Source organism: Pipra filicauda, unplaced genomic scaffold (assembly GCF_003945595.2).
Source record: "Pipra filicauda isolate LSUMZ 115617 unplaced genomic scaffold, ASM394559v2 scaffold94_size2452230_pilon, whole genome shotgun sequence".
NCBI classification, from domain to species: Eukaryota; Metazoa; Chordata; class Aves; order Passeriformes; family Pipridae; genus Pipra; species Pipra filicauda.
In genome coordinates, this window is record NW_024105142.1 from 593,976 (window position 1) to 882,333 (window position 288,358).

The 288,358-nt window shown below is 38.0% G+C and overlaps 4 protein-coding genes and 2 long non-coding RNA genes across 12 annotated transcripts; 2 read left to right on the top strand and 4 right to left on the bottom strand.

The window, feature by feature from the left end:
* Nucleotides 1-2,164: 2,164 nt before the first annotated feature.
* ESYT2 (extended synaptotagmin 2) lies at nucleotides 2,165-80,846 on the bottom strand. Of its 3 annotated transcripts, XM_027720746.2 has the most exons (24): nucleotides 80,356-80,846; nucleotides 51,643-51,684; nucleotides 50,595-50,729; nucleotides 49,359-49,435; nucleotides 43,299-43,371; nucleotides 42,434-42,523; nucleotides 32,304-32,359; nucleotides 27,343-27,463; nucleotides 26,579-26,755; nucleotides 26,076-26,158; nucleotides 24,764-24,812; nucleotides 23,992-24,081; nucleotides 23,333-23,428; nucleotides 20,525-20,626; nucleotides 16,334-16,396; nucleotides 14,314-14,388; nucleotides 13,131-13,217; nucleotides 12,177-12,326; nucleotides 10,779-11,167; nucleotides 8,577-8,675; nucleotides 7,877-8,008; nucleotides 6,416-6,521; nucleotides 5,488-5,537; nucleotides 2,165-5,362 (listed from the first exon to the last, which is right to left on the bottom strand). In XM_027720746.2, exons 1-24 carry the CDS (start codon nucleotides 80,704-80,706, stop codon nucleotides 5,317-5,319), a joined length of 2,739 nt encoding a protein of 912 aa, XP_027576547.2. In that variant the 5' UTR covers nucleotides 80,707-80,846; the 3' UTR covers nucleotides 2,165-5,316. The 3 variants fall into 3 exon arrangements, with proteins under 3 accessions (XP_027576547.2, XP_027576549.2, XP_027576550.2); XM_027720748.2 differs by lacking the exon at nucleotides 20,525-20,626; XM_027720749.2 differs by lacking the exons at nucleotides 16,334-16,396; nucleotides 20,525-20,626.
* Nucleotides 80,705-86,133, top strand: LOC120325341 (serine/arginine-rich splicing factor SR45-like). The gene is made up of 3 exons (XM_039391359.1): nucleotides 80,705-80,718; nucleotides 80,787-81,288; nucleotides 85,251-86,133. The coding sequence occupies exons 1-3, from the start codon at nucleotides 80,705-80,707 to the stop codon at nucleotides 85,368-85,370; spliced, it is 636 nt and encodes a 211-aa protein (XP_039247293.1). The 3' UTR covers nucleotides 85,371-86,133.
* A 1,600-nt stretch (nucleotides 86,134-87,733) lies between these two features.
* Nucleotides 87,734-121,625, top strand: DYNC2I1 (dynein 2 intermediate chain 1). 5 transcript variants are annotated; one of them, XM_039391366.1, is made up of 24 exons: nucleotides 87,734-87,826; nucleotides 91,608-91,661; nucleotides 92,490-92,919; nucleotides 93,488-93,540; nucleotides 94,150-94,473; nucleotides 95,745-95,803; nucleotides 97,219-97,276; nucleotides 99,560-99,637; nucleotides 100,407-100,602; nucleotides 102,294-102,396; nucleotides 104,999-105,128; nucleotides 105,595-105,706; nucleotides 106,089-106,183; nucleotides 106,507-106,633; nucleotides 107,466-107,638; nucleotides 108,223-108,385; nucleotides 109,523-109,636; nucleotides 110,702-110,763; nucleotides 111,802-111,853; nucleotides 113,087-113,147; nucleotides 113,400-113,496; nucleotides 113,762-113,893; nucleotides 114,677-114,900; nucleotides 120,282-121,625. In XM_039391366.1, exons 1-24 carry the CDS (start codon nucleotides 87,749-87,751, stop codon nucleotides 120,325-120,327), a joined length of 3,021 nt encoding a protein of 1,006 aa, XP_039247300.1. In that variant the 5' UTR covers nucleotides 87,734-87,748; the 3' UTR covers nucleotides 120,328-121,625. The 5 variants fall into 5 exon arrangements, with proteins under 5 accessions (XP_039247300.1, XP_039247298.1, XP_039247297.1 ...); XM_039391364.1 differs by lacking the exon at nucleotides 120,282-121,625 and adding an exon at nucleotides 115,952-116,994 and having other exon boundaries at nucleotides 107,499-107,638; XM_039391363.1 differs by lacking the exon at nucleotides 120,282-121,625 and adding an exon at nucleotides 115,952-116,993.
* A 44,917-nt stretch (nucleotides 121,626-166,542) lies between these two features.
* VIPR2 (vasoactive intestinal peptide receptor 2) lies at nucleotides 166,543-220,129 on the bottom strand. The gene is made up of 13 exons (XM_027720762.2): nucleotides 219,847-220,129; nucleotides 216,860-216,962; nucleotides 205,168-205,275; nucleotides 201,450-201,547; nucleotides 188,472-188,569; nucleotides 185,745-185,886; nucleotides 183,589-183,739; nucleotides 182,624-182,684; nucleotides 180,918-180,987; nucleotides 176,831-176,922; nucleotides 173,859-173,988; nucleotides 173,731-173,772; nucleotides 166,543-172,113 (listed from the first exon to the last, which is right to left on the bottom strand). Exons 1-13 carry the CDS (start codon nucleotides 219,895-219,897, stop codon nucleotides 171,940-171,942), a joined length of 1,320 nt encoding a protein of 439 aa, XP_027576563.1. The 5' UTR covers nucleotides 219,898-220,129; the 3' UTR covers nucleotides 166,543-171,939.
* A 33,117-nt stretch (nucleotides 220,130-253,246) lies between these two features.
* Nucleotides 253,247-259,924, bottom strand: LOC120325343. Its single transcript, XR_005567290.1, has 4 exons — nucleotides 259,908-259,924; nucleotides 259,629-259,638; nucleotides 254,094-254,284; nucleotides 253,247-253,379 (listed from the first exon to the last, which is right to left on the bottom strand). It is a non-coding gene; the product is annotated as an uncharacterized LOC120325343 (long non-coding RNA).
* Nucleotides 259,925-266,430: 6,506 nt separating this feature from the next.
* Nucleotides 266,431-268,684, bottom strand: LOC120325344. The gene is made up of 3 exons (XR_005567291.1): nucleotides 268,565-268,684; nucleotides 267,031-267,061; nucleotides 266,431-266,452 (listed from the first exon to the last, which is right to left on the bottom strand). It is a non-coding gene; the product is annotated as an uncharacterized LOC120325344 (long non-coding RNA).
* Between the last annotated feature and the right edge of the window lie 19,674 nt (nucleotides 268,685-288,358).

Below are 288,358 nucleotides of genomic sequence, written 5' to 3' on the forward strand. Positions count from 1 at the left end.
TTGCTTAGATAATTCATAAATAAAATTGATCAGCAATTAGATTCTTACCACACAATGATGAGTGAAATCACAGCCAGGTGCTGGGACACCCCAGCTTTGTGCTGCACATCCTTTCCTGTGTGGAGGCTGAGGTGCTCTGTGCCCAGCTCGGAGTGGAGCTGGGTTACCAAGTTCTGGCAGGAATGGCCCACGCTGGCTCCAGGCCACACACCTGGAATCGGCCACAAATCAGCCTTATCACAGCCTGGGAGTGGAAGGTTGGAATCTTGCCTGGCTTTGTTTTTCTTTGGACCTGTTTCTAGATGGATCTTAAAGGGAAGAATGATCACTATTAGGCCTTAATTCCTTTGCCATAAGGTTTACAAATACTGAGGATTCAGATTAACAAAAGTGAAAGACAGGTTGTCCTCACTTTGGTGGTGTGTGAGGAAACAGAGATGCAGGAGCCTGCTCAAATTGGATTCCACTGTAGATGACTGGCAAGCAATATTCCCTGCAGACAGTGAGAACAGAGAGCATCACCTCTGTCACATGAATACAGATTAGAGAACTTGCCTCCCAGAGCTGCCATCTACTCTAGCAGCTAAATTCACTGCATAACACTGAAAGAAATACAAGTGGATTTTTGCATTTTTCATAAAATATATTTCAGAAGGTGGCTGAGAATATTGTTGAGAGCCTGACTGCCTTAGAAATCAGTAGGAGAGCATACAACAGTTAGACACTTTTAGATAAAAACATCATTTGGCATTAAATAGCCTGACCCCTTCAGCAACCAGCTACAACCACAAATAGGTCTAGGACCATCTGAAGCCTTGGTTCTTTCTACCAAATGTCAAAGGTACCATCCAACATTCAGAGTTTGTTTGGGGGAGACTATAAGTAATTACATTGATTAAAATTGATAATTCATAGGAAACTAATTTTGTATTCAGCTTTTAGCTGAGAAAATACCAAAAATGGCCATGCTGGTAACTGAATTGGCAAACACTGCTCCTAGAAGAAGCCTGGATAAACTAAAACCCCTAATGAGTCTAAAAGGTATAGCAAATATTAAGAAAAAACTAGGCGTGGGTGAGACCATCAAATTAATATCACAGGCATCTGGAAGAGTGTTTTGCACAGTGAATACACAGGCAGTGCTGACCCAGGTACCACCTGTCTTGCAGGACTGAATCGAAGGTTTGACTTTGACCCAAGTCAGGAAAATGCTGACACCTGATCAGTACTGGCACTGCCAGGCATTGTGCCATCCAGAAACATCTGGCTGTGAGCGAGTTATGGAGATAGGCTTTTATTTGGCTTTAGCTGCCTTCCTATTGATTACTAGAAACCCTTTATTCTGCTAAAAAAAGGGAGTTATCTCCCCTAGGAAAAAAGCCCAAATACACCAAAACTGAACACAATTTCGTAGTTGGTATCAATAAAGATTACCTAGTGGGGTCCCTTCTAAATGTGTGAGTGACTGGGTGATGAACTTCTGCAGCTTTTATTTATGGAGGATGCAAATTGACTGAGTATTAGGAATTTAGAAAAGTTGTAGCTGTTTAAAGGAATAGCTATCATAATTAATTATAGTATCATAATGAATTATAAATTAATGTTTAATGCAAACAGCATAATTTCTATGGGAGTTTTTCTGTCATAGGGGCTCCAATACCCCATTTTGTTATTTATGCAGTACATCATTACATTTTCCATCACTATCTGCCTTACCAAGCAGGTAACAGACAGGAAAGAATGCCGCAGGTAGAAATCTGCTCACTCTAAATCTAGGGCAATTACATACAGATCTAGAACATAATTAATGACAATTGATTAGTAAGTGCTAGAATCATGACAAATTATTCAATCAATCCATTTAGAAGAAAAAAAAAATTAGACACTGAAGTTGAACTAAGGGCCAACTAATTCTTATGTGTGAATCTGTTCCAGAACAAGAAGCACAGAATTCCCCATAAAGTATCCTGCACTTTTCACTCCGTTTTCTCTCATGTAAGACCCAAAAATCTGCCTACAGACCTTACAGTAAGGCTCTCCAGGTTAGAGGAGGCAGCACACGTAACTATTTTAAAAATTCACCTCATCCTATTACCAATTAGGACAGGGATATGCAAAAGAGAGGAAAAGGGAGTGTGTGTGTAGAGGGAAGCAACACACTGACTTCCATACGAACCATTTATTGAATAAATACATGCATCATAATGTAGAATTACATGAGCAAAAAAGGCAATCTGTACAAAATTGATTACCCTTTGTTCTCATTTCAACTCTCACCATTTGCTGCAGCTCTGATAAAGGATTCAAGACAGAAAATTAAAACTTGTTTAGTCCAACTCCAAGTGATATGCATGCTGATTTGAGTCCGGGTTACACCACTGCTAGAGTTCAGAAAGCTGGTTTTCCTGACAGTGAAGCAGAGTAATTCTAAAAACAGTTTCAATAGTAGAGAACATGTGTTGGTATATACAGGTAACAAAGCTTATTTTTAACCATTTCTTAAACATCTTCATATGTTCATATTTTAAGGCACAGGATAAACAAGAACTACATGAAAAGCTATCAGTTGATATTGAATAAATGACTTGATAATGAGGTGCAATTTTTGCCGAGAGGCAAAATTGTCCTTCCTGCTTCCATATAAATGGAACAATTGGAATTTGGTAAGTTTAATACAGAAGATCCATCTACTATCAAACGAATCAATCTCATCTAGGCAGTCATAGGCTGATCCAAATTCACTCAGGAGAACGTTTCTACAGAGTCTGGCATCCAGGACTGATTACAAACAACAGGAATTATTGTTGCTGAACTGCAATGACAATTCAATCTCTTCATTTCAGATTCCTGAATGGAAAGTGGGCTCTCTAAGAACCTATCCCTAGTTTTAGGTAGTGAGCTATTTTGGAAAGTCCTGTCAAACCTATTTTGAAAACTTAATTCAGTTACTCACTTTGTGCTATCATCTCACATTTACCCAAACATGGCAATATTTTCCACCTTGAAACTTTAAAAGACAGAATGTCCACTTTTTTATTGTTGAAGTGCAGAGTTTTCCGTCCCCATACTTTACTTAATACTTGAAACACCAAATTAATTTAACAGCCTAGTAGTTGGCTACAGATCAAACTCTGTGGAGTGATGGCCAGGATGCGCAGCAAAAGTCCTTCCACCTTGGACTGAACCAAGGCAAAAGACAATTATGCTAAGCTGCTGCTCTTAGACCTCTCCTTTATTTAGATCAGCTTTCAGGTTCTGCATTTTCATGGCATTAACAACATTCTCTGTCTTTCCATTTTTAACAGTTTTTCAACGGAGAACTAGCAAAGAAAATATGCATTTCATAATATATTTTATATGAATAGGTGAGTGAATACATTGAGATACTCATACATTCCAATATAGAGTGAAGCCTTCAAATGGAAATGTTTTCTTACAAGGAATCTCTCCCTATTGCCCAGTCCAGTAACAGCACTAACAGTACAATTTACAGTGCAAGATTTTTTGATAAAATTGTCTTGTATAAAGCGTGGCAATGAGAAGGCCATCACTGTATAGAGGTGTATGGGTGTGTGTCACACACATCCATGACAAATGTTCATGTTAAACTGAATTCAGACATATACTGAAATTCTTAGACTTGAAAAAACTAAAAAGCTACATCTATGGTAGGCACTTTGGTACATCTAGTAATGTAGGCATATTCTACACCTAGAGTTAAGGTTCTGTCAGTAGTCTTACGATAAAGCTAATTTCAGGAGTTCATTATTCTGCTTTAAAATTCTTTCTTGGCTGAGAGATCATCTTAGAATCTTAGCTAAATAATATACTTTGTCTAATTGCATACTTATCCAAGGATGAGGGCCTTGGCTCTAAAAGAGCCAAATTGTTCTCTTGGATTCTTAATGCGCATTTTTCTAACAGTCAAGAAAACTTGCCAAAAAAAATCAGTTCTGAATACAAAAAAAAAATTCCCCATAATGCATAAAATTAGAGTTATGAGCTCAGCTGTTTGGGCTGATACTCCCCCTTCAGCTCCCAGCTCCCTGCTTCGATCAGTTTGTGCTAATGGTGTCACTGCTGCAGTCTGGCCCAGCCCATGGCAGTGCTCCAGGAGAGCGCCAGGATTTCTCAGGAAACCCCTGTGGAACACTCAAGTGCTTTTGTTCATGCACCAAACACACTGAGGAGCAATGAAGCAACTGCAAAAGCGAGTTTCATCTCAGTTTCCCATTTTCTTGCCTCTTGGTGTTCACTTGAGTATTACAGAAGGTATCACATAACATACTATTTTAGCATAGTATTGTATAAGAAAAGGAACATATGTCTTGTACATATGCCTACTGTAGGAACTGACATTGCAAGCTGATTTGTCTACCTTATAAATCAGTGAAACATTGTGGTAAGGACAGCTCAAAGTGGTTAAAGATTTTCTTTATAATACAGAAAAATCCATGTCCTCCAACCTTCAAAAGGTCACATGTCTAGTACTCTAGAGTACAGGAATAAATAACAAAATCCAAGTGAACCTGTATAATAAAACCGTACTCTTTTACGTTTACTCCACTAAATGAAAACTCAGATTTAGAAACTGTGATTTGTGGACCTCATCCTCTATTTATACAGTATTTATAGAATTCTCATTTTTATTTATAATATTCTATAGCATGATTTTTCAATAATACATTTATATATAAATATTAAAATGTTTATGTTTTGTACATTTTAAGCCAGCCACACCGGGCCAGAAACACAATAAAGTAAAAATGTTTTTCTGCACTTTGTTTTTGCAGAGTATCACAAAATGATTAAGACCATTGTGCTGCAAAGACAAAAGAGATTCATCTGAAGAAATTAACATGCATTTAGAAGAAAATAACTATATCCTTTATCTGATTTTCTTCTGAATTCAAGCCAGCATGAAAGAATTATAAAAAAATAGTATATATTTACATGGTACAGTATACCTTGGTGAGATATAAAACAAGGCAGGAAAACAGCAGAACATATTCTTTTCACTTTCTAATAGGTACAGCCATCATAAAGGTCAATTTAAACACAAAAGGTTACTTTACTGTACTATTGCACATTACAGTAACTCACAGAACTGTTTAGCAAAATAAAATACAAAGTTTAATGATGAGAAAGGCTATGTCTACATAAAATGACCAAGTGTTATAAAATTATTGGGGATGTGTCTAAGAACTAAATCAGTAAAACTATAAAAATAATATTGGTACATCTGTGAAATCAATGCTTTAAAAATGTATAAAGGTTGGCAAAATTATGCTTGAGGAATTCCCGGTATCCATGGGCCTAACTTGCACCGTGTGGCCTTGTACCATCTTCTGTTAAATCATACCTGAAAATGGAAAAAAAAAAGAAAAAGAATGGTTTTTTATATTTAGCATGTGTTATTAAAACTGTTATTAACACCGCTGTTATTGTATATAGTATTTTTATTAATGAAGGAAATATTATACTTACCACTGGGTCCAGCCTTTAGCAAGTTCTTCAGATGCCAGAGGTATTAATAACTGTGGAAAGTTAAATTACCAATCAGTGTACTGTGTGTGCCTTTTAAAGATCAAATCTGACAATCCTGTCAACTCCAGCATAAGCAACACCATTAGTAAATAATATATTTTACATCCTTGTCATCATAGCTCTCTGCTACCTGCCCGACTTGTAGGAAAGTTTCAAGTTGCTGCTTTTGACCTCAAAATCCACACCCTTCAGAGGCACAGTCCCAGAGCACCTCACAGCATGACAATGGCCAATAGCCCTCCTGGGAAACAGGAAAATTGAGGATGCTCTTCACCATGAACTGACCATGATTCTGTATCTCTCATCCTCTTCAGAGGTCAAATATGGTCATTTTCAAGGGTGCAGGAATATACTATTCCTCTTTCATGCTCCAAATCAGATGGGTAGGAAATGGGGTGATTTAATGTGTGCCTATAGAACACTGAAGTCATAAACATTACAGCTGGTGGTGGTACTGGGAATGTCTCCAGTAGCAGTTCTTTCTCATGGATTTTACAAACTGGAATTTTAATTTCTTGTGTGTTTCTCTAAGAACTCTTGCTTGTCTTTCCAGTTTTGTTTGAACATTTTCTGAGATATCATCTGGTTTCTCCTGGTTATTTCCTTTCTCTGGTGATATGATTATTAAGTCAGACAAGCACATTTCTTTTGTTACTGTGAACTTAATGCTCTCTAGAAGAGATTACTGCCTCATTTTTTGTCTGCTCTGCAGTCTGTTCCTTCCCTTACTAAAGCTTGACATATTTTTTGAAAGCCTCATACCTGACTCAGGTGCTTCAATCAACACTAACAAGCTCATATCTCAAGAGGATTTTAGCTTTATTTAATAACATGCTGTATTGACAGAATTTGCTTATTGTCAACTTACTTTGCCAAGTAGCCCTTTATCTTTGGACAAGAATCCACCACTGTTCTTCACTGCTACATCTAGTGTTCTTCTCTGTACTTCAGGCAGGGAAACACTGAAATCAAACCTGGCAGGCAAAGTGATGCTTTAGAGGGAATTCTGTACCCAAGGTGCAAGGTCAGCTCCCACAGCTAAATAGCAATTCAAATCAAAACCAAGCCATCCTCCTCCCCAGATAAATAAATGAGGTCTGAGACAAATGAAGAAAAAACCCCAATGTTTTGCCTAAAATTTTGCTTCAATATCAACATCAAATGTTTGAGACTTCTGTTACTTTTGATATCTAGAAGGCATTGGTAAAACAAAACAAGGGAAAAGTCAAGTACTGATTCCAGAGAGAAGAGAATGTGGAATCCTACTACTCTGACAGCTCAGTATCGGTATTCTCTGAAAGGGAAAGACTGGTCAGTCTTACTGATCTTTGGTACTTGACAACCAGAGCTTCTTTTCTTCTCTGGCACACTAAGGAAACACATCCACTTTTAAGGAAGAATGCATTTTGTTTGCTAGAGCAGAAACTTTGAGAAAGTGAGGACAAGGTTATACCACAACCTACATCTATTTGTCACTACAATTCCTAAACAGCTTTATTGCTTTGCAATACATTTTACTTGGAAAGGCACAGTAAAATAAATCTATTACCTGGAATGAACAGGAGATAGCATCCTGCACTACCAGGAAAACCTACCAGAGCCTCTAAGTAATGACTTACAGATCTCCCTCGGACAGAAGGGATTGAAGTGTTGCTTTTCCTGAGTTAATTTTCTGTCTATAGAGAAAGGTCTTAATTGAAAAGTGATAGGTGGGAAACTAAGGGGCAGATGTGTGAGGGAAACTACTATCAACAAGCAGAGTTTAAGGATAAGTCTTTTTCTGCATTATAATGTTGCACAAGCTTGTAAAACTTCCAACATATGGGCCCAGGATATAATTTATGAGGAAATTTCCTGACTCCCTGGATCCTGAGAAGTGCTACCAAGCAGATTGACTGAGCAATTTGACTATGAAGAGACACTGGCTGGCCAGTCCCCCTGAGAAGGCAGCAACAGCCAGGCAACCAGCCAAACACACTTCCTGGCAGGAAGGGACACCAACAGCACTGGCCAGCCAAAGGCACTCGTGTGCTGCTCACCTGCCAGCAGAGTGCACGCTGCTGCTTAGCTACCAGCACAGGGGGGATGTAACTGGTGCAGGATAAGGCAGGAAGGAGAGAAGTGGCTGGGAACAGCAAGAAGGGCTGTGGTGAAAACAGGGAATAGAAGGACGGAAGAGCCCTTATAGCAGAAGAGAAAGGTGTGGTCAAATCTGATGGTGACAACTAGGAGCTCCAACCGGTCATCTGTCCAGGAAAGCTCAGAAACCTTGATTCGACAGCTTTGTAATTACATGACATAAAACTACTACACATAGTTTAGAACATACATTTGATCAAACACTGGGTTTAATGTCTTCTTTGATACATGTGTTTTTCTTCTTCCTGATCGTCTCTTATCGGGCAGTAAATACATTCGCACATACGGATCAGATCCTTCTTCTGAAAATGCGATTAGATTTCTGCGGCCATGAAAAACGAGGAAAAGCACTTAGAAAATCAACAGGACATTGCCGAATGTAAGTGTCTACACTACTATCACTTAATTTAGTACATGAAGCAGTTCTGGAGCATCCTGCACAAATTAAGGTGTGCAGGATACAGCACACAGGTAACAGCAGTGGAAAACAAAAACTAAAACAAACGCCAAGCAGTGACTTGTTCAACACCAGAGAAATGGTAAACAGACAACAGAGGTGGGAATACAATGTTTCCTAAATTCCAAATCAAAGTCCTGATATGGCTTCTCAAAAATCATGTGTTTTAGCCATTCTGTGCAAAATTCAGTCTCTCAGAGACAACTTCCAGACACTGCTGATAAAAATCTATAGGTCATTTTCATTTAAAATCTGACAGAAGCATAATAGACAAATACAAAATCACAGCAAAATCTTCGACAAAGTTTTTAGTGATTCTGATGTTTACAGATATGTTACCTTAAAAATAACAAAGACAACCAATTTAAAAGTAAGGCAAGCTATGAAAAATTTACAAAGAAATATAAAATGAAATTGGGTATTTTGTGCTCACCTGCAGGAATGCACCACCACAATCAATTTGTTTCTTTGTGAACTGTGACGAATTGTTAGCTGAATCTGTCCCAGTGGAGACTGCCCCAGGGTTGTTCCACTGCAGGAAAAAGCAGAACATTACGCTTAGTTTTTAAAATGCGTATTAAAAGTAAGACCCAACTGAAAGATATGCCAGGTAGTTTTCCCAGAAATCATGTATTATCCATTTAATTTTTCTCTAAACCAATGTGAAAGAGAGCACATGAGCATGTCCCCATCAGTTTCTTGTTCCTTGTCCAAAACCTCTGCTCTCCAAAATAAGCTGGGTATTCTTGTCAGTTTAGAGGTCAGCTGCTCCTCAGTACTTTGAAACCCATTATCAGTAAAGAACTTGCTTACCCTAAAATAAACATTAAAGCAATGTCTAGGAAATTGGAGAGAACAGTGGTGCAAACTGCAGTGAAAACCTCAGTGATGGGCTACTCTTACCTATGGCCCAGAGCCAATCATAACAATATAGATTAAGATAGTGATACTTAAACCCACTTATTGTCTTAAAGCTCAAACCACAGTATAAACACAACCACTTCACTTTTCTATAGCTAATATCACAATCAAAGTAAGATTAGAATCAATTTACACTTACAAATACATGTCATGCCTAAATAAAAAGCAAACACCATGTTTAAGAATTTTGAATAGGCCAATATTTGCAGAGCTCCCTCATCTCCATGAAATGCTCATTTTAGTTTTTGTAAACTTACTATGAGTATTTTCCATATATTCCATATTTTTCCATATTGCACAGGACAGTATATGGCATATTTAGCATTTTTCAGTCACCTGAAGTCACTTCAAAGGAGAGGCCTGCCTCTTGTGAATACCTACTACAGAGTGACTGCTCCATTAAAATTCTCAAGTAATTCCCTTTAAAAATTAGAATGAAGATCTTCAGTATTTTCTTAGTTCAAAAAGATAAAAAATAACCAGAGCACCTAAAAATTTGTGGCCTGCAATAAATGACCTCTTTACCTGGAGCTTTACCACTCTTATCAAATGAGAAATTATGACATTTGTGTATGAAATAAGGAGTAGTATTTCAATAATTATCATAATTAACAAAGTGTAACCCAGTTTTGGGTCAGAAGAGAGACTGGCAAAATGAAGACAAGTCAGCAGAGGACCATAAAGATAAATGGGGGTCTGGAGCTCATAAGCAGGTGGTGGATTTGAACAAATTGAAGAGACAGCCAAGAGCAGACTCAGCTGCAGCCTTTCAGTACTTAAAACAGACATTCTAGAGAAGATCGAGTCTGACTCCTCACGGCTGTACACAGTAAAATAACAAGAGGTCACAGACAACTTGCAGCAAGATAAATTTCAATAGAAATGAGAAATGTTTTCACAGTGGAGTGGTTAAGCACCAGAGTTGCTGAGAAGGTTTATAGAATCTCCATCTTTGGACATATTCAAAACTTATTTGGACAAGGCCCAAGAAACCTGATCTAACTTTGAAGAGAGGGTTGACTGACCTCCAGAGGTTCCATCCAACCTACATTATTGTATTGATTTTGTGAACTCTGATAGAGAAAAAGATGAATCAGTTCAATCCCTTACAAATAAAAAATTAAAATATTTCTAATTAGGTTCACAGAGAAGCTACATGAGTAGGGAAGGAATGGTTTCCACTCTCCCATTCAGAGCAGAACTGCTGCTCAGCTGCCTGTACTTTGTATGTACAGCTGCCCATTGCCCATTGCCATTGAGGCAAGTCAAAAAAAAAAAAAAAAATCAAGAATTTAAGGAAGCATGGCTGCAGCAATCCTGACTGACTGAACAGTAACTGACTATTCATTTAACATTCTTTGTAGTCAACTATCTCTCTGTGTAATTAAAAAATACCAGCTATATTCAACCTTAATTGGTTTAATTAATGCTAATAGGATTCAGTGGTGAAAACGGGGAACTATTGCATGGAACTACAGAGTGCAGCCATGAGAAGTAGGTGGACTTTATCTTTCAGATGACGATGGCCATGGTAACTTCTAATTGCAGAATCTGTCTTAACTGAGGTACCGAGGACAAGCAGAAAATCACAGTGACAGAACAGTGGGAAAATATTACTGCAGTGAGAACTAAGCACTCCTCCTTTGGCTGCACTGGCGACATTTTTTGTAAATCAACTTAGATGTGCTGCAAACCCAAGTGATTCAGGCCCTACTTCTCCAGCTGCCGGAGCCTCTGGCGCAGCTCCTGCGTGGCGATGGGCAGGGAGATGTCGGAGGCGATGCTGGGAGTGGGCTCCTTGACCGACAGGTGGCTGGGGGAATAGGAGAAGTTGGAGGCGTGAAGGCTGGAGGAACTGCGGCTCAGATCCGTCGGCCACTGCGGGCTGGCATTGGGAGCCTGACTTTTTTCAGCTGCATCAGTTTTTTTGTCACTGTCAGTCACTGGGGAAGCTGGAACAGGCTTGTTTGAGTCAGGTGTAGGTGAGACGGGAACCTGAGGCTTAAAAGATGATTTTCTTGCATCTTTGGAAACAGATGGCCTTTTTACTTGGGCTGAGTGTTGATGATCTGGAGATCTCGCTTGCTTTTCAAGAGAAAGGACCTAGATACGGGAGAAATACAGATAAGATTACTATTTTGAGTATAAAAACCAGGAATAAATTTGTTTCTACAAGAGTAGAAAGTTGTAAAGTTCAGACGCTCAAGTAGAATCAAAAATATTCACATTTATTCACTCTATAACTGGAAATGTTTTGCATGGCAAAACACAGCTCCACCTTCTTTGTGGCAACTGCAGTAACTTTGAAACAGTGTGAAATTCTCCATTAATTTAGAATTATTCTCATTATTCCCTTCCCATATTCTATGTGCTTCTGGTGCAAGTGCTATTTAATTTGTAGCTCTAGCTATCTGGAAAGCTATTCTATTTCTTTCTTCTAGTTTTTTTGAAACTTAATCTTACATCACAATTTTTTCTCACTCATTGTCCTTGCTTTCTCTTTTATAGGTTATTTTAATTTATTAATGACATGTAAACAACAAAGGGTTTTAGAAAAGAAAAAATAAGTTTGACAGTGTTTGCAAAGAGATATACTACCTTATTAAATCAAATAATTTAGCTGGGGAAAAAGAAAACCAACTTTCAAGTATGCACGTTTTGTCTTCAAAACTCCAGTGTGCTTGAAAGATGGTTTGAATTTTTCCAGTACTATGAACATACTTCCTTTCCCCATAAACTTTATTCCTTTTAAATCACCAAGACCTCAGTTCCATTTCTAGACAAAGGTGATTTCTGATCTGTACCTTACTGAGTCACAAGAGATTTGAAGGAATCCAGATTCCAAATGTGATTTCCAAACCTAAAACCACGGGGAACCTCAGTTTTAATTAATGCAACTGACACTGTTTTGTTTGAAATATTGTCTGTTTTTTAAATAGAACGCTTTTAAATTAAAGGTTATTTTGTGTACTGATAGCACTGCAACAACTAAGGACACTTGGCATTGACATCAAAGGAAATGTACTATTGTCTTCTTCAGAAAGCCAGCAGACCAGGAGCCACAACAGCCCTAAATATTCAGATATTTACAGTGTGAAAAGTTTTAGAGTACCCTGAGTGCAATCTTCATGTTTATAGTGCTGTTTGGACCAGAGTTGCTCAAGTGGAACCGCTGATGCATAGTTAAGTCTTCACTCTCTAGCAACTGGCTTAGAGGCAGCTTGAAGTTCCCCAAAGAACACTGGTGCTGTTCATCCCTCACCTGAAGTAACACAAAAGCCAAGTCATTTTGCATCATCTGCTTTTGTAAGAATTAAGAGAAAGAAAAGGAAATTACATTTTTATTTAAAAAAATAAAATCCAAACAATACTGTAGTTCATTCTTAAACCAAATTTCCTTGATTTTAAGATTACATTGATGAAGGTAAAAGCAAATACACTCAATGCCTAGTTTCTTCAACTCTACCTTCTACATCAAAAGCAGAACAGAGCTAACCATCACATCTACATCTCCCTGATCCACAATCAAAATAATTACATGGTTTCCAAACTCTGTGTGAAAATGCATTCCCACAACTGTTAGAGGAAGAGTAACTAAGACAGCCCTCATTTACACTTCAGTTGCTTTGAACTATGTAAAATGATATGTCAGCAGTGTAAAAGAATATCTTCTTCAGTATTTGGATAAAGCAAATACTTCCTTGGTATGAGAGAGGAATAAAATCAGCCACATGTAACAGCAATTTCTGTTAGCAATTAAGACTGCTAGTTCAAAACAGGTATCCATAATTTACTTGGTTTGGGTTTTTGTTTTTGTTTTTTTGGTTTGTTTTTTTTTAGAGAAGACAACCATTAACTATGTTTTTCTAGTGAGAGTGTGGTTATAGTCTTTCTTTCTTTTAGTAGTAAATGGAAATAAACATTTCATAGCCTGGTCTTAAAAAAAAACTTAAAGTATAATTTTCATGGTGTTCACCATTAAGTCTCATTTCATAACAGCTTTTAATGTCTGAATGTTACTACTGCAATGTCTTAGGAAAGAAAGTGTGAGAGTGAGACAACGTACCTCAACTTCAAGATCTTGTCTTTTGGGATTGTGTACAAAGAAAGTAAAGTTTTCCTCCCATACTGGTTCATTGGTCTTGTATCGAATCTGAAGTCAGAGAAGAGGAAGCACACAAATTATGGAACAGTTTAAAGTCAGTGTCAAGAGTTGAGTACATTTTTCATTTTGGTGCTGCAAAATTTATGTCTGAAACTTGACATATTTAAACAAAGGCCAATGGGATCTACCCACCCAAAGCATATATAGTATCACATATTAAATTACAGAGGACATGGAGTAGAATATGCTTTGCGTGAACTTCACACCAGGCTACGAACGAACGCAAGGTCTTCAGACTAGCATGTTCTCTCTTCACATACTCCTCAGTAAGTGCTTAAATAACCCAGTGAAACTCCTAGAATATAGTATTTTTCCTTCTTATCTCCAGTTAGCCATGTGGAAAATTTCACTGCCAAATCTCACTACTTTGAGCAAACCAGTAATGCAGGGGGAGGCAGAGCGGCAGAGAGAAAGAGGCGCTTGTTGAAAAAGCCACCTACAGGAGCAAAGGACTTGGATTTTTATCTCCACTCTCCAGTACATATCAAAACTAAGACTGTATGTGAGATCTTCTTTAGGCTTTGTGACATGAAGAAGCCAAATTAGATGTCCAGATATCCTGTCCCTTTGGCTCACTGACACTTCTACTTAAAAAGAAAAAATTGCTTTGCTGTGGCTATTTTATTTTCATGAGCTGTTTGAATGCACAGAGGTTAGTTATGGACAAGAGGACAGGTGTGCTGAACGCCTTCAGTCAGAATCAGAGGGATCACCATCAAGATCAATCTCATGATGGCATCTGTTACAGGCCACTCAATTAGGAATGAGACATGGATGATGCCACCTTCTGACAACTCAAAGCTGTGTCAGGTCTGAAGGTTCTCAATGAGAGCTTAAACTACTCTCATGTTTTCTAGGAAAGCACCACTGTGGAATGACTTCTACCAATGACTAAACATCCCATCTCTACTCGCAGACAGTTTAAACTGAGTCAGCACCCATTCAATCTTTGGCTGCTTGTTGGCAGTTTCAGTTCTGGTGGTAACTCACTGGTATGTGCTCCATGGCTTGACAGCCAAACGCCAAACCCACAGAGACACCGAATATTTGAAGACAGAGTCAAGTAGAAAGAGTAGGAGCTTACCTTACTTTCCTGTGCCTTGTGCCCAACTGACAGCAAAACAAGTGGGTTGGGATTGCTGTTTATTTTCTTTCCTGACTGGTAAAGAAAAAGCAAAAACTTTGCCTTCAGAATAAAGCAAAACCTCTCTCCTCTGAAACGTACTGACTGCATCTTAAAAATACAAATCAAATGCATTCTACTGTATGTTTATCTATGATTCTCAGTATTTTATTCAACTGGCTTGAATGGCAGACTGGCTGTAACTGGTGAACAGATCCACATAAAGGCATCCAACTACCCTGAATATGCTGAAGCAAAACCCTACAAATAAGTAGGAGCTTTAGACTCCTTTTCATTTTCTTTGAATGAAACTGGTAAGGTGCAAATTCTTATCCTTTAATGAGCATTGCAACCCCCAAAGCTAATGAAGCATAGTTAAAACTGCAAAATGAATATTTCATGCAGATGGGAGATATGAAGAAAGCACAAACTCAGGAACTTTATACACATTGCTGTAGTACTATTAAATTAGCAGTGATACCAGAACACTGATATTCCCTCCTTTTCAGTTTGGGGAGAAAGAAGATGCACTATAATGCACCTGAGGGATATTTCTACAGTTTACAAAATACTCTTTCTTAGAGAATCAACCATCTGCCATATCTGAGCCTTGCTCACCAGCTATATAGCATTACATCAAACTGTGGAAATAAACATCAGTTTAGAAACAAATTATGTATGCAAAGGAACATTCCCAACTACATTTCTTTCACAAATTTCAATTTAATCTAACAAAAATTTAAGTCAGAAAGAAAATTTAGATATGAAAGTTAATCATCTCAGGCAGGTGTTAATGCAGTTTAAAAGGCCTAGAAAATGTAGGATACATGGTTAATAATATACTTTAAGTTCTACCCTGTAGGAAATGTATAGATCAGGTATGTCAACAGAAAGCCAGTTAAAATCTACTTAATGCATGTAAGGTCACAATTACAACCAAGTGATTCAAATATTTTATACTTTTGAATCAAGAAAGTGCACGATTTAGATTTTTTGGGATCTGAACTTACATTTTGAACTCATACTTTCACTAATATTACTCGACTTTAATGTGACATACTGCTTATAACCATCCTTTCCTTTAGAAATAAAGCTGTTAAGAAAGCACTCCTTTCTTGGATGAATGCTGCATTTACCTTTTTTATGATTTCTAATAAAAAATATTTACCTCTCAAGAAAAACAGAATACAAAGGTTTACAGAACAGAAAGTCAGATTACACTGCAACTGATGATGTTTTAAAATAGTAGGTAACGTGTTTCATTTTCTTCTTTGTCCATAAAACAGTGCCTGAAACTTTCTTCTCTTCATAAAATGATGAAACTACAGGAGCTGACAAAAAGACCCTATTGCTTATGCTGATATGTAAATATAAATAATTTTAATTCATTCAATAGGTGGCAATATGTACACACACATATAATGCACCTCTAACACCTGCTACTGACAGACTCATTGTTGACAGTCTATTTAAAGACTGCCCCTTGTCCAGGTTTCTCCAGCAGAGAATTCAGCTCGTGCCTTCCATGGTTGCCTATCAAAAAGCTGGGCTAAATTTTTTTAGCATTTATATAAAAGATGTAAACCTTCTAAAAACATCTAGCAGGAACAAGATCATTTCAAAACAGTCATTCAGAGCTGACTGATGAATATCACTCAGTATGTAAAAGATGTCTTAGCTTTCATGTCAGCTTTATTCTTTAGTTATAGCTACAAATTAGCTCTCAGGATGATTTTTTCCCCCAGTCTTCTAAAGCAGTCTGTACTCCACTAAACTGATCTAAAGTCCAAGTCACCACAGACCACAGTATTTTATCAGTGTCTTGACAGTGTACTGAAATCAAATTTAAGTAAAATGGAATTGCACTAAATACATATCCGCCAACAGAAATTCTATCCAGTGTTTGAAGAGAAGTGTTGCAGGCATTTGTATACTTCCAATTACTTTTGTGACCTTAAATGGACAACTATATTAGTTTTACCTTTAGGGCTTTCTGAACAGCAGCCTTCTTCAAGCCATCAGGATTAAAATCTAATGGATTATTCTTTTAAGTCAGGAGAGAATGAACATAGGAAGGGTTAATAAGTCATGCAATGAAGCAATTTCACTAGGTTAATTAATTATGACATGACAACATAGGACAAAGCAGGGAAAAAAAAACCAACCTAAAACAAACCCAACAACTTTCGAACAAAACAATGAAGCATCACAACAGCAACAATAATGCCTGACAAAACTTTTTTTTCCTCTTCTCCTCTGAATGTTTGTATTTTGCTTTAAAACTAATATACCCACTTTCAATCTGCCTATATTTTCCTTATCATGTTTTTTTTACCATAATAAAGGTAATTCACAAAAAAAGTTTTATTTAATGCCTGATGCCCTATGAACTGCCTTCTGAATGAACCTTTTTAAAAATTTGGTTAAGCATATTCCCACAACATAGAAGCTTCTCTGATGATAAGTCAAGTAATTATGTGAAGGAGTCCCTTTATGGGAAAAATTACAACCCCATTGATAGGGACTTGGATCATTATAAAAGTCAAAGTTGTTTAAGCCTCTTTAGACAAATAATGCAAACACTGCACGCTAACTAGAATGAAGATGTACTACTTTACTCGATTGTCAAACAAGACATGCAAATATACCAACAACGAGAATTCAAACTGACTTAGCAGGAAAAACTTCTGATTACTTTCCATTAATTAAGCAAATTTTTAAATTTTATTTTGAAATTAATATATTGCTTTTTAAGTGAAATATGTAAATACAATAATGTCACAGAAAATTTTCATTCAACTTATAAAAAATAATTTCAGGAAGTAAGATTTTGAAAGAAAACAGACTTCAAGTAAGTATACTTATGGCTGGCTTTTCCTTTAAGTACACATTTTTGTTTCAAGAGAATTCTGCTCTAGAAGCTGTAGTGTGTAGCAATAAAAAAACCTGCAAAACTGACTTTTAAAACATGCTGGTTTATGAATAGAAACTGATATTAATGCTCTGCCAAAAGAAATGCATTTCTGAAATGAAAATCCAAGTGACTAAAATTTGAAAAGAGATTTAACCTTTATGCAGAAGTACTGTTTTACATTTTCTTTTGGGATGTCATATGCTCAAGTTGGCCAATATATTCCACAAGATTCCTGCAATCCTGCTTGAAAATTTCTGTTTCAGAATGAACATGCAATATGATTAAGCTGGAGAGAACCAGAAATAAGGTTTAGCTAGTTTAGTGGGATATTTTTCTTAAACATCATTTTTCCTTAAAGTAAAATTAAGGAATTGTCCGCAGTTAATTCTCTAATACATTTGGAACTTAATATTGAACTTCAAAGATGGAGAAGTTCACTACCCCTGGACACATCAAACCTAATGCTTAACTATTTTTCATTAGAAAATTTTTAAATGCCCAGCAGGTACCTTCTTTCAGGAGTTTAAGCACTTCTCCCTACTTTCAGAGAACTTTGTTTGCAGCAGTCTTGCATCATTTCCATCCACTCCTTTAGTAGTTGTGGCTGCCCCATCCCTGGAAGTGCTCCAGGCCAGGCTGGATGGGGCTTTGAGCAACCTGGTCTAGTGGAAGGTGTCCCTGCCCATGGCAGGGGGGTTGGAACTAGATGGTCTTTAAGGTCCCTTCCAACCCAAACCATTCTATGGTTCCATGGTTCTCGCTTCCTCTGCTGGTCACATTTACTGACTTTCTCATTATCACCAGTGCTGTCCTCCAGATCTTAAATTGCTATGGCCAAAACCAGGGCCTTAGCAATGGCTAAGTGGAACGGGAGGATTCATTCATACATCCTACAGGCTACATTCCTCTTTTCTACACACAGTGCAGTGTTGTTTTTTATAACAATATGATATGGCATACCTACAAAGCTATTTCTGTAGGGCTTTCCTTCAGACTATTTCCATCCCACATTTATAAGGATGCAATGACTGTCCTCTATTTTCTCAGATGCCATCTGCAACTCATCAAATAGTTTTGAATCTTAAACTGCCCCTCAACTTACTGGACATTTTTCCTTCACATTTGCACCTGTATGTTCAACACAGATCTCTTTCCCCCTAAATTGTTATTTCAAAGAATTTTAAAAGTTCTAAACCAAACCTATGTGATCAATTATAAAGGCAGGCAACCAGTGATTCCTGGATATCGAATATGTCTCAATTCCTCTGGAATCATAGCAAGGATGGGCCAAGAGGGACATCAGCTGGGGCCAATGTGTTTAAGCCAGACTTCAGGTTTTAAGGGAAGGAGCTGCAGGTCCATGAGGATGGTGGCTGAAAAGCTGGGAGGGAGGAGACTGGGAGTACTCAAGATAAAAAGCCAAGGAAACGTCTTGCCTTGGGTGACAAAACAGCCTTGCTGTGGTTCTGAGCATCTCTGCAGTTGTAGGAAAAGAGGACGGGTATCCAAGAACTGCAGTGACAACTGACACACTGGAATTCTCTAACAGATGGTGACATTTGCAGTAAATCCTAATAACAAACCCATAAATTATATAACAAACTGGTTTGTTATTAAGCCAGGTCCTAATTCAATGCCCTTTAGAGTACAACTCATTACTTCTATTGACTCACTAAGTGTTGCTTGGAATTAAAATAGAGCTTTAGAAGCTTCTAAATCCGTGAGTGCATCCCCAACTGACAACCAGAAGACAGGCACTGAGCAGTAAGAGCTAATTTTAAATATAAATAACTTATATTTTATATAGACACCAAAATTGTTACGAACTGACTATCATAAAACTAGCCTTACTTTCAGAAATTATACTAAGAACACTATTCATACTCCTTAACTTCAGATAAATCAGATTTAGATGGGTATATGTCTGAATTTGGTGTCTCAAATGTAGATTTGCAGCTGTCAAACTATCTAAAAAGGAACAGGGAGCACTTGGGATTTTCCTCTCCCTATATAAAGTGAGCTCCTTTTTTAAATTTTTAACATTTCCCCCACTAGCTCATGTTACATGTTAATTAGATAATGAACTTCTAGGTATGAATGTTTGTATAATACCTTGTGTTTAAAGATGCCCAGGGCTACACCCTTAATTTTAATAACAATTATTTTTAAGATGTATCTAGTATTTGTAAAACTAAAAGAAACAGCATCTACTTATCAGTTTTAACAGCAAAGTGACTGAACCATAGCTTATGACCTGCATTTCTTACTCATTAAATTTTAACAAGATTTGATATCGGATGGAACTTTTTGGATACTTTAAAAGTAACTTCTACACAGAAACTAAGGGAAAGGGCCACAGAAAAGGGTTTTGCTGCTATTTGGGGGTGCAGGGTGGGGGAGGTAGAGCAGAGAGAAAGGTGTTTTAAAACCAAGGATTATGTAGCCAGCCAGTAACAAATTTGTTTGCACAATCTACAAAGGCATACCCACCTGTCTCTGGGAAAAGAGTTCTTACTCTGAACAGATTCTCAGTTTTTTTGAAGATACCAGGGTTGTGTTTACAGATTTAAGTGTAAGGCATTCAGAGGGTCATCAGTTTGTAATAATTTCATAACATTAAATTCAAGCAAAAAATATTATTTGGTGGTTCACCCTAGCCTGGATTTTTCTGACTAGAGACTTATTTGAAAAAAAGAAAAGGAGCTTGGGAATTTGCAAAACAAGGAGCATCATGGAGTGAAATAGAATTTACAAGGGAATAAATAGTTTGGGGAGCAGAAAAAACTATACCCATTTTTAAAGCAATACTTGAACCAGTGTGGAGAGGTTGCAAGTTCTTACAAACATTGAGTGCATCACCTTTTAAAGAAACTACAGGGATGTTGGCTACAATATTTATTAGTTTAATTTCTTTGCAATAGAAGCCAACAATTCACCAGCACACAGTGTGCTAGAACCGTATGCATTTTATTTCTCAATGAATCAGCAACTTAAGTTAAATGTAAGAGCTTTTACAACAAACTTATCTTGGGTTTTTATCATAAAAGGTTAATTACTTACCCAATGATATGCTGATCAATGAAATTTAAGTAGCCTTTAAAATGCAATAAAAATAGCACAAAAACAAGGCACACTTGTTGAAACCATGCAGGAAAACAAATTGCATGCTCTCATTCCACTAGAGTGAGTGGCTTTAGTAGCACTAATCCACACTCTGGCAGAGAAAAGGTACAATACAAACAATACCAGAGAACTCACAAATAGTGCTCTATAGAGTGAGGTAGTGTTTTCACAAAAGACTAGTCCCGATGCTCTCCTCTCTTTTAAGTATCCACACCCAAAGTTTCCCTCGTAGATACTCTTAGGAAGATGGAAATGGAAGGAGAAAGCAGAGTGATGGGATTGTGGCAGAATGAATGCATAAGCAGCTTTACTACACAAAAAAGTTAAGGAAAACAGTCAAAGGATTCCAGAGAAAACAGCAGATAACAAGAAGTAAATATTTGTCATTACAAATAGTTTCAACTGTTACATGACTTTCTGTAGCACAGCAACGTGAAATGCTTTTTGAATTTTATTTTTTATTAATTATTCAAATATATTAACCCACTTTCCAAGTTCACTCCTGGTAGTTCAGATTTATATGGCAGATCCAACTAAGTAAATTTAAGAGAACAGCCTTCTACACCATTTCTATTTCCTTTTCAGATAAACCATCCCAGTGTCTCGGAAACTCACAACTATGATGCACCCGTGCAAAAGAAATGCCTGTGTTGGGGTAACTCAGCACTGTAAAAATCAAAAAAGGCTGAAGACATGATCTAAAATGTACTAGTGATAAGCATTAACTTAAAGCAATTTTCAAGGTAATTAAAAGTACTTATTCATCTAGAAAACATTTCAGCTATAACATTAAATTTGTGCACAAAAGTCTTCCAAACTATTAATAAGGGTCAGTTCTTTCTGACCCTTCTTCATTCTCTTTGAATTTTCTCTTCCCCATAAATACAAGCAATCTAAGAAAGTGATTTTTTGTTATTATTCTATATAACCCTTATCACTGAATATGAACAAAACATGAGAAACTAGCAGACTTTCATGTTTAAGTTGTAAATATTGTTCCATATTAGAATCCTGTGGACATAAAAAAGCTGTATTTACTATAATTCACTGCAGTTTACGTAGCAGCTCCATGAAATTGTCTTTATAGAATGTACAGGAATCTTTTCAGTTCTCCTGCATGAAGAAGCCTTCCCATGGTATTTCCCCCCACCTAACTGTGAAGCCTTTTTGTACCTGGTTTTGGAAAACTTTAATTTAACACAGTATCATATTATTTTATTGTTGTAAACTTGTACGTTACTTTCTATTATATTCTTTATAATACTGGAAAGAAAATGACTTGAAGTTAAATATGGAGTCATTTGTACTTTTCTGAGCTGGTAGAGCAAGTAAAAAATAAGAAGGTTAAAGAGGTCCTGCATTATGACCTACATTCTCAACCCACCCAGGCAGTCTTGTTCTCTAGACAGAACATCAGATGCAGCAATAAGAAATTTGGGATCCTGTTTCCAAATTTCCTAACTGGTCAGCTTTGTGAAATGAACTTCCCCTTTCTGTGCCCTAGAGTTTAGATTGTCTACTTTAGAGACAATGTTAGAGAATGCTTGTTTAAAGCAGGAAGGTAAAAAATTAACTTATGTCAAAGCCTCTGAGTATTTGCTGGGGAAGTTAATCTAATATAGAGAAGCAGAATTGTATGGAAAGGATTGGAAATTGTGGATGAGAGAACTCTGAATCATTTAAGTAAGAGGCTTTAGTTTATTTTAAGAAATATATTCAATTTGTTTATTCAGAAGTAGAACAAGAAAATACAGACATCTGATCAATTGATCTAGTGCATAAAAGAGACAGCAGACAGACTTTCTGGGTGCTGCACTATTCTGAAACTGATGCTAAGCACACCATAATTCTATTCTACTACTGCTTCCTCTCTACTGGAGTAATTATTTTCTTTTTCTGCTAAGTTCCAGAGTTTGCCTGAATTCAGTACAGTGAGGTTAAAAAGATAATGGGGGGATCTATTCCAAATGAGTCTTTTTTTAGCTTTTAAGATAGCTCAGAAATACTAATTCCAAACTGTGCTCTATACACCCTGGAACAACCATGTAATCACTAGTCAGTGATGTAAATTGTTTGGGCTATTAAGGTTTGATTTGTTACCACCCTGATGCAGCATTTTAACTTAAAATTGAGCAGATAAATTTGCAAAATGCATGCAAAAATATCCAAGGCTTGAAAACTATATTCCCTTGTCAGTATTTCAGTTATCACTTCCAGAACTTCTCCTCTAATAGTAATGCTGAAAAACAGCAAAACTCAATGGTAAGCTTCACATATCTCTTTATAGCAGGGTTTACTTTAATATTGCTATCAGTTACAACCAGGAACATTACTTTACTAACCTGAAATAAATTCCAAAACAAGCTATTTTACAGTCCCATAGGATAATCCCTAGAGTGACAGAATCCTTTTTTTTTTAATGTTTTGCACAAACAAATAAACAAGTCTGCAAACAACAATCTGATAGCAATCTCCTCCAAGTGTTCTGCCACTGTAACATCAACTGCACAGTATTCATTTCATGATGAGGACTTCAGTACCTTCAAATCTCCAGCAATACCCTAAGCCAAAGCAAGCAAGTTTACCTGAACTCAAGGAAGTGGGTTTTTCCCAGCTAGTTCCTTAAAATTCCTCATGCTAATCCCATATTATTTATAGAAAACACTGTGTAATAAAAACATGCAGCCTTTCAAGTCCAGGAAAGGAGCATTCTTTAAAGAAAAATCACACTGATTAAAGAGTAATGTTTTAACCAATAGATAGCTATAATACTATCCTACTAAAAAAGTGGACCTTACAATACACGTTTTGAAAGAAGAGAAAGTAAAAATCCATGGCATAATGTGTGTTAGTAAAGCAGTGTGTCATACCACCAAGCAGGACATGCTGGAAGTACTCAAGAGATATCCATGACAAAAGGGTGTCCAGCAGAATGGAACTTACGGGCAGATTTCTTGCCGAGTCCAAGTAGAGGATAAGCAATGCAGATGAAAGCCCATCATTGGCTTGGTCTTTGTCAGCTCTAATGCTTGTTAGCACCTAAACCAAAAGCACACTGTAAGCCTTTCTGAAAATCAAGTACTGCTATTCCTGTCTCTCATTTCTGAAAAATATTTTAAAGGCACCTCCTGAAACACAAACGTTCACAAATTCACCCTGTGACACAAAAAGTAAGTTTTCAAGACTCGTATAGATTTTTATGGGATTTTTATTAGATTTTTATTTCCATTTTTATGGAAATTTCCACCACATTTCCTAATTATTTTTTTTAGATTGGACAGATTACAGTATCATATCCAGCTTTATATCCTGGGCTAATGAAATGTTAGTTGTTATTCTCAAACAATGGCATTAAGAGAAAAGAATAGAATGACAAAAGCATTTTAAAATCCCATGTCACGTTATAGTCCCAATAGTACATTGACAGTTATGAATGGTTTGAGATTTTTGTAGACAGATAGCTTGGAATAAAGTTACAGGTTTATCCGATTGCACAACAGCTAGAGAATTAAATTACTTATGTAATTAACAAACAAAAAATCACTATAAAATCACCCCACAATGATTAAGATTAGAATGAAAGTAATGTGTTCCTTTAATACCTTGTCTAGATTGTCAGCAGTTGGCATCAATGTGAGCCATTCCAGTTTTAAATGCAACTTGCCTTTGGACACTTCATCCAAAGTAAACCACTGAAAATCAAGCAAAGTAATGTGAAATACTTTGACACCAAACAAATATATGAATGCAATTGGTTCTTCAGGACATTTAGGAAACACTAAGCTCTACTAGACATCTCTTAGAGCTGAAGTCTGCATAAACTGAAAAAATCTGATTCATTGTTCAAAAATCACAAAAAATATTACAACACAAATAACAAAAATAACATAACAAAAACAGCCAGACAAACCTAACTATGTAACTCTGTTATATAGTAAAAGCGTCTTTAAAATACCAAGAGAATTCTTTAAGTTCTATAAAGGTGTTCTGGGAATACAAACCCTGCATAACGTTACCATAAAAACTTCTCTTACATATAGGACAAAATTTAGTCTGCTAAGTCTAATAATAGTTAAACTGGGTAATTAACTACTCTCTTGCAAGAAAAAACTCTGATCAAATATGTGTTACTATTTTTTACATTTACATAGTAGCAACCTTAAAACCCCAAGACAGTCGAAAAATGGCATTATTTTCCAGATGTCACCAGTTCAGATATTTCTTAAACCACTGTACTGATCATCAGGGGATCTATTTCTATACCATTAAGGTTATTTTTGCACATATAGGAACAATACTCAGGAAAAAAATAATGGAAGAACAACTACATATATAACATATGGATCTTTTTAAACCAAAACTTACTGAACTTACCTCATCTAGAAGACGCTCCTTTTCAACTTCAATTAAATCTATCATCAAACTAGAAAAAAGGGGAAAAAAAGAGTAGTGTTTTAGCTAAGAAACAAAAGATCTAATACAGAAGTCAGCTCCCCCTGTGCTTGCTGAGTATCCAGGCTTCCACTGAGATCAAAAGAGCAGAATACTATTCTTTTAGCCCCTAAGAGAAAGAGAAGTAGGGAATGAAATGGCTGAACAAAGAAGAGTGCAGGGTAACAGAAAATACGCCTATGCTAGAGCCCAGTTTGTAGCTACAAGAGCAATGACACAATATGGCTCACATATATATGACCAAAATCTCAAAACAGAGACCATGTCCAAACTACCCTCTGCAAACAGCACCTGGACATATATTCTGTGACCAAATTCATGCTCTGGCAGTGTCTGGGAGAGCGCTGGTTCACACAAGCTAAAAATGTACCAGGGAATGAATCTGCTAAAAATTAAACAGGGCAGACAACTGCATGCCAGTGCATGAGCATTTGTCTGGCTTTTTATTTTATTAGTACTGATGTATACATTATATCACTTCCCCCACCACCACCTCAGTGTAAGATTAGGGAAGTGCAAAGAAAAGAAGCCTTTGTACTACCTACTTCTTTATTTTAATGAGAAGTAGGTACTGTTGCTCCTGTTAAGAGAGAAGGAGCTGGAAAGATAAGGGAGTTCTACTCTGTATGGAAAGCAACAATGGGAAGCTCCAAAACTCTGCAAGAAATAAAGGTGACAAATTACTGGAGAAAGAAGGTGACTGAAACCCTGAGATGTTTATGGGTAAACACCTGTGGCCTGTGGAATCTAAGAGTGACTCATGTTTGCAAAAGCATTACAGAAAATTTTTTTCTTTAATCAAATAGTTAAGATCAGCTCTAAGAGAAAAATAAACTAGAGACAGTCATTTAAAAGCTATGATGATGAAGAATATACACAGTTATAAAACTGTATGAACTTTGCCTGAAGAAATAATTAAGACTTAGTGTTAGCTGACAAACATTAAACAGCCAGGGCACAATTCTGGGAACCCACAATACTTACCTTATTTTTTTAAAAAGACATAAACATATAGATATGTATATATATACACAAGTATATTTTAATATAAATATATTTATATACATGAAGTAATTAGGGAACTACTTACTGCCATAGTTTTGAAAAGATAATTGATTAATAAATAGTTATATAGCAAAACCACAAGTGCAATAAAATAAAAATAATAAAAAGACTACATTACAATATTTCATCTCTTTTCAACACCCACTAACATATTCTCCATAACATTTACCTTCCCAGGAAGTCATCTTTATCTGGGTCTTCATCAAAGAGCTCAATCTCTAGTTCCTGTCCTGGATGTTCATACACTAAAGCCTGGAAGCACAGTGAGATGGCATTGTCAGGGTTAAACTAAACTAAAAAGTTGGTCAAATGGCACAGTAACAGTAAAACAGTGAACTGCAGTGCCTTTGTGTAATAACATAGATCAATAAGTAAATGCTTTAAAAAAATGCAATTTAAGGAGCACAGAGAGATGAGATTTGCTAATGTTTTTCTGATGAGATTTACTAATGTTGGCTCTAAAAGCCTAAACTGCTTTTCAGAATTACTGGTGCTTAGTTTAGACAAAAAACCAAAATTATATATATATCAATGGGGAATTTCTGTTTTTTGTTACAGAACTCTGGGCTTTTTTAGCTCCTTGAGGACATTCCCATTGTATCTTCTTTAACAAAAGAAACTTTAGAGGACAACTTTACAGAATGTACAACATGGTATTTTTATTGGTTATACCTCATAAACTTCATTCCATTTTGGATTGAGGTTTTCTTTGATGACCTTGCTTTGGAAAATCTGGTTGCCCACACGGATGATTCCATAAGGATCTGACTTTCCTTTGACAATCCCTTTTAGGTAAGTATCTTTCCCCTCCAGATCCTGAGCTTCAATAAAGTGTATCCTTAGAACACCCTGAAAAAGGAAAAGATGGGTCTATGTAGTAATGTGAAAGCTTCCATGTCATCACAATTTATGTAATGGATGTTTTATAATTTCCATTGCGATTTCCTTAACATGAAACTTAGTTTGGACAAACTGTAAATAGAGGGATATCAATGATGATCCCAACACACAATAGACCTAGCACTCAAGAGATTCCTGGAAAGAAAAACTGTCATCAACCATCAGAAACATGGCAGTTATACCAAGAAATACCATGCTATTGGAAGTGAGTAGCAACAAATAGTAACAACTTTTAAGTGAAGCACACTAACAATAGTTTACAGTGATAATATAAACCATATGCTACTTAATTTTTAGTCTACACAGTTTAAGATTCTAGCAAAAGAGAAAAAAAAAATCTTTCTTGTTGTTCTTATGAAATATTAACTCCACAGAAATTGCTTATAAATTAAATCACTTCTTTTCAGTGACTGGATTCACAATAACTTGTACTACTGCAGTAACCACATTTAGAAATTCACACATGTGTCCTTAACAGTTACTACTGCAGAAAAAACTAAATGCCAAATTGTTAGTATTAACAGAAACATGCTTACCTTTGGTATAGGAAACCGCAGTTGAGCAATCTGCACTTCACTGACAAGGGGGACTGTGATTCTATTTGGAAGGACCAAGTAGTTGGATATTATATCCAATATTATTGTATCTGATAAGCCACTGTTGGAGAAAAGAATCCTCAGTTACTTCATCAGAATGAAAGATGTTATGTCACACCAATAGAATCCTTTTGCTACTTAAAAACCGAAATGGAGAAAATATTTGCCTTTCTGGGGGGGAAGAAAACACATCTGGTTTTTAAATACCTTTTTTTTAAGTAAAGGATTCTTGCCCAAATGGCCACCAGGTGGAAGCAGCTGACACTAAATAGCAGAAGCCACAGGGATGAATAAAAAGTTTCCATTTCCACGTCACAGCCCAATTCCCCCCTCACCACCAGCTTTTAAAACCAGCCAGGGTAAAAGGCTATTGCATAAGTTTTCCTGCTTACATTGCATATAACCGAGCAGATGGTAACTGTTAATTTACTTTTGAATTTAAATAATGATTTAACCGTCCCTGGAAGTTTGGCTACCCATTCCTGTATTGTTATGAAACCAATTGTCCTTTTGAGCTGGGAGGACCGTCATTTAGACCAGAGACACACTGAAAAAAAACTCGTGGCTGAGTAAAATGTAGCCTAGGGAAGCAAAACAGGTTTTGTTCTGTGAAAAGGGAGTGGCAGTGTAATCACACTGGTAATGAATCATTTAAAAACCTAAACCCACACCCTTCTACAAACACAGAAAGGAGAACAATTTCCTAAGCTACAAGTTCACCCAGTTTGGGTCTGAACTGACAACAAATCAGTTCCCTGTCAGACCAACAGCACTGTTTCCTCACGGTGCCTACATGGGCCACAGGCAGAACTGGAGTGCTACAATGCACCATGGAACACAAGTATCCCAGAAGATTTCAGGAGTCTGTGCAAAGGTTCAGAGAGAAAATGATAAAAACACTTGAGATACTCTGAACTGCAGGTGCAGTCTCGCTAAAGCTGGTGGAGCTGCTTCAGGGATGAATGATTACTCCTCCTAAATACACTTCACGATTCCCTTTTTAGTCTTCGTGAAATCAAGATGCAGATAATGTTTGATAACTTAGAACATTTTTTGGATGAAGCACTTGTGTGTAAGCACCTTGTGAAGTTTTCCTAAGACTGAATCTGCAGCTGGGAGTAGCTCTGACTCAGGAGGTAGCACATAAAACCAAAAGTGCTGCAGTGTGAAATACATACTACATTTTCATTTCAGAAGGAAAATTTGTGGTGAGCAATAACCATTATGCTAGAGAAGGGTACCAGAAGGAACCCATTTAATACAATCCCGTCCATTAGAAATGCACACTGATCTTTCATGCCAGAGATTTGCAACCTGCACAGCCTTGGCTATTCACTTCCATTGTAAATCCAGATGAACTATCATACTTGATAGAACATTGGATGACTTTTTAATGGTATCCTGTACAACAGGAACAAAAGGAGCTCAAGGCTGTATCAAGATCAATGGACAGGTCTGTGCAGACCTGTGGCTAGAATGAAGCAACAGTGGATAAGGTTAAGATACTGCTCAGAGGAAATGTTTCCTCTCCCCTTCTGTGAGTTAATTCACATCTGCCCAGAAGGAGTCTTCATTCTCCTTCCCTTCATGCAGAGTTTATTCAATCATATTTACAGAGATTTTCATTCTACATGAACCCTAGAAATTCATGGTTTCAGTAATTCTTAAGACAACAACTACCAGAAGATAATCGTGTTATCTGAAAAGTAGCTTACTTTAGCCATCATTTTAACATGTTGCTTTTCAAACTTTTTCAGTTCCATTTCGCTAAACATCTAGTTTTCAATTTATGTGTGCTAAACTTTCTCTGAAGTGAACCAAGAAAATAGAAATCATTATTTTGTTAGAGTTGACATAAACACTGAAGATTAACATCTCAACCAGTCTTAACATTAAAAGGGAAAAAAAGGCTGAGGTAATGGTAACTTCACAAGCAATAAGCACACTTTTCGAAATACTTCAAAACTTCAGTGGAAAGATCAGATAAATTTGTTTTGTTCCTGCTTTTGTTAGTATCTCTACCTGGAAAGAAGAGAAAGTTCTGCCTTTATGCTCAGTGCCTTAAGGAGAAAGCTAACTGACCTAGGTCAGAGAAAGCAAAGGAGCAGTGCAAGAGAGGCAACTTTAAAGAAAGGTTATCTTCTCTAGTATTTAGTTAAGATTGCAGACATTACAAAATTAGCTGCAGGCATAAATAAATGGACTCTAGACAAGCAAAAGGTTCAGACATTGACTAATGTTCAAATAGAGCTACAGCAAGTCTCCTCAACGAAGAGAAAGAAACAGCCAGAAGCACAACACAGCCCAGTCACTGGGAGGAGTCACAATCCTTTATGCTAGGCCCAAACCACACCTCTGTGATTCCAAAGTCAATCTCGTAATTTTATCCCAACATAAATGCTTGAATTTCACTAAAACACCTGAGAAAAAGAGCCAGCATTAATGAAATTTCACTAAGTGTTACACAGAGAAACTGGACTCCTAGGAGGTCACAGATATCCTGTCTTCAAAAACATGGAGCTGAAAAAGAACACTGAAGATCATAACTAACTAATGAATTAAATAAATTCCAAAACAACATGATGGTTTCAAGCTGTTTAAAACTTATCTAGTATTAGCCAATTGGAATGCTCCCAGATACAAGCATTCTTCATGAATACAAGGCAAAAATGACAATCTTTTAATTGTTCTGTTACTTAAAATAAGAGGTCTGATCTATGGATAACAGAGACAAAACACTGACCAAGCAACAGAGAAAGATGTAGCAATTTCAACCCTTATGTTGATGCATCTTTGATAAACAGCTTCCTAAGATCATAAGACTCTAGTTATTCGTTCTAAGTACAATTATTTCTTCAGTTCATAAACATGAAAGAAGTCTGAAATGTTTCATATAGTTTATTAAACTGTGTCTTCAAAAGTTCAATTTCATTGCAGAAAAATAATTGGCAGTTACATCCCTTTTGCATTGCTCTATATTTAGCTCTACCTAATTTTTATCTTAGAATAGGCAACTATGTATTTCTCCTGTGCTGCCTTTATTTGTACTGCAGACACAGCACATCTCTCACTGCATAGAGTGTTTTTACTGTATCTCAAACAACCATAACATCTCCCCTCACCCACATCCCCTCCTGACAGCACTTGAGTACTCTCACAGCCTGGCTCCTCCTCACAGGGAAATTTTAATTCCACTTCTAAGCTATACTAATGATGGAATATGAATCACTTTTGTATCTTTCTCCTTGGGGAAGTCATATAGGAAGAGCAATGGAAGTTGTTAACAGCTGACAGGGAAGCTTCCAGCAGCAAATGCAGAAATTCAATTAGTAGAAGACATTTGCAAACAGATTATGAATTAGTAGTTCAGTGTGGAGCCAACAGCTGCAGCACTAAAAAGGTACCTGTGACAGCAGCAATCTCTTGTTCATCATTGTTTATAACAACTACAATATGTCAAGTTGTCATACCAAAATATTCAACTTATCTATACAGATAAGAAAACCAAATACAGCGCTAAAGAAACCTCTTGGCAAGGTAGAGAGTAGAGAAAGCATGAGTCACCTCAGTTACAGTTACTATAGAAACTATACCACATCTAGATGGCACCAGTTTGTGCATGTGTGGCCAAGTTTGGTTGCTCTGGAAACCATAAACTTGAGTTATTTAGCGAGACTTTGTTTACATCTGAGGCTTTGTGTTTGCAGTCAGGCAAATATACACCAGGATATGAATCTCAGGAGCTTAGTAAGCTTAAGTACTAAATGTAAATTTAGTCCTGTTATGTCAAAAGAGCGAATTATTACTCAGGAGCTGTATTTTGGAAGCCATTTTCTCTCACTCATGAAGAAAATCTCTTTCCTCAGAGGCAGCCTTAAGCAGGTTTGAAACATGAGCAATTCTTGCAGCCATTAACCTACTTATTGCAAGTTCTAATTTGAAACTGTTCAACTGGGATTCCATGCAATGGCTGCACGTGTCTAAGTAAAGAAAAACCTGCTTCACACACAAAATTGAGCTCTAAAGGATTAATTTAATACCTAAATTCAAACCCTGTTTTTAAACAATAAAAAATAATTCTGCAGTCAGCCAACTCTTGAGAGTATGGGATCTAATAAAAGGGGTAGTCACAAAATACAGGCATGTATCAGATCTACCATTATCTCCTTAGCCATTGTCTCCATATTAAAAAGCCCCTGGGTATCTATTATAACTTCATAATTATGAATATATTAATGGATTTAACTTTATCAGGATTGCATGATTCAAAGTAGCTTGGTTTTCACCTCTATTGATGCTTTCTTCTTTGGGGTTTTATCATGTGGTATTAGGAAAAGCTCCAAATAAGCTAAGCATTTTTTTACAGCTATATATGGTCAATATTTCTGCTACTCCATTTGATCTTCACATAATAAACTGAAAGCTCTAAAAGTAGGCACTTAAAGAGATTAGAAAGTTTATTTAGTTTGAGTACAGTCTTAAGGTATTTCTAACTACCTTTACAGAAGCAAACAGAGATGGATTGGCATACAAAGCCAGGAGCCAAGATGTTGTGAACCCACTGGTGTGAAAAAAGGGCTCTTGGTCTTTCTGCTGTCCTAGGCCATGGCAGATAGGAAATTCACACAATTCTGGAAGTCTGGAAAGGCTGAGAACACTTAAAAATGCAGATTAAAAATTGTATTTTCAAAGTATTGTTAACAAGGCCTACTAGATATGCTTTTGATGTACTTTGACTTGTAGTGAAATCACTGCCTTCTGCAAATTGAGCAATTTCATATAATTCTACATTATAACTGCTCAGAGTCATCTAACCTAAATATGATTTAATTGATGGTCTTCAGATTTTCTGGGGTTTACTAGGGTGCAGATATAACAAACACTGCTCTAGGTATACTCACTTCAGGCCAGGAACATCCAGAAGATTGGTCAGTCCAGTCCAGTTAATTTCCAAAAGCTGTGAATTACACAGAAAAGTGGGAGGAAAAAAAAAGAAAGAAAAAAAGAAAAGCAACTTAGAATTCATAAAAGTCAGGGAATAAAGCCAACCACTATAGATTCTGATCTGTGGAGAGTTTCAGTTCCAGTTTCCAGGATTTTCTCAAACAAATGAAACAAGTCTTTTCCATTCTAAGGAATATTTAGACACATTTTTTAAAACAGTTATAAAAACTCACCATCCTCTTATCCACTCTTACACATACACATAAATACACACACCCACCCCCCAACACACCCATGTACACAGGATCTACTCCATATAACCAATATAGAATAACGAAATGTGGTCCTATTTTCTGGAGAAATATTTTTTGATTCAACATAGACCTGTTATAGACGAACAGTCACCAACATAAATTTGCGAAAGTATAATAAATTGAAGAAGAATCTCCTGTGAGACCAGGAAAATAAGAGATCTAGAAGACATGACCTACAGAAAGAACGAAGGATTGGAATTAAGAAGGTGGAAGGAGGACAAGACAACAGCTTGCAAACATAGAGAAGGCTGTTTTCAATGACCAAGAGACAAATTCATTCCAGCACTGAGGCAGTAAAGAAGAAAGGTATCAACAGGATTAAGTATCAAAGTGAGAAAAATCCTCAGAAATAATTAACATTGCTAGGTTAGATACACTTTCTTCACTGAAAATCTTTACAGAATATTACGCTGTATAAAGGTACCTATTGCAGGACTGCTGGCATCAACAACTAATGTAAAATGTCCTTGTCAATCCTATAATATTCTAATTCTAGATAACAAAACCAACAGTCGAGTTCCCTTATTTCCCTTCCCACTGAATGCTTTCTATTAACTGCATAGAACTTAACTGAATATACAAGCAACAAACAAATCCAAACTCACCCAATCACCACCAAGTTTCCAAATCTAAATAACCCAGTCTAAGCATAACTGCATGAAAAAAGGATTTTGAGATTCCTCAGTTAAGAGATTAACTGTAGTGTTCAGCTAAAAGCTGAAACAAAACAACAGATCTCTACAAGAATATATGTTGCATATTTCCACAGACAGGAGTCATCATGCTACATTCACTGTCTTTTTAAAAAAGATAGCACAAACCTTTCTTTTACAAAAGGTCTATTAATAGTTTAATTAGTGATTTCCTTTGTGAATACTTCCACTAAAGATAATACAATACATTTACTCATAATAAGGAGCACTGTTACTTAATATACTTTTGTAATGGTGGCAAAATATTTCAACAATGTTACCTATAAACAACATTACCTGGCCTACCTGCAGCAAACAACTAAGCTGAAAAAAATCATTATCCTTATAACGAAAAAGGTAGTAAGATGTAATAACCAGATATTTCAAAACAAAAGGCAAGACATATCATGGGACATTGTGTGAGAATCTACACGAGCCAGCAACATGTCCTTGCCACAAACAAGGATAATGCTGATCTGGGCTACAAAAATTACTGCCAGCAGACTGAGAGAGGTGACTCTTCCCCTCTGCTCGGTGCTGAGGCCACACCTGGAGTGCTGTGTCCATGCTGGGCTCCTCAGGACATGGACATACTGGAGAGAATCCAACAAGGAGCCATGAAAACGATTAAGGGACTGGAGCATCATGTCACAAGAGATGTCCAGTACCTTCATTATCCTTGTGGCCCTTCACTGGACTTGCTCCAGGATGTCCATATCTCTGTTGTACTGGGGAGCCCCACACTGGACTCAGCACCCCAGATGTGCCTCACAACCTCCCTGAACCAGCTGGCAATGCTTTTCCTAATGCAGCCCAGGGTGCTGTTGGCCTTCTTTGCCACAAGTGCACATTTCTGAGTTCTGTTTCCCTTTCTGTCCAGCTGAACACCGCCTCTCTTTTTCTGCAAAGCTGCTTTCCAGCCAGGCAGCCTGTCCTGGTGCAAGCTTTCTAGGCACAGGACTTTGCATTTCCATTTGTTGAACTTCATCAGATTCCTGTTGGTACATTTCTCCAGCTTGTCAAGATCCCTCTAAATAGCAGTACAACTATCAGATGTATCAAGCACTCCTTCCAGTTTTAAGCAAGCAAATTCACTCAGAGCACACTCTGTCCTGTCATCCAGAAACCCATTAGAGACAATAGGTTATAAAATGGGTTCTTTTACACTGGTATGTAAGCTTTAGTTATACAGTTCTACAATAACAAACTATGAGCTAGAACGGAGAACATTTATACGTAGGAAAACTAAAATTATTTTAGTACATTCTTCTTTGAAAATTAATTGTGCAAATTATCAGTATATGCTCTCAAATCTCTTCCTCATCTTAAATCCAAAAAAAAAAAAAAAAAGATTTAAGAAATAGATAACTGCACCAGGACAAAAAGTCCAACTCAGTGTGAATAATTTCAGTTTTGCACTACTTCACTCCTTCAAAGCCACAGATGTTTAAGTAATAGAGCAAACAAGTACCTTGGTAGTAGTTGATAAGACTAACCACAACTTGAGTTTTCAGACTAATTCTCTTGTTCTAATCACTAGCTTTAACTGTACATTATGTGACACTTTAAAAATCTATGTAGTCTACCAAGGATCTGGAAGAAATAATTTTATACTGTTTTAAGACAAAGAACCTAGTTTATCATATGATTATTTTTTCATTATTCCTAGACAAAATAAAAGGGAAATGCTCATCATAAATATCTCCAAAAAGTGGTCCCTACCCAAAGGTGTTTGTACCTGCATCCCATATTTAAGTTTTACATAATGATATTTTCAGACAGCATAGCAAATGAGAAAATATCTGCATTTCCTTTTCTTCTCCTGTTTTGTTTAGTGTATTGCATATGACAATTAATACAGCAAAGTCCTGTGCTGTCTCCTAAATAGACTTAACCCACTAAATGCATTGAGCAACACAATGCATGCTGAAATTCAGCATTGAGAAACATCTCCTATGCTCAACTGAAACTCGTGTCACAGCGGTTTCTGTATTAACTGCCACAATCCAAAACAAAATGAAGAACAACCTAAGAGGTGCCACTGACAACTGAAATATTTTCCACTGATGTGGCTAAAAAGCATTTCAAAAGGTTGCAACAGCATATGAAACACAAACAGTGCCTGTGGTACAACTTCACTGTCAATACTTTGATTATTACACACATCTTCTCAAAAACAAGGCTACCTATTCATTTAGTCATCAGTTCTCAGAGCATGAAGAATATAAAAAATAATTACATAAAAATCACGAAAAAACAGTGCTAGTAAGAGCGGCCATTTAGACAAGAAATGGAATTAGTACCTATAATATCAGAAATTCTCTTCGTCTACAGGAATAAATACAAAGGCCAATTTAGAAATGTTAAAGACAAATCTTTTCCAGTCAAAGTAGAAGCTCAGAAATTAAAAAAAAAAAAACATTACTAAGGCTAAGCACTTTACAGGATTATTAGAAAAGCTTTGCAAATAAATCTTAAGCCATTAAATGTTTTGGAAGGAACATGAGCCTTCCTGGCATAAATCAAGCTTTTGCTATTTGGGCTTTGAAGGCAAGTTCTCCTTGCAGACAAGATTTGTTACATTTGCCCACCACAGAGCTTCCTTTCCAGTTCTACCAGAAGCACCCAGCAGGAACATACAGTTTAATCTTAAGTCTACAGGTGTAAGTGACAAATGCTTTTTTCTGGTTTTGTTTGTTTGTTTTTTAATTTTAGTGTTCTATCTCTCCCTGCCATCACCCCGACATTCCTTTCAATAAGGTTGTTTAAATTCTGCACTTGGCTTTCAAACATAATCAGACCAGCATAAGATACCCCTTTGGTAATGTAAGAAAATAAGAGTTTTCCACACGGCAACAATAACTCAAACAAAAAAATATACCTGCAGTAGTATAGAAATAGCAGTGGCAGCAGATGAACCCATAGTAGACTGAGAAGAAAGAGAGGCAAATCTACAGAATTGCTTGATATGCAGGAGGGAACCCTTCTAGCCACAGTCCAACCAAATAACAAGGATTTTCATTCTACATCTTGGGCATTCACATGCCATGACTTGCTGGAGCAGAAGATGACCTCCTAACCTGTGGTCCTGAGGGCATGTTAAAGCAACATCACCACCCTAACTAACTGAAGAGCCCTACAGAGAAAAAGGGAATAAGCAAAAGACTGATGAATCTTTTATGAAGCACTGAATATAAAAAAGTCCATATTTAAAAAATAGCTAAACGATATCATTTCCTTCTCTGTCACCACTTTGAGCAATGCATGATTCTCTTAGTTTAGCTAAATTCAGGGAATGCCAGCTGGTTCTCTGCAGCAGAAAAAACAGGGCACTGGAAAGACTGTGTTCAGGATTTGTCACCAAGTGAAATTCTGCCAGAAGCCAGAAATGATGCAGTGTCTTTCCACAACACATTGCAACTGAGAGAGGTGCTCAGCCTTGCAGAGACTCTTCCCAGCCACCTCACTGGCCTGGAGCTGGATTTCAGACACCAGTTACACTTTCCGATGAAGTAGAATGTGTGCCTTGTTACTCAAAGCTCTTTCAATTCTTCCTCTGCTCAGAGAAGTGAAAACAAATTATGTTTCCTCCCTGAAAACCAAGAAATTCATGTCTTACCAAGGCTCTGTACTGAGAACTAATGTAACACATAAATGCAGTAGAGTTTAAAAAAAAATAAAACAAAAGAATAAACCCCTGCAGCACATAAGAAAAGGCTAAAAACTGATGAGCTTTGAACATATTGGGTGTTCTCAATACCCTAGAAACCTTTATAAAAGGAAAAATATGTATTGGAATGTACAATACACAGGGCCATAAATAAAGTTCACAGCCACACAAAACACTGCCAACCTTGTGGCTTGATTTGGCTGCCATAAGCACTACTAACTCTCAGAAGAGAAGCCACGGAGTTATTTTAAAATGCTGATTAACAACTTCCTGCTAATCAAGTTATGGAAGCATAAGACTTCTGCAGGAAAAAATTAAACTCTACTACAGGGCACAATGATATAATTCCATGGGGTAAGTTGTGATTCTTCTCAGAAATTTATTACAAGGAGGGGACTAACATGCTCTTTTCTGTTACTTGTGAATGATCATGCAGAGATGCGGTACAATTTGCCTGTTAACAGAGCACAGCTCATTACCATTACAGTGCTCACTGCTAACATTATTGCAATAATTTAATAAGTAACATTATCCAGTATATCTCCCCATATATATCTCCTCAAATATATGATAAACTCAGCCTCTCAAATAAGGTTTGACTACACGATACCACAGAAAGTCTTCCATCACTGCTATAGAAAACACAGTGTATCTCTGTGTTTAACATTAATAAGCTTTTCAATTGTAACTCTCTGAAGATTTAAGTGAGATAAGAAAGATAAGATGCATAGCAGAGGGGTAAGAGACAGAGCAGACAAGTTTCGAGTTGAAGCGACCAGAAGGATCCCAGCTGACTTTACACAAGCCCAGTGCACCCACGGTTCTCCAGTGTCAGCTCCTCACAGCTTCATTTCAAGCCAATTCTCTCCACTTTCTACCCGTCTGCATTTCGGTTCACACCCTCACACTAGTCTTGACAATCTCCTGATTCTGTAGTGAGCCAGCTCAGGATGCTAAAATACATCCGAAGGAGAGGAAACTGGACACTTCTTGTTGTGTTTAATATCCTGCCAGCTTATGTCCCTTACCCAGCTTCCTGCAGGAGCAGAAGTTTCAACACTAGCTTAGGAGAGACAACAACATTGACTAGGAGGGCACAGGGAGAAAAGAATTGGTACTGTGGAAGCACCAAATGTGATGGCCCTTATAACATCCCACAAGCTATGAAAATTTAAAATCACTGAAAAAATGTAAGTTATAGCAAATGATAAGTATGCTGAGTAACAGTGCAAATCTCTCGCTTTAGAAGCAACAAGACTCATTCTTATCAAATCTTATTATAAGAGTACCTGCACATCAGCATTTATCCAGGTGTTTCACGAACTCCTTTAAAAGAGGTTATAGAGTTTTGAACATAGTCAACTAAAAGCAAACCAAAACAACATTCTTCTGCATTCTACGTAACAACTTTGTGGTTTTTCCAGCCATTTCACTAGGACTCATTCTTGCTGCAAGCACTCCTTTTGAATCTAATATTTATCAGTACTTACAATTTTGAAAGTCACATCCAGCCATTTTTCCAAAGGCAGCCAATATTAAATGAAACTAAACCAATATTAAAATAAATCAAAACTACAGGACAGAACCAATCTGTAAAGTGAGTAGAGGGGGAGTAGTGCTTAAGTCAGCAAGTGGGAAGGCAAAACTGTGATTCTAAAAATGAGAGCTTTGGAAAAGCTGCCCACTTTTCCTGGAAGACATCCTGCTTTTCAGCCATTGATCTTTTTAGAACAATAGTATTAGCATTTTCATTTGTTTATTCTGTTGGGAGGGTAGGGTGTTTTTTTAAGAGAAAAAGGTTGGGTTAGGACACACCTTCAATACTGTGTCACTGAACAAGCTTTTGAAAATTACCACTTTGCAGTACAACTATAAACTACATACACTTCTATAACTGAACCAAAAATCAAAGTTACTATGTACTGGTTTGGCCTAAAAGTAAAAGATAACAGAAACTTCGAGAAGCCATATATTTGGTAAATATACATAATGTTAACATAAGAAGAAGGCTGTAAACAACCTAACAAATCCTGACTTACACAGTGCTACCTTCTCTCTAGCATTGACACTCAGAGATTTAAAAGACTACTTCAAACATTAGAATGCACATATTTCTTTCCCTTGAAATCTCCTACATATTTGGACATATGAAGTTGATGGAACTTGTAGTACCTTTTTCACAATAACAACAAAATACAGTATATAAAAAGTTTCATACAGTGTAAGAACTCTTGAAGCATAAACTCCCCACGCATTACTCAGAAAAATGAGTGGTAAACTCATTAAACAAGTATGCTCAGAACTATTAATTTAGGCCATGTTGCCTTATATAGTCATTAAGGCCAGCAAACAGATGATACAGAGCAAGAGGAATTGTTGCCAGTTACTTTAGACTGGAAAATATGAGAACAAAATCTAGTGCTAGCTGCCAACTCATTCCTCTTCTCTTCTAACAAAAATATTTAAGAAAAGCTTTCCTCGGCTGTAGCCACTTGCTCTCTAGTAAGAGGGCAGAATTTGGGTATTGCTATAATAAGCATTATTTTGCATTTTTCTACAGAAGTTAAAAAAATAAACACCAAGAAAACAAATGGCAGTGGGGAGAGAAGTCTGCTTGGAAAAAGTTGAACGGCCACATATAACTGTCAAAATTATGGAATAACTTAATTATCTTTTGAACCATTCGCCCTTACGTTTACTTGGACCTTGACCTCTAGCTTAGTTTTTAAATGAAAGGAGGGTGAAAAATACTTTTAATATTTTTGTAACTGAATATTTGGGGGGGGGTCTTGACTTTTTAATAGTCCAAACTGATTCTCCAGTCTACTTCCCATTCTTTTTTGGCCCACTAGGTCAATCAAACCCCTAATAAAGTGTCATGGGGGTAGCAATAAAGACAAAATTACTACGGACAAAGTATTTCCCAAAGTTCAGAAACTGACCAAAGGTGAGATGTGTTTCATTTGATATATTTTCAGTTTATTTACTCAGGTGCTAGTTGTCCTAATTAAGCACTCTGCAGATGCATAACACTTAGAGAGCATCAGGGAGAGAAAGGACTGGGCACAGTGCTGAGCTAAAATCTGCTGGAGAGGTCTCTGGGAGTACCAGAAGTGTAAGATACATGCTGCCAGAGAAGTGTCAGGAGCTGCTTACAAGCATGCCTGCTGCTGATCCCTCCCTCCCTATCCACTGCCAGTTTTCCTACTTCTCCCCCAGAAAGCACCAAAGCAGGAGTAGCTGCAGGAGGTACCCCAAGGAAGTGGCCCAGACATGGCTCCAGCACTGGGTGACAGAACGGCTTCTGCAGAAGGACCGTGCACTGTATTCACCTTCCCAGTGAATACAAAACAGAACTGAGAGAGACAACACAAACCACATCTAGAACATGAAGAAAGGTTGTTCCCATAGGGAAAAAAAAAAAAGAAAAAAGCAAGCCTCTGTCCACAAAGCTAAACTCTTCCCCCTGTTCCTCTAAAACAGAATGTTTGCATTTAAATTGTTTATTGGATTGTCCCCGCAAGGAGCTGGGCACTGTACTGTGTCTGGAAATTGTTTAGGAGAGCACTAAATAGCAAAATAACATCAGAGAGAACATTAACAATTATCTAGTGCAAACCAGCATAAGGTAGCACTCAATCCTTGTCAGGGCCATGCTTAGTTTGTAGTATAAACATGAACAGTAACAGATGCCCTACACTCACACTGCTCAGCCAGAGGGTAAAAACGAGACGAAACTTAAGCAGACATCTCCTAATGTTTAGACTCACTTAAAAGAAATGTGTGGAAATCCAAATTTGGTTCATCCCAGTGTACTTCCCCAATTATTTCCAAATAAGAGCACAGATGTTTTATCAGCTTTGCATGAACTGATTCACTTCTACAAAAAATCTCACTAAATTAGCCACAAAATATTTCCAAATTCTTGCATACTTTATTTATATTTAAGTCTACATTCCCTCTACCCAAGCACACATGGTTTCTCTAGACAGATGAAACAAGCTACATAAATGACACAAGTGACACCACAAGTTTTTCCTAGGCCGTACATAAACACTCATACAAACCCACCTTTCCAACAAGCTAGCAAATATTTATCAGAGAACATTTGTTCAGAAGAACTGTGTTTCAAGAATGTGATTTCCTTCAAGAAAATAACGATATATCTTCTAAAGCTGTTGAAGTAAAGAATTCACTCCAATCCCCCCAAACCTTGAAAAGTAAATGAACTTTTCAGAGTTGCAGACTACTGAGGAACCAAGATGATCAATTTGAGATGCTTTAAAGTGTCTAAACCCATATACTTGTAATTTATGACCTAGAAGTCTGAAACTGTTAAATCTTGACATCATACATTTCAATGTTTAATTAGGACATATCCAAGAAACAAAAGTTTCCAATGGAAAATATACTTCCAAGAGATGGAAACAATTAATTTCTTTAAAGATGTCTCTGCAGCATAAGAATTTCCACGATGTTCACATTTTCTATTCAGCTCTCTTAGCGATACTTATTACAAGCAGTATCAAATTTGAAATTGCTGAAGCTGCCTTAGACACAGCTACAACATCAAAGAATTTTCCACCAGCAAGTGTGCAATTTGTATTATTTTCTCCTTTGTATTTTTATAAAACAAGACTTGTTGAAGTGCTGTGCCTAAAACTGAAAGCATTTGTGGGTTGTCCCCTTGTTTACACTTTCCAGTCTGGCTGCATCATTTCCATACCAGCAAGACCTTGTTGGCTCACCTTTGTTTCACTATTATTCCAGCCCAAATGTACCCTTTGCCCTAGCACATATTTCAGCTGAATTATGTGACATTCTCTCTCCTTTCAACTTCTGAATCCTTTCAACTTCTGAACTTTTAAATTCCAATTCCATCCCACTAAGTGCTTTATCCATCCTCATACTTGGATCATTGGTAAATGTAGGAAGTTGCCCCCCTGCTATCTAGGACAAAAACTTTAAAGTAAGTGGGTAATTTCAAAAAAAACATTCTAAATTTAATTTGTGGTAACACCAGCATGGTTTTCAAAACAATCTTGCACAGATTTTGTGAGTCTTAACTTAGACCATGCCTACCTGCAGACTGTCATGAGAAGAGTAACAAAAGCTCTTTTTATAACAAATCTAGATGTTGTATTGATGTCAGTCTTTCCTTATCCAAAAGACTTGTAAGAAAAGTTTGACAGCTTTGACAAAACACATCTCCAAATTCCAAGGTAATTATAACCCATCTTGTTTTTTTCTAATATTAATAAAATTTGTCCAGTATCTATCAAGGAAAGTTTAACCAAACGGTAGCAATTTCCCAAGTTCTTTCTTTTTGCTGCTCAATTCTTGCTCTGTCATCTTCTGACTACTGTCATCAGCACTCTAAAGAGAGTGGAAAGAGAGGTAAAAGGACTTACAGGTTTCCTAAGGAAAAAAAGGGATAATGCTCCAATTAGGGGCATGTCTCCAATTAGTGGTTCCAGGATAACCCTCATAGTGCCATGGATCTGTGGAAGAGGAAAAAAAGACAATGGAACTGACTTTAGCTCAAGTTTCAAATAAAATTTATTTGCTGACAACGCTTACACTTCTAATTAAATTCTTGCTTATGGATGAATTATATATGTGTATAGCTTTACATGTCATCCAAACCAAAAAAACTTTACACAAGCACTTAACAGTTGGGCTTACAAATTCATTACATCCATCTACGTGCTGCTGTGTCATGTTGGTGGTAATTTTACTAAAACTATGAAGTAGATTGTTTATAAAGCTCGATGTAAACAAACATGCCAAAAGAAACAAGAAATAGAATCCACAGGTAATAGAACAAAAGCAGGTAAATGGTCATAGGTATGTCAAGACACACACATGCAAAAGAGCAAACTAATTTTCCTCATTAGAGAGAGATCTGTTACCAGAAAGCTAAGAAAATTTCAGAAACAATGTCAGAAGGCAAGGCTACTAATACTAATAGTACCTAAATTAATAATTGCATCTAATACTGAAATATTAAATAAAATAAACATTTTAAGCTCCATGGTCCCTTTATGAACTGACACATCACATGAATATTGGCTTAATGTGAAATTATCTTCAGCTTTTCTACATCTTAGAGAAATGTATCCTTTCTCCAAGTCATGTTACTGAAATTAGTATGCAATATCAATACTATTCAACTGAGAAAAAAGTAGTAAGGAACAAAACTACACAATTACTTATAAATTATTTCATCAGAAAATAATGATTCAATGATATCAAAATCAAAATATTGAATTTTACCTGTATACTTTTCACACCAGCTCTGCAGAAGTATCTCTTGATCTCCAAATCAATTTCACAGTTTCCAACAAAACTAAACCAAAAAAGAAAGTATACCTTTCACTTTTATGGACTAAAATACACTGTTAGTTCTGTTTTGCACTGTCATAACAACATACTTTGTATCTCAATCTATGTATAAAAAATGCATGTTGAAACATTAGAGCATACAACAAAGTCAAGTTTGTAAAAAAAACCCCTTCAAAGTATCACCACTGTCATCAAAACCACTCCAATTAATACCTAGGTAAGTTATCATCTTCAGAAGAATGCAAGAATGCATAAGAGAAAACACACAAGTGGCCTTACTTTTGGGAAATAACAGACACAGAATTCCTGCTCCATTTCAGGAAAACTCTCCATAGATATCATTGATGGTACATGTACCCAAATCTACTCTCATCTAATATAATCATGAGAAGCTCTAGACAGAGATGGTGGTTATGCTGAAAATGAAAGTTGTCTGAAATATTCAGAGACTTGCAAACCCAGTCGTATTTAGAATTTCAGTAAGCTGGGAATGCTGAGCTGAATGATCCTTTAAGCAAGTTTTAAGCAAAAGAAAGTTGAGTCCTTTCTGAAGGGAGAGAAGGCAGGAAGCAAACTAGAGAATGAATAATATATTAAAAACAATGCAAGGTTTTCCTTGAACAGTTCTTGCATCCCATTTTGCATGAAAGGTCAAGTGACTGACATTTTGCAGATGCTGCCCTGTATCTCAGATTCGTAGAAGATGGTAAAAAGGAAGTCCCATCTTTGATCATGCTACAAGATTATTTGCACACAACTCAGGTTTGGATTTTTAGCTGCTTTTCCTGAAGCTCCATACAAGGCCAAGCATGTACAAGCAGAACTGAGCAATTTTTTTCCAAGAACTGCTGGTGCTGTGAGACACATTGGTTCTGAAAACAAACAAATTCTGAGACTCAACAAGGAATTCAGGAAGAAAGCTTGAGACTGATTTCGCAAGGGAACTGGTCAATGATTCTACAGTACGAGAACTAAAACCAAAACCCAACAGACTGATTACCATGGGAGAGATAAGCTGGGTGACCACACTAGCTAAGAAGATACAGGTCATAACAGAAGGACAAATAAAATCTGAAAAGCTTTCTGAACAGACCGCCCAGTTAAACGAAGTGGAAGAAGGAACTAAGTGGGATGGAGATAAGGCAGCTGAAACTAAACCAGACACTGCTGGAAGCAGGGAGAAGTTGTTTCTTCTACAGGGCATCGTGTCCCAGATCCTGCAGCAGAGCCCAGGTTTCTGCACATGAGGTTCCTCAGGCCCAGCCTATAAAGTGAAACACTGTTCAGTCGTGTTTAGGAGGACGATAGAACCTTATTACAAAAATGTCTGGGGGATTGTGAACAAAATGGAGTTTCCTCATGGGCCATTTTAGGATCAAGTCAAGACAACATCAACTACTCTCACAGTAAAAGCAGTACAGCACACAGAGGACTCCCACTCCCTCCTGCTCACAACTGATGGCCAGGAGGAACTGTCAGAAGAAAACAAAGGTAAGGGTTGCTGCCTTTTGGATATCCATTATTCAAATCACCTGTAGCCTCCTCTGCTTTGTGTGTAGTTGTGCTGTCTTGTGGGATTTCAACAAATACAAATCTTATCAATCCCTTAAATAAAAATAAGTAACAGCATCAAGATTTTCTTCAAAAACTTATTTTTGACTATTCAAAAGATAACACTATGCGAAATCTTTTTTGTTCAATGACCAGTTTGGGGAACTGGAAGACAACAACATGATGGGGTCTATGTCAAAGGAAGCTGACAGTTGCTTTCCTTGGAAAGAATGCAATGTGACTTTACAGTTTAAAAATAGGTATATAATTTTTAATACACCATTTAAAGCGATGTAATTTCTATTTTTAACCCATCTAACTATATATAGAGATAGTAAAGATATATATAAATACACTCCCACATAAATATGTATAATTGCATAACAACATGACACGGAGAAGCAAGGTCAACTAAAACCTGCAACTGAAACCTCAATCTCTACACTCTGTAGCATCAGAACTATTTGTGTTATGAAGACTGGGAAGCTCGTTTGAAAATCCATAACAACATGATGACAAATTGAAGTAAAAATAGTAACAAACTGCATTTGAGAGTAATAAGTCAACAACTTTTAACCTTATAATAAAACTAAACATGGTTTTATCCCCTAAGATATTTGGCCGGGTCCATGAACTGTCGATGCTGTACACGATTCCACTTTAATATAACATACAACTCGAAGGCTCATTTAGTAAGCAAACTCTGTACATTCAGATCCCAATATCCCAGAAATATTTATGACCCCTATTAAGGTACAGATCACTGAGATAGATGACAGTTTAATGAGGACACTCTCATAGGAATATAACAGCAGCTGTACTGAATCAAACCAGACGCACAATATACTGCATCTGGTCATTGTAGCCCATAGAAGATATACGAAAAAAAAAGGGGGGGGGGAAAGTTAAAGAAAACACCAAAAAACACCAAAAAGCAATGAAAAGGAGAAAATTATTTCCTGTATTACAATGATGTGATTCTGTACAGTGCACTATCTTAAATAATTATTTTTAGAAGGTCTTTAGATAGACCCTATTTTTACACCTGTCTTCTGTCAGTACAATGGTAGTGAGTTTCTCTATTCAAGTATGCCACAGGAAAAAAAAAAATATTTCCATGTGTTTAAATCCACAGCATAAAACTGTTTTAGTGCCTTGATTTTTTTGCACCATGAGAAGGTGAAGAAGCTCAGTAATAAGCTATTAACATCCATTTCTTCAATCTCTCAATCTTTTTTCACTTTCTTTACTACAGTTACATTTAATTTTAGAGTTTATGGGTCAATAGAAAACAAGATAACCTTTAACCTTCCCCAAGTATTTACCACATTCACGCGCTTTAGCAAATTGACATTTTATTTAGACTTGATCTTCATTTGCTCAAGTAGTTAAAATTATTTGCCTTGCCCATCTTTGTCACCAAGAACTAGACTTTTCAATTGTAACATGAGTTTTTGACAATTATTCCTCCCCTGTACTTAGTGCTGTGAGGCCACACCTCGAGTGCTGTGTCCAGTTCTGGGCCCCTCCGTTCAGGAAGGTGCTGGAGCGGGGCCAGAGAAGGGCAGAGAAGCTGGTGAAGGGTCTGCAGTACAAGTCCTTTGAGGAGCAGTTGAAGGAGCTGGGGGTGTTTAGCCTGGAGAAAAGGAGGCTCAGGGGAGACCTCATTGGTCTCTCAACTGCCTGACAGGAGGGTGTAGCCAAGTGGGGGTCGGCCTCTTCTTCCAGGCAACCAGTGATAGGATATGAGGACACAGTCTCAAGCTGGGCCAAGGGAGGTTTAGGTTGGACATTAGGAGGAATTTCGTCACAGAAAGGATGATTAGACACTGGAATGCACTGCCCAGAGAGATGGTGGAGTCACCATCCCTGGAGGTGTTTAAGGAAAGACGGGATGTGGCACTCAGTGCCATGGTCTAGTTGACATGGTGGTGTTGGGTCGCAGGTTGGACTTGAAGATCTCAGAGGTCTTTTCCAACTTAACTGACTCTGTGATTTTGTGAATTTTTTAACGCAAACTCCACAGTAAGAGAAAGCCAAAATGTTCCCTTTGCAAACACTGTCCTGAAACGGAACCTTTAAATACATTTTCCCATGAGTGCTTTGTGGATTAGCTATTTGAGCTGCTTAGAAGAGTGAAGTTCTTAATTGGATCCTGACTGATGAACAGGACCTGTTTCAAAAGGTTCTGAAAAATACTCTGAAGCAATGATCATAATGCAATCTATATCCTAGCAGAAACAATAAAAATTAAACCAAAACACGCTCCTTTTGCAATTAAAATTAAAAGCAGAACGAAAAAAACCCAACAGAAACCAAAAAACCCTCAAGGATGATGCAAAAAAAGCCACAGGTGTTTTGGAGACACTTTCAAACTACTTAAATGTGCTGTATGGAAGGTCCAAAGCAAATGCACATACCCCACCACAAAAAACTGACAGTAGAAAGAGCTAAAAAAAGCCACAATAGTGAAACTGCAGGATAAAAGGGAATTATTAAAAGAATTAATGTACTGAAAAACAAAATTAAAATATAAATAAAATAAAATCTTTCCTTCCTTCCCCTGCCACACTCCCCACAGAGTTTGGCTTCCTACAGCTATTCTAATGAATGCTTAGAGATTGTTTTCCTTCTCAGCTCTATTTAGGGAATGAAGGGTTTATAGAAAGCTCCTAACTTTAAACTAATAAATAAATTAAAATTATAACAAAATTATTTAACTGGAGATTAAAATCTACAGGGATAAATACTCCAAAGGATGGACTTTTCTCCAGCAGTGAGACTGTTCTTCATAATCTTGCAAAACTGCAACGAAGTTGATTCCCTAAGACACAGTTCAGTGTTGTTATCTGTACATAACTCAGTGCCAAGAACACTTATTACAGAGACACTTATTCTTCCTGTTACTACTGAAACAATCCCAGTAATGGACCATCAGAGGATACATAAAATAAAATATTAAAAACCCCCAAACATCATACAGTAACAACTGATACTGTGGTGCTCTCTGTCTTAAACTTGCATAGTAAATCCTTGGAAAAAGAGCCCTTTCCAAACGAGCTGTCAAGGGGAAGGCTTAAATATCAAACTGGACTTCATTTGATGATGGTTTTGTCTAAGCCTTAATTCCTGGAAGCTACAACAGTCACTCCATAGCTCTTGTTTCCATTTTCTTCCTGAAGCTTATGCAGCCAGCAGCAGGGACAGGCTGTTGGGCTAAAAGGGCTCAGCACTGTTATTGTTATTTAAACCACTTCAAGGAACTTATTTCAGTCTTTTAGATTGGATTCTATTGCAGCTGTTTACCACTTCTCTAAGTAGGCTGCAATGTAATGTAATGAAACAGGTCTAGGTAAGAGGACATTATTCCTGAAATTTTTGTACAAACCTACTGGCCTTCTACTTCATGAAGATGAGTAGGAGTTAAAAAAAAAATAAAAAAAGGAACACTAGATTTACTCTGTCCTCCTGTGGGAATAATTCTGCTTTAAAGGGCAAAAATGGTATTAGAAAACTTGGTCCCCTAAATGTCTCAAAAACAGCTTCTCAAAACCAATTTCTTTGTACTGTGTCCACAGCAGTCAGACAAGGTTGTTTTCCTGAGGGCTTATATCTGAAGAGGTGAGGCTGTTCTCACAGCTGCTGTCAGAAGTGGCAAAGAGAAAACTGCAGGAAATTTCTCCATTAGGGCTAGCACATCCACCCAGTGAAATAAGCTCTCAAGAGTCAAACCCACTGTATTTTGTCCAGCAACACCAATCCCTGATTTGGATAGCCATCTTTTTCCTAAAGAAATAAAGTGATTCAATTCCATAAAGATTGGGCCCTGCCCCACCCTCCTCTGAAACCCGAGGAAAGAGCAAGCAGCATCTTCTCTTGTCCCTCTGGGGAAAATGTAGGGTAGATCTACTCAGAAACCTATATAAAAGGGGTCATGATGAAGTGGCAAGGAAACCTGAAGCAATGGAGAACAATTATTCTGGCTTTTTATATTACACAGATTTATTTGGTTGGTGGTATGAGCAAAAGTACTTCTGGAGCTCTCATATTTTCTAATACTGTGTTTATAAAAAAATCTAAGTAACTGAGAAAAGTAAAAAAAAGCAAAAATCTTGTATCCTGAATTTTAGACTAAATTTAATGGCAAAGTTTTAATACATTAGAAAAAAAAAATCAAAGATAGTGCTTTATCTTTGAAAAGTATTTTTTTATTAACCAACGTGACTTTAATGATGCAGTCACGCTGAGTTGATATTCCATTTCCCTCAGATAAATACTATTTACAGCATGCAGTTCCTTCCTCCAATCATACACAATTAGAACTAACTACATTCGTGTAATGAAGCAATTCTTCTCCTCTCAGGCCAACATAACTGACAAATCAAACAAAATACATATTATAAAGCTTGGACACCATTGTAATACGGTAATAAAGTTTACCTGATTTGAAGATCCAAAATGATCTGCCTTTTGTCCACATTTTCAGTGTAGACTTTTACACCATTTATCCGCAGAGGCTGAAACAATGAAGCAAGTAAAAGTTGGATTCTTCTACTGAAATATAGCGTATTAAGCTTTTAACTTTGAAATAAAGGTGAATATAGAAGCATTCATGCTTGAAGTTAAGCATTGTTAAAAGGTGTGAAGCAAAGCTATCAATTTAGTTCAAACAGTTATTTCAAGGGTAAAAATTATCTTGCTGGGATCCACTTAACCACAACTGTTCTGTCAATTACCCTGGGTCCAGCTACTAGATCTCAAGATTTACAAAATGTTTAATATCAAGCTTTCCCTATTCCCTCAATAAACATCTAATTTCTCTGTACACGTGTATGTCTAATACTCCCAAAGCATTCTTTTCTGTGCAACTAAACCAAGCAGCTAAATTTAATTCACAAAAATGTAGTTGCCATAAGTGGAATTTAGTGAGAATGGACAGAAAAAAATCTGTAATTCCCGTAAGAAGTTGTGTCAACCACTTTGTGCTCTCTCTCTAAATCATGTGTTCACACTCTCCCTTCCTCATATAGAACCAACACATATAAATCAAACACTTCCAAGCCTCAAATATTCATCAAACTCTAGGCAGGAGAGGATGACCAGTGACCCCACTTTTAAGTTTTTCCTTTTTGGAAAAATCATCATATTTCTATTTACACCTTTTTAATAATTTAAGTAAAATCAAACTCTCGCTACTGTCAGATTCCCACTGTGTTGGGGCTGTGCAGCTCACAGGATGCAACTCAATGAAGGCTGCAACAGAAAGTAAGAATAGCTGTTTGTCATGTCTGAGATAACTCTGTCCAGCTGCAGAAGGATACAGAGGTGTGGGAGCTAATTTAAACCCTAGTATGACTTAAAAGGAATGCTACAGTCTGTGATACAAGTCATATCTAGGGCAGGACAGAGGCACTGTGAAAAAGAATTTACAATTTAAAAAAAATAATAAAAAACCCCAACACACAAAAGGTGCAGTAAAGTATAATGAACTGTAATGTATGTGAAATAGAGCCATGAGGAGAGAAAAACAATTTCCCTCTATCACACCTGAAACTTAACTTCAGGTTTCCTAACATTTGGGAGTGGGTGGGAAATATTTCTGTGCAGATTTGAACGGGCTACATGAAAATGGTTTGTACAACAGGGTCTCTGAGAAAAACCTCGCCAGACACTGACCTGATGCCCAATATCAATCTTGGTAAAGCTGAAGGTACTGAGGTGGTTGTTTGCTCCTCTCACCACTGGTTCTATGGTCTCTCGGAAGAGTTTCTCGATGAATTGGCAAATAAAAGGCCACATCTGTTTTACAGTCTAAGGAGAAAAAAAAACCCTACGTGGAACACAACTTCGCCCATAAGGAAAAAGTACTCTTTGAGGCACATGTAAGAAATTCTGCATAAATTTTAAACATAGGAGGTTTGGATAGATTTCATTACAGACATAAAAACTGGTTCCTTTTTACATGCAGGAAACCTTTAGGAATTCTCAATTTGCAACTTTTATACATTTGCACAAATCTGAAGCACTGGAAGAGGAAAACAATATTATGAATTTTCTTCTTTTATCCCACAAATCCATATGCATTCAGCACCAATGCTGAATGTTAAGCAGAAGGATAAAGAGGGTTAAGTTTATTTGCATATAAAGAGGAACAGGAAAAATGTGATAAGCACAGCTCTTAACTACATGCCTAAGGTCTATAAATTTAAAAACTCTGACATATCCGAAAAGTCTGTTTGCTTATTTTTTCTTACTATATTTTAATTGACTCTTTTTCTCCTATGTACTTTGAATGACAGGCAATTTAAAAAAAACCAAGCTACATAGATCTATATCTCAGATTATCACACACACAAAACAAAACTGCAAATTTCATTTATTTTTAGATTGTAGGTTAGGAATCTACAGTAACTGGAAAGTATCCCAGACAAGTAGAAAATTAAAGACTGTGTTTACAGCTGCTATGAATTCTGCACAATTATAGCTGTCATTACTGTAATGCTACTTAAAATCATTTACAAAACTCACAATTTCAAGAGCATGAAAATAGATTTAATCTTTCTTGTGACTAACAGGATCAACAACCAGAAAATTCAAGTGTATAAAGAGCACATGAAGTTAAAACTACTCTGTTCTCTGATTATTACCTTGCCTTTTATTTTAATCTCAGATTTCCCTCCTGTCTCTTCCCATTTGGAAGCAATGCTAATGTCTAACCCCTTACCTTGTTGAGCCATTCTGCCCTCTCTGTGTCTGGAAAATGGACCTAAAAAACCAAACACAAACACAAAACAAAATTAATACAAACACAAAACACTTTTTAGTTAACAGTGTCCAGACATTTAGAAAACAGGAAAGCTCAGGCATCTCCCTAAGCAATGTAAACAGTAAACAACATATTAAGTAGTTAACATTCTTGAGTATTAGCAGTCAAGCACATTAAAATATGAACTCATTTCTGAACTACATAAATATATACTTGGACTTGTATCTAACAGTAGCATCCGGAATAAAGTATTCCTGTAACACCATAAACAAACTTTAAAGAAAAAAAAAAAAAAAAAAAAAAAAAAAGGCAAGGATAGCTGATAGAGCTTGTGTCAACCAAATTTAACACATGCTTTTCAGGGGCTTTTAACATGACACACACAACTGACAGAATCTTCTACTTCCTTCCATTCACGCCACATCTTCTGCAATATCAATAAATCATGGCTAGAAATATTTCATCAGTGAAGCTGAAGCTCAGGAAAACGGATTTAAGTTCCAAAGACCTTCAAAAGATATTTTTAGTGATTTTTTTTTCCTTAAACAACCGTAGAAAGCAGTAAGAAACAGCAGTGTGATAGTATATACGCAGGACAGAAATTACCCATCACAACAGGAAAACATCAATGAAATGATGGAAGAACTGACGCAGTTTTCCAGACACAGGAGAGCACAGTAGTAGTTTTACATTTCACACATACAGAAAACCCCCAAAAAACTGAAGTTCAGTAGTTAAAAAAAACATTTCTTTAGAAACAGTTTCTAGAATGAGATGCAGATCACACTCCTCAAGCACAAAGAGCCTTTGAACACACTAAAAACCAATGACCTACATATAGTGACTTTCGTGAAGCCATGTCTCTACTTAACTGAATTGCCAAGTCTTAATCTCTTTGCAGCACAACAGATTGTACCACTGGCTTTACCAGCAGTTATTTTTATTATGCATATCCCAAATGTGAACAGTCAGTGAAATACCTACTTTTTAAACTGCATTTTCAACAAGACGAATTTGAAAGCAAGCTCCATTAATGACTTCTTTTTTCAGTTTTTATTCAATTCTTGCCTTAACAGTCAGCACTAACATATTCTTCATATACTCAATTTACCATCAGAGCAGCACTTAATTTCATCTAAGCCTTCACGTTTTGGCTATGCTGGAGGATTGGCCCTTGCAGCATTATCAATATTGTCAGTCATTCCTCTATAGTCTGGGGTTTTTTTCCAGTATTCCCAAGTCCATAAAAAAGTCCTATGTTTTTACAGATTCTTAAAGAATTACAAATTATTTTGTCTTCCACTGTCAAGAGAGGCTCTTGGTATCTTTTCAAATTACATTTTTCAAGTATATCACATATCCATCAAAACCATTAAAAGTGATGCAAAAACATCCAATAATCTGCTTCACTGTAACAAAAACCAATATAATTTATTTTACTACATAAGTTCAAAGAACAGAATTATTAATAACAGATGGAGCAGTTTGGGAACAATGTTATTATATTTTATTTATTTAGAATTAATTTCCTAGAAAACTATGGTGGGTAGAATGTCAGAACTCTGTACTTAGAGGGTTTTGTGGACTTTTTTTTTTTGCATTTTTAAAAAACAAAACACAATTTTTTTGCATTTGCAACACAAGTAGGTACTGTATGTACATGAACTTACATGAACAGAGCTTACACTCAGTTTTTGTCTTGCAGGGTTCTCAAGTTGCTTTCAGTGGTCAAAAAGTTAAAGGAACAAAAAGAATCAACACTGTTAACTCCAATGCTAATAGGTAACATTTTGATCTTTCTTCTAAAATGTTTACCTTCTCAATCTGCAGACAGAAGACGTGCCAATTCTCAATAATGACTTATCACTTATGCATGATGTTGGACCAATATGAATATTTCATTCTGATTTGCTTAGGAGAGCGAGCAATGATGTTCACAGGGTGGGAACTGAAGAGCTGTTCCACCAGAGGAGAATCAAGAATTATGTAATGCAAGAAGAAAGTGTTACACACTTAGGCAAACACAAGTCTCTGTGGCTGGATGGGATTCACCCAAGGGTACTGAGGGAGCTGGTGGAAGTGCTCACAGAGCCACCTTCCATCATTTACCAGCAGTCCTGGATAACTGGGAAGGTCCCAGTTGACTGGAAGTCAGCAAATGTAACCCCCATCTATAAGAAGGGCCAGAATGAGGATCCAGGAAATTACAGTCCTGTCACTCTGACCTTGGTGCCAGGGAAGGTCATGGAGCTGATCTCCTCTTGTGACAGTGTGACCTATTTAGTGGATGAGGGAAAGGCTGTAAATTGTGCCTACTCAGATTTTAGTAAAGCCTTTGACACCATTTCCCACAGCATTCTCCTGAAGAAACTCGCTGCTCATGGCTTGGTCAGACACATCCTTTGCTGGGTAAAAAACTGGCTGGATGGTCGGGCCCAGAGAGTGGCAGTGAATGGAATGACATCCAGCTGGTGACTGGTCACAAGTGTGTTCCCCAGGGCTCAGTCCTGTTTAATGTCTTTATCAGTGATCTAGATGAGGAGAATGAGGGCACTGTCAGTCAGTTTGAAGATGACACCAAGTTAGGTGGGAGTGTTAATCTGCTGGAGGGTGGGAAGGCTCTACAGAGGGATCTGGACAGGCTGGATAGATGGCCCGAGGCCAGTGGTCTGAGGTTCAACAAGGCAAAGTGCTCTGTCCTGCACTTGGGTCACAACACCCCCCTGCAGTGCTACAGCCTGGGGGAAGAGCAGCTGGAAAGCAGCCCTGTAGAAAAGGACCAGGGGATGCTGGTCAACAGCAGCTGAACATGAGCCAGCCTGTGCCCAAGGTGGCCAAGAAGGCCAATGGCATCCTGGTCTGTATCAGGAATAGTATGGCCAGCAGGACCAGGGTGGTGATTGTTCCCCTGTACTTGGCACTGCTGAGGCTGTACCTCAAATCCTATGTTCAGTTTTGAGTCCCTCACTACAGGAAAGACATTGAGGTGCTGGAACACATCCAGAGAACGGCAGCAAAGCTGGGGAAGGGTCTGGAACACAAGTATTAGGAGGAGCAGCCAAGGGAGCTGGATTGTTTAGCCTGAAAAAAGGAGACTCAGCAGAGACCTCATTGCTCTCTACAACTACCTGAAAGGAGGTTGTAGCCAGGTTGGTCTCTCCTCACAAGTAAAAAGCGACAGGATGAGAGGAATTGGCCTCAAGTTGCACCAGGAGAGGTTTAGATTGGATACTAGGAAATGTTTTTTCATGGAAGAGGTTATCAAGCGTTGAAATAGGCTGCCCAGGAAAGTGGTAGCCACCATCCCTGGAGGTACTAAAAAAAAGAAAAGGCAGCTGTGGGACTTAGGGACATGGTTTAGTGGTGGAGCTGGCAGTACTAGATTAATGATTAGACTATGTTCTTAGAGGTCTTTTCCAGCCTAAATGATTCTACGATTCTACAGCCATTGCAATGAACAGCAACAAAACAAAATAAAAAGAAACAGCATATTAAACACACAGATGAGGAAAGGGAAAGAAAAGTCATGAAAATACCAAAAGCAAACCTGCCTGCTGTGAGTAATGCAAGATGTAACAGTTGTCATGTTCACAATTCATTTTTAGTCTTCTGTACAAGTATCCAGTTGACATTCAAGAGAAGGGACACACTAGACTGAGAGAGGCTTCCCATTCTAAATATAACCTCAGCCCAGATGAAATTCACTTTCCACTACAGGGTGATCCAACTTCCCATATTCAGATTATAAACTCCCCAAGGCACAGCCCACGTTCCCTGCACCGTGCACACGGCTGACATCCAGTACATCCATCTGGAATGAGAAAAAGAGGTAGCATCTCTCTCTTGCACCTATCAAGCACCCTTCAGTCCAGAATTATGCAGAAACACTTCAAATAGGTGGGGAAATAAGCAAGAGGCGACAGATACTAATATCTACCCATATATGCTAATTTATTAATTTTTGATTTTATCTACTGTACAGTCTTATAAAGGCCTTGATTAACAGGACATGGTTCTTAATTTTTCCACAGATTTAATAATTGCTTTTCCTTTATTGTGCCACACCTATCATGCTCCTACTGTTATGTGAGTTGGTATTAAGCCAACTCCTTAATTATATAAGTCTAGTTTGCTTCTGCAGTTGGATGTGACAATAGGCAACAAATAATACAGTGAATTATATCTTCCATTCCTGGTTTTCATTCCTTTCTCATCCTTGCTTTTCTGCTCACTCAACTTTTAACATAATTCAGTTTTATTCGGTGGCTTCTCTGACACTCAAAACAGAGAGCAAAGAATAAAACTTTCCATCTCCAAGACTCTGAAATTTTCAATCCAGCCAACCTTGAATCTAAAGTTGAGTTTTATTTAATCTGTAGATGCTCTAAAGCCAATTTGTCTGAAAACAAAGAATAAATATTTATTAATCTACCGATTCCATGCATTTTTAGCCTGCTATGTGAGTGAAATATTAGTGGCAAAATCATATTTCACTTTAAGAGTTTCTGATATCAAACACAATCTTATTCATAGACAACAGGAGAAAGCCTGAGGGATGGAAGCTGGTCCTCTGGATCAGTCAGGAGCAACAGAAGAGCATTGAGGCAACTACACAAACATTTTATTGCCAGAAGCAATAATCAGACTAACTGATGTGCAAAACCTGTTAATTCTTGTATAAAATCTATTGACAAGCCTGACAGAAAGAGACAGAAGTCAAGATTTCAGCAAAGGCAGTTAAAGACTGAAAACATTCTCCACTTGGCTTCTGTTATGAAATTGCTCATGCAGATTTGGCAAGTACTGTCCCATTTCAACCACCTGGTATAGTAATTTATTATTCAAAGCAAAATATAACAAGAGAGAACTGTTGCAAGAAATACCCTAAGGACCATGTTCAACACCAAAGACATGTTCCAGGAATGTTCTACTATTAAACATTATCTCGCTAAATACTTGGAGGTGCTCAAAAGATGTGATTCTGCACATTAAAAATACATGTTTGGGCTTTCTCATGCAACTGCTTGTGCTCAGCTCTAAACAATTCTCATGATTACTTCCTATTTCTGATATGCTCAAATCCTGCGCTGTCAAAAACTCAATTCAGAACACATAATTTTTTGTAATGATCAGTAAAATACCAGAAAAAGCCCAAGGAATGCAGTTCCTTCTTCTGTCCTGGAAGACAATAAACCAAAACAAACACAAAAGAAACCAAAACAATAACTGTAATAACAGCAGAAACGTTTCTTACCCACAATTATTTTATTTTTCAGACTCTCTACCTACTCTTCATATTGGCTAAATTGACTCAGTTTTCTGCCCAGACTGTCATCTGCTACTTTCTAAGAAAACAAGGCTAGACACAGAATACTACTGGTAGTGTTGAGCATTCCATACAATGAAAACTTATTTTCCTACAAACCAACCACTTTCTCATGAATTATGTATTACAGCTATGTAAGAAAAGGAAGCAATAAAAGCAGATTACATTTAAAGAAACCAACGAATAAAAAAACGCAAACAAAACTCCCACACCACTGCATATTAGGTTTTTTCCCTTCTATTCCCCCCCACACACACTGAAGGATTAAAGGTAAGAATTGCAACACTCTCGAGCACATGGTGTAATTCTTGGGGTGTTCTGGGTAGGGCCAGGAGTTGGACTTTATGATCCCAATGGGTCCCTTCCAGCCCAGCATATTCTACATTAAAAATAATGTATATTATGTGTTATAATAGCCATGTTTAACAGATACTTATCTGGGTCAGCGTTATGTCTTGTTCCTTCCATTTGCATTTATTATTTGCAGCTCCAGATGCAAATCTTAAAGAAACTATGCCAATAACTTTTTGATTAATTATAAGGTCACACAATATAACCAAGTTCCTTGACACAGTTACAATGCAGCTAAGTACTCTTGAACCATTTTCCAGCTATTTCACAAATATCTCTCATATTAGATATCAATCCCTTCTGCTTATTTTGGAAAGCTAAATTACATACAAAAATCCTCCCCACTATGAAAAGCATATTTGTCTAGATTAAATGTAAAAATATAAAAGGGTATCATAATAAGTTTTCATAGTCTCTTCATGCATCATCAGTGGATGGGGAAAGCATCCCACAGAAGGAAATTCAGGACAGAAGCCTAACTTAGGTTCTCTAAACCCCCTTCTGAATGCACAGCAAAACCAGTTATTTAACTATTAAGCCTAAAGCCAGGTGGTGTGGCAAAGAAACAACAGAAGCTAAAATTAAACTATCCTTTGAATTATAGCTGACAGCTTAATTTGTCTAAATTCACTGCACATGTAACTCAAAAAGGCCAGAGAAATTAAATAAAAGAATTAGGAAGAATCCCAGCATGTGTAGAATAAATAGCATCATAGAGTGATATTCAAGCTCAATTTGACAGCTATTCACTCCAGTGTTTTCCAGTTGGTAAAGCAGGCTGGCCTAAGGACATTTTAGGTAAAACAGAGTTGAGCAGGGCTAATGGCTTAATCCCATGAATTCCAGCCAGCAATCCCCTCTCTCTCTCTGAAAAAACCAGGAGCAGCAGTAGGTGAACTATTTGTTCCTTTCCACAGAGGAATCGATGCCAAGTCTTCTGCTATTTGACACAACCTGAAGAGGCTTATCCTGAAACCCACACTGGGGGATGACTGCTCCTTTCTGATAGGAGGTAAAGAGGGGGGGGCTGGAAGGGAAAGCAGAGCAGCCAGGCTGTCTCCTGTCACTTCAATAATTCACTTCCAGGGTTATCCTAGCAATTTTCCTAACTTTTACCAATGCCAGAAATACACTAGCTCTCACGTTCTGAATTACAAGGAAAATCCCACAAAATATTTACTGTTGTAGAGCTGCAGGATTCAGTACTCCTGAAAGAGAAGGGTAAATGCTAATAATGAGGGTTCCTCAAAAATCCTGCAGTTAACCACAGGCCGTCGTTACTAAATTAACAAAAAACTGCTATTTCCATTACTTCTGGTAACCTGACTCTGTGTCTGTTTAGCATGCCTTGGGATGCGTTTTTTGTGTTTGCAGTTTTAAATATATTAAAATGATTAGTCTTTGCGTAGCAAAATTGATGATCAGCATTACAAAAGCTGTATGTTTTCAGTATGGGGATTAAGCAACAACTCTTGAAGCAGTTTCCCTGAGAATCCTTACAGGCGATCTGCACTCACACACACACACACACACACAGAGTAAGATACAGCGATGAAGGAGGTGGGGAAGGGCCCCAGAGTTTTTGCCATGGCTCTCTGATCACTATAAACCCTCAAAATAAATTGGAAAAAGTGGAAACAAATGGAAGAAACAGCTGTAACACCAAGTAAGGTTAAGGACTGTATTTATTTATAAACTGGAACATAAGCCATTTAAGTGCTTGGACAACACATTGGAAAACAAAATAATCCTTTACAAAAAAAAAGTAATTACGTGTCCTTCAAGTCAGATTTGCACCTATAAGACAAGAGTGGCATTAGAAACACATACTTGGTATCTCACCAAATGTTCCCAAAACACTGTACCAGCACAAACACTGCCATCCCACGTGAGCTGCCTCTATGAGTTCAGCAAGTCCCGTGAGGTGCCACAACAAATTACAGACGGCTTGGAGAACAAGTTTTCCAGTACAATCACTCCCATATTCCCCACTGCCTCCCGAGCTATCTGCTTCAGTCACTGTGAGCACCAAGGTGAAAAGTAATTTCTTCAACAGCCCAGCAACTAAACACAAAACAAGCTGGTGCTTGTAGAAACTCTGAAACAAACGGCTTTTCAACACCTCCGGGGTTCAATGCTAACACAGGAAAGCTACTACAATTAAATTAATACACCTTAAGTAATAAAACTGAGATTCTTTATACGGTATTGAAAGTTTTATTTCCTTACAGCCTTCTGTTACCTCTGTTTCTCTCCCTTGCTTCTTACAGATCTAAAAGAAAGGCCTAATATACTGAGTAGTTCAAACCTGAAAGACACAGGAGTTCATATTCACAGGACACTTCAGCATCCTCGTATGTCCTGAAGGACATATTTCCTAACATACATTTGTAGATACTATATCTAGGAGACAAGAAAAATTACTAGCAGCACACAGGCTGTGTCTTTTAAAGTCATGCTAAACTAGCACAAAACAGGCCTTTCTAAAATGCTGCCAATGGCAGCAGCACTATAAGAAGAGCCACCACTACCCACACACACCATTTGAACCTCAGTAAAGCCCAAACTACAGTGACAGATCCCACATCCACCCTTTCTGCTGTGCTAGAATTAAAGCATAAAATGAATTCAAAATATTTAATGCTTTTTTACATTTTGCAAAGGCCTATAAACACACCTATATTTCTCATTTAAACCATACAAAGATGCTACTTTGCTTAGGTTGTTTTAAAAAATATATTATATACTAAATACATACATAAGACTGTAATTGAGAAAGTTATCCCTGTGTTTTCCTTCTCATTACAGAATTCACTAGGACAGCATTTAGAAAATTAACAATCCTCCAATTTTTGCTACCAGCCCCCCAAAAATGGTCAGTTTATAGTTTTCGCAGCTGAGGATTCAGAATCCATCCCTTTGCAGCCCTGCAACACCACCAGTATATTCTCATCTGGACATTCTCCCCAGTTTCTATGGAAAATAATGTCTTTGGCAATGCAAAATAATGCTGTATTTGCAAAAGAAAAACTCTATCTAAAAGAGGCTCCAGAGCTCTGATATGAAGCAGCAGCCCAGAAGCAAGTCCTGCAATTAAGAACTGAAGGATGCTGAGCCATTTCAAGCACAGCAGTTTCATTTTTCCATATGTCTTTCACTTCAACATCTATTAAATATGCTTCACTCACAGTGGCAGTGAGGCTTGTAAGAACGGCATTACTTTTCAAGAATTTGACTTCCCAGTACAAAAAACTAGATAAAATTTGCCTAAGTGCTACTATTTTTGCAGAGATGGAACAGGCATGCCACAATACAAAGTCACCCAGAAACCTCCTACTTAGCAGCAGCTTGCCATAACAAAATCCTCCGGGACAGGCATTACAAGCAGCTGCTCTGGAAGAGTGACAGAACAGTAGTCAGGGAAATCCTGCTTCTAGCCTGACACTCTGCCTCTGCAGCCCCAACTTGAGGAAAAGGGTTCAGCCTAGAAATTAAAAACTGATCATCATCAACTTCCAGAAGCATCCTGACTTAACCACCCGAAGAACATGAAACAAAAATCTCTTGCTTTACCACTAGAGGTTACACAATTTCCTTCCAAACACCTGGAATTACACTGGCATAGGTTTCTGTTGTATCTGGATGCAGAATCTACCCTAAACACAGCACAAAATGTGTGCCAGAGGGAGGGACCATGTAGGTTTTCTTCACTCAGCTGTTAGCAGAAAACTTGAAGCCTTCAGTCCTCTACTAGAGGTTCATCTTCGAGAGCACCCTAAGTCCAGAATTATCTTCAAGTAGTAGCATAATAGTACTATATATCATAACACAGGCTTCAATATAGAGATGAAGTCAGCTCTGTAACCAAACTACTTTATTTTCACTGCAGTTTAGTATCTTGTAATTTTTTCTGGATGGCTGTATTCACATTTATTTTCTACTTTCCAGCTCAAAAAGGACTTTAAGTTTTCAAGGCTCAGTTTGGACTGCAACAGGACAGTAAAAATAATAATAATAAAAAAGTGGAAGGTATAAGGGGGCATTAGAGTTGCAGGAACATTTTAATGGCTTCTACTTCTGTGGGATCAACATCCAGAACCTCTGACAAAAGACTAATATCCTGACACATATTTTTCCCACTTTCGCAAAGCTGTTGAGCACTTTTTAGAGTGAGGCAACTATAAGAACTTAGGTATAACATTCTGATTGCTTACTACTCACATTTACAACAGTGTTTTTATCTACTCTACTTCTCCATTCACAGGACCAGAATTCATTATGAACTCTTAGTACAGGAGGAGGCCCTTTTCCAGTATCACCTTCAATAGGCATTCACAACAATAACAATTATATTTTAAATGCTGAAGTCCAACTACAGGCCAGGACAAGCCTGAAAAAAAATTTTTTCAAAAAAATGAATAGCAACACTCTACACAAGCAAAACATCAAGAACTACATTTATACTGATAAAAGTCTTGCTCTCACATCAGATTAAAGACAATTAATGCAAGGTTTACAAAATAAAACATTTAATGACAGCTCCACATTAGCACATCTCCAAATTCCCACAAGCACTGCAATCATCACTGAAAGCAGAGATCCAGATTTTAAACATTTAAACTGCTGAAAAGCGTAGGATGACCCATAGCTCTGAGGACTCACCAAATTTTACAACTTGAAAAATCTTGCACAGTACTCCTTTTTGACATTGACTTTACCCTTTTATTCTCAGGAGTAATTTCATTTCTTCTTCTTCTCCAAATAAAGTCTTAATACCTTGAAATTCCAGCTTATGAGTTTTAAAATAAAATTATAAAGGCATTAGCATCTTATTTTCAATTTGTCACATTTCAAAAATACGCCCTCTTTTATACATTCAAGTCTTTATAACAAATTCCTTTTCAGTTCCCTTGAGAATCCAAGCGTGTTCTCACCCCACTGCATGCCAGAGTGTCTTATTCTCTTCAGTCAATAGAAGAAAAATTTCCCTCTCTGGACTGCTTAAACACTGGCTTTCAAAATAGCTAATACAGCCAGTGTCACAGCACAACTGACTCTCCCTTGAACTGTCTACAGCTCTGAAAAGAAATGCTGGGCTCTGCACCAAATTGTCAGCCACCCTTGTTGCTATCTAGACTGAAACACTGAAGGTTTCTTCGCCTTTTACTCCACTGACCCACTACCCGCTTTCCTCCCCCTGCAGTCAGGAGCTCTGATTCACTGGCACGGAGGTTCCTTCAGCAGGGAGGAAGGAGCGTTACTCCTGCTAACACTTGCAGGATCACACAGCTCATCTCCCCACGGGAACCACACAGGTTTCTGTGAGGCCTAAGATGGGCATCAACTTTCAGGAAAGGTAAGCGTGCAAGATAATGACCACCTTCTGCAAGACTCCTCTTTCTCAGGCAGATTAAATCTTCTTCTCTGTCTTTAGCATGAAAAATCTCCATGTACTGAAGCCCAATCTTTATACACAAGCCTTTTATTTTTTTAATGTAACCCACAACTCTCAACACATTTGAAATAAATCTGTGTGAACTGTGACAAGGTAAGTACCATTCACTTTTTATTGTTTTGGGAATGAGCAAACTGCAAATTTTTATTTGAAAATACAAAAGAGCAAAATGGAGAACTTAACTTTTCGTGATATCCAAGCTGAAATGCAGTATCAGGGCATGCAAATTCAAGCTGGGTTAACCTGCATCCTAAGAAGTCAAACAAGTCTGTAGAATACACTCATTAGTTAGCACTTATATACTTATTACATAGTACTTACGCCAAAAAAAAAAAAGTGCACGCTCTTGTTTTGACTGAATCTGACTCCCAACACCAGTGAAGTGTGTAACTTCCACATGCTGCACTGCAACCAGTACTATCCAGCCAGAGCTTATTCTTACTATTAAAAGCTTTTTTAAACATAATCAGAAATCATGCAAGACATAATAGGCATTTTAAAATTCCCCTGTATCATTTCCAGCTGAAACACTAGAAACTCACTATATAAAATCCGGAGAGTAGAAAGAATACAGACCGATGGTCTGGCAGTTTTGTTGAACCTGTAAATACTCAGTGATTAACCATCTCTGAAACTATAAAACTCCACTGAGAAAGTAACAGAAAGCAGAACATTCTAATAAAGTGAAACCATAAAGAGCAGCAATGTTTAAGTTGGGTCTCAGTTAACATAGTGACAACAAATGGGGGGGAGGAAAGCCCTCCTTAACCTGATAGCATCAGGTATTGGATGACAAGCTTACATGTGTAACTCTTTCTGGTTCTTCCCTTCAAGCATTTAACCAAATTCTTATACCAGGTTCTTATAGCTCAGTATTTCTAATAATCAGTACACACTAAAATTTCTAAAGTTCATGAGATTTGTTCTCTATCCTCTCTAAAACAATTCTGTCCCCCCCAATGGACTGTATTTCAGCACAGAATACAGAACAGTGTTATTTGTCAGAAAAAGATATGCAAAATATATCACACATTTCACTGAAAACACATAACACAGAAACTTCTGCACTGGGCGAGATCAAAGGTCCAGCTAACACAGCAATCAGAAGTCATGTCTAAGGAAAAATCAAAACCAAAATAGTACTATGGACTTATCCTTCCCTGAATATCCTCTCAGCTTCTGCAAAGGATGGCTGTGACCCTGGCAGCTACTGTCATACTCCTTCACCCCTTCTACTTCAAAAAAGGCTCAGCCTCTCAAAAAAAACCAAAACAAACATTAAACCCCAAATAACTCCATTTTAGAAATTCCCTTGTACCAGGTAAGTTTGCTTAATGCAAAACTGATGCTCTAGAGTTTTAGGACAGCCCTTATCCTCATGCAGGATCATGCCAAAAATACAAGACCAATGAAATACGTAACTGGAAAATACTCTGACCACTGAATTCCAATCGCCTACAATTGCAGGCCTATTATCCTATTTCTGTTTATAAACTCCACCTTAAAACCATGGAGTTTGCTACCATTCCTCAGTACAGAGCAGGAAGGGCAGCTCTAGTGTGTTTTGCTAAGCTGGGTTGCTAAGGAAAGACAGCGAAGAACTCCCTGCTAAATCAGATTTCTAAACTTAGGGATGCTACATCATATGTTTGAGTTATAAGGTGGAACCAAAAGCCAGGCTGCCTCCCAACTAAATTAACTATTATTCTCATCCTTAAATGTCAGTCTTACTCTCTATGCTAACAAAAGATACTTTAGAGGAAAAAAGTCCTCAGCAAATGACAGAAGATAATGTTCAACATAAATAAAAATCCCCCCCAAATCCCCACCCAGTAACATTACTTGGTTTTGAAGCAGAAAAGGTAATTTCATTATGTACTGAAAAGATTTGATAAGCATGTTTTTCAATCTGCTCCCACAGCCTGTAATTCTTGTATTCCCACGAACCACGGATCTGTTTCGACAGCCTATCTTCCAGCTGGAATACGTGTCCCATGACTGAGCTTAGCACCTCTTATCCAAGAAGCTATTTTAGAAAAAGCAGAGTAAGTGTACTTAAATCAAATCCTGCAGAAGGAAAGGGCACTACTGAAACTGCATCCTCTGAAGAAAACATGTGTCTATGTGCTGCTGGGCTGGCACACACGGCATCTGTACAGAGTAACAGCCAGCAAGCTGCACATCTCCCACACTTGCAGTGTCTCCCAAGAACTGCACCATAATTTTCATCAGAAAGTGAATTCAATACCAAAACACACCATTCACAGCACTACAAGATTTATGATCATCCACAAACAGATGAACAGTGCCTGCCAGACACATCACAATTGCCAACATATCAAAGTCCACACGTAGCAAAAAGGAAGATGAAGCCCCTCAAGTGGAACTGAAGCAAATGAGTAAATGAGCACCCAAGGGCAGGCAGTACCTTTTCAACACACTACATGTTGTAATATTTTATCTAAAATACACCTAGATATTTGACAGTTCTGTTGATCCTTTGACTTGTGTACACAGCAACATTTGTTCAGTCACTTGTCCTTCCATGCATGTCTTTACAAACCAACAAAGTCATGGGAAAAGAAATAATGCCAACACGTAGTAAATCTGGAGTTTAAAATCAACATTTTACCCTTTTTAAAAAAATAAATAAATTAACAACCAGGTTTCAAGAAGATGACATCTTTTAAGAAATCGGTAGTAAATACAAAAATACTAAATAAAAATTAAAAGTCCTGTCAGCTTGCAATACTCCTCTTCACCCTACCAACATTCCTTCAGGCCCTGGTTCCAGGAAACATCCCCCAAGATTCCAGCTTCCTGCAGACACAGACACTTTCTCTCATGTTGTGACTGCAAACCACCGATACCGTCTTTTGAAATAGTTGTCTTGCAATGCTCTGCATCAAAACATTCTTGAGACTCTGTTAAAGAGCTCTTCCTTTGTAACAACCAGAGAAAGTAAGTGATCATGAATTCTAAAAAATGCAAAACCCCTTTCTAAACTAAGCTATTTTTTAAAACAATACTGGAAACTAAATCTGTCTTTCCCTGTGTTTTGGCCACATCTGTTTTAAATGATACTCTATTTTAATTTCTCTGCTTCTAATGTCATTTCACTTATTTTATCTGCATAAGTTTAGAGACAAGTTCCTATATTTTTTAAAAGAATATACTCTAGTTTTCACAGAAGCAGTTGCAAAGCCAGCCCTTCAGTGGAAGCACAGACTGTGGACAAACTACTATCTTGAGTATATACCAAAGATTTTCAGTAACACCATCAACTCACTTCCAGACACCATGTCCAATCAAGTGTGCAGCTGCTGACCTAAAGAACAAAAAAAATGTTCCAGTGTTAGACTACTGGAATTGTTGGGTGTTTGATGGACAGGATAGAGAGGTAGCAAGAGGTAGGAAGAAAGAAGAGTTGGATACATTATTCCTCTCATAAATGCAGCACAAAACTGTCTCTTCTTCTCTCATATTACTGATTGTCATTAATATTGAAGATAACTCAAGCATTTGAGGATCTCTTGAATATTGTTTGCCCTTAGCTCAGCCATTACAAACATGCTGTATTCCTTCATTTCCCCATTTAGCATCCAAACTAGCCACCATAAATCAATACCACTTTCGTGAATGACAGCAATAGTCAGTCACTTTATAAACATACTACCTACAATTGAATCATAACATTAAGAACTTTTTAAATTGTTTCCTAGTGGTACTTAAGCTTGCAATTTCTGCATTTTAATCTGCACTTAATGTCCCACTTTGGGTACTTGCACAGTCCATAGCTGGGACTGTGATAATCAGATCATACTCACTAGATCTGGCTGCAGTTTAAGACAATGGGAAGATTATTTTTACATCTCAGTAACCCTTTTTACCTACTTATGGCTTAACATATGCATGTATGTATTGCATAATAGGAATTTCAAAGGTTTCCAGTTTTTAAGATTCAAATATTATTAATCAGTAGGCAATTGCAACTACTGCATTACTCTTCTCTAATTTTCAAAATTCTGTCTTTAACATGTCCAAGAATAAAGGAGTCACTCTACACCTGCTTTATCATCAATAAAGAGAAATAAGGATCTCTGGATAGATATATCTGACATTTTGAAAATTCTCTTATGATCAGATACAGTCCTCTGGAGATGCCTGCACTGATCAAAAAGACAAACTCCAATGAATTTGGATCTATATGTTTAAATTTAGGTTCAGCAAATTCTAGATCTAAGTGGAAACCAAACACCTAGTGCCTAAACCCAAACGGAATATTAATTCTGTGAGAGAAAAGAAACTTCTGTCAATTATAAGACAACCATGTGAACTGCCAGCAACCACATAGTCAGTCAGCTGCCTACAATCTAGCTTCAAGAAATCTTGCCCATGGCAATGCCACTTTATTTGACTGCTCCTAAGCAGAGCACCCCTTAGCCTGCATTTCTCTTGAAGGAGAAGTTAATGCCTGTGCTCATGCAGGGAGTAATATGTGCAGCCAAGTCACTGGCAGCTTCCAAGCCCTCAGCAGATTTTACAACAGATGCTAATCATTTTTTTTAGAAGTTCTACAACAGAATATTTACTACACACATTAATTAAAAACTAACAGCTGAGGCCCAAATTATTCCTTGCTAAATCGAAGCATGCAAAAAGTAGCAGTGAAGTTACGACCTCATTACTGTAGGTTCTTACCATACAGAGAAGAAGCATGCGAAGAGTTCCACTCACCCCTTCCCATTCACCAAAGGCAGGTGGCAGAGAGAGACTTGCATCTCTGAAATGAGGTGCCCAAGTTCAGTATCTAAATTTCAGTTTGCTACAACAAACTTCGTTGTGTGCTAATTGGCAATAGATTCTTTTACAGCTTTTACTGTTGACTGTGTTGTTTTAGGGCCTGAATGCCAGCCCTCTACAGCTAACAGATATTTTCAGCAGTCTAAGATCTGTATGCAGCTCTTAATCACATGTAATAGCTTTCTTGCAAAAGACATCAGTTGAGTTTAGAAGAATGCAGTGATGACAGTTAAAATGAAATCAACCCCTTGAGTAAAATGCCACAGTTATTTTCAGAGATCTGCATAAATAGCAGCTGACCTGCAACTATAGTTTTCCAGCTGAAAAAGTATTTTCAAGAATTTGATAAAGGCTTTTCCATGTACAACTAGCCTCTGAGGAGAAAAAAAAAAACAAAATTTTATTCCTTTTCAACACTAAAGGGATGCTGAAGTCAAATCCACCGTTCCTGTTGCCATATATGATTTACTGCATCTGATACAGCCCTGACAGCTCAATGTTTGAGAAATCATTACGATATGAAATAGTCAAGCTTAACATTAAATTTTTAAACTAAATCATAGAATCAGCTGGGTTGGAAGGGACCTCTGAGATCATCAAGTCCAACCCTTGATCCACTAAATAAATGGAAGACTTTTCTTTTAACTAAACAGTTGAAGATTGTTTTGGGTTTGCATAGCAAGGTTTTGGTAGCAGGGGGGCTACAGGGGTGGCTTTTGTGAGAAGTTGCCAGAAGCTTCCCCTGTGTCTGACAGAGCAAATGCCAGGCAGCTCCAAGAGGGACCCACTGCTGGCCAAAGCCGAGCCCATTGCTGACAGTGGCAGTGCCTCTGGGATAACATTCTGAAGAAGTGACAAAAAAAAGAGTGCACAGAGGTTACTGTGGCCAAAGAAGAGGAGAGTAAGAATACATTAGAAAAACAACTCTGTAGTTGTTTCTTCTGACCAAGGTCAGCAAAGAAGGAGGGGAAGGAGGTGCTCCAGCTGCCAGAGCTGAGATTCCCCTACAGCCCACGGAGGACCCCACACTAGAGCAGATGGATGCCCAAAGGAGGCTGTGACCCCATGAGAAACTTGCACTGCAGCAGGGTCCTGACAGGACCTGTGGCCCTGTGGAGAGAGGAGCCCATGCTGGAGCAGGTTTAATGGTAGGACTTGTGACGCTGTGGAAGGGACCCACGCTGGAGCAGTTGGTGAAGAACTGTAGCCCGTGGGAAGGACTCGTGTTGGAGAACTGTCCAGCTGACAGAGAGGCTTTGGTGGGCACCTGGCATCCAGTCAGAGTCAAACCACCACAACTGAAATTAACTTGTAAACTATGTTGGAAAAAAAAAAAAAGGTTCTTTAAGATATGTATTTCAATATCTTGTCCCCCAGCGTTCTCTTTTATTGTCTTGAGCTCATATAGTTACTTTCTTTTAAAACAGTGACATCTCAAATCCCTTGTCGTTGACTAATCTGAACCGCACCAAACCAGAGTTTTTTCCATTTTACTTAGTCAGTAGGAGATCTTAATGGAACAACTTTACTTTTACACTGCTTTCTCCACTGGAATATGACAGACAGGAATGCTATTTCCATGTGGCTGGCAATGCGAACAACCACAGCAGCAGAAAGCAGAGCTGGAGCTCATCTCTTTGCTGGAAAAAGAAACTAGAACAAATTAAAACCCACAAGACGACTGGGGTTGACAAAAAGAAAAACCATTTCCCCAAGCACTGCAAGTCTGCAGCAAGAAAGCAAATGACCTTGTAAGTTTTTACAGGTTACAACTAAACTAGAAGCTTGCGTGTTACATGGGAATCAAGAATCAGAACTTTACAGCAAAGGAAATTCCAAAGTGATTTGTCAGAGCTTAAAATGCATTAATTTAGGAACACTGATGAACTAATCTCTCTCTGGCAAGTGGATACATTTCCACTGCTTTACAATAAATTGAAGCTTAAATGATACTCTACAGTTTGTCAGCTTGCTCCCTGAGGACACAGATGTAAATCAATGTTATTTCAGTCAAGGACAAACACTTTAAAGCAACCATAAGTAAAATCTACAATCACTTCTATCCCTTTAGCGGAGTTCACTTTAGTGACACACCTTTAGCACAAATACCTCCACTTCTCACCCTAAAAAAGTTCTACAAAATATCTGCCAGATATTCTACACCCCAAATACCAAACTCACTTGAGGTGAAGATTAAAGTTTAGATGTTTCCCACCTGAGCCAATACGGACTGTCTCCCAGATCCCATCAACTTTTCCTATTCCTGATTCCTAGGTAAATGTTTGAACATCTTCAAAAATTGTCCATTAGGCCTCAACAGTTAGGCCTCAAACAAGAACTGCTAACTACAATTGTCTACCACTCCTGCATCATATCCAGAATGACACTGTGCAGACCCTCTCCCCAAACCCAAGAGATTTAAGCACCAGCAAAACAAAAAAACAAAACAAAATAAACAACAACAGCAACAACAAATAAAAAACCAAAACCCCAAACAAATTTTAAAAGAGGAAAAATACCTAATTTCAGGTATGTGCACTTGTACTTCCACTGAAAGCTTTGTTAGATTTATTGTTATGGTGTTACTAGTACAACAGACTTCCTTACAAGCTGTGCCGGAAAACGAGAAAGTTCAGTAAAAAGGAAGCAGGTAAACCAATGTGTGTGCTGGAAGCAAATCAGTAAACCCTGAAGTATTGTTTAAAAGAACACTTCTGTAGTTCCTTATCTCTCAAATAGAAAGTCTATATTCCTACGCAAGAAATTCATTTGTAAAGTAAGTGACTCCCAAACTAGCTCTCGTTTCAGGCTGTTACTATGTCTCTGTGTATAATGGATCCCTTTAAAGAGCTTACAAGATCAAACTTCATTAGGACTTTCTTGGTGAATCAAAGTAACAAGTGAACAGATAGGTAACATTTTGGTTATTCCCTTGAACTCATGAAAGATAGAGCCCATGTGGGAAAGAAACTTCAACCACAATTACAAACTTTCAAAACACAAAGGAACTGAGAAACAACTGTTGGCAAATATTTTCTGTTATCAGACATCTGTGTCAAGGTCTGGAAAAAAAATAAGCACATATTACATGCAACTTTTTAAAAAGTTTTATACGTAGCCAAATTTAGTAAAAAATTAATTCCCATTACAAAGACTTACATGAACACGACAGAAGTAAGAAAAGTGATTTTTGTCAAGTCAACATGGACAGTTTAGGCACATTCATATCAACACAGTACTTATAGGTAACACACCCTAAAGAGAAAAAAGAAACACAAACATTTTCAAAAGCCCAAATATTTTCCCTAAAATATACACCAATATACAGATTATCATGAACAAATAGAGAACAAGAAATTACTGCAATTTACACTAACTTATCAATCACCACTGAATATTCTTATAACACATACAAGTCAGATGACTGAACACTGGTATTTTATTCCCTCCATGAAACACTCTCTTATCATTTCCTGGCTGCCATTTGATATTTAACTGGCAGAGGGTGGGTGGGTGGAAAAGTGTTCTTTTTCTAGTTCAAGTATTTTAGGAGAAAGTCATTGGGTAAGGAACACCGCATTTTAAAATATAAATTTAGTCTGCAGCATAAAATTTATTACTAGACTAAGACAACTTCCTAGCCACACATACAAGAGAATTTAGCATTCTAGTTCAACAGTTAACAAGATGAATCAACAGCCTGGGGGAGGAAGGAAGTCTTGCATCAAAACAAATTACAAGTTTTCAAAATTCTGGACCGGCAAGCTTACTGCACTATGAAAAATTAACAAATTAAGACATTTCCTCATTTGAAGTATCATACATTCATTACATTAACAGTCTGCTTGAAACATGCAGACAGCTCAAACATGCTAACTACCAACAAGTCCTGAGAGCTTGCCCTATAAGCCTGCACAAAAACTCAGAGATCAGAGCATGTCTTCTAATACCCTGCAGAAAAATGCCACAAGAGTTCCTGTCGAGTCTTTGGATATAAAGCTGTAAACTTATTCACTAGTTTACAGAATATACAGAATATGTTATATGAAGAAGAGCACCTGAGAAAGCACAGATACAGAGTTTTTGTCCTATCAAGCTATGCAGATCTGCAATAAGGCACAAAGAACCACGTAGTACAACGAAGCAATAATAATGCTTAACTACAAAGCCAACTGGGAGCTTCCTGAGCTGTGAAGTTCCCTTTCAGTTCTCCCCGTAATGTTTTCCTCCCCACAATCCATTTTTTTTAGTAATCTATTTCAAAAAAAGATCCCTTACAAACTTTAAGAGCAGAAGTGTGGGTCATAACACTGCATAATTAATTCAAATCGGAACAATCAAGGTTTTATAGCCACCTTCGTGCTTCAACGTGTCCTGTGTTTACTTTTAAAAATGAAACAGGAAGACACTGCACTCTTAGACATTCACTCGCTTTCTTCCCACCTTCCTGCTAAAGTTGGCAGTGATAGAATAGAAGGCAATGAATAGTCACTACATTTAATTTTACATTTAGTGGTACGTCTTTCAAAATTTTCCCAAAGGAGACTATTCCAGTCCGTTTGGATAATTCACGTGAGCCAGCATCTAACTAAAGGAATGCAAATAAAGGTCACAAAAACAGTAATGCAAGAGTCTGTATCAGATTCTCTCAATTAAAGTTTTCAGGCAGACAGATGTAAAAAGTTATGCAATTTACACTGCAAATATTAATCTCTCAGGTGAAAGTGCTGCAACTGAACTAATGTAAACTCGCCCCATGCTGCTATATGATAAGGACAGCCAAATGACAATGCAAGGCTTGTCTGTCATATGACAGTTATTTTCAGCCAAGTAAAACTAGTTTAGTATTTCTAGTATAGTAACAACTTCTTGGTACATCATCCCAAACTGCTCCAGCTGAAAACCACTAGTCCTATCTCAGATTTTCAGCTCCTAAGGAGAATTTGGTAGTCGTATCAGGGTGTAGCAGACAAAACTTTGTGCAATGAGGCATTATAAGGGAATGCTTGTCTTTCAAAGGTTATTTATATAACATGAGCTTAATTTCAAAAATTGTGTGTTTTAGCAGTTTTCTGCCCAGAATTTTAATATTAGCTATTTAGTTGAGAGGCATCTGAATGACTTAAGAAGTCTCACTATCTCCCAGAGAACACCTCTCTAAAGACAGCCTTTTTTTTTTAAATTTTTTTCTGTTAGTACTTTTAACATTTAAGCAAATAATGGTATCCGATGCAGAAAAGATGTCTTATCATTTGTAAGCCACAACTGGAGACTGAAAGTTAATTTAAATGACAGCTTAACACAAAAAGAAAAATGACAGAATAATGCAGGTTGGAAGGAACTCATCCAATCCAACAACACACTAAAAACAGGGCCAACTTTTAAGCTGTATCAAAACATTGAGAATTTATATGCTTGATGATTAGATATGTTAACAGGTCTGTTGGAACACTATAAAAGAAGTTAGATATACAATTTTACATTATAAACAGCTCAAGTTCAAACTTTAGTTCCCCACAAAGACACCTCAGCACCACTATTTGCCACCTCTAAGAAGGGCCTCTTTATGCAGCCCATTGGTCCATCTCAGATTAACCTGACCACAGCTTCCACCAGCTCCCTTTTGCAGGCACTGGCACTTGTGTGGTCACACAGCAAACTCATGAGATTGATCCAGCTGAACCCCAAACTTGGCAGAAAACTTACAATTACTTGGCCAAGCAAATTCTAATGCTGGCACAAGGGGGCATTGGGAAAGTGCAATTGGATGTAGAACACCCTTTTTGTCGGGAGTGCACATTTACTTCATTTTGAAACTGCAGAATCAGTCCTTTCACTAACCCCCTGAATCTCTCTGCAACAAGAATACATGAATGCAGAGGAAAGCCTACAAACAAAATTTAAATTCTCATGAATAAAGAACCATCAGTAGGAAAATCTTTAAAATTCTCACTGCTCCTCTAACTTTTAACCGTATCACAGGAAGGACAGAGAGGGAACAAAACTAAACCAAACAAAAAAGGAAAAAAGGGCCGCACCTTTTAAGCTGCAAAATGAAAAAGAACTCCACCAATCTAACAAAGACTGGTACACAAAGCTGGTAAAAGCTATTGGGAATAAAAAACTAGAAGTAGGTTGGGGATTGGGATATTGGGATCAAATGAGTGTGCAAGAAGGCCGAGAAGCACCTCCCTCTCCCAGGCACGATATCAATGGGATTCAAGAGGAGATGGGACACGGCTTCTCACCCGAGCCCTGACATTAGGATGGGGATCGTACAGGACTGTATCAAGGAACAAAAGATCAAGTAGTATCTTGAAAAGCTGAGGTAAGTGGAACAGACTAAGCAAGGCTAGCTAGCTGGTTTAAAACATACCCCCAAAGCCAGGAAAGGATGAAGGATTCTTGAACCTCACTTTTGTAATGGGAATTCCTTATAAAGGAAGTTAAATATGGACTAATTCTAGTCAAGGCAGAAGAAACCTACTATCAGTTACCTCACTAGCTGATGGGGCAAGTCGGTACAACCTCACTTTCCAGGCCTGACAATCCATTATTGGCAGCTAAGAAAAGTCACAAAACCTACACTAAAAACATAATAAAAGGAACTTCTGAGAAATCAAAACACAGAGAAAGTTGCACATGCCAGAAAAAAAAAAATTAAGTTGATTATTTTAAAAAAATACACATACATCTTTAATTATGCTACCATCTTTTCCTACTTCCCCCAACAGAACTTTAGTCTTGTTCAGTGAGAAGTCAAGGCCTCCTCAAAAAAGCTGTTAAGACTGTCTAAGAAATGCAAGTGTAGTCCAATTCTTTCTTGCTTTTTGTTACAAAACGAGAAAAGCATTTAGTGTACAGCAGATGGGACCAAAGAGGGGTCCTGGGTCAGTTCATGCCATCTTGGACAAATTACAAACTCTGTCAAACACATAAATCTGGCATCTGGCTTCTACCATTTCACACACGGTCACTTTCAGCAAATTCTTGATTTAATTCCTCCCTCTTATTTCTCATCCAACAGTTTCTTTCCAAACTTCACAGAACTCTCTCCTCATTCAACTGAAACAAAACTTACCCAGAAATATCAAAGTGCCGTATGAATCAAAAGTTATACAAATGACAAAATGCCAGACCTCTCTAAATAGTTCAGTTTCATAATGTACTGAATTCAAACAGTTGTTTAAAATAAAAATGCTCTCCCCTCTTCTTATCAAAATCCTGTTTCCCCACTGTTCTTGTTCACATTTAATTCTGTGTTGAACACTCCAGCTCTGTACATCCTTTATTTTCATTAAGTGTTCACAAACACCAGCCAAAGATAAGAATTTAACTTTCTTCTTTGAAGTGGTGCAGTATTTACCCTGAATATGCAAAAGCAGCTCTACTCATACTACATTTGAAATTCTGCTGACCTTTCAACCCTGGTACATAAACCTTGGAAGCTGGCCCCTGCTAGACCACAGAAAAGCTCCAAAGCTGCTAGTGGGGTGTCCATTCTAAACTTCCTTAGGAAAGGGTAGTATTGGACTTTTATTGTCCAAGAATAAGGAAAAGCAAAGAGAAAGATAAGACATCACAGCTCAAAGAAACTCTGTATCGAAACTAGTGATGTCTCATAACAAATCTATTATTTCTGTAATCCACCCAGAAGAATTATGTTCTTTCATTGCTTTCCTTTTAACTGCATATTGAAACATACTAAAGTAATGGCACAGGTTAATTCATAATCATTAACTGCTACTTTCAAAATCTGATGTACTCCTGTAAGGCTCTGATGAACCGGTTGGCAGCCCAGAGCACACGTCTGCTCCCCATCAAAACTGATTAGATCCTGCTTGGCATTAAATAACTGTACCTAGGAGTAATTTTTCTTATAAATCACCCCTTGGCAAATTCAATCTAACATGCTCAACAAATTGTTGGAGAAAGGATCAGAAGAATGAATCCCAATGCCTCAGTGTCTTCAGATTTCAGTATGCTGTACAAAAACCCAACCCACAGTTCCTACAGCTACAGCAATAACATTGTTTACCAAAGGTATAATTAGAAGTTAAGAGGAACATCTTTTTGTTCTATGGCAAAGAAAAACACACATTGTATTGCAGAAGTCCACTTGTTTATCAGGTTTACTGAGTACATACTTAATGTCCATTAGCAGGGATTCTTTGGAGATTCCTGTCCTGAACTATCTAAGATCCAGTTAGGAAGTTTGATTCTAAATCATTCAGAAATCTTCATATCAAATACACATAAGAGCATAATCACCTCAACCCTCTCTGCCAATGTCACTCAGTACAGGTGTGATCCTGCAGTTAGAGCTAACTAACCATTTTTCTTCCACAAACACTGGCTCTGCCTTCCCAATACCCATAAAAAACAGGTTTTGTTGCTCTAACCATAAAATTGGAGCATCTGTCAGGAAGCTCATGGAACAGTTTGGTGAGCGGGAGAAAAGTACGTATCCATATTTTATTCTAACATGACTCTAAATACAAATAATTTTACAGTTATAAATCCCAATTTCCTTTTTCACACAGACTTTCTGAAGTCTGCTTTTAGCCAGAATAGTTTCCCATCCCTTAAACATTCGCAGTTTGTTCAACATCCAACACAACACTCAACTAAGAAACATCCAACTACCACTGAAGTCATACTTTACTTGGCATCACCAACACAAAAACACTCAACAAAACATGGGGTGATAATTATTGTATTGATTATATAGTTATATATCAGCATCAAGTAAAAAGGGTACATGCTGACATTACCTCCTCCCTCGAGGGGCAGTGGTGGGACAGCAGTTCAGTGGTAACCCACAATACTCACAGTCTGCAAGAATTTCATACAACTTCCCAAAAGAAGGAAGACTCAGCAAATTTCTTAACAATAGGACTCCATATCAGTTAAGTTAAAAAGATGAGCAGATACCTATTTAGGTTTAGGCGGGCTTTTTCCTTTTTCTTAGGTAGATGACAAAACAGAACAAGTGGGGAAAAAAACTAAAAACACTCCAGTTTAGAGCAGAAACTTAAGCAAATCTGTAGGACCCAAAATGCCACAGCAGACTTGTAATGAATGTTTTAGTATGGCAGTACTTTTACTACAGTCATGTACACTATTTTGGTTCCTGTATAATACACGCTTAGGGATATGAAGAAAATTGTCTAAATCTGTTTTCAGAATCAATTTTTTAAAAATACTAAGATTTGTTCCTATTTTGGTCGCCTGCTGATTGCTGACAGACTGCACACAGATACAGCTCCTGGTACCAGGCCAAATTTACATTTAATCTGCAGAAAACAAATTCAGCACAGCTTTTTATCTGCATGTTAAAGAAAACAGGAGTCAAAGTTTCACTAACCCAAAAACATGTCAAACATGATATGTTGGCATGTGATAAAAGTCACATTAAGCAACCAAAACCCCACAAATGGCAAAATTAGCTTCACTTTTTTGGTTGTTCTGAGAAAGAACAAAGTAAATTTGCTATATCACTTAGATTATGAAATTTCGTTACTGTCTTAAAAAGCAACATGATACCTGGCCTTTAAAAATTTAGAGCCCTGGTTTCCTACCTTCAATTGTGTAAGTAGCAATACTTAAACTGCCACTTTTCTTATATGTTTGCATCTAAATTACATACATTTCAGTATAAAATACATCTAGTGTGATAAAATGTTGCTAAGAAAAGGGGAAATGTCTTCATGTAAAGATTTTTTCATGTCTTAAATTCAAAGATTACTCTGACCTCCAATTTTTTCTTGTTTTAAGTTCAGCTGCCTAGTTTTAAATTATTTAGAAAAGCACCCACGTCTGCTCCCTCCCACCCCATATAATCCATGACATCTTCCAAACATGCAGTAGAGTTTTAACTATGTTAGCAAGTCTATGAGTACAGATCTTATTTTTTAAAACAGTAATTGCAATATCTTTTTGCATGTACATTTTTTTTAGATAATTCAGTGTTGACATTTTAAAATACATACCTTGTACTCATGTTGAATTTATTCATTTTACATGCACAGTACAGAATATTCCTACTGTATAACCACCTGGTTATGGAAGAAATAGATCTAATTTAGGAAACTAATAATTAACATTACAAACTCTAGTGTGATAGCACAACAGTATCACTTTCAAAGTGCAACTGAGCATATTGCCAGCAAAAAAAAAAAAATTCTCCTGAAATAATCACTCTTAAAACTAAATAACTCAATGCAGTATTACTGAGAACTTAACATGAACCACTAAAGCAGCAGCCAATCCCAAGGTAGGTGCGGTAGGGAGGAAATCACACATGAAGCTAAAGCTCTTTTCCAATCAAGGACTCAGAAAGATACCACATGTCAAATAAATGTTTGAGATGTCACATACTTTTATTGAAAAATGGTTTATTACATCTCAGTTTCTGTCTCAGAAGAGTAAAATAAGTTCCCAATATTTAAAACACAGCACTGCCCTACTCAAGTAATTTAAAGTTTATTTCCCTGACCAGAAACCAAGGGAACATACTTCAGTGTGGAGTTTGCATTAAGATGGATAAAGTAGATACCTATTAAACAGATGTAATGCTCCATATACCATCCATTAGCTCTTACTGGAAACATGAAATCCATGAATCTCCAAGACAACACACTATTGCAGAAGGAAGAAAAACAGCAGTTTTTCAAGACATATTACAGAAGCAGCAGAAAGACTCATATAAACCTTAATGACTCTGACAGCAGACATTGAAGACTACTTTTGATTTAAGTGGGCCTTCAGTTTTCAGAAGTCTTCCTTTTCCAGACTGCATTTAATCTGGAAGCTACATTTATTCGGAAGCATGATACTTCCAGAATATAGCATATGTGTCGGCAGAAAGAAAAGAACCATGATCTTTAAAATTTAAAAAGATGAATAAAGAGGAAGGAAAAAATAACAAAAAACACCCTATACCCAAAACCAACAAACAACAATTTACAATATCTCTGCCAGCTGGTGTGTGAGAAGTTCACACTTTTGGGGAAACCCTGCATACTGATCAGCTGCTTCCTCACAATGCCACAGTATATGCAGGTGCTTGCAGCCAGCACTCATTCCTCTCTATCATTTTTTTTGCCTCTGATTTCAGTCAAGAGGCCCCTTTCTCAATGTTTAGTTATTTGGACAACTCAACGTAGGAATTAATTGCAATTTTATCAAAGGTAACAAATTGCGCCTTAAAATAAAACTTATGCACAGCACCAAGCTTGAATGTCTACGGCTTAGTTACCAGCAGATAGTTACTATACACAGCCCTCCATAACAAATCTAGCTACAGCTAATTCATTTTAAATGCATCGTCAGAACACTTCCACTATATTGCTGCGTGATTACAGGGAAGGAAACCAAACACAACACAGAGCTAACATAAGAGCTTTTAACTAGATTGTTTGAGATGCCCATCTCCAAGTGGTAAAACCGTTTAGTCTCTCTTGCACACTATCCTCATTTTTATTGTGATCTTCCACTAAAACTTTGGTGAAAGATATGACAAGCGGGAGTAAAAGACTCCCATCTGACACCTACCCACTATATTCTATTCCATAACTTCCTCAAGTAGAGCTAGGACAGGTCACATCAGGTATTGCAATCTGATAGCATGAAAACAGCTACCTGGATTCTTATCATCTCAACAGTGCCCGATGCACAGTCACTGCGAAGAACAGTCTGTGGCAGAGAGGTGGATGGCTACAGCTGAGGAGTAGAAAGTACTCAACAAAGCACAGAAAGAATCGACAGAAACCCTCACTGTTTCACTAAGGAAGCTATGAGAGCAGCAAGCTCCACACAGCACATCCCAGGGCCAGTGCAGGGCACACGGAGGCCTGGGTGCGCACTGGCACTGACGGGTGGCTGTCAGCCCTATCCAAAACACTGTTAATCCTCCAAAAGAAGAATTACAAAGAAAAGGAGTTCAACTTTGAAGCCCGATTTCAACTAAAAAAAAAAAATTAAAAACCTGTAGTTCTGAAGACTTATTATAAATCCTGAAACTTTCAGAGGACGATCCAGAGAAAGCCTTCTAAAAACCCCACCACATCAATGCACAAATAAAGCCATCGCAGCCCCTGCACCTCAGTCCTCATGTCACAGCCCTGAAACCTTTCAGAAACACCACTTCATTTCTGTGTCACTCTCCATTAGGTAACGCTTTACTGAAAGCCCTGACAGCGTTAAGAACCCAGTTCTGCCTGTCTCTCATCTCAACTTTGCAAGAAACGGCCCGAGCCGCGACATCCGAGTGCTGCACAGAGACCTCGCCACAGCCAAGCCGTGCGCGTCACTTGGCACCTGAGGGGAGAGAAACGCAAACCCTGCGGTAAAGTTTATTTCTGCGAGGGAAACCCCGGCCATGGCAGGCTCGGGCTGTCACCGCCCGGCAGCGCCGCGGGGGTGACGGAGCGGGGACAGGGACAGGGACAGGCCACCCCGGGGGAGGGAAGGAGGGAGGGAAGGGACACTGCCCGCCCGCTCCCGCCGCTGGACGCTGAGTCTCGGGAGAGGCTGGCGAACCGGGGCGAGCAGCCGTGGGGAGCGGGAGATGCCATGTCCTCACCCCTCGCTCCCTCCCTCCCCGCCAGGCCGGCTCTGGGGCTCCGGCCTCCGGCCTGTAGCGCAGCCCGGGGAGGGGGCACCGCCGCGGGGAGGGAGCAGGGCCCAGCCCGGCGGGTGCTCCCGGCAGCGCCGAGGGGTGTTGGCCACTCACCCACGCAGGCAGATCCGCGGAGGAGACGCTGAGCCGCACCGCCTCCTCCTCGTCCTCCAGGAAGGCGAGCGCCCGGCCCAAGCGGGAGCTCTTGCCGCCGCGGTGCCTGCGGATCCAGAAGAGCCCGCACAGGGCAATGAGCACCCAGCTGAAGCTCAGCCCCAGGTAGCCCAGCATGTACACGGGGAAGATCAGCACGAAGCTCCTCGCGAACTGCGACACCAAGCCCGTCACGTCCACGCTCAGCAGCGGCGGCGGCTCCTGCACAGGGTCCGCAGCAGCCGCTTTCTCCGCGGGGGGATCCGCGGCGGACCCCGCGCCGGGGGGCTGCTTAGCGGCGGCCCCGCTCATGCTCCCGCAGCGGCGGCTCCTACTGCTGCTGCCGCTCCTCCCGCCGCTCCTCCTCCTCCTGCCGGGGCGCTGGCTGAGAGCGGGCAGGGGGCAGGGCGGCGGCGGCGCCTTCTCGCATCCCGCGCCCGGCCCCGCTCACCGCGCTCCGGCACCGCCCGCCGCCGCTTCCGGGCTCTGCCGGCCCGGCCCCGACCGCCGCCGCCGCCGTCGGGAGGAGGCGGCCCGGCCCCGGCCGCCGCTATTGGCGCCGCCGCCGCACGAACGCCTCTGCCCCGCCGCCTCCCCCGCCCCGGGCGGCTGCGGCTGCGGCTCCCTCCCGGCCCGCTCATCCCTCCCTCCAGGCCTGCCCTGGGAAGTGCGGGTTCGCGGCACACCGATCAGGCTCAGACCCCTCTGCCCAGGGGCTGCACGGCCTCAGGGAATGCGAAGAGGGGAGCGCGAGGAAATGGGCTCCTGCTGGGTGGCGGGAGCAGGAGCAGCGAGCCGAGTGTGAGCGTGTGTATGTGCTCCCTCACGGGCAAACCACACCGTTCTCTTCAGTCACATATGCGGCTGGATGGTTTCTACCTGTCACACCCTTCGGTAAACCCTTCGTGTTTCTCTCTGTTCCGTGTTGAGGGGTATTACTAAAGGACCGAATAACTCAGAGGAGCCGGGGGCCGATCACCCCTCGCCTTAGTCACAACAGGTGTTTCCTGAAGCTCTGCTCTCACATCCTCGGGTAAAGCTGCCTCTGTCATCTTGTTAACACACAGGAGTACCGAGGGTGGCACCGTCAATCTTGGGATTTGTAAGCCCTTACATGTTAAACTGAAAACGGTGATTTTATAACAGGCTTGTGTCCTGTATCCCTTTTACATAATAACACCTGGTTCCCACATCATTCCTCCTGTCATTCCTTTATGTTTTTAATAACTTTATTCTAGCCGCCACTTTCGTAAGGGGCAGCTGTTGCTTGTCCTTAGCTGTGTCCTAATCAGTTTGCTAGTATGCGCTGGCTGATTAAACTCAGCATTTACCAGGAGTTTGTTGTTTGTTTTTTTTTTTAATTTGGGCTTTAAATAGCTCACCTTTCGCTTAGTGAGAATGAGGGTCCTTTCTCCTCTCTTCATCTGCCAATTTTCACAAAATTTGTAGGATTTTGAGACTCGTTATTTTCAGGCAGGGAAGAGGGGAGAATGAATTTAGCCAATAGGCTGAAAAGTTATGAAAACACATACAAATGGACAAATAGGAAAGCTGCCTAAGCTGCATTTCCTTAAGAAGCAAAAGCAGCCTCATCTCAATTATCCAGAGAAATGGAAAGTCGAAAAGCAACAGCACAAATAGAAAAGTTGCTTGCTTGATGCTGCACAGCAGAATTGGAAAAAGAATCCGTATCTTGACAACTGAATGTGCTGCTCTGTTCTCTCATCCTTCCAAATTCCCTCCATGCCTGCAAGGAGACACAATGGGCCACTCTAAGCAAAAACAATTTCTAGCTAGAGACTCATGTTGCTCTTCTTTACTTCCTCTTTACTACTGACAGTGTATGTTCTCCACCTGTGTAATTAGGTTACTCAAGATGAAAATTCAGAACAACCAAATGATACAAAAAGGAGTAACCAAATCAATGATTTACAGCTACATGGAAATCCAAACTTTGAAATCACAATCTACTTACTTTGGGCCTTCTAGTGAACTCAAAACGCCTACAGGCTGTTACAGTAAGAGGAGTGAAAAGCATCTTAAGACTCTATAAAAGCTTGTTATCTTAAACTGGGGGTATCAAGTATGATGCTGTGGCCCCTTTGGACACCAATAATATCAAACTACTGTAAATCTAGGTGATTTTTTGTATTTATTGAATTCCTCTTCTAGTTACTTATTTTGCTTACATAAACTTTAATGTGAATTCCTCAGTCCTGAGCTTCAGTAACACCTGGTACAAATGGACATAATATATGTTGGTTCCCTCCATTCCAACCAATACTATTAATATTTTATCATTTTTTCAAGCTCTTTGTTCTTCTTGGGCTCTGTTGCTCCATTTTACTTCCCTATGTGGCTTCACAGTACCTTAAGCAGAATACAAACTGTACCACAAACCAAAATGAAAAGTCAAAGTGAGAAAAAAAAAGTGATTGAATTAATGTGACATTTGCCAACTAACATTTTCCTATATGCTGCATCTTATTCTGCTCCCCTGTGCGTCCAGTGTGTATTCTGCAAATGAAGTGGATATAGAGTTTAGAGGAGTACCCCATACAATCAGATTTAATACACCAGAGAAACACTGCAGGAAAAATATTAATCTTGTAGTAGCATTAGGATAACAAACATATAATTGTAGGTCTGACAGCCTACCAATGATCCTGGGCAGAGTAATTAATTAATTTACATGGAAGTTTGATTAATCAGAACTAAAAGTGGGTGACAATGTGCCAATCAAATAGGAAAACAGAAGCAAGATCCTGTAGCATGAATTTGATAACATTTATCTGTAACATCAACAGAAAGTTCTGATAAAGAGGTAACCACTGACTTCTTAGAACTTGTGTAGATAACTGACTTGGGCCCACACAGTGTTTGGATGAAGAAACTCGGTGGTATGAAATTAGCATACCCAGTGTTATAATAGAGACAAAAGAGCCTTGTTAAAATCAAGATATAAACTCTGCTGCCAGGGGATAAATTAGGGCCAGTTAGTCTGTTATGAAGTTTTTCATAAAATGTTCTGGATAAACACAAGTTATTTGTTTATTCTAATCTTTTTGGTGCTCATAAATTGTCTAATAATTTGCACAAGAATCTTGGAATTGTTAATTCACATGTTTCCTGATCCTATTTTTAAATATTTACGATAGCAGTCTTCAATGCATCAGGAACTCTTGAAGATAATCACTTATGGCCCAGAGATTACTCTGATTTTTCCATAAGTATCCTATAGTGAATTGTATCAGCTACAGAGCTGATTATATTTAACTCATTTAGATAATATTTGTTCTTTTCATAGCCTGCTTTTGTAGGTCTTTTGCCTTATTAGAATTTTAATTAATACTTTTTGCTTGCAGTATTCCTTTATATCCATTCTTAGCCATATGTGTTTGTTTCTCCTTTTTAATGGATTCATTTTTGCTTTTTCAAACTCAATAGCTTTTGTTGCAGTCAAAGCAGTGTTGTCCTACATTTATCTTTATCTTGCATCACACCAGTTTGCCATGATAATTTTTTTTACCCAGTAAGTACTGGCACTGTTCTTCAGAACAACTTCCCCAAAGAACTTATTCTGAAGAATAACTCATTTGTACATCTGGCTTTTTGAGGATGAGAAAAACTGGCAAAATTCAATTTATATGGTGAAAAAGAAAACCTAAGTGTCCCTGACTTTTTTTGCTTTCAGACAAGAAAACATGTTTTGGAAGCAAATTAATTGATACTTTTGGACCATTTTCAGTAACAGTTAATCTTCCTGAAGCACAGTATTTGGTATTACACCTTATTTTATCCAACAGCATTATTTCAGTCTGATGGTTCTATGTAGAAGTTTTTAGCTATCAAAGAGAAATCTTTATTGAATAGAAATGTTTCCTTAGGAGTTTTTTCCTAAAAAAAAAAAAAACAACCCCCCCCCCCAAAAAATGGAATTATTAACGAAAACATACTTTACATGGAGTTTCATCCTGGTAGATTCACATGATGGAATACTCTCTACTTCTGTGTTTGATTTTATCCAGCTGTGTCAACCTGCTTCAGATTATCTAATATAGAGCACAAATATTTTCTGTCTGCTTCAAATTATGTAATATATAGTACAAAGAAGAGTAAAGACTCTACAATACCTGAGCTTCTGTTGTTTGGAGCAAAACCGTAAATGCCTGATCTTTGGTATCACCCAGTCTGGCATCAGTTTCACTGAATGCAAAAATTCTACTCTTAAGACAAGATCCTCAAATGTTTATTGTTCCTGAAGACAAAAATATTTTCCACTAAAATGTATTTCTTAGTAAGTTTTCACAATAATTATAGTCTCCTTTTCTTTTTTCTCTCTTTTTTAGTTCTAAATTAAAGACACAAACTTTACCTCAGAGATCTGCATTTTTTTCTGTTTCTATTTGTGAACCTGGAGGACTAACAAAAGCATTTTGAACGCTTTGCAAGAGGTCATCTATGCACCGGTGCTGTTAGTAGTATTTGAGTTTTCTTCTCATCTTCAAAAGGCCTCAGCAGAATTTGGTTAAAAAAAGGGAGAGGAAAAGCTACAAAGCCTAGATCCTAACGAGTTTCTTCTTTAATACAAAAATTTTTTTTCTTTTTTATCATAATAGAATCACTATTTTTAAGCACGGTGGGGCATTGCTATATTGTCCCTCTGAGGGGTGACATTTCCAGTAACTTTTTGGTGTAATGCTGCCATTTGTCATTCCATACAGAGGTGAAGAAAAAGCAACATTGCTTCACAGACTTGGAGAAACACCCACAGACAAAAAAAGGGAGAGAAAAAAAGAAAAGCATATTACTACATAATATAAAAATCTGAGTTATTTTATATTCCAATTTTCCAGATAACAGTGCAAGTGGAGAAGAATATATACGTACCAAACCAGGCAAGAGAAAAACATGTAGAAGCTAAAATTGTATTAAAACCCCTTGTTTACAACACTTTCCTTGGAAAGAAAATCTAGGGCATCCTTTTATGCTGTCCTTTTATACAACAGGTTTGTATCATTTTATTGCATGTATTCCTTGGACTCTCACACCCATTTTTATAAAAACGGTAAAACTACTGATTTATTAACTTTTTCCACTACATTGGTGAGCAACTTTATTTTAATACATGGTGGAAACATTTAAACGCAGAAATTTTAGTAGTTATTCCAAAGGTGTTATTCCAGCTTGTGTTCTCATGCAGCAGGTTAACTTCAGTTCGATCCTAGGGCTTAAGTTTAGAAAAGTTCTTTCCAAACCCCCTAGTGGTACTTTACCACATCTGTAATTTTCCTCTTAAAGCTGCCCAACTAGTGTACTCTAGTAGGGATAAGAAAAAAAAAACAACTATGGGCAGTCAAAACTGATTTTTTTATTTTTTGGTAGTAAATACATATGCATAGTCTATAGAGTAGATGGTAGAAACAGAACTTGAAGAAAAGCTGCTTCTTCTATCCAGTTGTTGGGTATCACTGTCACATTTGTTTGTTTATATGCATTTGCTGTGTTGTTGTTAAAACTCAGTCAGAAGGTAATTTTGTCCTTCAGTCTCTATACATAGGACAGCGTTTCGGTAGAGCATCCCTTCCTGAGCAGATGTCAAGTTCCCTGTGTTCATAGCACCGTGACCATCTTGGCTAAAGAGCTCTTTGAGTTACTTCAAGAAGGCTTGTAAGTCTATTTTAATTTGTTCAGGAAGAAGATATAAAGTCATAGAATCATAGAAGGATTTGAGTTGGAAGGGACCTTAAAGATCATCTAATTCTAACCCCCCCTGACATGGGCAGGGACACCTTCCACAGACGAGGTTGCTGAGGGCCCCATCCAGCCTGGCCTTGAACACTTCCAGCAATGGGGCATCCACAACTTCTCTGAGCAACCTGTTCCAGTGACTCACCACTCTCACAGTAAAGAATTTTTTTCCAGTGTCTAATCTAAACCTGCTCTCTTTTAGTTTGAATCCATTCCCCTTTGTTCTGTCACCACATGCTCTTGTAAAGCATCTGTCTTTCTTGCAGGCTCAGCATCTGTCTTTCTTGCAGGCTCCCTTCAGGTACTGGAAGGCCACAGTTAGGTCACCCTAAAGCCTTCTGTTTTTCAGGCTGAACAATCCCAATTCTCTCAGGCTTTTCTCCTAGGAGAGGTGCTCCAGCCCTCTAATCATCTTGGTGGCCTCCTCTGGACTCGCCCCAACAGCTCACTATCCATCCTGTGCTGAGGCCCCCAGGGCTGGAGGCAGCACCAGGTGGGATCTCACCAGAGCAGAGCAGAGGGACAGAATCCCCTCCCTCGACCTGCTGCCCACCCTGCTTTGGATGCAGCCCAGGACACAACTGGCTTTCTGGGCTGTGAGTGCACATTGCTGAGTCATGTCCAGCCTCTTGTCCACCAGCACTCCCAAGTCCTTCTCAGCAGGGCTACTCTTTATCTGTTCATTCTCCAGCCTGTGTTGACACTGGGGGTTGCCCCAACCCAGCTGCTTATAGATTATTATTGTTCTGCCAAAACCAGAGAAATAATTCATAAGAAGGTTTATAAATAGTTTAGTATCCATATATGTTTATACTTAGTGGATGTAATTTATCCCTTAAAAGTCATACTTGCAATTAATGGTGAGTTTGGTGGTTATTTTTGTTTAGTGGAGCTTTCATGTGTGTTTTTGTTTGTTTGTGGTCTGGGGTTTTTTGGTAAATAAAATATCAAGGTGAGTTTTTTGTTTTGTTTTAGGGTTTTTTTCCTTATAATTATATGCTTGATTTGCTTTTCTGCTACATGATAAAGGAAAATATTTCACAGTTTGGACTGTGAGGCAACTTTTACAGCATTTTTAATAAATTCTGGAAACATGAATATGAGGCAAGGTATCACGGATTTGTATGTACTTGTCAACTGACTATGTAAGGTTAGGGGGTTAAATTTTGTCTTTTTGAAGTCAGCATGATAAGCTTCCCTTGAACTATGGCAAGAATGTTTCTCAAATACAAAAATGCCTCTTTGCTTTTTCCCCCCCCCCTCAGTAGTCAGTTTTCTACAAACGTCAATATTAGCAGTAGCAGTTACATATTAACTTTTTTTTTTACAATCTTAAAATGGGCAACAAAGTTAAAAGCACCCAGAGGAATTTTCATCTGGTCTTTTAAATCGTGGGTGTTAATAGGTCGTAAATACTTGCTGTGAAATGGCACACGCCTTTCCTGCAGGCAACGACTGAGCTCCCGCCACGTGTTTGGTGAGCTGCCACTTGTGCTTTGCTGCAGAAATCAGCTCTGCTATTGTCACTGGGGGAGTATTATTAACATTTTTATTTATTTCTACAGGTGTTCTCCATACCTGCCTCTACTCAGCATCTGGGTAAATGGCAGAGTCAGCATTTCACTCTTTTCCTCGTTTTCTTTTGTTTTCCCTGCAGGAATTGTGCGCGACTTTACTAAAAGTGAGTCAACCATGATGAGGTATGGTTTCATGATACACTTAATATCCTCCTGAAGAGGAGAACAACAGTGCTTGAAGGCTGACCAGGTGTGTGCCCCATCCCCACCTCACAAGGTCCAAGCCCTCCAATTGCAGAAACCCAGCTCAGAATCACAGAACGGGTCAGGTTGGAGGGGACCACAGTGGGTCATCTGGTCTTCCCTTCACAATTTACTAACTCACCTCTTTCTAGTAAAGAGGTGATTGATGTACCACAGTTACTGAAATTAGAATATGACAGTTGGGTCACCTGGTCTGACCTCCCTGCTCAAGGAAGGTTGTCCCAGAGCACATGGCACAGGATTTGCCCAGGCAGTTCTGGAATATCTCCAGTAAGGGAGACTCCATACCCTCTGTGGACAATCTGTCCCAGTGTGTGGTCACTGCACAATAAAGAAGTTCTTCCTCGTGTTCAGATGGAACTTCCTGTGCATCAGTTTCTGTGCAGTGCATCTTGTCCTATTACTTGGCCCTATGGAGAGGAGCCTTGGCATCACCCTTTAGACGTTTATACACACTGATGAGGGCCCCTCTCAGTTCTCTCTTTTCGAGGCTGAACAGGCCCAGCTCCCTCAGCCTTTCCTTGCAAGGGGGATATTCCAGTCCCTTCATCACCCTCGCTGCACTCCGCTGGACCCACTCCAGCAGCTCCACGTCTCTCCCGTACTGAGGAGCCCAGACAGAGCAGGAGTCCAGATGCGGCCTCACCAGGGCTGAGTAGAGGGGCAGGACAACCCCCCCCCCGACCTGCTAACGACCTGCTCCCTGCCCTTCCTAACGCATTCCGGGATCCCGACACGGCCACAGGGGCTCACCGCGGGAGGAGAACCCTCCGCAGCCATATCGGCATTCCCAGGCGGCGCCATCCATCGCTCGGCCAGCGGCTGCTCCCCCTGGTTGCCAGGCGGGCCCGGACGCGCCGCCCGGATCCCGCTTCCCGATCCCGGCCCGGCCGGACGCGGCCTCCTGACCCCCCCATGGAGGGGGACAAGGTGAGGGGAAGCTGCCGGTGAGCCGGGAATCCCGGGGGCAAGGGCAGGAGACAGCGCTGGTGTCTCCTGTGCCGGCCCCGAGAACCCCGCGGCTCTGCTGGGACCGGTTTGTCCCAGGAATCCCCCACCCAAGAGCGGCCGTAAGGAATTCCTTATCCCTCCAGCACAGGGATGAGGCTGCACCGGCCACACACCTTCCTGCAGAACGCGATAGGTGCTTTAGGAAAACACCCCGCGTTTCACATTGTAGATAAAAGTATGTTTAATACCCACTCATTGTCAGGTCTTAGTTCTTTAGGAACCCACATCACTTTCTCATTAAGGTGTTAAATTATGGAAAGTTTGTAGAGCTCCAAAATAAGGGAAACAAAACCACGTGTACGCACGGACATCAATTACTGTGTTACATTTTCACTTGAAAAAGCAGAAGTGTCAAGCCAGTTTTATTGCGGTCATGTGAGTCTGGATTTTGCAACTAATTAATTTGCGGTCGTGCTGGATAGAAAATGCAGGAGGAATAGAGTGGCTGGGCAGGGGATGTGAAAAGGCGCATTAGTATCCCTCTGGAAAATTTTAGATCTAGTTTCAGTAACTGTGGTACATCAGTCACCTCTTTGCTGAAAAGGGTGAACTAGTGAATTGTGGTGGGAAGTTAAACTCTGATCTGATGTTTTTCAGGTGTGTTGGTGCCACAGACCCAGAGGCACCAACAGCCATGCTGCAGGAGGAATCCCCCTTGTGCTGTTTCTCTTCTATCGCTCGTGCTCCTTACCTAGTTGAGGGCTCTCAAATTGGCAGCTCATATTGGAAATAAGAAAGATAAATGTTTATATGTAAAAAATAAAGAAATTTTCTCTGTTTTAAAAGCTACAGAAATTTCTCTTACTGCTCTTTCGTTTCTTTTTCTTTAACATGGTGAACTGGGTTCTTAATTTAGTTAAAAACTAAACATTACATTCTGAAAACCTCTAATCTTTCTCCTTGTACATGGAGAAATGCCTTATGATCTTCTTTGAGGAGTTTGTCTAAAACAGCAAGGTTCCTTATTCCACTGACTAATTTTTGTTTAGATTAAAGCATGGATTCTTAAACGGTAAAAATTTTCATAGCACTTTTTGAGTTCAGTAAATCTGTGGCATTTTATGTGAGCTGAATGCTCTCAGGTGGATGAATTAAGCCCCTGTGGCATTGAAATAACTAATCTTAATCTGGATTTAAATGAGTATATAGGTACATATGTAAGTACTTTTAAATTAGCAGACAGGTGAGAAACTTCAATAAATCCTTTGAAAGTTTGTTTTAAACATTTTTGTGTGTATACATTTACTTATAGTGGTCTCAAAGGTATTAAGTTTCTTTAAATTTTATAAAATACCTGTCTTTTTATTAGTCTCCTGCAAAAGCAGAGATTTAAGTGAAACACCATCATTTATAAAAGCAACAGATTCTGGGGGGGCTGGTGGTGAAATCTTCACACCCCAGAAAACTGGCAAATGCATATTATTGGGTGCCAGAGAATCAGCCCTGAATGTTTGCTGAGTGCTTTTTGCCTCAGCTTTGAAGTAAAGCTCAAAACCTTATCTGATGTTGTCTGTTGGTTATGCTGGTTTTAGGGTATTAACATCATTAGCATTCTTTCTTTGTTTATTGATATATACCTAAATCTTGTCTAAAACCAAAACATGATCATATATATTAGAGATTGTAAATAGGTTACTATTTGAGACTATAATACAGCATTCTGTTCTCTTCCCATCCATATCCTTCCTTCCAGGTTACACTCATACAAGTTCTGTTGAGTTTCTTAGGCTTTGTTGAAGCTTCACTTAGGAAAATTATCATCTTTGGTTTTACTTTCTCTCTGACTTTATGCAGTAGTAAATACTTGTGCTTTTTCCTCCCTTTTTTATGTATCAGAAAAAAAAAAAACTTAAAGGGCACTTTCTTTTTGTTACAAAGGCTGCCTTCTTGACATTTCTCATCAACTTTAGATGAAGTTTACCAGTCCACTACAATCTTCTATAAAATCTTAGTTTGAAAACACAAGGGTTTTTTCATGTAGAGTAAATAAAAAATTAAAATATACTGTTAAAATGCTGCTTACATATGAATTAACAAAAAAATAGGCACCATATGTTTATTTTCTTCCACCAATGCAGCTCATAATTCCAAAATTTATCAGTGAGTGTTTTGTTAATCTTTAGAAGTTAAGCCTAAATTTGAGAATAAGGGTAGCCTGATCACGTCACTTTGAATATAGTCATCATCCTCCAGTTAATTAGTTAAAAGATTCAATAGATTAAAATTCCTCCTTTGCTTTAGTGATCTCAAACAAGATGACTTTTTAGTTTAGTCTTTTTAGCAGCAGCCAAGCAGTCAAGGGCAGGAACTCTGCAAATGAGGATAGAAGAAATATAACCTAGGGAGCACTCTTGTGAGACAGCCATCATGTGTACTTTGATTACTTTCATTATCTTTTTGCTTCTTTTCTTCAGTGCTACATACAAATATTTCATGTGGCAGTTAACTTACACATGTAATCTGAACTTTAGGCCTCTTCCAGGTCCAGTCAGGTCAGCTTTACTGTAAATAGACCTTAGAGCTAAATCAAATTACTGTTTGCATGAAAAAAACTCAGTGATACTTGCCATATACACCTTAATCCTTTCCTTTGAAATACTGTTAGTTGTTAAATGATGTGCTTCTCCTTGCAAGTTAATTACTCAGGCTTTTCTGTGTTTTCTGCTCTAGAGAAGAACCAAAGAAGATACTTGGAAATCAGAAGAACTTAGGAAACATCTTAAGGTTATTTCTTTATTTTATTTCTACTAGTCTTGATGTTGTTACCTTGCAGCACTGGAATTTATTGATGGTGCAAAAACACAGGGCTTCCTGCTTGTTCTGTGAGTCACTCTGCCTTGTGGGATCTATAGCAGCTCTTTCTCTTTAATGCTTTTTGGTGCACCAGGCACTTTAAATCTGCACCATCAAATACAAACAGTACAGATCTTTAACATGTAGCTTGTCACACTGACTGTTCTGGAATCTGTCTAGTCCAAGGGTATCCAGAGCCAGGCCCACTCAGCTATTTCTAGCTACACAGGTCATATAAGGTTGCTCTATGAATTTCTTAATTAGGTAAATGGAAATAATACTCTGTTATGGTAATCACACAGCAGTCAACGGGATCTAACTTGCTGGCCACCCAAATCCAAGTTACAGCTCTGCTTTATGTCTACTTACTCACATTCCTATATGTATATTATCTATTGTATTTATTTTCATCATCTATCATGTTTGTCATGCATTTTTAAACTCAGTAATTACATTATCTGCTGTCAAACAGGCATTGAAGCTCCAGTCAGGTACACCATTGATATTCATGTTAGGTTCTTTTTGTATTTTTTAAAAGCTTCTTATCTATCTTATTATTATTCCATTTATTAATCCTTTTTACAGTAACCGCAGACATAATGTTAGTAATTTTGCAAAGTAAGCCTAGAATAGATCAGCATTTTAATGTGATTTGGGAAATCAAATGAACATTCAGCAACCTACCAATTTTTTTTTTTTTGCACATGAATATATTAATATCAAATATTAATAACAATAGATTTTTTTTTTTGATTTCAGGCATCACAACCAGATAGTCAAAATGAAGACCAAAAGCACAGAGAAAAGAAACTGCAGAAAGATAGGTCTGCTCTTGACACAGACACTCATAAACATGAACGAAAAGACAGAGGGAAGAGCAAGGAAAGAACACGAGAGAGAGAGAGGCTTAAATCTAGTGAGAGAGACAGGGATAAAATGAGAGAGAGAGAAAGGGGAAAAGAGCACCAGAGAGGAGACCGGGAGAGATACAGAGATAAGCTTCAAGAGCCACATTTGGAGAAGGAAAGATACAGTGTACCCAAACATAAAGATAGGGAGAGTGATAGAGAAGGAGACAAAAAGCATAAGAGACATGAGATAAAGCAAATAGATACACAAAATAATCTGAAATCATTTGAAGGAGGACATAAAGAACATCACAGAAGAAGAGAAAGCAGGCATCGTTTGGGTGAGTTGCTTTAGGTTGCTTTTGTCCTTGGAAGTTTTTGATGTTTAGCTAGGAATACTCTGAATCCATACCCCCTCTGTACGGAGAGGATAAAGACAGGTAGGTGTGAATGCCTACTGACAGGTGTATCTTTAGAGAATCTTTTGGTAACCTAGTTTTATTTTAGTGCTTTAAAAAAAAGTGATGCTTGTTTCCCTTCCTCTGAACAGAGGATGGATATCACTGGTTTTGTTGCTCAGTTGACTTGAAGAGAACAAGAACCTTCCTGCCCAGACATTCTCTACTGAGTGACCCTTTGAATCCCCAGCCTGCAGGGTGACTGCTGAAGTTGGTAGCTTGTGTCATTACTCCTATCATTACACAGGACAATTGAGAACATTAGGAAAGAAGAAGGAGTAACCAGCTTTGGAGGGAGAATTTCAACAGAATATTAATTTCTTTTTCGAAAGCTTTTGTGTTAGAGAAAACACATGTCACTGAAATACTATTTTCTACATGCTAGAGTTAATTATGTACAGAGTTTAAGTATTATAAAGTTTGTTCCTTAATTTATACATCTGTTTTCTAGAGGAGGAAAAAACAAGAAGTGAAGAGCAAGAAAGAAGGCATAAAGAAAAGAAGGTAAAGGAAGGGAAGGTAGTGAAGTGTTTCATAACACAATAAGATAAAATTGTAGAATACTGAAGAAATTGGATCAGACTCCATTTCTTGAGAAATCCTAGAGATGCATAGACAGTAAGGTGCTCACAAGTGTACAAAACACACAGAAATATATCTCAGCCATTCTGTTTTAAGGAAATGCTTTATTCTTTTTTTTTAAAGTAAACATTAAATAAAATTTTCATAGCAAACAGTGGTTCATTTTTGCACAGTTAAATCAAAAATTTCCATTTGTTATTTATTACTTTGTTACAAGGGTAATTGATACATCCTACTTTATTTTAGACCACCCAGTAAATAAGAATCAAATTTTTGTGTGAAGAATATGTAGTCCAAAGAATTTTCTGTAGCAAAGTATGATATGTCCCAGAAGAACTATCAGAATCTCAAGTGCTATAATAATTTGAAACTTGCTATCATAGGAAATTAAAGTGGTTGGAAGATCCATGTGACAGAAAGATTAAGTACTTATAAATCCATCATTCTAATGGTCAAAAAATGATAGATTTGTGAAGATAAAACAGTCCTGGAGAACTTTCTAACCCTTTAATGTTATTTTTCTCTTTCCAGGATAATGATGCAAGAAGGAAAATTGACAAATTTTTAACCTACAAAGTTGAAGGTGAACGTGTACACAAGTTAGAGAAAGATCAAGAGTTGGATAAAGAGGGTGAAAGAAAACATAAAGAAAAAAAAGAACATTCTGTTGGGCCAGAAAAAGAGAGGCTTTCAAAAGAGAGAAGTCATAAACAGTATGGAAAGGAAGAGGAAGAAAAACATAAATCAAGGAGATCTAAAGAGGGATCTTCCCATGGAGACAGAGAAGGACAAGCAGCAGAAGTTAATGAGAGAATAAAAAGCAGAGACAATGAAAGAAAGAAGCATGATCTAAGGGTAGGTTTTGTTAAAACATTATAGCTTACTTTAATTCTCAATTCATCATAGATAGGAGAGTAATAAAAATCTGGGATTGTAAGTCAATATCTTCTGAAACTTGAGGCCAAAGTGGTAGATTAAAACACTATATCTGTATTTAAGTATCGTAATCCAGAGCTGATTCTTCCCATTAAATTTAATCAAGAGACTTGCTTATGTTAGAAACATCTTTTATGCATAAAATTCTTTATTGCTATGACTTTTGCAATTTTTACAAACACCTTGAGTGAAGCTGTCATTAGGCTTGAGGTCCATTCAAGTGTGTTGGCTATCTCTATAGAAAGAAACTATGATTTTAATAGAAGCTATTTTCCATGTTGTCTATAAAGGGAGCCATCTAACTCACAAGTAGGCATGTGGGTGTAGACCCCTCATATTTGTGGGGTTTGCCTCTACTTCTGAAGCATATCTTTTATATTTCTAATATAGAGCATGTTATTTCCTAGAGACTTAATCAAAACCTTGATATTTTTTACTGGTTTTTGTAAGTATTCATTCTACAAGAATGAGAGAAGGAATATCTAGTAATTTGTAATTCTTAAAAGCAGATAAGTCTTATGGAACATATTACTATTAAGATGGTCTAGGCTAGTGCCTGAAGAGTGAAGGTGTACAAGCTTCTCAAATAAAATTTCAGAAATATATATTCTAGTGAAAAGCTAGTCATCCTGGGTGTAGGGGCCCACCCTGAGTGATTCCTGTGACTGACTTTCTGCAGCAGGCAACAAAAGTCTATCAGGAACTTGCTCAAGATTTGGCTTCCTTAGAAATTTATTCAAATAGCTGTTACAGGACATGCACAAAGATGCTTCTGTCCCAGAGTTATGCTTGGTTTTCTGAAGTTCATGGATAGAGACAAGCACTTTTGTGTTAAACAACTTATTGAATACATTTCCAAATTTAGGGAGACCTTCATAATACAGAATTTAAGAGTCAAGTCCCTATACTGGGTATTGAAAGTGCCTGAGACTGTTTCTCTGTCCCTGGGTCCAATTTGTGTAAATTGTTGGAGTACAAACTGTTAAAATCTCTGTTTGGAACAAGTCCATTGTCCCTACGAGTTTTTCAGAAGATCTTACAAGCAATGACTGAAATAAAAAATAATATGTCATTGAAGCAATTAATTAGAGACCTTTCTTACTGTTTGATAACACTGTTACTAATACAGGTTCATATATATATTTCCTCCCAACATTTCTGACACATGAATATGGTGACTTCTTTTACAGACCAGCGAATACAAAAAGGAGGAGAGGATTCAAGAGAAAACAAGCCATCAGCATGTAAGGTAAATTCAGAGATTTAAAATAAGTATATACTAGACAGTATCCACTAAAATTCATTTACCACCAAACCAATATGCATGAATTCTTGATCTCAGATATGTGGGGTGAATATAACGTTTTTCATAGGCCCAATACAATAGTGATTAAAAAAAAAAAGTGTGTGTTTTGCCCCTAAGGTGATTCAGTTAAAAATGTATGTCTTTATATTCCATTTATTTGTTTTGTATCCCATGGTAGCAAGAGTTATTTTGCAGTCCTTGCAAACTACATATATATTAATCTGGGCACTTAGTTTGGAAGACAGAAATGCTGTATTTTACCACCTGGAAGTTCACTATACAGTCATGTGGACACATATAAGGTTCATGATGAACTATATAGGACTCCCTTATGTTATTTATTTTAATTTGAATATCTGTACTTAGTTCCTATCCTGGATAGTATTTAAACATTAGATATATATAACAATTTTGCAGTTGTGTATGAAAGGGAAAAGTCCAAGTCATCCTCAGTAAAATTTCAGGGTTATATTTCTAAGTTTTATTACTAGCAAATATAAAATCTTACAGAAGTTTCCTGTATATTCCAGTTCTCTTTGCATTCTTTAATTCTCCAGCCATGTGAAATTCCTATACAGCTTTCTGAAGTGCATAGCTGGGAAAAGAGAGTGAACCATTTCTGAATGGCAAGGAAGGTAGTCTGATTCAGTGGGATGCCCCAAAACCCTGGTTCAGCTTCAAGCACTGTTAATATTGAATCATTCTAATTTGTTACGACAGGATCCAGCAAAATTTTAATTTTTGTTGTTGCTTTTTCCCGTGTTTATCAATCCCAACAGCGTATTTGAATAGTCACTTAAGAAGTCAAAACATTCTCTTCCTGAAGTCCAATACTTGTAAGATAATCAAATAGATTGTTAAGGAGCAGAGTGGGTTGTTAATTGTCTCCTGCTCTCTGACCCTGATTGCATTGTCCTCATAAATAAAACCCCTGAATGAAAGCAGAGGTTTGAAGTCAGTCTGTGATTTATGGCTTTTATAGCATATTGCACCAACCTGCTCTTGATCTCCAGTTCACTGCAGACATTAATACAAGTAATAAATGTGTGGGTTTAATAGTTTTTTTCCTTTTTCTTCCATTTTGGTGCAATTATAGGTGGTAAATTTGGAAAAATATTTTGTAGTTCTTAGCTGGTTATTCACGTGGCTGTTTCATGGTAATTTTACGTAATAGAGATCTGTAGAAATATTAGTAGAAATACTTCAGTTTATTAAAATTTTCAAGTGTTTTTTTCCTTTTTCATGAAAAAAGACTTTTTTTTTCCGAAACAAATAAAACCCCCAGAAGACAAAACCAAAACAGAACTGCTGTCTTCTGAGTTAAACAATAAAATAGATATTCTCTTTTTTTTCAATAGGACTATAAAAGATAAGGGAAAACTCATTGAAAAAGAGGAAAAGGACACAAGACAAGAGGTAAAACTATTTGATTTTGGAACTTAGAATGGTACATTTGTATTGAGATGAATAACAATTACAATATATGTTTCAATATAGTGCATTCAAAGATGATATAAGATTTAGGTATACTGGTCTTCAGGTATCTCCTAACCTCTCTTCCTGGATACAGCATTAGAAAATTTATTTCTTCTATATAAATTTGCTAAACATTGTAGGTAGCCATTTATTCAACTGTATTTCAGTATCTTCTATGCTTGAAAAAGTAACTCAATAAGGGGGAAGAGTTTAGATGTGTAATAGAAATCATCTATAGCTACCTAAAGTATATTATATCTTTCTGTGAACAGCTGACACAGGCAAATAACAGATAATGCAAGCCAAGTAAAATGCAGCTAACAGTGTAGTTCATATATGTCTTAAATCAATTGCCATAAGAAATGGGAAAGTATTTTTATATTTTTCAATGGACAGTTGCAGACAGAACCAAATTTTCAGCAAGCTCTGGAGAATAATTGAGTTTATTTGGGCCAGTCTGTGCAGATGCAGCCTATAACTTTACCATACAAATTTTAAAATGTTTTGTCCTATTTTCTAGTGTTTGATTCAGCTCACCTGAAAGTGTGAATTGTTTATGGTGAGGACCTAAATTTCATTTGCAGATTGTGGAGAGAAATAGGCAGTTCAGTCCTTTTTTATTTAGTCTCCTCCATTATCTTCTCTGTCTTCATTGACAATGGGAGGCACCATAGGAGGATGAAATCTCTACTTAAGACCACACTCAGCAGGGAGAATTAAATCAAATTCCAGGGGCTTACAATTTATGCTGTTGATTTTCTTTGTATGTTTGTTACTCCACTTGCCACAGCCATCCAGATATTCCAGCATGACTTCCTAATCCTGCTTGGTATTGACAATATATTCTCCATATATTCTTTAAAGTAGGAACCCAGACAACTGCTGACAGGTGGAGGTTTTTAGTGTGTAAAAACTACATGTTTAATATGGACTGTTATAAACAAGTGTGTTATTAATAAAAATGACTGCTCTGTAGGCATATTCTGAGATGATGACACTAAGATAAAAAAGACTATAACTATCTTTATGAGTGTGTTACTAAATGGAATAAAGATTTTTTTAAAAATTACATGAATTATACTATATGAATTAGTTATTGCTGAGTACCTGCACCCTCTCAGGCAGAACAAATTAGAGGAATTTTGCCCAGTTTTGCCCAGATGGACAATCTGACTGATATAATTTATTGTTGATCCAAAGACTGAGTTGAGAAATGACAAAAAGTGGCAACTAGAACTACTATAGTCCCAATCCTACTAGTTCCAGGAGTGTGAGAGTTCTGAAAAGTAGAAGCTGCTTACTACTATATAATGTCCTTAATGACATCCTGTGAAAACTAGTTGGCTGTAGCTTTTCAGAAGTCACAGAAGGATCAAAAGTGCACCTTACTTGACAACCAGCTGCTATCTTTTGGTTGTAAATGTAGAACCAGGTAATAGGTGTGCTGTTATGCTGGATAATTTTCAGAAAACCTCCTATTTATTTCCACTTTGTAACCTGTTGAAAGCCCTGATATTTGGATAATTTAATCTATGACTTTGAAGATGCCATTGAGGAAAAAAGCTGATTAAAGGTTGGATAGATCAGTGTGTGTCATTTTAAGCTTCTCGTTTGTTTGGGGTATGTGTTTGGGTAAATAAATGGCATTGTTTTAATTAATAAGCTAGAGAAAGGAAAATTATTTGAAATTATTTCAGGGATACCATAAATTTTATTCCATGCAAATAAAGTAGAGGATTCATTGTTAACAGAGTCATTTATGTATAAAAATATATAATTTTCTTGTTGTGTCCATGTCTCTCTTTTCCTGGTTTCAACACTTGCACTATTTCATTAACAATATGAGTCTGCCAGTAAAACTTAAGTAATAATTTTGTCTAATACTCAGAAAAGTAGAGCAGTCTTATTTTTTTTGTTACACCATCATGGAAATTATAGGCAACATAGCAGTTTTTATGTCTTTTCCAGTAAAAATACTGGTGGAAAAACAGGTGGTCTTCACAAGATAAGGCTGAGTTATGTTTTTCTTCCTGTGCTATTCATTTAAGTCAGTAATTATCCCTTGTTAATACACTTTTATTTATATTTATAAACTATATGCTGTATGTTTGGTTGAAAATGTAGAAGTATCTGAGAACAACAACTATTTACTTTATGCTAGGATTTGGGAGATAAAGATATTTTTGTAAGATTATTTAAGTTTCACTTGCTTTTCTCATTTAGGAAATGAAAGATACACACATCTATAATTCAGACACAGGACTTAATGACATTTCAGCAAATTATGAAGATGATTTTGAAGTAAGTAAAAGCATACAGTTGTCTGTGAAGTAATTCTTGAGTATCAAAATAGTGAATAGCTTTGTTGACAGAAATAAAAAGTACAGAATATTATATGGTTTTTAGTTCTTTTTTTTGTGACAGTGACCTTTAACTTGGCTAACAGTAGATAATGAGGAATTAAAATGTTATGTAGAAATTCTTTGCTGTATATTTATTTAGCTTTCATCAGTAGCCCTTTATCATTCAGTGGAGAGAAATGAGCACATTTAAGACTTGTTCATATCATTTGTTATTATTTCAGCATGAGATAAATTGTCTTAGTTAACAGAATTATTAAAGTATGAGCCTTATGCATGGACTTGCAAACAGATAGTGTGGCAGTTTAGAAAATTTGAACCTGCCATTAAAGGGCAGCTTGAATTAAAACTATCATATAAATGACTTCATACATCCCTGAAGCATTTATGCCACTGAACATTGTTATTTTATCTCTTTAAGGAACACATAATTCACATAAATATATAGTTTCCACTCTAGGATATTAAGAAAGACTATTTTGGGCACTGAAAAACAACACTGGGGGATTGTCCTGTCTTGATTAAAATTACTGCACAATCAAGAGATGCCATTCAATTTCTATCAAACAACTATTTTAGAATGCCTTTCAGTCAGAGGATTTATCTGCATGAGATTTTTATTTTGACACCATTTTATAATTTTTTAAAAGATCTTGAAAAAATACATCTATAATCTGTGTTAGTTATTGAAAGTTTTGTTACTTTTCAAGGATTATGAAGATGATTTTGAAGATGATGAAGACAAAAGTGGTGAAGAAAGAGATGCAGAAGAAAACCTAAGGGAGATTCCATTTTCCAGAACATCAGAAATAGAAGAAATTCAAAGAGCAATTAGTGCAGAAAATGATAGAATTTTTAATTCACCGCTGAAGAAACTTGAAGATGAAAAAAAGGAACCAATCATGGGTATGTGACTAGATACCAATCTTTTTTATTAAATGTATGAGTAACACATACAACTTAGGAGTAAACAGGCCACTTTTTCTAGAAGTCTGCCTAAAGACAAAGTCTGGTGCTCTGGATGAGTCACTTGGGTTTGTGGGTAAGCACTGCAGCTTCCACATTACTAATGACTGATTCAGAGGCATTACTAATCATTTAAAATGTGAAGTATAAAAATGTACAGACTGACATTTAATACATCTTATTTTGGGTAAGAGGAGGATATGAGAGTCTGGATTTTGAAAGCTAGAGGAGTGTTAGAACAGTTTGGGGCTTCTGCTGGCGTTAAATTCACCTTTTTCTTTTAAGCAAATTTGAAGCCTCTGTTCTGGGTGGAAAGGTGAGAGAAATATCGATACTACTGAGATATATAGTCCTACATAACTTTTAAATGCAGGCTCTTTTTACAGTGTTGTCTTGCATTCAGTTGATCTGATACCTGGGAGTGGCAGAGCTACTTATTTTCCTACAGTTGTTCCTGTAAAGTTCCCTTTGCACTCCACACTCAAGTGAATAACTGTATATAATCATTGTGCAAAAGAATAATAATTAGCTTTTTAGTCTGGTTCGTGCAAAGTTATTAAAGTCATGGAAGAATAGCATGGAGTTTCTGTAACTCTTTATAGTATCTCTCAAAGGTCTTTTCCTGCCTAGAAAATTCTATGATTCTGTCAATAGATTTTCAGTTCAGTAAAAGAGTAGTTGCAGCCAGTACCAGTAATGTGAATTTCTCCTTGCAGAAGATTTATGCAATTATTATTTTTCTAATAAACAATATGGAATCAATAAATTCGTTCCATTAATGCTATAGGACAGGATACTAGGACATTAATGAACAGCATGGCATTCTAATATAGAATCAGATTTTCAAATTTCAGAATTGTAGCACTTGGTGCTTTATTCTAAATTACACAATAGACATTTTTTTGATGAAGTTTCGACCTCATTTGCTTAAAATGGTTGTTGATCATTCTGGTAATTATTTTTAGAAGTTGAAAAGCATATTACAAGTATTGCCTAAAAAGGCAGTCTTCCTTTGAGGAAGTGAAACACCATTAGTCCTGACTGGAAGTTGGATATTAAGGTCAATTAGCTACCACTTAGCCTGGAAAGGGAGTAAAATAGGCATGACAACAGTTATTGTAGTTGGTCTATTAACTGTGGCTTTTGAAGGAACAATTTTCAGTATTTTCCTTATTCATCCAAGGACATTAGTTAAGCTTGTGCTGAGGAGGTTCTCCACTACGTGTAGTGATGAATTCTGATTTAGAGGGGGAAGTCTGTGTCAGTTTGGTAGGATTTTTAGAATGGATCATAGAGTGTTTTACTGTACATAGGGGAACAAGGGACCTGCTAATGGCAAGAGGAAGAAAGAGGCCCTTTCTGCATCACAGTCTTCTAAAACAAAAATTGCTATGGTCAGTCATTTTGAATTGATGGATAAAAGACCATAATAAGGGACATATCCTGGCCCATTACTGAAGTTAAGCTCATTATACTGAAAGCTGTGATAGAGCACTTTGTGTAGCCTGTAAACTAGTCGTTTTTAGTAGCTGTGTTGTAATAAATCTGTTGCTTTTTAGACTTACTGCTTTGCGTTTTCATGCACTGTAAAGTGTGAACTGTAACACTAACAATGGTTTATAATATCACAGAAAACCAATCAGAAACTGTCAGAAACTCTTTTTGTGGAATATTCATGGATTTTCAAATGGCAAACCAACGACAAAGTAGCCGAAATATGGCCAGTAAACAGAAGTAAGTGTATTTTAAATATTCCACACAAAAGGGCAGCTCACTATGTGAGATGTAATTTTTTTCATTGTATTTGAAATATGTGAACTTTATAACTTTGAGGCTTATAGAATCAAGTATTATTTTGTTAGCTAACAGTAATTAGTTCTTAAGTATAATGTACAGGCTTTGCTACATAAAATTTTGTAACAGAAATTTATGTATATATCAGTTTATGTGTATCATAATTCTTCAGTCACTTAATTAGATATTGACCTAAAGTACTAAAGAACAAGCCCTTTAGCTGCTGTTGGGTCTCTGCAGAACCGTAATTTCTTGAAATATTCAAGATACTTTATGGTGTGTTACTGTTACCAAAATAGCATGTTCCTTTTCAGGGATAACACCAGTTGGTGTAAAAACATGTTATTACTGATCTAAAATTGATCTAGATTTGAGATATCTAAGACATCCCTGTATTTTAAAGAAACAAATTGATGCTTGCTTTTTGTGGAACTTGCCAGGAGCTCCAGATTTATCTGAAGCACTGTATATACCTCCAATTTTCTGTTGAAGTACCGGGATGCATAAAGCAAGATTATTAAATGTTGTTGTTAATAATAGATTCCACTGTTTCATGGCTCCACATCAGTGACTAATCTTCACATAAGGAGAATTTTATTGTCTAAGCTGTCTAATTCACCTTGTCTAAATTTATGTGCCCAAATTTTACGCAAGTTCATTGTCTAGGCTTCCTCCCTAGATGGTGGAGACAAATTAGGAAACTCAGGAAGGCATCTCTGAAGAATTGACTTCTGGAATGTTTTTCAGCCTCTAGTGATTGTGTACTATGACTGATTATGGCTATGTATATAACTCTGTGTACATCCTGACAACATAAATATCTGTGAAGATACAAAGCATTTTCATGGAAAGAGAAAGGAGCTGTGGAATTTAATGCTGTGATAATACATTACTACCAGTAAATAGACTGAAAGCATCCCTTAAATGAGCTGTGGCACTTTGGAGTTGTGAGAAATAATATGAGCTTATTAGTTTATTTTAAGGATTTGTGTGTATGTGTTATTCAGATTTGCAACTAGGAAGCAACTTTCATACGTTTGAGTAAGATCTTAGCAATCTGTGCCCACGTTTGTGAAGAGGTGACATTAAGAAGCACAAGTTAAAATAAAATTTGTGTAAGAAAATGCAATAGATGTCATCAAGTAGCAAAAAAGGGATATATCTGGTTTGTATTTATTTATAGTTTTTAAGGACATTAAAAAAACCTGAAAGTGCAAGAGAGAGACAGGGAGACTGCAAAAATGTTCTCATTGTTGAGGGATTTGCACTATAGCAAGAGCCTGGAATTAACTTGTAAACTGACATCTGCATGTAATTCAAGCAGTTCACTCTTAAAATGAAACATCTTAACAGCTTTATGTCATTACAGCATGTAGATAGTCATGTGAATTGTGACAAAGATTGTCAGTCTTTTCATTATCCACACATCCACACAAGTTAAGTGATACTTAACTCTTTATCATTAACTCTTTGTAGTTAATGATAAGTAATATCACATAAATGTATTTTTACTTTACAGAGTAGAGATACAGTATGTGAAGGTAGACTTATTTTCCAATTAAGAATCAAACTATGGTTTTATTTGTGAGCAAAGATGAAAAAAATAAAAATTAAGGTAGGCAGAAAATAAAAGAATTGAGAGAAGATGGATAAGGCAGTTATTTTTTTATCATTCCAGCAAGAGAATTTAGGAAGATGGAAAGATTTGGTGTTTCATAGGACAAAGAGGTATCTCAGATCCTGTACAATGTGTTAATCTTACTCAAAACTAAAAATACAAGTGGAAAAATACACAGTCTCCCTCAATCTTGAATACTTGTTTTCATACAATTTAGATCAAATCCAACACTCCAGTAACTGAAGTTTTTTGGAGGCTTACTTTTGGGGCAAGAGGTCAATATTCATGGCCATGGGTTTTGAATCAGCAATAAAGTAATTTCGTTTGTATATTTCAAATATATTTTAGGATTGATAAACTGCTATTGTTATTTGTTTCCTTAGTGATGTAAAGAGGTATGAATGCAGGCAGTCTATTCTAGTACAAGTGAAGGTCATTCAAGATACATTTGCACGTGTCTAACAAAGACAGGATATTAGAGAAGAACTTTATAAAGCATGTACATATATAAGTGATGTAAGTTAATAAAAGGAGTTTAGGAGAATTAGCCATCATCCTCACTTTTGGAAGAGACATTCATCTCTTACTTCACAGAACAGCTTTTGAATACTTAGAAAAGATGATCTGCTGGGTTTTTGGCAATTTGGGTTTAATAATAAACCATGTTTGGCATTTGCAATCAGTATTGCATTTTCAAATATGATAATTATCTCAGCATAATTAAATGAAAACTCATAACAATATTCTGTATACTTTTATTGATATATTTTCATCTGCCAATTAATTTTGGTACAACTTCAATTCACATAGATTAAAGTGTTGTTAGATCTCTGGTACTGAACAAAATCACATTGCTTTTCTTTTGGAATACCAAATACTTGGTCTTAACCATTTTCTTTTTCTCTCTTGTAATCAATTCTAAAGAAAACGGAGTTCAGAACTTCTCCCACTAATTGACCTGGATTTCTCAGTTAGTTTTTCACTGCTGGATTTGCCCCCTGTAAATGAGTACGACATGTATATCAGGAATTTTGGTAAAATGAACACTAAGCAGGTGCGTAACAAATATATAGTGATACTTAAATCCTGAAAGTGCTGATGCTCGTTCTTGAAAACAATTTTCCTTAAAAAGAAAGTTCCTAAAGCTAATGGAACAGTAGAGTAATAAATTAATAATTTTCATCTCTGAGCCCTAATTACCATAAAGCAACAATCTCAAAACTTTTGACCAGACAGACCATTTCCTTTCTGTGTTAGAAAAGGACTCTTTCATTTTCCTTCCCCATTTTCTAAAGGGCTTTCTGCCTGTCTGTGGCTCAGTGTCCCCAAAAATGCTGCCTTGGTGTGAAATGTGGTAAAATTTGCATGCACAAAATACGGACAGTGTGTCAGTATGCTTAGGTCTGAATTTCCAAAGAGAAGAGGGTGAGCACATCAGTTTTAGAATTCCAAAGTTCTGTTCAGTTCTGTGCTGTCCTTCCTAGCTGTGTCGCCCATTTAGTGATCACTTTCTACCTTAGGCGTACGTTCAGTGTAACGAGGACAATCTGGATAGAGACATTCAGACTGAGGAAGTTGAGACATTGGAGAAATGGACACAGCATCCAGGAGAAAGTTCTCTTGTGTCTGGAGGTGAAGAACATTTTAATCTTATTCGTTTATGGATGTGCTCATGTCATGCAAACTTTCTCTTTTGTGTCCGTTAATTGTGAGAATGTGTAGTGTGTAAGGCTGCACTGAGCCCAAACTGCCAGAGCCACTTCGAGTCCCCATGTGGAGGGGGGTGAGGAATAAGTGGCAGAAACAGTTCTTCCTTCTGGCTTGCTGTTTCTGTTGGCAGCAAAAATGATTCCCCAACAGATCTTGGTCTTCAACACTACTATTCCTGCTGAAGAAAAGCTGATTCTTACCACTCTCCTCTTGCTTAAAAATTAAATCGTTCTTCCACTTTCCTTAACTGATTCCCTTTTGAAGCTTTGAGTTTGATTTTTGGGTTTTTTTTTGTTTTCCATAGGTCCCAGAAACAGCCAGGATATGTCAATGAATGGAGTTCTAACACCTAAAATTGATTCACAAAGATTAGCAAATTTCCTTCGGTCTGCCTGTCAGGTACTTTTGTGTCCTTAATATCCCTTATGAGCTGTGTGCATAACTATACATTGTGATAGATCACTTTCAGCTCTTGTTCTGACTAATTTAATTACATGACTTACATAATACTCATTAGCAATGAGAATCATCTCTGCAAAGGAATGGAATCAGAGCTGTGCGACGTCTGTGTCTGTAAAGCTGTATTTGCAAAGATACAAAATTAACAAGAGAGTTGATAAAGATTTATTAAATTTATCCACCTACCTTTGAAAAAACTAAAATAGCAAAGCTGAAAGATAAGATGACCCTTTTACTTCTATAAATGTAATTATGTTTGAAAGGTGATTGCTGTTTTGCTAGAGGAAGATCAAGTTGCAACACAACCCAGGAAACTAAGATCTCGACAAACCAGTCTGTCTATTAGTGATAGCTGTTTCCAGTTAAATACTAACCAGCCATTCCTCCATGGTAAGGGAACTTTATTCTACACCTTTTAGTATACAGAGTGAACTCTTCTTTCTTTGCAAAATACCATACTCTTTGTCATAACTGTGCAAACAGCACATATCAGGATATCCAGATGCTGTAAACCCCACTTTTCTTTTAGTTGCACTAATCCTGCTGTAACTGTGCAGATTGGTTTCACATTGGTAACATCAGAGCCTCCTACAAGAAATATCATGCATGTCATTTCTTGCCCCTGTTGTTGAGGGGCCATCCTAAGGATATAATTTCATTTGGGCTCTTTATGCTGACAGTAGGGCCAAAACTGTAAATAAAGGCAGGTTATTAAAGGGAGAATATCACCTGATATATTTGAAAAGCAGTTATATCTTCCCCATATAAGCAGTAGCTGTTCTGATGAAAATAAAAATGAAAAATAAAGCACCTGTAATTATGTTAGGAAGGCCTATAACACACCTAGTCTAACATAAACACATGAGGTGAACCAGCAAAAACCTGACCTGTGCTGTTTCCTGTTTGAGACTCAGCTTAATTTTGAGTATATAGAGTGACATCAGATCAGATTGGCTTGCTTATGCCCAGAATAATTATTCTATTAACTTTCTGACTGTCTTGCTTTTTTTTCTCTACTTATAATATTTTGGAATCTTTCTCTAGTCCCTCCTTTTTTGTTGTATAGCTTCAAAAGCAACCCACTCTTAATAGAAATATTATTCATCATTGTGTCTTAGTTCCTTTGTTTGTTGCTATAGCAGCTAAATGTGCTTTTTCATCTGCAGTGAGTTTGCTTTTTCATTTATTGCATTTCTTGCTTGACTTTTTCTTGATGGCTTAGACCGAAAAATATCCTGCCTATATGTCTCTCAAGTTCAGAGGCAGACACTACTTTCTGTTCATGGATTACCTGAGAAGGCAGGTGTGGACTTACTGAACAGAAAGAGCCTCATATGTGTTTGGAACATCTGGCAGCCCTCCAGTCCTCAGAAAGTTTTAATATGTGACTCAGAGGTATGTTTTAATAGCATTGTATATATTGTATATATTGTATATACCCATTGTATATATGGGTTATATTGCATATAACCCATCAAAAAGAAAAGCTTTATTATGTGTATTTTGGGGTTTTTGTCTTGCTGCATGATATGCCATCTTTTGAGAAACACATTTGAGCCTAGTGAATGAAACACTGTTCTCATTCTATTTTGTGCTCCAGAACAAAGTTGTAGTGATGGTCATGGTGTTTTGTTGTTTTGGTTGTTTAATTTAGACTCTATTTCATTGTTGAAGAGTGAATGAAAGTAAAACATCTGGTTCAGATGTTGTCAGGACTTTTCTCTACTCATCACTGCCATGCAGCTGAGTCACCCCCTTCAGTGTCTTGGTAGTAGATGCAGATTACAAAACATTTGTCTTGAAAAGGCAAGGCCTACTGAAAGTCTTCTATCCTACATCCCCTTTTAAAATAAATTGCCCTTTTGCCATAAACACATGTAATCTGTATAGGAATTACACTATGAAGTACATATTTCAGGCTTGGCAAATCATTTGCCTTTATCATAATATCAACCATGCATGTTTTTACTGTTTAACAGGTGATGTGTTGCTGCTTTAGCCCCAGTAAAACAACATTAGTTTTTGCTGGAACAATCGATGGTTCATTGTTGGTCTGGGATCTTCGAGAAGACTCAAGAATGCACCCTCATACAATGATGAGTGGAACTGACTGGACATTTAGAGTTCCAACATTTTCCACTGGTTAGTATCTGTGCATCCTGGTTAGTCATTTTGTGTGCAGTGAAATAATACTCAGTAGCCTAGTTTAGCCAGTTCAGGTATTATATTTAGTCTAGTAAAAATTGTCAATAATTAATAGCTGAACAGAAATGGAAGCCAGCTCAGTGTGCATCAAGCAGTGAGAACAGAGAGGGGGACCAGCTATAAAACCTAAGGAGCATTGTAATATTAAAATGGATACTCAACTAGTACCTCATCTGAAATCATTAACTTAGTCAGTTTTCAATGTGTTGTGTCCCCTAATATAACCTACATTTTTTGATCTACATCTAGACACATATTAGAATTTCTCTGGTTTGACTTAAACACATTCACAAAATCATCTTTTCTTCACAAGTGTATCTAATTGCAGAAGCCATGTAAAAATAAACAGTAGTTGGTTGTTGACAGACTTAATTTTTTTAGTAGGTCAAAGATGCTTGGTCTTGTGTTGCACACTGGGCTGGTAGTCAAATGTATGGGTACAGTTTCATGTAGTAGCAGGCAGGTTTAATGCTGTATATGTAGGAAGCTTTGTGCCTTTATTCTTAAATGAAATTAAGTTCAGTGCACAGGAAAAGTCCAGAAATCATGAGTATCTGGCAAAGAACACTTATTAAAATTACTCTAAATACACATTTATTTTAAAATGTTCTTAAAGGGTAAATACATATTTTCTCATGGTGAATTCTTTGTTTCAGGGTAGTTAATTTCTGTTAAGGGTAATTTTTCTTTGATTTTTTTTTTATGTTAAGCAGTGATTTATTTCTACCACTATTTTTTATGAAGCTTGAAATTATCATAATTCTTTTCATGCTAACCCTGGAAGACTTTAATGAAATGTCTGGTACAGTGGCATAAATGGTACAGCAGCCATTTGGAAAATGAGAAGTAAATAGAAATATTGAAACATTGATTTCTCTAGTAGTATTTTGTTAATTTAGGAAACAGTTTGCAGTATTGTATTTGAGACTTTTGCAAAGTCATTCTTTATGAAGTTCATTATTTGCCGTTCTTTTTTTGTAGTCATCATTTTCCCATAAGCTGAAAAGTGATTAAGGTTTTATTGTTGGTTTTTGTTGAAAGTAATATCATAACTTTCATTGTCCTTAATTACAGATGGCATTCTAAACTCAGTAAACCACACCTCTCCTGTACTTGCAGTGGAACCTGTCTCAACCTCTCTTGACACTGATCACAGTTATGGGCTCTCAGGCCTCTCCTATCAGGAGGGTATGTAAGCTACTCATCAAAGCATCAATACATCTGAGTCTTTCTTTAGGTATCTAGGGAAGCAAATATGTCATAGTCAAAATCCAGTTTATAATGCTGCTTTGCCTCTTGTCTGTGGTATCAACTGCACACAGATGCATGTTTGTTTTCTGCCCTCATTTTTAGGTAATGTTTGTTTGACTTCACATCAGATGTGGTAGCATGCTTGTTATAATGTCTGCTTTCCAGACAATGTTTCATTCTTCCATGATAAAACAAGTTATTATTCGAAAACTGCCTTTAGAAAAGTCTTAATGCTTCTAAAATGCCTGAAAAAAATCTCTATCTGAGTCAGTGGAGCAAATTGCTTATATCTGAAAGCACTTAAAATGTGTGACTGTACTTAGTGGTTTTTCCTGTACCTTTTTCCCATTTTTTTATGACTGACCTTGGCAAAAAACATTCCAATCCTCATGTCCTCAAATTCTCAGACAGTGTGCTGGAGGAGGCATTATTGCTTCCATTGCAGACTAGTACTTTGAAATCTGTAGTGGTTAAAAAAATGTGCTTCATATTGCAGGTTTTACAACATTTCACCTGTTGCACTTTATGTTCCCTTCCAAAGTCCATGCAGAACCCAGACATTTTTAAAAGATGCAGACAGAGATCATCTGCCTTTCTGGTAGGACAAGCTGCACATACTAGAGTAGACAGAGATATAGAACAGAATGTTGGAGATGGAAGGGACCTACAAGGATCATCCAGTCCAACTGCCTGACCAATCTGGGGCTGACCAAGTTAAAACATGGTAAAGGCATTGTCCAAATGCCTCCTAAACACTGACAGCCTTGGGCATTGACCACCTCTCTAGGAAGCCTCTTCCAGTCTTTGACCACCCTCTCAGTAAAGAAACTTTCATACCTTTTTTTGCCTTGGTGGAATTAGAGCACTTTCCCTTTAGAGGCAGCTGAGAGGATTGTAGAAGTGTTAGAGAATGTATTAATGTGGGAAATGTTTTAAATCCTCTGATATTGTTCAGCAGAAAAGTCAATGTATGAATATAAATTGTTGCCATTCCTTCCATAGAAGTGTCAGGCCCTCCATTTCAGATAGCTTCAATGGATGAAAATGGAATCCTCAATATGTGGGTGAGTAATATGTGTAGGAAGAGTATGATGTGTTGGAATAATAAAATACTTCAAATATAGCAACTCCAATTCAGAATTTCTGATGAGAATTTCCTCCCTGAAAAGTGCATTAGCCATTCTGTTGGAATTCTCCTTAAAATTTTTGACCTGACTCCCTAATGTTGTCCTTAGGAAAAACCATGAATTCATGAAAACAGGCAATCAGTAGTTTTACTTCATAGGAATATGTTCACATATTTCTATTAATTTATTAACAGACCTCAATCCTCTTTCACCCATCTGCTTTATTTTAGAATCACAGTGGTGTCAGAGACTGTACTGAATGTAGGGGAGAAATTACATTCATAATTTATATAAAACAAATGTTCAAGAGACAAAAAGTGAAAATCAGTGGTTAAGATTGCCTTGCCTAAAATGTGCTAACCAGGAAGGCACGAGGTCTGTTAGTCTTAATTGCTGTCCTGACAACTCTTCTTTCTATCAGATGTTTTCAGTCGTTTTTTCCTGCTGCAGCTTTGGCTCAGCTGCTGAACATGTTTGCAGCTGAATTGATCTTGCTTAAGGAACCAAAGAGCTCAGTGAATAATAAGGGGATAAAAGTATTTCCCTTCTGTATCACTAATTAAGTCCCTTAAAACTCTAAGTAACTTTAGCAGCAGCTGATTCAGGCCAAGTGATCTACCCTTTCTGTTTGATGAGTCGTGAAAAGCACAGGAAATGTGTAACAATTTCTTATTTTGGAGGTTTAGGTGGTTTGTTTATGAATGACCAAACAAGACGCCAACTAGCAATTAAGTGGAGAATGTAACCTTCCATATTCTGCTTTCCAGCAGGGAACATCCAGCAGGCATGGGAAGCTATTGTTAGAATTGCAGACATTGACAGGGGATAGAGAATCTACCTGTGATCATTGTGATGTTAAACCTGCCTCTCTAAATGTTCCTTTAGAGTTATCTCATACATTTTTACAACTACTTAAAAAACTTTGGAGTCTGGTAAATATTGATTGTTTACTAGTGTTAAATATTGACTTTTCAGGTAGTTGTTGAATTACAAAAAGTGGATTTAGCTGGTTCACAAACTGATTTAGGTGAGTACTGTGCATTAAAAGTAGAATAAAATGCTCCAGTTTTGAGACTATGATGTTAGAAGAGATAGAGTCAGTGATGCCAAGCAGTTTAAGAGAAGGAAAACTTACTGAGGAAAAGATTAATTCTGAATAGTACATATCTCATGTTTGGGGTTATTGGTTAGGTATAATGAGAATTATTTTCACTGCTATCTGAATCTTATCTGCTAATTCTGTATTGGTAATTACCACTAAACAACCACATTTCTTATAATGTCAGAGCAGTTGTCTGTATCCCTAACAGCTTTTTTTTTCAAAGAATATAAGATTCCTTGGTCCTCCTGTTCTTTCTTTAGTTTTAACAAATCTGTTACAATGCTTTTGTTGTTGCCTGTATCTCCATTTTGATAATTGTCCTGAAAGTTCTCTTTTGGGTAAGGTACTTAATTTAGTGTGAGAAAAAAGTTTCCATGAAAAAATAAAGAACCAAGTCCATTCAGCCCTTTTTGAGTTATGTGAATAAAGCAAATGACATTCTTCGTTCTTTAAACAAACTTAGACTTACCTACTTACCTAACTGGAAAAGGCTGTGATTAAAATCCTGATATATTTGAAAATACATAAACAATGAAGTAATGCCAACAAACCAGAATTTTTGATCAGTTTTCTATAAGCTTGTGTGCAATGTCAGGCTGCATTAGGTTGCTAAAGCTGGGTATTATGTCTGTGGAGAGGTACATTTTAAAGCTGTGGTCATGGTTTACACACAGTTTTACTGCGACCAGCTTTCATTTTTTTCCTCTTCAAAAAGTTCTTGTCTTTGAAGGATTTGAATTATTTATGCTATCCTCTACTAACAGGCAAAATAGACCAATTTTGTAGAAGCATTATTACGGTTTCTTATTACTAAAATTCATTGTCAAAGATCCAAGTGACTCAAATGTACATTTTAACCGTTGCTAGAATTGGGTTTTATGGAGTGATATTGCAGGATGTTATATGCATGCTGAAAAACTAAAACAGAAATGTAATCATGTTTCCATTTCTGGCAAAAATTATAACTTCAGATTTGGATTCTGAAGTAAAACGTTGTAAATGATGTAAGATTCTTACATATCAAAAACTATATCTGCAGTAAACAATTTAATTATGAAATATCCTTTTACTTATTACCTTAGGATTTAATTTAATGATTGAACTTTTTTAATGAAAAGTGTTTAAATCAGTTTAAATAATAATGTTGTATAATTTTAGGTTTAGTTCCTGGAGGGAAAGTGAAGTTAGTACATAGCTCAACTATGGAATTGAATAACAGGTAAGAAAACCGAGACATTTCAATTTTACATGTGTATCTCACAAAGCTAATTCCTCCTATACTTTATTAATTTGCTGTTATATAAGACATATTTAATATTATTTTGATTAGTTGTTTTGCAGGGTTTTTTTAATACACATATCTTCCTAGAGCTAGTCATATATATTTTAGATCAAGGGTTTCTGTATGTACTTGCACAGCTTTTGGAGACAACTTCCTGTATTAATGTCTTCTCCCTTTATGATTTTGTAGCCTTTTCCCAAAGGATATTCGCCAGAGAATGCCACAGACACTGAGCATTAAATTTCTGTCTTCTAATCCTAATCATTTCATTGTTGGAACAAACATAGTGAGTAATGTGCTGAAATTCATCTGATTGTTATTTTTTGTTTTGGAAGATTCCCATTTATTTGGAATTTCACCAGGAGGCTGTATATAAAATTTATAATTTGAGCCTATTATTAAAATCTGTTAGCTATTAAAATTTGTTAGCTAGTAAGGATCCTTTAGGTAACAGCTCTGTGGATTATTTAACTTCCTCTTGTAATACCTCTAATGCAAATTTTGGTTGTTTTTTTTTTTTTCTTAATTAATTTTCTTTATGTTGTTCATAGGGTCTGGTAGGCCATGGTACAAGACATGGTTTAAAAGTTGTTCCAAAGCTATTCAGGCCCCAGGAGAGTGGACTGAGATCAATAAGCATCACTGCAATTGATTTCTTCCCTTTTGGAAAGCCACTATTTTTGGTATGAAAAAGTTTTAATAGAAGTTTCATTTTTTAATTACTTGCTGAGGGAGTATTTCTAATTTGATATATTTGTGATAATTGATTTACATCACTAATTCCAATCTGCCACGGAGATTTTAAATGTAAGCACTATTTACAGAGTCACTGTAAAAATTTAATATAATTTGAAAATTCTAGGAGGTTTTCCTGATGTAGAGGTGACTCAGGATTGTAAGTAGAAGTTATTTTCTGTTTTCACAGAATATTTTCTTTTGTACATGGATTAGAGCAAACTTGTAAATGTTAGACAAATGTTATCAGAAAATACCTGGAAGCAGTGGTGTCTCCCTGTCTTTGGAATTAGTTGTTTATTATGAATCAGTTTAATATTATTATAGTATTAAACACAACCTGTCCTATTGAAAGCTGTTCTTCCTTTTACAGAGGACATGTGGCACTAAGTAGCCCTTGCCCCAGTTCAGACTGCTGTCACGTTGTGCTGGATGATAGTATTAGTGAAGTTTGGGAACTTCACAACTTAACCCAGGATTAGTGGATACTCTAGTTTGCTTACATACAGTGGTACAGAGTGACTGCTTTTGAACTCAGAATTACAAATTGATACATAAATACAACAGTTAAAATCCAGATAGTCCATAGAGTGAGATATGAGAGACATGTGCCACTTGAGGCAGATATCTAATTTTATTTATGTGCTTGATATTCTCAAGAGTTGAACAGCAGTTTTTATCTTGCTTAGTTTGTTTTGTTCCAGAAGGTATTTTTTTTAACTGTGGTATAGGTTGGCTGTTCTGATGGAAGCATTAGATTACATCAGATGACATCAGAGTATCCTGTCATGCAGTGGAATGACAGCACAAATGGCCAGCCCATTATTGCCCTGCAGTGGGCTTTAACAAGACCTGCTGTGTTCTTTGCCCTCGATGCATCATCTAATATTTACATTTGGGATCTTCTGGAAAATGATTTGTTGCCTGTGGCAAAGGAGACTATTCCATCAGAGAAGTAAGTGCATTGCATTGCTCTCTTTTTGACAAAATATTAATTTTATTACATGGGTTTTTTTCTTGGCATTAAATATTCATTAGAGTTTGCTTTTCTAACTGTGTTTTGTAAACTACTGACGGTGTGGAAACAAACTATAGCAAGCTAAATTTTAGTTTATCTTTATTTACTTATTATTTTATGCAGTCTGATAAAGGAGAAGTACTGTTAGTATAAATCAAAATCAGGCATAGTGTTACCAGATGGGACAGATGTCTCTACAAGGAGCAGCTGCTGCTTATATGAAGAGAAAAATTTTGTTCCCACTAAAATCACTGGATTTTAAGTTCATTTAAGTTCAAAATAGGCAAGATGTTGGACAACATTTTAAAATGCCTTTATATGGTATGATTACCAATCTAAAGAAATACTTTGTGATCGTTGTCACAAAGTAAACAAGAATATTTTTGCCTGGCACATATTCACCACAGAGAACACCAGGGTTGTCTCACAATGCTGTTCCTGGAGCCAGGGTAGAGACCTGGTAACCTGTAGATTGATGCACAACAGCAGCTTTGTTCAACCTCACTGAATTAAAGCATTGAAGATTCCTTCCTGATGGGTGTCCTGCTGGGGGACTCTGTCTTCCCTAGGCTTAAGTTACCCTTGGTGAATGTCCTTCCAACTGAAAGTTTCCCTTGTATCCTTGTGAGCTATAGCAAAGTGCTGCTAGTTTTGGGAGAAAATAGTAAAATTTTAAAACTTGTTACACTGTACTGGAAAATGCCATAAAACATTATTCGCTTTTACAAGCTTGAAATAATTTTCAAGTCATGATTAGAAATTGATAGTGGAATGCATGGTGGAAGACTTGCATGTTAGATTTACGTTAAATTATTGCAACTGGTGAAAAGGTAAAGAATATGCTGGGACTTTAGCAGAAAAAATGAATCATTTAGTTGACTGTAAGTAACCTGGTTACTTACCTGACTGTAAGTAACATGTTTGAAAGCACCAATTTCTATTAATTTTGCCTCGGTTGAAAACCACTCCGCTGTTCTTCTGATTTCAGGGTTGTAGCTATGGCTCTGCTGGGAGAACCAGAAAAAGCAAATGGATTGTTGGGCATTGTGCTGGCCAAGGAACCTGGCCAGATAGACATTCAGTATGTAAAGAAGAAGTGGGCATCACCTCAGCCTAAAGAATCTGACAAACTGCATTCTATTTTATTGCAGTCTTTTTAGAAAGAGGGTTGTACAATTTATTGCAAAATTTCTAGATTATTTTTGTCTGCAATTAAAATATTTGTAATTTTGCATTTGTATATAACTTGTATATACTTTAAAGAATATCAATACAATATTTCAATGGAAACAATATATTTTATCATAAAAATGTCAGAATAAAACTTACCATTATTGTACTCAAAAATACGATGAACTGTTTTTCATTATTGAAAGAACTCTAAATGTATATGTATTTTTTAAAAATAGTGAAAATGTATTCTTATAAATTTCATGGTTGTTTCTCATTATTCCACTCTGAACTAAATCACAGCAATCCTTTAACGAGCATAAAGTTGTGCCTCTGTACAAACTGAGTGTAAGGAGATTTCCGCCTCTGGGCCTTTTGAACAGTAGTGCTTGATAAAACTTTCTTATACCTACCTAAAAGTGTTATGCAAACATATCAGAATACAAATTTACATCACAAATACCTTACTTCTGTTTTTGACCCTGAAACTTTGCAAAAGGAATACCTGAGTAACTCAGGTTCTGAGATGTCTACTACCTATTTGGATCACACTGTGTGAACAATATGCTTGGGAGATTTACTGACATTCTAAATCCTTTGGGATTTCTGATGTAAACCAGAAAATACTGACCTGTTTAATCCTGCAAATAATTTCCAAAGCTCTTGTACTGAGGATAGCTGTTTATCATATGATACTAATTTTTGTACACTATTGATAAAGTTTGGATCAAAACCAAGCACTGAAAATATCTTTTGTAACCTAACAACTTCTGGCTTAAAGATCATGAGGAAAACCTTGATTAAACAAACACAGTTTCAGTGAAAAAAAGGACAATTGGAAGACAATTACTTTAGTATTTAGTGAACATATATATTTAAAATATTTATAATCTCCATATAAAGTAGACTGAAATATTTGTAAATTCGAATTAATTAACTGCAAATGATTTTCTGTGTAAGTTGCTACTTAAATTGAGCAAACTCAAAAGTGGCCACATGATGGTGCCAAGTCACAGCAGTAAAAAAAATGAGTGCCTTATGAAAACAACATCCACCACTTTGAGAGTGAGTCTGTTGTTGTCCACTGCACAAATCCACAGACGAAATGTTGGAGAAATGCATATTTCAGAAATTTGTGCAATCCTATTCTCCTGGTCAGTCATGGGATTTTTTTTTTTTTTTAATGTGCATAAACACAAGTGACCCTTCTCATCTTCATTGTTGTGTTTATACAGCAGTCATATACATTACAAGTTAAATTAGAATTCCTTTAGTAATCCAGATAAAGAAGAAAGGGCTGTTCCTTTTTCCAGTAAGGTAGCAGAGCATCACTACTGTAACACAGTTAAAAAGCAACCCCAAATCTCACTCTTTCCACCCCAAAGATCTGCACCATTCCTTCCCCCCAACTTAAGATCAAAATTAAGTTTTGAAACTATAGTAATCTTTTGAAAGAAATCTGTTATCTTTTCATCACTTTCATCAGGACTTCCCATCCTGAATTTTCTCTCCTGCACCCAGTTCTGTACACGGAAACTGTAAGTAAACTGTTGGGGTTTTTTCTGCCTTGTGCCACCTGGTGCAGTGGTGGTGGGGTTTTCCAATATGCAAAAAGGAAAAAATTGTTTCAGCTTTTACACACAAGTATCTGTCACTACTTTTGATTTGATGTTGATAGGGATGCTTGAATTCAAATGTCCAGGTATTTCAGGCCACTTATGCTTGTACTGCCTGGAGAGTCAGTTCCTGCACTGGGCTTGATGCTTCTTGCCTAAAGGATGGGTTTTCTCTCTTGAACTGCAAATTAATGTAATAATATAAGTTTAACCTGTGCTGTTATGAGAATGGGAGGAACAAAATGTGTTGAAGCTGCTCCTTTTTTGCATGCTCTCTCACTGGGTAAATGAGGGTAATGCTTCAGGCCATCTGAGCAGTTGGATGCATCGGTGTCCCCATTTTGGATCATATATCAGGGAAGTGGGAAGTATTGGTAGGCTGCAATACAAAAAAGCATTGCATGCATAAGGACTTCTGAAATTGTTTCAAACAAAAGGTTTAAATTTCCATCAGCTACTTCTAACGATTGTCAAGTTTATACTGTTAACTTTATAAAGTCTTGGATTTTATGCATAAGAAAGCAACATCATTAATTAGAAATGAGACTCCGTATATGAAAGAAAGAAGTTCACTGTGTTTACATATACATGTAATTTTAACCAGTACCTCTGTGTGTGCACATGCACACACATTCTGTTGAATGATCTTTATATAGGACATAAACACTACCATCATGAAACATTTCAACCAGACCAAATAAACACATTTTTTCCCACCTGTGGGCAATTTTGGAATACAGATTCTTAACAGTATGAACTGTAGCTAAAATTAACTGACCCACATAATAGAGACTTACCATTCAAATTATATAAAAGTTAAATTACTATCCACCCGCATTAATAACTTTTATAATATAAAATACAATCTCCTGCTCTTCAGCCGACAAATCCTGGCACCAAGGGCTGATAAATTTTAAATATGTAAAATGCCAGAAAGTTTTGGATAAACTTCTGCTTTTATTTTCCACTTCATGAAGGTGCTTTGAAAGCCTTTTCTATTTAGAACATAAATATTAATATTGTTTTCATTCAATTTTGTAATCTTACAGATGGGAAACTGAAGTTTTCAGTAGCTGAATCATAAGTTAACTGAGGAAGAGAATTCTTGAATCAGATGGCTGATTTCTTACAACTGTTAAGAAATGCTTTTATTAACCTGTCAGCCTACATTTGCAGCAGAGCTTGGGAGAACAGGAGTAGCATGACTCTTGTTTTGTACCAGAAGGTTTCTTTTTAATTGTACTGAAGGTGACTATCCTACTCAATGCAATTTTGCCTTCATTAATTATTGCTGTCATTTAGTTAAGATTGGTGAATGATCTTGTAACCTATGGAGCATTGTAACCTCCATAGCAATGAGGGAATATTCTGCTAGCTGATTATTTTTACCAGAACACATTTAAATCATAGAAGCTTTTTCCTAAGGAGTTGGAAAGTTCGTCTAGGTCAGATCTAGGTGTAGAAATTGGCTGGACTAAAGCAAATACTAAAGTGTCATTGAATTACACAGACTGCTGGAATAGGCCTATGTAAAATTCACTGGGAATGTAACCAGAGTGTGGCCATCAGTTGTGAAATACAAACCAAGAAAAGTTGTGAAGATACCAGGACAGGAAAATGGCTAATGAGCCGTATTTTCATTACCAGCTTCTATTATATTCTACTTATAGACAATTGCTTGGTTTTCCATGTGTTTCTGAGCCTCCTCAGCCGAGAGGAGGAAGGCAGATGAGAGTTGTTTGATAGAATTGATGGGCTTGATTTTGAGCACAAGGAAATCTGTGCTTTTCTCTTCGTATCGGTTGCTGACATACTGTGAAATACAGACTTGAATAAAAGCACCATCATTCGTACATAGAAAAATCTGTATTTTTCATGGATGAAGCTTAAACTTTTTGACACTGTGTCATTAAACTGATGGAATTTCATCTCCAAATAATTTATATCCTACTATAAATTAAAGCAGCCTAAGGGCTCTGTTTCCCAGTTACATTAGTGCAACCCAATTGAAAATAGCAGTGATACCCTATTAAAAGCAGGAGTAAAGTAATACTGTAATAAGCTATACTACCCATTGACATTTAAAACATGATTATTTTTCACCTTTAGTTGAACCCTTACTTCTATTGAATTAATGAAATTTCATAATATATTTGCTGCCCTTTTCTCCCAGATGTCAAGTGGGTTTTGCTTTTAGGAGTCTAAAATATAACAGCTCCATATGAAACTAATCCCATGCACAGGTCTAACAATCTGTTGCTGCTGAACAGGTTTAATACAATAAATGAAAAGCATATAGCCTATAATATTAGTCTTTTTAGTCAAGCCTTGAGGTGCTACAGTGTTCTCTAAAGAGATCTTTCCTCTTAGCCAAAAGCTCTGCTTCACCAGCTGATAATTTCACTGCTATTCCTCTTTTATCTTTTCTGTCTTGTGACCAGGCAAAGCTGTTCAACTCATCTAGACCACAGTTGTTGCACATCATAACTTGCCTCTAACTCAAACTGCAATATTTGTTTTTTTCTCTTCCAGGAAAAAAAGAGACATAACACAGCAATTCATTAGGCACATATCTTAAGAGCCCCACTTTTAATCCATTTGGCACTTCTTGGAGAGAGAAGATGAGAGAGCTGGGTAAAAAAGTATTGCTTGGGGACACAGAGATACTCTTCCAAAGGTTTGGACAACAATCCATAAGTCTATAATCAGATATTTGCTATAATTTTTAAATAGCAAACAGTGAACCCTTACAATAAAGATGTGAATTACCATGCCTGCACTCAGTACTGTAGATTTCCAATGCCGTATCTTAAGGGCAAAGAATAAGGAGAAAAACTTAATAAACTGTCCTCACCTAGAATAATTTTTGTCAACCATTTGGGAATCAAGTTCTATTGCGCTGTTGAAATACGGGACCAAGAAAAGAGTCTTTGTCTCACAGAGCTTATATGATGTAGGTGGAAAAGATTTTTTTTTTTGATTGCTCCATTTATTTGCAATGGTAATAGGATACTCTTAATGCCCACGCAGTTGAGCCAAAGGACAGGCTGATTAATACCAGAAAAGTAGGATAAAGGAAAAAATGGCTCTGAAACTGCCCTTCTAACCTTCATTTAGAAAATTAATGATTACTTAGGTTACTTTTGATCTCCAGCTATTTTTCATGTTATTAAGACAGTGTCAAAGGGCCTCATTTAAAGATTAATTCACCCAAAATGATGAAATTCTTTCAGTGGGGTTTTTGGGTTGGAATGCAGGACAGAGGTTACAGAAAGACACTACATTACTGTAAATTCCCTAAATTCCCTTAGGCTTTTAGTTTATTTGCTCTGTACTTTGCAGTTTGGCAGTTCAGCAAGGTCAATTCATTGAGCACATACATTAATAATTATGTGGGTGCTGCATGAGGTCCAACTGAAAACTACCTATCCACAATCTTCAAAGACATCAAGAGTAGTTTACACTTGTTTAAGCTCCGCTTTGCATTCTTTTCATATTTTACAAAGATAAGGATTTCACAATATACCACATTTCATATCTTCTCATCCATGTCTTTAAAAACAAAAAGCTTCTTTAGTGTCTTTACTGATCTCTGAATTTTAAGGTTTTTCAAGAAATCTACCTGCACGTGAAAATGGCCATGTTCACATAACAGGTTGATCTTACCTCATCCATGCAGGCCAATAGCAAATGCTGAAGAAAAGAAGTATAAAGTAACAGAGGAAGCACGCATTGACACTTTTCTTCCAAGTATGGTATGTCATCCAAGCTTCTGGCAATCTGTGGCATAGGAATTTTCTGACTCAGATGGTAGCAGATCGTAGTGTTTGAGAGAAAGGGAGGAATTTTTTTTCCCAATAATTCATCCAACAGCTTTTAAAAACTATTTTGGTTATGGCTGCAAAAATTTTGTGACAATATATTTCAGCAAATAATTACACTGTATAAATAAATATTTCTATTCTAAGCCTACTGACTGACCAGTTCATTGCTTATGTCCTACATCTCGTATTATCTGAAAAGGGAAATTTTGCTGGGAAAGAAATAAGGAAATTATTATTTTCCATACAACCTGTCTATTTAGCACTCATTGTAGAGAAACTCTTCCAAATTTTCACCTCTGTGTTGAGGTGAGTTGCATTTAGAGCACAATTTAGGCTCCAACATCTCACTTTCAACTCCAAAGGTGTTTTCTGTAATAGCTACACCTGGGAATACCAGTAAATTGCATCAGACCCTGCTCCAAGGACACTTGTTTAGATAAGGAAAGTAGATGTGTGTTGAAATTAGCCTCAAGCAGAGCCTGGGAGCCTCAGCCCTTGCACAATGTAGCTGTAGCCTATTTGACTCCAGTAAATGTCTGTAGTGGAGTACATCATTATTATTAAAGTGACCACTTTTTGAAGTAAGAATCCGTATTTTGGCATAGGATCAGAGTAATGATGTGGTAGCTCAACCAGTCTGATCTCCCCAGAGAAATGGGAAGGGTGGCTTTCATTGAGAGACTGCAGATTTCCAAAGCAGAGCAGCTGGGGCAGGACAAGCAACCCCTGAAGTGAGTGGAGGGGTTGCAAGCCTTAGACAAAGAACCTGGCAAAGAACAGCTGCCCTGTGAGCCAGGGGAAATTTTGGGCCTGTGAACTCTAAATTACAGCATCCAAATCCACACACACCTCAGAGACAGACAAACTCCAGGTTCCTCTGATTCCTAATGGTTCTTCAGCAGAGCTGCACATGTACCCAGCAAGGCTCATGTGTTAAAGCATGAGGTGCTGACCCCTTCACTGTCTGCTAGAAAGATTTATCATTATCTTAATCAGATGTCAGTAGGCATCTTTCAATATAAACAATATTTGTTTGATCTGTAATATTAACATTTTGAATCCTTTAATGTGGAAATTAGACTATCAGAGTGAGTCAGGGTGTAACCCACTAGCAGCTGACAGCTATTGCTTTAAACTGTCTCTTTACCAGTTTCTAAGGAAATTGTAGGAAAAAAACATTGTTTACTGATTGGTATTGATCAATATTAATCCTCAAAGTCAAAAGCTCATGGAGAATCAAGATATCATTCAATTCCTAAGACAGAACCAAAGACAACAGATAATTATCTTGTTTTTAGAACATACTTTCAAATACACTTGTAAAATACTGACATGAGAAAGGAATATCAGAAATATCAATCAATGAAAGTTTTAAATATAAATAGAAACATGTATATATTTCTCTGTATCTAAAATTTAGACACCTCATATCTAGATTTAGGTAATTTAAAGACCTAATATAGACAAAGATGCTTAGATTTAGATCTAAAAGCTGCTTTGTAAGCAGAGACATCACCTGTTTTGTGGCCATTACTTCCTCTTGCAGGCAAGCTTGGCCTTACGAAGGAACCTCAGTCCTGAGCCAGGGACAGGCATTCCAGGTGTCTCTGCCAGGCAAGAGGTGTCACTTATGCATAACAGCAAAACAAGTCAGATTTAGGATTCATCCTTCTCTTAGTTTCCTGGGATGTCCCAGGATAATGGATTCTAGGGTGATGCATTTCACAGAGGGAGAAAAATGTTTCTCCATGAAATTTCTTGGAGCTTTTTGTGGCGTGGTACGATTGACATGGTTCAAATGAAATTGAGACTGAAGCAATGCTAGTCACTGTAAATCTCTCAGATGTCTTCATCTATGTCATCGTGGATCTCAAACCTACTCTCCTCAACCCATCATCAATCTGACATAGATAGGTTTCATTATAACAGTATAATTTACCTCCAGATCTCAGAAAACAGAGGCAAGACACCAGGTTCTGCAACAAAAATTTCATTGCAGAAAGCTGTTGAAACGAAGTTTCTGAAATATTGTTTTAATAGTTTCTCTGCAGTGTATTCCTTAAAGATAAAATGTATAAATATTGTGGTGTAAAGCAACTGACACTGGCCCAGAAGGGACTGTGCAGCTGGTCACCTCTCTGCCTTACCTTGTGCCAAAGCCCCAAGGGCAGGTACACAGGTATATATAGCAAACAGGCCGTAGGGCATCTAAAAGGCCAACAGCTGACCTAAAGAAAGTCTGCAGTGTCAGGCTTATGCAGATCTGTATGTTGATACCAGAATAATTTGCAATATTTCTATAACTTGCATAATTCAGCAGTTGAGACTTTAAACTCGCTCTCCCAGGAGATCTGTGTCTCATGGCCAAGAATGGTCACGAAAAGTTTCTAGTCACAGTGACACAATGCAAATGAAATGAAACAGCAAGGCAAAATTGGCAGGTACACTATTTCATAAATATCTGCCTTTGAGCAAATGTGGATTTGAAATCTCTATTTTCCTCATCCTCAACAGTAGTCTGACAGACAGCATTGAAAAACATGGATTTTGTGGAACATAACAGGGGAGGGAAGTGGTGCTACTGTGACCCAGAAGCAGAAGAAAAAATGAGCACCAATTTGGGGTGTTTGCATTAGAATCTCATTGGAGACTAAGCTCCTCATTCAGACACCTGGCTCAGCTCTCCTCTGAAAGCACTGCCTGAAATACTGCTACTTTTTGGAGGGGAGTCTCAGGACACCAGGTTGGTTGCTGGGGCCACAGGTGTCTGTGATGTAATTGCAGTGGCTGCTGAGGAAGCAGATGAAGACCCCAACAGTATAACAAGGATACACCTAAGGTTATATCCTAAGGCATCTGTTCTGCCTCCTTAATCCCTTTCATCCCACACTGAAGGTGAAGAACAAAGCTTCCATATGGCATGGCAGGAGATAGCAAGAGGAAAAGTGCCCGTGTTGCTGCAGAAGGACATCAGGACCATAGGGATTTCCTCCTCCTTACCCTCCTCATGGGACAGAAGAATCCAGGGGAGCTGCCACTGAAGGAGGAAGGACATGAAGCTGAGGAGATCACCCATGTGCTGGTGAGGAGGAAGGAGCAAGAAGGCAAGCCAGTCCTATATGGAGAGGATACGTTCATGCCGCACATTCCCTCCTCTCACACCAGACATTGCCCCTATGCTGTTAACCATCCAAACTGGAACTCACCAAACTGATGAAGCTTTTCAAATTTCTGATTTCTTCCTTTGTAGAACCAATGCTGCCCAACCAGATCCTGCAGAGGAGAAATCAAAATGTAATTAAAAATGCAAATCTTCCTGTTGAATGATTTGTAATATCAGGCTGAGAGATCAAACAATTAAGTTCCCTTTACTCTAATAAATGCAGATTCTGGGAGACGGTGAGATCGTGTATCACAGGAGCATGAGGCATCTGAAAGAGTTTTGAGTAAAGGGGAAAAAACCCAAACCAACACTCAAAGTGCCTAGAAATTGGCTTCAGAGCAACAAATGTACAAGTTGAGATCTAGTGTCAGAACCCAGAAGAAAAAGGTGGCCCCCAAACCCCAGCTACAATAGTTGGGACATTTAGAGATACTGGATTATCAAAAAATAAATGCACCCAAGCAACCCACAGGTCTTAAAGTGGAATTGTTCTTATATTTTGTTTATCTGTGTCTCCTTGTTGTCACTTTGTAATGAGAAATCTGATTGTTCACCCAGCCCAGATGGATCACTGCTGGTGTGCCCTTGCCTGGGATATGTTAATGGTGACCCTAAAGTTGAAGCTCACAAGTTACAGTCCCCAAGGGATCCACATGCCTCAGCAAGTGTCTAGGGAGTCCTCAGGACCAAGAGGGTTTGAGAAGGAGCCTCTCTATGGGTATACAGCAGTGCTACCTCTGCCCTGAGCTCCAGGGAAGTCTTGAGCAATTACATGTGCCTTCGCAATCCCACTCTGTGATTCTAAGGCAGGTGCAGTGCTTCACTTGGGAATACAGAAAAGGCTCACTGCTCCTTGAACACAAGCTCTCCTGTACTTTTCCACGACTTCATCCTTTTCCATTTAGGTATGTGCAAACTATCAAAGCAGCTTTTGGGTATAGTAGTCCATGTTTGGTAAGTTATTTTGGGTGATCTTATTTATCGAAACTGGTCCAGAATCTAATCTACTATAGTAGCAATGTAAGACATGATGGTAGTAGAGTTTAAACATCGCATTTCAGCTCAGCTTGTATTTCAGAGCCTCATATTAAATTCTGCTCCAGGTTTTGGTTTCTTTGTTCATATTCAGAAATTCCAAAGTATTGCCTTTAGAGGCAATGGGTCTCTGCTGTCTCTCGAAATTCAGGTCCTTCTAAGGGCTTAGCTCTTGCTGAAACTCGAACCAAGGTTATTCAAATTCTATCAAAAAAGAATTCATTAAAGGACTTCCACATTTTGTTTAACAAATGTCTTCTTGACAAAGACAGATTTTGCCAATCTGTCTTATCCATTGCATTCAGGGCATAGCAATACCCAGCCAACCAGGCTAGTGGGTAAAATCCATCAGAAAGTTTGATGCTTGACTTAAAGATGACTATGGCTCATAAAACTCTGCTACTCTAAAAGGATTATCAGCTGCTGAAATCACTTCAAAGTAATTTTCTGTTCCAAATTAGAGTGCATCTTTGCAGTTTAATCAAGTAATTTAATTTACAGCCACAGTTATTATTTATGGCTTATCATTCATATATTATAAGTAGTTTGCTGCAAACTACATTTGTAATGTTGATAGGTGCATTAACATACATAATTTAAATCAATACATTTTAAAAAACTTGAACACCCATAATGGCCTACTTAACAATCACTGTGACGCCTTTAAAATGTTTTCAGAAGCACAGGGACTGTCTCACAGGGTTTTTGCATTATGGCACATCTATCAATTTGCAATAGTAGCGATAACATTGCTTAACATTTTTGTTAAAAAAATGCTCCTAAGGTAGAATAAAAACATCAACAGAAGGAAGGAAAGAAAGGGGAAATATTTTATCCAGGTTGCTTCAAGGAGAGGCAGATATATCCAAATGTGTGCTGATATACACATAGACTAAACACACTGTAGTACTGGATCACGCATAAGAACATCATGGATTTGCTAGCATTTGTTTTCCATTTGCCTTATAAACTTTTGACAACCATCTGAATGAAAGTCCTTATGTTTTCAACCCCTAGCTCAGTGACTGCCCAGCTGCCTTGCAAGGAGTTGCAGGCATCTCACTTACTATATTTAGTGCTTAAATACCATGGAAACAGCTGCCTTAAAAGACTTATTCAGAACAGCACAGTCATCCCTGCTGATTGAATCCATTTTTCGATGATGACCATCCAGCTGTGAGCCCATGAAAATAATTAAGCCCAGGTGTTAGAGCAACATGACTATGCTGCTGTAACAGGGTACACCTGTGGAAAATAAGTATGAAATACTACAAATAAGAAGAAAATAAGCATAAAATTCTACCAGTCTCTCTTCCTCTAGTTCTACATGAATGCAAAGGACAGGACAAGGTGGGAGGCACTGACAGATCAGGATCCATGGCTGTTGGTGGCCTTGAAAGACACAAGGTCTGAGAGGGGCTGGTGCTGGGCTTGGCATAATTCAGCTTTTTTGTCCACTTCCTCAGCATATCATTATGGGCTGGTATCTGTTATTCTCTCATCTGGATGGCAGTTTTCTTTATTCACACTCATAGTTTTGCCTCCTTTTTTTTGGTTTTGTCCCACCTTTCATTTCTCATTCCCCTTCTTGCACCAGCTCACCATTGTCCCTCCTGCCAGGCTGCTCCAAACCTGGCAGTTGTCTTTCCACAGCATCCTCTGACCATCCTCACAAACTAAATGAGTCCAACAACCCTAAAAGATATGATCTGTCCTCTTCTTCAATACAGCTACAGTGACAATAGTCTACTCTCTCACTATTTCGGATCTTGGTTATTTGAATTCCCATTACTTTGACCTCAGTAAAAATCGATAGATGAATAAATTAAGTTGTCCTAAAAGAGGAGGAACATTTCTGAGAATTTGGATGATGCAACATTTGTGAGGTAAATGATTTCTAACAGTATAAAAAGGGAGAAATAAAGCAACCCGAACTTGCCATTCTGATTTTCAAATGGCAAATGGACAATTTTTGTTTTTTTCACCCCAATGAAAAGCTGGTGCTCTCAGCCTGATGTTGAATTCCGTAACAAGTGATCAGTGTTTTTGAAAACCCAGCTGTAAAGATAAGACCTCTATGTTTCCCTATGAATCCTGAGTAGATCCAGAATTTTCTAAATATTAGAGTGTTGATGCCCAATGATTCTTTGAAATTTTCAGTTTTCTGACACTTTCTCATCCCCAAACACAGTATCTCACAATCTCCTTAGCACTTGTAAAATGTGACCAATAGTACATATCAGCCATGGAGACTTTAGCAATTAGTAGAAGACACACTCTAATGCAACACCTTTTATTGCTATAAGAGGGTGATGGATGTGCACACCTGTTTGAAATTAGGGGGTCAAATACAGTTGTATTCTTAAAGAGAATCAGTTCTTTAAAAATAAAACAATGATAGCCTCTGGTAGAGACAGTGTCTGGAAAACCTTGACTCTTCAGCATTTTATTATATCTCAGTCTAAAATCTTTGGCTATAAAGATTTATGCTAAGAGTGCTAAAGAAAAGCTTAAGATTAGTGATACCATAAATGATGGTAACAGTCTGTCTGATACAGTCAGCTGGCAGAGATTAGAAAGAGACAAAGATAAAGATTGTGCTGTTCTCCAAAGTGACACTTGTTTATCTGATAGATGATAGAAGGATGAATGAAAAGGTGCAACCCTCATGTGAGGGACTGGCTTGGAGAACAAGCAGGTTGGAGCAGAAACTGGGAGCTTTTTGCCGAGCAAAACACACATAATGTTTCATTTGTCTGATTTTTAGCTGTGACACTGATTTACTTTGCAATGAATTAGGAACCGGAGACAGAGCCAGTCCTACTAAATTTTAGGAGAAAAAAGGTATGGAAATGAGTCCCACCTTCATCCCACCTGGGGTTTGATGTCATGTAGTCTCTGCTGTCCTTTTAAAGCCCTAAGTACCTTTTTGCTTTTGCCCTGAGATTACAGATATCTACCTTTCAAGCATCTACACAAACTCACAAGCACCCAGCTCTGGAGTAAGAGTGATGTCCCTCCTCAGATCTTCTGATTTAAATGTGCCTCATGCCTGAAACTTTAGCTCTGGGCTAGCAATGGTGGCAGCCTTTTGCATGTGGGCCATTGAACCAAGCTTGAACGTGACTTCTGTTTGAAATTCACAGTGTGTCCTGTTCATTTTCTCCTACATAATGTCCAGCAGCATTGAGTGAAGGCTGGCATGGGCTGCTGCTGTGCCACAGAAAGCCCCTGCTGGGATACTCCAAGCTCATGGAAATGGTAAGCAATAGGTTCCTCATGCAAAAGGCTGGCTGTTGCCAGCTCAGTCTTACAGCCTCAGGAGGTACATACATTATGGATGTCACACAGATATCATCAGGATTAAGGCTCCTTCTATAAAAAAGTCCTGCCTAACACCTCTGAGTTTGCCTGTGTTTGCATCATTTCCATGTATTGAAATGCTAATAAAAGATCAAAAGCATCAGGATGGCTGTAAAAGGTAAAGAAGTCCCACAATCCAATGTCTTATCAGTGCTGCAGCTCTTTTTGACCTTTTCTCACTCAATTTGCACAAAAGCACCTACTGGTACTACATTATCCACCTGGGCATCCTTGGATGATGGACCATGCCAGTTTTGCCTGCATGTCCATTCATGGAAAGGATGTAAGGCTATGGAAATACCTTTTGTATTAACTCAACCCCAGTTCCCTTGCCATCCTTTCTTCTCTATCCCTGCAGGATTTTCAGAGACAAGAGACAGTCACAGGGATTTTCATTTCATTTTCTTTGATCAGTTTTATTTGGGCAAAGAGAGAAGCCAAACTGAGGTAATCATTTCAGCTTTCTATCTGTGAGAAAGGAGAAAAAATATAATCAAAGAGCAAATGCACAGTCTTGACCAGGAGATAGACACTTACTGGTGATAGGAGCAATCAAATAATACTTTGTGAGCTGTTGGAGATAAATATTCCAGTAAAAAATGTAAGGAACAAGTTCAATTGCAGGGCACATGAAACTTCAGAGGAAAACCTGAGTCCTGACAGGCATTAAATAAGTTAAAATCAAAGTTGGCACATGTCTGTGTGCTTGGATCAAATTAATTTCTTGAGATATCAAGAGTAAAGAAAGCCTAATCAACAATCCTTCATAAAAACGGTTTGTGCTTATATGTCCCAGCTATTAAGGTTCCTGGAAAGATGAATTGTAAGTATGTATTGTGGGGAAAGCTGGAGCTGTGGGAAAAGTGCATACTGTGGTGTGTGTGTCCTTATGGGTGGAGGGCAGCTTCCCAGGCTCAGCTCTTGCTGTGTAAAAGACAGTCTGTGCCTAGTGAGGGCCAGAAAGGAGGTAAGAAGGGACTATGGAAGCAGCTCAGAGGGAGCTGAAGAGCAGTGCTTCCCTAGACAGCAATGAGAGTTCAGCAAAGAAAGGGACATCATCTATTCAAATGCACCAGGCCTGGCTTACCCTGGCACTCATGACCTGCTTTTAATGTCAAGACTGTTAAAGAATGCTTTTATCCCTTATCTGCTCCCACAGCAAACCTGCCTTTAGCTCCTGGGGCCAGCACTGGTTCAACCATCGGAGAACACAGAGGGGAAGAGCCACATGCAGGAAAATTCCCCTTGGATGGGTGTCCTCCTCCTCCCATCGTCTGCGGGTGGAGCACAGGGGGAGGAGCAGCACACGCAGGTGGAGAGGGGCTATTCACAGTCTGATTTCATACGTGTGTCTTGCTTCATCTGCAATCCCAGACGGGCAGCCTTTGTGCTTCCCTTTTTCTGATGACAGCTGCTCTTTCTTTGCACTCGCCTACCTAGTAAACTGTGATTAAGAACCTTTTATCTCCAAAAATTGTGTCACCGTCATGAATAACTGGAATAATGGAGAGCAATTAATTGTGCTGAAACCCACACTCCAAAATGTCTGAAGTAATTAAACGTGTTGTTATGATGAAATTACCTCAAAATATTTTCAATACTATGCAAGCTGACTTGAGGAGGAAGGAAGCTGGTTGACAGTGCTCATTAATGTTTATTATGTGCTTTTCAAATGCTCGAAAATGGAGGTGTTTCGAGGGGGTGGAGGGGCCAGCATGATGCCTGCTGGCAGAGAAGCCATTCTCTGGGAGTGGATGGATGCCAGCTCCCGTGGTGCCTCCTGCAGTGACTTCGCTTGGATTATTGCCATCTATTTCTGTTTTAGCAAGAGTGAGCACTGAGTGCAGCTCTGGAGCAGCCACTGACAACAGAGCCAGCTAAACACATTTATAATTCAATATTTAGGACAACTATCTTTCGTTCAATGACCTTGAGACTGAAAAAAATTGTGATAAATTGGAGAGAGACAGAAAAAAGTATTTTTCCTGAGCATGGGTAAGCAGAAGAGATGGGCAGGTGAAAATAGGTAGGAATTTCAAAAGCATTTCAGTGACTTTTATCCATTTTAAAAGTGCCACCAGTGCTTAGAATATCATGAGAGGTGTGCAGATTTGTCAAGCTACCAACAGTCACCTAACAGTATTTTCTACTGGACCTGTACAACTCGCTCTTTTTCGTTCCTCTTCAAGTTTCACTTTCAAAGCTTGTAAAATGCTGTTGTGTCATGTCTTGGCTGCACCTATCTCATGGTGAAATCTGTCTAGCATTTGAAACAAGGAGTTTATAGCCACAGGTTTGCCAAGAGTAGGAACTGCAGGGACTGTAGTGTCCACTGACATCAGCAAAACTCTAATGGGTACAGTCACTTTGGCCCAAAGCTTAGTGTGGGGGAGACACCACTCATCCCTCACCCTCCTGCAAAGCCAAATATTGTTAAAATATGGAAAAAAAGAAGTAGTTGATTTATGGTAGGAGAGCTGAATTTTGAGATTGGCTCTCCCTTACACACATCATCCTTGCACCAGCCTTTCATACTTACGTGTCAAAGACTGAAGGGTACAGGACTTTCCTCTGAGCATCATAACCACAGGGAGAGATTGTATGCCAAAGTGAACCAAATCCCAGAGGTTGATGTCTGTTATATGGGTTGTGTCTGAAGATATCACTATAAATAAGGGGAAAAATAAGGGGGAAAAAATGCATGCATAAGTGATAATAATCTTAAATAAATGGTAATATTCTACAATATATATTGCTGATATTTTGATAAGTTAAAAGTTACTGTTCAATTTATAATGCATACACTTCATCATACCCTGCTCCTCCAAATAACTAAATAGAACAAACTATTTTTCTGCTGCCTAAGATAGAACAGGAAGGGGGCAGTCAGGACTAAGGAGAAGAATTTTAGCTCTTTGGAACATTCTATTTAAAATCTTTTTGAAATTGAAATGCTCTAGCTATTTTATTTTATTTTTAAAATATTTTATTTTATTATATTTTTAATAATGAGAACATCTCTTTATGTCTGTTTCTAAAAATAAATGTGTTGATGCAAACACTACCAGGTGTAAGCTGGAAGGCTGCCTTGTTCTCAGTCCCTGTGAGTCCCAGATGAGAGTTCTGGACTCCTTCCAGGCTACTGTATATTGTGCCTGAGTGATGGTGGCTGCTCTAGCAGCAAAGGCGTTATTTATAGCTACATGCAGATTTCCAGATGGGTCTGGAGGGTAAACAGCAGCAGTAGTTATACTTGGATTGTCTAAAATAGTACTTTTTAGCTTATGATCCTTGAGAAGTGTATGGTGTGGATTTGGGAGGTAAAGGGCTCGTTTTGGGGTGAGCAATGAAGAGATCACGACACAATTTCCTTGACTTGTATCACTTGCTAGTAGGTGGCACTGTGACACTTGGAGCTGCTCCACTGTCGGGTGGAACAAAGCACTGCAAAAAAGACCTTTACAGCAGACACATACTGATCCCATTAAGTGAAGCGAGGAAGGGAGGAGGTATCTTCAACACGTCTCTTAAGGCAGTATAAACTGTCCCCTCACATCTCCATGCTGACTGTCAAAACTTCTCTTGTCTCAGGTGGGTGAAATCAGAGTCTCCCCTCCAGAGGCAGGGTTGCATCTGTGAAAATCTAGTAAGTGTGGACAAACTTTTAATGACAAATTACGTTTACTTCATTTTTCAGTACCTTCATGGAAACCAAAATGCCAAGATAACACAAAAAAGGATGAGGATGTGTCCCTAAATTGCCAGAATGCTACTTACAGCTTTGCACAGGCTGGAAAATGGAGCTGATAATAGTCTCACTAAGTGAACATCAACATCAAGAGAAATTACAATTTAGGACAGGTTAGCACTATCATGCTAACTATCATGGCTGCTGCACTGAGGTTGGTGTACACCCTGTTTCATGAAGCTCCCAGCAAGTAGGTGTCACCCCAGAGTCATATCAATTTGGGCACAAGATTTCAGAGAGACAGACTGAAAGGATTTTTTTCCTAGGTTTTCTACAAACGCAGCAAACCAAGTACGTTGGAAAGACCTCAGAAGTCCAGAGGTACAATTTGAAGTAAATTCCAGAGATTTTCAGCAGCATTGTGTGAGATTTCCATCAGTGAGACTGTGATTAGGTTTATTTCTCTGAAGGGACAGTGGATGGTGAAAGGCAGTACCTGACTTGGTGTCTGGTCACGGGGGAGCAACTCTGGAGCTGAGCACAGGAAAGGAGGTCACTTTTAGAGAGTGGTGGCTAAATGCAGCTAATCTCACTTCTTACACCCAAATCATGGTGATGTGTGGTTCTGAATTCAGGTCCACTGAAACTCAGAAAGGTTTTTTCCTTTGGGGAAGTGGGGTTAAGTGGAGCGAGTAACCTCTGCTTGCATGTACACGATTTGCTGCCAGTGAGTGTGCCACTTGCTCATCTCTGGGAACAGCACTTGCTGATAAACTGAAGCCATAAATGCAGTTATTTTGCTCATGTCATCACCATTCCTCTTGGCCATGATGCACTGCACCCACCTATCACACAGAGCTGCTGCTTGACACAGTGCTGAGTGCTGAACTTCTTCCCTCTGCAAAAAATAACACACAGGTCAGCCCTCTTGTTTTCGCCTCATGGCTTTTCATCATCTCATGGTACAAGCTGTAATGAAGTATCCTTTTAAATGTCTTTTGACACATGCTATTAAGAGCACAGTATGGTGCCCCTGCTTCTTGCTGGTGCTTGAACTTCTGTCTGTTGTCTTCCTCCGGCCCACAGACTCCCAGGAGCGAGGAGCTGGCACGCGATGATGCAGTCTGTGGCAGAACAGAATAGCCCAAATATGCAAGCAAAGTTCATAATCCCATCAGCTGCCTTTGGAGATTGGTGATATTGTAGGAGAAAGAAAGACTGGAAAAGCTCAACACGAGCTGTTTAGTACAAACTCAGTGCAGAGTCAGGCAGTGAAGTTAAGCTCTGTTTGCTTTGGCTGGCTCTTCTGTGGACAGTTCACACACACCTCATTTCAGGTGGGGTTTTTCATGGTTTGTAACATCACTGATCATTGTTACAATTGGAGATATAGCTAAATTCTGAATGTCTGCGCATCAGTGTTTGCTTCTCACAAACACTGGCTGGGACTGCTCTGTGCCACACTTCAATTGCTTTTTTTAAGTGGAGGGCGTTAGTGTGCACAAAAATTGGTTTGGGTAGAAGCAAGGGAGAATGCATTTTTCTCCAGCTCCTTCGGAGACCACAGAGTCAAGCTGGCTCCCTTTGACATTAATGTAGGTAAAGATTCACCAAAGCCTTGGTATACTCAGGTTTGGTTGGCTAAGGGCGGATTTCAGCATTCACCTGAAAGCAAGTATGTGCTACAGTGCCTGGTTGAATCATTGCTTGTTTTCCACTCTTTAAGAAGAAAATCTCTGCCAAATCTTCAAGTCTGTGCCAGGTGAGTTTGGTCCTTTCTCCACTCAAGAGAGCATAACTACTCTTGTACGTTGGTCACCAGTCATACCCATCCTACACGTAGAGTAGAGATCTATGAAAGGTCCAACCTCCAGTTCCAATTACATTTCCCTGCCTCAGAGAGGAGCCTGAACATGAGCCAGCACATACTTTGCATTGACAGTGAGGACACCAGAGTGCAAAACTGGTTGTGCTTCAGCATGACAGAACAGACCAGTTTACAATGTATAATTTTGCCCATGCTAAAGTCTGCTGATAAGCTTCCTCTCTTTATGGTTGCTAACCATGGTGGCAATTTGTGTGGACTGCTCCCAGGAGAAACAAAACTGTCTAACTCTCACAGGTGGGATGTAAGGTTAAAAAAAAAAGGAGCTCACCTACAAAAAAATAGTCTAATCATCTGCTTCTTGTCAAACAAGTATGAGAAGACATAAAAGCTGGGCATGTGGACAATCCTTGCATTGGAACTATTCACATTACATCCTCAGCTGCAAGCAGAAAAGCAAATTTCAGCTTCTGTAGTTGATTGTTTACTGACTTTGGGACAGTCCCAAACGTGCTGACACAAGTCAAGTGGTTTAAGCTAACTCATTGCACTTTGCAGTTAAGGTAAATAAAAAGCAGGTGGTGGCTCAGCAGCTCTGTGGAGATGGATGGAGTACCAAGCAGCAGCTCAGTTTCTGATGAATACAGAACATCTCAGAGGATAATGCAGTGAGGTTAAGCAGAAAAATATGAAACAGTGAGGTTTGCAAATTCAGTAACTCTTCCTCTTAGTAGTTCAATTCTTGTTACAGCAAAGGGATGGGAAGGGCAGGTAAATTTTATGAGTTGCTTATTTTCTGGAATTCTCAGGTTTTGATTAAGAACCAGGTGACCTCGTAACTCATAAGTGTCCTGCCATATCTTTCTTTAGGAATTTTTCTTTTCATTATTTTATAATTCAAAAGTGCAGGAACCACTTTTGAAATGAAAAATCCTTTCTATACTATTGTTTTGTGTCTAGCTATTTTAAAAATACCTTTATCGAGGTCTCTTACATCTGTTGTTAGTAGGCAGCATCAACAGCAACACTTTCCTATTAATTTGGCTCAGTTTCTGCTCCTACTTTGTTCTACCATTGGCATTTCTACTGCAGCCCTGGATGGTTTTTATTTGTCAAACTGCAGTTTAAAGTTTTATGTTAACTTGCTTTTTCTGATTTAATGCATTTCTATTTAGTGATTTCCATCACTATTTTGCCAAGCTGACCTTTGAATACTTATCAGAGTTATTTCTAAAAATAGGATCTCATACCTCATGAACAGTCTGTACCTCAAATTATTAGAGCAGCAATTTATAAGTAACATATGGTGACTCTATGTATATAACTCCTGTTAAATTGTCTGCAGTAATAATAGTGGAAGTAGACTTTAGGGAGAGCTACTCAAGAGAATAATCTATGAACATCTTAACACACAATGGGAAGTAATGGAAAAGTTAGAATGATTAAAGTGTACATCACTGTCTGCAGGCATACCAGTGTAGGCAGAAGTTAAGAGATGAGATGGAATAGAAGAAACTATGGTTACAGTACATATAGACCACAGAAAGCTTAAATGTGGAAGTGAGGTAGTAAAATATTCTTGAGAATGCTGAACAAAAAATACAATGTTAGTCTGCCTTCTGAACATCTCACAGCATCTGGGGATATCTTAGAGTAAGGAATAATCTTTTCAAATATTCCTTTTTCTACCGTACTGGGGAGAACTGCAGAAGAAAATTTTATAGGTACTTACTGACTGGCTGAGTGCAACTGAAAGGAATACATGTGTTGTGATGCCAGATCCTGAGGAAGGTTTAAGAAAGTCAGTGAGGTCAATCCCCTGGTATTTTTCTAGTCCCAAAAGCAACTTGATTAGGCCAGACATTTTGGAAATCTCACTTGTTTCCAAACTCTGGGACTTGTGGAATTGTTAAGAAAGGAAAGTGGTGGGTGAAATCCTGAAAAGACTGCCAGGTAAAGAATTAAAGGCCAGCAGCATACTTAGTGCCAGGCAGCAGGTTTTCATTGAACACTGATCAAACAAATTTATGTGCAATGATGGAAACTGCCTTTGTGTCAAGCATATACTGTCAGTTCACATGGACAAGAAAGACAGGTGTGTGGTGGTGGTGGGTGCTGCATGTCACATCACTATTGTGGTGGATGCATATTCACTTTATATGGGGTGGATAAGGTCCAGGCTGGGTCATTTGACACGGGTGACCCCACAGTGGAGAGCTGCAGGTACTGGGAAACGAGAGGGGTTGAAAGAAGTACATGAACCTGCCCAGGGCTGCTATGTTAGGGGCCAGTAAGGGAGCTAAGGAGGATCTCCAGGGCTTTTTAGCTCCCTCTGAATTTCTAAAGTTATTCCAAGTGCAGCCACTGCTGACAAAAGTTGGCAGCTTGGTTACATTCAGAACAAGAACCTGATGGTACAGTGCACAAGCCCAGTATTCCCTATCTCAAGCAGTGAAAATAGTTCACAGCTGTCATGTCTGGTCAGATGAGTTTTTGCAGACTACAGAGGGTCAGATTATTCATTTAGTTTAAAGCAAGGCTGTGTTCCCACAGCTGAAAGGGATGGAATTACTGTAGACAGTTTGCAGCTAAATGTCCTCCATTCTGGAAGTTATTTAGCCTTGATGTGAGAGGAAAACCTTGGTTCTGCTAAAGCTAGTGGAAAAATTCCTATCAAATTCAACGGTGGTAAAGTTTCAGTTTTAACTTTCTGAGATAACCTGCCCCAATTTATAGAGTAGATGTTACTCAAGGGGGCATTTTCTACCCTATGACATGGCCTTTGCTGTCCCAGTTGCTAGCTGGGAAACCAAGGGAAGAGTCAGCCCTTTCAGCTTCGGAAAAGCAGCCTGTCCTTCTTGACCTTTCCATCAGCCCTAATTAGAGTAATTACAATAAATATTATGGGAAGTTCACCATAGGCACTTTTCATGCCTTTATGTTGCTTAAAAAAACAGCCAAACTGATTTCTTGGTCACTCATCAACTGTGTAGGCATTGATGCTGTTAGAGAGTGAAAACTAGAAATCTTCTCTAGAAGATTCATTATGGTTTATGTGCCTTTCTAACTGCTGAGTGACCAGATTCTGTTTTGAGATTCTCTGTTATAAATTCAAATAAATGACGGAAAGGAGGACTGGGAAAGGCCTGGTGTTTCATTACCCTTTCTGCATCTGTTAAGAACAATACATTTTAGCAGGTATGTCTGAGGCATGCACACAGTGTGTAGTCCCAGGCATAAATTTTAATGCATGTATGGGAAATTCTTTCATCTCCCTTGGTGATCTACTGTAGGATTTATCAGTTCCTACAGCACACATTCTTTCCTAACCCAGATTCCTCCGTCTGCAAATATAGTTGATTCAATATTGTTTAACATCAATGGAAAAACCTGGATTATCCTATTCTGTAATAATTCTTCTATGTATATGAAAACTACTATCATGTTTCTGCAACACTTCTCTATTGTAGAATGAATAAAGATAATTCTTCCAAATTTTTCTGAGAGGCTGAGGGCTTTAAAAGTTTCTGTTCTTTTATTTCTTTCTTCTGAGGCTTCTTGTTTGTCTAGAACAAAGAGTGAAATGTCCAGGGCAAAATGTGGTACTACAGCAACAACAGTCTGTTAAATAGATGGACTTGTGTGAAGGGAATAAAAATGTAGAATGACTTGCACTTAAAATAAAATTAATTCAAAATGCCATTAACTAGGTTATCACAGTTTTCACTAAGCAAAGAAAATCTGTCATTGACTGACCCGCTGCCTGTAATACAGCACCACTTAATATATTATTCTTTAAAAGACAATTCATAAAATAATTGTCCTCTTTTTTGTCTGCTTTTCTACTGTTCCCATCCAGCAAGAAACTTTCATGACCTCAGTTTGGGTAGTGCTATTTGGCTGCTACAGAGGGAAAAAGGACTAGTTTTTCAGTTATGCTGCCTACTATTTAATCCTGATTTATTTTCTGCCCTAAGTACTGACAGCACCTTACAGATTTTGTGGCCTTGCCAGGATTGAAATGCAATGTCTGCATTTTAATATCTGCATGTCTTCCACTGGGTAACCAGGCTCACATCCTTACTGGCTTCACTATGCAGCAAGGACAGGTTACACATACCACTGCTGGGGGCTGGAGTGACACCTGGTCTAACAGAGCAATAGGGAAAATCAAATGCTTATGTTCTCCCAAAGATTAATTACTGTTGAAGATGAGGACAGAATTTCTCCAATAATTAGAATTGGTGCCTGGAACAAAGGGTAGCTAGCACTTATTCTCTTCATCTGCCTGGAAAACAAAACATTTAGCTTGAGATAGTGTGAAGGAAGTTTTTATTTCCCTTTAAGTATAGAAATTCTCCTCTAGGACTAAGAGTTTGAAATATGCAAAGGAGGCTTATGTGCAGTGGGACAGAAGCCATCTCCAGCTGTGGAATTGGCCCAAGTCATGAAATAGGAAGTGCTTGTTTTAAAGTGTGCGAGACACTGTCCTGGCTCACAGCACAAGTTATGCATCTTCCCCTTCCTGCAGGCCTGCAGTATGTGTTGATGGCTGAACACACAGTCCTTGGCCACAGTGGAAAGAGGCTGTCTGGATAACAAAGGAAATGGAAGATTTGTTACTAGGCAGAACAGTCATTTCTAGCTGATCCCTGTCCTTATGACACTGGAGTGTGCTGTTGGGATGGATGCAGCTCCTTTCCTGAGATTGAGCACTATCTAAAACCAATTGGTGCTGCACTTCTGACAGCCATCCCAAGTAATTATCACCTTGGTAGATAAAAGGGAAACAAAATTTAAAACTTCTGAGGGAAATGAGTATAACCCCATCTCTTAAAGAATTCTTTAATGCTTTCTCATTCCAAATTGCATCTATCTTGTTCGCATTATGTTCCTACTTACTCTGACCAGACTCTGCTCCTCTTCCTCTCCCATATATATACACCATTGGTTAAATGTGTGTCCAGACCTGGTCTAAAGCCCAGTCCCCTTTAACATTCACATCATTAGCCTGCAAATGCACGTTCTGGTTCAGATTTAGTCTCAGACCCAGGGCACTCAGAAGGATACTGCTGTGTGTGCCAGGTTTCTCAGGTTGGGCTTGGGCTTTTGCACTCTGAGCTGGGAGGAAATGCTCAGGGCTGAGTTTGCCCCAGCCACAGAGCGTGACCCTGAGTGTGGATCATGGTAACCCCCATCCAGCAGCCCCTGTGTCAGAGGGAGCAGCAGCGTGGGCTGTCAGAGCCTGGTGACAGAGCCAGCTGAAGTCAACTCGGCTCTCAGCAGCAATGCAGATGTGTCTTTGTGCTCTCTGTGGTAGCCAAAATGCACAAATGTAAATGTCTCTTTGCTTTCTACCATCAACCATGAAAAATGTTGAAAGCTGTCATATGAGTGTTATTTCCTTTATCATCTCTTTAAAAAAGTGTATGAGAGAAAAACAGAGGAAGAGAACAAGATAGAAATTAGTATTTAGTGTTACTTAAAATGATGGTAAATGCTGCCTAGTGGAGCAATTTTTCACAGATAAATCAGCTGACTTGGTAACAAATGTGAAATGCCATTGTAATGAGCATGGGGCAGCAAATCCATGCAGTGTCTTCACTGAAGAGAAGCCAGTGGGTGAGTTGGTAGTACTGGCTGCATGAGCTCCACCTCTGGAGGGAAATCCTCAAAAGTGAGAGGAGCGAACAAAAAGACAAAATGTGTTCTCAGCTCCTGGCTATAGAGCCATGTACTTTGGAAAACTGCACAGAAAGTGTAGTATTCCTTCAAGTGCTGTAGTAGAGAAAATATATGTTTGTTACAGCCAAGAGCAAGCTGTAAAATACAACAAATAGAGAACAGTCATTAAAAAGGTACTGACTAGTTTAATTTAAATTAGAGGATAGTCAAGTTTTGGCAGTGGTATAGTTCATATTCCTATAAAAGATGAACCCATCTCTGACTGTAACAGGGCTGTCCCTTTATATTTCATTGTCAGAAAAGTTATTAACTGCAAAATGCTGCTTGGCCCTCATAAAACTGTACTCAGGTTTGGAGTGCTTTATTTATGGGATAAGCAGTGTGATGACACTTTAAATGCTTTCTCTCTGAATGGTGGTAATGATTTAAAGATTACTTAAGTGATTTTCTCAAGCAGTCCTATATTGAGGAAACTGAAATGTATGAAAAGTGTTGCCATGTAAATGTCAGTGAAAGTAATTAAGCAGTGAGAAATTTAAGATGGTATAATTTGTCTCCCTTTTCCCTCTTCTATGGAGATTTTTTAAAAGTAAGCAGAACAGTAATGTCCTGGGAAATATTTTGGGATAACAATATGACATGATTTAAGAAAGGGTTGCCATCTCTTCTATTGCAGTTGCCTCGTGGTATTTCTGTAAAAGTTCAGAATGTAGTATAAATGAACTGTACACTGGATCCCTAAATGTAATTTAATGGCACACATTCACTTCTGAGTGTAGACTGCTATGTCCATTAGAGCAGAAAATAATTTATCAGGAGACCACTCTCCTGAAAGTTATTGAATGTTTCAGAATAAAAAGAAATGGGCTGCTAAGCATGTTGTCCAGTGACTCTATGAATTTCTGTTAATGGAAGATGTTTAATACAGATGAAGCTGTGTGTTTCAGAAATTGTTTAGCAAGGTTTATCAGGAGAGGTGCTTCAGTCTTCACTCCACAAAAATGCTGAACTAATGGTTTAGATTAAGTTGACTCTTGAGGATAGAGGTTGAAAGGTAATTTCCTGAGGTTTCTTGCAGAAGTTTGGGTGTTCCTTGATTCTATGATCTATTTACAAAACCAGTCAAATTAAGATTAAAAAAATGACAAGGCATTTTGTAGAACTAGAACAGATTTTCTAATAATCTTTCTGTGATTTTTTTTTAAGTTCAGCATGGATATCACTGAGAAATTATCTCTTTTCTTGTATATATATATTCTAATGCGAATATCATGATGCTGATGTACCTGTATGTGATTAACTTTTCCATATACCATGTTCTCTACTCAGTAAAATCATTCATTATTTTCTGTACAGCAGCATGTATTTCATTAGATGTTTCTTCCCTCCTGCAGAGACAGATACCTCTGAAGAAACATTTATCACTGATTACTGCAGAAAATATTCTTGAATTATGAGATATGTGGAGTTTCTTCCCTTTGATTTCTTGACTTATTCTGTTTTCCATGTAAAAATTATTTCCAAGACAAAATCTGCTGTGTGGCCCTTCATTTAATTACAACTTATTATTATGTTCAATTCTTTTTCTACCATTAACAAGACTGTATTATTTTATTAGTATTTTTATTAATTTATAGAGATTATCAAGCAATCTTTTTTATCTTGAAGAAATGATGGCTTTACTATTTACTTAAATAGATATTTTACTACACAAAAAATCAAGAAACCATCTGTTGCATGTAGGTAGTGTTTTTCTGATGTTAAAGGTAGTGTATATGTGTATATTGTGAATATACAACATACATATATATAACCGAAACTGGAACAGCATTCTGCAGCAGCATCTTAAAGGCTGATATTTCTGTAGGTTGTTATATTTCAGATATTAATACTTTACTTCAATGGACAGAATTTTGCATGGCCCTAATCAATAACAGATTTTATCCCATCACTACAGGGTTTGTGCTGCAACATTCGTGCTAAGTGTGGGATGTCCTGATTCAGGGAGGGCACATGAGTTGACTGTTGGGTGTTCTGGGAAAAAGAGGAAGCAGAGATTGGAGTGGTGCAGTTTGGAGTCCACTGCAACATGGTCATTGAAGTTGAAGCTTCCATCAGATTTTTTGTTTTTATAATTTAGTACACAGCTGCTGTCTACCCCAAAGTGTCTTCCTGGCATCAGTGGTACTGATGAATCTGGAAGGGTGAGTTTTTTCTCTGGTGTCCCAGTCATCCAGTGACATCTGATAACATGTTTATGTTCCTCCAAGATCACAGTATCAGACTCCTTGCCAAATGGCTTGATCAACAGAGTTGCTGAGAAGCTGCAGCTTCCCACCAAGAGACATGACTTGCCTGGTAGTGACCAAACACAATTATTATTTTCAGGTTATTAAGAAGCATAAAGTTTTTTACAGTTAAAAAACAACCAACAAAATAAACAACATGGTGAAACAGTGATTTCAAAACCTGACCACTTCCTAACATCCTCAGAGTCAACACCAGATAAAAAGACTTTCAGAAAGAAGATCCCTATAAGAGGTTGCAATGAAAACCATTCCCCTGGCCAGTATCTTACAGTTATGGCCCAGTGTTTTGGTCCCATATATCCAGTATAGAAGTATTTTGGACAAAATGGAGAAAAAACTGGTTTAGCCCTCTTGTCTATAGTAAGCCTTGGTTCATTTGGCAACACCTTTTAATGATGTCCCACTCCTTTTGGGCCTGCCATGTCTCAGTCTGCAATTCCACATGGGCAGAGAGTGATCTCTCAGTCCTCAGCTAGACCCAACCCTAGCTCTGAACTTTGATTAATGGAAAATCCTTAGGAATATCTGCATCTTCAGAAAGGATCTGGTGAATCTGAATTACTCAGGACCAGTGCAAAATGCTATGGACCTCTGAAAAAACCCATATATTCATTCCCTCATCCTCTCCTTGCTCTATAGCCTAGATATGACTCTGATCATCCCATTCCTCCACTAGTGACCTGTTTCCCTCCTGCCCTTGGTACAGTGGGATGGTCCCTCACCCCACATTTCATTTGGACTGCCAAACAACCCTGAGGCCAAGAACAAAAGGTCTTCTTTGTGTTTGATTTTCTGTGAACATATTTTATCCAGTAGTTTCAAAACTCTACATATTTTATAAACATTAGTTGGATTTATCACCTGTGACTTTGTGCTCTTCTTCCAGGAATTAGCTCTTTGAAGTACTTTCTCAGAGAATATTACAACTATGATATGTCTGCTCCATTGTAAACTTACTGACACTCCTCTGTCTTTTCAGATAGATAACATGACCAGTTCCCAGACTGCTAGAATTTAAACTCATCTCTTAAGCATGGATCAGCTAAGTACAGTGAACAGATATCCCTGATGCCTTCCCATGCTTTGGAGATTCCAAAGCCAATGGTTTCTAGGAAAGGAAGAATACCTCTCAAGCTGGTAGTTGCTTTAAACCCTGTGACTTGTTCTGTCCAGTTTCAGATGTCAGTACTCAAGGACATGATTGCTCTGAGTGTAAAATTAAAATCAGAGGATAGAAATTTATCTAATGCATATTATAAACAGAGAACTTATTTGAAGATCTATAATGCTCCACGAAGAAAAATATGGGTCCAAGGATTCTTGTTGTCATGAGGACAACAGAAAGGACAGAGTCCTAGAGTCACAGTATTCCTGTCATTCCTGTCCCTGGCCAACTACAGAGGAGATGCAACTGTGCAACACTGGGACAATCTAACAACCTGATTTTAATGAAAGACTTATATAGACAATTCAGTCACATGTATAAGTGCTATCATCCTTTTGCTCAAAGACTAACATTAGATTACAGAACGTGACAACCCTTCATCCCTCCTGGTGAAGCTGAGCCCTTAGAACAAAATGGAAAGGGGGAGTCACAGAACTGGAACTAAAGTGCTGCTTGTTGATGAGTAGTTTTTCTGGGAAAAGGGGCTTGGGGTACGGCAACACCCAATCACCTTTGTATTTTAGTTAATGGTCTTTAGTATAAAACACATGAGCAGCAGAGGAAGTCAGGACTGGAACCCTGATAACTTCTAAAACATCAGTGTCTATCTTATTTTCTCTATTTCTATATTTGTGCCTTACAAAAGGAAATGTAGGGAATGTAGAGAATGAGAAAGCCTATCCTTGTCTCTAGATAGTTTTTTTGAAATCAGCTTTTCTGAAGGTGATTCACATCCAGTCTCCAGTTTTGGTTGAAGAACTAGGAAGCATTGGCCTATTATCATGATTCCAACCTAAGGAACTAAATTAAGAATCTGGGTTCTTGCACTAAAAGTTATCATCTTGGCTCTCATCTTCTTCTTCTCTAAGTGCCTGTTGGTTTTGTGTGTTTGGTCTGCCATTGTAGAGATAATCACAGAACACTTTCTCTATTGGAAAGAACTAATGAAAGGGAAACCAAAGGATGAGTTAAAAGAATGGTATTGAAATACACTTCTAGGATTGAACAACTTGAGGAAATCATAGAATGGGTTAAGATGGAAGGCATCTTAAAGTTCATCTAGTTCCAAGGCCCCTGTCATCGACTGGGACACTTTCCTCTCACCAGGTTGCTCAAAGCTCCACCCAACCTGACCTTGAACACTTCCAGGGATGGGGCAGCCAAGCTGTGGCAACAAGCAAGCTCTGGGTAACCTGTTCCAGTGCCTCACCATCCTCACAGCAAAAATTTCTTCTCAATATCTAATCTGAACCTACTCCCTTTCAGTTTAAAGCCATTACCCCTTGTCCTGTCCCTCCATGCCCTTGTAAATGTCCCTCTCCAGCTCTCTTGAGTAGCCCCATTTAGGTACCAGAAGGTGCTCTAAGGTCTCTCTGGAGTCTTCTCTTCTTCAGCCTGAACAAGCCCAACTCTCTCAGCCTGTCTCCATAGGAGAGGTGCTTCAGCCTCTGCGTCCCAGGTCACACTTCTTTTTATGCAGCCCAGGATATTTGAACATTGTGACTTTGCAGGGTAAAGCCACTCTTTTAAAGGCTTTAAATTTTAGCAATAAATATTGCTAAAAATGTTCAAGGATTTGATTGCAGAGGTGGTAGAAGATGTTCTTTGTACATGAAGACGCTTACATAGGAGTTAGAAAACAGAAATGTTTTAACAGTTTTGAAAACCATTAGGAATTCAATCCCAAATTCCATAATCCCCAACATTGTTTAACATGGATTTGTTGCTCGTGTAGGTGCCTTTTTTGTTGCTCTTACTGATATTATCATTGTTACCACAAAATATATTACACTTTGTTCTTTAATGATTAATCACTCTGCTTTCCTATTAACGAAAGCAGTAAATGGGATTCTTATTTCTTTCCTCCCTGCTGAGGAGACCATTTTATACAGTTTTCTTACAGCAGACATAAGGAAAAATAGAGACTGGTTATTGTGAATTGCTGCTATGGATACAAACATCTTTTCTCTCTCTGTTCTAAGACTGCGTGGTGTGCTTGTTAACACATTAGCTAAAAGGTATTTAAAGCATAATATAACTTTATTTAGTTAAGATTTACTGCTCGTCTTATTTGGTTATAGTCCTTTCTGCAGAGACAAATGTCAAAGGTCCATTTTCCCTGTAAATTGTAAAACTTCAAAACTAAGACATACAAACTTTTAGTGTTGATGTTAATAAGAGCTGACAGCCTCATAGGGTACATAAAAAAGACCAGAACTGACTAAAGAGGCATTTACTACACAGATAAGCCTTTACTAGCAATATATCAAACATTTTCAATTAACTCTTTAAACAAAATTTGGAGGAAATTAACTTGTGATATTCTTTGTGTAGTAATCCTTATGCTATTGCTGACATATATGTAGTTCAGTGTTATTTCACTGTAGAACACTAAACGGCCCATCTTGCCTAAAGACATCCATTTCTGTGATGGAAAAAAGCTCAAGCCTAAAACCATTCAAGATAAACAGACAAAAGAAATAATTTAGTTCAGCACTGTAAGGAAATGGGTTGTACTTCTTCCCCAGATTAAATAAATAAACACGTATATGAGTGCTCTGTGTGAAGTGACGTGATTTGTTTCACACGTCCACCCAGCGTTGTGTGCACAGTGTATCTCACATGGAGGATAACAAAGGGAATAGCTCTCACATTTGTTGTTTGTGGTAGAAATATAATGCATGGTTACTGCTAGTGAAAAGCTGTTGTTGCAATTCTGTGAGACTCCCTGATACTTTTTTCATTTTGGGCTCTATGTAGGTGACATTTTCTAAGACCTTCAACACTGAGTCATGTGAACTATGCAAATGACTATTTGCACATGTAAACTGTGTGCTAGCACACACATAGGTGTGAATTATAACTATAAACTTTATCCAGTTTGCTTGAAAAAAATCCCAGCTTGAGGGACATGTACACTGAACACTTACACCCAAGGAACCCCTCAGTCTGTTCTTCTGTGTTACTTTTAGTGCCAAACCACGGGCACAAAGAATCAGAAGGTAGTATTTTAGCAATATATGATAATATTTGCAGGACCTAAAATACCTAACCATATGGAGTGTTGTGTGCCTATTCTTTGCTCTATTGAGTTATGTAGCTCTTATAAAATAAAATTTCAGGACCTTTTCAAGTTCTTACCAGTTAAGACAGTGTTTGTTGTAAGGAACTAGATCACTGCAGTCTGGGACTTGATCCAAATTCTATTTAAATCTCTTGAAAATCGGGTGATGACTGGTCATACTGTGTCTTGGGCACATGCTTCATGTTCATGCAATTCTTAATCAAAAATAAATGTTTTGCCCATGAAGCAGGCACATGAGTGATTTGCTTAGTCAAGATCTATGGAAAAAAGGAAATTATTCTGTCAGCGCATAATGGTAATTATCTTGTCCTGCTTGGCTTCTAAAGCAGTTCCTTGTAACTTGAACTAGTTCAATACTAATTCACTGAATACCTAGAACCAGGGATACTGTGACATTAAATTAACGTAAATAGCTTTATAGCAACCTGGCAGCAACTCAACTGGCATTGCAAATATCTTCTTCATCCGTTTTGCCTGGTGTCACTACAAACTGATGTGTTTTACTGGGACTTTTGTTAATGGGGTGCATTAGTTTATATATGAACCACTACTGAGTGTGTCCATATTTTCGACTTGTTTTCTTTGGGTAGCTAAAAAAATAATTTCAAAAAATTAATTATGGTTTTTCTTCCCTTAATGTTTGATCTCACAATAATCTTGTTAAATGCTGAGATATGAAATGATCATAAAACCAAGCTTTGTTTTAAACATTGAGCAAATTTTCAGACTACCTATGAAGCAATTTAATAACCTGCTCTCCAAATGGCACACAGCAAACACTACTGCAAACCACAAGACATCGCACAATTACAGGTTTTGTTTAAAGACTGTCAGAGCAGGCAGACTTGGATTTATCAGAACAGATTTATTTACTTTGACAATTTATGCCTTGACTTAGTTTACTGATGTACTCCAGCAGATAAGATGTTTCACAGATTACTTTTGGAATAGCCACTTGTAAATATTCATAGATAAATGTCTGTTGAAAATATGTTCATGATGAATTTCGATGGAAACCTTCATCAAGCAAACCCACTCATGGGAGCTCTTGCTGTGGCATAATACATGATTAATGGACAGCTGAGAATGGGCCTTGAATGCTGTGAGGGGCTCTTAATGAAGAAGGCTACAAATAATTTATATTAAGAGGGAAAATTATTATCTGGTGTTGTTCAAGAATAATCTTTACTAAATCCAGAAAAAACAGGTTGTCATGGCTCTGAGAGCAGCCCTGTCAGGGCTTTTGCTGCTGCTGTAGGTGTCCCTGTCCATGGGCTGTGGGGCCAGGCTCCCGGCTGTCCCCAGCCCCGAGGAAGTGGCCAGTGCCCGAGGCTGCTACTGCTGCTTCCCAGCTGTCCACGTTGGGAGCAGGATGGGCCTTGCCTGTCCTGCCAGACCCTGCCTGTCCTGCCTGTCCAGGTGCCCCTGCACCCCCAAACCCTCCCACGGGGAGCTATCAGACTGCAGGGCCCTGACCCGCAGACTGAGCCTGCATGGGCAGGTAGGAAGAAACAACGGGTTTTGGTGATGTTTTTCAAGATTTAAAGACTTTATTTAAGAATTAGACACAAATTGGCCAAAAGAGGCAAACGTACCCTGAGGCACATCAGGCACAGGATCAGTGGCTAGTTGAAGGAGGTGATTGTCCCGCTCTACTTGGTGCTGGTGCAGCCTCACCTCAAGCACCATGTGCAGTTTTGGGCATCACAATATAAGAAGGAAAAAATACTGGAAAGTGTCCAAAGGAGGGCAAAGAAGAATAGTGAAAGGCATAGGAGGGAAGTCATAAAAGGAGTGGCTGAGGTCACTTGGGCTGTTCACCCTGGAGAAGAGGACACTGAGGGGAAGCCTCATGGTGACCTACAGCTTCCTCACAGGGGGAAGTGGAGGGGCAGACACTGATCCCTTCTCTCTGGGGATCAGTGTCAGGACTTGACAGAACAGCATGAAGTTGAGTTAGGGGAGATTTAGGTTAGATATTGGGAAAAGGTTCTTCTCTCAGAAGGTGGCTGGGAACAGTAACAGGCTCCCCAGGGAAGTGGTCACAGCACCAACCCTGCCAGAGTTCAAGAATTGTTTGGACAATACTCTCAGTCACATGGTGTGTTTTTGGGGTGGTCCTGCAGTGGGCCAGGAGATGGATTCTATGATCCTTGTGGGTTTCTTCCAACTCATGATATTCTATGATCCCATGATTCTATGGAAAAGACTAAGAGTGCCAGAGAATTAAAGATCATCACATTTTATTTAAGATATGACATTCAGATTTGTTTCACAAATAACTCAGCTGCTGCTGAACCCTGCAGAAATGAGAGAAGAACCTCAGATAGTCAAGTGACTTAAAGATACAAATTAAAACTGTGAATTTAAAGTTGCTTTGAGGATTTTCATTCCAATGGTGAATACAGTATAGAATCATCTATTGTGGGAAAATCACAACCCTGATTCATTGAAAGCAACAAATCCTTTATGACTGAGGTGAGTCCAGTGCCAAACACTTCTATGGCAATGGTGTGGTATGAAGTAAAGTCCTTCAGGGACTGCAAGGAAGACACGATTCCTCTGAGAAATGCTGATCTGAGTGCCATACTTCCTATCCCTGTACTGGGAAATACTCTAGAGAAAAGTAACCCATTATCTCCATAAATGAAGGTTTTGTAAGAACTATTTATTGCAAAAACACAGAAAAAGTAATAGAATGTTTTGTGTCAGGGCATTTAAAGACACTTGAGTGTATGGTAAAAAAATGTCCTTGAAGTTGTATCATTGCAAGTGCAATGGAAAAATACGCAACAAACACTTAAGCAGCAGCAACAAATGACTGAAGTTCCCCAAATACAATACTTTGAACTGTTAAGTCAGCTATATAAAGAGTGAAAATTAAAGTCTGTATTCCTCCCTCTCAATGTTCCTGCAGAAAACGACCTTTCCATCACTTCAGGTTTGTTTTTCCAAAGTTCCGAAATTATGAAGTGTCATAATTGTATGTGAACTGCAATGGTGAGAGAGCCAAAATAGCTATAGGAAGTGTGTGTTGGAACAATCATCAAATCAGTATTAGATATAGGAAAAAAACCCCTAAAACAATCAGCAAGGAAAGAATCTGTCATATGGAAGAAAGAGTGAAGACAGAAACAGAATGGAAAAAACATTGTTTTCATTATTAGAGCAGACTTTGGGAGGACTTGGCAAGATGAATACTGGCTAGTCAAAATAACAGTGATTAAAGAGGTATCTCTTCACCACATCACTGTGGGCTTTTGCAGGTCGGTGGCTCCAAAGGTTGCTGTTGCTCAAGACACATTGAGGTTGGGTAGAGAGGGGAGGCAACCACAGACATTCATCTACCAAAATATTTTTTAAATTGATCATGGCATTCAATTAAACTGAATTTAGGAAGCCTTGCTTTAGGCTCACAGATGTTCCTGAGGATAAGACATTGCCTTATCTTTTTAGCTGTTACTAATAATTATGTATTTGCAGAAAGAAAAATAGTAGTTCGATTTAAAACACCAAACCATTTACCATGTGTCTCTTTAGAAAAACCCTCCATGAGATTTTTTTTATTAATGTAATTTAACTAAAATAAATTCCATGAAATTATTGACCTGGTCATATTTTTCAATTTTATAAGCAATCCATGGTAAACTAATAATCATTACTTACTTTTACCTGAAATTACCCTACTGTCTCTCAAACATTTGTGATCATGAAGCCTAGTAAAAAGGAGTTTTGGACAATGTTTGAGAATTAGAATTTCTTTTTTTTATTTATTTAGATAAAACCATTTATATTAAAGGGAGAGGCTTTCTCTTCCAAGCTCTCCAAATACAGCCATACCAAAAATCTGTAGTTGAAACAACTGTTTTTAGTGATTGGGTTTGGGTTGGTGTGCTTTTGTTTCTTTGGTTGGTCTAGTTTGATTTTCTATTTTCATTTCCCTGGGAATCAAATTACTCCACTTAAGGGCTGCATTGATTTTACTCAACTCTAACTGCAGTATTTCCTAAGAAAGGGAAAAACCATGCGAGAAAAAAAAGTGAGAGGCTTATCAGGAGATGGTTGTGAAAAGAAATGGATATAATATAGTTTTTTACATTCTGTTTTCCACTGATTATAAATTACTTTTCAATCAACTCAAAATACTTCGGCTATGTCATGTAATGAAAAGAAAAACCAAATGTTACAGAAAAGAATATTCTGCTGATAGAAGGTTTTAAATTCATGTTCAATAAGTGTTTTTTGCTCAACTATTTCATGTAAATCCATAAGACTTCCGTGCTGTAAAGCTTCCAAGGTAGGGTGTTCTGAAAAGAAGAAATTGAATGCATTATGAATGAGGTTCCTGATGTATCCTTTTCTGAGGTACATTTTGCTTTAAGACAGTTTTATTCCGGGACATATGCCTTTCAAAAGACTGCAGACGGGCAGTAAACCCCGCAGCTGTAAGTATATATGGTATAAAATGAGACACATATACGTGCACCACAGTCACTCAGAAAGGTGCCTTTAGATAATTTTGTGAAAATGGTATTTTACTGCTCAGTGATGGTCAAAAGTCAAAGAAAATATTCAATATTAAACAACAATCTTTACTTAATACAAACAGAAATTATCATTGTAGAAATCAATGGAGGAGCCATTTCTTTATCACTGTGTGCATCTCTGGTTCCTGTTGGAAAAGAGATGCAGCAAATCTAGAGGCAAACCAAAGTGGGAAGAAGAACACAGAGGGAAAGAGCATCTACAGTATTGAGACAGATTAAATAGCTGCTGTGGGTTAACCCCAACAGGCAGCTCGGCCCCACATGGCTGCTTGCTTACTCTCCATCACTGTGAAGGGGAGGGTGAAAGTGAGAAAACTTATGGGTTCAGATGAAGACAATTTAACAGATAAAGTAGAAGCCACACACACAAGCAAAGCAAAATAAGGAATTCATCCACCACTTCCCATGGGCAGGCCATGCCCAGGAAAGCAGGGCTCCATCACATGTAACAGTGACTTGGCAAGACAAAAACCACCACTCCAAACGTCCCCCCTTCCTCCTTCTTCCCTCAGCTTTTATTGCTGAGCGTGGTCTCATATGATGTGGGACATCCCTTTGGTCAGCTGGGGTCAGCTGTCCTGGCTGTGCCCTCTCACAATTTCTTGTGCACCCCCAGCCCTTGCTGGAGAGGCAGTGTGAGAAACAGAGAAGGCTTTGACCTTGTGTAAGGGCTGCTCAGCAACAGATAAAACATCCCTGTGTTCTCAATATTGTTTCAGTCACAAATTCAAAACAGCACCCTACAAGCTGCTACAAAGAGAATTAACTCAATCTCAGCCAAATCCAGGACAGCTTCCCAGCACTTCCTGGTTTAGAAGAGTGATGACTGCAGAGAGGTGCTCTAGAGCCAACTCAAGCACGGGGCAACGGGGTAATGTTGTTCACAACTTCCCTAATAGAAAACTTAAGGGATGCTCAATTAAATTATTGCTACAGTATTAAAATAAAAATAATTACTTCTTCAGACAACACACAGTGAAATTGCAGTATTCAGACTTTGAGAATGCTGTGGCAGTCAAAAAGATGTAACTGTGTTTGGTTCAGTTAGTGGAGGCCAAGTCTAACACTGGATATTAAGCAGTTTCTGGATGGAAGTTTGACTCAAGGTGCTCCCAGGCTTATGATAAGCTGGAAACTGGGATATCAGACAGAAAAGAATATTTTTATCCGTAGTTTTCTTCCCATCACTTTTCCTTCTGCATCCACCAGAAATTCCTGCCAGACATGGACTAATCACCTGGGCTGATCTCGGATGGGTACAATATGGCATTTATGCCCTTATTCTCCAAGAACTTATTAACAAGTGAACACAAACCAAGACTGTGGAAGTGAAAATCATCATCCCTGGCAGAGCCAGTTTGTCTTCAGCCATCTCTAAACATCACTCTCCGGGGCTCTAGGAAGTTCAGTTCACATTGCACATAAGTGAAAAGACTGAAAACGTGTCTGTAAAAATAAAGCTCTTTGGAGATGTGAATTAAATAGTGTCATCTTGGCAAGCAAATATTTAGAAGAATGGAAAAAATCCTCAATGCTATCCACGCACTTGTATAAGCAGTAAATGCAGGTTATGGACGGATGTTATCATAACCTATGCTCACAATCACCTTGCTGCTCTCTGCAATTGCCAGGGAAAAACATTTCTGCAAGAATATAAAGATAATGGTACAGTTAAATTTAGTCGACTATTTTAATCTTAAAATTCAGCCTCTAAACACATGTAATTGATAGTATATGAATGAGTCATGGAAATTTGCTTTTTTATGAAGAAAATTACTAATGTTCAGTTCTGGATTTTTTCATTACTTTTTATATCACTGGTATCCTTCCAGTATGCAATTTAATCATCCTTGATTCACAACATTTATAGTAATTTAAATGTATTTCAGATGCTGGTAACATGGCTTCTGCCGTTTAAAATGCTCATGAGTTTCTAAGTTATTCTACTTTACTTTTGTTCTTTATGAGCAGATTGTTATTTACGAAGTCTTTAATGATAAAGTCCTGCTTTCCTTAGGCTGGAGTGCATCCCTTTCACAGGCAGCTTGCCAGATCCTCTGCACTGTGCTTCCAGTCCAGCACAACTGGGAAGGTCAGTTGTGACTGGCAGAGAAAAAGCACTGGGACCAAAAGGGCCAAGGAAGTTCTGAGAGGTGCAGGATGGATACCTTGACGAGTTCTGATGTTGTGGTGTCCTGCAATTTCCCCCACTCTGCCTTGCAGGGTTGTGCTGTCATGGAGAACTGTGCTAAGTGCACACTTCCAGGTATCCTTCCAGTTGTACATTGCTTTGACTGTGCTGCTTTTGAAGACAGGTTGAGCTCGGTATATTTCCCGCTTAAAGCAAGCAGAAAAGAAGTTGACATTCAAATATTATTTCAATTAACTTTTAAAATGATAACCAGAACTTTCAAAAATGATGATGACCGCTCTCAAGCTGCACTCACTCAGCAAATCATTTGAGTGTGTTTGCATGTCAGGGCAGCCCCGTGGCACTGCCAGGAGGGCTGGTAAAGAGACCAAGTGGATTTTTGGGAGGAAATGAACCTGTCACAGCCAGTGGGACTAGTCATGATGTTGTCATAGAACTCTGAAAGTCCTCAAACTGGGAAGGCATGGAAGCTGCTGTCTCACCCATTCACATGATTTTGGCATCTCCTTCTTTTTAGTTACATAGCATATATGGAATGTTGCTCGTGACTCTTGACCATGATGTATATGGTGTGCAGCTCACTTGAAGCTCACACTTCAAGTATTCCAGCAAAATGCTCCCATTGCCATGGCTGCACGGTAACTGGTAAGCCAACTCTGTCCTCATTTGCGATGGAACACATTTCAGGGACATCTCCACTGCTTTCTGTAAACAATTTGGAGCTAGAGACATGAAGTACGGCCCCTTTCTGGCCAGAAAAAAGCCCCACAAGTGCATTTCTAGTAATTTGAATAGGTAGCAACATGTAGTCATACATGTTTCTGAGAAAGAGATTTGAAAAACTGCATTAAATTGACAACATTATTTCATCAGCATGGAAGTCAGCCCATTTTCAGTGTCCCTTGCCTCTAAAGGTGACAACTGAAAATGTGAGTTAGGCAGCAGAAGATGGGGATTAATATGAGCAGTGTAGGAAAAAACCTGAAATGGCAGGCAATTCCATTTAGGGTGGAAGGAGATATCAAAGGAATTCCTCAGGAATCAGTCCTGAGACTAATCTTATTTAAAAGCAATTATGAATTAAATTCATAAGGCCTTGGTCCAGAAATGTAGGAATTTATTCATGAAACCCGCTGGTAACACAAAGACAAGAAAAATCATCCATACAGAGGGATTTATTATGAAAAGGAAATATAGTTATATGGCACTTGAGATCAAAATGTTAGAAAAGGGATTAAACATAACGTGAGATGGCAGCCCATTAAGCAAAAGAGCTGTTACTATAAACTTTGGCTACGAAGTGCCACCCCTGGAGGTTCCAAGGCTTGGCTAGACAAAGCTAAAGCTGTCATCATCCAAGCTGGCAATGGTTTCTCTCTGAGAGGAGAACTGAACTAGGGATCCAGAGATCTTTTCCAGCCACATTTCTATGTTTTTGTGAGAACAAATATGAGAATGAAAAATGGTTGTATTTGTCACATCATGGACTATGACCTGCCATTGCTATTTTGAGGAAGATTTTGCAGTCCCAGAAGGTCTTTGGGAAGTTATTTCTTATAGAAATAGGAATTGATTTGAGAAAATTTGGGTTTCCAAGTGGGATATTTTATACTGCTGTAGTGACTTGTGCTCAGGAAAGATTAATTTTAATTTAAAAATGTGCTAAAAGAGCAGGATAGGACTAGGAGTTAGCCAGGGTTTGGGATGTATCTACCTAGACCTTTGAACTGTAGGAAGTGTGTTACAAAACACAAACTATTTTTGGAGATTTTAAACACAAAATCAGGCTTTACTGAAAAATAAATTAAATTAATATTTGAAAAAAATGTAAGGTAGAAGCAAATTATCAAGGAATCTAATTTAGAAGGGATTCTGGGGTGGCTGCAGTCTGGACTGTAGGATACATTGCAATGTTATGTTCTTACTTTTCTTCCAAAGCTCTGAATAATGTAGGATTTGAGAGACTTCATCATGCTGATAATCTGATGGCAGGTAAGGAAGCAATAGAGAGTAAGATTTTTTTATTTTGGGGGGACAGGGGTGGGGGGGAAGAAGGAGAAAGAGGCTATTTTAGAGTACAAATATGACTCAAAACAAGTCAAGTCTCAGGAGAGCTGAAGTTATAGCTAAATAGCAGGGCTAGGATTCAGAAGATCTGGATTATATCCTGGACTGCCACAGACTTCCTGTATGATCTAAGCATATCAGAAATATTCAGTTTTCCTCCTAGAAAAAATGTGATTAGTTCTATCATGGTAATAAACTGGAAGAATTTATTAACTGATATTTTTCAAGTACCATAACACACTTGCTTGAGACAGTATAGAGCCCCAAAAGATTGATATAAATTATATTTCATCACTGTACATAGCAGGGTGTCTACACCTGGAACGTATTCTGTTTCTTGGTAGAAGTCTAAATTATTCATGCACTGCAGATTTTTACCATGAAATATAATCTTATCTTTCACTCAGTAAAATTAATTTTCTTTTATTTCTCTCTTCATCATTCATTCTTCAGCCCTTTCTCTTGAAGCTGCTAATATTTCTCTGCATTCATACTTTACCAATTGCTTCTGTTCTACAGAGATTCAACTTGCAGCTCCTCTGAAAGGCCACAGGTAGGTCTTTATACTATCCCCACACATGGGCACAGAGGTATGGGTCTTTCTTTTTGGTTTAAGCAGCCTCTGACTCCCTTTTCCTACCCCCATTCCTTTGTCTACAACAACTCTCAGTGTGCCAAATTAACAATTTGCAGGGTAACATGATGAAACAGAGCCCAGAACGGCTCCAAGGTAAAAATAACCATATTTTGCAGGGTGATTTTCTTTTGGGGTGGATATCCACAGGCAGAATCTTGCCTTTGCCAAGGCATCAAAGAGAAGGTCACATTGATCAGCACCACACTTTGTGTGTGTGCTAAAATGCTGCCATTCCCTTCCCTCTCCTGCTGTCCCAGGAACTTGTGGAGAAGATTGCTCTGCACCAGCTATCTGCTGCTGATTTTCAGGAGAGGGACAGAACCCAAACCTCAGCTTTCAGCTCCACTCCTGTAAAACTAATCTAACAGATAATGTGAATTGACAGCCCCTGCAGTATCATTAACAAAACAGTTTGATTGCTTAATTAACTGCCTGATCACAGTCGTGCTCCTTTCCAACAAAACCACTTCAATTGCCCTTTCCAGCTCCATACAGCAGTAAGCTGCTCTTTTCACAAAATCCCTCAGAGCTGGCAATACATGGGGCATGCAGCATTATTTAAATTCTGGATGTCACTCTCAGAAATAAATACTGTGAGCTGAAAACCAGCCAATATGCCCATGATTTATTCATGAATGGAATAGGATATTCATGCAATGGGGTCCTAAACACGATGTATTAAGGAAAGGGATAAAGTACCTTTGTTTCATTTTCACCACCTGTGATGTCCTTAGATTGTTTTACAACCTCACAGGGAGAAAACGGCTCTGAATCTGGCAAAAAATATGTTTGGAAAATTATTCGTATGATGATACAAAAGGTTTTACTAACCATTTTGAAAAGGACATGGCATATGAAAGCAAAAGAAAGGAATGAAAGTATAAAATGGGAAACACTACACAATTTCAAGGAGAAAATTTTCCTTATTGGGGAAAGAAGTATCACAAGGCAACAGCAAGGAAGAAGCAAAAGAAGCAAAATTTTGTAACAAACAAATGGGCTTTCAAGCTTGTGTGGACACACCAGAATTCTGGCTTTTGAATACTGTTTTTACAGAGGGCTAAAAGCAAGGGAAGGCAGGAAGAAGCTGCTGCTTAAAACTCCGTCTTAACATCTTAAATCTTAAAACTCCATCTTAACATCACGGAGTTAGTTCCACCTTCACTGAAGCTGAGATGAAGGAACCAAAGAAAGCTTTTATAATTAAATACAGTCAACTGATATTTTGCTATTTTATTTTTTTTGCAAATCTGTAATGTTTCTGGAACGGTAGAATCTAAGGCATTTGATGTGTAATGAAGCTTTTTGTTCTTCTGGGAGTGGAAATCCTGAATAAAAGCATCAGTACATCAGAGTGTTTTCATCTGCCAAAGCAGCCTGGAAACTTCTATCTTAAGAGGCTGGAGAAGGGAAGGAATATCTTCCAGCCATCAACCATAATAAGAAAATGTCTTGGTGTGCAGTAAAGCAGCATGGAACAACACAGAGCAATGTTCCAACCTGGAGGCTAGAAGCCCATAAGGAACTGCAATGCTTTAGATTTGAAACTTCAGACTAATACAAGTATTGTATTATACAGCACAGAAACATTGCACTTAGAAGATGCACTAGTCAGCTCAACAAAAATAGCTGAAAAGAAATTTACCCTTTTAGAAAGGACAGTCTACAGCGGGGTAGGACTGGCAAAAAGAAAATCAGTCTTGGAGGAGTGCTATGGAATAGTTAAAATGCAACACAGGGAGCTGGGTGTTGCATGTGTCATGGGTGTGAGTCATGAACCCTTTGGGTTAGAAAGAAAACAAGCAGATGTTGGTACAGTAGCAATGCTTAGGTGTGTTTTTCCTGAAGCATTTCATGTAGGTGACTGTGAGATAATTGATTTGATTTAGTATGTCACGCTGTGCCGTATCTATGATACAGCAATGCATTTAGAAATGTTTCTAAATATATAAATATTCAAACAACAAAAAACTCTCTTGAAAACTAGCAGACATATACACAGTACTCAGTTTGTAACAGGTAGTTGCAGTCTTTATCCCTATTTGACACAGATTATTTCCCTTTGTGGGACATCTCATAGAATCAAGTTGAATGATTCTTGGAGTAAAACGGTATTTGAAGAAACTTTATGATAATCTGACAGTACACAGATAAATGGAAAGTCAAGCCTCACTTTTAAGCCCATATAGTTGGCTATTTCTGGAACACTGATTTTATCTGTAGGCAAATCTGTGTGTTCCCTCACTGATATCGCTGTTGACTTGAGAAAGTCACAAGTTCTCGCTTTCTTATTTTTTCCCATCAAAGATGTGGCTTTAGCAACAATTATCTCATTTGGATAATGTGAGACTTAGTTAAGATCCTTAAGTACTTTAAATACACTGTACCATTCTCAAGTGCAATCATTAATTACACAGAAACTCCTGCACTAAGTGTCCTGTGTCAGTGTATTGGATCGTATTTTTCAGTGTCCAGGCATTATCCCTGGAGTTTGTTAATTTGGTACTAAAACAGCATGTCATCTATCAAACAGTATTACTGGGGATGGAGGGTAGGAGTGGAGAAAAAGATGAAAAAAACTGTGTACGGGAAACAAGTCTGTAGAAAGAAACAGGAATTGATGTGTCATTCAGAATTACTCTTTTGTACAAGTAGTGCTCTAGATTACTATGGTAATTGTCCATCCATAACATATAACAGTTTTAAAAAATAGGTTTGCATTGGAGGTTACAAGGAAAGTCTAGTGGGCTCCTCTCTCTACTTGTTTGAATTCCTCATCTACATGAGAATGGCTGATTTTTAAAGAATGCTAAGTGATATTGAGACCTAGATGGACATGTGTGTTTACTTGTTTACTGTCAGTTGAAATGCATCTAGAAGCTTGCTCCAAGTTATTATTCACCAAGAAAAGAAGAAATAAAATCAGGCCTCGTGACCGTCTGCATCTTGGCTGGTCCTGTATCCTCAAAATCTGTGACTATTTTTAGTTTACTCTAGCTTTCTTCTTCCACTTTAACGTAGTCATAGGCCTGGTAGAACTATTCCAAGTAATGTTACATCAAATCTCTCAGGTTCAAGTTCTTAGTAATTAACTGATAAAAGCCATCTTGATTTAAGTAACTGCCATGATATTCTCAAGCCATGTATCAGATCAGTACTTGAAATACCATAACAGGATTTAAAACAAACATTTTTAAGGAGATATGTGAAAGAATAAACAGAAAACTTGAGCAATGACAGCGAGACTTTCTGATGTTTGAGCCAGAGATCCTGCTGGAACTCACAACTGGAAGGTCATATTGCAAGTCTGAAGCTGTCTGCACTGCTGTCCAATGGCCCCAGATGAGATTGCTGTGGGTTTAATTATCCACTGAAATAAGTCAACTAAAGCCTTCAAAAGAGCTCCCTTAGCACTGGTGTAGCTGATCCAAGCCCTTCCCTTATGCTCTTCTAGTGGGGTGTCAATTTATGTCAATACCAAGATCACCAGGAAAGGGTTTCAGACCCTTCTGTGTGAGGCTCTGGTGGAATCTTCTTGGCTCTGCCCATGGCAGTATGGCTGCTCAAGGCTCATTTCTGCTGCATGTTGACATGCTTTGGTCTTCCAGCTCCCTGCCTTGGCACTTGCCCTCTTAGCTTAGTGTTCCAGCCTGTTTTCTTCCCTGAGGCGTATCATGACTGCCTTGTCTCAGCTGTAGCTCTGATCTTGTTTTCCTCCTGCCATAACGATTCTGAAAATGTATCAAGAGACCATAATAAGGTGCAGACCAATGTCAGCAAATATGTCCACATAAATTACAGGGAAATATTTACAACATCATAAAATATTCACAGTGTTACAAAAGAAGAAACTACGTCTTGAGGAAATGCAAAAGATGAGTTACAAACATGCTGTAGGATGGGTAAGTTTTGGTAAGGAGTTCTCAAGATTGTGTATAATTTACACAATGGAAATCATGAAGTATAAGTGGGGAAGAACAAGCACTGATGCTCTAAAATATGTTTATGATCAGCAAAAACAGCATCTTGAGTTCTGCTGATGTTTTAGGACTTATATATAGGTTTAAAGCTTGAAATGTGCTCAACGAGATACCTGAATGGGCCTGAGAGAATACGTTTCCTTTGTAGGAGATGGGCACATATTCCTAGCTGGTACCAAACTGAAACTTGTACACCCCCAGCAGATGCAATAACACAGAAGTTGAAAATTTGAATATTTAAAGCAGTATAAATTTATGGTAAAGAGATTTCCAGATGCTTTTGGGTTTTGTTCATTGCAGGAGAAGAACTAAAACATATTGCAGAAGACTTATTTTAAAGCAGCAACTATTTTCATGAAAAGAACTACAATGATACCATGACATGTGTGAATCCCACTTGAGGAAGAATTGTACACAAAGCATCCGTCTTTCACCATTCACAGCTTGTGACAAACATCTGCCCTGACAGGACTTCTGCCCTGTTAAAATTGTTTGCCCTGTTAAGGTTGTTTAATGCCTGTTCCTGAGGGACATGGAGTACAGACTGAATGAAGCTGTCAGGAATAGCAGGGACATAGTTGAGGTTGGGATAGGTCATAGGTTACCTTGCAGGAATTTGACTCAGCACGTCTAAAATTTATGACTTCACAAAGGCAGATGGCAAACTTTAAGCTATATTAATAAAGAAACAAAATGTTAACTATGTTCAAGTAGAAAACTGAAAAGCAAATTAATGAGTCATCCTGAAAAACTGGTATTCTACTTAGCTGGTTTTGAGCTGTACTTTGATGGTTAGCAGACTGCTGGCTACTGGGATTGTACTGTTAGTGAATCGTTTGCAATTAAAGAGGTACAACATGGACAGCTGTGAAGGAGTGAAAGCCAAAATTATTGTGTTCTGGTTTGGGAGAATCACAGAATAAAGTTATGCTGGGTCTAAATAAAAATAAATCTCTGATACAGGGGAAATACTTCAAGCCATATGAAAGTATAGAGAATGTTATTTTTCCATTACTGATTTTGGCTTTGTGAATCACAGCTAATATAATCCATCAGCAGACACAGTTAATGCCACAGTGTTTAAGTTTGGTAATGAGACCATGATTTATATTTAAAACCTCCCAAATGTATTCCCTTATTGGCTTATTGGTGTGAAAATGCTTTCTGATGGTGTGAAAGCCTTCTGTATTTTCTATCTTAGAAGTTCAATCAGTGCTTCCCAATTCTATTATTTACTCAGAAAAGTTTCCATTTTGTCATACACAGAAAGCAAAAAACGTCCTTCATGTCATCAAAAATGTGTAAAATTTCTGTGTAGGAGGAGAGAAATGTAGACCATCAGAGACAGGTGAATTGTACCTGAACACCTGTTTTTTTTCAGACTGTATATCTTAGATCCAAAAACTGGAACAAAACTGCTCAGGTTTTATATGCAGTGCACATTTCTGAAAATTTAGGTTCTAGTTTAGCTTCACATATACAAAACGGAAAAATATTTTGGAAGATCATTCCCAATTCCTCATGAAAATGGTCCTCAGGTAGTGATTGACTCAAATGGGATCTTCAGCAGAGCTCTTGGCTTCCTATTATGACCTTTTTTCCACCCACTTCATCCTATATGTGGCCTCCCCAAACCAACCTTCCCTTCCCGCTTCCATCCTTCTAGAGTATAATTGTATTTCCTCAAAGTAAGATCCTAGCTTTGACCCCAGTTTATTCCCCAACTTCACATGCTTTCTTTTTATGTTTTTCTTCTATTTTATCACTTTACATTAATCTGAATTTTTTAAATGTTCTATAGCAGTTGACTACAAGTTAGTTGTGAAGGTCAGAAGCCATTTTCCACCCAATGAGCCAACCAAATATTTCAGTATCCAGATTGTCCAAAGAAACCTCTATTTTTTTAAACCTGATGACACATTGAATCAGGAAAGTTAAAACCACTTGAAAACATTGCCAAATGCTGAGATGAATAATTACAAATCAGAGGAAATAAACTATTCAGCCCAGACATTTGGAGAACATATATAGAAGTACAGTTGTACTATTCATGGATCAGTACATGAATAGGTAATTGGAAGAACTTTTCTACTCTTGGGATGAATACAGAGCACAATAGAGGGAGAAGATGAACTGAGACTAAAATTCTCTTTATAGTGCTCACATTTCTTTCAAAGTATCTACGTCACAGCAGTTTCCATTCATCCAGGCACAATGGAGCCACATCAGACTGAATCTACAGCTGAAACAAGTGACTGAAATAGCATTAATAGAGAGTTTTATGATAGCAATAGACAACAGATCAAAACCTAATGATTTTTGTGACTAATTCTTCTGTATAAACTCTCAGATTTGAAATAGTTTGTAACAGTTTGTAACTTTTTTTTTCTAACTTTTCCTATTTCTTTCCAAGACTTTGGACATATTAATGCAGTTAAGATCCTATAGTCTGATACAAGTCTAGGAAGTATGAGTGCATGGGTCATGAGGTCTAATCCCCTACTGGTTTAGATTCATACCACATTACTCCCCTTAAGCCATATAAATAGGAATCTAAAAGTGGAATTTTCCTTGCATGCCATGAGACTTTTTCAAAACCTCACTCCCCCCGTGACTGCAAACAACTTTCTAACTTCCAGCTTCAGTTTATGTGATGCCAGTCAATATTGGACTTATTCTTGTGTAAATTCGCATAGGTAGCAGAACCATAGAAATTTCCTCCTGATTTTTGCACATCCAAGAACAATTGTTACTCAGCTTTAATCCTTTCAGACTAAACTCTCTCCCTCCTCATTAAGATGTTTCAAAGCATTGCTATAAATTCTATATTTCACTCTAGTGAACATCAGAAAGGGTTGTAAAGTAAGTGTATTCCTACTGAATATCGTGGGAGTGGGACAATAAAAGCAGGGATCACCCTGTTTAAATTAAGATTTAGATTTTGTAAGCAGATGAAAGAGTGGGAAAAGCTCAACATGTCTATAGCACAGCCCTGTCAGACTGCCAGTGAGAGGGAAATTGTGTATGAGGAGCAGCAGCACTACCAGGAATTGGTGGACCTTCTACAGGGACAAGGTAAGGCCTCCACTGGGGCAGGACATTCAATATCCCAGAGGCAGGATCAGTACTGGGGCTGGGCTTTTGGCTTTGCATTCAGTCAAAAAGGCAAATACAAACAGAACACTTAATTGAGATTGTTAAAGTTAGATAGAAATTAATTAGGCCTAAATGACAAAAAACCCCAATATTGCCCCTGTTTTTCAAGCCACACTCACTGTTTGGTGAATCAGGACAGGTAACCAGAGCTATTCCCTGAACAAGGTATACTGGGCTTTTAAAGGAAAAGATTTTTAAAAAGGCTTATTAACAATATTAACTCCATATGTTTCCAGACAAAATGGTACTTTCAAGTGTCTAAATTGATAAATTATTGCCCTAATCCAAGAAACAGGATGTTATGGTCTTTATAGGCAAAATGAAAATGATTTTTTAAAGATGTTGCCTATTTGAGGGAAATAACGTTTTTCTTCATGGTTTTATTGTTGAGTAATAAGGTCAAGTTAAGCATTTTTTAAAACAGGACATATGATTTTGGTTTTCATCTGAATAACAGAAGCTATAATCTACAGGAATGATTAAATTGTCCAATTCATCACCTGGCTACAGCACAATCATCCTCTACAGCACAATTTTGTGTATTACTCAGATTATATTTTAATTTTCAAATTGCTTCTCGTAAATGCGGTTCTGTATAACAAAATATCCCCCAGTAGTCAGGATCCATTATTAATTACACAGTTATAAACTTGCTTACTGATTCCCTCATTATTTGCAGGGTATTTTTTCATATCCTACAGAGTCAGGCAGGCAAAGCCCAAGGCATTAATTAGGAGCAGGTAAAGAATGTAAGCGGGAAACCAGGGATAAGCAGTGGCCAAAGGCTATTGCTAAATAAAGCCTTTCTGAACAGAAAATTTCACAGCTTAACAGGATTGTGTTGAGAAGCAGTCTCAGTCACAAAGGCACCAGCTCAGAAATACAGAAGAGCTTCAACATAAAGCACAGCTCTTTGTTTAAATTTCTGTTGTCTTCCAAATCCAATATTCATATTTAATGGAATATCCTGGGGCACCGACTATATTCGGTAGGATGTTACTAGAAAGATATTTATTTGTCCTGTGTGAAAAATCTATAACTAGTTTGATAAAACACATACTTATTTAATGGTTTGATGCAACATATATCTACTTTTTAAATTATTTGATCCAATAGTTAACCTAAATTGCCTATCACCTAGCTCAAAATATATCCCAGTCTACACTAAGGATATCAAAATTCAATCAATTATAAATAATAGAACTAAATTAACAAATAGCATTTCATTTTAATCAGTTGGACACATAGGGTCTGATTATTTAGGACTTGGTATTAACTCAATAGCACTGTGCAGCCCAAGGAACTTCCTTTGCACACTGGAATGACCTTTATCCTGTCAGAGTCACCTCAGTAAAACTCTGTCTTTATACAGGACACTGTGACTGTGGGGTAGATGGTTGCTGTTCCTGAGCACAGGCTCTCAGGCCTCTCACTGAGTGCTCTGTTCCTCCTTGTTCTCTGTGTAAATCCCCTTTTAGACTCTCCGTCTGTCACCTAAATGCCAACCTCTGCCTGGGTACAAGCAGAACTAGGAACAGCACTGTAAACACTGCTGGAATTGGGAGATGGATGGGGATTTGGCTTACACACTGCCAAGAGAAAACAAGATATCCTGTAAAAGCAACCTCATTCTACAATCCACACCCAAACTTACACAGGCATACACGTGCACACACACGCAGAGTTTGCAATAGCTTTTCTCTTGCTGTCTGCTGTAGTTCTTTGGTTCAGCTCTGTTACAGAGACGAAGGCAAGACAGTCTTTCTGATTTTTTGCACCATCCCAGCCTCCAATCTCCTTTACTTTTTCAAACGTCCCAGTTAGAAGCTCCTTGATGCAGTCAGAGGGAAGAGCTTTGTGCTATATTCAAACCTCCTGTGGGCCAATGTTTACGAGTACAGAGCTAAGAGGCTCCTGCAGTCAGTACTGCCAAGTGTGACCATGCTAAAGTTGTCATAGAAGTGTTTGCTTCTGGAGTGCAGGCTCTCTTACTCTCCCCGTCCACAACACACCAACTTTTGTTTTTATTCTGGGGATAACCCTTTCTCTAGCTGTTATCCAGGACTTCTGTAAGGGACCAATTTTTTGCATTTGACGGGACTCGGAGAAGCCATGGAAATCTGCAGGCATTGTTGCCAGAACTGATGGGTGCCAGTCCCATTGCCAATGCCCCTACTCATCTGCACTGTGCCTGTCCTGCACATTTAGACTCATCAGCTGTAGAGCAGCTCACCTGCAGACATCAAGGTGACCTGGGGCTGCCCCTTTAGCGATGAGGAACAGAGGACATGCATGTGGGTGAGGACACTGAAGTGCTTTGCAGACATGCTACTGATTGCAGAAGAGTCCACACTGATGCAGCTCATACAAGCACACACATAAGGTAGGAGAGGATGAGATCTCTAGTCCCAAAGGGTCAGAAGAGCCCTCTGTGTGGTGTAGCTTCTGTGATACACAGATACACACAGAAAGGGAAAGAGTCTCTGGTCCACGTGAGATGGCAAAAAAGTGCTTCATCCTTTGTCCCTCCTCGATGTTGCTGCCAGGGCAGGCACAGCCCCACAAGGTTCCACCTCCTCCTCCACAAGTACTCATCTCTCTCTGACCCCACCAGCAATGCACCATTGCCAATATCTTCCCTGTGCCCATTCCCATTACTTTTAGGAGAGAAAAATGTGATGTATAGTGTTGCTTCTACAGGAGACATTTCACAGCTTTCCTTTGTCCTAGCTCCGTTATACTGTGCTTTGGACAGATACCTGCACATCTGAGAGGTAATTGAGCAATCAAGTTTTAAGCCAGTCACAGTAAGTAAAAAATAGCTGCTGACCACAGAGGTGTTGACACACACAACACCTGGGTCTGCTCTGTGTGTGTGCCATTCTCATGCCCCTGTAAGCACATATAGGTTGCTGGAAGATACGCAGAGTATCTCTTGGAGGGACTGTTTTTCTTTAACAGTCCCTTTCTTTTTCTTAGAGCTGCTGAATTAAAAAGTGAAATATTAACTTACCCACATTCTTCAGCATGGCCCTGACCCACTGAATCAATAAGAAAACTGCATCTTTATACAGAATATTTTTTTAAACATAAATAACAGAATTTTTGTGCAAAACTTTTAAAATTTTTATTCTCTGATTCCTCTTCAGTCCATTATGGTGTTATTAGCTACTATTATCTCTAATAGCATAAAGATGTAAACACATTTGTTCACAGCTTTATATATAACATTTCAGAGAAGGCTGTTAGGTATGTGACATTAAAAACCAAAACCAGAAAAGAAAAAAAAAGCAAAACCAGAAGAAAAGTATAGTGAATTACAGTATGAAATCTATTTACACACATTAATCTATACAACATCATAGTCTGTACATTTTGTAAAAAATAATCACATTCATTTACATAATCTTTACCACACTTGACAGATAAAAAGTATCAACAAAGATGACAAAAGGGAATTCCAAAGTAATACTCATACTAATGTACCATGATAAAAAAACCTGTAGGTTATCATAAACTTATTACAGTGCTTTGGGAAATAGAGGGGGTTGGGACATTTCAGTCACTGTTCTAGCTGACAATGGAAGTGTTACTGACTTAGATTTAACTACATAACGTTATCACTGGGCAGAACCAGATTCAACACAGAGTGCTTAAACCATGCTACAGAATGTTCCTTTTAAATGTTATCCTGATGTGCTCTTATAACATACATGTTAGAACACCTTTTTTTTTTCATCAGTAGAATAGCACTGCATACTCACTTCTGCTATTTGGTCATGTCAGGGTAGCACTGACAGCCCATGGCTTATATAGGCACTCACGGCAACATGAAGGTACTTTTGTTAGCAAAAGTATTTCCTGTCTAACTATGCATGGACAGTAACTGCTTGGACAATAACCCTTTTACACATAGCAGATTTCTCTGCGGGTTACTTGCTGGTTCTTCCTTTTTATCAGACATATTTAGTCCTTGCTTTTTCATTAGGGATGTCTGAAAAAAATCTGTGTATAGTGAATTTGGACTTTGCGTCTGATTGCTTAGCTGAACTGGGTAAATTCACAGTCAACAGAAGATGTTTTTTAGAACTTACAAAAATAGGAGGCAAATGATGCAGATGATTCATCTCAGTCATTACCCACAGAGTGTGGGACACGTGCACCTGCCAATGCCTTATTTCATAAATCTGTCCCAGACAGTCTCTGGTTTGCTGAGGGTCTGTGTCTGTTGTTTTCCCTTTCATCAGGTTAAAGGCAAAGGAAAGCTGTCTGGGCTGAATCAAGACATGAAGCAGATGCTTCTGAATGGGGTAGGCTGCCTCCATAGAAAGCTTTTTGTAATGGTATTTGTCAGCATTTAGCTATTGCTGCTACAGTACAGTCCCAATATATGCTTAAACTGGGTAGTTCTTCAGCTGGCTGCCCCCAGCACCCATCACCATGCCCTTCAGGGGCAGTCAGTTGGGCTCTCATGCGCTCCAGCACAGAGCACTTCCTTAAATACATGTCAAATTCTTAAAATTTCATGAAAACCAGCACTGCTGGTGGGATCTTCCATTCCCTGAAATTTTGAATTACACTGCACATTTCTCAGAGGAGGGCACTATTACCCAGATAACTGAACGATCTCTTCTGGAGAGATTCATCTTGCCTCATTGTAGATGTAGAGTGATTAATTTAATTACTAGCCAGATGCCCTGGGCTCATTTTACAGTGAATACAGAAAAAAAGGTGGTCCAGCTTACCCACCTTGGATGCCCAGCTGAACATGGAATGAATAATCTTCAACTAGTGCCTATTTCCCTAAGATGACTATGGAAGGCACTTAAAAGGAATCTTTAACTCAGAGATAGATATCCAGCTTTTAGATAACGAAACCATGGCAGATGAATTTCCCCCACATTTATGGAGTACCTGGCTGAAATATACTCAGCAGAGGAAAATTTAACTCAATGTGTGCTATATATTTAGGTTTAATCATGGTTAGTAACTAGAAAGCAAACTGTTGCTGTGCTCCTCAGGCACCAGCAGCAGTTAATGCTGACAGAAATCACTCGTAATGAGCCGTGCCTCCAAGGAAGGTAAAGTACAATTAACCACAGTACCAGAGAGTGAACTGTATTATCATTCTTGTCAGTAACTACAAGGTGTGCTACTGGCTTTTCAATGGGGATAAAAAAAACCAGGTTCCCTGCTCTGAAGACTTTACAACTCAGCTTGGACCCTGATGCAACCAAAGGGAGAAAGGCAGTAAAGGAATAAAGAAAGGAAGGAAAACTACGTGACAAGGATGTGCAGAGAAAGGTTATGCTTGTTTGCAGCCTCTACTTCCTCCCCTCATGCTGCTGGGAATGAGCAAGATCTAGATTTGAGGATGACAGAAGGCCAAATGATGTTTCCTTGCATTGTTCTTTTGACTCTTAAGAGTCACCATAGCAAAAATGTTTAATTCCATACTCCTGTGCAAAATGCAGTGAAAGACAAAGCCATGAGAAGCTATCTTGTTCTGGGTGTTGTAAAGATGTAAAATACAAGTAAAATCAAGTTCCAGATTTCTCAAACTGTTCTGCACCTTTTACATACATTTCAATATGATGTGTATCTGTACATGAAAAGGCAGCTGGAAGTCAAACAGGTGATGAGAGGGTTGATGCTGTAACTTTGCACAAAATTGTTTGGAAATCAGAAATTTTTGGGGAGTAAAAGCAAGCAAGCACAGTGCCCTCTGGACCTTTACTGCCATGATAATGCTTCCACAAAGCACTATGAAGTTAAACTGTCTCTCAGAAAGTATCCTTTCTGTATTGAGATTATCAATAGAGGGATGAGGTTTTACAAAGTTCTGTACTTTTCCCCTGTGTGAAAGAAAAATGTATGCAGCACCTCTCTCCCCTGTGTGACATTCTTTGCACATCCACATAGTCCTTTACAAACTTAGTGATACCATCTGTGTTCTCCCACTGGTGCAACTTGTCTCATATGGCACTACATCCTACATGAAAAGTGGAATCAAGTCCAAATGCATCTGCAAACTGTTAAAGGACACAGTGCTGTTTTGTTGCAACTTAAAATGTGTTTTCTTATTAAGGCTCTTCGGTTTTATAATCCAGAAATAATTAAAATGCAGATTTTCTCCATGCTCATCTAATTAGAACAAAGATGGGTTTCTCTAGGATACAATGTATTATAAACATGTATAATTGGTGATGCATCATGCAGAACAGACTGATGGAAATGATTGCTTGAAACCCCTGTTTCTGCACCATCATTCTGTCTGTGTGTCAATCCATTCATATAACCTCATTTGAGCAAAAAGGTGAGCATGCTTTAATGCTTGTCACATGTGCCTTTCTACCCTTGAAACCTGGGGAAAAAAAGAACATCCTGCACATCACACCTCAGGGAACTGAGCAGTCACAATGCCACTTCAGACAAAGAAGCCTAAAGTGCACAGATATGTTTAATTTAGGTATGGAAGCAACTCCTAAAGCTCCAATGGTTCTTAATATATTTGCAAATAAGAGTTTGTTATAAGGTTGTTCAGAGATCCAGGAAAATTACTAAATTTTAGCAATGGTTTCCGAATCTAAAGCCTTTGGGAATATATTTAGTTTAAATATATATGTAGGGGTGTACCTTTAGACCCCCACGGGACTGCCTTTGTGCAGCCCATTTCCATCTAGAATCTCATAGCTACTTCACCAATTGACAGCAGAAAACACTCTGAATGACTGGAGGTGATCAATAGCTTCTGTAAAGTCAAGTTTGGCAAAGTAGCAATTCATGAAGTGGTTATTGTTTAACTCAAATGATACCTACTGGGTAAAGATTGGTGTCATGTAACATTTACCACATTACCCGTTCTTCAGAACCCGTGAGAACCATGAGGCCTTTTCTATCCTTTGGTCTGACAAAACTTTGTATCTCTCTGGGGTAATCCCGTGAAAATAAATTGTGTTTGACCGATAAATAGCTAGATTAAATCAGATTTGTGGGGACACTTTGACAGCTGCTGACAATATTCCCAATACTGGTAATATTTTCAAAAATGTACGTGTATGCCTGCCAAGACATGCCCTTGATGCTGTTCTTGCCTTTATCTGACAAGACCTTAAATTCTGCCAGCTCTATACAATCTGTTGTCTGAAATAAAAGGGCAATTGTCTTTATGGAAGCACTCATGCCAATATGTGTTATTCCCACATGTTATGAATAGTGGACATGGTTAAAAGTAACAAGGGAAGTAAATATCATTTGGATTATTTCTTTTAAAGAGTGCAAATGTTCTGTGTATTTTTGTAAAACTCTGTGAGTTCTATCTCTTTTTTTAAAAAAATGTGGTTGCATGAGAGTCTTGGCATTGTTAAGAATTCCTTCTTTATGCCTTTTATGGTAATTTTTAGGGATTCTGCCCAATTCTTTTTTTCTAGAATCACTGTTAGGACTAAATTTTAAAGCATCTCAGATAGATACAGAATTAAATAAAACTAAAAGAATTTACTTTATTCTTTAAATGGGAGTTGTAACTTCATTGCAATATTCCTTGTTTTAGCTGCCAAGTATGTAGTTCTAGAGACATATTTTAATGAAAATACTACATAAAAATGGTATTTTTAATGGTTAATTGAAATAGTTAATTAATCCAAGGCTGTTATTCCTATGTGAGGCTGCTTGAGCAATAAAACACCTCTTTAGAAAATTGCTTAATGAAAGATTGACAAAAACTTCTCATTTTAAATAGAAGAGAACAACTGGTGATTGGAACATCACTATTGGAAAATGCTGAAGTTTTAATCAAAGCTTTTATAGTAGTCTTTTCTGTTGGACTGTAAATGTAGCCCTACTTTCTGCACCTAAACTGAAAACTAGACACTTTTGAAAGTAACAACAGGATTAGAATCAATTTCTGTAGAAAGTAATCTTTGAAATTTATACAATTAGCCAAGAAGTACTACCTTTTACTCTCTGTATAAATAATGTTCACGATTTCCTCGACTAGCAGCCTGAACTCCCACTGTGGTTAATTATAGTCTTAGATTTCTTTATTTTTATTGTATTTTCCATACTCAGAAAAGAATTTCCTTATCCTTAAGGAAATAAATGTTTCCTTAAGTATAAACAAAGTATAAGAAATTTTCTTGCTTCCCATCTTAACCCTTACAACACGTGCCAAAGCAGTCTGCATTGAGCAGGATACCATGCATCAATCTTGGAGCCACATTGGAGGGTAAAGGGATCATTATGGAAAATGAGCTGCTGAATTCTTATGGATAGTAAACTGCAAGAGAACACCAGAATTAATATGAACACCATTTAAACAAAACAGAAAGCATCCATGGGGCAGGTTTCTCTGTTATTAACAGAGAAACGGTCGGCACAAACCAATTTCCCAAATACCAACATGTAGAAAAGCAAAGCACTAAACTGTACATATTATAAAATATCACATCAAGCTGCATAATGAATGATATATTCCACAGTTTTTCACGTTTTGAGGGACCTAGCTCATTTATATCATGGTGGTCTCTGTCTGCATAAACGAGTGAGCCCTTGAATTCCGGTGGAGCTGAGAAACACTTTCTGATCCATTTCGAGAAATCGAAGAGCTGTGGAGCCTGTAATCCCTTCCTGCTGTCTGCTTCCAACACAAACTACGCCATTTTCTTTTCAGCTCCCCCTGCACCTGTGTTAAAAAGAAAATGCACAATGTGAGCTGAAAATGTTCTTCATGTGAGGAACCCATGGATTGGCAGTCAAATGGGGACCTCTAGGAGTAGAATCATTGAATGGTTTGGGTTGGAAGAGACCTTGAAGTTCATCTTGTTCCAAACCCCTGCCATGGGCAGGGGAACCTTTCACTAGACCAGATTGCTCCAAGTCCCATCCAAACTGGCCTTGAACACTTCTAGTGATGGGGCATCCCTGTTACAGTGTCTCCACCACCCTCAGGGAAAAGATTTCTTCCTTACATGCAATCTAAATCCACTACATTTCAGTTTAAAATTGTTACCCCTTGTCCTGTCACTACAGGCCCTGCTAAAAAGTCTTTCACCCTCTTCCTTATAATAACCCCTGTAGGTTATTATAAGGCTGGAAGGCTCCTATAAAGTCTCCCCAGAGTCTTCTCTTCTCCAGGCTGAACAATCCCTGCTCCCTCAGCCAGTCTTCATAGGAGAGGTGTTCCAGCCTACTGAAGATTTTTGTGGCCCTCCTCTGGACTCACTCCAGCAGGTCCATGTCTTCTTTGTACTGATGAAAATCACCTCTCCCAACCTGCTGGCCGTGCCTCTTTTGACGCAGAATATAATTGGGTTTCTGGGCTGCAAATGCACATTGCCAGCTCATGACCCAGTTTTCACCCCCCAGTATCCCCAAGTCCGGACCGCTCTCAATCCCTTCATCCCCCAGTCAGCACTGCACTGACCCAGGTGCAGGGCCTTGCACTTATCCCCGTTGAACTTCATGAGGTTCCCATGGGCCCATTCCACATGCCTGTCATGGTCCCTCTGGATGGCATCCCTTCCCTCTGGAGTATAAAACCACTTTTTACAAAGATTACAGAACTGAAGTAAAGGCTGTGTCTACACTGTGAGGAGATGCCCCAAGGCCGCATTCAAAATCAGTTTTGTATCACTTGTGCTGCAACATTAGCTTTTGGTATCTAGCTATTAATCACATGTACTTAAAGCATAGAATCAAATGATTAGCCCAAAAATCGGGCATCTCATGAATATGAAAGATTAGAATAGCACTCAGGAGAGCTGAATGACAATTCCCTATGCAGGCAGGTGTCTTCTTCAGACAGATTCCTCCTGTCAGGTACTGCATGGTGGCTGACGTCAAAAGGAAATCCTTTCATCTTTCTCAGTTGAGATTAGGAAAGCTGCCACATGCTTAGCACTTCTGAAAAATCTTCTGCTGTTTTGGGGGTTAGATACTGTCAGGAGATTACCCCTAAATACTTACTAAATGGTGTTTCAAGTCTTGGGTAAATTTCTACACTTGTTGCACCTCAGTTGCACAGTCCACATTGCTTCTAACAGAGCCAGATTAGATCATGTTAAATAACAGACAACACCAAGACCTCAGTTTACAAGGAATTAGATTTTAAATAGCTCTTAAAACTCTTCACCCAAATACACTGATTTCTCCTGTTGCATAGAAAGTGTCACATATAGATTCCATAAATAGGAATGCAAACATCTAAAACAGCTCCATGTATCAGAGTGGAATTATAGGGGCATTTATACATTAACTGAAAACAATATTTAACATTCTCAGTAGGAAAGGTGAGACTTACTTCACTGTTCAAAAAACAATACAGGACTGCAACAATCAACCCCTGGAAAGAGACAATATTTCTTAGTTAGTAGGCAGCACAAACCTAGGGAGATAAAACTTCTTTTGAATAAAAACTGTAAAATTTACCTGAAAAGATCCCAAACACAACTCAAAGATTATTTTATAATTATTGGAACTGCGGTCAGGAAATAGAGCAAACACTGTGTAGTGAACTCCAAATAATGGAATAAGCAACAATGTGGATTTTGCAAGTCTCCTGGGCAAATAAAAGAGAAAAAGCTGAAATTTAATGGTAAGCTCTTGTTTTACTGGGATAAGAATATGATGCAATGTTTACATACATCTCGTAAGACTTCAGATTTATAAATAGTAAGAGTAATTTATTACAAATTGTTTTCTTTTCAGGTCTGCTATGAGATTAGTCCCACAGTCACCTCCCAAACTGACAAGCCAAATTCCATAACATACTTGATCTTGCTGGCGTTGCACTCTTCCAAAAGCTGCTGAAAGGCTGCAGGGCCTCTCTAACCCATAAGTCCCTTTTCCAGCCCCCTCTATAGCAGTGGGGTGTAGGACCCATCCTCTGCTGTGGTTGACTAACAGCCACCTCCCAGCCTGGTTCCATGGCATGGATTTTGGGTGTGGGATTTACTGCATTATTCCACAGGACCACGTTCAACAAAGTGTTACGAGCTGATTACAAACCTCTTGAGATATTTTTTACTTGGCATGAAAAGTTCAGAGTTGAAAGGAATGGTGCCTTCCTGAAAAGTCATACTGACAGATCCTCATGTATGGAAGGTAATATCTCTCTTTTGAAGTTAATTGCTGTTAATTTTTTTTTAAAATGTGCAGCTTCATGGTAAGTTTGTACATTGCACATACACAGCATGTAAATAATACCTAGGAGATGTAATCCAGAACAATCTCAGCTGTGAGATTTTCATAAGCAACTTCAGATTTATCCCCAAGTACTAAAATGTCATAGATTTACTGCTGGTTTTCAGCATATACCATTAACTAATTTTCAGTGTTGTCAATTACATAACACATTTAGCAGAAGACACTATGGAAGTTAAGGAAGGAGAACTTTAAATTACTAAACCTAGCAGCTCTGACAAACTGCCTGTGAAACTACTGAAATGATGAATTGCTAATTATATCTTGTCTGTCCCTTACTTCACTCTAATAACATCAGTTTTATATATTATACAGGGCCAGTCATGCACGATTATGGATGTCTGGTATCAGATAAAATTCAAGAAGTTACAATGTTGAGTTCTATAATTCATCACTGTCTTGATTAATATAACTTGATTCAACATTGAAAGGCTGCTGTTGTGAATTCACGTATTTTAACAGAAAATTCAAGGTATTTCAAGCAGTTTTATTTTTTCTGTGTCAGTCTTCATAGCCTTCCTTTGTTCATAATGTCCCAGAGGCTGCATCTGTTTATGTGTAAATAATCAGTTCTGACAGCAAAGTTTCTCAAGAATAGTAGAACCCTCACATCTAAAGATGCTACCAGTAAGTGGGACAAATAGGATTTCCTCAGCAGAAGAAATTAATTTACAGCTGGAGGAAATGACACTGGCAGCAAATTTCCTGGTTTCCCAAGTTAAATGGAAAACCGATTTTATTTGAATTTAACCTTATCCACTGCAAAAGTAAAGTGAGCAACAAAAAGGATGGAACCATATACAAGCAGGTTCAGAAGAAGGGAAGAAAAAATGGTGACTTGAATGAGTGGTATACATTTTAGATTCATATTTCACTCCATCGTTGTTGTAATGATTTTTGTCTAACTGATGTTTCTTTCTCTACACTGCACTTACACTTTAGTGAAGGAAGGGGACAGAAAAAATAGCCTTATTCTTCTCTGCATTTTAGAAACAGGCAATCAAATGCTAACAGCAAAGAATTCACAGGACTGAATAATAAAGGACAAGGTTGTTATTAGTGAGAACATTTCATATTATAAAATGTTATAGAAAACTGTGGAAAATTATGGAACTGAAAGTCAGTCTAGTCACGTTGATTTTTCTGTGGCCCATCAGGTATTCATTTTTTGCATAAAATGTGCCACATTCTTTACAAAAGACATAAGGTTCTACTTCTCTTAGCTTTAAAGTTATTCTTCAGCACACTATGTTTTATCAGCTTTTAGGACAGGAATTCTGTATTTTTTAAATAAAGAAAAGGTGTTATCCAGGAACACATTTTCAAAGGCCATTTTCATGGTTTTGAATTTTCAGTGTTCATATTAGGTTTTGTCACTGAAGTATTATATTGACACCAGAAGTCTCAAACTCAATGTCTATATCTGGGCTTTAAAATAAGACCTACTACCACAGACCCTTGATTGTGGATTATAGTATCCAGTAGATATTATAATAAACAACAATAACTGATACAGCAATATAATAAAAACCAAAATCAATTTTAGCAATGTATTTGAATTGCTGCCAACATTCCCTGATTCTAAAGCTGCGGAAAGACGAGACATTAGCATTTGATGTCCAAACCAAAACACAAAAGAAGAAAGTCTAAACACAAAGGAAGTTGATCTAAATCAGACACAACTGTTTTCCTATAGAAAATAAAGCTGGTATTTTAAATCAAACCTCATACTTAGCTTCTAACTTTCTGGGAACAATGTAACTTCTTTTCAGCTCTTAAAATATATGTAAATATTACAAAAAAGTATTTTAGAAATGAAAAATTAAAAAAAAATTTAAGGAGGTTCAAGCAAAATGTTTCGAACTTGAAACTTTTGTTCTGTCAAAATGAAATATTTATACATCAAAAGAAAGATAATACTCTCCATATATTTTATATCAGCCTATTCATTCATGGATTAAACTCAAAATCAAGCTTGTTGGTGTTTATGAAAGTGACTATTTTTTATTGAATTTATTGTTTGACAAAAATTATATTCTATATTTCAACATAGTGATAACCTTTCTTAAACCATATCTAAAAGTAGTTCTGAATTAAATGTAATTATGGTATCACAGCAATTGTTAGAATATTTCAGCAGATGAAACCTCATAGAGATCGTTTGGGTTCTGTTTATGATATCTAAAAATATGACTCACTTGTACTGTGATTGGTCATTTCCTCCAACATCTGGAGATCTTAACTTCTGCAGTAAGATTCTTATAATACTAATGAAAAGTATAAAATTCACCTGCAAAGAAAACAAATATAATGGCTATTTCTGACTTCTCCACTCAATACGCAGCACAAAAAAATGTTTATCAGGTCAGACAAGTCAACTAAGCAGTAAGTTGTGGAACTCTCACCAGAACACATCAAGCTCTGCATTGTCAAACCTATTGTCTGTTTTGGGCCACGCTAGGTTTGTCACGTGAGAGCACCTCTGCATGCCCACCAGTTCTGGTCTGGCTGGCAAAAGTCTCTGAAAGCCCCAGTTGTCAGAAATACCCTCCTTCCAAAAGCATAGATGAAGACAAGTTTCCTAGCAGGATGGGACGCTCAATGTGATTTGCTGCAGTCAAGCACTGTCCTAAATTGTCACGTGGATTCACAACCGGAACCCCAGAGAGAGTTTGGAACCTCTCTTGCTCCTCACCTTCACTTTCAGTATTTTCTGTCTGAATGAGGGGAAGAGAAGATTGTTACACAGCTGATCTATCTACTCTAATCAAACACAAAAAGGGCCTCTCACGAGTATCTATTTGTCTTAGATATTGATGCAGATATTATGACTGAAGGAATGACGGAATAGTCAGGGTTGAAAGGGATCTCTGGAGATCATGTAGTCCAACCCTCAACTGAATCCCTGCAGTCCAATTCTCATGATAGCCTTCTAAGGCAGAACAGTAAAATTATTTTATTTCATATTTCATTGAATATTTTATTAAAAAAATTTTGACCAGATAATGATCAGTCTAGAAAACTGAAGTATAAGACTTACTAGATCCTAAGTGTCATTGCCAGTATTTCTTCAGCCTGGGCTTTTGGTATTTTGTGATCACCAGCCCTTCTGCACCTGTTTGGTGCAGTCAAGAAAACCTCACTCTAATATAGCATGTCCATACTAAAGTAAGGGGACACTTGGATTGACACCTTCACAGCAACGAAGTGCACCGAAAACTACAGGTACAGCTGTGTGAACAGCTGCATCAAATGCACACATCTTAGAATAAATTAATCTAGAGAAAAATTTCTATCACTGTGAAAATGAAAATTTTATTATTTTAAACTAAATCCATCCCAAAACCCAAAATCTAGAGATGGGATATGCAAGCAGACAGTGCCTGTCCCACTGCTAGAAATCTCTATCTCGATGTATCAGTGAAACTCTTCTTTTTCCAGTCCTAACAATTTGGCTGTAAGCTTTTCAAGTTCAATGAATTTCTGTGCCTTCTCTGGCACAACCTGTACAATTTAGGATGTTAATAAATAAACCATAATCAAAACAATATTTGTCCCTGTGTACTTAACATTTTGTTTGAAATGACAGGTGAAGGGAAGTGACAGGAACTGACAGGGGTGAAAATTATATCTAGGGGTTTTTTTTAAGAAGAATAAGAAAGAAATATTAGAAAATACAGGCTTTTGCTGAACTTAACATATGTTTTTCAGGCACATGATTACTTAGAAGGTTTCTTTGATGCAAGACTCCCATAAAGGTAACAGACAGAAGCCTGTTATTGCAGATTGTATCTGCAGACTTAATGCATCAGTGTACACACCAAGGTATATATACTTTGTCATATGCACAGGAGCCAATATAAGTGGACAAGGAGAGAGCTTTCATTTTATTATATACTCGTTAGCCACAAAATAAGAGAAGAAAAAAAAATATTCTGTATTTACAAGGGGAATGACAGAATAATTTCTTGTTCTTCACAAGCATCCCTATTTTCTAGTGTAACAGAATAAACTGTCATCCCCTTGGTTTCTGAGGCATCACATCAACTGCAGAACTACGCTCAGGTGACTCACATTCTTGACTGACATTTATATATCACGTTCATGTCTTTTTTTCAAACACATACTTTGCTATCTGTAAGCACAATTTTGTATTAATGAAAAACTTACATTCTTGTTTGGAGACTGTAACAGTCCTTGGCACTACTGAGCGAACTGAAACTGGATATCAAGATCTAAAGGGGGCAACTTCCACTGCCTTAGTCCAGTGGACCGAATTAATTTCTCTAGGATTTCATTGAATTCATTATTTTTTAAAATCCTTTGAAGCATGTGTATGATTTAGAATAGTATTTTTCAACAACATATGAAACAAATAATGCCCAGGAATTTTACTTTTAGTGTTATAACTTTTCAGTCCCATAAAATCATCTGAGCATAATGCCTTTAAATAACATAGAATATGGATACTGTTCAATGAAGATCTAAGAACAGGAACATGAGAAAATAATGTGAATGTAGAAAAACTACAAGACAGACAAATGATGGTTCTTTAGTGGAGTAACAGCAAGATGCTGCTCATACTCTGTTCTACTTCTGACAATAAGTTTTTGAGTTTAAACAAATTGTCTGAGCATGTATCATTTAAACTGGCTTCTTCTTGCTTCTTTCTTTATATTTAATCCCTTACACTACGTGCAATGTGAGATAATAAGAAAAACATTTCTTAGTTACTTTGATGGGACAGAAGTACTGTTTCCACATGAACATCACTCCTTCCCAAATGAGAGCAGTTTATGGAAATGGAACTATGGAGAAGGAAGCTGTGGCAGCATTTGCTGAATGAAGAATATGGGTAAGAGCACATTAATTTGAAATAGTCACCCCCAGCTAATAACTCTGAAGTGGGTACAGCATGAAGCATGAAAGTCTGCCAAACCATTCTGAAGCCAAAATTGTCATGAGGAGATATCAAGGAAGGTTTCTGATACACTGAATTAACTGGAGCCATTGCCACTTTGCAAAATGGTACCAGAACTTGCTCTCACAATACTGTTGGATAGATCAGACTTTATCTGACTGACCAGTACTCCATTCTCTTAATTCCCGGCTCATTCCCCAGACTTTGCTAAGATCCATCTTCAATTCAGGCCTGCCAACGTGCCCCAGTGTAACTTCCATTTCCCCATCTAGGACTCCTTTGGAAAACATTGTTTTCTGGCACACAAAGTCTCAGCTCTTTACCAGGTAGCTCTTTAAAATGAGCATCCAGAGAACAGACTTTCATCTTTCTGTAAACACCAGGTGGTTTGTTTTGCTTTTATCTTTCAGCATATTTTCTTCACTCTGGATCATTCCCAATTCTCCGGCTCCTTTGTGGTACAGGTATTCTCTTCGTGCTGTAGAACATCCATTTCTTCATAACATAAAATACCTCTTCTGTGAATCCTTACCTTATGTTATTTCACACATATGCCTATTGTGCTTTCTTTGTAAACTGCAGAATCCACTCTGATGAAGATGATAGGAAGTTCTCTCAAAAGGATTTTTAGCAGGCACAGGTTGAAAGACAAGCCCAAGAGTAATGTGAACTTCTGAAATCTTGTGTAATCTAATAAAGCCCCAGTTTTACTGCCTACAATGTTAAAAATGAGGCAAGCGTACCTAAAAATATATCAAGTTGCGTTCTGACTGTTTTCAGAAATGGACGTGTATTCATTTATGCCCAAAGTTAATTACACAGTCATTAAACTGAATAGGAATATTATTATACTACCCCAGTAATTCTAATGAGCTCCACACAGGAAAAGTCCTGTGAAATATTCTCAAATGGTATTATTTTGCAAATACTTCATGTTCAATATATATATATATATATCAGTAGGTTACCAATTAAAGAAAGATATACACAGTCACAGTTTTTTATGACTGCAATAATATCAGATTCTCAATTGCAAGTCTATCCATTTACACACAAAATCAAATCTGCAATTCATTGAAAAGTATAATTAGATTTTTGCTTCCTCCAGGCTCATAAACAGAAGAAATGTTAAAGAAAGAACAACATACAAATAAAAGCAACTGCTCATTTAATAGAAGGCAGATAAATTTTAAAGGCAACAAATTTTAATGGCCTTGGCATCTGTTTAACATTTCTCCTACAGCACAATTTCTTTTCATTAAAACAGAATTCTTGCCTATCTGTAACTAGCAGTAAAGAATAATGGCTATATGCACTGCAGAATGCTGAACAGATCTATAATTCATGCTTCAAAGTTTACTTACTATAATAGAAATTAAAATTGGTATTCGTATAACCCACCAGGGACCACCATGCTCATTTGTATCCCAGCAACTACAAAAAAAAAAAGAGTGAAAAAGATGTTGACATTAATATCATCTGGCAAGCAAGACCTATGAGGAAAATGATTTTTTATATGCGAGTCAAAGGACACTAAAATAATGCCTGTTCTAGCCTAGAATTTGGCATTCAATAACTTCCTGCTTTTGTTTCTTGTTTTATTATGAATACTCCATTCCTCCGCTTGAAACACTGCAACCAGGTGTGGAGTCCTCAGCCTAAGAAAGATGTGGACCTGTTAGAAGTGGTCCAGAGGAGGCCATGAAGATGTTCAGAGGGCTGAAGTACCTCTCCTGCAAAGGCAGGCTGAGAGAGCTGGGGACTGTTCAGCCCAGAAAAGAAAATGCTCCAGAGAGATCTCGTGTGTTTTCAGAACTTAAAGGGGGCTTATAAAAGACAGGGAGAGGGACCAGGGAAAGTGATTTTGACCAGATATGTAGTGATAGGATAAGGGGGAATGGTTTTAAACTAAAAGAGGAGAGATTTAGACGTTAGGAAGAAATCCTTTACTCACAGGATTGCAGAGTTGTTTAGGTTGGAAAAGACCTCCAAGATCATCAAGTCCAATCTTTGATGGATCATCATGTTGTCAACTAGACCATGGCACTAAGTGCCACATCCAGTCATTTCTTGAACACCTCCAGGGATGGTGACTCTACCACCTCCCTGGGCAGTTCATTCCAACGCTTGACAACCCTTTCCATGACGAAATTCTTCCTCATGTCTAATCTGAACCTCCCCTGATGCAGCTTGAGACTATGTTCTCTTGTCCAGTTGCTTGTTACCTGGGAGGGGAGACTGACCCCCAACTGGCTACAAACTCCTTCCAGGGAGTTGTAGAGAGTGATAAGGTCTCTCCTGAGCCTCCTTTCCTCCAGACTAAACACCCCCAGCTCCCTCAAACACTCCTCATAGGACTTACTCTCTAGAACCTTCATCAGCTTCATTACCCTGCTCTGGACACACTCTGTCACCTGAACATCTTTCTTGAAGTGATGGGCCCAGAACCGGACACAATACTCAAGGTGCATTACTCTGAGCTATCAAGGCACTGGAACAGGTTGCTCAGAGAAATTGTGGATGCCTCATCCCTGGAAGGTCCCTTCCAACCCAAACCATTCTATGGTTCTATGAAATCAGTTAAAACATCAGGCACTCTAAGCTGTGCCATTAGACATTGTGGGGGACACTGGCCTTTGAGGACACCAAGTTCAGTTTCATTTTGTGTAAGGACACTTTTCCAATATGCACTTAACAGTGGCTTCTGGGTAGCAGGAAGGGATATTTAGGTTACAGAAGACTAGAACTGCTCTAGGAAAATGTGAAAATGAACCTGAAGATTCATCTGAAAAACTGTACATTTAATTTTCACTGTGGGCTCAGCACTTTTGATCCAAATGGTCACAGTGCTCTGAAAGGTTGGTCGTATTAAAGACTTATTATCCTTCAGAGTTCCTCTGTAATCACAAAGACAAAGGAAAAAGAAGTTTGCCTTTGATCTGAAATATCAGTTCTGTGCTCGTCCCCTTCAGAACAGCAAACCACCTTTGTGTGAACGCCACTGTAACCAAGGCAAGGATTGTACTGGCACAGATGGAGGCTTTAAGCTTTTTCTCCCACACACACTTACCCAGTGTCCTCTAAAATGATCCGTGTCACTGTCCACGTAATAATGAATATGGTAGGAATTCCTGAAAAATGCCAGTGAGCACAATCACAAAAGTATAAGTTCACAAAAAAAAAGTTCAGCCTGCTAGTAATCAATTATTCCCCAGACACAGAGCATATATAAACAGTTCATTGAATGGAGGGAGAGGCACATCTGACGAGCTACATGATGTCAGCAACATATTACAAAAAAAGGCTGAGGGGAAGTGGATTTATTTCTTACAAAAATGCAGCCATAATGACTAATACATAAACCCCATGCTTTTCTTAGGTTTCTTGCAATCTTTCAGAGTGACTTACAGGGTGACAGATACAAGTTATGCATTACCAATGCACTTCCAAGGACTGCAATATAAAATCGAAGTATAAATCATTTCATAAGGAACCTTGTCCACACACTGGTTTATCCCCATTTCCCAGCAACACCTAAATGTTTTATGACCACCTATTACTGGAAGCTTTAAAGTGCTCCATATAAATATCATTGCACTTTCTTTTAGAGAAAGTATTTAAAACCAGATGAACAATATCTTTGAGCTTTCCAAAAAGGCAAATAATGTAATATAGCTCACAGCTTTGCAGCTAAATTTTATTTTTCCTCCTAAACAAGGACAGCTGAACCACGTGTTTTCTGGTGGCAGTCCTTGCACCATCCTATATCCTGAACAACCCCCGGGCATGGTGCAGATTGGCACAGGTCAGAGCTGTGCCAGGGAGAAAGCCAGAGTTTTGCTCCAGCAATTTTGTGCCTGCTCTCTCCCATGGTACAGCAGCTGTAACCTGTGCTGGAGCTGAACTGAGGAACTTGGGAGTCTGAGGAGTCACTCAGGAGAAAGAGCAGGACTACTTTGGTATGAAATATTGACCCTGACTAATACATACATACAGCAAAAAAAAAACATTATTGGATGATATTTAAATTCTTACCCCATCCTATCAGCAGGTAGATTGTGAAGTGTCTGTTGGGGGAGAATATTAGCACAAGGAGGATGTGGAGGTAAAGTCCTTCAACTAACAGCCAGTAAAAGTTTGCCATAACACCATACTGAAAAAATACCAAAATTGCCTTGCAGCCCACCTGAAATATGAGAATAGGGATCAAATTTGTTGCAGGAAAGATGCTGTATTATTCTGTTTTTAATATAGCCTATAGATCTTAGCTCTTTTTGTAATATTAGTAACCCAGGTCCAGTAGAAATTTTTTTTCTTCAGTTAATCAAATTGGGACATAATAAATGTTACTATATATATAGAAAGAAAATTAATTTTTAAATAAATATTTAGAAGACTCTCATTGCAAATTCGCTCAGAAATGTTGAAAACTTCATAGAATAAATATTGAAAAATATGTTGGTTACAAATAAATGCATATATTAGCAACAGTTTGTAAATGAATGGCTATTAGATTAAATGATCATCTATTTGGAGGCTAATAAATATATTCTAATCCCAGCTGGCTTCTCAACACAGTAAAAATTAACAAAGAAACTGCTTTATGAATTTTTCAAGGCTAAATGGGAAATTGAGTGAAAAATATAACTTTATGTGATGAATACTCTAAATAGACTGAGAAGAAAAAGTTGACTGGACTTTTAAAAATTATGTTTTCCCTTTAGAAAATGCTTTAGTGTCTCTTAATTAACAAAACATGTAGGCTTGTATCATAAAATGATACTTATAATCCGTGTGTTGCTTTTCAGAATTAATTTTCAGATGTCTGTGCTGCTGATGTTCCCCGGTGCTGGCTGCTGCTACTTTGCCACTTCCCAGCAGGAATCTGGGGTGTGAGAATTGAATATCAAAATATTTCCGCTGAGAATGTGCTGAGAAATGTGATGATATGGTAAAAGTAGCAGACTAAACAAACCGGACCAAATAAAATCTCTCGTTTCTCCTGGCTTTTCTCACTCCTCCCTTTTAAATACCCTACACACCTCCACTTTTTCTGTTAAAATTCCAAGTACACCTGATACCTAAGCAGATAAACTTACCCATTCAGTGGCTGACTCCTCTCTCTAAATATTGATATCTATTAAGACATGAGATGCAGTCCCCAGCTGCTAAGTCAGAAGGGCATAGACGACATTAGAGATACTTCTTCATATTCAGCAGCCCCCTGTGGTGTCTCAGATATCTCAGTGCATCCCAAGTAACATACATGCCTATATTTATGCCTGTGAACATGCCTACACAAACAACTAAGTAGCAGCCCAAAGGCTTGAATTCATCTCACCTATAATCTTTCAAGGACCTAAGAACTTCTGATTACCCCTGGCAGTCTATCTAAGAGCAACTTTGCCTGCTTGGGGTCTACTAACTCAGTTCCTATTTTTCTCCATTAGAAATATCCCAGAATATTAATTTCTACATACAGCTTGATATGCTGTATGTATGTCTTGTTAAGCACTTCACATTTTGGGACACAATGGCTTCATCAACACAAAAATATCTTCTTACATATTTTTCTCACAAGCTTAAATTGTAATATATTAAAATCAGAAGGTATTCTTGACTGAAACAACAGGGACAGAGAATGGAGAATATCATATAGTGGTCAGTTTTATAACAGCAAGACTTGAGATTTTTTTAATCCCTGTGCATGAAAATGCAGTACACATATCAGCTTGCTAAGAATGCAGATGACAACACTTCTGTCATAGCCTGAAAGTACAGAGGAGTTAATGAAGACACCTCCTGCAAATATTTAATTTCCTGAGTTATTTCTCTCCCTCCATTGACACCTGTCCAATTCCTGCACCCTTGAAAAAGCTGCTGGAACACTTCCAGACCAGCTGCCTTTAATCACTCCCAGCTGATGGCACTCCTGTTTGTCTTCAACTCTCCCAGCTGATTAATGCAGTGGCCATATTTATTCTGCACTGTAGATGGTTATGATTTGTCTTGGCAGATGACATGGACATGCAAACGTTAACATCTACTTGTGCTGCAACCTTCTTTCTCTGTCTGCTTCTAACAGAATTGTCTACACTGACACCTTGGTATTCCTAAATATTGAAAAGGATCAGGGAGGAAAATTTAGTGACAATCCAATATTACACCAGGTAGCAAATGAGGTTTCTTACCCATGAGGTTTGATCCTCTGGACAGTGAGCTGTGTTGGAGCTGGAATAGAGAATATCATCCTTGACTAAAACAGAGATTGCTCTTAGAATGAAAGAGAGGAACAGGTTCAGATGGATGTAGTTCCGAGTACAATGAAGTTTTCTAAGAAGAGATTTAAAAACAGGTGTTTTAGATTATGATGCAGAAATTGTTGAACAGACTTCTATTACTCCGAAAACATTTCTTAGTACTATGAACCCTGAGTAAGAGCCTACCCTTTTTTTCTCTGTCATTTTACCAGTGCTGCCTTGCTGGTTTTTTTCTCTCTTACTCCTGTCTATAGTATCACAGACTACAAGATCCAGTGCTATTTCTCCCATGTTTTAACATAAGCTGGCAATAAACATAGATTATTATACCCTTCTTTGTGTGCACTCATTCCAATATTTTTCTTGAAAATAAAAGTTTTATTATCTTGGATATATTTCATACATGCTCTCATGTTATTTTCTGATTTTGTTCTTTTATTTAACTCCTGCATTTTGCTATGTAATGGTTTTTCATCCTAGGATGGGAGTGTATGCAGGAACAATTAAAAACGTATTCAAAACATTTGATCTCCTATCCTTTCTATTCAATGAGATTTAAAGCTTCTCTTCTTTGGTCCATCAGCCATGTGAAAGCCTGACAAACAAATAAAAGATTAAATATTCCAAGTAAGTGAATGAGTGCTCAGGGGAAGCAGGCTATAAGTTGAGGGCTTTTCACTTAAAATACGTTCCCTTCAAGACCTTCCAATTTAAAAGATCCTTTTTATAGCAAACCCCCAGAAAGCAAACTGCTAAGAGCTTTTTGGGGTCAAAACCAGCACCTTGATCTGCACCTGGAAACAGGCCAGAAGCCAAGGCATTTCAGCAAGCAGTGAACGAATGAAGATGCAGCAGGATGTTCTGGCAGTGTGCACTGGCAACTTCCAAGTAGTCTCCCAGTTTTGATTTTTACCAAACACTATATAACCCATTCTGAAACTACTAAAGCAAGGATAGTTACAGTGAGTGTAGGAAAATAAAAAACAGATCCACCTTTCTAGCCCCCACTTTGGCAAAAGACAACCAGGCTGAATAATACTAGACTGAACTTGAAGCATTGTCAAAAATCCAGTGATTGCTGCGGCCATGCACGTCCTTTCCTGAAATAGGTTCTGAGAAAAACTGAAATACCACTATTTTGTCAGATTGCATCATATATTCCTATGGAATTCAGAGATACATGAAAACTGCAAATGTGAGGAAACCATTTTTCTTGAGTAACTAATGTAGATGATTAGTTATTCATCCCATTCAGCAGCTGAAATAATAGATACTGGATATATACAAGCTTGTCAAACCAATATTTTGGAGGTAGCGGACAAAAAGTAATATTATTTGGGATGTGTATGATGCTCCAGAATAACATAGAAATTCTGTTCTGTAACTGAAAAAAAAGCTACCATGCTTATTAATTTGATATGATTCCCTCACAATACAAAACTACCGTGTGAGGAACATTTACGGACACTAGATGCACATGACAGCACATCTTAAGAAATGATGGAGATTCATATTTTTCTCCTTAAGAAAAACATCTCAGAGAATCTGACTTTTTTTAAGGTTTTGTTACACAGGACTGACCCCAAAGGAAGTATAGTAAGATCTATAATGTCAGTGTTATGTAGAAATACAGTGTTCTACAATTTATTTTCACTCTCACCTGGAACAAACCAACCTTCTTGAAACTTCTGGTGATGGGCAACGTTGAGATGTCTATAATTCTCTGTATTAAATGCATTGTTAGGTTTTAGAAATTTTGAAAATGTACAATCTGCCTGTATCATTTGGTGGTAGAATATAACCATGAGTGACTCAATCTTTTTCAGAGGTATTCCAAATATAATTATGGGTTACCTATCTGCTCTGAATAGTCTATGACTATTTAAATATTGAAAAAATCTGATGTCAGACTGAAATGCTTACAGAACTCGACATAGGAATAGTTCATCAGAGGAACGAGGCTCTGGCAAACAACATGCTGTACTCTACACATTATGTGTTGTTTGCAGTGAGGTGGGGCTCAGTCTCTTCTGCCATGAGAGGATGAGAGGAATGGCTTTAATCTGCAACAGGGGAGATTCAGATTAGATATTTGAACTTTTCACAATAAATTGCCCAGGGTGGAATCTGTCTCTGGAAGTGTTCAGGAGGAGCCTGGATGTGGCACATGTGGACACAGTTTAAGGATGATTGATAAGGTTGCTAGGTTGATGCCTGGACTAGATGATCTTGAAGGTGATTCTGTGATTTACAACTCGGACAAATTAATGATTACCTTTGATTACAGTAACCCTGGAGACTACTCAGAAGCTTCTGCAAAATACGGCCGCCCATTTGTCCGGTGTTGTGACCGGCATCCTACTGATACTCAAGAGCAATTCAAGCTGTTGATTTTAATAATGAAATAGAAAATGCTTTATATAATCCATTCCTAAATGGCTATTCTTTCTTACATCAGCTGTAACGTCTGTAAATTTGTGAAGTGCTTTGAAACTTTTTAATATTATCAGTGCTAGCAAAAATCAAGACAGCATTACATTATTGTCAGCTGTTTAAATGAGAAAAGTGTAAAACCAATGCATTTTCTAAATATATGAGCAATCAGACAACAGTTAAAGCCACCTTATTATTGTTAGTTTACTCATGAAAAATACATACCTGAAAAGGCAAAGAATTATACTCCCTGTTGTAAGAGCAATCAGAGATACACTGTGTCCAAGGGTATAAATTGCTTTCACCCTCACATAGAAGTTGACCTGAACAGAAAAATATATATGCAGAAACCACTTACTAATATGTAAAATTGACTGTGAAGTGATATAATTGACCATTAAATAGCTCTGAAGGCTACAGCATTATTTTCACTCTCTGCTCTACAGTACATGATGAGGATGTTATATCTCTATTCCAACACATTTTTTGCAATGCAGCATCTCTAGCCAATTGACTTCAGTAGAAAATTCAGCCTCAGGAACTCAAGACTTAGACACACAAGCTGGTACCATTCCAGTTGATTATACCATGTCAATGAAGTCAAAGAAAGCATCAGATTCATACACTTCCATAAACACAAACTAGGAAGAATGAGCCAGTTAAAGAATGGATTATCGCTAAAAGAGATAATTTCTCTCAGCCCTTCTGCTCTAGTGAACTTTGTAATGCATGTATACATGAATTTAATTTTAAAGACTTGTTTAAATCTCATTAATTTACCATTCTAAGTATTCAAATACTTTACTAAATTCTGACCCCAAACAACCCTTTCGTTCTTTAGTAGTTTGCTACAACTTGGAAAGGAAATTTTTCAACAGAACAAAAACAGGCTGAAATGCCCAGTCTGTTGATTGACTTCAGTTATCTTTAAATTTACCTGCTCATATTACATATAAGTCCTATTCTGAATGACAACATCAAGAAAAATAATGCTAAATATTCTCAGAATTAATCTGCTTCATTTCTGCTTACAACGAAAACATTAGACTGACTTAAATTTCCATTCAAGCTAGATAAAATATTTAAAGCTTTTTATAATGTTATGAAATTAAAAATTTTAATAGCTGTGTAGAAAGTGATATGGATAACAGACAGAATTTCAATATTTAGTGCACATAGTTATCACTAACCTTCTCAAATAATGTTTGTAAAAAGTAGCAAGGAAGCAATACTTTTAAATAAACTAAGATAGCAAAAGGAAGTGCAAATCACCTAATTCATTTATTTTTATATCATTAAAAGGCCAAGTAAAGAGGTAATTTTAGCAAACCTGACTCGTGACGAAATTAGCTGAACATCCACTTTGCGCATATTATACAGATGTGGAAAAGATGAACTGAAATGTGAAATGAAGAATCTCACAAGTGCACTGTTGTAGATATGGTTAAAGGGGAAAAATATGGGAAACAACTGCCAGAGATCATAAGTGCATTCATAGCAGCTCTCCTGCTTGTTAGGAGCTGAAAGTGGTATACACAGTGTCACAGGAAACAAAAATCTCTTTTAAATTGGAAAAGTAAGCTGTGATGACCTTTTTGACAAATGTCCTGACACGTTAATGTTTTGTTTGCTTTACTTCAGAAATAAAGAAGGAAAATATGGACTTAACAAAGTTTCCAGTGTCATCTGAATGACCACAAGAGAGTTCCCTAGACAAAATCCTGAATAAATCCTGCCTTCTTTTTTTTTTTTTTTTAATTTGTGTCCCTGACTGATTGAAATAGTAAAATCTGAAGCATTACTTAATTGATCTCTATAAAGAATCTGGTGTATATCTGCAGAGCCCTACTACACTCCTACTACACTGTGGGTATGAATCATAGGCTCTATTTCACTGAGCATTAGGTGTCTACACTGCAAATATAAACATCTCAGGCAATGTAGGGTCTCTTCATAGGGTCTTCTAGGAAGCACTTCTTGTATTTATGTCAGCAGTCAGCATGGACTTCTTTGGATATACTTCTAGAGACAGCGAAGAGGCCCCACAGTGACTAATTCAAGTGCAGCTACCCAGAGTGTACCAACATTTGTCCTTCTATGGACACCCATGTGAATCCTGTGTTTGCTAAATAGGACTCTTAAGTAGTGCCATAATTCTGAATGGAACACTAAGCACAGAATTATTGCCATTGTGACTTTTTTTTTTTTGCAAATGAAATTTATCTTTCTCAAATCTGGGACATTTATGTGGTGGATGTGAAGAACTTTTTCATTTGGAGGCAATTCAGGCTTCTATTTGTATATTCGGTAGAAATGTATTCAGTAGATATGGGGTCTTCAAATGCCAACAAGATGATGACAGAGCTTGTTGTGGAACTGCTGTGCATCATTTCTAAGCTTTACACTATATTTGCTACTCCTGTTGTGCAAAAGGTCAGGAAATAAGATTCCTTTTCTTCCAGAATACTGTTGATGGGGAAATGGGGGTGCCAAAATGTTGTCATTTATTGGAGAAGCCTTTTTCTATGGTTTTGCAGAACATGCCAGGTTGAATAAATGAAGGAGGGTGCTCAAAGTATTTGTAGAGTTCCTGATGCCATGGGCTTCTGTAATTACTGCTGAGAAACCAGTTGTCACTATATTCCCAAAAAACTGCCTGGAGAATGGCTGATGTTCCTTTTGCTATGACAGAAGCCAAATTAAGAAGTGTAGGGATGATGTGCAGTACTTGTCTGCAGGCATAGTTTTTAGAGCTCTTCAAAAATGAGCCAAACTGGGGAGTGTAATTCTGCCATTCTAGCAGGGAATTGAAGAGCAGTTCTTCAGAACTGATTTTGTGTGAAGTTACGTTAATTTCGAAAAAAAATATTTTTAGAATTGTATTTGAAAACAATTTTAGAAACATTGTTCACTATTGTTAATGCTGAGTGGAAGATTCCTCTTTCACTTTCATGGAAAAAATTGGTTGGTGGAGACACACTTTTAAAAGTAACAGTGATGTTCAACATCACGTTACTGCAGGGCAGAGACAGGTATCTCCCCAGGTATTCTAAAACCACACACATACCACCTGGTAAGAGTACACGCAGGGGCACTTTACATCTCTCCCATCTTCTTATCTTGGGGAACTATCAAGTAGCTTAACAAATCCTGACATGTTAAAATAACCATTGGCCTCCTGTAATTTGTATTTTTTTAATAGCCTTCAAAAGGGAAGCACCTCAACCTGGACTTCTGAAGTAAGTTGTGTCCTGGCCCTTCACATTGCCCAGTAGAAATTACCTCCTCCCTCCTTTTCAGATTTCTCATTGTGCTAGAAAATCTTAAAGCAGCTATAAGGCTCCTTTTTGCTGCTGAGCCACAGTGTGCTCTGAGTTGATTATATGATTTGCTCCAAAAACAGTCTTTGGTTTGCCTAAGAGGAGAAATAACTCTGAGACAAGAAATATGTGAGACTGACACATTCCAACTGATGCATCTGCTATATTCCAGACTAGCTGCCTCTGGCTAGATATTAAACCTTCTCCCGTCACCTCCTTGGTTCATTCCCTTGTGCTTCCTCTCACACCTGACACTTGGGCTGGGCCTTTGTCCTCGGTTTGGCTGGGAAAGAGTTGATTTCCTTCCGAGCAGCTCATAGGGTGCTGTTTTGGATTTGTGATAAAAACCCTGTTGATAACACAGGAATGTTTTAGCTATTGCTCAACAGTGTTCCTTTCCCTGCTTCTCAGGCTGCTCCACCAGTGGGGGCTGGGGGACCATGAGAGTTTGGGAGGGGACAGAGCTGGGACAGCTGACCCCAACTGACCAAAGGGATTTCCTAAACCATATGGGTTCATTGTCTTCCAATTGCTTCTTCTGATGCAATTATTTGCAATGCAACAAGTTTGCTGCTAATAAAACAGTGACCACTTGTGTTGTCATGTCATTCTCTCATCTATGTATTGTACTTTTATTATGTTAATAATCCTTTAAGAGGTCTAAGCATATCAGATATAGTGAGAGATTTTATATTCTCACTATTTATATTTTTTTGGTCTTGTCTTGGAAGCTTTTGTTTAGGAAATACATAAATTGTTTGGTGCTAAATATATTAAACTTCTGTCTGTGTTTAGTCTACATTGCTTTTGCTCACTTTTCCATACTTTTTCTCATCTTTTTCAGAAGGAATTGCACTTCTACATTCTTTTTCTCTCCTAATTCTTTTCACAGGCACAGCACCTATTCTACTGTTACAAATTAGAACACAGGATCAAGGGATTTACAGATCCTCTGTCGCTATTTTCTTTAGATGGCATGCGCTAAGATGTTTATAGGAATGATTCTGGACCAGAAGTAGTCACTGGGAAATTGCAGTAAGACAAATGTTCCCATGGGAAAGCCTTGATTCTGATCTGTTGCTTTTACCAATAAAGTATACTGCACAAGGTTTTTGACTGACCTGTCTGTAATAATGCCTCCAGAACTTCCTGGAGATTTATATCTAACTCACAACTTTTTGGTGTTCATGGTTAAGTGGATAAATTGCCAGCTTTGGAGGCTGTCAGTTTGCAAATGCATCAAATAGACAGAAAGAATAGCATATAAAACAAACAAAAAAGAAGGATGTTATTTTTAAAAAGTGTTCAGAAACGTTTGAAGAGAAGAAAGTAGCTCAAATGAATTTCCAGGTAGTCTCAGAATTCCACACAAACTAATCCAACTGCATTTCTGAGATTACTTTTATGTCAATGGAGTGAATTCCAAAGTCAGTAGTAAAATCATCTGCTAAAGGACATGGCGAATGGTCCAGAAATCCCCCAAAGGCAGTAAAGGTTTCCCACCAGAGACATCTTTGACTTCAATTGTCTCATGCTTTAGATATTAGCAACTTTCAACTGGGATAATTTTAGTCCTTAGAAAATATCTGATGGCCAATTCCATAGCACTGGTAAGAAACACAGGAGACATCATATTTGCGTCCTCCCTGCCTCTCTATAAGCACCATTTGTCACCTCTATGGGTAGTCTGAACTACGTTTCACTGTGTCTGTAACATGGAATGTTGAAAGATCCTTCATCTTGTCAATTTTTGAAGGCATCATAAAACCTCATTTTCAAGCTGGGAGCTGGACTATTGTCTAGTAACTCCACCTGTGGACGTAGATGCATAAATTGCATTAAACTCCACAAACTTACCAAAATTGTTACCATCTATAAACAAACTTGCATGACAGATGTTATTACAGAATTGAAAATATTACTTTAAATATATTCCTGCCATTAGACTATGGAATAAGAGATTTTTTTTTTGTACTTTGGCATAAAGAAAGTAGCTGTTAAAGCTGCAGTGGGTTGATTGAAACATGCCCGACAAGAAAGCTGGATTTGTTTAATTGTTTTGTCATTCCAGACCATCTTGAAAAATCTGTCTAGATTTGATTTCAGAAAAGCTCCATTGACTGACACTTTTGAAACTGGACCTATCTGATTTAAGAATTCTTAAATGAAGGGAAAAAAAGGTTAAACCCCACATGAACTTACTAACAAACATCAGTTGCCAGCCACACTGCTACAACTATGCCTGTAATTTAGCCTCTAGCTCTGTTCTCTGAGCTTGACAGGAGCTGTCAGGCAGGCTGCATGGAAAGGGACTCCCGTCCCCCTTCTCTCCCAGAGACAACAGAAGAGATTGTCTTCCTCCAGAAAAAAAAACTATGTTATTTAATAAAGTGTTTCTGGCATTCTGTACACAACAAATAGTCTGGCTAAAATCAAAACAAGAACCCTGTGTACTTCTAGGCCAGCACAGCAGCTGTTGGTATCAGCAGGACTGAGCCTGTCTGCTGGCCATTCATCTGCCAAAAGGATGACTGTGAAATAGCTGCATGGAGATATGTCAGCAAGGAAGACAATCAGCTGGGAGTGCTTTGATGTTACCTTAATACTGACCATGGTCATTTTGTTCAAGCTAAGTACAAGTAAATAGGAAATAATTACACAATTGAAATTATTTTATCACATGACAGAGATTTTTAATTATTCTCTATTCTACACTTGAAATGGTGGAAAAGAACACATTTCCTTCTTTTCAAACAATTTTATTGGTTTAGTTTTATAATGGTCAGAAGTCTTAAATGCTTTAAAATTTTCTACTGATCAGAGATTAATCTTGCTCCTCAAAGTGTTGCAGAACTTAGTAAACACTAACCCATTTTTAATCCATTACATCAAAAATTACAGTTATTCAAATTCAGGTGTTTTGATTTTCAAAAAAATTTAGATGATTGGAATGTTCTAGATGATTAGCATGAAGCACTTTATCAGCATCAAAGATAATGCAATCATGCTGCTGCTTAAATTTCCTGTATCAACGTAAATAGAGGTGTCTTAATTTGCCTGTAAAGCCTCTATAACTTTTACTGACTCAACAAAAAAATTAGTAAATGGTGTTCTCAAATTATATGCTAATTAAATATACCCATGACCCCTATAAAGACAAAGAATTAAATTCCACATTGTGTTGGGGCAGTTGAAAACCAGGAATTTGATTGGACTAATATTGACTTAGTTATAGCTATTAGATATTTGTCATTCATCTTTATTTTACCTGGTACATTTAGAAACAAACTCTTTATATTGCATTGCTGCGAAAGAAACAGGCAAAACAATACCAAATCTAATGGCACATAAAAATCCACGTCTTTTATGTAAGATGGGCATATCTTGTTTCTTTCTTACTACTCTGTCTGAACTATAATCAGCCAGGTCTCAGCTAACCTTCAGCTTTAACCTCTGAACTTAAAAAAAAATAGTGCAGGATTGGCAGGAGTAAAATGGCTGCAACAACAGTATGGATTGACCAAAATGGAATTTCAAACTAAATTATATTTCTAAAATGTTATAATACAGAAGAAATATCAAAACGCCTTTAGATTTTACAGCTGTATTCAAAGCACAAACTGATTCGAATCATACACATGACACTGAAATACCATTAGGAAATTGAAATGACTTAAACTTTTCTGCAAGCCTAACAAAATCAGTACTTTTGCAACGGTAGTAAGAACAGCTGCCTCTGTAAAATACTCATGGGATTATCTGAGCAATACTGATTCCAAAACTGAAACTTGACAACTTATTTCTAAAGTTCTGAGAAAAATATTAATATTAAAACCACTAAGCTAAACTCAATAGGTGGTCAGGCACAGAAAAAAATCAGTAGCTTATGATTTTCAGAAAACAAATAATGGAAATGTTTACAAAAATCATAAATGCTTTCTAAAAATCTAATCCTAAAATTTTTCCTCTTCTTTTGTGGCTACCTAATGTTAATAGGTTTTAAAAGGGTACAAACCCCCACACTTATAAAAATAAATTGAATTAGTGTAAGTTTGTGTAACTTATGCTATCTTCAATAAATTTTTTGTAAAATCTATTCTTGGGCACACCTGTGTTTTGTTTTCTTAGAAAAGACACCTGTTTCAGCTAATGTTTCCTTTAAAGTTAGTTTTGTATTATTTTTACTATATTCAGGAGATAGAATTCTTCTATTTACAGAATAGCACAGAAGCTTCCTAGGCAAAATTGACAGTTACCCAGTGGATCTTTCAACCTCAGCCTTGGTTTGGAAGGACCTCTAGGGGTGAGAAGATACCTCAATGCTGAAGGACAAAACCCTGGAGAAAGTTTAGGGCTTAACTCTTTGTTCAAAGGAGTCTTGCTGTTGACCAGAAGTCACCCTTAATGTAAAAGAAAATACCTCACCTCTTTATTCATTTGCCCAGAAATATGATTGATCATTACTCAGAATTTATGACCATTATCATCCCAAGTCACTCTTCATTTTGTTTACTACAAACACATAGTAAAGTTGGTATTTCTCAGAGTATTCAATAATCTGTATACAAGTAATTAATGATATCCCTTTTCTGACTTTTCTCCTCCAATTCACCCTAAACCTAAACATCACTCAAAAAAGATGAGACCAGCATTGCCATAAGTCTCTTAATAAAAGTCGTGTCATTAATTTTAATTTTGTCAGTCAGAATGTCTTCCTATTTAAAGTTCCCTAACTGTGGTGGGAGAGATGACAATTTTAGAAATGCACAAACTTCAACATTTTCCTGTGTGAATGTGTATCAGCAGATGTATCTGTGAATGTGAACTTTCTCATGACATACCTATATTCTGCAGTTTATTGAATAGCCTGCAATTAAAGTAAATTCCCTCTGTGTTCCACGAGAGGCAATATCAGCTAATATTCAATCCTAGTCCTCCCTTGACGTCAGTGGAAGATTTTGCATTTATTTTAAGGAGTACCCGCCTCTTAATCGTTCCTCATGGAAAAATAAATGAAAAAATGCAGAATACATAAATAAATATAACAAGACTTACAGGTACGTGCAAAAAGCATTGGTAGATGGCTGCCTTGAGTTTCATTTTGTTGAGAGGCAAGTATTCAATTTAGAATCAATACAAACAACCCATTAGTCCAGTGCAGTGACCCACTCTGCAGACAGCACTAATGCATCTGTTTTCTAAAGGTAGCTACAGACATTCAAGACATGGTTTGTGTCAGCCCTGACCTCACTGCCCTGACTCCACATGCCCTGGGTGGTGTGTCTGCAGCACACTCTCGATGTTCTCTCTGGCAGCTGCCTAAGAGCGAACGCTTCAGGAAACCAGCAAAATGGGGGAATACTTCCTCCATGCATGATGCTCCTACTTAATGTACAAGCTGTGATACAAACGTATCACCACGTTTAATAGCCCTGAGGATCCTTCTCTTCATGAATTTGTCTTTGTACAACACTACACATTCAAATCACACAGCCTGTAACTTGTGTATGTTGGGGTTTTTGTGTGATCTAATAAATCTCGGGCCAGTTCACACTAAGATTAGACAAAGCTGCATTAAGTGATTCAGTCATTATTTTAAATAAAAATTTAAAGCACATTTCAGTGCTTTACATTCACCAGACATCTTGCTGTATATTAATAGTCCTGACACAGAGAGTTTAATACTCTCTGATGGCAGTTAGGACATGACTCCAGTTTGTTTGGTCTAGATAGAAGATGTCAAAATATGCTAAGGAAAGGTTGCAGTGGGGCTTGAGTTGGGTTAACATACCCTTGATGTGTGTTTCTAGAATGGTCAAATCCAGCTCTTTATTTTATGGCTGTGCTGCCATGAGCTCCACAGAAATAAAAAATGGAAAAAAAGGACACTTATTTGAGTACCTGAGATGAAGCTAAAACTTGATCTTGAAGGTTAGCAGTAACTAGTTGACTTACAGAAAAGGGTCGGGAGGTATTAATAAAGGTTTTGCTGTGGTAACAACATACAAACATTTTGTTCAGACATCGTCATTGTCCTGCTTTAACTCCAGCAGCAACAAAGGATGCTTTGTGTCATAACACAACTCCTCAATCTCTCCCTCCTCCTCCTGCCTCCCCACCCCGTTGCCCTATGGGATGGGGAGGGGAACTGGGAAGCATAAAAACCTGCGTTGAGATAACAACACAAGCAATGTCCAACACAATCGCTCAGCACCCACTGACCGATGCCATCTCCAAGCAGCAAAAGACAGCTCCCAGTCAACTCCTCCCAGTTTATACTCTGGGTATGACATTCTGGTAAGATTGACGGAGAGATAGACAACAGGTTAGCAAAGGCATATAGTGCTTTTGGAAAACTCCACAAAAGAGTATGGCGTAATAAACACTTGAAGAAAAGCACCAAGATCAGTGTTTACAGAGCCATAGTGCTGTCTACTCTCCTGTATGGTTCCGAATCATGGGTCATCTACCGCCACCACCTGCGTCTCCTAGAACACTTCCATCAACGCTGCCTCCGTACAATCCTAAACATCCACTGGTCAGATTTTGTGACCAGTACATCTGTTCTAGAGCAAGCAGCAGTCACAAGTATTGAGGCCATGTTGATGAGAACACAGCTGTGATGGGCAGGGCACATTTCCAGGATGAAGGACCACCGCCTCCCTAAGATCTTGCTTTATGGTGAACTTGCCACTGGCTGCCGCATGAGAGGAGCCCCGAAGAAAAGATACAAGGACTCCGTGAAACAACATCTCAGCCTTGGCCATATTGATCACCATAACTGGTCTACTCTGGCCTCCAATCGGGAGGCCTGGAGACACACCATCTATAACGTAGCTGTCTCCTTTGAGAACACACGCAGGATCACTCTCGAGGAGAAAAGGCAACGTAGAAAGAGCCATGTCTTGCAGAATACACCATCTAAGGAGTCTTTCTGCTGTGCCTTTTGCAATCGGATATGTCTGTCACGTATTGGCCTCATAAGCCACCAGTGTGCCTGTAACAAATGTGGATAGAGCCTTCCCAAATCTTCGTTCGCGAAGCCTAGCCATGATGATGATGATGATGATGATGATGATGATGATGATGATGATGATGATGATGATGATGATGATGACATTCTGTGCTATGGAATATCTCTCTGGCCAGTTCAGGTTAGCTGTCCTGGCTTTGCTCTCTCCCACCTCCTTGTGCACCTGCTCACTGGCAGAACACGGGAATCTGAAAAGTCCTTGACTCAGGGTAAGCACTACTTAGCAACAGCTAAAACATCAGTGTGTTATCAACATTACTCTCATACTAAATTCAAAACACAGACCTGTAACAGCTACTAGGAAGAAAATTAACCCTATCACAGCTGAAAGCAGGACAGTCATACTTATCAAATTGATCTCCTATAAATAACGGTAGGACCAGTAAACACTACATGGACCTAAAATAGAATTAAGCAAGGATTCTGTATCAGACACTCATTGCTAATTTCAAAATGTTAAGAAAATAGTTTCTTTTCATATAAGCTGCAAATAGACAATTTGACACAGAATAAAAATTGAACGTTTTAGTTTGAACATAAAATCAAGGTAAACTGTTGATGCAAGTTTTTTCAGCAGAGAAATAATAGATGACAAGTTTATAGTGCTTTTAAATAAGCTTTCTCATTTCAGTGTATAAACATTTTTCAGCATAAACATTTGGTGCCTGTTAATAAATTGTTTGTTCAGTATTTGCTCACCAATTTTTATAATTTAAATCTTCTCTAGAAGTTTCAAAACTGTCCAAAACAGTTGCATATCTGGAGTGATAGATATGTCTGTCTATATGTATATACATATATATGTATATATATATATATAAGATAAATATAAAATATGTGTAGAAATAAGCCCCTCTTGCATTAAAAATATGAGTCTATATCTTAAAAGACAGAAAAAACACACAGGAAAAAATACTACGTTGGATCTATAATGGAAACTCATTCAGCAGTGAAGATGCAGGCACCAAAGTGGCACCAAAGACAGTTTCTACCTACTCCTCTAACATTGCCTTCAAAGGAAAGCATACAGAAGAGAATTTAGGACTTACCATAGGGGAAATATTTTGCCACCTTCCCTAAAATATTATTTCCTTAGTTACCTTGACTTTGAGGGCAACCTCATACACCATCTACAAAGCATATTGTTGCATGACAAACTGTGTCCAGAATACTCAGTATCCAAATACTTAGGACTTTATTTTTAGCTCTTACTGTTGAAATACTAGCTTAAAAAAAAGAAAAACAACAACCGAATCACACACACCAAAACTCAAAAAAACAACTTGATTTATGCCAAGTAAAGGTTTTGGGCTGAGGTGTTACCATTGAGCACTAAGATCCAAAATGAAGGAAACGTCTTCAATGTAAACAAGTGGTTGGTGCAGAACCTCAAATGCCTCCTGAAATCTCACAACTGCATGATGCTTGCATTTTTTCTATTTTCCCTATGACATATTATATCTATTATATCCTGTCTGTTGTACTTTTGCTAATGATTTTTTCAGTACCTGCTTCCCACACCTCTCTTCTGATGTTCATCCGAACATGTTTATTTTTGGGTTTTTTTCAAGGCTTTTGTAAATATTGCTGCTGCTTCCTATTTCCAGTTCTCTAGGTTAATTCCTGTAAGTATAGCTAATTTGCATTTCATTCGCTTCTTTCAAATTATTAATGAATATGTCAAACAAGAACTGCTTTTCTATTGTACTACTCCATTTGCTAATCAAGTGTTTCCCAGTACTTGAAATATTATCTTTTGTTAATTTGAATTGTTACGTCTTGACCCATTTTCACATCATGACAATGTCTGGGGCAAATGACAGTGTTTAAAATGGCTTTTTTACACCTGTGTTCCCAAGTTGTCAGATCATACACATTTTATAATGTTTCTTCAGAAAAGTTGGGGAAACAACATATTCTTTCAATTTTCTTTACTATCTATTTTCAACTCTAGTAATGGTTGGGCTTTCAAACACAGAAAGAGGTGGCAAAAACTGCATGCGCATCTCTGCAAACCTGACAGAACATTTCTGCTACAGCTATTCCACACAAACTAAAATCCAGAAAAAAACCCCAACCAGCCAAGTATTTTTATTCATGAGAGAACTTAATCTGTTTTGGGTAACAAGAGTTTACTGACACTATGAGCTCATGGTTGTAAATAAAATCTTGCTCTGTTAGCCTCAGCAGGAAAACAGAGAGAAAATACGTAAAATGTGATGGAAAAAAATCTCTCCCTCAATAAAAAGAACAAGAAATAGAATCTGCAAAGTGAACATATTTGGTTTTCCATGCATAGTGTATTAAAGTTATCTTCATAGCTTTCTGAAGCACTTCCAATTGCTAACACAGTTTAATGTCCAATATAAATCTGCAATAACTCCAGTGATTTAAATTAATTCTATTTTACTTATAACTTGAACAGATACCAGCAAGCAAGTGATGCATGTACTATTGATAGATTATTACAGTATTCAGTTTGGAAATAACTTCTTTTGAATATTCTTTTGAAATAAGTGAAACTTCTTGAAATAACACAATGCAAAACATATGGTGCATAAGCTGAGTTAACACTGCAATATTAGAAATACAGACGCATTACTGCAATTACCAACTCCTTACAGGTTTGAATTTCCAACAGTTACTGAATTCTATATTTCTGGTTTTATCTCAATCTCAACCGCAATCCAAGCATATTGCAACCAATGCTACCAGAAATTATTGCAGAATTTTCATTCAGTCTGATTTTCATTGAGTCTGAGTAAAATGGGAGTTATTTAAAAGCAGAATATGTCTGATAGATGTATTGAACACCAGCATCAAAATGAATAGAAAAAGTACTTCTCCTACCTTGTAATCATCTTCATAGTCATTATATCCACAAGTACTTAAGATGTCCGGAAAAATATCTGACCATCCATTACTTGTACAATTTTTGCTAATATTTCCTGTAAAGAAAAATTAGAGAGTTTAAATCAGAAAGATTCAATAGTGTCCTCATCAATGAATCTTTAGACAACCTTTTTGTCATTAGTTAGTCACAACCTAACTCTGTTTCCTGTATTCCCTAGGACTCCTGTTAGAGCAACCCAGCCATTTCCTTTCACGTGCTCTTCATTCACACTGCTTTGGCTTTTGCTCTTGCCTGGAGTTTCCTTTGCACTACTGAAAAACAAAAGTAAAGCCAAGCCGTGATAGCAGGATTCTCCTTCAGTGTAACAGATATTCCTGTTACGTCTGCAACAGCCTGAAGTATTTTGCTGTTTTATTTAGTCTTTTGGCTCACTCCATAAAGGGGGTAATTTGTAGGTAAAGTAATTTGATAGAAAAGTAATTTAAGTGAAAGTTGTTCCGATCTCCTATTTAAGCTTTTCTGAGAAGCCAATATCAAATGATCTACTGAAGAGTTATAAAAGCTCTTAGACATTATGGTGATGAATTACTGCTACAGCAAACGTTGGTAAGGTTGGTAACGAAGTTTAAAGGCCAAATCATCTTATAGGTTGAAGAACAAGGAAATAAAAATGTATGCTGAATCTCACTCTTTGAACCAATATTGAAACAATGTAGTCCAAGGAACATACAGGACCTGTAGAAGTGTGGTTGGAAAGGAATTTTGGATATCTATTTATTTCAGAAATTGTTTTCTGGTTGGAACTGAGCGAAGTTAACTCTTTACAGAAGTCACACAGATGAGATGGGGGCAACCCATGATTCCGCTTCTTAATTTAATTAAAATGAATTAATGTTCATGCCTGTGGAACATCATCAATAAGAAAAAACTGAAGAGACTGATGTCAGACTAACGAATAGTCATTAATGTTATTATAACTTAATGTTAATTCATGGCCAAATTCCCCTCACATTTCTTAAAGCAACTTGTATACTCACAATGCTTGAAATGCATAATAATATATTGCTTTGGTCTGGAGTGTACCACTGGTCTTTAAGTGACTTAAGATGCCTGTTTTTCACCATAGAAAAGTAAAGTTATGTGTCACAGATCAGCTTTGGCCAAGAATAACCAAACTTGTTTATATACACTCCAAACTAAAGCTTTTGTGATTTGTATCTTGCTGACTGGTTACTGGAAGTTCTTCTTTGTATAAAGTTTTCGGTGGAAAGTTGTAAATATCCTACAAATAGTTCACCAATCCACAATCTAATCTTTCCAGCTAATAAAAAGGCCTTGACCTAAATCTACAGTGTCTCCTCAAACAACAGGACGACTTCTGCCATTTGGCATAGACATGACGTTTTTAAAAGAAAATGTAACCTATTTATACATTGTGAAGAGTCTTCACTTTAAAAGTACATCAAGATTCTCTGACTAGGCAGAGCAGAGGAACATCTTAACAGAACCACAAATTACGTCAAAGCAATAAAAAGATTCCTTGTACTCAAGGGGTTGAAGTATTTTCTGCTTCAAGTATTCTAATGCCTTCTAACCTAAAGGCAATGTTGGGCAATGTTCTATGGAAGGCATTATTTATTTCTACTCCACCTTTTCATGCAATGAAGTATTTTGGAAGGCAACCTGATTTAAAACTTGTAACTCAACGCATACATTTAAATAAGAACTTCACAGAATAACTTTCCGAGACTCCTAAACTTGCATTGTCATGTACAATACAGGGAAAACATTATAGGATAATATGGCTGCTTTTACAGTAAAAGATCTTTTAATAAAAAGTTACTAATATTCAATAGAGAATTAATTATGTGAGATGCTTAAACTATGATCTCAAGCATCACAGAAGAAATTTAGAGCCAGGTCTCCAAAAGTTGTTAGGATGAGAAGACAAACAGTTTTTTAAATTCATGATTTAAATTAAGAAATTCTTTAAAGAATTGATGGCATATAAAAATCTACTATCGACTTGGAATACTTGTATAAAAATTAGATAGTCTAGATCATCTTGTAGTAGAATTTTAACTCCTTTAAAACAGTAAAAAGCTAAAACATACATCTCAAAAATCTGACTAAATAAAAAGTTGGACTTCTTGTTTAAATATATTTTTGTAATTTTCTGCTATAAGAATGAAGTTTATTTGAAATGTACTGTGTATGAATTAAATAGATAACATATTCCTGAGTATAATCAAATTATAAAGGTGCTAAGATAGTTAGATCTTAATTGAATCAACCATGCAAGATGTTTGCTGTCTTTTTTCTCTGAAATTATAGAAAGACAAGATTTAAAAAGCACCCTTAATTACACCTAAATTACCTCTAATTACCTCTAAAAAAACACTGTTAGTTTCACAAGCAAGAAGTAAACAGGTAGTCATGAAAAAAACCTATATCTGAGAAAATTATAGAAAATTATAAAAAGGAAGGACTCTTTCAGTCTTGCTGACACCATGCTAAGGTGAAACAGACTTGCAGTGCACTGTGAAGGTTTCAGACTTAAATATTTATATTTGTTTATTAGTAAAATTAAAATATTGTTGTAATAATAACTAACAGTTATGAAATAAACTCCAGAGAGAGAGTACATGCTCTGTCTGGCAAGTAGACAGAAGTAGAATGATTTAATTCAGATTTTGAATTTTTGATATTTATAAGTTTGCCTTGTCTCATGACAACACCTTAATATCTTTGTTTGAGTCATTTGAATACTTTTATAGATTTCATAAGATTTAGTGAACATACTTTCCCCTTTATAAACTGTTTAGACTATCCATGATAAACTAATCAACATTCACCAGCTCCAGGAATGAAAACCTTTGCTCATGTGTAGATTGTTTTAGTTATCTATTTTTTACTGGAACAAGATTTAATCAACAGTTTTGAGAATAAAGGTATTTTAGTCATACCCCAAGTTAACCTCAAAAACAGAATTAAATCACTGTGATGACTTTCACATTTTTCACCAGCTCCTCATGACGACAGTTTCTCACCTGAGCAATGGGGATAAGATTTTTCCTGCTGCACTATGAGATACATGTGAAATACTCTGTGTGCATCATCTATTTCCAAAACTCCACTAACATGCCACAGTGCAAAATGAAACCACAGCAAGATGAATTGACAAGATGGTGCAGAATATGGTAGATTTAAAACAGCCTGAGGCACTGATGAGCTCTTTTTAAGCTCTATTAAACGGCGGAATAAAAGGTTTCATAATAACTACCCTAAATTGCAAAAGCAATAATTTTTAGGTATTATGTGTTAATGTGGGCTCATTATTCTCGTGATAGCAAGGCAGAGCTCCCCTCCTAATCACAGAAGGGACAATCTGCATATGATCTTCTGGCAGTTGTTAGAGATGTCAGTCAGGCTCAGATGCCTTAATAATAATCAAAAATAGGTGAAAAAAGAGCAAACAATGTCTCCAGACTTGGTGTCACTGTATTAGAATATATATTTAGTATCTGGCTCAAAGAACACTGTACAGACCACAAAGACGACAATTTGGTCTTTTCATGGTGTATCACGAACAGCTCTGAAAAGAATTTTAACTCTTTAAAAAGAAAATAAAAATTCCAAATAAACCATTTTTAGCACATTATGTTACAAAACACCAGAAAGAAGCCAGTAAAAGTACAGCTTAAAATAAAATACCTGGTTTTCCAGAAAAAAGGCTAAACACTTTTGGGCAAGGGACAGTGACAGTCTCCCCAATCTTTGCAGGACGCCAACAGGTGATGTTATCCCAAACTCCAACACATCCTGAAACAAAACCAGCAGTAACAGACTTGAAAGCTCAGTATGGTCCAAATTACTCTACTGTATTTACGTTATAAAGACCTGGTGGAAGTTTTGGATAAGTGGTTCAAGAAATGTTAGACTCTTTCAAGAAAGCTGCAAAGATGTCGTTTTCTACGAAAATGTTAAGGAAATCATAAGACTCTGATGATTAATATATTGTTTGTGAAATGTTTCATTAAAACTACAACATTGTGATGTGAGGATGCTAAGAAACAGTAAGAAATGTTTAAAACTTCCAAGCATTGATATGGATTATTAAGAACTGCAAAATTTTGAGAATCTCTTAATCACAAAATGGACTTTTCTATCTGGAGTAATATGCAGATTGAACATCACAAAGAAATATTTAAGTAGTTCGTTGGAGTCAACATGGCTCAACCATGCCATGTTTAAAGGTGTCTATCTATAGTCCATGTCTTCTAAGCTAAGCAAAGAGTGATGAAAGTTTCTGGATATAAACCTTAGGAGGACTTATATCCGGAAGGATATAAAAGTAAGGAAATGTTATTCATATTATCACAGTTCAAGTTATCTCAAAAAAAAAAAAAATCATGTGCAAAACTCTGGGTATTTATGTCTTCAAATAAGGCAATTGACAATTTAAATTTGTAACTAATGCTAAAGAGAAAAATAAAACTTTTATCCTACCAGCATTATGTCCATGAGATTATTAGAAATCTAAGAGACAGTTTGTTCCTTTCAGTAGAGAACATAAAACTTGGATTAGGAACTGCTCACATCCATACTGTTCTTCAGAATATTTATAGTATTAGCAATTCACTGTTAATTTATTCTGTGCTAGTGAGGTCATGCTCAAAATCAAGCCACATGAGTTCAATGGAGCTGGAAAAAGAATATTTAGAAGTTCCATATTTGCATTAGACCATATTAGTGCAATTAAACTTGGACAGCTTGTGTTAACATAAAATGTGCAGCATCCTGCTTTCAAAGTTTAAGTTATTTTCAAAGTGCACATAAACTAGGGAACTGAAGAATGTGTTACAGGACCAGCAGTTGGATTTGTCCCCGGGGTGTGTCCTAGTGCAGCAAGAAGAAAAGCCAGTGGCACAGCATTCCCATGGGCCTTGCTTTCCTTTGGAAGACATCCATCTAAGTGTGATAGCTGGGAGGGAACCTCTGTGGTACCAAGAACAGGGTTTGGAAATGACGAATGAAGATGAGAGTAGGATGATGGAGGAAATTCTGCATTTGGTCACCAATTCCATAGAGCCCTCTGTATACAGTTTCCCAAGCAAGTGCTATTCTCCAGAAGAAACACTTACTCATGGGGATTGCGTCTTTCTTCACTCTTAGTATTGTACAGTTCTAAATGCAGCATCTGTTCTATATTCAGAAGGATGATGCCAAAAATAAGGGATTACTAAAGGGAAACTTCACAAAGTTTATCTCTGTTTGTAGATAAAGTAATGCCTTATTCCATTGCCTTGTATGCTGGATCAGCCTCTTTTGGTGTTACTAACAGTATCTCTGAGATATCTCTGATGTTGACTTGGCCATCCGTACGCAATTTAAGAGGTTTACATTTGAGCAAGTCACCTTCATAGCCTTTGAAGTCAACAGAACTTCAACATGCATGGGTGCTTCCTGAGTTGCAGTTTTGGGTCAAGATCAAGTCCAAATCTCTGTGATGCAACACTGGGGCTTATGCAAAATAAAAGAATGTTTAGCTCAGCCAATTCAGGTCATGCTTCCTTCCCAATTGATTTCAAGCCAGAAACAACACCAACAACACGACATACAGATAATCAGAAAGACAAAGAAACTATTTTCTTCATCTGCCAGCACTCAGAACTACAGTGATAAAATGAAACTCTTTTGGCTTTGATGGTTGGACTGCATGATCCAGCATAAACAAGCCCTGGAGTACACAAGACTAATCATCATCTTGTGGTACTTCAGACCTTTCTATTTCATCTCCATTTCCACTAAAAGTGAGAGCTGAGGTGAGTCACGAAAGTGTTGATGTACACCCAAAGAAGCTGATGACTTGATGACTTTCACAAATTTTCCCTTTTGTTTAATATAAGATGATGGATTTGCTGCAGTAATGTGCAAACAAGTTCAGAGGCCTTTATAAATTTTTGTTATGCTGCTATATGGACTGGGCTAAGGTTTTACTAAACAGGCAGCTGAACAACGTAGACTTCAGAGCTCCATTTGTACATTTGCCACAAAAAAACCACTTAAAACTCTTACTCAAGCCTCAATTAGATGTAATATTATATGGAAAAGTTGAAGTCCAAATCCTATGCTTACCAAAATTAATCAGCACAATTTGTATCAGATCTTGAAGCTTGCTGGAAGGAACTCAGTATGCAAGCTTTTAATGTTCAAAATTTCACAAGTCACTAATGGTTTCTGGGGAATGTGTTTTTTATCTCTCTTTTCCCTCCATATTTTAGACTTTACAGGCATCTATGGCACAGGAGAGGATGATGCTTTTTCAGACTCCTTAAATCAAATGAATGAAATAACACCAAAGATGTATTTCCTACATCTAGACTACACTCAAATGCAATCAAAAACTGGAGTTGCTGTCATCAGAATTCCAACAATATTAAGCCTCAGGTTATGTATGTTTACAGGCTTAGTTATTATGGTATGGGAAATCTGAGAAAACTGCTGAAATATCCTGGAGGCATTTATAGTCACTGAATGACTACACTGGGGGTCTGAAAACTGGACTAGGTCTGAATGCTGAATGCTGCTAGGTTTTTAGCATTACAGTCATATACCTTTTTCTTCTCTTATGAAAACATATTCTAATGCAAAAGTGGCATACAATTAACGAGTCCATTCTTACTGCACTTGTATCAATCTGTCTCTTCCATCTTTTGTACAACACGAGCTTAACTGTGCACAATAGAAACTAGCAATTTATTTCCTACTGATCTTGGAAATTAAAGATGTGGCACAACTGGAGATCTCGGTGGAGTTTCAGAGGTCTTCAAGTAGATACTGCTCTTCATCCACCATAGTAACTTTTTGCAACAATGACATATACAATGACATACGTCAGAGAGTGACAGACAACAATTCACTTCATCCTAAAACACATGAAGTTAGCCCAGATTAATTGCTCACAACAATTGCCTGTTGCTTTCTAGAGACTACAAAGCAGTCTATGGTGCTTTAAATACCACACTGTTGGAACATGAAGGTGTGGTAAATACTGTCCTAAATGTTTCTCTTTCTGTACATAGAATTTCTACTTGATCAAACTTGATATTCTCCTCTCTACTCACTCTATACTATCTGTCCAGCCATTAATTCATCCAGTTTTAGGATTTCTGGACTGTCATCCGTCACTGCTGCATTCGTAAAATCATTATGTAAACTCTTATTCTCTGGAAATTTTATCCATCTTTCACATTATAGGACGGTTTCCTACTGTCTCCGAAGGATATCAATCAAGTAAGAGACAAAATATTCATAATTGCATCTTTAAATAAGTTTTATATTTTAGTTCTGGTAAGAATTTTACCAATAAAATGATAATTTTTATATAAAGCATCTAACTTTTTAAGCAAAACTTAAATTGCTTCAATGTTTATTTCATATAATGTCTGTTTATTTCATATAATTTTCTTTATTTATAATATTTTTAAAATATTTCAAATATCCAAAGGTATATTAATGTACACCTTTATTCTTTTATGTTCATTGATGGAATTAGTCTCTATATTTGCGTGTTGCTTCAGTAAATTCTCAAGTATTGAGTGGTTTTGTCCTTTCACTTTGATACGTACACATATAAAACCAATCAGCTCTTGATCTGTGTTAGCTCCTCAACTGTTTCTGCACATCTAGTGTTATATCCTTTACCTTCTTCTTTAACTATTGTGCTGGTTTTGGCTGGTACAGAGTTAATTTTCTTCACAGTTGCTAGTATGGGGTGTGTTTGGGATTTGTGCTGAACAGAGTGTTAATAATAGAGATGTTTTTGTTATTGCTGAGCAGGCCTTTCACAGAGCCAAGGCCTCTTCTGCTTTTCGTGCAGCCACGCTGGTGAGGAAGTTGGGGGTGCCTGGGGGGTTGAGAGGAGACACAGCCAGGACAGGTGACCCAACTGACAAAAGGGATATTCCAGACTATATGACATCATGCTCAGTATGTGAAGTGGGAGGAAGAAGGAAGAAGTGGGAGACATTTGGACTGATGGTGTTTGTCTTCCCAAGTTACATGTGATGGGACTCTGCTGTCCTGGGGATGACCAAACACCTGCCTGCCCTTGCGAAGCAGTGATTTAATCCCTTGCTTTGCTTTCCTTGCACGCATGGCTTTTGCTTTCCCTACCAAACTGTCTTTATCTCAACCCATGAGTTTTCCAGCTGTTACCCTTCCGATGCTCTCCCTGATCCCACTGGTGGGGAGTGAACACATGGCCTCATGGCATGTGGTAGCTGACTGGGGTTAAACTATGAGAACTGCTAGCAAGACTGGCAAAGGGAAAAAAACCAAAAGGTTCTTCATCCCTATTTCTATGGTGTCTAGAAGAACGTTACTGCACCCTACATATAACAACCCCTTTACAATCTCTTCATTTGTATAATTTATTTCCCTGATATGTCATTCACAGCATATCCAAGGAAACAACCAAAATTCTCAGAAAACCATTGCTCAGTTACTCACTCAAAAGTTCTCCTCTACTGATCCTCCCTCCTATTTCTCTAGATGATACTGCAGATGTTATTGTTATTGTTAGCTGGTTTCAATGAGATCACTTACTTTATTTGAATGTTTGGTCTTGAATGCTTGTGATGCATTTGCAGATACTTCATAACGAAAGGAAACATAACAGACTATAAACTACGTTTTGTTTCTTATTTTCTTCAGCTTACATAAGTACTGCCACCACATTCATCATCCTGCTCTTTGAGACCCAGTCTTCGAGCAACAAGTTCACTTACCTGCTTGTGCTTCTTCATCTATAAAGACATGAGACACTGGGCTTGCACTAGAAAATTTTGTTTATAGACATATTTTGTATATATGAAACCACTAGGTGGCACTTTGCATTTGGATTTAAAAATTGCTACTTCCAAGAGACCTTTAGCATTTTTACGCTGTCTAGGCGTGCATGAAATATGAAACAAGAGAGGCTTTGAAGATGAGTCAGAAAGTTGACAGCTAGCCTTGGGTTTATTTTTCAAACAGGGAAATGTTTTGATTTTTGTATTAAACTTGACAGAGCAGGAGCCATCTCACCTCTTATGGGCAATGATTTCTAGATTGCAGGTCTGTACACCACAGCATGTAACTTAGGTTGCATGGAATTATGATCATACACAGACTGACATTCTTTCTGCATTTTTACACCAGTGATAAAAAAGAAAAGAAAAGGAGGTGTTAGAGAAATAGCAAGCTGGTAAACTGGAAGCAAAGCAGCAGAACTGCTTAGAGCAGCAATAGGAATAGGACAGTTGCAAAAAAGCTGTTGCTCCACGATATTTCACTGAAGTTATTTGCCATCTGCTTTTGTCAGGGCCCTGAGTGCACAAATGGGCTGTGATGGCCCTGCCCAGAGCCCCATCCATGCTCAGGTCTGGACCTTCATGTGGCACCTGATTCAGCCTCCTCAGAGCAGACCTATGTCTGTCTCTGCTCAGCCATCTCAGGGTTGTCCCTGATCCTGGTTTCCTATGCCAGGCCAGATCCTGACCCTTCTCCTGCAGGTTAATGTCCACTGCTGTCCCTGTCCCAGGGAGGTTGCACGTGTCCAAGACTGGGGCTACCCTTGGTTGTTCTCCAGCTGCCCTGGCCTGGATGGACCCTGCCTGTCCAGGGCCCCTCAGAGCCCCTCTGCGTGGAGCTGCCTGCTTGTGCTCCAAGTACATGTGAAAATGAAAACACTGGCTGCAAAGCAGTCAGGAGGCAGCTCCAATTAGTCAGAAATACTGAGGAAATGTAAAAGTTTTTAATTAACAAACACTACTCATAGACAGTAAACAGAATTTTGGAAATCTATGGTATACATGAGGTTGAACCAGTTAAAGGAATGATCAAATCAAGAGAGTTTATTTCATATTCACCTAAAATGTTTGCAGTTCATAGGTTTTTCAAAAGCCAACTCTACTACCAATAACAGTAAAAATACTGTTTCTGAGATTTCTGAGGATTTTCTGGCTTTTCACTAAATTAAACACTTCAGAAGAAATGTCTTATTTCTCTTTTGAAGAACAGTTTCCCACTAGAGAATCAAAAATCTATTAGCCAATTTTAAATTTAATGTAATTTACATATTTTTAGGGTTCTATAAGGAAATACAGAAGTTGCCAGTAAAAAAATTAAAAAAACCCCACCCCTCACAAAAGAGAAAACAGATCTTTCTCTAAATTTTCCAAGTAAATTCTGCTTTCTAATCACTCAAAATGTCCTTTGGAGACAAGAGCATTTATTTTTCTATGACTGGACAGCATTTTATTCATACCATGAGAATGCCATTTTCTATTCTTATTCAATGGATGTATAGGCAAAGCTGCAAGAGGTACCTTCAACTTCATGTTGACACAATTTTGACACCCCGTACATTCTTCCAAAAATACCAATAAATATCAATCTCTAGTTTGCATAAACACCACCACAAAATATTAAAAGTCTCCGTAAAGCACTTGGACCATATATTTCTGCTAGTTTGTATTATGTCTAACCCATCTGCTATCTGCTGTATTAGGCTGGAACTTTTTCAGTGTTCTGGTACTGAAGACTTTTTCCTTGGGATATTTGAACTTTGGATGTCCTGGAGAGTGGACTGCCATGGCCACAGCTGTCTTTATCAGGACTCAGGTGCAAAACCATGCAGGGGCAGTATTTCTTTCAGAGTCTTCTGGAAAACACAATAAGTTCGCTTATGGCTGTTCGTTTTCCTTGGAATACAAATGCCATTTATTAATGTCTACTGCTGAATTTCTATTTACATTTTGGGTGGAGTTGAAATTTCAGGTCTTCAAAATCATTGCGGACAAGTGTTGCTTCTCTTCCTTCCAAAAGAGTTTGTTACTGTCACTCAGTAACATTTATTATGTGAGATTTTTGAATGAGGCTGATCAGGACATTTTCTTGTCTTCATCATTTTATTTCCTGTTGGTTATTTTTCAGTAGGCAACTCCTTTCATTCACAGTTCTCTCCCACCTTTCTCACCCAGCCTCCTCAAAAGATGAACCAGCTCTGCCTCTCTTCTGCCCTCAAATAATTAAATACAGCTTACACAAAGCCCAGACTTTGTCAACACCACGAGGATGCTCAGTTTCATGTGGTGTCATTAATGATGACACTTCAATTAATGAAAGCCAAAGCACTCAAACATCCAAAGCAGTCCCTTCAGCTCCCTTCATAAAAAAATATGTGAACCAAAAAGTAGCAACATGTCTCTCCTACAGCTAGAAAAGCAGCAGCACAGAGATTCAAGAAAGCTAAAGTTGTTCTGCCAAGAGCTACTGGTACTGCATGAAAGAAGTTCCATAATCCCACTATCTCATTTAATTCTACTTTGAATACTACATCAGATGACTGTAAGCAACACTGCAGGATGAAATAGTGACTTGTTTTGCAGAGAAAATAGCTGCAAAACCAAACAAAACCTGATGCAAGACCTTGATGAGACAGGGAGGATAAAGAAAGGGGAACCTTGAGGAGGTTTCTTTTCATGCAGCAAGAGAAAGGCCTCATCTGGCTCTGTATAAGTCTTCTATTTACTAATGTGGAGGAGAGAGTGATTGTCAGGTTGGCCTTGTTATACACAGAGGTGTGTGTGTTATACACAGATGTGGGGGGGTGCGGTGTGTTGGGTGTGTGTAAATGCAAAATAGGCACCTTTCTTCCTGGAGAAATAACCTTAATAGCTAAATTAGTTGGATAAAAACCTTTTGGACAACTTGCCACAGCTCCAGTTTTTGAATATTCATCCCACTGTTCTGAAGAGCTTTCAGAAAAATGTGCTGTGTTTCATCTACAAGATCTTGAGCTCAGTGCTGGAATCACTGAGTGAAGTTTTACTGACAGTGTAATTCAGGAGACTGGATTATGTAGCAACATTGGTCCCTCTTGCTTTAAATTTATGAATAACTAACAACATCATTCTGGTAGTCTTGTCTATTTTAATTTCCCATTACTAGCTGCGTTATGAAGCTTCTCTTTGAGAGGTTTATGAAATTCTTTCCAAAGCCATTTTTTCTTTTTTTCTACATCCCTTCCTCAAAGTTAAGATGTCATATCTAAAATCAAAAATGTTGTGTGACATATGGTCTCACAAAAACACATTTTGGAATGCAAGTTCCAAAAAGACACATTTAACTGTGCAACCACTCAGTCCAAGACGAATAAAAAACCCCTAGACTTCACTTTTTCATAATGAAATCTTTTTAGAACTTTTTGTTGTAAACCCTCTTAAAAAGCCTACTGACTGAGTTTTAACATTTTTGATGGTAAGTTTTCATTTTTTATTTAAAGGTGAACAGAAATGAATCAGTTACTTTAAAAGGAAAAATTCTAAATACTGAACAAAGACAGAAATTTGCAGCAGACCAATTTTTGTGTCTTTTCATTTGCTTTATTGGGAGCTTTCTAATTTTTTTGTAAGAAGACAAGACATGGGTAGCAGATAAAAAACAGGTTAGTTTTTTTCCATATGGACCTCAAAATCTGTAGCTACTATGAACTATTTAGAATGCATTAATCTGCCCTTCAAAAATAAGTTTGCAAAAAAAAAAACCCTCTCCCAGGCTCTCAGCTAAGGTGTATCCATACCTCAGGTGTCAAATTATAGGTGGAAAGAAGAAAACAAATGTGGATAGATGCTAATGTAGTTTTCATAAAATAAACAACTAGATGTGCTAAAGAGCACTACAGAGAGGAAGGCACTGCCACAGATCTTTGGAGAGTGACTTCTTCCCTAAATGGAGTGTAATGCTGTCCACTAATGGAAAAGTATGTGCTAATGCCTGAAAATCCCCCAAAGGGTGCAAAGCAAGAGGTGTGGATGTCTCAGACCAACCAGGTCCTGTGGGTTTAGTATATCTTTAGCATTGTTCAAAGGATATTTACACGGTCTTTATAAAATGTTTCCTTGCAAAACACGCTATTGCTTTATTAAGCCATGGAGTAAGCAAGTCCTTTATAGACTTCATAGTCAGGGATTTTAAGTGCACTACAGCAATTACTCAGTGAAGTTCTTCAGCCCATGTCATGATGCAGCTCAGGCAAGATGACTATAAGATCATTTTACGATGTCAAAAAAACCCCAACTTCAATGGCCTTTAAATACTTCCTTTATGTCTCCCTAACTGGGAGCTGAGAAGATTAGATAAGGTATTCAATACATAATTGCCACCTAGGTCAAAGGAGAAGCTGACTGTCCCATACAATCTGGATCCTCCAAAATTCAGTAGCTGTGCATGTCAGCCATATTCCGGAGCATGTGACATAGAAGTATGAAGGTTTCTCAGGTCCCCAATAAGTTAATGAAAATGTTCCACTGATTTTGACAATAGAGGCCCAAGCCTTTGGTGGAAAATCTCAGGGAACCTTTATTTTCAAATCCAAGACAGTACATTCAGATTTTGTTCCAGCTTTTGTAAGTCAGGTAGCACACACTAAAGTTAGCAAAGCATGACAAAGGCTGTATAACGATCTTTCCCATTCAGGAAAAAGTGAAATAACAGTTCTGAATTTATTATAAGGAATTATGTTTCAAATGTAATACAAGTTACATGCGGAGCTAGGACTTGGACTAGTTCCAGCTTGCCAATTTTCATTAGTAATTCTTCTTTATCAGCAGTCAGAGTATTATTGTTCAAAATAGTCCTTACATCTTTGTATGATTACAGAGAGTTTATTAGGAAAATAACGACACACAGATAATGGCTATTTTTGCTATACAAATACATATATTTAACATAAGCTACTCTCTAAAGGTTCTGGGTAAGGGTATCTATAACATGAAGCATAAAATAAATTCTCCTGTAACATTAAACACAGAGTTCATTACCACAGGGACTTTATTCCAGTCACCAACAGAATGGAATATCCCTTTAGTTTCAGACAGGAATTCAGTAAAATACATAAATCCTTCCACTGCTGTTTTATCACTATCTGCAGAGTTGAGTCAACACCAGACATACTGTGTCCTTTCAAGACATGAAGTTCTTTCACAGCAGTTTGCCTTCAGGAGGCACCCCTCTTCCAGTGAAAAGAGGCTAGGAAGAAAATATTGACAGAAAACTTATTTCTTCCCCTAGGGAACCCAAAATAAAACTGGTATGATCACAAGGATACCCTTGGAACCATCTAGCGTCTGGATGACAAAAGTGTGTCTTGAGGAAAGCTTGACTTTCAAAGCCTTATAACAGCTAACAGTGAATTTAATAATTCAAGATTCCATTCGTTAAGCTGGGCTACTAATTAGTTCTCCATCTGGCTGCACAATAATATTATTTATGTAACAGCCATCTCTCTTCATCACTCATAAATAAAAAAATAGAAATCTTGATGAATTGTTCCAGTAAGGTTTTGCATTTTTCTAATTAGTGATCTGGATTAATATAAAGAAGAAATTATGGTAAAATACAAACTGTTGATGATCCTTTGAATTATTTTATTGTATATAAACTGATATTAGAGTATGCACTGAGGGAGTTACACATTTAAATTGAGGAGACGGGGAGAAAGCATCATAAGTTGAGACTCATGTTTATGCTCAAAGGACACTGCAGATGGCAGGTCTCTGAGGTCCTGTAATCATCTTCAGAGTGCATTTAAAACAGATTGAACACAAAAAAGACAAATAACCTACGTACCACCCAACTGAATTTATCTGTTGCCTTTGTATTCTGCTTGCTGAACAAGTAGCTTTACCATCAGCTTCAACTTACAAGAAAAAATGTCATTTTTCCGTAAAATTTTGTTCTGCTCACACGAAAATGTAGCAAAGAAATCTAATAAAATCTAAAAAAAACCCATAAAAATTCAAAATGAAATCTACTCCTCCTTCTTTCTTCCATTAAATTACAGTTTGCTATGTATTTATCTTTCTATGCAGAAAGAAAACAAAAACAACAAAGTAACAGGAAGAGTTTGTCTTTTGGATGTAACATTACTGTCCAGCTTTTCCTTTGCACAACTCCAGGGTACTCCGGGTGTGAATCTGATCTTCTGTCTGAAACACTGTCTGCCTGGGAAACCCAGAGATCATTCCTACCACTAGTACTTTACTTTCAACATAACTAGAGAGACATGCTTGGATCCAAGGCTTTCAGCTTTTCCTCAGATTTGTTCTTTCTGCTGGTGCCGTCGTCACCAGCCTGCAGTGCCCCTGCCAGTCAGAAAATACCAGCCCCTGGCACACCTCTCACAACATCCTTGCTGCAGGTGTACCTTTAATGCAAAATCACATGAATTCTAAAAACCATAAAATCATCAGCACAGTACAGAAAAGCACGGAAACCGCAACTGCAACAGTAAAGAAGGTAGAAGGAGAAAATCTTCAATTCTCCAGTTATCTGTACATTACAGCTTATATTCTCTTACCATTGTAGTCCACTGGCTTTGCACTCTTTAGAAGTTCCATGCACCTTGTTTCCTCCTTGTGAATCTCCAACTGAAATCTGCATTCTGGATGGATACCATTCACCTGTGTCGAATTAACAAATGGGTTTTGTCTTAAAATATGCAACTGCCAATGAGGGAAGCCACAAATTTCACTGGCACTGGTTTTGCCCAAGCACGTGCTGGCATTTTTTAACACAGTCAATGTCCATTTTAGCTTCTCACACATTGACTTTTCGTAGCAAAATGTTGAAATAATCTACTAGCATTCAGTGGCTCCTTACTGTAGCATTTCATTTAGCTTTCTAGCTCATTCCCCTATATTATGTCATGAGACCTTCTCCAGAAAAACTGTGAGCTAAACTGAAGCAGGAAAGTAAACACAGTTGCTTTTTTTTCCCCCCTTTGTAGTAGGTTAGGAAGCTGAAAGTTTAATACAAATCACAGAACACAAAACTTGATGAAACTGCATTCGCTTTGACATGTTAAGTTTTGCTTTTCTTCCCCTTTTCATCATGTATATTTTATCTCCTGGAGGTCCCAGAGCATGATTATTTGATTCAAGCAAGTGCTATTCAGGAAGAAAACCCCACTACTTAAAAATTAAAGCACTAATGTCTTTACTCATTCTGAGCCCTGCCCGCAGTTCTTTGATTTTAAGAAAAGGTTATACATGTCCACGGGAAGAGACACATGTAGCAGTACTGGGGAGAGAAACAAGACCCTGGGAAGATGTACTGGAATCAGTTGGATTCAGAGAGACAGATAAAGCCTCATAGAGGAACACACAGAGTCCGTAAGAGAGTGCATGGAAGAAACTATTGTAGTAGCTGACAAATGGGAAAGTTGGAAACATCACTGGAGCTAATGGGACAGTTTGATTAACTCAAATGAAATCACATCCTAAATAAACAGAATGGAAATATGCTGTACTTCACTCATCCTCACACCTGTAGTTACCAAGAAAAGGATGGTCTCCTTGCAAGTTTCTTTCTCTTTTCTCTCACTTTTTTTTGGAAGATTCTTAATAACAGAATCTGGTAACAATCTCTGATGCATTACACAGTAATTTTTTTCAAATGACAATACTTAATTAAGCTGTGATTGCGGACCCAGAACCTTGGACCCAAAGCCAGGACTGAGAACCTGGTGATTCTGTAGGCTCTTTGTGGACCAGCCACTTTCACAGCTTTTAAAAATACAGTGCAATAGCCATAAGGATAACAGCAGGAGCTGTTGTTAAAACTCAAAAAATCTGTCTCTTCTCCAAATGTCTCATTTCACCATCTACAACATGGGAATCTTACGTTCTTTTCCCTGTCTTTTCTCTGTGTTTACTGTTGAAATTATATGTTTTCAGTGCAGAGTTTTTTCTTTTTAAAGAGAGATATTTAACATAAATTAGAATGTCTAGAACTTGTAATAGAAAGTTCAGCATTATACTGAAAATATCTATCTTTTGTTATATATTATCTACTTTACAGGGAGCTCCTATGTAAAATAAAAGTCCCATGTATACATAATGTTTTTAATAGCATTTTCATTTCGCATAACATATTTTGGGTTTATTTTTTCTTTTTCCAATTGCAAATATTCAGTAACCAACAGTAGGTTTCCTTCTCATCAAAAAGTATTATAATTACTGGGCCTTGGAAAAGAAGGTTCCAGTAAATAGAAATGTTAAATAAGGGATAAATCAAAGCAGCTACTGCAGTTAAGAAACCAGCAGCATAAACAACTCTCTCTTGTACTTCTTAAATAACTGTAAGTTTTCCAGTATCAGTGACGTAATAGTGAAGATTACTTTGAAATGATAAATTTGCTGGTAGCTGAAGGTAACACAACATTACTTTTCAAAGCTGGGATGCATGTCAAACTGTACTACATGGTGTTCTAAGACACCTGTTTTGTTCGGCTTCACAAGGCAAAAGAGATTTACGGTGCAAGACTGTGGTTCTGATCACTTCCTGAAACACATCAAGAACTCCAAACTGCATTTTGAGGGTGCTCACCACCTCTCAGGACTAGTGTTCATCCATCTTTCCCTCTGCTTAACCAAGAGTAGCTTATCCTTTGTCACCAATGAATACAGAACCGTGTGTGCTGCGCAGTGTAAAGGTACACATTGAGCTGGAAATCCAGCCGAGGAGTCTTTCTGCATTTTAAGTAGCGTAACAATTTCTAAGGCATCCAGACCAGTAGTTTTAATGGATAAATATTTCCTCTGACAAGCAGCTTACACTCACTTTCAGCGTGGTTTTCTGACTTTTGGTGGTATACAGTAACACTGAAGATTTAGATTTAGAGGGCAGATTTTTGGTGGGTTGGTTGGTTGGTTTTTTGTATATCATGTTTCCACCAATGTAACTGACTTTTACAAACTTTTAAAGAAATTCTTGAAAATATAAAGATGCTAAAAGCAGGCACCCTAAAGAAGGCTGCAATTCTCTGAATGCTTTGTAAGTCTCAATCCGGCGGTCGGGGTTTTCCCCGCACGATGACCGCCAGCGGCCTTCTGGACCGCCCCAGGGCAGCGCTCCGTGAAAACTCTTCGCAAACTATCGGTGCCCACCGGCCACGGGGAAAACTGCTGGGAACAAGTGCCCGCTCCGCGGGGATGGGGACCGGGCCGGGGCGGAGCCGTCCCGGCCCCGCGGAGCGCTCGGGGGTGCGGGGCAGCACCGCCGCTGCGGGTGCGGGCACGGAGCCCGCCCAGGGGGCTCGGAGAGGGAGCGCCCGAAGATCCCGGCCGGGACTGTGGACCCGCTCCCCTCGACATCCCCGCCCAGGGACCCCCGGGAGGCACCGATGTCCTAGAGCCGCACCTGCCGCGGCTGCCGCCGAGCCCCCGCCCGGGGAGCTGCGGGATAACGCCGGCGCGGGGGGCTCCGCACGGGCACCTCGGGGAACAGCCGTAGGTCTGGAGGGGGTGAATTTTACCCTGTGCCGCGTGCGCGCAGAAGACTTACCCGCCCCAGGCTCCAGCAGAGCGAGAGGAGGAGGATCGGCAGGTTCCTCATGCCCGCCGATTCCCGGGGCCGGCGGGCTGCGCTGCCCCGCGCCGCTCCGCGGGGCCCGTCGGAAGGCGGCGAGCGGGGTGCGGGTCCCGCCGCGGCACCATAGGGCCCGGGGGGTTCTGCCGGGGCGCCCCCGCCCCGCGGGCAGCGGCGGTGGGCGGCTCCCGCACCTGCCCCCGTTCCGGCCGCCGCCAGCTCCCGGCCCCGCCGCGTCCGTGCCCGCCGCCACTCTGCGCTCAGCTCCTCCTCTGCCCCCCGGCTCCTGCCCGCCCGCGTCTCCCCAGTCCCTCTCCTCGTCGTCCTTTTCTCCTCCTCCCTCTCGCCGCCGCCGCCGTCGCTCCCCCCCATAAGAGGTGCGGGTCGTTCCCCTCAGCCGGGACGCCCATCCCGCCCATCCCGCCGCCCCGCAGATGGTCCCCGGCGCTCCCGGGCTCTGGACGGCACTTCCCCCTCGCTGCCCACTTTGAGGAGCCGGAGAACACCCTCTTCCCACGCATTAGTGCGCAGGGCGGCTGGGTGCCCGTCCCAACAGCGCACCGGTGCCCATACTGGGGTGCCTTTTGCCGGTGAAAACATTAAGACATAGAGCACGGTCCGCTCAAGCCAGACACACACGAAAACCCCGTACAGATATGGGGTGTGTGAAGTGATCCCTGACAGGGTCAATCTTACCCCGGTGCAGATCAACAGCTGTATTACCAAATCTTTCGTCCCCCCAAGGGTGCTTTTTTCCCAGGTCTCAGTAGAGGACCAACAGTTTAAGGACACTCCATATTACTTTCTGACTGTTTATGCTAGGTGTCCATCTGGGTTTTGGCTCACAAGGCATATAAAGTATATAGTTAAGTGACATGTTATAGAAAAAGAAGAGCTTATATGCTGGCCTTTAGCTGAGAATGAGAATATATAAGAGTTGCCTTTCCACTCTCTTATATGTGCTGTAATGTGAGTACTAGATATTAAAACAGACTGAGAAGGCATCATAAAACTCTCCTAAGTAGTGTTATACCACCCAAAATAACCAGCTATAAGCAAACCAAGAACACTTCTACAAAAAAGCTGAATAAAATTTTTATTTTTTAATGCATACGCAAAAATTAGTGTCATATATTGAAAAGAAATTCCTGATTATAACGTGCATGATATCATTAAAAAAAATACTATGAACTGTAATGAGCAGTGTTAAAAACCTGCGTGTTGAGAGCAGAAGGAAAGATTAATGCAGAAAGAATGTGGAAACACTAATGTAGAAAGAAAAACTTATAGGATGGCATATGATCAGGTAGTGAAAGCATTTTCATTGTAACAGAAAATAATACCTCTTTGGATTGATTTTGATCTGTATGTGACAGGTGAACTGAAATGTCAAATTGCACCTACTCCTGAAGCAGCTGGATTGGAGAAGAGCCTGCTTATGCCATTAGCTCTGAGATTCCCAGGCAGGCTCTCAGGCCAAAACTCTTGGACATGGAGAACTGTACAGTGCAACCCCTCTGATTCCTGAGACCACTGTGCAAGATTCCTCTTTGGGCTCCTCTTTGGGGTTCTGGACACAGGCAGTCTGGATGTGCTCCTCACAATTTCTTAAGAGCTACAGGTTTTTCCAAAATAAAAATCTCAGAATCATTTCTCTTATCTTTCACAAGAATCTGGTGCATCATTATTGCAAGGCTTTGGAAAATCCTGTCTTCTCTCTCTTTAGAAGATCTTTCTGGCACTTTGTGATGACTGGCATCCTGTTAAGAAAGCAGTTGGTCTCAGGAGTGAAATGTATACATGTCAAGGCTCCTCAGGTGCTTCAGCAGTAAACTCCGGAGCATTCCCTGTGGAGCCATCACTCACACTGTCCCCCAGCGGGGCTGCCCCAGCAGCTGAGGACACAAGAGTTGCCAGACACCAAAACCCAGTGCTTGATTCTTCGAGCAAATGATTCATTAGGCTGTTGAAGCTGAGTAGCCTGGGAAACCAATTAACAAGTTAGTGTTAACATTCTGTGTAGAAATAGTCTTGGGAGTGGTCATCATTATTCTTTCTGTGGAATGACAGAAACTAGGGTCTTGGGTAGTAGTCCACATATTCTAAAACTGGCAAAGAAGTTTTGAAACTTGCATCTGTTCTATCACAAAATTGTAGATAGTCAACTTTTTGTAATGTTTTGTCTTCAATGAACCAGCAGTTTTAGGCAAAGAGAAATATCAAAAGTTATTTCTCAACCATTTCCTCTGTTGCTATTCCCAGTGACTCTTTGACATGAAAAAGACACACGATAAAGGAGATGCATCAAATACTAATAATTTTGTTTAGATACAGGTAAATGCTTTTTTTACTTAAGAAAATACCCAAATTATTGATAAGTGAAGTCTAGAAAATATGATTAAAATTCTTTTCAGTTAAACATATCACAGTTCAGTGCCCTGTTATAGAGGATGTAGAAGGGAAAAAAAAAGAACAAGAATGGAACTAAACCAACTGTGGATATATAGAGTTATATACAAAGAAGACTCATATTCTTACACAGCAAAGAGCAGATAGGTTTATGAAGGAACAAAGGACTCATAAAAATTAAGACAGTCAGTGTTGATTTGATGTCATTTCAACAAATGGCCTGTCAAATTCAATGGAAAGATTTTATGGAGGTATCCAGGAGTCACAGAAGGACAGCAAGGACACAGAGAGAGAGGATGGAGAACAAACATGGATAGAAGTTCATCACAATAGAGGTGGTAAAAAAGTAAATGCATTTTGATTGAAATAAATATTATTTTGAATCAGCAGAGCCTGGGTATTACCCAGAAGTCAGTAAAAGTGGGAATGGAAAGTTCAGTGACAGGTAATGGACATGGTGGCAGGCAGTGCCAAGGAACTGCAAGTTCTCTGCTCCCACAGCACATGCAGGAGCAAAAAGCTTTGCTCCAGTTGCAGCTGTTGGAAAATCTTCCCACTAAGGAAAAGTATATGCCAGTACAGTTATAAGTAACAAGTACCTGCTGCCTGGCCACCTTTCTCTTCAGAATCCTCTAATACACAGTTTTAGCAATATATAGCTGATTTAGGCTTTCCATAGTGAAGCAATGACATCAATCCCCTTTGAGTTCAATTCTTATTTAAATTGCTTATGGAGTTCAAGATGTTTTGACAATTTGTATTTTATCCACAAATCTTGTTCATGTCAGTGTATAAAGAATATAAATCTGTTGCTTTCATTGTTTAAAAGGAGTTTTCTTTTGTTCAACCATCTAACAAGTATTGTTCACATGATGCATAACATACAGTTGCCAGAAATACCCAAATTATATGAAAAACTAGGAAGGATTTCCTCAAGGCATGTGCACAAACCATCTTAGACAACGTGCCTCTTTCAAGAGTGGCTATTTCTTGAGCTGCTTAAGCTTTTTCATGTGTTTTGAGTCCTACTTTCCAGACTACAGAGAGTTTATATGGAATGCTGTACTCAGTCTCCTTGCAAAAGGAGTGTTCTTCCTAAGTCTTCACACTTTGTGAAGATGTCAGGTCTTAATCAGACATTCCTAAACCTCCCAAATGCTCTCTCTATTGTCATCCTGCATTTTGTTAAGTTGGTCGTTTGGGGTTTTCTCTGGAGTCCAACTACTTAAGGAAAGATTTCTTCAGCCTTGAAAATAGATTTTAGAGAGGGTTTCCAGGAAAAGGGGATTGTGGCTTTAATGTGTGTGGTTTAGATCCTTTATACTGGAGAAAATTAAAGTTCCATAAAATTTTTGCATCAGTAACTATTAAGATAGATGATCTTACTGAGCCTCTCTCAATGATCAGATGGAATACAACAAAGGTGACAGGCCTGAGTGGGGGAAACAGAACCTGTCCTGCTCATGACAATGGGAATTCAGACCTTGGGGAGACTCCAGGGGACATGCAGATAGACCACCATCCTTTGAGAAGCAGCACAGTGATGCTACTGCATCAAATGTTTTAGCTGCAGTAAGAGGAGGTGAAATTCAGAGTCTCTGAATAAACAAACTGATCAGTGTGTTTTATCTGCAGCTCCAGAAAGCGTTCAGTAGTTCCAGTTATTTCAAACTTTTGCCACTGTTACCGATTGTCTTATGCCCACAGTCTCTTGAACCCTATGCTTTTTTCTTAGGCAAAGAAACAATACCTGCAGAGGGAGAGTTTTCTAAGGAAAGGCTGTCCTTAAGTGTGTCACCTCAGCTTTTTCATTCTCTTCCATCTGAACATCCCAAGGGTGCCCTGGTGTCCAGAGGCATGAAGAGTAGCTAAGCACACACCTTCTAGTTATGAGGCTCAAACTGCTCCACAAGCCACTTTTAGGCAGTGACCTGGGAATGGCAGTCTACCAATATGAACATACCAAATGCATCCCAAAAGCAGATATTCCTAGCCAGCAACAGTGATATGAAGAACTCTTCAGAGCAGTCTTTCTGTAAGGTACAAGTAGCTTGGCTACTCAAAAAGATGTTTCTGCAGAACAAACATATAAAGGCATTCTAAGAATGAATGATAGTAGCTTGTTTAAAGGGATGTCTGTAATGTGGAGTCTTCAGACAGAATATGACAGAGGGACATTTTTCACCAAAGACACACAGTGTAAAGTATGCAATTTGTCCTCTCTCCCTCACATTTATAAGACTTCCATGTAATTTCAAAAGGCTGAGAGAGGTCCCTTTAGTATAATGAAACTTTTCAATTTCTTGGCCAGGGTATTCCATTTTTCTTATTTCCATTATACTCAGGTCCTTTATTACTTATTATACTCATTAAATTAATAGGTATTCTGTTACATTCACATGTATAGGTGAACTACAATTTGATCTTTTAAATTTATAGGTTATATTTAAAATAAATAATTTGGATATCTGGTATAATGGAAAATACCTGGGTAATGCCACTTTACCTATGACTGGCTTCAAAGCTCCAGGTTTGATCAATGCTTTTTGAGACTTTTACTGGACAAAAAGAAATTAAATCTTTTTTTTCTGAAACAGTGAGAAGAAAATTAACCCCTTTATTTTTACAGGGTTTGTAATGGTTAGTTATGATTATGGATTTTTTGTTTGTTTTTTTGTTTGTTTGTTTGTTCTACAATTTAGACTTTGCCACAAAACTCTGAAGACAAAACATGAAAACTACAGAAAAAAAATTAACTGGAAGAATAGAGAAAGGAAAAATAGAAAAAATACTAGCAGTATTTATTAAGAGGAGTCAGTACTAGCTTAATATAATACTTTACTGAGAAAAAGTAAAATGTCTTTGTACAAAAGAAAAGACATTAAGTTTATTCTAGATAGCTGTGAGTAAAGCATTTGATACACTGGCATAGAAATTGCTTGATGAAATGGTGGAGCCTAATGAAAAATCTATTTTGTCAAAATGTGATTAAATAAACCTAACCAATAATGTTAATGTATAAACAGAAGGATAAAACAAAATAGCAGTAAAGTTAATCAGAGATCATGCTAGAGTCCTGTTTATTCTTTTTAGTAATTATTTTCATTTTTGACAAAACAAAATTTGCTACTGATTCAAGGTAAGCAGCATCTGGCTATCTTATGGAGCTGGATCAAATGAAAATGAAGTCCTAGAAAATAACTGGAAATTTAATAAAGCAAGATGGAAGATCATGTGCAAAAGAACAACAAATGTTACCACCACGAGCTAAAGGGCAATAGCAGGAAGTCCTGTGTGTGCAAGTCAGTGTGTGGCAAATATGAGTATTAATGTGACTGTGAAAAATAAATGTGATCTTAGGACACATGGGAGAGTGACTTGCTGCAGAGTAAGAAGACTGATGAGTTTGGGTAACACATAGAGAACTGGTTGGATCTTATCTGGAGCGCTGCACATAAATTTAGCCATCTGCAGTCAAGAGAGATGAATTCAGCAGATGCAGAGCAAATAAATGAAGACCTAAGGATTTTAGAGAATGTTTGGTTTAATCACCTGTGAAAATGTAAACTGAGATGAAATATGTCATCAGGAAAGGAACTATGTAGACTAAAGGAAATTTGGCAGAAATACAGGTGGATTAACCTAGGTGAGAGTAAATGTGTGGATTCATATCCAGGTAGCTGTTCTGGACAAATATTTTAACAGTGAGGACAAAGAATTTTTTTTTAAGATAGAACTTGATCAGCCAGTGGAAAGGATTTTGTACTGTGGCTCTGTGCACAAACAATAGACCATGATTTTCTATACGTCTCTTGCAAGCCACTCTCCCGCTTTGTCATAAATGTTTCCTCTTCAAACTTTTCCATCAAAACCACTGTTCCACAGAAAATTTATTGCTGATTTTTTTTTTGTCTTTTTACCCATAAGAAGTAGTTTTCTATACAAAGTACACACCTTTTTGGAAAATTCTATTTTTCATCAAAAATCTGACTTTTTTTTTTTCCGGAAATACAAATATTTAGCTTTTGGATAAATGTGTCCATTTGGAACTTTTCAAAACAACCTTAAATTTTGCTAGAGGGGAAACAGAAGTCACTACTAGGCTCTGCTTTCTGAAGGTTTTTTTATTCGCTGGAATCTTTTCTTCGTGCAAAGCAGATTTTAGGCCAATTTGCAAAAACTGAATCTGGATTCTCATTTTTTGGTAATCTGGGAGTATCTGTATCAGGAACCCTTGTAGTGGGTTCTTCTCCAGAAACAGAGGAAAGTAAAACATTAATTTTTTTACTAAAGGATGATTAAAAAAAGAGATAGAAAATCCCAGCCACTGCCAGTTGTGGTAAAAAGAGAGAGGGCAAAATAGTCAAAAGATTAAGTGCTAGTTTTTCATTATTTTAAATTTTGGACTAGAGCCAAGTAAACAATTTTTAGTCAGAGTAAGTTGCAGCTTGGATTTTTTTTGATTGTCAAGTTTTTGTATCTTTAGGATAGAATATTGTTTACAATGCGGTGGGTTTTTATGACACTTCAAGAAGAAGATTGAAGCTTGGCATACCTTTGAAACTGAGAACATCATTCTGCCAAAAACTTTGACTAACCATGAGCCTAATGGGATACACATAAAGTAAGAATTTTAGAAAGAAGAGGGATGAGATTTCAGTGTAATTATTATTAGGAAACTTGATTTCTATTGCTTAGCTCCAGTCCACCCAGGAGATATGAAAGAAAAAATGTCATCATTAAGGTAATCGAACCTTTAAACACTCTAAAATTACTGTCTCCACTAAGAGAAAAAAATCTCTGGGTAGTAAAGTAATAAGTGAAGCCTAATCATCCAGTGTAATGGGATGGGAATGACACTCTAATCAGGAATGGATTACAGAGATTTGTATGAAAAATTTTCCTGCATGACAGGAGGATAAAAGAAATATATATTGACAAAACAAGCCCTTGTAATTCACGGGAATGTTCCATGACAAAATCAGTACCACCCACTTCAGGTCCCAAGTTAAACAGAAAATGCCTGAAAAGCAGGAAAAGGGGACTGCCACCATTAGTGGGTGAAGACAGACAGGCATTCAGGTGAGCAGGTGTCTATCTGGAAATGAAGTATTAGGAGCAGATGTGTGCTCTGTCCTTCTCTAGAGATTATATCTTTGGTACTTTGCCTTTGATTGAGATGAGCTAGCTGCTTTGAAAGGTGTTAGAAATAGAGGGATAGAAAAGGAGAGCAAGATTCATGGCTGCATAGTGGTCCAGCTTCAGATGGGCACAGGGAGGATGTCTTTGAGCACAGAGCCTGGTGGATTGGACAGCCAGGAGTTGTGTGTTCAAACCTCTCAGGCTTATGTGACCCCAGACATCTACATTTCCCTTTCTGGAAAAGTGCATTTATTGCTGTGGTATTACACAAAAGATGGATTTTAACAACTTTGGCTTTGAACAGATGTAATAAAGTGCTTATAGGCCCTAGATGCTTACATTTTGCTGGAAAATGGATGCCTATGGACCAGATCTCGCCCCATATTTCCTCAATCATTCTTTAACAAGTGCTAACTAAATTCTGAGAGTCTAACTCTGAAATCTCTTGCTCTGGTTCTAGAGAGGTGTTGAGAGTCCTTTGGTTTGTGTAGCTGCAGAGGATATTGAGGAAGCTCAGATTGGAGTCATTGAACGCTCAAGAGAAACTCGAGTATTGCCTTGTTAGTCTTAATCCTGCATTTGTGGCCCAACTCTGTTCACCTTGAGATCAATGATAATAGTGCCATTGGCTTCAGCTGGGAACAAAATCAAGCACTTGGCTATGAAACCATATAAACTCTACTCAAACCTTAAATTTCTATAAATCACACTGCTTTTTTTGAGCACATAGCTGACTGAGCTTATGATCATCAGAGAAATTATGTCAGTCTCCTCCTTTTTTAAGTATCTTACACCAGCTGTAGTGTGGGGCACCTCATATATTGAGGAATGGTATGCACTAACTAAATATGCCAGCAATTAGTTAACCAAGTCTCCCAAACTGAAATCTCAGTAGAATGGTTGTAATGCCATTTTGGGTTGAAAAATTCAGAAACTAATTCTAAGGGAAGTAATTTCCCTCCTTTAACATATACTGTTTTTAATGGAATTGTGCAGAATGATTAGTGAGAGGCAAATGTCAAAATCCCAGACAGAAACTGACTCACCAGTCATAGGATTTAATATTAAGGTCAGGCTATGGAAATACAATGGCGCTCAGTCTTTATTATCTTGCACCTTATGCAGTGATTTACATTGGAGCAAAATGACTGGAGTGGATATAATGTTCTGTTTTTCCAAATTTGATGGCATTTTACATATTCCTTCCACAGTGGTTACCAATGACACAGGGCACAAAGCAGTTAAAACAAGACAAGAACACAAAACAAAAGAACAGGCTCAGAATATCCTAGAAGATGATTATGAGCAACTTTCTGCAGAGATGTTAAGGTTTACTTTTTTTTTTCTTTTTAGGCTGGATTGAAATGTGACATTCCATCCAAATAGAGCATAAAAAGAGCACACACAGTGCATGCTTTCCCTTCCTAGTCATTCTGTTTCCCCCCCGTTTTCTTAATGCATTTGCATACGCCAGCTGGTAACAAATCTTTAATGTTGATGGTTTTTATTTGAAAAACAGCTTTCATCACAGAGCTTTGATTGCATGGACTGCTCTGTAGTAAATGAGGTTCAAATTACATTGTGCTTGAACTAACTGCATCTGCTCACTGCAAGTATCTCAGTCCATAGTGGCACAGGAAAGGTTGTAAGATCAAATGCTAACACCAGGTTTCATGTAATACTAAACTTACATGTTAATGGTACTCTATGATGCTTCTCTATTACTGAAATAGCCCCAAAGTCTCACATCCTGTAAGTCTTTGCAAGTTCTGTCGCTTAACTGCTAGTCATCAGTCTGCATTGTTGATTTGTGTTTTGGTTGCAGTATGATGACGAATTACAGGGCTCAGATTCAAAGTGTCATCTGTTTGTGTTCTCATTGTTTACAGTTTTGCCATGTGGCCTTTCTACACTGCTGTCTATCCCCCTTGTACTGCTGGACACTAGATAGCATTTGGTAACAATTTCACTCTTTTTACCTCAACAGATTTTAGGGTAATTTGCCAACTCCCACTTGTCAAGCCACGGTTGTAACTCACCTGGGGAGTGCAGTGTCTGGTTGCACTCCCAGCATCTGGGTTTCAGAATAGCCAGAAGCTGTGATTTTGACTGCAGTAGTCACAGCAACTTCAGTATTATTTCATTTTGAATATATTGCTCATAGAGGTCACTTGCCTAACTGAATCGGAAACTAAGAGTCTTTCCATTATTTCTGAATTATGGTTTCTGAAAATTAATGTTATGTTTTTCTGTTTTCTTATAGCTACTCTGAAATATGAAGGGCTTACCATTCTGCCAAGGGCTGAGTGCATTGATTAAGTTAATGCAGATGGGAAGAAAGATGCAAATGTGACACTGCAGAAAGGATGCATGAGGGAAGAATTAAATTCATGGAGGTAGCAAAAAGTTGAAGAAATAGACTGTTGGTCGTGGAATGATCCAATGCAATAAATGTGCATGGAATGATAAACTATGGGAAAGTCTATAGGATGATACTCAACAGTCTGTCACTTTCTATGGAACGTGATGTCCCTGAGCCTCTGGAGTAAAGCACAAATGATGTCTTTGAGTAAGGCCTAAATATTGGTGTATCTTTCAGTTGTGGTAGGAGATATATGAACAAGAATGCCACTGCTCCTGTCTTCAAAAACAAGAATTGCATATAGAAGAGGAAGCTCAATAAAAGAGAGAGTCAAAGGATAAAGCTCTGGCAAGAAGCAAAGAGCCTATTCAAAGATAACATATGAGAATTCAGACCAAGTGTGTCCCATTTTAGAAAGACAAAAAGAAATTGAGAATGGGCTGGACAGAAGGGTAGGGAAGGTTACTAGAAGATAGAAAGGAAAGAAATAAAGGAAAGAAAGAAAGGAAGGAAGGAAAGAAAAAGAAAAAGAAAGAAAGAAAGAAAAAGCTGGAAATGTCCTCAAAAAAGGAAAACCATAAAAAAAATAAAATTCTCTATATTACACAGAAAAAGCAGATGCACCTGATTCATTGCAGCGAAGAAATGTAGAGAGTTCACCTTGGCCGAGCCTTGCTTATTAACAATGTTTCAGGAAAATCTGTCTCTTGTCAATATTTTGGTAGACATCTATGGAATAAAGAAACAAAAAGAACAGTACCTGCTAGGTCTGACAATATTCCCAAAGGGTCCTGGAGGAATTTCCAAGTGGAAGAACTGAGCTGCTAACTGAGTTGCTAGTAGTGTGTGAAGTCTCGCTTTAATCTTTGGTGCAGAAGGCTGGCACTGAGATAATATGGTACAAATATGGTATTGCAGGGGATAAGTATGGGTGGCATGAAGATGAATAATGGAAGTTTGCCGGTACTCTTAATAGAAAGATTAGTCAGGACATGAAATTAACTGCCAAGCTACATTTTTCACACAGTGCACCTTTCCAGAGGATACTGGTTGCTAAAAGTTTATACTGGTTAAAAACCGAACAAATTAGTAGAAGAAAAGTCCACAGAGGGTTAAATGCAAAGAAATTACCACTGTCTTAGGAAACACTTTAAATGCAAATCGCTGGATTCTGGGAGAATACTCATCAAAAGCCAACTTTCTTTGTCCCATTTTTACACTGTTCTCTACATATTTGCTGTTTGCTGCTCTCAGAGACAATGTGTTGGATTAGTATGGAAATTCTGATGGTGTTAGATTTTATGTTCCAGCAGTTTTAAGAAGCAAGTGTATTTTTGCTGGTTCTTCTGCAGGTAGTTAAATCACACTTATTTCTTGCTGTCAGGCAAGATTATTTATATTTTTATGAAAACATATTTTTCATTTTAAGTTTGCTTAAGCATTTTTAGTGTCCACTTAATCATAAGGAAATGAAAAGCTGAAATCATACCAACCTTAAAAGATTTTATGAAAAGGCAGAATCAGCGACTAGCAACATGTATGAGCCAAGTCCACTGTACACTCTGTTCCCAAACTAGGGAGCACAGAAAGATCTATTTCAATTGATATTTTATTTGGCATATAAATTTATCCTTACACCACTTGTTCCATAAATTAATCAGGTACAACATACCTAATACAGCCTATAAGTACCCTCATCCTTTAAGTTTAAAATAATATTCACCACTGGAGATCCAAAGAATTGCAATATATCTGGAATGAGCCAGGGTATTTCACTGCTCCCTGCAAAAAATTTGCATTAGCAATCAGTCACTGTCTACAGCATGGCTTGCCTGTGTCAGAGGTTGAACTGAAAGACCTTCCAAGATGGTCTTTATTAGCTTTTGGCAGCATAAATGTGATATTCCTGTGGTATATCATGTTCTCCTAAGCCAAACAAATGGAAGGAATGTCCATTTAGCACGACTCCATACTCAGGATGGATATTACAAAGTGATGGAACAAAAAGTAGGCAGAATGTAAAGAAAGAGATAATGCACCTCTCTAATGGAAAATCAATATACTGTTATGCAGAAGGACGTGAGAAAGAAAAGGGTGATACTCTGAGGCATAAGGCTACAGGTGAAAACACACTCAGTAGAAACAAGTTTCCTCCCAGCTCAAGCACAGAGCACAAAAAGGAGACACTGTAAGGAGTGAAAAGCCTCTGGTCCCAGAGCATGGGTGTGAATCTGTACATAACCACAAAGATTGTCTACTGAAGGGAGCTGTCCTCCGTATGAGTGCCATTAGTTATTTGGGATGGTCTGTCAATGTTATCCTGGAAAAGCTTTTTGTTAATGCTTTTATCACTAAACGGGAAGTAACTGATATAAGCAGCACCAGTTAGTGATTTGGGAACATGTGGTTTTTCTACAGTGGTTGGTAAGCAGCTGCATAGGAAGAACCAATTACCTCCATATTGGTATGGGAACATGAGATACTTCTTCACAGACTTGAACATTGCTTACAAGTTTGAGTTGATATGGCTGCTGCAACAAAATAAATACAGAGTGTCTTGGAAAAAACTCTGTGCACACAGAAAGAACTATTTGCTTCCTTGAATCTCATGAGGCATGTATGCATATGACAGTACCTTTGATTGTGTTATTTCTGAAGACTATCCAGATCTCTCTCACAGTTAATTATTTTTTTTAATCTAGAAAAATCTGGCAGACGCTAAATTTAAAGAGTATTGTCCAAAGAATAGCCAAAAGGAAAGTTTAAAATAGAAACAGTCCTATAAACCCCAACACCCATTGCTAATGGACAAAAGAAAAATGTATTTCAGAAAATTCTGGGCTCAATCTTAGTACTTGCAGACTGCACCAGTGAGAAGAGCTGCCAGCTCCTGCTCATTTTCCTGGAAGACTGTAATTTCCAAAAGCCCATGTCAATGTGCTGCTAGACTTTGGCTATGACTTTAAGATCCCACTGCTAGGTGAAGACTAAACAGCCTTAACACCACTAGACTGGATTGGGTCCCAATACAAATGCTCAAACTGTTTAGTTAACTCTAAATATTTATACTTATGAAATGTATTTTGGTAACAAACTGTGTATTATTTAGTAACATTTTCTGTGGAATTGGCCAGAAACAGAAATATAAATTAATTTCCTGCAAGACCAGTATGAATATATATCCCTGTCTATTATTTCTGTTCCAAACTGCTTCATTCCCCTATAATAACTTTCTCTCAGAGATAAATCTAATTTCCAAATCCTTCCTACTGCATTGTAAACAAATCAGATAAAACAGCTATAAACTAGTTCCATTCACAGAGAGAAAATGGAGATTTTAAAATGTATAATTGGGTATCAGGTCAAAGAAAACTAAATATATTCCCGTATGCTGGCAAAGGTCTTGGTTTCTAATTCCTCATTCCAGATAAAGTGAACTAGCCTAGATATTCTGTTTGAAGGCTTTGGTACCAATTCTTGATAATGGGACCAAATATTGGCCACTGGATGGTTTTCATGCCTTTCTACCTGACCTGCACTCATCAGCTTTAAATAAAGTTCTGACAATGAGAATTGCAAACATTTCAAAAGTTTCTCAGAGATGATATGGCTTTCCTGAGGTCAGTCTGTGGGCAGGGGGCTGAGTTTTACTCTCCTGAGCCTGAAGGCAGCATTTGGTCTCCTAGACTGCAGAAAACGAAGAGATGCTCTTCATAAAATTTCCTTGAGATTAAACTGCAGCATCTGCTCAAAATACTGAGGAAAGTTGGAACAAATAGTTACTGCATTTCCAAAAATATCAGTAGGCAGGAAATCCACGATTCTTCTGGTTTGTGTGTATTTTATTCGCTAATGACACAAAAACTAAACTTTCTTTCAGCAGTTTCCTAAATGAGATTGCAGTATCTCTCGTGCACTTCCTTTGATTTCTTTACTCCATTGTATGTACACAGGCACACGTGTGAATGGACTTGGTAAGTAAGATATCCTTCACCTTCCACCCCAGCTAGTAAAATAACTTCCATCAATTCCTGCTCCAAAATGCATAAAGATAAGAAAACAAGCTGTATTAAAGTAGCTGGATAAAAAAAGATGGCATAAACTTGTCGAAATACTTAGTCAACATAATATTGATTAAGGTTATTTCAGTTTCACAGCAGCTGACCTCAAAATAATAATAAAAATTGCTATCATGGTTCCAATTTCTAGAGTATTACCCTGAAATTTCCATTTTGGACCCGTATTTGTATACACATTTCTTTAGGATATTTTTCATTTGCTGGACATGGAGAGAAACATCTGTTCCATTATAGCCTGTAATGTATATGTCAGCTGAGGTCACAGCTTTTTAAGCAAGAAAACTTCTCATCTTTCATGAACTCACATACTAAGATTTAAGATGAAGAGGCTTACTGGACATACTTTGCAAATTTGAATCTGTGTCTTAAAGGTGGTTTGCAAAAAATAATACCTGGATTTCTGAGGCTGTGAGCCCTTTGTGATCACACTGCTAATACGTATTTTCTATCTACCATTTGGAAAAAAATGGGAGCTTGTTTGGGGAATTTGTTTGTTTTCTTTTTTTTTTGCCTGGAACTTAAAAAAAACCCCAATAAATATCAACTTTTCTCTTGTTTTGTTGAGTAATTATTTTGAGAAAATAAAGATGCAACCTGTTAATAACTTTTTCAAATGTGACGTATGCCAAATATTTTTTTAAAGGTCTCCTGAAATCAAGTAACAATTAATGAAGAGCCATAAAAACTCAGAATATTTCGTTAGCAAAAAAAAAAAAAATCCTTTCTGTTCTGAATGGTTCTAGTTTGACTGCCTTTGGTCACAGGATGTCATTTCTAATCTAGGATATGTCACTATTCTGCTAATCTTTTCCGACAGACTTTACAGTCTGCTCATATTAGAATAAAAGGGATATAGCTCTTTTCTTAGTTGCAAACTCATTAAACTCCATATACTATAGAAAGAGGAAATTTTGTTTTAGTTTGTGTTATTCAGCAAAGCAAACCCTAGAGGAAGAGCTGAGGTTTTCCATAAGTATCTAATGCAATTGATTCAATTGCTTAAACACTACTGAAACAAGCAACGAAATACTGCGAAGTACAAAATTTTTATTCTAGACAAATATAAGCTCCTAGAATTTTAAAATCCAAATAGGATCAACCAGGAAAAAAAGTAATTGCAGGACCAATGGAAGAGAGCAACATTTTTAAGGATTTGTGTTTAGCCTTAAGTGAGAACTTTAGTGAAGGGAACTCACATGGAAGAAAAATCTTGAGGGAGGAATGCATCCATCAGTGCCTAATAAGGTAAAGTTCCCACTGACATTTTTCCCATGGTTAGAATATTTCTAATGTTTCCATCTTCCATGAATTCTCTTTGTAGCAAGGCCTGAACTACTACTGCATTCTTCTCTGGGAATGGATGGACTGATGGAATTCTTCCTTTTTCAATTCAGCCATTTTCATAAAACTTCTGGCAATTTGCTATCTATCTTTCCATAGTAACTATGGTGGTCTGGCTTTGGGGGGGTTGTACTTGAATGTAAACAACTGTCCTCATTATACGGTGCTGCATATAAAAACCCACTGTAAAGAGAAAAAATTGAATTAAACAAAAATACTATTCTGGATATCACTTTTTAAAGTGAGAAAATTTATTTATATTGCTCTAAGAATATGTCCTCAGTTTTAGCTTTATTTTAAGCATCCACCTTAGTTATATGATCCTACCTACTAGCAAAAATAACGACTCAAAATCTGCATAGCCTTTGCTTTCAGAGCTCAGCTGACAGTTCAGGTAGACCCATCCCCCTGTTTTCATAGAGACACAAACAGATTAAACAAAACCAAACCAACCAAACAAACAAACCAACAACAACAAAACCACTACTAAAATAACAATGAAAGAAAAAAAGCCATCTTGTGGAGGATAAAGGACAAGTACAAAACTGTGATCCCCAAAACTCTGATTCAGCCATTGCTTACTGTTGGAGGAGCTGAAACTTCGCATATGCTGCATTTTCATTATGAGCTTCCCTGCTGCACGATGCTTTGCTTAGGCAACTGTCCTGTCTCAGGGCTTAACAGAGTTAAGAAACTTGTGGAGAGATTGTCCCAAAGGCCATTACACATTTCTTCATCTGTTGCCTCCTGTGTTTGGGACCCTGACAAAAGTAACTGAGACCCGAATAATATGTTCGGTTACACAGGAAGTCTGAAGGAGGAAATTAAGCATCTGTCTTCCAAATCCCACCTCAACATCAAGATTCTGGCCTTTTTCTTGATGTCTTATTCAGAGGAAAAAGAACTCCCTGGTGCATCATAATTGTTTTAATGTTGAAGCAGAACTGGAAGCTTTGAGGCCATGGGTCATAGCACTGTCTTGCAAGGCCTTGAAAACAGTATATTTGATTGGTGTTTTTAACTGAGAAAAAATAGTAAAGTATATTCTATTATATCCAATTTTTTATTTTTTTACCATGTTTCTGTTTTTCATATAATTTTGAACATAAATACTCACATGGAAAATATTTTGGGTTTGGTATAATCATTATATTGACAACCAGAAACTGGAGTTACATGGCAATTGATACATACCTTTTTTTTACCAATTACCTACTACGCTTCTTTTGAGTAGAATAAAGACCACAGTGCATCTTGGAAGTTGTAATTCAACCAGGTAACCTGGTTTATGGGAAAGAAATCCATTTCCCAAGAAATTCTGTGTTGGCTTTTCCAAGTGGAATCTTACCCCCACACCTGGATTCCTTTGTCACTGGAAAAAGTATTTTGTGCCCATGTAGTGAGCAGTTTATTTAAGAAGGGGATAGATATCTTTAAATAAAACCAGATGTCGAACCGATCAGATTTTTTTTAAATAAATGCTGTAGGTGAACTGAGACTCGGTGAAAGAATTGCACAGAGAATTTCAGTCATCTGTAGAGCAAGTTAGACTATCTATATCAATAACAGTCCATTCTTGTTTCAAAACATATGAACCTGTTTTTTAGTTATCAATATGATACCATTAAAGTGCTTACAAAAGTACATGTGCAGAAGATAGGACAAGAAGAGCTAGTCTTCCATGTAATCATTTAAATTAAAACAACCAGAATTTTAGAACTGCTGAGCTCTCACCTGCTCTTTCAGTTTAAGGTGCTTCATTAGCTGTGACATGGAAGCCTTAAATATTTAGGAAGCATTACTAGAGGTTTGCAAATGCTGCCAAACATTCACAGAAAGATTCATCAGAGCTCTAAAGTTACCAGCAAGTATCACTTGGAGATTTCCCACGGTAGCATCTACTCTCAGGAACTGTGGACAAAAAGAAATTAAGTGACTTCTCCAAGATTAAACAGCAAGTAGACACTGTCTAACTATATCTGTTCATACTGAGGGTACAGTTGGGGTTGTGTGTCTGCTGCTCAGAAGGAGCAGTCCCTGAAACAACTGTGCATGAGGAGTTCCCTGCCTCCTGCCCGTGTGGTTGCCTGGCTGAGAGCCCATGGTCAGGCTGCGGCTGTACCTGCTGGCACATCCCTTGAGTGGGCATAAGGGTCTCCTGCTGTGCCTGCTGCCCAGTCAGGCAGTGCAGAGCTCACCATACATATCACACTGCACAAATAAGCTTATTATAAAGAGCAGAAACAAGCTACAAACTAATTTTTTATCCCACCCCATACCTCAGTATTACAATATTTTCTAATTCTTTCATCACTCTGCCTTGTCAGCACAGTGCAACTGGTTGCAATTGTAGTTTTAAAATATTTTCTAAGTCACTTCATGCAGCTCTATGGATCAGCGGTCCAAAATATCTCTCATTGTTTTAGGAAATTTATTCCTTTTGAAAACATAAACCAACAAATGTGATCTGTCCTGTGTGTCATGGATCCAAGTTCTGCTGGATCTCAGTGGACAGTAAAGATGAGTCATATGCTGAGCACATGTTAGAGCAAAAACATATGAGTATCCAGATTTTTTCTGGATATTATCAAGCTCTAAAAAGCTGGGAAAGATCCTGTCAATTTGAGATGCTTAGAAATACTTGCCTTCTAAACAGCTGTTACCTGCTGTGTAGAATTCACTTTCATGGTGGTAGAAAATGTACACGGCATTCAAAAATGCTGTCCTAGGAAGAGAAAATGGGAAAAGGGGGAGAAAGGAAGGATGGAAATAAAGAACAAAAGCAAAGAAAGGAAAGCAAATAAAGAAAATGTACTTGGTTTGGCTAGTATAGAGTTAATTTTTTGCATAGTAACTTATATGTTGTTATGTTTTAGATTTGCTGTTGATACACATCAGTCTTTCGGGCACTGCTGAGCTCACACAGCTACCTTGGCAGCCAGGGGGCTGGAGGAGCACCAGAGGCTGAGAGGGAACACAGCTGGGACAGCTGACCCCAACTGATCAAAGGGATGTCCCACACCATGTGATGTCACACTCAGCAATAAAACTGGGGATGTTTGAACTTACAGAGTTGGTTAAGTCACCATTAAATGAGTGGAGGGGAGGGAGGGAGGCAGGCATGCAAGGAGGAAGGAAGGCAGGAAGGAAGGAAGAAAGGAAGGAAGGAAGGCAGGCAGGAAGGTAGGAGGGAAGGAGGGAAGGACCAAAGCTACAAAGACAAGGATTCAAAAGTTTCAGAAGGGAAGACTTAAAGTTGCCTGTAAGTTTTCTGTTGGCCTTCTGGTGTGTGCATTACAATTCAGACCTTCGTTACAGGATGATATTTATTCCTCAGTCTCTATGCCTCTTTTTATTTTATTCAGTATGTGACCTTGGAGATCTTACTTAATTCATGCTATCCAAACCCTCCTCAGAACAGAGATTTGCCAATTTTCTCAATGGTTGCTTTGATGTGCTCAGTGTCAGAGTATTTGGATACTTCACAAATGGAATGGATTAATTTTCACAGCACCCAGATGAGGTGGCACATTATTATTAGCCCTTTGTAGGGACCTAGAGATGAAGGTCAAAAGCTAACTACGTAATTTTGTGTTCCAAGCTGAAATGCCTGCAGCCTGATTGCTTAGGATTTCCTACTTTCTAGCAACCTACAAACTGAAATTTTAAGATACTTTGGTGAGAGTGCTTCAGACAGTCCCAAAGTAATCAACACCGAATGCCAGGCAGATGCTTCCAGAAAGGCATCTAATTCACTAACAGCCTGCGAGGACTTTCCAGTGTTTACCCCCTCATCTCCATGCTGCACAGCCTGCGACCTGATGTGTAACCTGGCATAGCAGGCAGAGTGTTCTGTCTTTGACATGACCAGCCAGACCTTTGTAGCAGAGAGAGGGGGAAGCCAGACTGAACCCCAGCCTCTGTGGTGCTGCTTGTTTCCACTGTACCTCCAAGGACCTGTCTACCCCCACAGACTACTGCAAGAGGGGAACAAATGTTTTCCATCATGGTCTCAGCTTTTTTGAGGGACCACATGGAGACAACTTCTTCAACATCCTAGGCTTCATTACCCAGATATGTCATCCTATAGGGAGTGAATGCCACTTCCTGAAGGAATCCTCTGCACCTGACTGAAGCAACAAAACACATCAGTACCTTGCAGGGTCCCTCAGTGACAGCAGTTGGGCAAACTTCAGTGGGTTTTTATCTATGGGGAGATAAGCTATTGTTCCACTAACCAGGACAGAATGCTTCTGATCTCCCCAGTAAGTGCAGAAAAAGAAGCCCTCATAACCATCTTTAAATATTAATTGATGCCTTGCTGCTACCAGAAAGGCACTTTCCTCTATTACCTAAGGCAATAAAATAGACAGCCATCAAGTCCTAGCTCAAGCCTTCCTTTTCTTGTAGTTCAGCCTTTGGCTCTAAGCAATGACTCATTGCCTCCCATAAAACTGAACAGGCAGAAAAAGACCAGGCAATCCACTCGCAAACAGGAAAACACCAAATCAACTACAGCACACCCACACCTCCAGCATGCAGCAGCCTCACCCAAACAAGTTGTTGCACACATTCAAACTCTTGCTTGTGGTCACCATTCAGCTTACATGGCTCTGGTTTCAGAGGTGGCATGAGGAATGTCTGGGAAAGCCTTTGGCCAAAATGTGCCTGTGATAAATGTAAAGAAGAGTCCCAAAGTGACTCGTAGACCTTGGTATCAGAATGTAAGCAGTGAAATGGAGAAGAAACTAGTTTAAACTTCATATAAAGAAAGGGTCTTTGCCTTTCTAGCATGGTCAGCTGGGAAAGTCCCAAGACAGACCTAACTGTGATAATGATTTTCAGGGGAGCAAAGGAAGAGAAGTCTTTGAGTAGAGAGTTAAAAAAAGGGTGAGACCAGAATCAAAAAAGCTCTGTGTCCACAGAGCTCGGGGGGCATCACAGGTGTGGGGGAAATTGTTCCCACCAGCGTGGGAGATGACTCTGGGTGGGCAGGAGAGGCCTTGCACATATGGTAACTTAATGTCTGAGAAGTGGGAGCTTATGAAAACAGTGAGGAATGACAGAAGCATGGAGGTGCTTGACTACAGGGTGAATTCTGCCTGCTTGGAGGCTCAAGTCTCAGCCCTCTGCCATGAGTGCCAAAAAGGGCTTATGAAAACCAGATGGGAGCACAGGCATACATTTTGCTGCCTTGACATACTCTGTGTGGGATGAGTGAGCTCTGTTGGGACCATTCATTAGCCCAGCAACAATGAGAGTTCAGTGTTAGGTTTCTCACCAAGATTAAAGTGTCCTGGACCTCAACATAACACTTGTGCACATGACACCTTTGTTGTATTTCTTACCTTTTGAAAACTTGAGTTTTCCACCATTACATTACTTAAGTTAATTTTGGATGTCATTTCAATTTGCGAAAATGGTAAAATAACATCAGTAGAAATCCTAATAATTCTCTTAATATGATTGAAGTGTTTGTCATGGATTTCATCATGTTCTTCTGGAATGTGTTCAGTATTCCAGGGTTTAATTATACATTATTTTTTATTATGTTCTGAACATTTTTTTCGTGTTTCTTCTGTTTCTTTCTTGTGTGCTTCAAAGAGATTCTTTTTCTGTCTCTCTCCCATGCCTTCAATTTTTTTTCCTTTCAATAGGTATATTGAGGGAACAGCGGAGCCTTCTTAATATTTTCAGCACTATGAAGAGAAAGGAGTAATTGCAAGGAAAGAATAGCTCAAGCTGTGCAGGCGTGGACTGCAGCATACTGAGTCTTAATAAAACCTCGGGGGTTACCCAGCTATTAAACACTAGCAAATATCTATTGCTGACTGATTTTTTTCAGAACTTTGCTACATACTCAAATTTTGGAAGATTTACTTAGGAATGAAGCCAGGATAACCCTCCAAACCACAAAGGTCCCCTAATTTCTCCGTGGAATGATTGTTTTAATGTGCAGTTGTTGCATACGCACCCTCACACTCCCACTTCCCACCCTCCCACACTTGTCAGTTTTTGAGAGGCATTTGGACAATGCCCTTAGCAATGGGCTTTTACTTGTGATCAGCCCTGAAGTGCTCAGGGAGTTTACCTGGATGATCACTGTAGGTCTGTTCTAATTGAGTCTATTCTATTTTATACAACATTGTAGGCAAGTTCAAACAGAGTGTTAAATGGAAAATGCTGATCAACAGTAATCAACTCTGACTACATTAATTTCTGCCAAAATAGCTATATAGAAAACATGTTTTGTAATGCTACTTTAGCCTTATCATCATGACATTGACAGGCTTTTAGCAAGCAAAGCTGTTCATTTGCAGTATTTCTGCACTTTTAATTAAACAGTTAATAATTACAGTTCTGTATGACACAGAAAGTGCTTGAGCCACTCCTTAGAGAGTTACAAAATAATATCAAGTGAGTTTTGAATACTTCCTATGTACTCCTGTTTCATTTGAAATTGGTGAGCTACAGAGAATTGGAAACAGTAAGTACCTTTCTGAGGAACAATTAAATGAAACAAAGAAACTGCAGTCTAGATGTTAAGGGCTTCACAGTCATGCATAAATTTATTCCATAAATGCTTGAATATGCTTAGTGCCTTTTGAAGCTGCAGTGGTGAAAGCAGATTAGAGGGCAGCTCAAAACTGGAGGAAAACATTTTTGTATTGACTCTGGAAAACCAACACCCCTGAGGGCTTCAGGAAAACATTCATCTTCCCATTTCAAGGGTACTGCACAGAGCACTCTCTCTGGGTTTGCTCTGCTTTGGTTTGATCTCTAGCTGATATTTCAAACCATTTTTACTAAACCTGTGCAGTGCCAATGAACTCAATGAGGTTGCCAAGCACATGATATTTTTAGTCAGAAAAAACCCCAAGATTAATATTTCTATTCTTTACAAACAAAGAATAATAACCTTTCTAATTTTATTTAAAAATTTCCAGAGAACACTACAGTAGATATATGATTATCTAATTAATTTAGCATAATTATTTAGCCATTTTTGAATTCTATATTTTAATTAATTTTTAATAAACCTAATTAATTAACATAATCACCCCTCTCATTTTTTTTAATTGTAATTAAATTTCATGAAATTTTTCCATAGAGGTTGGTTATGCTACTTCCCAGAAATTACATATTCATTTATTTTGGGAAGCAAAAATGCTTTTTAACCTATGGTTAAGTCTACAAAAGAATGGCCTTAAATGTCCGACTTCAGTCACACTCTTATGGCATAATCATATGTTTCTAACTTATCACTGTCAGTCTGGGTAATGTTGCTCTAGTAATCAACTTCTTTATCCTTTCCACCTCTACATTAACCCTGAATACTTATGCCTTGTGGATGGGTTTGTTTATTTATAAGCTGATAGAATGTGTGTAAATATAGACAGAAGAATGAAAAAACCTGTTTTCACTGTCGTGGCAGAACACAGATGTGACGAATCAGAAATGGTGCTGGATTCGTGAGCACAAAGGAGCAGTTCAGCTTCAGGGGCCAACTAGCAGGACTTTAAGCACTTTCTCTCACTACCTGTTCCTGTCCTGTGCCCTGGAATGAGAGTGCAGTCAGGGATGGAAGAAGGGGAGAATGCAGAGGAGCAGGACTGTGTGTACACAGTGTCATTGTGAAATGGGTTTTTCCTGTGAAATCCAGCACTGTGGCTGCTTTTTGTGTCCACATGGCAAGTCAAGGCTTCAGTCTTTGTCACTGGCCCAGTAATATCAAAAAGCTCAAGTGGTGGACTCCAGTTTTGAGTGAACTGATGATTTTTATGAAATACTACAAATCATTTTAAAGCCCTTTCTGGTGTTCAAGAATGCATCAAGCTATTTGTCCATACACAACCAGTGTTTTGTTTTGTTCCCTTGGTGAAGGATTTTATGAAGACATATGCTGTCTGGCCCTAAAATTTTGCTCACACAGCCTGTCAGAAATCAAAAAGAATGGCTGTAGGAAGAAGACAAGACGGCAAAAGGGGAATTAAATAGATACCTTGAAATAATATGAGAAAGTTTTTTTGCCAGACTGATTTGCACAACTTCAAGCTGAAGTTTCCTTCTGAGAAGAAAAAAAAAAACAACACAACAAAACTGATTTGCTGAATTGCTGACTGCTAGAGGTCATTGGTTGCTGTTTCATTAGTTGCATACTATGTCTTGTCTGACATTTAGTATGGAGTATAAAACATTTTCAGATGCTCTGAAATATTAATGTGGAATATATCAAGAAGCATCTGCAAAATCTCAGGGTTGCATTGCAATACTGTAGAAGCAGTCAATGCAGCACAATGAACATTACTGTCTTGTGTAAGTTCACAGCTACAAGATGTTTCCATAGACTGAAAGAGGATGGTGAGACACTGGCACAGGTTGCCCAGTGAAGCTGTGGATGCCCCGTCCCTGAGAGTGTTCAAAGCCAGGTTGGATGGAGCTTTGAGCAACCTGGTCTAGTGAAGGTGTCCCTGTCCATGGCAGAGGGATTGGAACTATATGATCTCTAAGGTCACTTTCAACCCAAACCATTCTATAATTCAACTACTTTTCTGCAGTCATTATGTTTCAACTGCAACATGGGATCAGGAATAGTCCAACAACAGTTTGAAAACATTTTAGCTAATTGAGAATTACGTTCAACTGTAACTAATGTTAGCATTGGATGATTCTTTCCACATGAGCTATTTATTAACTAGAAAATATGTTATTGAATAACCCTAACCCACTTATAATTGCAAATTGAATTCAGAGAAAGTTGTCAAATAAAATTATTACTTGTTATACACATAACTTATTTTCTACTTATTTTAGAGATAACCTGATCAAAACAGTGAAAGAGAAATCATCAGTTAGAATTTAAAAATACTGGAATAAGTTTTATCCTTTGATACAACATTTAGGCTTTTAACCAAGGAATTGGAGAACATACATCTTATTTCCCTTTCTCCTTAAGAGTTCTTTATTCACCTCTCCCACTTTCCAAGCATCTCACTCCCCTGTTGACAGTGTACCACTAAGTGTAATAAGTGTAATACTACACTTATTACAGATATGAGGTCACCGAAGCACAACTGCACGCAGGAAGGGATAACAGCCACCCTACGAAGTCAGTCTGTCTCAGTCACAATATTGATGTTTTATACTTCATGCAGAGTAGGGCAGGAACATAGTGGTGAATGTGGGAACCTTTTAAAAAGAGCAGAGGATTCAACCTTAGAGCTCTAACCAAATGCTGTGACCTAACTGCAGTTTTACAGAGTCTATTGTCACACTTATCTTTTCATTACATCACAGCTGAGGCTGATGACTGATATTCAGATGAAACAATTTGTTGATGGACAGATGAAAACATTTAATTTTTTTTATGTTAAAGAAAGAAAAAACATAACTTTTTTGTCTTTTCCCCCCCACACTGATTTTCAATTTTAGGAGATCTACCAAAAATTATTATTTTCACTGTGAACATTTATATAACTGGTGTCGTCTCTGACATATAAGAGTAGGGGAGGTGATCATGAAGAGAGCTGCTTTCAGGAATGAGCAATTGCCTTTAGTCCAAGAACAGAGAAATAGTCATAAGGAAGACTGAGATTGCAGCTTAAATTACCTAAGGAAGTTAGCAGGAAAAAGTGAGAGTATGCTGTAACTTCTGGCTTGTGTCTCCAGTGCTCTAATCCATATACTGTTCACCAGAGTTCTTATTCCTTTGTCAGTAAAATAACTGCAAAAGGATTTTGTCAAGCAGATTAACAACATTACTAATTAACATAATTTGTATTATATTTGTATTACCACAGCTCCTGTCAGAACAAGATCGTCTTATCATCCTAACTGTACAAACAAATGTTTCTGATCTGTAGAGCTAGCAGCCTGGGCTCAGATAGAATAAACAAATAAGATAAATGGAAAGACTGGAGAAGAGAACAGGAGGGAAAAAGCGATAAGAACACTTAGTTGCATAGACCATGTACATGCCTAATTTCAGCTCTATTTATAAACTAGAACTAAACATGAGATATTAATGAGGTTAGTAATCCCTACTGGCCAGCTTCCTGGCTGTCAAAGGAAGGACAATTTGTCATTAAGGAGAATATTCCTGCACCCCACTGTGTTGCTGAGCGGTATTTTATAAATGACATGAGACTTATATAGTTACTTAATTCTGCTTTAAGAAGGCCTTACCTCCTTAAGTCAGCTATGCAAGGATAAAAGTCGTACCTCTTATGGCTGCATAATCTCTTTCATCTCCTTTAACACTTAGAAAAAATAAGGAAGTCCTTTCCCACCCCACACTCTACATGGAGACCATTTGACATATTGGGATAGAAAGTACACTTGCAACACAAATAAGTTAAATGTTTTCTTATTTTTACTGACAGGACTTTTCATAATTTCTGTTTTAGTAGTAATAAAACCTGTTATAACATGCAGATGCTTTACATAGAGTCACAGAATCATAGAATATTTTGGGTTGGAAGGGACCTTAAAGATCGCCTAGTTCCTGTCCCCCTGCTGTGGGCAGAAACAGCTTCCACTAGACCAAGTTGCTTAGAACTCCATCCAATCTGGCCTAAACCTGCTCTCTTTCAGTGTGAAGCCATTTCCCCTTGTCCTGTCACCACATGCTCTTGTGGCTCCATCTTTCTTGCAGGCTGCCTCCAGGTACTGGAAGGTTACAATTAAGTCACCACAAAGCCTTCTGGTTTTCAGTCTGAACAATCCCAATTGTCTCAACCTTTCCTGATAGGAGAGGTGCTCCACCCCTCTAGTCATCTTGGTGGCCTCCTCTGGACTTGCTCCAAGAGGTCCATGTCTTTCTTGTGCTGGGGACCCCAGACCTTGATACAGTTCTCCAGGTGGGATCTCACCAGAGCAGAGCAGAGGGACAGAATCCCCTCTCTCGACCTGCTGCCCACACTACTTTGGATGCAGCGCAGGACACAAGTGGTTTTCTGAGCTGTGAGTGCACATTGCTGGGTCATGTCCAGCCTCTCATCCACCAGCATCCCTAAGTCCCTCTCGACAGGGCTGCTTTCCATCTGTTCATACCCCAGCCTGTGTTGGTACCGGGTTTTGCCCTGATCCAGGTGCAGCACCTTGCACTCAATCTTATTAAACCTCATGAGATTACCGTAGGCCCCCTTCTCAAGCTTGTCCAGGTCCCTCTGGATGGCATCCCATCCCTCAGGTCCGTCAACTGCACCACACAGCTTGGTGTCATCAGCAAACTTGCTGAGGGTGCACTCAGTCCTTTCATGGATGTCATTAACGAAGATATTAAATAACACAGGTCCCAATACAGACCCCTGAGGGACACTACTTGTGACTGATGTCCATTAGGATTTAAGCCATTGACCATTACCCTCTGGCAGTTCATTACTACAGTAATAAACACATTTCAGTAATAAAGCCTTTGGATTAAGATCAACAAGTCTTGTCCCTTCTTCTCTGCCTCATGAAGCTTAATCTTGACTTAAAAGACTGTGATTGCTCCTTATGGCATTGGGATTTGCTGTTAATATGTTGCTCCATGCAATTTTCTCTTTCTCTATGTTGCTCTGCCCCAGGCAGAGATGTGCAGCCATCCCCAGGCTGACACTTCCACTCCCAGGGAACAGCGAGCAGTGGTGGTGGGGCTGGTGGATGTTGTGGGGCCTTCGTGTACACAGGAAACACACACATGTGCCTGGCTGAATACTTTCCTGACAGGTAATTCTGTCTCCAGATTGCCACAGCTACCTCTGTGTTGATTCTGGGAGACAGATCTCTCCTCTGCTTTAGTTCACACAAAGCAGAACCTGAACACAGGGAGAAATTATGTTGTTACCAGTAGCACCCAAAGGCAGCACCCAAAATCTCTCATCTTTTGCTCCACCCTTCCCTCGTTTCCTCATTCAGTGGTTTTGAATTGTTTTCTAGGCTGGTATAAATAAGACAAACCTCTTCACGATATTCTTTTTTGGTAAGATGCTCACATCCTGTGAACTGTCTGTAGAGGGAAAGATCAGCTCAGGAAAAGGGGGATTGTTTGTACTTTATGAGGAAAGCTGCTGGTAGGTGGGCGGTGAATTTACAGGTAGAAAGAAGATGTGTAGGAACTGCAATCTCTCTCCATCCTGTGGGAAGGAGCTGCATGGCCCTTCTCCTGAATAAGCAGTGACTGGCACTGGGACGCCATCAGTGGCTCAAGAAAACCACAAAACACAAGCTGCTGCGAGCAGCCCCAAGGAGATAATAAATATGAGCTTGTCCTGTTCTTACACAGGAAGGGTTTTGCTGCTGGTCAGATACCAGGCTAGACAAATCTTTGGTCTGAATAGAGCTGTCCTTGCATTTCTATGATCTTGTCAACTGTCGTCCTGTATTCTTGTATTAGGGGAATCAACTCAAATCAAAAAACTGGCCTCATCATCTATCTTACTTCTCTATCCTCCACTCTCTTATCATGCCCTTCTCTTTCATCTTCAAGCTTTTAGGCAATCTTAATATTTATTTTCTGTCTTTGTTTTCACACTGCCCCAGGTCCCTTTGGGATAGAATGAGAAAATTCTATGAGAAAGCCTTTTCTCAGGCTATTTACAGCTTATCCATAAGCAGAAAGAACTTGAAAAAAATCATAAAAACCCAGTTCTCACAAGACTGTCCAACCTAATTTAGCAGACAAAAGCAATTCAAATAGCTTCAAAAACTATCCAGACTTTTGGGTGGTTCTCAGTCCTGAACTTTTTCAATGTCTGTATTTAACATCACTGTTAGGACATCAATATTTGGTTCTTTATTGGCTTGCCTGCATGAAAATAGATTTTACCTTTCTTTTTTAACACAGTGAATTTTAAAGTCAATGAAGTCAGGTAGGTGCCTAATTTATGTTCATTTCATCCTCTTCTAGAGCCATCAGAGATGACACATGGGACTTGGCCTTCTGATTTAGGCAGCTGCTACATGCCTAAGGTTCCGAGTGTTAAATATTCCCTTCAGTCTCAAAGCAGAAAACACCTTGCCCCAAAACAGAGAATTCACTGTGGAAAGTCTCAATACTGTGGTTGCACTCAACAGTGAAACTTGCTTTTCAGGCCATAAGCAAAGTTAGTTGTGATAAAAAGAGACAGTTTTCAAGCTTCTACATAGTGGCTTTCCAGACAGATGGCTCAGAAGCTGTCCAGAAGGTGAGAAGAGTGCTCATTTTTATATTTCGTGCCATGCCTGGAAGCTAAAAGGGAATTGGTACTGGAGAGGATCCAGTATGGATAAGTGCTTTAGCTCCTATGTTTTCCCTAACAAGAAATGTATCAGATGTAACAAGAACAGATCCAACAGGGTTGTACAGTCCTTGAGGCACAACGTTGGTCTCAGTAAATTCAGTGGCAGAACTCCCGTTGACTTTAGCTGGAGTCAGGTTTTTCTCAGAAAATTTTGTCAAGAAAGACCTTTTTCCCTGAGTTCTTTAAAGAACAAACATAACTTATTTTACAGAAATTTGGAGCAGCGATTTGATTCTAAGTAGAGTCCAAATCTACCCGCAGACAAGAAAATCAATAAAAATGAGTTTTTGCTCCTAAGTTTGAAGCAGGGGCATTGCTGCCTACTCAGTAGTGTTGAGGTTTTTTTAACTGAATTAACTGTGGTATGAAAGACCTTAACAAAGGCTGATTTACCATATTGAGAAGCAGCCTCCATTGTATTCATACTCATCACCTTCAATCACATATCTACAAAGGATTAGGAAGGAGAACTGAATGGGCTATTAACCTTATGGGAGAAGTCTCTAGCTCTACAAGTCTCTAGCTCTACATCAGTGAAGCTGATGAATTTCAGGGTTTTCAGAGTGAATTACAAGATCCTTGGTGGAGTGGAGTACATTATTTCCTATATACAGAACTCAGGCTGAAACAAAATCTCCTTTTGGGTTACAACTCAGAACTTATGTATTTGCAGTAAAACTATAGATGACAACTATCTCAGCAAGCCAAACACAAGAAGGTTATCACTGAGTTTTTTCAGCAGATTTGGGGACCTGCTCTCTTCACACATCACTTGTGTGGATGTTTCTTTTTTGTTTATGGCATAGTAAAATGACTTGCTGAGCTAAGTTAATGCAAAGTCCTCAAACTGTCTCTTTGCATACTATGAATATCTTGGGAAGAAAAGTGATGATCAAGGGAGCCAGGCAGTGAAAGTAGAAGTAAATAGGCTGGAAAAGGTTAAGTCTGTGTTTGTGAAGATCTTCAATTGCAGATACAGCTAGAAGAGAGAAAGATGGGCAGATTCAATGGAAATCTATTGAGAATTAATGTTCCAATTGCCTTTTTTCCCCCCTCCTTCTGAGTAATTAGAATTGCCCTGGAAAAACAGACAGCCAGTTCAGGATACAGGCAGGAATTTCCCAATGGTAGGTGGGATTTGGATGCAGTGGTGGGGAAGGGAGAAATGGCAAGTGGTGAGGAGGGAATGTAAGGCCAGTATGGGTGATGTCAATTAATTGTGAAAAGTTGGCACAAAGACAAGGGGGTCATGGAAATCTTAGGTTGCATGCACATATCCATACAAACATAGCTATTGCCTCACTCAAGAGGTGACTTAACTGTGTTTGCTCTTATGCTGACCCAAGAGAAATCCTTGTCTGAATGATACAAATGTCTGTCCTGCTCTGTTTATAGTACTTTCAGTCAAAAATAGTCAGGCCAGGAGGGAGTCATTTAAGGAAAGCGGTTTGCTCATGAAAATGTCTTTTTTTCCTGTTGGTATATAATTAGTATATACACCCACGCGCTCGCATGTGCGAAGTCACATCTTACAGACCAGTTTTTTCCCTCAGTAAAGAAACTACTCATAATACTTTCTCACAGCTTTGCTTACTAGCAGTGTTTGGAACAAAGATCCCACTTCAAAGTCCATTGGAGTCTATGGAAAGATGCCCATTGACTTCACTGAGATTTGGATCAGGTCCTGAGTCTTTCTCCATTTAGAAGTTGGAAAACAGGCTGCAATTTCTCATCTGTAGATGCTGGACCAACTGGGCCTGAAACTAAGTGCACACAGAAGCTTCACAAGGCTGTACCTTGCAAATGAGTCTTTTGTTTCTGTCTGCTCACGGATCACTGAGTTCTTCAAAGTCAGACAAACAAATAACGCTTCTAGTCATTGGGTTTTTCTGTCCTTACAGGGTTTGGCGGCTCTCTGAATTGTTATCTGCAAGATGTAACCATCCCTGTGGTCATGCCAGAAGATACAAATGTAGTCTTCTGCAACAATGAAAACTAGTGGTTTTCTTGGAAATTGTAGGAACATGTAGGAACATGTAGGAATAAGAAATATGTTTTGAAGAAAATTTTTCAGATTCTCTTCCGCAAAATAGATATTCTTCATTTCTCCAATAGGCTTGAATAAAAAGAAATATCTGTGGTTTAGTCTTGGCATTAGCAGACAAATTTCTTCCTAACATATTGTCTTTTTCAAAGAGGTTTTATAAACGGTTTTAAATGAATGACTAGTGGAAGCTTTTGCACAATGAGGGTTGAATTGACTGTGCTGTGTCTGACCCCCTTCTTGAAAATTAATTAACTACCCTCATACTTCCTTTTTTTTTCCAGGCTTATTTTAATTTTTTTACTGCAATAGTAATCCAGCACAAGAGGTTTTTGTTTTGAGACATTACAATTACTACTCTCGCTCATGACAAGGAGCATGAAACTAGATGATCTTTAAGGTCGCTTCCAACCAAACCCATTTTATGAACAGGCATGAATAAGAATAATAAACTAGATCCTGTTTTTCATATATGAAGAGATCTGCATTATTTTGAGGCTTTTTTTAGCATCAGTGAGAGTTTTTCTGTTGATTTTGACATGACTTTCATTGATTTGAGGCACAGGAGAAGGGCTGATAGGGGGCAAAGGTAGTTTTAAGCTAGATGTCAGCACTCTCTTATGCCTGCACCAGAGGAATCTTTTCCAAGTCTACTGTTTTATGCAGTAATACACTACTAAAGTGGCATAATTATGTGGGTGGCATAAGATTTATGATATCCTTAATTATTAATTTACTCAAGTGTTTAGGGTTTGCTTTTAACGTGACAGATGTACACACTTGTCAAGGCACCAGCTGAAGCGGCTTTTTTTTTTAAACAAGGTTATTTACTTCTGGAAAAAAAACAGATGTAGACAGTTATCTATTCTTTTTCAGTTCAAATTTCATTCAGACTAATAAGAGAGTTTGTTTAATTTTCTTATCTTCATTATATTTTGATGACAACTTAATTATTCGAGAAAATTAATGATTCCTCCACTTCCCTGTGTTAAACATGAGAAGAGCATTACGCACTAATTATAAGGAGGAACTACAGCTGACGTCAACAGAATTTGTGTGACTGTACATATTATAAATGAAATCAGAATATTATACAACAGCTGGAAGACAGTCTAAGAAATAACTTTTTGAATGCCATGTTAAAGCACATGCTGACTCACATTCATTTAATTCAAGAATCTCTACACAAACAGTGTTCTTGTCTACTGACTTTTGCGTAGCCTGGAAAATGTAAATGAGCTGATTTCCATGCTAGTTCTGCCCAAATGTAGTGATTCCTATTCAAATACGTCAATTGTATTCTGGTTAGAAATTGGCTTAAACTGCAATGAAGTCTGACAGAGTCTGAAGAGCTCAGGACAGTAGTCACGTCTGTAGTCACTGTGTGTATACAAAAAGAGAAAGACCAGGAAGGGAACTCATCACCAGCTCCAGGATTTGGAAAAAAAAGGAGATATCCAACATCCCTCTTGTTGTGCACAAGAGCCCATTTTAATGATTTGTGATCAATAAAAGAATACCCACGCTTTTAATCTTGGGCTGCATTTATTCCACTCCTTTCTGGGTGTAATGGATATTCTATTTTTGTAAAACTACAACATGAGCATGATTGAGCTGTGGATTAGGAGAGATCCTGCAGACAAGAAGGGCAAGAAGAAGAAAATGGAGAACTCATTTCTAGGATAAAAAATAGCAGTGTTTGTGGCAGACTCCAGCACCAGTACAGATATTAATCTGTTCAGACATATGGGAGTAGACTTTTCTAAAGCCCTGATCTGTAAGCTGAAAGAAAGATCATCACTAATATATGTTCAAAGCATAGATGGTAACTGTCTAGAAACGGTAGATAGTAACTAAGCTTCTTTATGTAAAGCCTTTATTGTCATTAGCACACTGACATTCACGATTCTGCAGATAAGTATGTTGGTAAGAGTGGGGCAGAATCAAGTGGATGTCCGCTGAGGATCACCTCCTACTGGACTCATTCAAGAAAATGGACCTTAAATTGTCCATTAAGAAAACACCATTTGCCATTTGCACAATTCATTGGTGTCACTGTCAAGATTATATTGGAAGCTTGTTTTAGCAGTACTTATTATTATTCATTATATTTAAGGTAACATTAGGGACCTTTGTTTTCTCAGGCTTTTTAGAGAAAGGTTTTCTTTTTTTGCTGCTGCTGTCCATATTTTTTTGTACCTGAAGAGAATTTACTTTGGTAGACTTTGCAGTTGCCTATGAATTTGATATGGTAATTCACTCTCTAAAAACTGATACTTTATTCCAAAACAACTTGGGTTTTACGTTTGGTATACATTTTTTTTAATTAAACTGCCAAAGAAGATTATATTCCTACTCTGCAAAACTGTTAAATATCGGAAACCAGAAATCTCTGGTGCATTCATGCTGCTGATACAGTGCATCCTGGCTGCAGGTAAGCAGACTGAATTTGTGTAACTGAAAATTTAGGGCCATATACTTGATATTGCATCTTCATGTCATAGATCAGAATGAGGGGGAAAAGAAATCATCCCACTGAACACAGACCCTGCCTTCAGGGGCTGAAGTGTCTCACTGTAGCCTCAAGCACAAAGAACTCTTAGAAATCAGAAAATATGAGTGGAAAAATTGTAATCCTTCTTGGAATATACGCCTTGAGAGAATAGAGTGTCAAAGCAGTGGGGTTTTTCCTGAGTTTATAGATTGTTCCTGTTCCCTGCACTTACCTGCCAATAATACACAGCAAATGCTGGGACAATAGTATTCTTTTAATATTTCCTCTGATCCTATGATAAGCTTCATACTCACAAAGGAAAGGGAGGGAAAACTGTATTTATCTTTGCTCTCCTCTGTAAAAATAAAGTTTCCTGGTATGGAAAGAGATAAAATCACTTGGACTTCTAATTCACACTGGACAAAGTAAAGACATTATTAGAAATATCAACAAGTAATGGCTGAGGAAATTCCTTAACTCTGATGATATTTTCCCAGACTTCTAGTAACAAAATACTGGTTATAGATTGATTCACTGAGTTGCAAAATCCTCCAGGACTTCAGAATAGCATGATAACATAAAGGTTTAGGTGCTGATATAAATATATTTTATCTATATCATTTGATGCAAAATATGTATCTATATCTTGTCAACCTATATCCTTTCATACATACACACTCCAGGCAGGACAAGACCACCCATATCACCCCTGTGCATACAAAGTTGTTTCTGTATAATTTTTAGGACAAATAGCTTTGCCTTCCTTTTGTCTGAGTGTATTCAAGACATCAAAGACAAAGTTGGGGACCATAAGTAGATATCTTTCATGAGATAAGTTAATCTAGATGGGAAAAAGGAAAAATTTGGGGAAAAGGTTTCTTGTTGACAGAAAAGGCAAGGCATTGCAAAATGATTAAATTGTAACAAAACAAGTGAAATATAAATGTGTCTAATTTAATCTTACTACAATTACCCCTTTTTTTTCTCACTTGGTAATTTTGATGAAGCCACCTGGAGCATCAAAGTTTGTCATTTTCTCCAGGTATATAATTTGAGCAAATAAAAACACATAATAGTTCCTAATTACCTGTTTTCTGTGCATTGGAGCAGATTCAGCTGGAGCAGTTTGCAGCACTACTGAGCAGCTTGTACCTTTGTGGGGAGGACATTTTCCTAAAAGATGGGTGCAGAGCTATTGAGATGAAAACACTCGAATTTCTTTCTCTCATTAAGGGCTGTGTGTCCTGTGGTACAGAGGTGTAAAAGTAGGGAAAGTTCCTATGTTTTGAGAAGAAAAAAGTTTTACTTAGGGAAAAAAAAAGGAACAGAGACTTATACATACTGCTCCAAAGAATGATTACAGACTATAGAGCTCAAGTTCAGCATCTCTGTACAGTGCTCTGTACAGAAAAATTCTGCAAGGAGGGTTGTGTTTCATATGTAGCCTCAGACCTTACTCTTAGTTTGGTCAAGGTGTCTCTATGCTGAGTGTGACAAGAGCTGGGTATCCATCCTCAGGTACAGAATGATGATAGTGGATTCTATTCTGGAACCAGGTGTTAGCCATTCAAAATTAAAGCATCTAATTATTGAGGTCCTGAATCTTGAGATGTATCCCTAAAGCTTTGGTTTCTGAATACTTTCTTATCCAAGAAGGTGTGAAGAAATAAGGCCAACCAACAGGCCAGCTGGGAGGGGAAAGGGTCATTTGAGACTGAGGCAAAAATAAATTGCCATTTAAGGTTGTAATAATTTGCTGTGTGGTGAAAATGAACTTTAGTAAAGAACACTCAGGAATTCCCAGGGCCTGATGGGCTCTAGTTCTACCGAAACCAATCCAGTATGCCAACCATATCCCTTCAATCCAGTTTCCACTATATTTGACCCTTAAATGTTGTCCTCTACAATGTTTCACATGTGAATAGCAACTTACAAGTGTTTTGTTGAGAGAAAGATTACCATCTTGCTAGCACTGGCAGTCAAACTCTATTTATCCTTCCAGCAATATACAATCTTTAAGTTCCCATAGCTACCTGATATTTATAGGCACATTTATTATCCAAAACATAATTTTACTTGCGGGAAGGCACATAAATGCCCTGCATTGCAGAATGCCTGGTTTTGTTTTGTTTTTTTTCCACTCCAATATTTCTCTGAATTTATTAATCTTAGATGGGATTCACTTTACCTAAGAAGAAAATATTTGAGTGAAACGTTTGAGTCACCTTTTCCCAGCAATTTATAGAAACAGACACCTGGGAAAAAGTAATTTATTCCAACAGTCTGAGATATGTTTTTCTCTCCAGGAGGAGCCTTTGAACCACCACTGAGATGGAGGGTGCTTATATACCCTGCCTATCTTTTAAATGGCGATTAATAAGTGAGAGGAACTCTAGACTGCTAATTTACAGAAACACTTCATACCTTCTAGGTAGTATTCTGACCAATATCAAAATCACATTTAGCTTCTGATTACAAGGATTTAACCTACTTTTTTTTTTTTTTTTCATAAAATCTTGGCTCTGAGAACTCAATTTTTGTAAACAAGAATATTTTAATATAACGAAAAAACCAGTGATTTTAATTTAGTTGCACAAACTTACGATACTAACAGTCTATTCTGTTGTTATCTATGTTTTGTGCTCAACTTCAATTCACAGTGCTGTCAGAGTAGTGTGCCCTATTCCTCTATTTTTAAATGTGAAAACATCTATACCAAAATCTTACTATTTTGGATAAAAACATCTCTTTTTCAGTGTAGGATTATTACCTCAAATGTGGGGCACAGCAAGGACTGGACATGCAAGTAAATGAAGCAGAATTCCATTCCAGACAATGGAAAATTAAAAAAAAAATAAAATCCTGTGTTAAGCATATCTGGCCCTCTATTTGTCCAAAACCTCTGAAGAAAAAAGTAAGAGATTTGGTGACCACCCTAAAATCTTCTCCAGTGATAAAGCTAATATAAATCTCAGCAGTCCTACAAATGACAAGAGGACTGGACTCTATCCAGACACAGACCTCAGCACCAGCATTCTGGGACCTCACTTGGTATGGCAAGAGAGAGGATGTTTTAATTTTCTCATTTTGTTACATTTAGGGGAGCAAACTTCCTATCTGCAAAAGTCAAAGAAGTAGATGGATTCCAATCACAATGTACAACAATGGCATTAATACAAATTACTCTGTTGCTTCTGCACCAAACCACAGCTGTACTGCTACTTACACCCTGTGTAAGGAAGGAAGAAATAGCCTGAATCCTCCTGGGAAGTTTCTGGACATTCTGATTTACATGGGAAATTCAGTGACCGAATCAAAACCCTGAATAGTTTTTGCTTTCCTTTTTTTGTCTTTTTTTCTTTATTTTCTTAAATTTAAATTTTGGCCTTTGTTATGTGAACACAAATATTGTGGACGTGTTGTGCTTCTACATTCCCCTTGGGCTATATTTTCCAATGTACAGGGCTGCATGTCCTGGGACTCACAAAATCTCTGACCAGACAAGCAATGATATAACTCAGGTTTTTGCTATTAGGTAAGGACTACTACAGTGGATTTTTGTTACTTTTCAAAGTGCTGTTGGCAACCACTACTGGAGGAGCAAGGTATCCAGTTCTCATTTTGCTGTTTTACAAATCCACCAATGCTTCATAGTAAATCTATCCATTTCAAATCCCTGAACATCCTCAATCTTCAACAGAAAACAGATCAAGCAAGATCTTCTGTTACCAAGACTGTATTAACTAAACAGACTATGATGCACCTTGCCAAAAAGCAGGAAAAAAAAATACCCAAAACATTGGCTGAATTTGGCTCTTAATATACTCTTATGTAAACCAAAAGAGAATAGGTATGGACTTTTCTTGCACCTAGAGTGGGTAAACTTCATTTGGGTGCTATGTTTTGAGATACATAAACAAATTTTTGAGGGAGGTTTATAAGAAGATTACAGATTTTGCCATATTGATGCAAATGCAGAAAGTCAGGACACACAGCAGAAAGACAAAGCTTCTAAAGCTCTTGACTTCTGCCAGTTGCCAGTGGACAATATAGAATGCATGAATATGTTTCTTTCTCTTAACACTCTTCATACCCCTCTTTGAGGGAAACACAAACACAAAGAACATGAATAAAGTTTCTATTATCTTTCATTTTTCCACTCCTCAGAAACTGGGCAAGCTTTCAGCCTGCCTATTACTAACTTTAGCTTGTTTAGTTGCTTTCTTGTACCCATTTAATCAATTCTTCATGCCAAATGCTTCATGCTGACTCCAGAGCTAACACATCAGAAAATATTTACTTCTCCTATATCTTAGTTATTGTTTAGTCTTATCTATTATTTTCAAAATCATAATATACAGGAGATGGTCTCTCCCCATCAAAATGTAAGATTGATATGAGAATATGCTTAAAGCATATCTAGTCAGCAATTTAGGAAGTAGACAACTGTTGATTTCCCCCCCCCCCCCGAATATTTGTTTGCTTGGATATGAGAACTACTCTGAACTTCATCATCTACTTCTTAAGGTCAAGTTCCTTCAGAGAGCTGCACAAGGAGATCCTATACCAACTCATGAGATTCCACTAGCATGGTTTATTTTGTAGCCTAGGATTAATGATTTACTAGGCTAAGTATCTCAGAATGTCTTCAAGATTCCTCTGTGCTATGCACTGAAATCTATACATAAAGATATAGTACAAATTATCTATCATATACCTTCTTTTGTTTAAACTTCATTTAGATACTTTTTATTTATTTTTCAGAAAAAAAACAGGATTTTGATTTCAGAAAGCCTAGAATGTTAGTTATATGACAAAAATCCTTTTGTAAATTTTTTGCTAAAAGAGGAAGCTCTGTACGATGTACAGAAAAATTGGCCCAAAGCTACATGATGATATTGCAAAGCAAAACAATTTGTTTCCTTTTGTCTGTGAACCTTCAATATTGGAGCACGTAGCAGAATTTTGGAGGAGATATCCAAATGTTGATTAATCTCTTAAAAAAAAAAGAAATACAAGAACTTATTTTAATTGCTAATATTAATTCCTAATACCTACTCTAACATATATATATAAATTAAAAAAAAAAAAAAAGTCTTTCCTGGAACTGTGACTTTGATCAACCCTAATAGTAACTTATCTGAATCAAGTTATCTTCTTCTAATCTATACTATCTGAATTTATATATGAAAAAACACAATGAACAGATTGCAGCTGAGGGAAAAAGATTGACTCATTTATCTCTAAGAACCACTCCTGACCCAGGCCCCACCTGTCAAGGCCACAGTCTTCAGAGAATTGCACAAGCTGATCAGGAAATTACAAACAGATTGCAATAGAAATATGGTAGAGATAACCATGGTAGCTCAACAACATTTTGGAAATTTCTTTTGCTGGCTGAACTGCCATTTCTTCCTTCAAGTTCCTTCTCCCTCACTTCAGTTTAAAAAAAGCTTAATGGAAAAGACAATAGTAATAACAGAATTCACTCAACTGAGAAGTAATATTTTCACAGAGAAAAAACAAAAAAATATTATCAGGAAAAAAAAACTTTTTAAAGGCGCCCTTTGTGGTAACCTCAATCATAAAATAAACTGTAATATCAAGAATGAGAAAATGAATTTTCAATCAAATAAATAAATAAAAAATGCATATCATGTCTTTCCAGATTGGAAAAGGGCAGATTGAAAAAGTAATCTTTTCACATTCAACTCATATAGCACAAGAGAAAAAGGATGCATCCTGACAGATTTATGGTCTAAAAGCACTGAGCTACACTTTTCAAGGCTAATCACGTTCAGAAGGGACTTAGCTTTGGAGCAGGATATATATATTTATAGATATTCCATAATTCTTCCAGTACTAAGAAGTGAAACACTAGACTACATTTTTTTTTTTTAAGCAAAGCAAGAACTGATGCACTTAGGGCTAGCAGCAGTAACATAGAGACACAGAGCCCCAAAGAAAGTAGAAACAAGATCTCTTGTTTCATAGGCAGCATACAGGTGATTCAGCCCCAGCTCTGGGTACAGGCCTACGTAGGTGTAATGCTTGAGTGGCTCCAGAAGAGGCTGTGGCACCACCTCAGACTTAGTCCAACATAATTAAAAGTAGGATTGTGCTCATCTACTTTGTGATAAATGAGACACAATTGTTTCATAGAATCATAGGAATCATAGAAAGGCTTGGATTGGGAGGGAACTTAAAGATCATCTAGTTCCAACCCCCCACCACGGTCAGGGCTGCCAGCCAACAGGCCAGGTTGGCTGGCCATCCAAGCTGGCCTTGAGCAATGTCAGGGATGGGGCATCCACAGCTTCTCTGGGCAAAGAGAGAAGTTGTATTTCATCACATAGCATTGTGCTGGTATAGATGGATCTGACCTTCTATTGTTTCTATTGCTGCTCTGACGTGGCTGGACAAAAATCTTCTTCCAGGCTGAGAATCATTTTAGGAGGGTGTACTCCAGCAGGTCATTGTTGCAGCTGGCCCAAGCCAGGCCTGGGCTTGTCTGTGTTACGCTCACAGACGTAATTTCAGCCCACAGTGCCAGCTCAGGGCCTCTCAGTCACCATTTCATTTTAATTTTCCAACTCCAAGACTGAGGAACGAGGACTCATACCTGTTGATTCCTGCTGAAAAGATCGGGAAGGAAGCATGATCAAATCCAAGTCAGAGATTAGTAGCAACCTAAAGAACAACCACAGAGTTGCCTGCCAGCAAGTGAAGGTGGAAGCATTGGCTGTACTTCTGGTGGAAGCAGAAGGGCTTACCAGCACCCCCTGCTCCTGACATGTACCCAGCAGTGCCCTGTCAGTGCAGCAATGGCTGCAGCTTTTCAGGGCTCAAAGGCAAAAGAAGTTATGGTCCCACAGTGCCTTTAGAGGACTGTGGCCTTCACCTGTGCCATTTGCAATGAACTGGTCTGCGTCTCCTCATGTATCCCATCCACCAGCTGAGTGTCTCTGCAGGCTCAGACACTCGTGCTTTATCACTTTGCCAGCAAAAACAACTCTTCTCGGCTGCAAGTGGGGAGAGGGGAGGGAAAGTGAGTTTATCATGTCCAAAAATACTTCTTCAGAAGGATAAGCAAATCCCAATGACTTTCGAAAATGAGTGCTGCATATGGCAAATAGGAAAAACTAAGAACTTTCAATAGGCGTTCCAAAGTGCCACTTACCACTATAATTCAAGTAGCAATTCAATTTTCCAAGGTCTAAATTCAGCATGATGTGTAAAAAAGACACAATTCAAAAGACATGTGAATTAAATGGAAATGCAAGCCAGTGTGATTCATTCCAACAGCATCATCAGCTTTATAAATGCAGGTTCAAAATATGCAAGGTCAATATATCCCAGTTATGAAAGTGAAAGGAAACTAAATTTGTGAAAATCAACAGTAACTTCAGAGCTGTAATGAGGGATCTTGCAAAAGGTAACAGCTCCTTTTTTTCCCCAAGGCACGAAAGGTAACTATAACTGCAAAGATCTGAGTGTCAAAATATTCAGTGATTTGGGTTTTGTCTGAATCTGGATTCTCCCATGCAATCAAAAAAAAGAGCTAGGAAAAAAAAGAAAAAAATATTTTCTATTACCATTTCTTTATCTCATTTATGATCTCTAAGGTTTCCCAAGCCTCTCTGTGCTGCAAGTTACTTTCATTGACCCTTTTCCACATTTTTCTGTGATATTCCCTATAGCTTCATTATTAGCACGTGCTGGAATTATAGAATTTTAGGATAAATCTATGAATTTGTTATAAACTAATCTCTGCTCAATATTTACTGTTTTTCAAAAACACTGAAGACATCCAGATGTGAATTTAGAAATTATATTGGAAGCAAAGATTAATTTCTTCTTGAGTTACTAAATTTGCAGTGACCGTATTTCTTTTGATTTAATGAATGATACAATTGACTTCCCAGTTTATAGTAGAGTATTCATCTGACTATTTCTTATATCTACATGAAATCAAATTGTCTTAACACTCATCACCCTTAAATACAATGGAAAATTACAAAATATTTAGTGTTCTGCATTGTTTTTATTACTGCTTACTAACCCCCCTTTTCTTACAGTACTGTTTAGTTTGCCTGTTACCTGACTGTCCTAAATAGGAGCTGTATCATTGGTAAAACACAAGTAATGTTCTGCTGTTGGATCACTCTGTCTGACTCCATCTTAAAAACATATATTCAGTGCCAATTCCCACACTGCGAGAACCTCTCTGACATCTGTCCTGCTTTTATCAATATTCTGTCTACTTCACCTGTGCAAGATATGCCCTGTTATAAAACCATTATATCATATTTACTTTCTTTTTTCTTATACAGTATTCTAAGAAGGAGGCTATCAAATATTTTCTTAAAAATTTTAGTGCCTATTTTAAGTGTTTGTTTCATATATCTCTAATACAGTCTTCTATGGCTGAAAATGTGTTCAAAGACTGGTTAAGACCAACCTTCTCTTGCTAAGCTTTCTTTCAATTCCTTTTTAAGATGCATATTTCACTTATTAATTGTGTTGTTGAACTTTTCCCAGGTTGAGCTTCATAATTTATTTAGCCCTTATAACTTAATATTAAAGATTATAGATATATTATATTATAGATATAATTTAATATTATAGGTTAATGTAATAGGCCTTGTAAGTAAGCCTACTAGCACATCTTCCAACATTTGTATCAATTTCCTTACTATTCACATAAATTCTCTTGGATTTTTCTGTACTGTTTTTATTGACAGGATTTTTATTGATTTTGCTTCACATGGAAGAGTTGTGAGCTTGTTGGAGTTTTTAAAATGTTTCTTGAAAAAGTGTATTTTGGCTGATTTCCTTTTGTTGATAGATCTCTGTATTTACCCATGCTGAAGGATTACCTCTCTGGAAAATGTATTTTTTCCAGAATTTATGATACTGTCATAGAGAAAGGGCTTCAAGGTGTCCGTGTTGATGGCCTGTAATAAGTCAAGCCTTTCTGCATGTGAACTCTTTAGTTCAGTTTGAAATTGCTGTGGTAAAAAGCACAAATCTTAGTCTTCTGTGGTCAAATTTCTCTTTTATTTTTCAGAGTTGGGTTTTTTCTTATGTTTCATCTGCTTTCTTATCACATATAGTTTATTATATTTGGTTCTGAGGATTAGGACTGTGGCATAGCCAGATATTCTTGTAAGTTTTTTCCAATACATATATGGTACCTGGTAGCTCTGTTGGGAGAATTCCAAATTACTTCATGGATTTCTTCATGAGGAAATATAATTCATGAGCTCCTGTGCCAGAAACAATTCAGACGTCTATGCATCATTTTAGTTTGGAAATTCATGCTATATTTGTACATTTATTCTGAGTTGTTTTCCCAGCCACCAGGTCTGAAGTTCCTCATTAACTTACTTGATGTAGACTTATTTAAATAAGCTGAGGTTGGAGTTTATGTGAAAACAGGATAAGGTCTTGCCTAGATTGTTTCCTTAGTACAGATTTGTTTTTTCCTTCTTTTTATTTGTCAAAGTTTTTTCCTAATCTAAAAAAAAAAAGTTCCCCCAGAACCAGATTTAGATACTCTTACAGGAATGGAATGAGACACAGTCAGTCAGTAAATATTTCCTTAAATTAATTATTTTCCCACCCTGTCTTTTACAGTGCATGTCTTTCAATATAAGTAATAAAACCCACAATTTTTTTAACTGGGAGGTTCTCATATGAGCAGACTGTGTGCTACCAAGAGGTGGTGTGTCCCGCTAGGTGTACCAGCTGTGTGGGGTTTTTTCCCAATAGAGCCTCACTGCATATTCTCACTCTGTTGAGTTGTGCTTAAACCTGCAAACCAAACTTTAATCTCTACTTAGTCAGAGGAACCAATACTGCCAATTCTTTAAATAAAATGTAACTTTGATTTGAATTTAGAGGTAGATCTCACTTTCCTTCTGGCTCGTGACCTCTAAGGGACCTAGCCAGTTATAGTCAGCAGTAGAAAGCAAAGCTGCCATTACCATAACTATGTTAATTTCAAATATTTCATAACTTTTTTTTTAGCACAGTATTGTTGATATGAACGAGGAGTTAGTAGCACATGTTTTTATTTCTCTTATCTCCAGTGACCAATTTGTATTTCATTTCCTGCTGTACATGACAAGAATATACTGCCATGTATTCAACAGAGAGTTAAAGCAAGCAAGTGAAATTGGAAGGAGGCCTTTGGAATACACTTATGTTCACCATATGGTAAGAGTTATTATTATGCAATTTACAAAGGTATTGGTTTAAGTTAGAACATTTAGAAAGGTCCCCCTAAAACTCTAGATGCTTTTAAACAATTCTTCCAGATTCCTAATCCCTGAAAGGTCTTTTAGATCATTAATCAAGACATGCTGGCTTTTGCCCTTCACATTTTTCTTCAGACTAATCCACAGAAACAAGCAAATAAATTACACATTAAAATTTATGAGTACAAATTTTTCCTTCCCTCTAAATAACGTGTGCGATTTTCCCTGGAGAAATTCCCTCCTGCATAAGAAATTAAAGCTTTCAAGCAAAGAATAGTTCCATTGTCAGGAAGAAAAACAGAACCATTGCCATAGCCATGCTATTTTCAAATATTTCATAATGTTGAATACTATATTGTTCATATGAATGAGGGCTTAGCAGCATATGCAACCATAGTTAGTTCCTGAAGGTTGTAGCACTGTAATACAGTATTAAAAAAAATATTCCTGGGTTAAATATTTTTTTCTGCCAGGAAGGAGACTTTGTAACAGCTTATTCTTTAAAGAAGCCTCACAAGGAGAAAAAAAAACCTCAAAGCAGCAAACTTTTCAGTTCTTTTGACCTCCTGGCAGCTGAAAACAACAAATGCAGAGCCTACGGACACTTTGGTTTCCAGTCTAGATGATGAACTGCAATTGCAAGAGATTATTATCTGCTTAGAGGGAACAGACAGGCAAACCAGATGCCTGAATTGAGAAGGCTGTCTCAGTTTGGATGAAAATTTTCTTCAGTTTCTGAAGACTCATGAAAACTCAAGGATAGGTTGTTATTTTAGTCAAGAGTAACACTCTGAGGTCAAAATGGACCATTTGAAAATTAAAAAAATGTGAATGTAGACATTTTAAACTCCTACTTGATAAATTACCATGGTGTTTCCACTGGAGGTGACTTCAACATACTTATTAATATCATTTTTACATTTGAATGCTTTTCAAAACCAGAGTATTTGTGCAGAAAAGTAAAGGCTTTATCTTGGCTTCCAAGAATATACCCAGTGTAGCTATCAGCTACACTATAAATACACATTTCTGCAAGAGAGAAAGTGTAATTGTCTAATGTCAGTGAAACTGATGGTTAGAAGACAGCTATTTTCTTGGGTCACGTCAAGATGGAGCCTTGATTAGTTCTATATTAAGCTGAATTGCTTTATTGTATCCAACATCTGAGTCAAGCAGGCCTTAGTTTTAGCACAATGTATGTAAGAATGTTATTGATATATTGCTAATGTGACTTTCCAGTAGCAGAGTGGAAGGACCTGTAAAGGAATAACCAGCCCACGGCTGCTGAAATTTCACCTGGTACTTACCCAATAATTGAGACATGTAAATTTGGTTGTAGGCTCCCAGCAGTAAAAGGCCTGCCAAAACAGAGAGCAGTGGGCTGACACTCACTTGGCAATTCACCTGTTCAGTGTAATTATACCTTACAGTTGCTTTGACAGGTTCATCCCTCTGAAAGGCAGAACAAGGGGGACTACCTTTTATTTGAATTACCCAGAAAACAGCTTTACTGCGCTCAGCTGAGTATTATAGATAGAATAAATAAAATAAAATAATTTTCAAATCATAATTTTAGAATAGGTTAGAATCAGACCTGCAATAAACTGGCAAGGGGTTTTATCCCAAAAGCAGAAAAAAATCACTTTTTCTGAGTTATACAAGAATAGCGTAAAAATTAAATATTAGAAGTTATTAGAAAGTTCGTACTTTCCCATTTTATTTTAAAGACCTTTTACTTGAGGGACTTGACTTTTTTAGATGAAGGGGGACTCTAAGGCTGGATTATCAGACAAATTACTTGGATTTTTACTTAGTAGTGAGACACCAAAGTAGAATTTGGAAGGGAAGTACAATGCATTTGTAATATAACACTCCAATAAGTCTAAAAACTACAGAATTTCTCATGCAACTCTCCCTTTGATCTTGGCTGCTCTGCACCTACATTTTAATTTTAATGTAAAATTGATTTTTCCATGCAAAGCAGAGGTTTCCCATGTTCTAAAATGTTCAGAAAAGAGCCTGATGTTCTCCAGAAATCAATGCTGCCACTTTCACTGGAACCATTAAGCTGTACTTGGTTCTCTGGACATGTTGAAAAAATGTAGAGAACATGAAAGTCTGTCTTGACTTAGTTCCTGAGCTTTCATCCAGAAAGAGATTTAGTGGATCCAAGAGACAACACTGCTTCGTATTTTTGAGGAGAAAATAATTTCCAGGAAAAAAAGAGGTTATTTTTTTTAAATAACTCAGTGGCACTTTGGGGTAGGTTGGGAATGAGAAGATCTTAAACATCAAAACAAAGAATAAAAAGGTAGGGATAGCCAGAGTTAGACAAGTGTTTTTGACATAGTCACATTCTCAATTTGACAAATTTTCACACTTGAAAAAAAAGAAAGAAAAACATTAATTCTATTATTTTCTTTCAGTCTTTCCAGATCTGCTTTAAAGATTGAAGAAGTTCACTAGAGGCACTGAGACTTTAGATGCTTAGTCTAAGCCAAAATTAGCAGACAAAATTTTGATACCTAACTCACCACAAGTATTGGAAACAAACATTATCCTTAACCTAAAATGGTGCTGCTTGTTCTCATAAATTAGGGGAGGAACTGGGAAGGGGTGTGTGTGTGTGCTATTTTGTTTTGTTTGTTTGTTTGAAAACTTAAATATGAAAATTGCCAATGAGTGTGGGAATGGACACTCATAATACCAGCTTTTTGTGTTTCTCTTGATAGGCTTAATCAAAGTATCTGATTATAACTCTTCTCCCAGCACTTCATGTATTGTCTTCTTGGGAGTACAATAGATGTAATTTCACTCTTCCAGACTAAATGATTTTCATGGTAATTTCTTTGCCATTATCCATCCCACACGTAGTGGTTTTGTATATAAATGTGTCTGACCCATGGCTTCTAACTAGTAATCTGAAAAAAAAGGAGCTTTCAAATATAAAAAAGGTAGAAGTCACAGCAAAGCTAATAGCAGCAAGTACAGATAAAAAGACACAACTTGGACACAACAAATTTGCTAAATAGAGGCTGAGTTAGAGGATGATTATGAGAGCATACCTGATTACTCTTCAGTGGAAATGATTCTTGTAAATATATCATATAAGCTAGCTCTTGCTAGATTATTCTACGCATTAAATATTTCATTTCCATAAAAGTCTCATACACCTAAGGTGTCTCTGTGGAAGATAAGAAATTTAATGTGATTCACCTTTGCCTCCAATATTCAAGTATTACAGCTTTGGAACAAAGTAATAAGAGAGGTGAAGTGTCGAAAGAGCAGACCTTCCCATTGACTGGAGGCCAGCAGAAACCAGTAATCCAGTCAAAGAAACCTACTGGTGTTCATGTAAGAATGCTCAGTACCACCACTTGGACCTGTCCAAAGGAATATCTCTTCTAGTACAAACATTGCCTTCTTCAAAAACGTGAAGTTGATGAAGTAGTGTTGTGTAAACAGCAGTATGGAAGTGTATGATGAGATACTACAGGGAGGTAACAAAGTTGCTTTTACTTGTTTATCTGTTATTCTGCTATGACAAAGGACAGAGAACTAATCTTGTGAAGACCCTGATTACAAGGAAATTAAAAATTCAAGACTCCCTTTACAGCGCACAGACAAAGCTTTCCTGTTTGGCTGTGCTGTTGTTCCCCAACAGTGTGAAGCATCATAGCTATTTTGGGGTTCTCAGCAAGCACCTTCTCCTGTTGTTGACCATCTGTATCTGCTCAGTCCTTTTCTCATGACAGATCTTACCTGATGATGAGGCTGGCACAGAGCTGGCTGCCTAAAAATGAGAGACCTGGGTTAGTTGTCTCCCTTCATGTGGCTGGATTGGTAACTTGAACCAATGTCTCCCACCTTGGAGATGTGTACCATAAACACAGATAGATTTGGTTCTGTCACACTGAAACTGTTCTTATGCAAAATAAGTAAATGACTGCTCTTCAGAGAGGACTTGAGAAAGTGCTGAATTTCAAGAGACCACTTGAAAACCCAGGAGGGTGATGACACCTATGTGGGTTAAAAAGCACAGGACTTTTGCTTCGCTTTAAAAAAAAACAATCCTGCATTAAAAAAGGGTGATCTCAGTACTTTTACCCTCCTGGGTCATTTTCTTCCTCCAGTTTACAGTGTGTTGCTACTAAATGTTCAAGAGATTGTACTGGTCTCAAACTTTTTTTACCTCTATAATTTGTCCATTCACCGATCAGGTAAGTTACCTTGTCTACCATGCAGGTAGAGTTGGCTTTACTATGACTATGAAATACTCAAATTAGGTCAACACTGCACCTAAAATTCCTCTAAAGGCTTTAAAAACTTGAAAAAAATCCATCAAAGTATAATGGTCCATGCTAATATAACTAGAGTTGGATATTAAGGATCTGTGTTTAAGAGAAAAGCTTATTTCTTTAATCTGCGGTTGAAAATATCCCTTCATTTTATCTTGGGCGAAAGAGTAGGAGCTCTTTAAGTTGTTTTAAAAGCATCTTATATTTTATTTATTTACTGTTGTTATATTTATTTTAAATTTCACTTAAGTATGTATGTTTGACACTTGTAGAATGATGTTGAGAGGGCAGGTAAAGGGAAAATTTGAAGTTGTTTCAATGAAGAAAACAAGCAATTGTTGCAGGACAGGTAGTTCAATATATCTAATCAGCTAACACAGGACATTTTAACATGCTTCAATACACATAACACAGTCTTTGAATGTGATTTATGCAATGGTTGCTTCCTTTTTAAAAGACTATCAGAAAGACAGAGTCATATTTGAAACTCAGAAAATACACTAGAATGCAATTTTAGATAACTTTGTACTGACCTGGTAAACACATCCTCCCTTACTACAGAGTGACAATTTACTCTATTTGAATAATCATGATAGCAAATAAGCCACAAAAATATTAGTTATTCTTCCAAATGCATAACATATCATAAAGCAATCTTTGCTTTACTTCAATCAAACCTGAATTCCTTGGAAAACCAAGTTGAAATGATCCAGCCTCATCATATATCCTGGCTCTCAGGTAAGGTTTCAGACCATCCTGAAGCAAACACCACATGTGAAGAACACCTTGGACTGCAGCAAAGCTAACACGGCCTGTCTTGCTAAGGGTTGTGTCCTATTCCCAGAGGATCCCTTAGCTCCTGACTGCAGCACTGTGCCGGGTGGTACATGCCAGGTGGATACATTGTGCCCCTGATATTCCCAGTCCTAATTCTCTCACTGCTTTCCCCATGTTTGGTGAGAATGTCTTTTTGTGCCTGTTCCAGTGGAACCGTTTACCATCCATTTAGTCTGGATAGCTGGAGCGTGGGCTGTAGCCAACCATGCCTTTTTTCTATTCTTGGTGCTCCTTTTCAGAGGACTTTGAGAGAGCAGTCCTTGAGCCCACTCTCAAGGTGTGGCTGAACATCTGGGGGAGGCTTGGCAGTGTCATGAGGTGTCCCAGAGCCCCTGTAGTCCCCGTGTAACAGATGATGGGCTGTCACTAGTCCATAGATGGAACTGTTGTCATGGGAACAAAACTACATAGAAATCTAAAAGTAAAGATGGCCAGACAAGCTTGATAATTTTTAGGCAGAAAACTGAAGTCAGGGAGGGCCTTGGATATACTTGAATTTTAGACAGGCATTTGCAAAGGAGGCATATGATAATCTAGGGAGAAAATTAATTCAGTTTGGCTTAGACAACAAGACAATTAGTCCAATCAAACGCTAGCTTGTGAGCTCCTGACGATGAAAAATTATAGATCATTTATTAAGGAGAGAGAAATTGGCTGGTGGTATCCTACAGGAATCAGTATTGGGTTACCTGTTTAAAGTTTGGATAAACATATCCACAAAATTCTATCAAGAATAGTGAGTTATTCAAGATATATGTAGAAGAGAGAACAATTTGGACTGCTTCACTAGAGTAGGAAATGAATAATATGTATCCCTGTACTATTTGCTGTGAGGTGTGGGGGGGTGCTTTTGAAAATATGTGACCAAATTTTCCAGCCTTCACAACCAAAACACTTTGGGCTTTTACCTGCCAGTGGAAGCTTTCTGTATAGAAGCCTGATTCTACACATCTCCTTTCAGCAGAATTAGGAGAAAGGTCTAAGAACTGGTCCTAAATTTCAGTGGATGGAGAATCCAAAAATCCTTTACTCCCAGTTTTCTCACGTTCAGACCTATGTTTTTACTTTAGTATTTCCTTTAGTATCAACCACACCAAGTAGCAGCATTACAATTAGCCCAGAGCCATAGGTCCCTGGGCTGATATCCAGCAACACATTGAGGAACACACAGAATCCTTCTCTGTTATCAGGTACCTCAATATATAGTGACAACTTTATTTAGCTGTGTTAGCATGCATGATTAAATTAGACTCCTGCTGGTAATGTCTATGATAGAAAAAATTAATTATTTTCTTTTACCTTCTTTATAACAAGAGTATTTTTACCATCTGGTCTCCCATGCTGACACCTCAAAACACGGTGCTAATAAGGTAAATGGACTATGTAGAAACATTTGGGGTGGCTGTAGCTATCTAATCTCTGACTCTGCTACTAATGATTTAAGTCACCTAACTGTTGCAAACATCAGCTTCAAATAACATCAGCAGCTAAACTCATAAATACATCAGCAGTTGAGACTTGTTTACAGTTGAAAGTGTGGTGAAATAGCCAGTAAAATAACTGTTTTATTATAAATCCTCAAATGGTCACTGTTTTCTGAGACAACTATTTCACTTAGTTTCTGAATATGGAGAACCTCTGAGTCATCAAAACTATTTCCCCTGTCACTAAACAGAGTTTTTCAGATAGCTGTTTTTATTTTAGATCTCTTCCTCACAGTTTCTGATCTATCTATTATTCAAGTAGCAGCATTTCCTTCTGTCCTTGAATTATTTAAACTGTTGTGCATGCAGACAAACACACTTTCCCAGCTCTGCAGCAAGACTCTATTACAAGCAGATATTTGTGTCTAATCACATGCCTTAGTGAACTTAAGTACTTAATATATCTAAAATTGTGATATTTCTTGGATGCAGACCCCCATCAACACTATTTATAAAATACTTGGAGATTTCACTTTAGATTTTCTATACTAATAACCTTTTTTTGTAAAGGAGCCAATCTGGCTGCGCTAAGCACATATTCTCCCAAAAGTTAACGCATGGAATCTCAGGCTGAAGACAATTTATATTCGTGACTTAAAACTACCATCTTAATCAGGGTATTATTGTGTTATTATCATAATACTCATTAATACGCTTCTTGTAGATAAATTTAAATATGAATCAATGCCCAAGAATAACTGATTCCCCTGAGCTCAAACAAATTAAGGAATGGAAAGATGTAAATAAAATCTATTTATTTCAAATTAAAGCAGCAGCAGCATTTTTAAAGAGAGTTTGATCTGAGATTATTATGCAATTGTAATTCAGGGAGAGCTTAGGAAAAGCTTACCAAGAAGTTAAAGTATGCAAAGCATTCTTAAGAAATTCAGTTTCGCTGTGTTGAATAGGTAGCATCCTAACTGCAAAATATATGAGTTGAACTCCAAAAGACAGGCTTCAGACACCATGGAAGTCTTTAAAAGACTGGAGAGCCTCCATCTCTGTCTTTGCCACCAAGAGAGGAGTTTGTTCAGGATAATACTATTCAATATTTGTACCATATTTGTCATACTGGTTTTCACAGAATAGATGTGTTCACTAATATAAAGTCTTCATCCTTTCACTTGAAATAATTGATGCAACACAATTCAGAGGCCCTTTCAACCCTTAAAAAATCCCACTTGTGCCATTGTTAAAATGGTTTGCTTCTGTTCCATGTGGTTTCAGTGGACCGTCATATTAAGTATACTGTTTATTCAAAGACCCCAATTTCAATCTGTTTTGTACATTCCATACATCTTCATGTCAGAGATATCTTGTCATAAAAATCATATTTTTAAAAAAGTATCAAATTACACATGTTTAGGTACTATGAGTAAAAAAAATTTTTAGAGAACAGGATTTATGGATTGTATTTAAAAGCTAGAGTCCCATGAAAAGAAAAGAAAAATCTTGAGAGACTTCTAGAAACACAAATCATTTCAAAAGTATTTGTTTGGCAAAAGTTTTCAAATTATAAACATTATAAATGAAGTTATAAATGGAGCAACTGCCTCAGTGGCTGAACAAATTAACACAAAATGTTTATGAATTGTGTGATACTATATATGTGTAGTCATAGGATTGTACCAAACCTCCTACATTCTGATACATATTTTCTGTTCTTAAGTTGTTTATCCTGTGGTAAAATATAATTTTCTTCCAATCACTGGAAATAACAGGCTTTCAGAATCTGAGATAACACAGTGATATTTCTTCCAACTTGAAAACTTTTAGTAAACATTGTCTACAATGACAATTGTGTAGTGGTCTCAACTGACATTTTCAAGATTCACATCTTTCTATGAAATATCACTTGGAGACCTCAGATTATAGTACGATTTTTTAAAAAACTTATCAAGATTAAACTATATATGGCTTTTGCTCTATTTATGGTACTGGAAAGTTGTTCCAGACCACATCACTTTGATGGGTAAAATTAATCCTGATTTCCAGCTTACCTGTATTCCTAGACAGTCTGGATCCATTATCTCCCTTGTCAGTTATATTAAATAATATTAGCAGCACTTTGTTTTTTCTCTGCTCTGTTTCCAAGTCTATGATATTCCCTCTCAGTGTTTGCTTCACGTAGTTAGAGAAGAAGAATCTTTTGCACTCTGTTTTTTCCCTGTTGGTTGCCTGCATTTTTTTCATGGAGATTTGAACATAGGTGATTAAATTTGCGTGCCATATTCCACCAGGGTCCCAGCCATGCCTTGCACAAGGTCCTTAAAACTACTCTTCCTCTAAAGAGAGGGCCCAGCCTACAGCAATCCTACTACTGCCTTTCATTTCTGATCGGTGGACATACCAATGGATCAAGACCATTCTGTGACCTAATTTAGCCAGATTTCTTTTCATTTCAGCGCAAAGAGGAAATAAGAAGCTACAGCCAGTGAACTAGTTTGTATTATCCATATTCTCTATGTACAGTGTACATTCCCGTGGCATCAGTTCTGCTCCCAGTTTATTACTTCAGCCTGAAAAAAAACCAGTTAAAATCTTGAGGACGGCGGGAGTAACTGCAGCCAATCAACACAGAACTCCAAGGTAGACTAACAGGGAAAAGTGAGGACAAGAGAGTAAAAACAAGGAAGTTATTTATAGCAAAAGTCACAGCATGCAACTTATTATGGTGTTTTATCCTCACACGTTATTATACATGTAGTAACATAATGTATTCACAATTCCACAAGTAGATATTAATGTAAATAAACCACAAAACAGGGAAAAAAAATGACCACAATAAATCTTAACATTGAAAATCCACAGACCTGGATTCAAAGGTGCTCAAACATTTTTCTTAGAAATGCAAGTCATTCAGTGTTATATAACAGCATGCATAAAAAATGTGGAAGAAAGTGCTATTGTAATGCAGCAAAATAATCTGTTCCTTTATAACTGGAAAAGCATTTTGAAATTATTATATCATGAGAAGTCTTGAGTATAAAAATAGATGCATTTTGGCTTTTTAAGCAAATTATGCCCTTATTTTAGAACACAAAGTGATGTAAGTCAGTTAGTTCTCATGCACTTGTGTGATACTCTGAAGTATGTGTATCCAGAAAGGCAGAAACAAGCTTAGTTTTTAAAAAGTATTATTGTTTTCATTCACATTTTCAAAAAACTTGAAAGTTTTTCTACCCTGATTAGTCCATTTCAGGAGACAATCTAAAACTCTGGTTCTTAACATTGTCTGAAAACTCTCTTATCACTGTCCATGTTGCTAGCATTAATCCAACTAAGAGATCACTGTTGAACTAAGGAAGAAAAACAAGTATTTCTATTTTAGGAGACACGTGAACCTTGTTGGAATTAAAATACACTGGAAATGTAACCCTTGAAGTGGCAGGAACCTTTTAAATGGTTTTCTGAAGTTTCAAAGGAGCTGCACGTACAAGTAAATTTACTGTTATTTCAATTCCATCAAGCCCTGTCAGCCTAAAATCTGAGTTCCGTGTATATTTTTTGCCAAAAGGGTGATGGGTGACATTCAACACCTGAAGCAAAGTTTCAAACCTGAAGACCTCCACAAGTCCCCTGCCAAGTAGGTTTACAGCCAACTACAGAGTATTTTTAGAAGATAAGAGTTTTCCCCAAATTGAGAAGTAATAATTTTCCTCTAGATTTTTCATTCTTGTTATAGTTTGGTTTGCTTGGATCAAACTGAAACAAAGTGGTTTAATCATCTTGTGGTGATGAAGGTGATGGTGTTATGAAACACATCAGGTGATGTGTTAAAAATCAAAGAAAACAACCAACCCCTTCCACATCAGTAAACTCAGATACTAGTGGTAGGATATTGCATTGAATTAGCAACTGTCATTGCTGTAAAACTTAATCTCAAATTACTAAAATTTATCGTGAAAATAGAAAATCCTGATTAGTAATCTGTGCTGCCTGTTTCAAGCTGAGAAGCTTAATTTTTCCTACTGGAAAATCTTTCCTCATTGCTTGTGACATCTACGTTCCAGGACCACAATATATGGGCAACACTTTTCCCTAAGCAGTTTAATTCCTGAAGTATCTGTAATACCATCCAGCTCACCCTTTGCATGATTTTTTGACTACATCCAATGAATAGCTAAGCAACAGCACATTTTGTAACTTACCCTTTCTAGGCTGTTTCCATAAAGACAGAAATGGAAGATATGAGAGACAGGGAGGATGGAAAAGAAAGAAAGTGAGGAGAGCCTTCATGGAAACACCATTGCTCATGTGTGAACTATGGTATAAAGTGAATGAGTCAAATTTTGTTTTGCCACACTATGCTTCATCAAGAAGCATGACACTCTACAAAGTGTGGCCTTGGAGGAAAGAGAGTACCTTTGATTCACCGCAAGAGACCATCTGGGGCAGTGCAGTGAGAAGCAAAAAGAATCAGAAAGTTCTGCTGAGGACCCAGAGTGGTTCTGGTTCCTGGTGTTGTTCGCCTCCAGGAACAGCATCTGCATGCTCTGCTTCATGATTCAGGATGCAGTATTTGCTGTGGTCCCATTTTACAGGTACGGAGACTGAGTTTTGAAAAAAAAAAAAAAAGTAAGAATTTACCAACAAATTGACACATTCCTCAAAATTTTCATTATGCCTGCCTCTGCTTCTCACTGCCCCAGAAAGCCCAATTTATTTTTTCCAAGATAAAGTTGACAGATTCTGGTATGTTTTTCCATGTATGTTAAACTCACCATCTTTAGCCCTCTTTCCTGTGTTTCTCCTCAGTCTCTAGTTACTGATCTAAAGTAAATAAATCCTTCTACCTCTCAAATGGGTCCTTTTGTGTGTTCTTCAGTGTGTGCTTGTCTTTTTCCACCCCCCTTTGGGGACCTCCTACAACTCTGTCCTTTCTGTGTACATATTTTCTAAGTAAATGTTGTCTACCAACATAAATTCTCCCTCTGCTTCTATGCCTCACTTCTATCCCATGGCTGGGATTCCTATATATGAATGTGGGTATTTATGTCGGAAGCACCTGTTGTAGGGTCTCTGTGTAGTCTGAAAAAGAAACCACTAATATTTAAAGACATGTAGGGTGCAATTAATCCAATTGCTGAAGAACATCTCTAAAATCTGGCAGCTGAATGATGATATAACTGTGCTTCTTTCCTTTCACTATGACCAGTAATATCTACATTGTAGCTATGGGAAGTTAGATATGATAAATCCAGCTCTTTTGTCCAAACTAAAATCCTAGACCATCTCTAACACTTTGTTGTAGACTTTTGGGCTCAACATAACCAATATAAAAGTAACACTCTCCATTATATTTTTTTTCTCATTTCTTGTGGACAAAACTATTAAGCATCTGATCACCCAGGACCATAACCTGACCTTCACGTTACTTTGACACCTCTAAAATATACAGTTTCTGATTAATTCACTCAGCTCAGACTATTATCCAGGCTCTGCTGTCATGCATGTGGCATGCTTTCTTGGGACTGAGTAAATCCCATGCCTCCCCTCTACACCCAGAGGACCTTTGCAATGATAATTTTCCCTCTCTTTCTGCCTCTGACATTCCCCCTCTCTTTCATATCAAAGAAAGGCTTCTGAGGGCTTTCCCAGACAATAAGAGCTTTTTCCTTCTGATTTGGCCCTGAAGCCAGCTCCAGGCTCTGTTCAATGCATGTGTCTAGATTTTACCTGGGTAGATTTTCAGAAAGAAGCTTTATCCTTTCTTTCCAGCCACTGTTAATGTTTGAGAGCAACCTCTTACAAATATGTGTAAAACTTCTCAGTCTGTCTTTAAACTCTTTCTTAAAACCTCCTTTTCCATAACATTTCATCAGCCCATTTGCTAGTTTGGTGTTGTCCTGGGGCAACTGTCTCCTCTCCCGCTGACAAGCATCTATGAGACTTTTACTGATCTGCTGTCTCTTCTTGCATATTGGACCCAAGTTGTCAGGGCTTTGACCTTGTTTTTTTTCTGTTTTCTGTGCAAGTCCTAAAACACCAAGGTCCCAGGACATGTGTTCAAGTAGAACATGTTGTCTTCTTTAGCTCAGCAAATGTACCAGATTTCAGAAAACTGTCATACTGGAAAGATCCAACATATGTAAGGTTTTGGCCAACATGTTCATAAGGTATCTACACTACTACAGAATTGATTTTTTAGTATTTGGTTTTTTCCCCAGCAGAAAAGAAGTTTCACTTACAGAGCAGAAGAGATTGTCAAACTAGAGTACAGTTAAAAAAATATTCATGATTTGTCCTAAGGCAATAGGTATTAAGGGAAAAGAAGTTTAAATGTAAGTGTAGATGCCAGCCACAGAGAAAGGAAAGAAAACCCCACAAATTTATTTACTTATTTTTAGTTAAATTTATTTTACATTCTTGATTAACTAAACCCAATAATAATAAGCTGCTGCTAATATTCTCTAACTAGTTGGGAGGTATAGGGATAATATTGCAGCTGGATTTTCTAATTCCCTTTTGGAAATAATGCTTTTAGAGCATAGTGCACTGAAGCAAAACAAAGACAGTGACAGATGCTCTGAAAGTGTTTTTTAAGTGGACAAATGGCCTTTGTAACACAACAGAGACTCAGAGTGTTATTTATTGGAAGCTGTGCTAAAGCTGACATTCAACTTTATCTTGGGGAGCTGGAGTCACACTTTCCTCTTCTGTTGTAAGGCAGCAATTAGTTCTGAAAAATATAGAGTCCTCACACAAGATCATTAAGGTGCTACATAAATGATTAACAATAATTGCTGAAAAGGCCAGTAAAATGTGCTAATTAAAGGTGAAACAAACAATAGAAAAATTCAATTATCCATTACTTGGCTACCCCCAACTATTCAAAGCACTGGTTCAAACGATAAAAAAAAATTAGTAGGAGACTAAAAGGAAGTCATATTGGCACAAGGGAGACATTGTGCTTCATTCCCTCCTCTGCCTACTTCAAAAGTACTACTCCTTGTTAACTCTGGTGTATTTCTTCTCCTGTGCTACTTAGAAGGACCTAATGACCAAGTAGTCTGTATTTCCTAATGATTTCTCTTTCCTTTGGTTCTGCAAGGCATTTGCACAGGTATAGTGACGCTTCCACTTGATTACAAGACATTCGAAACAAGATAAATTCAAAAGAAAGAGGCATCCTGTTCTCTTCTACGAAGGAAAAACAGATGATAAATTGAAGTGATTATAAGATGAAGACTGCTATAGAGTAGAAAATAAATGAATTCCCTTGTAAAGGAAATGAAAACGGAAAAAGGAAATAAAGCATCAAATATAAGGTAAAAAATGTAGAGCTAAAAGAACTATATGTGTATCTGTAAGGGAAATCACAAGGAGGAAATATCCACCTTTTAAAAAGAAAGGTTTAAGCTAATATAGAAGTAAGAACAATAAAATGTTTTTGTCATGAGAATAGAGTCATTGCATAGTGTCACAGTGGCATAGGTTTATAGTTGCCCAGTACACTAGATACTGTTTTCTGATTAAACATTTTTTGATTTCTCCTCACAGTAATTTTTAGCTTTCTGAGCTCTTTAAAGCCTGGTTAAATACTGATATATGTTTTTGTCACACATAAAAGGTCAATGTTCTCAAATTTAACATCAATTAAAGTGTAGTTTAAATATGAGTAATAACGTGAGCATCAGTACTCTAAGAGTACTGCAAGAGATTTTAAAAATTGTGCAATTTGCAAGATCAAAGAGAACCGAATGGAAAGACAAAATTAGTTATGATATGAAGCAGTCCTTGGAGACCTTGGAGTCCTTGGAGACCTTGGAGGTCCCAGACAGCTGGAGGCTGGCCAGTGTGAACGCATTTATAAGAAGGGTTGAAACAAGGATCCAGGAAACTGCAGGCCTGTCAGCCCAACCTCAGTGATGGAGAAAGAGGTGGAAGAAGTCATCTTTAGTGCCATCATGCGGCACCTGCAGACAACCAGGGGATCAGGCCCAGCCAGCACGGTTTTGTGAAAGGCAGATCTTGCTTGACCAACTTGACCTTCTTTTACGACAGCATGACAGCATCCACTTCATGGATGAGGGAAAGGTTGTGGGTGTTGTCTATCTGGACTTCAGTAAAGACTTTGACACTGTCCCCCACGGCGTTCTCCTGCAGATACTGGCAACCCATGGCTTGGGCAGGTGTGCACCTCACTAGGAAAAGAACTGGTTGGATGGCCGGGAACAGAGAGTGGTGATGAATGGAGTTACATCCAGTTGGTGACCGGTCACAAGTGTGTTACCCCGGGCTCAGGTTTTGCCTAATGTCTTTATTGAGGATCTGGACAAAGGGATTGAAGGCATCCTCAGTCGGTTTACAGACAACACCAACTTGGGTGAGAACGCTGACCTGCTGGAGGGTGGGAAGGTTCTATAGAGGGTTCTGGACAGGTTGGATCAATAGGCTGAGGCCAGATGGATGAGGTTCATCAAGACAAAATGCCAGATCCTGCACTTGGGTCGCAACAGCCCCAGGTGGTGCTACAGACTGCAGAGTGACTGGAAAGCTGCCCAGCAGAAAAGGACCTGAGGATGATGGTCAACAGCAGCTGAACGTGAGCCAGCATGTGCCCAAGGTGGTCAAGAAGGCCAATGGCATCCTGGCTTGTATCAAAAACAGTGTGGCCAGCAGGACCGGGGCAGTGATTGTCCCCCTGTACTAGGCACCGGTGAGGCTGTACCTTGAATCCTGTGTCCAGTTCTGAGCCTCTCACTCCAAGAAGAACATTGAGGTGCTGAAGTATGTCCAGAGAATGACAACAGGACTCATGAAAGGTGTAGAAAACATCACGTATGAGTTATGCCTCAGGGTACTGAGTTTGTTTAGCCTGGAGAACAGGGGAGACCTTATCTCTCTGTACAGCTACCTGAAAGGAGGTTGTCTCTAGGTGGGGGTTGGTCTCTTCTCCCAGGAAACAAGCAACAGGATGAGGCAAAATGGCCTCAAGTTGCACCAGGAGAAACTGAAGTTGAATACTGGGAAAAATTTCTTCACTGAAAGAATGGGTAAGTATTGAAACAGGTTTCCTAGGGAGGTAGTGGAGTCACCATCCCTGGAAGTGTTCAAAAAATGAGTGGACATGGCACACTGGGATTCTGGTTTAGTGGGCATGGTGGTATTCAGTCAAAGGTTGGACTTGATAATTTTGAGGTTTTTTACAATCCTAATAATTCTATGATTCTATGAATTGAAGAACAATAATTTTCAAAGAGAGAAATCAGTTACAACTATTTTTGAAGCAAGGCCACCTTTTGAATCTCGTAGTTCAGAAAGAAAGGCTGAGATTTAATTAAATTTTTGTAACGTAGTGAAAAGTAGTTTCTTACTACCCTTTTTGTTGTTCATGTGCAAGTACTGAAATCTAACTAAATTCCTTGGATGTTGAGAACCAAATTGAATTTGGATACATCAGCCCAGCTCTGAGCTGAGCTGCAAAAGCAGCTCAGGAGACATTAAGTAGTAGCTATGTAGAGATATTGGTGAGAAACACAGTGCAGCAGCAACTTGAGGACCTCTCAGGCATGAAGAGAAAACATAACTTACACTCTTCTGACCTTCTGCACAAGTGTTGCTTGGCTATTGCTCTTTCTTGTCTTGTGTATTGACACTGCAGCCCTTTGGAAAAATTAGAGTTCAGGAGATTGTTGGGATTTTAGTTGTGACCCTGAGCCCTAACTCTGTTTTAAATAAGTAAGATTTTTTTCCTGCTGTTCAGGATCAAGTTTACATCCGTTTGTGGGAATTAGGAAGGAGGAGGCTACCTACAAAAGCCCCCTGGTCCTAGATGTTGTGCACCAGGTGCTTAAGGATTAGACTCGCACCCAGCAGGGAAAGATCTGCACATCCATTTGTCTCCCCTGTGGCAGACGTGTGAGGGTAAAAATTAGGAATGTCTTCAGGAACCAAAAGGACTGAGGAGTTAGATGGTTTCTTCGTGAACCACCCAGTAGCACACAGACACATGAATTGCACCTACTCCTTTTGAAGAGACACTATCACTGAAGCAAGGAACCAAAAAATGAAATGATGCCTAGATGAAACACCAACTGTCAGATCTAAGTGGTGGAAATCTTCCCAGCATGCAAAAGCAGAGCCCGACTCTACAAAAGTATACCAAAATGTAGCAGTGAGATGTAGTAGGTGGCAAGTCTCAGTTTGTTGTGCCCCATTCTTTCAGCTTTCTTGCCAAATAAATGTATCCCTTTTACAAAACAAGATAGATAAGCAGCTTCTGGGCAGAGCCCACATTGGCATCCCTGAGATTGTAACAGGCTACATGTGAATTCAATTCTTTAACATTATCATTATGAAGCAGAGTGGCAGAAGGCCAGCAACCGCTAATTGGTGAACAATAGAGATAATTGCAGCTAACTGCAAGCTGAACAGTCACCAGACAACAAAAATTCTCCTTCATTATGGCTGACTCCCATCCTGAATTTCATTTCAATTCAATCTGTTCTGAACAGCAAAAAGTTGAAGCGTAACAAAAGCCTTTCCAAGGCAACTCTTGGAGCACCAGCTTACGGGCTTTTCTCAGCTCCAATCTCCTGCACTGGTGTACAGCAGCCAAGACTCACAGTGCTCTACATAAATCAGACTGGTGTCCTGGTTTGTTACCCAGTACAACTCTCCTGAATTCTCATGGAGACTTTTAATGGAAATCTTTCAAGTTTTAAAGATTAACAAGTTACATCTGAATGACCTTTTCTAAGCCGATCTTCAAACACTCTAGGTGCTGCCAGACTTGGAAAAAATTAAAGATGGGCTGCTAGACAGAGCTCTCTAGTGCTTTTTTCAGGGAAAGAAATGTCAGTTGGACTTCATATTCCCCAAGGTCTCAACAGGAATTGTGGGGCTAGCTAAGAACTGAGCTTACTCTTGAGATACAGTAGAGTTTTCCCAAGATTTATTCTAATTAAGCACATCTGACCGTGTTTCCCACTGTCTGTTGTAAAATAAGCCTGGCACATGCCAACTATTTCTATATTAACAGACATGTCACAGACATGGAAGTTTCTTTTATTATATATATGAAATATTTTTGAGTGTAGCAATGTTGAAATATAACATATTAAATTAAACACTAGAAAGAGAACAAGAAGTCTGTCTATATCATTAAGTTTTCTCTAGGAGAATCCAGCAGTTTAAATGTTATCACTGATAACCAATACCCTCATTGTTAATGTCATAATGAAGACAAAACTAACGAACAATAACAGCAATACCTTTTCTGTCCTAAAAGAAGCATAGGATCAGAATAATGGAAATATATCTTGGGCCCTTTGTCACAGAAGTACAGCCGGGGTGGGCTGGAGCCCTCCACCACAAGTCCATCCTTTCCTCAGCTCAGAGCTCACAGCAACCCTGCAGAAGCCCTGGTTGGGCACTGAACATCGTGGTGCTCCCTCTCGTCAGTTTGCAAAGCTCATTTTCACATGTTCTGGCTCCAACCCTAAAGAGCTGATCCTGTATGTGATAATCTCAAAGTTCAGGCTTACTCAAGAATAGTTTTTAAATCCGTAGGACTTCAGAAACATATGTCCTCTATTGCAATGATCCTTCAGAGCCAGAAAGGCATTCCTCAGTTTTCCTCAGACAGTTGTAAACAGACACATCTTTGCCTGGTGTTCCTCCTGATGTCCTGAGTCCTCTCTGAAGGCCTCATGAGGGACATTTGCACCACTTTACACACTAAGTAGAGTGAAAACCACCATGGATCCCAGAAGTAAGTTTTGGTGTTCAGATTCTTGTCATGCAAAAAAGCATTTTAAACCAGCTAAACCACTGGTTGCATTGGAGTGTTGGCTGAACTAAAACTATAAGAATAACTATTTGAGACCATTTATATGAAAAAAAAGAAGAATGGGAATTAATACACATTTGCCATCTTTGCTATCTGTTAGGCCATCAGTCATATGTAACTAACCTTACAACATTTGGCCAAATAATGTGCATATGAACACTTAAATTTTGGAACATGAATCAGTTATTTGGGAGGAAACAGTATTCATTAAGACCTGAGTCAGGACATTGATCTTTATAATCAATGCAACTTCACCGTAATATGGCAACTTCACCGCTTTTGGAAATCAAATGGAAATCACAGGATTCAATATTACTTTCAAAAATAATTAAAAATAATTCAAAATTTATCACTATCTAAAGATGTTACTGCATAACACATTAACAGAGGGCACTGAAACTGTTGCAAAATTTTCTTATTAATAACCTGTAAGTTAATCCTTTCTTGTATTGACATGAGTGCTATAAATCCCTGTAGTATTTTGAGTGGGGTGTTTTTTGGCACTCAATGTTGTCTAGGCAGGAAAACCAATCTTTTTGGAAGACAGGACTGCAATTCCACAGCACACAGTTTAAATAGTGGGCACAGGACTTTGCTAATGGGAGAAAGCTCTCACTATTTCAAATGTTATTCCAGGTGAATTGAATCATTCAATAGGAAATTTTGCATTTGTTTTCCTCCTTTCCCTGCGCTTTTCTGACAGGGAAATGGCCGTACTGCCAGGGTAGAAGATATCATCTGGAAAACAGAACAAAAAAGGGAAAAAATGCTGCAGGTCAAGTTAGGAGTCTTGTTCTTATGAAAACAGAATCAAAACAAACCTCCACCACAGAAGAGGTACAATGAAATATCATTCTTTACATTTTTAAGCTACTGTTATATCTAGGTAAAGAATGAGGAAATTACTGGGTTTATTTTTCTCTGTAGCAGAAACTAGATTAAACACTTTTATACAGAACTAGATTTAAAATTTAACCATGAGGCAAAAGGATTGTCTTCATTGAGCAAAGCAAGCCTTTTTTTAGGTTGATGAGTGCATGTGAGGTATTCAAAGATAAAAAGAGTTAAAACATGGCACTTTTTTCTTTGCAAAGCCCTGTTAGTGCGGAAAGAAAGTGGTGACCATGGCCAAGTCCCCTCTGAGTAAAATGAAGGCTTTTCTCTTTACCATTCTCCCTTGGCACCCACATTACTTATAGAAAATAAAAAGCTATGAAGAAATGGATATGAAAGCAGCTTAGTTGCTTCTGAATAACTCCCTGTGTTTCCAGTTCATCTTTAAGAATTTAAGTGTATATGAACATACTTTTCTGTGTACTCTCAGATAGAGCCCTCTCTAAAATATTTAAATAGATTAATCACATAAATAAATAGGAAACGCACAGATGAAGGCAGCTTAGAATCTATGACAAGAGACTTAAAGAATATTTCTGACTCTTTTCTACTTCCACAGGGCTGATGCTGAGGCTCAGTGATATGAAACAAGTGAATGTAATGGTAATAATAACATTCATGGTTTCTCCTTTAGCTTCCCACAGACCAGAAATGGAAAATAAAGTAACCCAAGATGGGTTTATATACTATTTGCTTGTACTGGGAGATGTGTCATGGAATTTGGCAAACTTTCTCAGGTCACAGATTTTGCAACCACAGTGCAATGTGAGCAGTTTAACCAATTGAAGTAAAAATGATCATTTCCTACCCTTTAATCATAAAATGTTCCTAAACAGAGCATAGATAACTCCCCCAACATACTACAGAGCAATGGCTGCAACTGGCGTTTGTTAAACCCATGCAGTAAGAAGGCAGACAACTTAGTGGGTTTTAAGTTAAATTTGCGTTTCCAAGGACATCCTCAGATTATACCTTTCACTTCCATAAACCCGAGGACTGGCGGATGCTTTCCAGGCACGTAAAAAGTGTTTCCTCATTAGCATCATCCCTACCTTGGGGCTCTGCTTATCTAGTTTCTAAACTGTGGGAGGAAGAGCTACCTGAAATATTCTGTAGTTCAGGCTACTGTTTGAATTAACCCCACTGGGATGCTGAAGGTAAACTTCCCTATGCTCTTTGGAAGAGAGTATTGTCTCTGAGATCCTTTCCCACTCTGAAAAGTCAAATAATCGTTAGTGTAATCTCCTCACTGTGATTTAAATGAAGGTTGGGATTGCAACTACTTGCAAGCCATGGACAATGGGAAGGCTGGGAAAGTTCATCTAGGCTTTAATTACAGCTAAAATACTGTTAATGTTTAAAAGACATTTAACAACAAGGTTAGTAGATTAGTATTTCTGGACTTTTTTTTTAATTTTATTTTTATTTTTAACAACTACTAAGTATTTCAGAAGCAGCAAGATAAGTTCAGCCTGCATGTAAGAATGCAATGATAGGTCTGTTAATCATCCAGAAATAATCTGCTTGGGACAGTGTGATAAATAACAGGCAAACTACCCAGCCAGTTCTTGGAAGCAGAGCTCCTGCACTGGAACAGTGTGAAACTACAAATACTATCCATGTGCAAACAAATGTGACTTACAGTTTATCATTTATATTCGAACTGCCCTGAAAATGTCTTTCCTCTTCCTGGATCATTAACTAGTCTGAAAAAAAATAGAATCAGACACATATTAGAGGAGGTCAATAAAAGAAAAGCAAATCACAAAAATTAAACAAAACAATAGACTGTGTTATGTTTCCATGGAAAGGCAGCAAAGGAAAAAAAGAAAGGCCAGAAGAAGAACGATGAAAGGATTAAACAGAACATAACCAATATTTCAGCAGATGGTAGCGTGTTTCTCCTCCCTTTGCAAATGTTTCTCATGTGTCAAGAGTTACGGGTCTTACCATGGGCAAGATGGGGAGAGCTCACTCCTCTGAGGGCATCTCCTCCCTCCTCATTACACACCAATGCATTTATTTTGCAAGTTAGTTTGAAGATCGCTTTTTTCCATTTCCTATGGCCTCCTCCATGTGCTCAGAATTACGTTAACCCAAGAGAGAAGGATGGTTATTGCAACTTACACAAGTTACAGAAGATTACAAATGTAATTACACCCCAAACTTCTGTTTGCAGCAAATCCCCCCTTGCAGCTCCAAAGCCTCTCAAATCCAAGAGCTCTTCCAAGGAGAAGTTTACCTTGCCATTATCTTTAAAGATATGTCTGAGTGAAAAATGCAAAGTGGATACTTGTCCTTATGTGGAAGCCTTGACAAACAGAATCTAAGGCAGCATTTCACAAAATGTATTAGCCTGGTAATTGCAGAAGTGATAAATAGTGGGAAATTGAGAACATGATACCAGTGGGCAAACAACAGCAGACAACTGTTGAGCATGTTGTGGTGTCAGGAGAAAGTGAAAATAGGACCTGATGGGACAACATTTTCTTTATGGTAAAGGTTCAAGGAATAGTCTTATGTTCTCTGACTACACATGGAAATCCATTTTTGCAGTAAGCTGCTCTGGTTTTTTATGTGCCATTAGCACAATTGCATTTTGAAGACACAGAGCAGAGTTTGCATTTTTTCCACATGCAATCAGTTTTGGGGACTATTTTTACCAAGTATCAAAGCCATAAAATAAACACGATTCTAAATATTTGTGAAAGATTTTTTTTTCCATGTTGCATTTATATATGTTCTTTGACATTTTATTTTTATTCTGCTTGTTCCCATTCAGAAAGGGAGTTAAAGGGGAGAAACAATGATAAAAAGCAGATATCATGTGGATTGTGGTTTTATTACATTTTATTTTTTTTGTTGATTGTGCAGAAATAACATTCTAAATAACGATATATCTTCTTTTAGAAATTTAAATTAAAAAAGAGAACAAGCCAATGCAAGTTTGTACAGAGGCGATGCCTATTTCTTGTGGGTTGTTTTCAAGAGGATAAAGAGGTGGGTTTCATTTCCTGTTCTGATAACAACACAAAGAGATTTGTACTGAAAAAGAGCAAATTAGAAGATCAGGAAATAGGTCATAACCATGGGAGTTATGTCTAACATTGGTCAAAAAACCCAACCACAAAATTATCTCTGATGTAGTTTTTACAGGGGTTGTAACTCCAGCCTGGAGGCCAAAGACCAGCCCCTGGTAAATGATCACAACCCCACTGAAGTCAGGAATGTTTCCTCAGTTTACAGAGGCTAGACTTTTGATTAGAGAGTCTTGAAAAATATATACTTTTTAAATAAAATTACCTAAATTCATAGGCCTAGAAAGCCCTATACAGAGAAGCTGAATATTACTGTCTGATCTATGAAAAGCTTTCCCCAAGACTAAATCAAACAGCTGCTCTCAAACATTCATTGTTGAATGTTGCCTCTTGTAGATAGCAGTATAATTTAGCTTATGGTCTAGATGTGATATTTGAATTTATAATAAATGTAACTAAACCACAAATTCATCAGTGGGCACAGTTCCATGCTTAGCAGTTGCTGTATGAACTTGATTATCAGAGTAATTTCATTTAGTTGTTCATCTCAGCAGAGCAGGCTTGAGGCTCCAGGATTTTGTCGCTGCAGAGTGAGAAAGTGTTTTCTGGTGTAACATGGAAAGTGATTACTTCTCAGTGCTGTGGGAATCCTCAGAAAAACATAGTTTTTTTGCATCTGGGGACTGATGCTGGTATGTCTGGTTTCTGTTAAATGAGGTCTTCTTTCCTGTCAAAACATAGCCACAGCCACAACCCACAATTTTCTCTGTTTCCCTGCTGCAGTGCCTGGACCACTGGCCACCACTTCGGATTTGTGTGTGTCACTGTCAGGTCGCACTGTGACACCTGCTGTGACACACTGTGACACAGCACATGCTGTGAGAATCGACCTTGTCCTCTGGCACCTGCTCCGGGTTGCAATGAAGATTATCTAAATGTGAGAAAAAAGTAGAGGTGAATGCATCATTGGTGTTAAACAGTTGAAACACTACTAAGCATCTCTATTTCAGGTTTTTGTAACCTGTGTTAGCTGTGAACAGTGTGGCAGACAGCACCAATATTGATTTTTAATCACAGTCTTGCTCTTTCGTTAGAGGTATTGTATTCTTTTGGTAAATTATGTCCAAATAGAGTTATATTTTGCCTATCTTCCTGTAGCCAAGATTCTCTAATAAATAGTTTGCTGAATATCCATCAGTGTGTGCAGGTATGGCTTACATACATACAAAAGATTTCATGTTACTTACCAGCTGATCCTTGGAAAAATTGTTTTAAATTCACTGGTAGTGGTGTCTACGCACCTATTGATTCACATTTGGCCAGAGACTCATACATATGGCTGTACCATAGCCATAGCAGGATTTCAGAGTTACTATTGGAGCATTTACTTAAGCAGTAGATGAGGAAGTGGGTAATTTTTAAAAGATGCTGCCAAGAAATCTCCACAGTCACAAGCTGCGTATGCAGCACCTTGCACAAGGAATTCAGCCTCCCAGATCCATGGTAAGGAAGCTACAAATTGCTCAGTCATTTAACTTTGTGGAACTAAGTGCACCTGCCAAAGGACACCTAATGACAACACTTTAACTTTAGATTTTTCAATAAAAATACTTTGACAGGAGCCTCCAAAAAATCCACAACTCTCTTTTCTTCATTGTTTTCTTTATGTTCACAAAAGAAGCAAAAAGTACATGCTACATGCTAGCAAAAAACAACACATTATACAACACCTGATAAATGGAATTCAAACCTGTGTAAAACAAATTAAGAAGTATCTGTCATGCTGAGAGCCCTCCTAGAAGAAAGCAGAATTCAGAGGTGTTTGCTGTGAAGTATTACAGATCTCAGTGCTGTAGCTGAGCTCTCAGGACTGTGCTCTCCTTCAACAAATAAACTCTTGGAGTTTAACAGTCAGTGGCTTCACAACATTTTAAAAGCACAGTTTCTGATTTTAATCTAGATGGATGGCACTTTATATGATTACAGTTTTGATGGGTAGGACAAAGATTAAAATTTTTTTAATGGTTTTCACTATCTATGCTATCCGAATTTTTGACTCTCTAATCCTAAAAGTAAAAAAGTCATCCACATAGCTGTATTAGCTCCTCTTCCTCTCCGAGGACCACTCAGAAGCCTTGATCTCCTGATCCCTGCACTGTGAACTGCTGGATGTCCCTTTGGGAGAAGAGTGGATCAGGGCTGCTGTACCAAGTAAGAGAGGAGTGGAGGTGACTGAAGACAGCCCTGAGGCACATGGCAGGGCAGCTGAGTATGTACTCAGCATGACCTGCACTCAGGTACTGCATTTCACACTGCTGAGTCCTTGCAGTAGCACAGCCTGGCACACGATACAGCCCTTAAGAAGCAGCTCAGCCAGTGCACATCATCATTCATTCACACCTCTACACCAGCACCAGGGTGCTTCTCACCAAAGTATCACCCAGAGCTATCACTAAAGACCATCCATGCATCACCAGCCTCTCCTGTGAGTTAAACCCCCTTGACCCTCAGCACTGGCATGAGCTGCCTGGAACTCATAGCCCCACTTACTGAAACACAGCTGTGAGACATGCTAGAATCATAGCATTGTTTAAGTTGGAAAAGTCCTCTAAGTCTGTTGAGTCCAGCCATTAACCAAGTTCACTACTAAACCTGTCCCTCACTGCCACATCTACATGTCTTTTATAATACCTCCAGGGATGATGACTCCACCACTTCCCTGGGCAGACTGTTTCAATGCTT

Excerpts from the sequence above, each read along its gene's own strand:
- LOC120325341 (XM_039391359.1), top strand. Across the intron at positions 81,289-85,250 it reads TCTACCTGTCACACCCTTCG|ATAACAGTGCAAGTGGAGAA; the intron begins GTAAACCCTTCG and ends CCAATTTTCCAG.
- ESYT2 (XM_027720746.2), bottom strand. The coding sequence starts at position 80,706 with ATGAGCGGGGCCGCCGCTAAGCAGCCCCCCGGCGCGGGGTCCGCCGCG. Across the intron at positions 27,464-32,303 it reads CTGGATGTTCCTGGCCTGAA|TGGCTTATCAGATACAATAA; the intron begins GTGAGTATACCT and ends TTTCTCCAACAG. Across the intron at positions 23,429-23,991 it reads CTGCTGACAATCTAGACAAG|GTGCTAACAAGCATTAGAGC; the intron begins GTATTAAAGGAA and ends CTTTTGGTTTAG.
- DYNC2I1 (XM_039391363.1), top strand. The coding sequence starts at position 87,749 with ATGGCAGAGTCAGCATTTCACTCTTTTCCTCGTTTTCTTTTGTTTTCC. Across the intron at positions 93,541-94,149 it reads GAAGGCATAAAGAAAAGAAG|GATAATGATGCAAGAAGGAA; the intron begins GTAAAGGAAGGG and ends TTCTCTTTCCAG. Across the intron at positions 110,764-111,801 it reads ATGGAATCCTCAATATGTGG|GTAGTTGTTGAATTACAAAA; the intron begins GTGAGTAATATG and ends TTGACTTTTCAG.
- VIPR2 (XM_027720762.2), bottom strand. The coding sequence starts at position 219,897 with ATGAGGAACCTGCCGATCCTCCTCCTCTCGCTCTGCTGGAGCCTGGGG. Across the intron at positions 216,963-219,846 it reads TCTGCTGGAGCCTGGGGCGG|GTGAATGGTATCCATCCAGA; the intron begins GTAAGTCTTCTG and ends AATTCGACACAG. Across the intron at positions 201,548-205,167 it reads CCTTTTTTCTGGAAAACCAG|GAAATATTAGCAAAAATTGT; the intron begins GTATTTTATTTT and ends TTTTCTTTACAG.